We start from the raw sequence: 276,248 nt of genomic DNA on the forward strand, positions 1-276,248 counted from the left end.
AAACACAGTTACAACGATTAACTTTGTCATTTTCCACTTCTTCATTCAGAATATATTTTTTATGTAAAAACAAAGAAAAATTTCGAAAAATTCAACAACAAAATATGCTTAAAACCCGATAAAGATTGGTATTCGTCTTAATGTGCTTACATTAAAAATCATAAATAAGAAAGTAAATAAAAAAGTAATTATTGCAACTGTGTTCATATAACTATTTGATTCTAAGAAAAGTATTTTTTTCATAAATATATGCAAGCAATATTATATATAGGCATACATACCATATTTTTACTATAATTATTATACATTATAATTTGTAACTAATGACAATCATATATTTAAACAGAAAAACTATTCAATTTTCGTGTGCTAAAACTAAATATGTGTTAGCCACTCTTTAACAACCTGTATGGATTGAAACAAATAAATAGGTATAAACATGCCTTCCGAGTATTAAGGAATTTATGAATAGAACTTTTATTAATAACTTTACAATCCATTAGTTTTTGAGTGTTTGAAGGAAAAATAAACAAAGACAAATGTATTTATATATTATATATATATAATATAATTTATAGATTATTAAATTTATTTAAAAAAAATATATTATAATGAAGACGTATCGAAGAAATGGACAAACACAGTTATGTACCCAAATTGCCTAACCAGAACGCCGTAGGAAAAACTCTTTCAGCTTAGAGCTGCGCGCCGTTGGATTGCCATCTGCTCTTCTACAATTGCTTTAACGTGCCTCAACTAAGTTATCACAGGCGCTCTACATACGCTATAGGAAGAATGAATGAATGACGTTAACCGGTAATCCTCATCTTGAAAATTAGTGACAATTGAACCATATATTTACCAAGCTTATATTGTTTGACTCTTAAATTAATTTAATTTTTTTTATTTATAATAATAACGCCTGCAAGGGTAAACAAGTACAATAGATACATATAACATAGGTAAGTGGTATAAATATATGGTATTTAACTAATGAACAAATAACAATGTTTTGAACTTATAACTATTATTATCAAATAAAAAATAAAAATCAAACAGATGTTCATTATTATATCGTAAATTCGCAAAATTCTATTTATGGGTCTATGGGTAACAAAATTACGTTTACTGGGTACAATATGAAATAATGTGTTTTTTCTAGTATTAATCCGACTACCTGAGGTGCTCTAATGCTAATGAGATTCAATAACTCAGGGCTGTTTATAGTTCCATTTAATAGCTTGTATAAAAATAGACAATCATTATAATCACGTATATTAGCAAGAGAGAGTATTTTATACTGTTTCTTGACTTCGACAATAGGCAATCCATACAAATTTGATTTAAAGGCAACCATCCTAATGAACTTTCTTTGTATTTTATCAATTTTTTTAATCAAACCTGTTTGTTCAAGGGTTCCAAACTATCGAACCACACTCCAAGACGCACTGCACTAAGGAGAGATATAAAACTTTTAGACACTTTACATTCATATCGTTGCGATTTCGTTTTGTAAAACCTAAAATTCTAAAGACTTTTGCGCAAATGGTTTCTATGTGATGTTTGAGACTAAGATTTAAATTGTTTTTATCTTTTGTATACAACGATGTATTGTTGTACTCAAATTTAATACATTCAATACAGTACTTATTTCATGATTTCATAGTTACTGTACAGCAAAAACTAGTTCCATTTTTTGTTTAACAAAATGGATAATTTGTTTAATGTTAAATACCTCCATTCCTTTGAGTACCAACTAGATCAAAGCTACTACCAGCAACTACCCTCAAATTTGAAAATTAAAGCATGTTAAATTCATTATTCAAACAACATTCATTTTCAAAACTAAAAAATACATACACATCATAGTAAAACTAATGTCTAATCGCTCCGCTCAAAATCTAAAAATCTATCCAATAGTGTTTAACATTGTTTACTGGATTCTATTCTGTATTATTATAATTAATCATTTTATCTTTTATATACCCACATCAATTCACTTTTTTCTTTAACTGTTTATTTTCTAGACACTAAAATGCATTAAATCGTTCTCAACAAATATACTATAGTTACAACATGACTTACATACTTGTTAAGAAACGAAGTGAGAATAAAAAATATAATGTCATGTTCAAAAAGTTTTTATTATTACGTTTAAAGCAATATTTTCAATTTTCTCATCAATAAATCAATACGTATACAATTTAAAAGAAATAATAACAATTAACGATATACCGTTGTGGTTTGGAGATATTTACAAGGAAACCCGATTAATATAAATATTTATATTATTACACATAGAACTATGAACTATGATATACATCAATGACTAAAATAAATGTAGCTTTTCAAAAAATGTGTTCTAAATATTTAACTAATGTTTTTATTATGAGTCACTTTTACTGTTTGGCTAATTGATAACTTACTCTAAAATGATTTTTTTTCTTATTTTGTTATTATTTGAGATATGTTAAACGAATGCGGATTGAAACTAAAATAAATATTGTTTGACACGCATTTTTCTATAATTAATTGATTATTATATCATATTCATATTATGAATCATTACAAACAATCATGTCATATTTTTTTCTTGTTTACAATAGTTATTATAAAACTGTAATTATTTTTAATAATATATTCCTAAATATAAATAAAATTAAATAAATCACAGTAAATAATTGTAATCAAAACATTATACAATTTATAATACTTAGTATGAAAATGCCAAATGATACGCATTATTTAAAAAGTTCACAACCTCCACTTCTTGTTAAAATGGTTTCCACTAATTGAATGTTTACCAATAAAAATCCATTATATTATTGATAACATCTAAGTACATTCTTACTTCTTAGAATAATAATAATTAATACATGTATATTATATATATATATATATATATGTATATTAATATGTTATAAATTGTATCGATATATTATATTTTTTACCACAATAAGTTCATAATTTAAAGATATAATGATCAATTTAAATAAACATAAGTCTTTTGGTTTTCTGAGCAGTGATGAATATACTGATTTTACAATGATGTAGTGAGTGTTTCTTTCTATCTATTATACATTTTTATTGCAGTAAAAATGCTTTAGTCATCAACTTCAATATAATTTCTGGTAGGAAAGTGAATCTGTTTATATATTTTGGAAAAAATGTCTAGTACTTTTATTAATATTTGGAAAACAGAATTTTCTTTCAAAAACAGTTTTCTTGTAATTCAAAAACATCAAGCCTAAGCTATAAGAATTAAACATTGTTAATTACAAGATAAAAAATACTCGATATTTTACACTTCAAGGAAAATATATGAATCATATTATACATGCTTTGGGGTTTTTCTCCATTATTTTGCAACTTAGGTATCTTAAGTTAAATGTTTTATATAGCTAAAATCTTAAGTTAAGACAAAAATATAATACATCGTTATTTATTATGAAGTATTAATAAATTAACTGTAAAGTAATAATGATTGATGGGTAACGTAACATAATAAGTAGCGATATTTAGCGTTACTCAAAATTGGTAAGAGTCAGAAAATCAAAATATCTGTACCTAGCCCAAAAACATAAATACCTATGTCAATTTCCAAACTTAAAAACTTTAAACTTAAACACTAAAAAAAATTTTTAATATCTATAAATAATACAAAAAAGGTTGCGTGTTGCATTTTCTGCTTAGGAATTAGATATATATTAACTGGGACAAAACTAACGTATTTTATAAAAGATTATATAAATAATTAAAATATTATTTTATTATATTATTTTTAGGAGTCTACAAAATTTAATTCTATTATTATTATCCAGTTCTTAAAAAATTTCAAATTGCGTATCTAATCTATTTAAATATAAATAAATATTATTAACTAGAATAGTAGTTTATGCATAATTATAAATATATATTTATATATATCGCAATAGCATTGTATTTAAATTCAAAATTGCTCGGGGAATTTTAATATGGCCCAACATAAATACTTACAGAGAGTGTGAGTTGTGATTTGTGAGATATGACATAACAATGATGAACTATTTATTTTATTTTCGAATTTTAACCAAATATTTTATAGTACTTAATTTTGAGTTATGACTTTGACTTTGTAAAATTATGAAATTAATTTATCAAACTCAAATAAAAACTATAAACGAATTTTGATACGGGAAATTTTAAATCCTGGCATATATCCTACACGCATAGGATTGTATAAATATTTTTTGACCTGATCTGTAATCGTTATTAAACATCTATTGTACCATTTGTACCTACCTATTAAGGTCAATAATGAATTATTGAAATAAAAATGTTAAAAAACAACTGTTTAAAACATTTGTGTAAATAATCCATGTTAGGTTAGATTGTTTATAACATTTTATTTAATATACGTATATACAGAATAATTAGGTTAATTAATTCAATAATTCTGAACTAGCTATTATTACTAAAAAAATTACATTAATTATTCAACCATTTTTAAGCATGTATGAGCTTTTTAATGCCAAAATTTTAAAATGTTCTTCCACGTTGATTATAATATAATAAAATATTTATAAGTTTCAATCCTCAAATGATATTTTTTTCCATATATTTCCTTAACATAGCTAAAAAAAAATATTAAGCCTAATCTTTGGAATATCGGATCATCGTTAATGTTATACATCCCCCTGTATATAGTGTTTACTTTTTCAAAATAAATTGATCCTCAAAAATTGTAATTAAAAAGTAATATTTAATTACTAATTAGTATATAGTGTATCTCACTTGTAGTTATTAACAGCCACGAAATTAATACTTTATTTGAAATCCATGCATATAAAATAATATTTAAAACAAAAAATGTATCGATATACATATAGCACATATCTATTAATTCTGTTTTTAGATGGTTGTCTTTCAACTCAAAATCTACTGCATGGTCCTTATCATCCACCGCCTATTTTTGAACTTTGCCCAAGGTAATATAAACAGGCATACTTTACTATTAAAGTAAATATTAATCAATAATCATTATCTATACTTGAAAATAATATTGTTTTCATTTACGTATATCTATTGTCCGGGTGGTGCAGTCGTATTATGCATGATATAAACTGCATACTAATTCATACCTACTACAAATGTTACTCTTCCAATGCTCTAATTTGAACTTAAAGGAAAATATTTTTAACCAAACAACAAAATTAGTTTTAAAAAGGTGTACAAGTGGGTAATCTCTGCTGTACAAAAAAATGTAGATGTCATGTCAGTCACCGTGATGGATATAAATTTGAATCAATATTTTACTTTCTCGTTATTAATTCGAAGTAGCAATTTCTCATAGAGTAGTTTTTTACCTATGTTAAGACTTTAAATAACAATATTATATATTCAAATCCAAAATAAACAAACACACCATTGTATAATCAATAAATACATCACTTCGCTTAGAATCTAAAAACATGTTTTACTGTTTTAGTAATAACCGAGCTATCTTAATAATTGTATTTTATTTTTAAAAAAATACAGTTTTTTTGATTATTTTATTCACCATATAATTGTATGTCTACTAACATATTAATGAATACAACGTACTTCTTAACTAACGAAACATTTAAATAACAAATTATCATCATTAAATCATAAACTATACATGGTATATTATATTATATATTTTTGTTCGTAGTCTAATATATTGCCAAGGCGAATTTCTACGTACAATTCAACTTTCAAAAGTGTTTGGATCGTCTAAAACATTTGTGGACATGAAAATGAAAAAATTTGAAAGACATATATTCAATCATTTTCGTAAATTAAATGCAAGTTTTGATGGCGAAATACCATTATCAGAACTAAGGAAATTTGTAAGAAATAACTTTGAACATCATACCTTTGATAATTGGTTACCACCGGATTTCAGAAATCATCCAACAATCATTGACTATGTACAAGATTATACATATAAGTAAGTATTTTAATAACAATTTTAGATGTGGAGCGATGAATGTATTGATCATTGATCGCTATCTATTTTGAAGCAATCAAAATTGATTTTGAATGTTGAGGATGGTTTTTGATTGTAATTTATAACTTGTTACTAGTTGGTACTTGCGGGAGAAAAAGATGTCAAAAAGAAACTAAACGAAATTTTCAAAATAACCAAAAAAAAAAAAAATTTTTAAAACGAGAATACCTACATGTACAAAAACAGTTTTTGACAAAATAAATTTTGTTTTTTTGTAGTATCTCAAAAAAATGAAAACTATAGGGACTTTAAAGTTTCATTTTTATAAAATTTATTAAAAATTCAAAACTGCAAATTATTTTGTAGTAAAAAATTCATAGAAATTTTAATAAGCATACCTCATATTAAAAATGCAATACAAAATTCCGTCTAAGTTTTCTTGAAAAATAAAAAAATAAAATTCGAACACAATTTCACAAAGATTTTATATAGACATTTGAAGATTAAATGTTGACAAAATTGAATATACGTTATATGTGTCTATGTCATCTAACTATCTAAGCATAAGTTATGCCCACTTTTTTTTTGTGTGTGCTGACATTATTTATAGTAGAAAATCCGTTTTTCACAGATAATAATTTATTGTTATTCAATTCGAATTTAACATATTATATATTTATATCTATTACAGTGACTTACTAAATTACGAAGTACACTTGAGACCTACAACTACGCAGCAAAGCGGTTATTTACTTGCTCACTATTTTTGTTATTATTGTTGTTTTGGTTGTGCCTATATTTTTTCAGAATGAATAGTACTTATAATACATTTGCAGAATAGTATATTACATTTTATTTTTATTTTTAAAAACAATATCATAAATTCATAAAACTTAAAAGCATTACACCACTTACACCAAGTACCACTAATGATTTGATTTGTAGACCTGTGTTGTTGATAACAAAACAATACATTTTACCTCTTTGATCTTTCGTTTATTCAAATTTTGAATTAAAATCTTAATAATACAAAACGGATTTAAATACATTTTATGTTTTTCAAACACACAATTGTTATATTTATTAAACAGTTAACTTCAACAATCAATAATTTATTTAATTAATTAATTGTTTCAAAATGCCAAATCTTTTTTATATGTGGTCTGGTTAATTTTCTAAGAACATTACTTGTTTTAGACTAGTTTCAGATGTTTTTGTGTTATTCATATTTTTATGTTCATCTCTTTCTTTCGTTTAAATAGCTTTTCTTTTTTTTTTTTACAACAATGTATTAATGAACTCAAATTAAACACATTCATTGCATTACTTACACTTAATGATTAGGTATTCTCGAAACTTCCTATACAGCAAAAGTGAGTTGCTATTTTTGTTAAAAAAATGTATAATTTATTTAATGTTGAATACCCCCATTCCCTTAAGTACTAACTAGATCAAAGTTGAAAATTAAAGCATTTTTAATTCTTTTGAAGGTAATAACATTTATTCTCAAAACTAAAAACATACGCACACATCATAGTATAAGACCAAATATACATCCATTGCTGCTCCGCTTAGAATCTAAAAATCTATCAAATATTTCGGAAGTGCCTATAATTTTTCAGAATTAATAGTACTTATAGGTTATATGTGTTCTAGACTTCTAGGTAGATTTAGTAATTAATAATTTGAAATTCAGAATTAAATTAATAAATAATCCTTCAATACAAATTCAAATAAAATATGGTACCGATGAGTGATGGTAACTTATTATTTTCTCAAATATATTTAAACAGTGATCCTAGGTTTTATTTTTTTTTTTATTAACAATAAAGATGTATATACTTAACTAAAATTAAAGTGTTTAACTATAATTGTTTTGTATAAAGAGAATTCTTGTCGGGAATAAACCAGCTTTGGAATAAATTGGCAAAAATAATATCAAAAGACGTTCAAAATAACCGAAATCTTTACTCAATGATATATGTACCAAACGGATTCTTTGTAAACATGGAATCTCAAAATGAATTTAATTATTGGGATGCATATTGGATAATAAGAGGTATAATATGATACTTATTTTTATATTCCTATCCTAATATTTAATAAGTACTTTATCAGCGTAATTTAAAAACTAATAAAACTTTTTCTATTTTTTCATCATAATACTGCATTACTACAGATTCACAAAAAAATATATTTCGATTTAAATAATATATTTGACAATTTTAAAATTAAAATAAATATTCTACTGCATCAACATACAAATTTTCGATTTAATTTTAAAATCCATTCAATCAACAAAACCGCTTCACATTTTTACTAAGTCTCAAACTAAAACTTTATTCAAATCCTAACCAATTCATCTCACATATCTCCTAAAACACACATCTTGCAAAATCTCACCTACGAATAATTTACTATAGTACAGGGTTGATGCCGTGATCTAATAATTGAATAAACTAAATCACCAGCTAGGTATCTCAACATTCAATTATGAGTCTTCTTGTTATGTCATTTATAAGTCACAATGATATTATTTTAAATAAATTACGTGAAATGTATTTTTATAGATTATAATTTTTCATAATAAAGATATCTCATTGGAACAAATTAAAAAGAAAAAAATTCTCTACAAACATTTTCAAATTAAAGTATGAACTCAATAAATTTCACTATAATACTGAAATTGATGATATTATAAATTCACCTTTGTCAATATAATTATATTATATGGGTTTTACTATTAGGTTACAATATATCACAATAGATATAAACTACACTATGCATACTATATACTATAATTATAATAGGTAATTAAATATGCAAATTTATTATTTATATTTTATATACCATTCTATATATTTCATAAATATTATTAAATATATATATTATATATATCTAATTTATTTATAATATTATTTTTTAGGAGCATTAATATGTGGAATGGAAACTACCGTAAAAGGGATTTTACAAAATTTTCTTTATATAATTCAAAACTATGGATATGTATTAATGGGAAATAGAATATACTATGAAGGAAGATCACAACCTCCACTTCTTATTCAAATGATGGCTACTTATTATACATATACTAAAGACGAAAAATTCATAACTGATAATATTGGGGTATCTAAAACTTATCTTCATAAATTAAACTATTATCTAAATTTTAATAATAAAATAATACCTAATCTATTTAATATTTTTATCAGTGATGTTCACTCTTCACTCTCACTTCTCAGAGAAAAATACGAATTTAAATTAACAACAAAATATTATATTTATGTTAAATCGTCGAGATAATTACAGTATTTTATAATGTTTCAAAATCTGTTGTACTTGGCGAGTTCATATGTAAACACTGTTCCCATTTTCATTTTGTAACTTTCATTATATTTTCCTATTATATGTATTATATTGTAAAAAAAAAATTAAATCAATAATCTCATTAGAAAAAAATTGAATTACTAATTAAACTAAGACTTTAATAGTACCAAATACATTTTTATTCAAAACAATTATCTTTTATTCTAATTACAGCTCTTAGATTCGGAAATGATGTTCTGGGTAAAATACAGAACTGTTAAAGTAAAAAGTATTGGTAATACTTATTTGATGACTCATTATATGAGCGATACATTTGATCCTCGTCCTGAAATGTATAGGTACATCATAAGAAAAATTTAAAATGTATTTTAATGAATATCATCGTTAATTTATTAAATACCCTATGTTTTAAGTATTGATGTACACATGGCAAAGAGTTTGCCTACTACTAAAGATCAAGACGAATATTTGTGTAGAGTAAAAGCTGCCTCCGAATCTGGCTGGGGATTTTCGAGCAAACATTTCCACAATCGGAATCATTATAATGATTTTAGAAGTAAAATATAATACCTACTTAAATATATTTGAAATGTCAGTAATAATGTATATTATTAATGAAACTATCGAGGAATCCAAAATTCCAATCAAATTGTATTTTGTTATACATATTGATACAAATTGACAACAAATATTTAAAACAATATATCACCGAATCGATTGGCAATATAATATATAATAGCAACTTATAGAAATAAAATGTTCTACATTTAAAAATTTGAATTACTAAACATTTTAAAGACTACAGATTTTAAACAGTGTTTAAAGTGTTTATGTTTTTACTCTTATTAAATCGTATTTATTGGTATTTAAAAATTCTATAATATTTAAAACTTACAGAGACATTACTGAAAACAAATCCACTGAATTTTGCCTACGTTGAATTGAATTCTATAATGCAATCAAACTCCAATATTCTATCAAATATGTATCTCATTGTTAATGATCAAGTTAACTCAAATTTTTATAAACAACTCGCTTATCGTTATCAAATCGGAATAAACGCAGTAAGTGTTTTTAAATAAATTCGCATTATAGATAATTCTATAATAGATGTTTTTGTTAATTTACACGTATTTCATTATTTAACTGTTACAGTTATTATGGAATGAGGATGAAAAGATATGGTTAGATTTTGACACAACGATAGCAGAAAGTCGCAATTATTTTTATGCGTCCAATTTAGCACCTCTGTGGACTGGAAGTTATGACGATAAACTAAGTGAATTTTACGGTGATTCAGCGGTGGAGTATCTAATAAGAAACAATATTATAAATGAAGATTTAACACCTCGTTATATATGTGAGAGTATACAATTATTAATTCATATATTATATATAATAACGATTACATTATTATAGTTTGTTTAAAAACTTCAATAAGTAGTCGAAATCATAGTTACCTACCTAAAAATAATAAAATATTTATAACTTTTTTAACGTACTATTATTTGATGATTGATAAGAAATACTGGTTTGGGCTAGTTAACAAATTCTTTTTTACGTACCTACCTAATGTGAAAATAATTTAAGCAGGGAAAAAATTGGAGGTGCTAAATTCCTCTGTTTTTTAGTTAGTCAATGATTATGGATTATACGTTGAGAAACTTAACCCGTAATGGGGGAAGGAGTATCGCCAATTGAATATTCAAGTATTTATATATTTAATAATTACTTCGAAAATAGTTAATATTATTATCAACAAGAGAAAAACTAATAAACCATAAAGACATACATGATGATGGTGCTTATTTAAAAAACTAACGCTGAGCACACATAAGTACCTATACTTCCTAAAATTGCACCAACGAATGTAGGTAGTTATTAGTTATTCTCCTATTGAAGAATAAAGACGAAATGTCATAACAATTTGATTTAATTAATAAATAACATTTCTGTGTACATTTTAAAAATAACTCACCCAACATTGGTAAAATATGAATAAGATCAATCAACATGTTTTATAAATAATAATATGTTTAAATCGAAAATATCTTATATAACCAATAATTACAACATATCTTTATATAGGCGTACCAACGTCTTTGTATAATACTGGTCTGGACTGGGATTATTACAACTGTTGGCCACAATTACAATCAATGATAATTTTTGGATTGCGTTCGACTAGAAGTGAAAAAGCACAAAAGGTAGCATTCAATTTAGCCAGTTCGTGGGTGTACACAAATTTTGCGGGATATAATATGACGGGAACTCTGTTCGAAAAGGTAGATTATTATTAATAGTATTCTAAATACAATTTAAAAATATAAATATAACTTGCAGTATAGTGCAATTAAATTGGGCAGTGATGGCGAACAAAAGCCCCGTGAAAATTATCCAATAGGATACGGAGTGACAATTGGAGTATTATTTGAAATATTTCATGAATGGGGAGATAAACTAAAGAATTAACAATAATAAACAGAATTATATAGAATTTACATTAAACACACAATTATTATACTATATTAAAAAACAAAATAATTGTTTTATTTTAAAATTATAAAAATTAAATCCGCATTTTATCGCCTACTTTTTACTGTAAAATGTAAATAATTGTATACATTTTGATTCGTTAATTACTTAAAATACCAAAATTCTTTGAACGTTTATAAGCTATATCTATAGACTAAAAGATACAATAAGTTGTAATGTACGCATTCATATTTTATATTATATTTTCAATTATATTCATAGTATATAAAAAAAAAAAAAATGATACAAAATAATTGATAGGTACAACATACAACTGTGAAAATGTGTACCTAGTACCTACCGGTTGCCACTGTTCTTGTCTGTTTATATTTGTCTTATCAGTTATTACACTTATAAGTATATATATATGAAACAAATAAAACACTGTGCTTACAATTTTACTATAATACCCATATGTGATAAATAATGACTAATAGTATAAAATAAAAATCATATTATTATAATTTATAATATTGATTTTTATATTGTCAATAATGACGAATATTATTTGTTAGAATAATGAAATGTCAAATCATGCGGTATTTAAAAACATACAATTTGTATCTATAATATTTCAATAGATTTTTTTCTAATTTCCTGCATAAACACTTGGCATGCACACTTGCCGGAAATAGTCACTTAACTACTTCTTAAAACAAATATCTGAATACAATTATTTATCAATGTTTAAAAACATAAATGTATATAAAAGATATTACTATTGGAGTCTGCGACTTTAAAACCCGGTTTCTGAGAATTTTCGTGTTTTATAGATAAAAAAATTCGTTAGTGTAATATATTATGAATGAGTACAAAAGTCACTCTTTCTTTAATTCTTGGATTAGGATAATTGGTAATAATATTGGTGAGGTAGTAACTAGTAATTCGTTTTAGAGTTTAATTATTGATATATTTTGATTGATTTAATTTGCTTTATCGTAATATGGTGTATACAACAATTATTGATTTAGTAGTTTAGCGTGACCATCATGATTGCCTCAAGATTGTACCATTTTCAGTAGGAAATATAGTATTAGAGAACGGGTTAACCTTAACATATGAGGGTATAATCCCATATACCTGCTATTATATGGTGTTCAAACTTAATTTCATTTAAAATCTAAGTCGCTTATTATGTATATCTACAACTTATATAATATATACCTATTTAAAAGGACTGAAATTGATTAACATTTTATGTCGAGTAGATACTATTATATAGGTACCTAGACAAGACTAAGTAATACATTTTAAAATAATCACAATGTGTTATATCTCTATCTTCAATAGGATAATACATCAACGCATTCTGGAAAAACATTATGTCTTACTAAGTTTTCTTTTACCTACACATATTTTTTATGTCATATTACAATTTATTATGTCTTCTTTTTGAATTTCATCACAGTAAATTACAAAATAAAATAAAGAAAACTAATTAAATTTTTTATTACATTTTGATTTTTAAAATATATCATATTTTCAATTTAACGTATTTTTACACTATTATTTTATGTATTTAATAATTAAAAATTATAATTGTAAAGTATAATAAAACCTAAATACGTAATGTACTTTCTGTCTGTCGCCGTAATGGCGTAATGATTATGATGACCACTTACGACCATTGCTACCAATATAATAAATTGTTAGATTTAAAACTAAACTAAATTTATTTTTCATATATATAGACTATTATATTAATACTGTCTTTATACTGTAGAGAAATATTAAATTATGTATTTAATAATTTAATAATTTAATAATATATTGTTTTTATTGACTTAACATACATTTAACAATGCACAGTTACATCATAACTATTTTCTAAAATGCCAGTACTGTTAAAATATGTGTTTATCATTTTAGTGTAATAATTAAAATTATTTTTTTTATGATTAAATAAATAATATATATATAACAAACGAAAAAACCGAAAAAGTCGTTCTATTGTAATGTATACCTCGATATCGTGTAGGTGATGAGTGATGACTAATAGATGTATATTTTATTATATATTTAAAAATTATAATATTACAATAAGTAATATATTTTCTATTAGTAATAATGAAGGTTGAACAAACATTTGACAAAAATGATTTGCATATATTATATAATATTATTTCATAAAATATTACTAGCTGATGTCTGATATTAACTTACATAAATCTATTTCAACAGTAGAGCGAAATATGTTCGTAGTATGAATAGCTTAAAATGAATCTAAATATTTTAAAAATTTAATTGAATAAAAAATAAAATAATACTTAGTGACAAAAATTTCTTACAAATAATATTTTATTGAATAATAAAAAAAATCTTTATTAATTAATAATTATAGTTTGATTATCTAAAAAAAATATTATCATAAAAAATTGGACATAAAAAATAAAAATAACACATAGTATGTAAATTTTTGAATTTTTATACATAAAAAAATAAAATATATAATAATGGGATAATCAAATACTGCAGTAAAAACTGTGTAATGCGGACCCTGAATAAAACGGAAAACTATCTAATACGGAATTTTTCTATGGTCCCGACATATTCCTATAGTTTTATATAGACGTTGAACCAGTTTCGGATCCAGGATTTAATTTTTTTTTTTAACAAATACATACAAATATGTGTAATTAACTTATGCCAAGGGGGGGCGAGGCCCTTTGGGCCCCCCTCCCCTTAAATCCGCTACTGCGTTAAACCACAATAAAACAACCTTCCTAATACGAAAACGGAACGATTTTGTAGGTCCCGTGCAAGCAAAAACCTTGCATAAGCCGAAAATATGACACGCGTCACGTTACGTTGATATATGAGTATGTAGGTACATCGCAAAACAATAATTAAGATAAAACTGCAATACATAATATATCAGTTAAGTAATTTGTATTTTTGGTTATCGTTTTTGCGATACAAACTTATCCCGTATGCATAGCTGTGAAACAGTTATGCTTATACACCAACAGTCTTACACTAAACAATTTCGCTGTACATAAAAAGTGATGTACTTTCAAATACATACAAAAATGCCAAAGTATACGAATTTATAATCCGGAATTTTTTCGTTTTATTCAATAATGCGGAAAACTACTTAAAACTAAATTTTTGGTTGGTCTCGTGTTATTCCGCATTAGACAGTTTTCACTGTATTAATATTTTTTGATTAAACACAAAGAATTTGAGGATAAATTGTCATTATACCTATACGTTAAATTATTTGAGTTCATAAAATTTGAACATAATAAATAATATGGCTTTATGCTGAACTTTTTTTTTAAATTTCTATTTAAAACATCTTAAACCTCTCACAGTTAGAAGGACGTCGTACTCATATGTGTTGTCTAGTTGTCTCCATTTTACTAACGTACAATATGACAAATTTGTGTTCAGCAGAATCCATTATAATCATTATATGCTGTTAATTTTAATATTATAGACTACTAGCTGACCCGACAGACATCCTGTCTTAACTATGAATATGGAATAGGGATTCATTTATTTATAAATATATAGATAGATAGATTTGACGAACAAAAAGGTCAGGTTGTTGGTAGCTGGAAACCCATGGGCCACCGTGCCGTACAATATGTAATATAGGTATACAATTTACACGTTTATTTTAATTAATAACTAAATTTCCGCGCGACTTTCTTAATTTTATTTTTCATAAGAACCTTCTCTTGACAATAACAAATACAACAAAAAAAGAATTAGCGAAATCGGTCCAGCCGTTCACGCGTGATGCCGTGACCAAGCGAAATAGGGATTCATTTTTGTATCGAATAGATAGATACCAAAAATAGTTTTTAATTGGCAATATTTGTATTGTAAACTCACCAAATTGATAAAATAAAAATCCTGAATTATTATGAAAAATAATTTTAAATACTGAATAGGAACTTATTATTACAATAATACAATATCATACAAAAAAATATAATATATTAAATTTTATCTTATTCAGACATTCAGTAGATATTATTAAAAAAACCGCAATCAAAATGGTTCGATATTTCAATACAATAGGTATATTAATAAATAATAACTATTGAGTATGTGACGTATTAACGTAAGTATATGGTTAAATAGATACTGAAACAAGTTAAATTTACTTTACAGTTGTGGTCGTTTTAGACTTTTAGTCGGCTCAATATGATAATTATTCTATATAATAATACCAAAATCAATTATAGGTCACTTTGGAGCAATACTAAACACACAAAGAAAACTATTTACGTTTCTAGTGATAAAAGATCAAAGGTTATAAAAAGATTAGATAAAAATGTTTAATTTAAATATCCAGGTTCAAAAAACATTTGATATTATAAAAGAAACAGTATGAAAATCATTACAAAACAAGATGTGCTCTGCTGCGTCCCAGAAGTATGTAAGTCCACAACATACAACACTAAGTCCTCAAAACATGTACGTTGGAGGCAACGGATTCACTCGTAATTACAACATGTCACCGTCTACCAAGCAAACTCATGTATCTCCTATATCAATACAAATGATAGTTCTAATTTTTTCGGTTTTATTGTGCATATTCAGTTGTCTATTGACTGTTACATTGTCCTACAAATGGCACATCGACACTAATCAACAAATCAATCGACTTGTGGGTACAGTTGAGGATGCAATACATGATTTAAATACCTTCACTGACATAGTTAGAAATGAACTTGTGGCAAAACATGTAAGTAATACATACAAAGATCAACACAAAGTTAAAACTGATGGAAACGACTATGAAGATTTAGAAGAAGACTACAATGAAGGAGAAGATCGATTTATGGGCAGAGACTTATTGGACAACAATTGGCCAGCAAAGACATATCAGGCAAACGAATCATACAAACCAAAAAACCGTGATCGACGCAACGCTGTGATTGATGCAAAAAATATAGTGAAAAATGAATTAAATAGGTAATTTTTTTATATACTTATATTATTCATTACAAGTTAAAATGTTTTGTTTGATATTATCTTATCAGTATTCAGATAATTTTAATAGTTTATTTTTTATTAAAACTGAGTGTTAATCATACAATCAGTGTCAATCTGGTGTTTAAATCTGGCTTTGGATAAAAAATTAATTATTTATTAATATATTTAAGCTTGAGGGACTGTTAACATTAGTTTAGTTATTAGTTTATAGAAAAACTGAGAACAATTAAAAAAAACAGCTAGATTATTTCATGTCAGGCTGATTTAAATTCTGTAGATAATGTAACTGTCTTTAACTATAATATATACACATGAGATTAAAATTATTATTCAAAAAATGAAATAAATAAAATATTACCTAATTAAATTAAATGACTATTTTAATTCTAATTTTAATTTTTAATTAAAGCTCAAAAAATGAAAAGCCTGATGTAGAAATAATTCAAGAAGAAAATACAGTGAAGACCTATAGTCGAAGAAAGTCTAAGAAAATGGGAATGTTAAAAAAAAAAGTATCTGTGGAATCAGAAGATGAAGAATCATATGAAGATTTTAAAGAAACTCGAGAAACTGCAGCAGCACATTTTACTAGCGATTCATCAAAATACAGTACCAAAACACATCCACATTACAATGGTAATTACTAAAATTAATTATTAAATAAATATTTTATGGTTTTAAATATATAATGTAACTTTAGGTTGTACAATTAAAATAATATCATTATATTATATTAAGTTTAATAAAGAAGTATACCAAACAATTTAATTTCATAGGAAATGGGCGTTTAAGACACCCGGATGGTGATTTTAGAGACTGGAACCAACATATTTGGGAAGTACCTCTGAACAGCGCAAATCATCTCACAATGAATAATGGCAAAGTTGAAATATTGAAACCAGGACTTTATTTTGTTTATGCTCAAGTAAGATAATACATACTATTGAACCAATTTGCATCAATAGATTTTTTATGATAACAATATTTTAATAAAAAAAACAGAAAATGTTTTTTAATATAATAATTTGTTAATATACCTAATTTATGGGAGTAAAATAAACAATTTTTCAATTTTCCTTTCAGAATTTATTAGTAAATATTTAAAAGAAGTCAGTTAATATGTACCTAACCACTTTTAGCATTATTAAGAATAATTTAGTTATTAGTTAAAATGATGAAGTAACTGAATCATAACAATTAAGTATATACATATATTTTTTTTTAGATATACTATTCAGATAAACATGACATTAATGGATATTATGTTATGAAAAATGAAGAAAAAGTACTTGGTTGTACTTCAACTCGATATCAAGATACCCAATCATCAGATTCATGTTATACAGGAGGTCTAATATATTTCAATGCTAATGATAACTTATCCATAAGAGGTTTAGATAGTGAAAGATTTATAATTTTGGATCCTGTTAAGAGTTTTTTTGGACTCTTTAGAATTTCAAGAGATGGTAAAAGATAGATAAACATGTAAATTTTTGTTAATCAACGATCATATAATTTATTTAATAATAATAATAATAATACAAACAGTGTAAAAAATACTATTTAAAAATATAATATAAACATAATTTGGTTCAGTCATATGATTGGACGGATTGGTTGTATTAAATTATTATTTATTACAATACGCATATAAAAATTATTATTTCTAATGGACTAACATAAAATTTAAAAAAAATATCTATATCTATCCTAGTTTTAATTTGAACACATTAAATAAAAGAACTATTATTATAAGTTTTATAATAATTTAACAATTTATTATTATTATTATTTTTATTATGATTTAAGATTCCTAATAAAGAAAAATAAATGTATTTGTGAATTTGTATATAATTTGTAATTTTATAAGAATATTATTAATGAAAAATTAAAAAAATACCATAGCTGAAAAACATAAAACTATACAAATGATTGTTTTTTTTTTTTCATGGAATTTAATTTATTGATAAATCAAAAATGAATAGTTTTAATAGATGCACCAAACAAAATAATTGTCAGAAGATTGTCATCATATTAAAAAATATTATTGTTACAATTAATTTTTGATTTTGTCAAAAAAAAAAATTAAAAATTATTAAAAAAAATTGTTAATTTAAAAGTAATTCAATATATAAATGCGTCAATGTTGAAACTTATTTTATAAAATAATATGTAAAATAAACAATCATTTGTATTGATTAATTAATGTAAAGTTTAGTTACTCTGAATTATAAATAATACAATATAGACATTCGACATACATATGACGAATAAAAATATCCAATTAATGATTTTTTTTTATTATTATTATTAGAAATAAGCCTCAATAACTTGGCTATTAGTTGACATGTGACATTATTTTTCTTTTATATAATATTATACTTATTTAATAATACTGCATTTCATGAAATTTTATCCATTTTGTTTAAAAATATATATAGTAATTACAATATAGTTACTTTGAATTATGTGGATTTGACTTATTATGATATATAATATACCTATAAATATTTATATAATTGATCAGATCATAACAAATATAAGCAATATTAGTTTTTCATAACTAAACGTCCTTACTTTGAAGGCCAAAAAAATATACAAATGTCAATAAATAGTATTTTTGAAAATGGTGGAATTCATTACTGTATCTATGATCAATTTATAAAATATAAAATATGTAAAATTTTAAATAATAATTAAAATGTGCTATAGGTAACCTACTAATAAATCAAATGAGTTTAAATCAGATTATTTTGGTAATGTTAATAATTAAGATAATAGATTTATAAACCATGGCAAAAAAGACAAACCAATCAAATACCCAAATAACTTTACTTGGCTTGAACCATTACAACCATCAGAATCACAAGTATAAACACATGTTCGATATTCTAATACATCACCTGGCCGTTGTACATAATTGCAGTAATTTCCCAAATTGTGTGATGAGCAATAACGTGTAACTCCAAGTCCTCCTACAAAGAACAAAAGTTACAATTTATTATCGAATAATACTTTTAGGCATATGAAAAAATTATACTAATAACATGGGTACCTTCATAGCGACCTATCAGTTTCACACAATAAGCAGCGTTGTAAACACTTGTACAAGGTTGAGGGTCCAAGCCGTACGTATCCATAAACTCTGTACAACGGAATTGATCATTGATGTCAGTACTGTTGCATTGGTAACATGATATACTTACAGCTGAGCGACATAAATGAAAAAAAAAATGTTTATATTACATTTAAAACCACACCTTAAAGTCAACACGCCTTAAAATATTGAACATAATATTTACCATATCTTATAGTGGAAATAAAAGCTATAAGTACTAATAAAAAAAATGTATTTGTATTAACCATTGTTTTAAAATAAAGTCAAATACCAAAAAATAGATTGAATACAATGTATAGTTTTTAATTGTCAACAAAAAAAAACAAAATTTAAAATATGTTAATTTCTTTTGGTTTGATCTAATCAATAACCGTTTAATCGTAGAGCTAGAACATTATGTTCTACAGACTTATAGTTAAATTTAGGTAGCTTGTGTAATAATTGAATAATCTAAAACTGTATACTGTACTAGTACACTGTATAATCGGCGCACGTTTAGACCATATTATTACTATGTGTATAACTATTAAGTAATAAAACTATTAACTGAATAACAATAACAAAATATCAAATGTATTGATGAAAAACAATAACCAAAACAATGGACTGTATGATAAGATCATGGAAAAAACGACCAAAATCCTTTGAAGGAATAGTTAATTAATAATCAGCTGCTCAGCTTAACAACACATTACAGTATTACACAAAAATTACAATACTTTCAAGTTGGATCCACCTAATAGAAAAGGTATCATAAGCACCTTGAACATAATAATATTATTATTTTTTGCTTTCCGATTAGTTATTTTTTATTTATTTATTTACATTTTACATGTTTCTAATGATACCTATAAAATGATGTTTATTGTTCAATAATTTAATATTGTTATTATTTTATAGTTGTATTTGTCTGCACCAGTAATACAATTTAACTGTCTTGATTCGGAATCCGTGTATTTGATATTAATTATTTCAGATCATGTCGGACGAAAATTGTGAAATGTGAACGATATTGAAATATAACTCATCAGAAACTTTATGAAATTTTGTCTTAGGACGCCATACAACATAGCCAGTTACGTATTAAACTGTTATCGTACACAGCTGTTGCAAGTTTTCTCAACAATTGGTAAATTTCAATGTTTAACCTCATCGACTTTCCATGAAGCATAATTTTATTATCTAAGACTAAGATGAACGTTACCTCAGACGTTGTACCCGAGGTACAGCCCGGTGTGTTTATTCATAACTCATATACGATTTTGAGTAATTTTGAATCGGCTAATCTCGCTCGAGTGAAATATGTCAGCAAACAGATTCCTGGCATTGGTGCGATAACAATTATTAAACTATTTGTTTTGTGAGTGTATGCTAAGTTTATCTAATGTATAATATTGTAGACGAAGATTTGGAATTTCATTTTTGGACAAACCCAGATTGTGGTGGCACAGAGTTTGAATGCAACTACAAGTCATGGTTCTACTTTGCCTTAAAAGGTAAAAGTGCATTCAAGTATAATAATGAAAAAGCTAAAGATTTTTAATTGAGTTACTATTTTAAAGGAGGTACTCCTGGTATGCATGTAAGATTAAATATAGTGAGTTCAAATAATCAAAGTAAAATGTATAGTCAAGGCATGACTCCTGTATTTAAAGTTGATTTAGGAAATTCAGATAAATCAAATGAAAGATTTTGTAAAGCATCGTGGTCAAGAATAAAAGAAATACCAACTTATCAGGTATTTAATTAATGTGTGCATACTTAGTATGTATTCATTAACTATAAATAGTTCATTACATATAGACTACAGAGTATAGTGTATGTAAACTAAATTATAAGATCAAAATGAACCCTTCTGATAAGTGTTTTTTTTAGATTAACAATAATCAAGAATTTGTATTGAGTTTTAGTCATCGTTCTTTAAAAAATACTGAAGCTACAACATATTATGCTTTTACTTATCCTTACACTTACACTGAATTATGTAACAGTTTAAGTTTTTATGAAAATCAATTTCCATTATCGTCAGATTTAAGAGGTATTTTCAAATTAATAATTCTTTGAGTGTGTATGTGTGTTTATTTAATAAAATTTTATTTTAAAATATATTTAGAAAACAATGAGACAGACGTTTATTTTTATCGAGAAACTATTGTAAAATCCTTAGAAAATCGTTCTGTGGATTTATTAACTATTAGTTCCTTCAAAGGTATATCGGAAGAAAGAGAATGCCGTTTATTTGGATTATTTCCAGAGGAAAAACCTAGGTCATATGTTTTCAAAAATAAAAAGGTATTCAAATATAATAATAATAACATCAACAATATAACACATTTATAACTGATTTAATATACATTTAACATTTAAATGTTAAATTGTTTCCACATAATATCTGTCAATTTAATACGATTTAAATAATGATTTTAAATTTATATTAAAAAAATGATTAAACTTTTTTGTTTTAAAACTTAATTTATAGGTTATAGTAATGAGTGCTAGAGTTCATCCAGGTGAAACACCTTCTAGTTTTGTGATGAATGGTTTGATAAAATACTTAGTTAGTAAAGATGAACAAGCTAATATACTACGCCAAAATTATGTTTTTAAACTAATTCCTATGCTAAATCCAGATGGAGTAGCTAGAGGATTTTATCGTACAGATACTAGAGGTTGTAACCTCAACAGATTTTATCTAAAACCATCTTTGAAACTTCATCCATCTATTTATGCAGCCAGGTTTTTTAACTTAGCTACTTTTGTATTTTAAAATTATGTTCAATAAATTAAATCTGTGATATATGTTATAGATCATTGATCTTGTATCATCACTTTGGATATGAATTACGAGATGAATTAATTGAAGAAAATTCTACATCAATTTTTTGTAGTTCATCGGATAATAATGCTGAATTAAATACTAAAATGAAACCAACAATTTTAAATAACGATGTAGATTCATTAAATGTATTATTAAAGAAGAGTCAATCATGTACAGCTGATTGTCTTACAAATAAAGGCCTTGACTCAGGATTATATTTATATGTTGATTTTCATGGCCATGCATCCAAAAAAGGTTAACAACTTTTAAAGTTGTTTAATTTTAATTTTTACTGTATCTTATGTTTAATCTTTATGTTTTATACTAGGGATATTTATGTATGGAAATAATTTTGACAACATAGTTGATAACATTGAATGTATGGTTTATCCCACGCTTATGACTATAAACAATCAAAACTTTCATTACACTTCTTGTAATTTCAGCAAGCGTAATATGTATTCTAAGTAAGAATTTAAATTATTTTACTTCAGTTTTTCTTTCATAAAAGAATATTAGCTTAGTATGTATATTGTATAATATATATAAAGTAATCAAATTTGTGTTACAACAGTAGTGAAGATATCACCAAAGTTGAATAACATCACCATTATTTTAAGAAGTCATGATTAAAACCAAAATAAGGAAAAACCTAAATTATAGAACCATATACTATTAAAAAACTATAAAACCATATTCCAATACTATTAATATTATCTTAGTTTGATAATTATTTGCATTTTACTTACCTTAATTTCATTATTTATTAATAATAAGTTATTATGTACTATGTGTGCACTGTACAATTAAAACTAAAAACACTAAATTTAGTTTTTAACTATATTAGTATTAAACTATTAAAGATTAAAATATTTATCCCTGTTGGTAACTTTTTTCTAATTATTATTTTGATTCTGAGTATAGTCAAAAAAAAGTTAATATGTTTTTTTTGGAGGAAGAGTTCAAACAATAAAAATTCCCAATGCTTTGTAAAATATTCTGTAGAAAAAAACAAATTGATCATTATGTGGCACTAATAAATAATAAATGTTAGAAGACATTGAAAAGGTTTATGGGAGTTTAACTAAATTTCTAATTATTGATAGCCAAGTTGTCATACCTAGAAGTCTAGAATACACATAACTTATAAGTACTATTAATTTTGAAAAATTAAAGGCCCAACCAAAAGAATAATAATAATTAAATAGTGGTTAAATAATTAATCTTAATGTTTAAAAAATTATATGTATAATAAAATATAAAAATGTGCATTTCAAGTCCCCACAAATAATATTATTGATGATAATTTCAAGTATCTACAATTCTTTGGTTTTTAAATTACAACAAAAGAACAAGATATAGTTTGTTAAACTTAGGTTTTTTATAATAAACATTTCATTTATTCTCTCTTTTTTTTATTTTTCATATTCCAGATAAATATTGAGACATTTGTATTGTTTTTTTTTTTTACCCTTTGAAATGAACATAGATTTACTTTCTTATCAGAAAAGATTTGAAATATTGTTTTCAACTATAAAAAAAAAACATTAAATTTTATTGTTTTACTTTGAATGGAATTAAACAATAAATACAAAACCATATTACATTTTTATTATACTAACTAAATATTTTTTAAGACATAAGTAAAGAGTGAAATTAAGTTGCTCGTGATATAAAATGTATTTATTTACAATAGCTAATTAATATTTTTGATAAATTATAATTTATTTAATAATAGTTGTGTATATATATATATATATATATATACAATATACATAGTTTTATGTTTAATTACTTGAAAATGACCTTCTATTAGGGAACTGTAGATTTTACAATTTGATGGAGCTAATATTTAATTTTGTTTAAGTTTTGCAATTCAAAAATTAAATAATTTTAGGTAATAGTTAAATAGTTGTATAATGTATTGTAATTTAGTTTTAAATTTTTAGGGATAAGAAATTTGGTCTAAGTAAAGAAGGAAGTGGTCGAGTAGCTGTTCTTAAATATACAGGTCTTATACGTAGTTACACATTAGAATGTAACTACAATACTGGCAGATTTGTTAACTACATTCCTCCTAAAGTACATTTTGTTTCTGAAAGAAGACCTATTCAAAGTGTTATTCCCCCTAAATTTACACCAACCGTTTTTGAACAGGTTAAAAACCTACCATGTAATAAGTATCCAACAAAAATACTGTATTTCTTGAATTTTTTTTAGGTTGGAAAATCATTGGCAATTTCAATTTTGGATTTATCAAATTTAAATCCAAACAGTCGGTTAGATAGCAGTGAATTTAAGTCATTAGCAGGATTAAGGGAATTGTTACGTTCGAATATTGTTAATGATTGTAGCCGTAATCGGCGATTAGGATCTAAATCTACCAGCAGCATAAATGTTGATACACCAATTACATCAAAACAAGTAAGTTTAATATTTTATTTTATTTTAAAATGTTATTCTTTTTATATGCTCTTAGAAAAGCATCCATTCCAAGCTTTTTTTTTTAGTTTTTAAACTTGAAAAAGAGAACTTAATGGCTCTTTAGGTTGAAAGAGGTTCTCAACAATTTCCAACATTTGTGTATAAATAATGGAAATTAGCCTATAAGTAAGAATATACAATTCTATATATAGTTTTTCATTGTGGCTCTTGGTGATCTTGACATATACTTATGACTTGTACTTGCTTACAAATATTTAGCTTTGCTTGGTAGTAATTTTTTGTTTTAAATCAAACATTAGTATAAGTAATTTTATTACAGTAGAGTCCCTTTGATCTGGACTATCTGGAGTAAACGGAATGATGTTTTTTTTAAATTTAAATACTAATAAATATTTTTCAAAAAAAATAACACCGTATTAATCAACTATATATATGAATACATGAGTACTTCCCGAAAAATTATATAATTCCAATTTTGTATAAGTACCTACAATTATGCTATAAATAAGTACATATCTGCCTAAGAATATATATATATATTTATATCAATTATGTATCAATAATATATGTCTTATAGTAGATAACAATCAATATTGACATAAATCATTTTTATATAATATTTATATATATGTATATATATATAAGTACTTGAAATATAAATTATCCAGATTATCCGGATTTCCGAAGTAGTGATGACCACAAAAGTGAGACTCTACTGTATTTAAAATTATTGTCATTTATATTTTATATAATTTAATTTTTTAAATGTTTATTGATGATGAATAAACTAAATACAACTTGCTGTTAAATATTAGATTGATATTTTATTTATTTACATAAATAGTTTTGTTAGATAATTTAAGCTATTCAATTTATTTCAGATAAAGAAATCTTCAATATCATATGATCTGATGAATCCGTCTACATCCAAATTATTGCAACCCATTATGACTATTGCTGTGGCACCAAAAAGCAAATCAGTCTCACTCCGTAAAACTATTAAAAAAAGTGGAATATTAAAAAAAAATCAAAAAAAACGTAAAATGACACCAAGTAAACAAAAAGCAGTTGCAAATACTTCAGATAATATAATATTTTCTATTCATAACTGTCCCTAGTATAGAACATTAAGATTAAGATAATATAAATTATTTCTTAAAAAAAAATTAAGGCAGTTAAAAAGTTGTCGACGTTTTTTAGATGCATGACTATGAAAATCAACATTTAATAAGGTCTCTTGGTAAAAAGTCAGTTGAACAGTTCTTTTTTTATAAATACATTTAACAAAACTAAATTATTATTTAAAATTGTTGGTTTCTTTTTAGTTTATTCGATATATTATACAACAAAATATTATTACAACTTTACAAGCAAGTATTTAATTTATCATAATTTCTAGATGCATTAGAAAAGTTGATGTTAAATTTGTTGTGTCCAATACATTTAAATTGATGTTTCAATTAGATCGCCTCACAATTCATATCCAATATGATGATCTAAAATTGAATATAATGATTTAAAGTTATAGTATTTAGAAAATAATTGATCTTATACCATTACACAATTTAAGTAAACTATGGAAAAAAAATAAATAACCAATTAATTTACCAAGACCAACATTAATTATTTGATTTAAATGGACTACTACTACTACTACTACTACTACTTACTACTACATAATAGCATACTCTTAAAATATTTATTATTATTTTGTTTTGTATAAATCAATATAATTATATATTAAGGACTTAAATTTAATTAGGTGCTATACTGATGATTTATGATCTATTTAAGATTATTTATAATTTTTTTAATAATATCTTAAATATCCTAATGTTTTTTTCATTCTTAAAAATTTCCTGAAGACTGTTTGTTTATTATTTAATAATTTAATCTTGTTGTTTTATTTATAGTTTTATATTATATTTTGAAATAAAATAATGATGTTAGTGTTGGTTTAATCACAAAATAAATGAAAATCATTTATTCTGTTGTTTAACTATATAGATTATAGGAATATTATACATGATTTGTTTGTTATATTACAATTTTTTTAAATAAATAAAGGAATAATATAATAATATTTTTGATATTCATTTTTTAATTGTTTTGTAAACTTGTGTTATTAATATAAATTTGATGGATTGCATGTAATAGATATAACACTGCAGACAATTCACAGCTTCTGACATTAGTTGGTCATGTGAAAATATTGTTTTTACTAATTCAATAAATTATTATGTCTCTTTCAAAATGACTAACAGTCTAGTATCCTGAACTAAGTAATTTCTTGACATTTACACTAACCAATAACCTATTTAAACTGTTTTTCTTTATCAAATAATAACTCTATTTAATTTCTTAGCTTTTCAGTTGGTTTCATCCTTATTTCTACATTTAGTCCTAATCAACACATTGAAAGTACTTGCTGCATGACAAGCTACCTTAGATTTTATGAAGCGAATAGCTAATAAACTTAAATTACTAATACTTCTAAATTCTTTATACCTACTGTGCATTTGTCAGATCAACATTATAGCAAAGTTCTATCCTTTAGAACCCTATTACACCCTACGATTTCTTGTCAACTGAGAAGAGTTGAACATAAAACTTGTCAGCTATGTGCCTACGCCTACTTAAAATTGATTTCCCTTCCCCTTCACGATAATTGTTGTGTATTATACATCTAAACTCAGTTATTTAGACAATGGACACCACTTTTTGCTGTTTGCCGACTATATTATATTTAAATATCTTTTAATGTGTTATTAAATACCTATTATTAATTATATATTACCTAATAAAGATTGTTTTTTCACTAAGTAAATATTTTAATGTAGCCAGCTTATATCAACCATAATTGTTTTGTATTGTAACTTTCTTACAGATTGTTAAATTTGTTAAAAAAAAAAAGTTTAAATGTTTGTGTTTGAATATAAACGCTCTATTATTATTATTATTATTATTTAAAAAAATAATAATTTAAAATACCTGACAATTATATTTGTCTATTATTCGTGCCATCCTAGAAGTTCTTCCTTATGGCGCAGAAGTCAACAAAAACATATTTGTATTTTTTCGTTATTAATTTATTTAAACAATTAAAATTATATTATTTATCCTAAATACTCGTATTTCATGTCAAAATAGTTGGATAAAATCTACAATGCTTCATTTATTCAAAAATATACGACCAATTAGTCGTCGTGGCATTCAGTACCTATGCTTTTATTCTATCAGATAATAGATATACTAGGATATTTTGGATTTTTTGTGGTTTTATACTTGCTGATTTCGTCACGTATGCTATAAATACTATTATACTAAGACAAATCAATAGGCAATAAAAAAAAATCAATAGTCTCAAGTTCGAGTGGGGACCTACGAGTTCACATTTTAAACTATATACCTATTTATATATTATTTATTATTATTAATTATTATCATTTAATGTAACATTATTTATAAAACCGTAGAGTAAAAGAATATTTAATAATTACTAAAATGATTCTATGTTTTAGTAATTTAGTAATGCTGTAAACCTATACCTATTACATAACTATATTTTGTTTTTGTAGAAGCCATAGTGTAATTTTTTTTAAGAATTTTGAACGAGTTGCTGTGTTTAGTTTCCAATGGTATTTTGTTGTACATTGTTGGACCAATGTCTAATTATATAAGAATGTAGATTGTGTTAATTTTTTATACATGGTTGGTACTTTGATGTTAAGTATTTGTCTAGCAGTTAGTATACTAATATACTATACTACTATTATGCCCGTGTTCTGTTATAAAAATAAGGTTATTTTTGATTGTATAAGGAACTGAAGCTTTGCAAAATAACTTTCTTACCTACTGCAGGTAGTACCTAGTACATGAGTACATTCATATTATTGTTTAAGTTATTTGTGTGGTATCTTGAATCTTTTTTTAGAATACCTACATTTTAGTATTTTATTTTATATTTTTATAAATGGGTTTATACGTACCCCCCCCCCCCCCGCCCCCATAAAAAAATATGATTAATTACTTATGGATTCTATTAGTGTTTGATACACAACCAGTACTATATTTAGTATTTACACAAGGACATTATGGGCATTTGCCAGGGCCCATGCAGGTCAGGGGCCTACATACTAGATTTAATTATTTTAATTTAATTTATAATTTATAATAATAAATTAATAAACCTATTTATTATTTTGTCCGGGGCCTAACCGGAGTTACATTATTTTTTTACATATTTCCATTGTAATATTATATTATTATTAGATATATTTTATATTTCAATATTTGTCAAAAAATGTTTCTTTATTTGTTTATTAATGTTACTTAAATTATTATTCCATAATAAAGTGATTATATGTATCAGAATTCAGAAATATAACTATGTATGTTATATAAAATAATATAAATTTGTTTATTATGAAAAAGCGGATATAGGTACTTAACACTTTAACAGTAACATAACAGTTATATTTCTGTTACATATGTGTTATTCTATTTTTCCTCATCTGTCGAATAACTCATGTTATCTTGCTAATAAAATAGATTTTATTATTTAAATAATAATGTTTATTAGTTTTTTTCAATTTAATAAAAACAAACGTGGGCAGCGTTTTAATGTTGTACCTAATCAAGCACATATCCTTTTAATTTAAAAAAATAGAAACTATAGTTCATTCATATTTGTGTAATTTGGAATACTTAAATACATAAAAATTGGATTTTTGATGAAAAATTTAAGTTGTAATTTTAAATGAGTGAAGAAAAATAGCTCAGGGATAACCCAAACAAATGTTGGTCCACTATCAACTCCACTCATCTAAACTTTAAATTATTTTAGAAAATTATCACTACTAAAAAAAGAGCTATGATGAATTTGTACACGAATAAATTATTAGTCACTTGAAATGCAATAAATAATAATTTTTTTTTAATTAGTCATAAGCAAAAAAAATATACCCTAATGAATAAGTAGAATGTAGATATACTAGTTGGAAATATTATGTAATTAATATTATTCATTTTCATTTGTATATTATAATTCAAATTTCATTATAATAGATAGTAATATTAGATAATAGTATTATTAGTAGAAAAAAAAAACAAGAAATTTAATAATTACTTCAACAAATTACAATATTACACCATGTGCACGGTGCAAAGTAATCGATTATCTCTATAAATGTTTTTTGTTTTCGTTAATTTTTTTTTTTTTGTTTTGGAGTGGAAATAATACTTTGATTTTTGACTTCAGCGTTCAGCCTCTCTTTGAAAAGAAAAATTCATCTAGTGGGTACTTTGGGCCTTGGGGGGGGGATCAAAAGTAAAAAAACTTCAGTAGTTTTCAAAAGCGTCAGGAAAAACCCTAAAAACTTTATAAAGTAACGAAAAAAACGAGAATTTTTATGCATAATCAGTTTTCGACAATACCGATTTTTTTATTTTGCTGTAACTCAAAAACGAATTTTCACCGAATGTTTATATTAGCGTTATTTACTAACGATATTCTCCATAAGTTTTCTTTTAAATAACTCCAAAAAAACTCCAGCGTCAATATAGCAAAAATATTTTATGAGCGTATGAAATTTAATTTTTTACGAAATCGCGTTATGCTACAATTTAATTATAGGTAATAAAATAATATATTATATCCTATTAATTATACTAGACTAACCAATCATCTCATCCGTTCAGAATCGTTTTTCGTATACAATGATACATACCTGTCATTGCATTCAAATTTAACACGTCCATTATAGTGACCTACTCTCCATCTCTACTATACAGCAGAGTGACCCACTTGCCCACCCTTTTTTGTGATTACATTTACATAGGTAATTTAGTATTTTAGTAATTATATTATTGAATACTTTTTTTTAATGAAACTTTATGTTTATATTCAAGATTCAACTATGTAGACATATAGTTCATAGTAGATCTATACAATTTGTTTTATGATTAGGTACCTGCATATAACTGAACTATTAAATATCGAAAAAATAGGTAGCAATTTGCAGGTATCAAATTAAAACATAATCAACATCAGCAGCGAATACATTGTAAATACCTGCACATAATACAATTATTACAACAGCATTACAATTTACAGCAGAGTATAACAGAACTACAGAAAATTTATCAATTTATCATTGTTATAGTTATATTAATTATTTTAATACAATGAAATAAAATATTAGTTACCTATAGAATTTCTTTGGTTATAGGGTTTCCAGTCTATGAGATTTTGATATACAATCAGAAGGAAATCTTCGTTTTTAAACTTTAAAATTTAAGTCATGACTTTCATAATTTTAACTTAATAAAAAATATGAAAATAATAAAATAATATACTTAGTATAGTTAATATATATATATATATATATATATCTCCGCACAGAATTATTTTTCCTGTGCACTTTTATCTTTCCTCTTTGATTTCCACCAATGAGGCAATGATTTAAATCATAAGAATAAAAACCAATAAATGTCTTATGGCATTTTGATATATTATATACTCGTACATATAAAAACGACAACACTAAAGGTCGGGCAACGTTCTAGACGTTCTTATATACAATCTATTAGTGGAGAGTAAAGAGTATAGGGAATGGAGTTCGGCTTCGTTTCATATTCATATATTAATTTATCATATCTTACATATCTATCTACTGTAGACAATTATAGTATCATAGTCTATGATTCATAGACAACAACAAAATTTATCTAAATAGCAGATCAGAGTAACTGACACGCAGACATAATATTAATACTTAAGATGACGTTATACCTGCATGTATTCAGTATTGTCTCTGTCTTACTAATGTAGATCATAGCAAATTTTCGTTCAGCAGAACACATTTTGTGATGTTAGCTTTAATATTAAAATAAATTTACCTATTATCAAACTTAAAGGTAATAATGTTATCTAGGGCATCTCATAGGCTTTTATTGGTATTTTAACTTTTAAGCGAGTTACGAGCATTTTAATGTTTTAATATTTTACATAACCATAACTCACTTAAAAATTAAGATATCAATAAAAGCCTATATGATATGCCCTAAATAATATTCTTACCTTTAAATTTGATAATAGGTAAATTTATTTTAATATTAAAGCTAACATCACAAAATGTGTTCTGCTGAACGAAAATTTGCTATGATCTACATTAGTAAGACTGAAACAACATATGCGGGTATAACGTCCTCTTAATAAATAATATTACGTCTACGGTCTGACGGATTCTGTGTTCTACTGTTCTATAATTGTGTATTTGTGTGCTGTATCAGTATTTACTATTAAATTCTTTAACTTATGTTAATTTATTATGTTTATGGATTTATCATCAAAATACAATGTAGTCGTACTATAATTACAAATACTAATACTGACAACACTGTTCCCAATCCTTGTTTTTAACCTCAACGCGCATGCGTCTGATACCTGAACCTGTTTTGTTTGTCGGCATTTCAGACTTCAGTTTCCACTTTCCTGCAGGTGAATCAGTTCACTTGTTTCCGTTCAACGTCCGTGGTACCTAAGTGCTTGTGCGGTTAAACTTATTACATTTAGCAATAGAACCGTCCGTTACTCAATTAAATAATGTTTAATTACAATTAATTACGTGACTTTTAAGTAATTAAATCGAACATTTTTATTTTTTTTCGTCCCCGTGAAGTATAAAAAGTTAATTATTTAATATTATTATAGGTATATTTCAAAATAATATCAACAGATACGTCAGAAGTTGTCTATTAATTTTGGTGAGTACCTTCTTAGTTCTTACCCTATTTAATTTTATAAATACCTATATATTTTTTAAGTCACTTAAGAATTTTAAATAGGATATACCCATTTATTCAGTTCACGTAATTTATGTTCTTTTATTACATTATCAATTTTTGTATTGCATATCTTTCTAGTTACATTTTGTTTATATAGGTAGGTTTTCAATTATTGTATTTATCCATATATAATTTTATGTTTTTATTTGAAATTGGAATTATTTGTATTGTTGTCCACAATATTAAATAAATACTTAATCATGTATTTTAACTCATTGATGGAAAAGTAAACTAATTTTCAGTATTTACTACCTAAGATATTTTTCTCATGAAAGTTACTTAAATATAAGAGGTATTATTAATAAAATAGTCTTTTATAGTACATATTTAAAAGAAGATTTTATAAATCATTATATTAAATAATATAACTACTAACTAGTATCTACTTATAATCTTTATTTTATTGTAAGACCCGTTATTATATAGGTATACATTATATATATTATGTGTTAATTTATTATATCTAAATTGTATATCTTGGTTCTACTTAAAATAATATTCTAATATCACTATTTGAAATTCAATCAATGGGGTATTAAATATTAAAAAAATTTCACATTTTATAGTTTTGGTACAAAATGTATGGTAATAATTCCAAGAATTTGACATAATTTTAAATTTAACCTAGCTTAAATATTTTTTTTTTTAAGAATAGCTCAGAATTTTTCAACATTTGCATATTTCTGTGTAAGGTGAATATTATTCAAAATCTGATTGGATAGACATTTGTTTGATATTCATAAATTCATAGTATGACAGTATGTATAGGTATACAATACAATTTCAAAAATGTATGTTGTATATTTTTGCATATTTTACTAAATTTAAATTATTTTGTTTATTTAAAGATTTTATATACCTAGTTTATTAATAAGATAAAATAATACATCAACAAAAATTAAATTTAAATTACCTATAGCCTATAGGCTATAAGAGAAATCTTATTAAAAAATAAAGAGCCTTCATAGCCATTTTTATACTAATTATGTATAAGTATTTACTTATTATTAAAATTTAAAGTTGTTACTTAAAAAAATAAAATATTCAGTTTTAATAAAAATAAAAATGATAGTACTTCATGTTTGTATTTATTTTTACAATTTTTGAATAATTATGGACTTTTGAAGTTAATTTCCATATAGATGCATACTAAGATTATTTAATGCATTCATAAGTATATATTTCATTGTTTTTAAGCATAAAAGTTATATACCTCGTTTATAACTAATATATCTTAATATAACCTGATAGCTACATTCGCCATATCTAAAAATTATAATTATGTAGGTAAGTATTCAAAACAATTTAATATATTTTTATTATGTTCATACACAATTGGTTTATGAAAATTTGAGTAAATGTTTAATTATTAATTATACTTTTAATTAGCAGATAAAATTTCTTAAAATGTCTTTGAATATAAGCTTAAATTAAATATACATAGCCTATACCTATATTATTTTGTCTCAATTGGAAAATATTGGATTATTTTCTTTCAAGTACTACCGACTTCATAAAATATGAACCATTTTCTTATATGATTTACTCGAGGATTTACTATTATTTTTCCATTATGTCAAGTAAAATTATATTTATTGTTTTTATTTTAGATCTTGAGTAGGACAAGTGTTTTACATCAAGTTTCATATTATGATAACTTAATTTAGGTTGTCTAATTTATTGATAAAAACATTCACTTACAATTATTTATCTATTGCCTATTGGTAAATAAACTTAAATACACTTGACGTCTTGACATATATAATTTATTTACTAAATCTATACAAAACTAATTATAAAAAAATCCTGAATAAAAGAAGTACCTATACTTGTTTGCGAAAAAAAAATTACGTGTTTAAAATAATTTTTCCTTTTTAAATTTTCATAATAATACAATGTTATATTGGAGTGAACTGAGCACGATGACTGAGGTATCCAACACCCACTACCTAGAATCTATATCCTGTTCGTATACCATTTTAGTATTAATACCCACAAGTATTTTTATACATTTTTAAGTATTAAATAATTATCCATAATATTTCTAGAAAAGTGTCTAAAATTATACCTACTTAAAAATCAAAACGATAAAATTAATAAAAACTTTTAAATATTTCGTACCTCTTGGTTAATTTAACATTATGAAGTATAGATATTACAGTAATATTATTATTATTATAATAATCTACGAATTTATTTTAGAAATGGAAATATATTTTATATAGAAATCAAAATACCTTTAATGTCCTTTGTAAAAATTCTTATAAATTATAATATATTACATTATTACAATATTTAATTTGTTACTTTTCATAAGTACATATAATATGTTAATACAGTAAACACTATAAATAGGTACAAATTAAATATAATCAGTAATCATTATTATAGGTTTTGTTATTTTAAGAATAATTTACATTTTTTGTATACTAGACAATTTAAGTTTGATTCATATAAATGTATAGATTTATAGTTAATGCAATATTATTAGATCCTGTTTCCTTGATAGTCTATACCGTTAATAACGACTATTATTGCATTTTATTGAATTATTCGTGTAGTTTTAAATATACGCGTTTAATAGCGTTGTTATAGTTACAAAACCGATTTTATGATCATGTTAATTATGTACCTCGAGGTATTAATAGTGTTTCTATGCTATATAATCAGTGATTTTTTTTAAATTACAAAGTGATTCATACTATCAAAAAATGTTTTTTCCATCCTTATATGTTGTGTGGGAACGGCTATTGTGTTATATTATTAAAATATTGGGTCCATTGTTGTGTGCCTAGCAGCCACAATAAGCATTAAAACATCAGACAGCTGTGGTTAATCATGATTCACAGACCTGTCTCGTATATCTCCCATCATATCTTCGCTTGTTCATCCTGAATACGACGTCATACGTGCTCGGACAAAAAATTGACACTTTTCGTTTTCACAGTGTTTATATTTTAAAATTAATTTCTATATTTTCTTATTAAAGGAAAATAAATTTCTTAATGGTTTTATTGTGGTGTGTTTATGATCTATAATTTTATTTTACATAATAATATACCTATCGTATACAAAATTAAAAATGATAATGCGTGACTTTTATAATATGCATATAAAACAAACAGTGTGTAATAGTAGAGTATTACTTGGTACATTATATATTTTATTATACTATTGGGTTTTTATTATAATATTATGTAGTTAAAATTAAAATACTATATATGAACGGAATTGTAGGTAACACCGTCCGTTTTATGTGGGCGACCAGATTTATGTGTGTGTAGCTGAGACATAATGCATAGTGAACCCACTATTTTATTGTTCTTTGTATCATCACGAACTACATTGGTATTAAACGGAAAGAGTAAAACTAAAATAAATCTGTATTGAGATAATATTTGTGTAGTTAAAAGGACATGTTAGATGACAGGTAAGCGGCACAGAAGGCCCAAACATTCCAGTAGCGTTCATTGTTGATCCAAAATTGTTTACACGTAACAAAGAATAAATAAAATGAAAAAAAATACCTACAAATCGTTATTGTGTCCCTATGCGTTTTAAGCCTTATAAATTCCGACATTTCAACAATATTTTGCTTTTGACCCACTAAACTATGTAATGTATTTGAAAAATATAAAATGGCGCACAATAGTGTTATACTCAATGAGCCTATAGTTGTTTTGTACCCTTATGTGTAAATTACATGGTGATTGTGTCTGGTTTGTCAGATGTTATACTTGTTTCTCACAAGGTACAGCCGTGCAGGCCCTTAGGTTATACGCCTACTGCCTTTAATAACACCGTATAATCACATTTCGGTGCAAAATGTTACACTTATTATGTTATCGGCTAATCACTTTTTTCTCTCCCTTGTTCGTATGAACAACATATAGGTAAGTGTGTACCGAATTTTTCTCCGTAACGAATAACGAGATGTTCTTTGTTTGAATTCCAAAGAAATGAAACCTATTCAATTCGAGATTATCAAAGGGTTTGTTAGAAGAAAAATAACCAACATAAACGATAAGTTATTATGTTTTTTTTTCATCACAGCCACGCTGTATTTGTTAGATCCTATTAACGACTGACTTGTTCGGATCCATAGAATTGTTATTTATAAAACTGTAATGTAACTAGATGTGCACATTATTTAATTCTATCTTTGTTAAAAAGTGCTAGTCATGTATTTCTAAATCTCTGTAAACATGTAGATAAATGAAAACTCAACATAATTAAAAAAAAGATTCTTGGACCCGACCCGTTCTTGTTTCGATTACAGTACTCGTATATTTGTAAACTAAAAACTCGTTTTGTGTTCCATCAATGAGTGAAAAAAATCATTCTTAAATCCAAAAAACATAAAGTAGTTAAACAGTGATGAGTGATATCAATCGTAAAGAGTTAGGTATTTGGGTATCTGAGAGGTGATGTACAGAATATCCACTATATTAATCAGTAGATAGTTACCTACTTAGTAATTTTATCGAAACGTTAAGAAACACCTTAACGTATGTGTAATAATCTATAAAACATTCAAAATAAATCAACTTCCGCTTGTAATTGTAACCCATCAGACTTGATTGATCGTTGTTTCTTGCTTATAGGATCAGATTTCCACTACTCCTTTTTACCGTATTTAAAGTGTTCAGTTTGCCGGCTGGATGTAAGTAAAAAAAACATACACGTCTATAAGTATACTGTACGATACGATTATATAACCGGTTCGAAAATATTTTATACAGACATCGAATTTGTATAACAAGCACCAGAAAATTCGCATTGACATCATACACAAGGAAAAGAAAAACATTTTTCGTTAGTTATATTATCGAAAGACAGACTGGTTTCCTTTTAAGTATACCGATTGTATATTTTTTTAAAACAATTAAAACGGAATTTTTGTGCTTTACTCGTTCCTATTTTTTTATTGCAGCAACTGCTTATTGTGATATTATTAAATAGAGCCTCCGATAGCATTGTAATTAGTATTTGTCGGACTTTTCAATCATTACCATTACTTATTTAAGATTTTTTTTTTTATTTACGTCAATTGTATTGAAATAATAATACATCTTTATAAATAAAATTATTATTTTAAGCTAATTTTATTTAAAAAACAATGCATTAATCATTAATACATTTAAAAAACTAGCTAACTGTATCTACAAGTTTTTGATACTCATATTAATAATTTTTATTTTTAATTAATCCTTGTATGATTATTGGTCACAACAGTAGACACATAACAAAATTACGATGAATTTCATTATTTAATTTTTTTCTTTAGCTGAACATATGTGACTTAATCTTTTAATATTCATTAATATTTCAAACGAAGTTTTAAAAATATTAATTTTTATTAAGCACCATTTAGGTTCAACAATCGTTAATCGTTAAAAATGTAAACTGCACTCCGAAAGAATTTGTATTTGCATTTATTTATTTTTATTAATAGATATTATTGCTATTCTATCCATAAAAAATACTCCTTCAAACAATGCCGGTTTTGAAGGAATAATAAATATAATAAATAAACCTACTAGCAGCATCTACAACAGTAGTAGTAGTAGCAACAGGTCCGGGTTGGGGAAGATTCAGCATTCCAGGTCGGTTGTTGTATCTTGTGGATGGTTTTGTTCCACACCAGTTCAGGTGCGTTCATCCAAAGACAAAACATACACGCTGCATTCTCTTATTGGATCTTCAAAACGAATACATTTATCTTGTATAGGTTGTTTTTCTTTTAATTCATTCGTTTGGTTGAATTTTCTTAACAAAAAATAGTTTAAGAAATACTTTTTTTTATACGTTTATTTTGATTTAATGTCCTGTTGTATATCGCTGAATATAGCTTTCCGTGTTCGTTATCTGGTTTCCTTGTAATAACGCACCTTAAAACTGCATTGTATTGTACATAATAATATGAGCGTCAGTATTTCGCTTGCCTGGTGCATACATATCTGTATCCAGCAAAAAACAATCGTAAAACGATTCTTAGTTTATAATATAAAAATATACTTAACTATTATTTATGATTAACTAATAGGTAGGTATGTTGTATAGTTTGATTTAAAATAGACGTAGGTGAATACACGGGATATGTTATCCAAAATGTGATTTATTTTTTAGTGATTTATTTTTTTATGTTTATGCTTAAGTATAATATATATATACTAAGGTATATAATCATTCCACCCAGACAGCACAATATGCAAACCAACACATCTTTTTACGTCCGCTTCATCTTGCATGTCCTTGTTTCCACTCTGTGCACATTTTACTAACCAAACCAGACACATAAATATCGTCTTAGAATATTATTATTCAGACTTAACGTATTTCTGTACATGTTATTATCAGTTACAAACACAGTGTTTATATTGGATGTTTACAAAGTTATCGATACTCGAACATGCTTATGTCGTATATATATATATTATTATATACACTTATGTATATAATATTTATAAAATACAAATACAGATACAAATATGAACATGTTGACATTGCATTAAATTATTATTATTATTTTTATTCCAGGATCAGTTCAATACACTATAGTCAAAACCTCTACATTGGCATTTTTACAAGTGTCAATACTCAATAATCGTGTATAATATAGTATATTGTTAATTAACACATCAAAGAATGAGTAATTGCCGTTGTGAATATTGAATAAATTAAAACCCAACCTAACTTATTATACTTATAGGCATAACTAATAGTATAATACGATCGTATGATGTGAGCCATTGTAAATATTTGTAAATATTTTATACTTATAAATGTCATCATACTTTTTATTATAATTAAAATTTTTTAGATTCTGAACTGAGTGATGAATGTATTGATTTTACAATGATGTGTGTTTTTATTTTTTATTTTTGTGTTTGTCATCACGTTTTGGAGTTGTAATAATGCTTTGATTTTTGACTTCAGCCCCTCTTTGAAAAGGAAATTGAATCTGGTTTCCAGGAGTTTTCAAAAGCGTCAGGAAAAATCATGAAAAAATTACAGAAAAACGGGAATTTGTATACATAACCACTTTTCGACTAAATCGATTTTTTGATTTTGCTGTAACTCAAAAACGAATCATTGTAAATACTTGAAATTTTCACCAAATGTTTATATTAGCATTATATCTATTTACCATTAAATTTTCAAAATATTTAGAATTTTTTTAAACTATTTATTGACATTGAAATTTTCGATTTTTCTAAGTTTTTTTTTTTTTTTGGAATGACTATAAAAAAAATATTGGCTTTCCAAAAAATCTTTAAAATTTAATACAAGGTTTATTATAAATTATTCTTAATGTAATAATAAAAAAAAATAAAAAATCGTTGGTCACAAGCATTAAAAGTTCAAATGTTTACAAAATATGTTAAAATCGCGGGGAAGGAATTTTGAAGTTGAAAATTTATAACCATTTTGTAATATATATCTAAGGTTAAAAAACCCAACACAAGGTTCTGCATAATTTTTTCTTCAAATAACTATAAAATAAAACTCCAGCGCCAATCTAGAAAAGATTTTATGCGTATGAAATTTAATTTTTTACGAAATCGCGTAAAATTACGATATATTACAATTTAAATAGGTATAGGTAATAATATAATATATCCTACTAATTATCCTAGACTGACAAATCATCTCTGTTCAGAATCGTTTTTCCTATACAATGATACCTGTCATTGCATTCAAATTTAACACATCCATTATAGTGACCTAATCCCCATCTCTACTATACAGCAGAGCGATACCCACTTGCCCACCTTTTTTTTAATTAAATTAAATTGTATAAATACTAAAATACTTGAAAAGTATTTAAATAATTATAAACCAAAATGTATGTTATTAAAAGATTTGATTTTAGTGTAATTTTAAAACTATAGATACTGGCATATACCTATCTTATAAATTATAATATTTATAAGTTATAACTGTATAAGTATTACCTTTTTTCTAATATTTATAAATATATATTAATATAAGTAATATAGAATTCGGGTATTTTTAATTTATAAATATATTGTTATTTTATAGTACGTGTCAGTAATAATTTATTAGTTCATTATAGGTCATACAACATTCTCTATTTTTTTCTTTATTTTTCTTTTGAAAAGTGTGAGATAAAATATTTTTCGGATAACTTCCTTTTCCTGTTCTGCAATCGTTTGAATTTGAACCGCATACCATGCGATAATTAATGCCTATCGATGTGGTGGGCCCTATGAAACTGACCTAAAATTGTGTATTCACAGAGTTAAATCTCTAGTGATTAAAGGAAATTATATTCGTGCCACTTAACAGTTTCCAACAAATATATAATAATTTTTCCTAGTGTATAAATTTGAAAAATAATTATATGAAAATAGTAAATATCATAATTTCATCTACTAAATTAACAAACACGGCTGATATTTACTTAATTTTCAAATAATCCATATTAATTAATGCAATTAAATTACTTTGATTAGCTATATAAGCTTATAACTTATAAGTTATAAGTTATAACTTTTAAGGTACATATCAGTAACGTATTTATTGGAGGGGCATGGAGAATAGATCCTATATTTAGACCCGGTATTATACCGGCGGTACATAAGTAGCTGTACAGTTTTATTGTTATAAAATGCTTTACATAGAGTAACTGAAGTTAAAAATTGCAATAGCTCTAAAAAAATTATTTTATATTTTTTTTTCTCAGGCAAATCTTATATAAGCCTCTGGTACTTATATATAATATTTATTAAATGTATTTTGTTTATAGAGTTTTAGACATATATTATAAATTACCATTTATTATTTCTGACTGGTTAATTTGTATTTACTACAGTGCATAATGCATATTATACAATTTGTATTTCTAATGATTAATGTCGCTTAGGAAATATAAGCGTACCTATAAGTATATATAATTAAAAATAAAGTTGTTATTTTGGAAGAAATTGATTCAAATTGTATATAATGTAAAAAAGAAAATTTTAACGGACACAGTGGTATCGAGTTTTATGGATAATTTTATAATGATGAATGATGATATACCTAAACAAACACATATTATCCAGTTTTCGATAAAATCGATTTTGATTTTTAATGTATTTATTTTAATCTCGATGATCTTGAGGTTAGGTTCAACCAGAAACTACTTTTTACTGCAGTATTGCTCCTCAATTTGACGTAACACAATAAAAAAAATATGCACAGGTTTAAGAAACCAATACATTCTTAACATTCTTTGCTCAGCTTAAAAACTAAAATTTAAAAATGTCGGATCATTGCTTCATAAATTTATGATTTTAAATTATTAATTATTTTATTATTAGGGATGTAAAAAATTGAAACTAAACATATATATATAATATATTTACAATTGTGTATTTTATTACCTCAATTCAATGTACACCACTATCTAGTACCTAAATAATAATATTCGTTGATATTAGAAAAATATTATGAATAGACCGGCTTCTGGGTGGTACCAAAAGCTTATAATTCAATACATAGTACCCCTATGAAATCGTTCTTTTATTTCGCAATAGTAAATTCATTGTTGGAAATTTGACACCTATGAAGCCCTTATTTCCTATAAGTTTTATATAATATAGGGGTTTGTTTTTCTATAACTATAACAATACATTTCGACATTTCGTAACAACAACTAGTTACCACTGAAAAAAGTAGGCTTGAATGATGTATATAATAAACAATAGATAATATAATATTGTTTTCTGATAAAAAAAAAAGTATTGTTTAGTCTATCTTTTTGAAATTTGAATAATAATATAATATCATAGTCTATCGAGATCAATATAAATTTGTATTCGTAGTTTTATTATGCCTATTGGTAATGTTTTTCAGTTTAAAACTATGTATATAATTATAATTTTATATTGTACGTCTTGTACATTTTACTTTACTTGTTAAGATATCATATCTAACAGTAAACTTCATAAAGTCATGAACTCGGAAGGATTTTTGTCTCATTAGCAATATTTGTAATCGCGTGCAAAAACACGTTTTAGTATGCTGGATTTTATAATATGTTGCTTCCTAATGTGATTTATTTAAACCACCAAATAAAACTACCGAAGTGAAGAACAACGCGACATTCTTGTTTCCCAACCTTGGTAAAAACAGGTGCTTGTCGCTTGTTGTAAAAAAATTTTTTTTTTAATATCAAATTTTATGCTTGACGAAAGAATTCAATTTGTTTTTAAAAATTGTAACTCATACGGTATTTCTATAATTCAATTAAATAATTACTTTATTTTGTGTACTTAAAGCTTAATATGCTAATGTCTAAATTAATAACACGCATAATGTGTTAAACAAATTAACATGGAAATGCAATATAAAACTACTATATTCACTATGTATATCTTCTTCATCTTTCTCTGTTAAATAAAAATGTAATAAAACTGGTTTTAACATTATTTGAGAAGCTAACAATTTTGGACACTAAAAACCTGAAATTTATTACCTGAAGTTCTAAGATTTTTTTATCTATTATTTTTTTTTAAATTTAGTTTTTAATGATGAGTTAATTTAATAAATAATGATTCTGCAAATATTTGAATGTGGTTTCTACTATATTAATATAAACATATAAAACAAATCTTAATATTATATTTCAATTAATGATTACTTTATTTTGTTCCAGAAATAATAATGAAGTGAACTACCTAAGCCAATAAACACAATGATTTATTGGGGGGTTTTAATCCCAATTTTAATCATTTTAGAATTTTCAAGAAATACTACAGGTATGATAATCATTATTTTTTATAATATATTTATAGTAATATTTTGTTTTGATATTTTTATTTTTGTTAAAATTCTATGAGTGTTTTGTCTAAGTTATATTTATTAATCTATTTTTAACTTATTGTTTCTAGCAATTGGAATCTATTTTATACGGTCACCTGAATCGTTGGTAGCACCACTTCATGATGAAGTAGTGTTTGACTGCACTCTTAATATTAATGTGGACAATATAAAATGGCTGCATAACTCAAAGGATTTTATACATCCAGCTCCAGTACATACCAACAGTAATAGTAGACTTGTTGTTAAAGTTGAGAGTATTGCAGAAACTGGTGATTATCAATGTGTGGCTACTATTGGTGCATCCTCTTTGGCATCTACAGCTGCAACATTAACTTTGGCGACGCTGAAGGAATTTGATAATCGTTCATTATTATCAAGTGATGATACATTTAAAATTACTGCAGGGAATACAGTTGCTTTGAACTGTGGAAAACCTATTCAAAGTGATCCACCTGCTTTAATTCAATATTATAAAAATGGTCAACCATTACTTAGAACAACTCCAGTATCTTCAGCTGGATCAGTACTATTGAAAAATATTCAATCTGAACATACTGGCCATTACACATGTTCAGCAACCAATAATATTTTATCTCAAGTAATAAATTCTTCTATGTCTTTATACTTGGATGTTCGTTCAAGTCATGCTGCACTATCACCAAGGTTTATAAGTAAACCATCATCTTTATATATTGCTCAAAAATGTAAATATTTATTTTCAGTAATAATTATTGGTTAATTATTTATATACATTTGATTCCTATTTATATTAAATGTATTATTTTATAACAATATAAAATTTTTTGGAGGTTTTTTTTTAATACTTTTAAAACTCATTTATATATTGATTTTAACCAATATATTTTATTTTAATAATTTCAGATTCAAATGTTAGTATTGAATGTGCCCCATACGGTGAACCAGTGCCTACAGTTAAATGGCTCGGAGTTCATAAGAACATACTTATAAATGACAACAAAACCAATATTGAATCGGGCTTGTTAACTATACGTAATCTTAGTATTGAAGATTCTGGTATATACGATTGTATTGCTGAAAATAGTTATGGAAAAATCAGTCATTCTATAACACTTCAAGTTCAAGGTAAATATTTTTTGACAATTCTAATAACACATATTTTAATGTATCAAATGTTTTTTTTATATTTTAGAGCTGCCCTATGTTAAGAATGGTCCAAGTGAATCTGTGGTAATAGATGAAGGCAGTTCTGAAACATTAAAGTGTGAAGCAATGGGAACACCAATTCCCAAAATTATTTGGTATCTTAATGGGAAACCAGTTAATGATACAAATATAGTTGTTAAAGGTTAGCTATTTTGAGCAATAATTAAAAAATTATAATTTATTTAAAAGAAATTATTTTATTCAGGAAGCGTTTTGACTTTAAACAACACTAAAAAGTATCAAGCCGGATTTATTCAATGTTTTGCATGTAATATCTTAGGGTGCTCATATTGGGCTGCTATGATTCAAGTCAATCCAAAACAAATTACACAACTTACTTCTCAACAACATTATTATGAAGGTGAATTCAATAATTGTATTATCAAAAAAAAAACTATTCTGTTGGTTTATTTTGTTTGTAAATTAACAAGTTGGCATTTAGAATATTGAAAATATTATGCTGTACAATAATATTAACATTGTATAATTAAAAATGTGTGCATGTATAAAAGACATTAACCATACATGACATTTTTTTTAAATAATTATTTTTCGTTTTACCTATTTAAACATTGAGCAAAAAAAAAATTGTGGTGATAAAAACAGGAAATTTTTTTTTTTAGATTCTACAACACGGTCTCCACAACGAGATAGAAAAGATAGAAACCACAAAGGAAAAGGTAGAAAAAAAGATAAAAAGAAAAAAGGAAATGGTATGTTAAATTATAAAATATTCTATGGTCTATGTATGCAAATTATTATTTAAAATTGTTAATGCTTCTTATTTTTATAGAGATGGTTCCTCCTTCACAACCAAATGTAACCAGATTAACAGAAAATTCAGTGATGGTACGATGGTTTGTTCCACCAAATGATGGACTGCAAATTCGATTTTTTAAATTGCAATACAAAGAAGTTGGTGGTAGTTGGAATACAAGCAGTGATGATATACAAATGCATATTCGATGTTATCAAGTGGACAAGTTATTACCTGATCATGATTATGTGTAAGTGTACAACTTAAAAACATTAGTACTCAAATTAATTAATACACTAACATTACAAACAATATTTTTTTAATTAATTTAAAGTAAGTACCTACTTGTCAACAAACTTTCCATGTTTAAATGAATTTCATTTTTATTTAGAACTCAGTTATTATTATCTAAAAATAGTTTTAGCATAAGCTAATTTATTTTTCAATTATAAATGGTCAGTTTTATTTATTTTAAAAGTTGAATTTAATATTATCAAAACAAAATAATTTACTATTGATGAACTAATTTTAATAACATAAATCTTTATTATATTTCAGATTTAGAGTAGCCGCAGTGTATTCAAATGATGACAATAAATCTGGTCCTACTTCAAAACATTTCTATTTGAGTAGAGGACCACCTAACAGATCTTTAATACCTCCAACCTTAGTATCTGCTAAAGCTGTTGATAGTACTTCTATATTATTAGAATGGGAGGTATGTAGTATTAAATATTTAAAAAAATTGTATTTCAAATATTCCTATTAAACATCTATAATTTAATTTTTTAGTACCTGAATTCTGTACTTGCTCCAGTTCAAGGGTTTTATGTTTATTATCGAGCTACTAGTACTGCAGGCGATTATACTAAAGCCATTGTCGATGGCCAAGATACCCGTGTATTTGTTGTTACACACTTAACTCCAGATACTTCATATGATTTGAAATTACAAAGTTTTACAGTACACGAAGCTTCTAATTTTAGCACCATACTCACACACAAAACATTTGGTATGTATCATTGTACCTTAAATCAAAATAAGTAACTTAAATGTATATAAATGTTGTACCTTGTATATATACATAAGTTTTTGTTTTAGTTATATTGTATATTAATTATTAGCATTATATTATATTGTATAACATTAAAAAAAATTAAATTTTTTAGGAGAACCTAAAACAAGTACAGATACTCCAAAGTGGACTGATAATATTCCGGATAATGTTGCAAATAATAATAATGCATATTCTACAATCGGTGGTGTGAAGTCACTCTATGTTTTGCTTGGTGCAGTTGTTGCTGTAATTGGAGCTATTGTACTACTTATATTTTTTACTGTATGCATTTATAGCAAACGAATGTCATCACACTCAAATTCACCAGGTAAATTATTTTTTTTGTAAAAACTTCTGTGTACTATTACAATACATTAACTATTTTCTGTTTAATTCATAGAGCTTAACAAGAGTTCTGAAGCAGTATCAGGACTAGAGCCATTATCAATGAATGGGTTTGCTCTGAAAAATGGTAAAATGGTTAATGGATGCACTTTGCCAATGGCCTCTGACAATACGCATGGGCACACTCATCCACCCAACGGATACGTGATACATCCAATTAACATAACCAGTAATCCACTGGCTCCTGATGCTAAAGTAAATATTTTTATTTTATTAATTTTAAATTTTTATTTTTATTGAATTATCAAATTATATTTGTTTATTTTTAGAATGCTATAGAGATCTCTTATTTGGCAAATCATAATAACAATTGTTCTGAAAATGAAATTAATTCATTGCCCAGACGAGCTATGCCCTTACCTACAGATACTCAAAGGACGTGGCATTCTAAAGACGCAAAAGATGAAAACTATGTTTGAGGTAAAAATACAGAAACCATTGCTGAATACAATGTTGTTTTTAAATGAAGAACGGTGTTCATCTGTCAGACTGAAGGCGGTTATATAAATACATAGATAAGATAGAAATCTACAAGACTGAATGCAAAGTCCTGCCAATAAATTGCTCATTGATAAGATACTTTTTATAATTATAACAACTCAGCTTTATTTATGTAAAGGATTATTTTGTGTAAACTTTTATTACACAGTCAACTTTTTTTATTTATATATAATTGCATATTTTTTGTACAATTGTCAGTATTGATATTTTAATAATTGCTCTTATTTGTTTGTTAACTATTCTTTTTATTTTTACATTGTTTTTAGTTATGCAGGGTACTTATGTGATTTAGATTAAGAATTTATATTTATACAATTATAGAATTTAGTTTTTAGTGTACCCATAAATAGTTGTGATGTGTGTGTTTAATTGAGATTTCAACTAAAATTTAATTAATCATGTACATTAACAATATTACTAAACAGTGGCATGTTGAACTTGTTTTAAATGAACATCAATACTAAATATGTCATCTAACATGTTCTAAAACCATAGTTAATTTTAATTTCAATTTTGGTATAATTTACTATTTGTCCAGTAAGAGAACATGCCGATTTTGTGTATCCCCGCTTAACACCTGGTCATTGAGACTGGTTCCACAATAATAAGATGTTCCGTGTGGATACCGAGAAGACCCAATTTTTATGGGATCGCAGCATATCTTTCGCTGGACATTGTATAGTAAAAATTCTATATCATTGCTATCTATAAGACTAATAGTTTATTTTTTTCCTTAAATACTTACTGTTATTTTAATTTATGTATATAATTTTTAATTTCATATTTATGCTACACTACCTCATAAAACTACCACTCAAATGATTTCTTTGGAAAGCAAAACTGTTCCCATGTCACTGTTTAAAATATTCTCTTACTATTAATTTTGTTCGCTCATATTGTAATTCAGTATTAACAGTAACTATTTTCTACTTCCTATATTTGTGTTTCTTATAATATTATGTTATCTGAATTTTTTAAATTTTAATGTTTAGTTATAAATAATTTAACAATGTGTTAAGTCAAAGTGCAATTTTAGTTTATTTTTACATACATTTTATTGTAAATTCATTTTTATATTATATATTTTTTTTTTACTTATTCTATTATTTTCTTTACAAACCTTTCTTGAGTAACCATTCATTAACTTTTGACACATGGTCCCCATGAATACATAAATGACCACATACTTCATGTACTTTAGTAGCTATTATTTTCTTATTTCCGTACACTCTTGTCAAATGATTCTTTATGGCTTCTTCTAATGCCCATATGTTACCATCTACATTGTTTATTTGAGTTATACGCCTTGTTCCTCTCATTGAAATTTTAAGATATACAGGTAGCATATGATTACGTGTGCGGTGAACAAAGTAAGGATATTTTTCAAATGTTGCTGTAAAACCATGAATCACAATAAAAATATGTAAGTTGTACAGTTTACTCTATATTAAATAATGGTATAATTCACTATGATTAAAGAAGTATAATTTTTAATAAATACCATAATCTATTCCAATTTTAAATAATTAAGTAATTTCAAAACAGTAAAAAAATTATAGTATATTATTTTTTTAAATGAACATAGTTCTAAAAATGTACTTTTCTATCAATTTTAAGTAATTATTAGTTATAAACAGCATTTTATTTTGTTTTTTTTTTTTTAATTTAATAATTAGAATCTATACAAAGTAAGAACAAGAAATTTTAATGAATATTTGAAGTGACAGTAATAATTAAATTTAAAAGATACTTAGTAATGCCACCTGACTAATGAAATTGGTATACTCAAGACGGGAACTAACTTCCTTGGTGATAATCAGGATTTAGAAGTTGTGTGGAAGGATCTTCAAATAATAAATGGTTTTAGATAATGGTTTAACTTTTAATGAAATGAATAATAGTGTGATTTAGTAAATAAACTTGAACTTTCAAATCAATTATTATTATTTTTAATAAAATGAGCAAAGACAATTTTACAATGGCAAATTAATTGGAAATTTAATTTAATTTTTTTTAATGTTAAATGTAAAGCTGTATGGATACCATTATTGATAACATAATTGTAAAATAAAATTTATAGTAATAAAAAAAGTAAATACTTTATAATCAAAAGGGTCATAAAGTAATAGGTGATAAGTAGGTATTCTAGCATTGCAACAATTTGAGAACAAATTTAGTGCCTCCTCCCCTCAAAAAAAAAAGAAAAAAATGTTCTGTTCACGGAATTTTTATGATATATTATATAATCAACACATTGTATTGATGTTGTTCACCTGTTTGTGGCTGCCATCCTGATGGTAAATCTTTCCTGTCAGATGGTATTGGTATGAGAGTCGACGGAAGTAGTCTCTCAACAAATTTCCATTCTTCTGGAGAAGATGATACTTCATACTTGGCATAACACGATGGGTCTTGAGCTATTGGACTTGAACGATACGATGAATCACGTTTGCATATTAAATTCTGTACATACACAAATGATAATAAATTTAAAAATGTATCAATAAAATGCAGTTTTGAACATAAATATAATAAATACAACATAATAAACATTAATAAAATATTAAAATTACACTTTCAATGAATTATAATATAGTTTATTAGTTTTATCTGTTAACGCTACAAAACTTTAAATTTAAATATTTAACTTAAAAAGTATATAACTGAAGAAGAACATCAATAGATAATTGATAAATATACTTTACAATTTAATGCTTTTAGGTTACTTGAAAATGGTAAAATTTGTCAAAAATCCTTTGAAGTCATGAAAGAAATAATAAAAAAATCAATGGCCTATAGAAATCTATAAACATCATTCCTCTCCATTATGCCTATAACTATTAATTTATTAATTTATTTGGGGCCCCCGATCAAGACCTTACGGGTTAAGTGGTTTCGGTGGTTTGCTTCCTAGATCTGGCCCTGCTTTGTACACAATCGTTAATTAGGTATTTTGTATCCTTTTTTTTCAGATTATAACCGGCAAAGCCGCAGGAACAGCTTTATCCTAAAATATTTAAAAACAACTTACATTTAATTGCAAAGACATTCCACTTCTTAGCGTAGTATTTTTGAAAAACATTCTCAGAGCCATGACGAGTTCGACAAGTTACAAACAAAATTGTTCTAAACAAAACACAAAAATTACTCCAACATAGCAAAATCGAAAATACTCATTAATTGTTTTATGAGTGACGAGCGTCGGAGTATGAGTATGTGAATATTACTGAATAGGTATTTAAGTGAATAATGAGTACTTACTAGCTACTGATGCTACTACCCTAACTTGGTGTGATCCCAGTAATCCTTACTCCTTAGATTAGATCTAACTGATCTTGTGTAATGTGTTTAGATATTATCATACATGATATAGATAACAATTTACTTTTTTATCACAGTCCTTATCACATTCCCAAAAACTAATAATATACTTGTCTTTTACTTTTTAGTAGCATAGATAATAAATAATGAGTGTGGCTACGATCAAGCCACGAATTAAGATATACGTATTATTATTCGTGGATCAATCCGATCAAGGTGGATATATCCACCTTGGCCACGATAATATATACTATATAGGCTACTCAATAGATTTTTTTTTTTTAAATCCAAAAATTGCAATGAATAACAGAAATAATACCAGTTATGAATTGTAAGAATCACACCTATAGTACTCAAGCAGCCATTAATTTAGTTAAATAATATTCTATATCATGACTTAGTGTAAACATTACAAAATCGGTTCAACGGCAATACGGCTTGTCGGCATGTTAATTGAATATGGTTCGTCAATTATTACCTCGGATTCATTAAGAGATATTAAGTCATGGGCTGACTTAAATTAATTTTTCACTATTTTTAATAATGTATAAATAAACTATTGAAGTTTAAAGTTCAATCGTCGTAGACATAAACATTGAGAAAATTCAAATCAAAAATTGATGGAATAACCCTGAAGAACGGGCCCTTCTTTCAGCCTTGGATGTCGAAGACGAATCTTATAAAAAATGAGGATAGGTACACAATAGATTTATGCATTAAATAATTTATCGTTTTAATCATTTTATTATGAGATTTTTTTATTAGTTATAATATTTTGCATAACTTATAAGCCTAGGTATGAGATTTTCAAGTAAGTACCTAGAAAATATTTTTATTTTAAAATTAGATTTTAGTTAAATTTACCTTAATATTAAAACTATAACAACATACAATGAATTCCGCTGAACGAAAATTTACTGTTGTACGTTAGTACGGCAGAGACAACATATACAAGTTGGAAGTGAGGAGTCGTCTTAAGAATAATAATTGTTTCCAAACAACAATTATAGTTATTTTATTATTTACTGTCTGAATACTAACTAAAATCTTCATCCGATTTCCATGTAATAATAATATTATTACTCTGTTACTTATTTGGGTTAAAACGATGAGTACGAATTTGAGACTTTCTGTTTAAAATAATGTCCATTTTTTCCTATTCATTTTGATTATTTTATGGGAGATGGGACACCAAATTTACTGGTTGGGCTTTGTTTGCAACCATAGGGACACAACATTTATTGGATACCATATCATTAATATTAAATGTATACAACTAAAAATTAGGTTTTCAGATTTTTTTATTATAATAATAGCATAATATAGTTGGTACTAGGTACCTATTAGCATTAATTGTAGGCGGACATCAAGGGGGCTTAGGGGCTATATAGAAGGGGGTGTGGGGTCACTTTCCATTTCTCCTAAAAAGTCAACCTAACCTCCGCCTAAGGATTAGACTGATTAGAGTAATAGACTATAATCAATGGTACTAACCACTAGGTATTCATAATAAATTATAAACCAATAATTTAAAACCATACACAAATTTGGCGCCATAATATGTATTTTAGATTACACCGTCACACCGAGAGTGCCAGTTGGGTCAGTGCCCAGTTGTAATTCTTAATTTCTTATGTTGAACATCTGATATATTGGTGATATATGGAATTCTTCACTCTGGAGTCCAGTCTGGAGCAAGGGCAGATCCAGTATGTCTTTTATGGTACTTTATAGGAAAAATTATTTAATGTAAATAATATAGTCCTTTGCCAAAAAAAAAGCAACAGATAAAAATGTATGTTTTTTAATATTATTTTTTTCCGACGGGGGTGACACTTGCCCCCAGTTCCCCCCTGGACCCGCCCTTGCCCGGAGAGTGGAGACCAATTTCTAATTTCTATACGGCGTTGACTAACCTAATAACCTGTGTATCAACTAATTACTATCTTAAATCATATATGATCTAAATCTAAATCTAAGGTATTAAATCGTGAGTGTGCCTAATAAACTTTATTATCTATATTCTATACCTAGATATGAATGACGCCGGAGTGGCCGGACCATATAGAGCCCAGAGCATTCATAAAATATAGATAATTATTCTGTGGTTATATAGGTATTTATAATATAGTATAACATGAGAATTATACATCTAGCATTTTAGTATAAGTTAATACCTAATTGGCTAATACCGTCACCATGTTTATTGATTTTTATTATTATAATCTAAAAAATAGCTTAACTCGTGACTCACGAGTAATTATTATTAAATTATAATATTAATAATTGTTTGATTAGACCTAATAATGTTTATGAAACCCAAGTGGCAAAGATAAAACCATAGGTCTAATTACCAAATACAATAGCATATATAAACACAGAGTAGAATTTCATTTCATTTAATCATTTCGCACATTCTGTGCCCGTACACTGAGCATAGAAATCTAAGATTATTCTACCGTTAAACAATAAAAATGTTTCTTTCGATTGCAGCTATAGGATAGAGATTATGATTGCAGTTATAGCCACGTCCGCTCGATTGTCAGAATATGTTACTGGCTAGTGACTAGACCGTTTAAAAATATTATAATATATTACAACCACAGTGACACAGCATAATGTTTGTTCTTCGGGGTTCGTATGTTTTTCAGTTAATGACATTCGTATTTTGTAATCTTTAATCCGACGTTGCATCAAGTCAGACTATCACTATTGTATTTGTTTTTTTAAATAATTGTTGTAGACTTGTAGTATTGTATTATGCTTGGTAACTTAAACTTTATTTAGGACACAGACGACAGACATACAGTTTGTCAGTTTAGTGTTTACACCATTTACGGCCTTACGGGTCTACTATGATTTAAGACCATTTTATTCTTCCATTGCGTATACACTATACGGTCAGCTGTCGTGTCATCCGACACACACTGTACTAACATGTTAATGATAAGAGACATCAAGACCTTTTGTTGTTTCCAAAGCGAAATAGTTAATAGACTCAAGACTCATTTTTTTTAAATACTCGACTAATAGAAGATATAGTGATACACTTATTAATTTTGTCATAATTAATTGATTATTATTATTTTACGACGATTTTCAGCCAACCACGTATAGATCGTGTTCTCAGACATTGGTTTTATGTTCCTTCGTCTTTACTTAATGTTCAATATGTATACTATGTTCTCATTGATACAACAACACTATAATTAATTACTGACCGCACTATGAGTACTACACAGTTTTAATAATAAAATAAATTATTTGTTTTATTATCGGAGATTATCGTGAAATGGCTGGTAAAACACCATCTGAAGTATGTATCTGCTTATACATTGTCACAATCACATCTTTATTGTATAAAAAATGTTAATCGTTTTTCATTTTTCTATAGAAAAGACTGCATAAAGAATTGATATCGCTTGTTAAAGAACCGCCTCCGGGAATGGTTGTAGATGCTGATCAAGCCGAACAGAACCTCAATGTGTTAGTACAAAATTAATCTCTACTCATGTATTCATTTAAAGTTTGAACAATTTTTATTTTATGATGTATATGTAACATAATTACAAATATTTATATCCTATGATAATATTAAAATATTAAGAGGATATCATACTTACATATATTGTCTACATATTACAAACATACGGCATAGGAAATTTACCTTCAGCAGAACCAATTTTATGCTGTTATATTTAAGGTAGTTTAACATGTAGCAAATATTTTTAACAATTACAATGTTGATTGACTCAAAATAAGTAGTTATTTTAAAATTAAAAAAAAAATTGCTTCTTGCAAACATTTGCTACCTGAGAATCTAAACTTAGATTAGATTAGATTTAGATAACATTATATTGAATTGACCTATTATTAAACACTTAAAGATAACCAAATGTGTTGACCAGTTGTTGAATCAGTTTTTTGTTGGCTTGAATTTGACCACTTAAAGATAAAAACCTTATCTATCTTAGTTTCTTCGATTTTTTTTTTTAAGATATTTACATTTTTAGTCGTATAATTGTAAAATATGCAATTTAAAATTACACATAGCTGTTGAAAATTGAAAAATCATAATAAAAAACAACCGTTGTACAAACATAGTTATTATTTATATCTTTAAGTGGTAAATTCACTCTGACATAAGCTAATAAAAATTGATTCAACAACTGGTCAACACAAATTTCCCATCTTGTCAGTTTCCATAACTATTTTAAGTTAATTGTTTTTACCTAATTATGATGTTTTATTAGTTATTAATATTTTTATTTTATTATTATGTTGTGAGAATTGGAGGCTATAATATAAATCTAATATTAATGAAATATTTATTATTTGTTTTGTAATGGAAATTTAGTTGTTATATGATCTAAATTATTTAACTTAATTGATAATCTAATATTTTATACTTGAGTATGTTTATCAATATTCATATCTATGCTAGGCATAGTTTGGATAAATTCTAATAAACAAAAGTAGTTTTGTATCAACAATTAGGTAGAAAAATAAATAAATAATTTAATTAGTCCTAAAATGTAAATTCAAATTTTCTAATAATCTAACTACTTATCATTTTAATACAGTGAGTTCCACTTAATGTGATCACATTGGTTCAGATAATTTTGATTCTACTAACCGGTTGATTCCATAAAACATTTTTTTTATTAATGAGTTTATATTAGTTTTATTATTATTAGCTTAGATGTATGTTTAAAATAAAGTAAAAAAACTACCTATTTTTGATTGTACTTAAGAATCTACTAATTTCATTTTCATATTAGCCTAAAATTAAAATCCCTATTCAATTAATATAATATATACATGAATTTTAATTATTCAAAATTAAGTAAATAATAATGTATATAAATTAACTTTTGGAACTACTGAAAAGTATCGTTTTTGCCATATTTTTGAATAGCTCCTTTTAACTTTTCATAACAATTCTTGTTTTTTTTTAGTGAATGTTTGAAATACCATTAAAACGATAAGAATGTTCTTAAAAATGATTCAATTATCTGGTACTTAATGATTCTAATAAAAGGTTAATTTAACATTAGTAACATATGATCTGGTTTGGGATTTTCAATTTTGATTCCAATAAACTAGTGATCACATTAAACGGAACTCACTGTATTTACATTTTTTTTAAGCAACTTAGTGTGATTATTTTAATTTTAAGGAACCAAATGTATTATTTTCGTTCTTCAATAGTATATTGTATATCATACATATTTTATTTTTATATAATGTTTAAATCTTAAATCTTATTTTGTAGTTGGACTATAAATATGCAAGGTGCAGAAGGTACTTTATATGATGGAGAACAGTTTCAACTGCAATTCAAATTTGGTACCAGTTATCCTTTTGAATCACCTGAAGTAAAAAAAATTTATTTTATTTTAATATTATATTCATTTAAATTCATTTTCATTTATTTTAAGGTTACATTTGTGGGTCAAAACATTCCAGTTCATCCACATGTGTATAGTAATGGGCATATTTGCTTGTCTATTCTTACTGATGACTGGTCACCAGCATTATCAGTTCAATCTGTTTGTCTTTCAATTATATCTATGCTAAGCAGCTGCAAAGAAAAGGTAATTTCATAAAAAAAAAATACATAAATAATAATATAATTGTTATATTTTAATAATTTGTATTATAATTTACAGAAAAGACCTCCAGACAATAGTTTTTATGTAAAAACATGCAATAAAAATCCCAAAAAAACAAAATGGTGGTATCATGGTAAGCAAATAAAATCCCATATTTAACGAACCATTTTGTATTTAATTATGGTTTAATTTATATTTTTTCTGTTTAGATGACAAAGTTTGAAGCATTGAACATCCATTATTTTATCTTTTCACTATAATATACTCTCGTTTAGTGAAAATTGTGATCTTATTTTTATTGCAATTAAATGGTACTCACTTTAACAAAATCATCAATTAGACCCAGATCCTGTTAAATGTACATTTGTTTATTATAAATAAATATGATTACCTTTCAATTATTATACACACTAATAAATATATAATGTACTATTATTTTTTTAATTTGAGTAGTATATTATATTAAAAAAATAATTTCAACCCACATTGTTATTAAAATAAACCATAAGTATTAGGTATATTACAAGGGAAATATATTTGTAAAAAAATCATGTATTCATAAACATAACAGGTATATTTATATATTAAATTGTAAATCATAGATAAATTATGTATAAATTTGTTGACCCAATTATTTGGTACGTCAAAATAACACAAATGACACATTTTAAATTAATTAACTAATTGAAATGGGTTCCAAATTTGATATACTTTAATAACAGTATTGTGGATCATGTTTTATTTCATATTTGTTTATGAAACTATTTGCACTCCAACTAAATATGTATTATATTAAAAATATAATTTGATTTATTATGTTTTCAAACTTATTTTAAATATTTAATTTGTTTTTCTTATTTAAAATTTTTTTCTTGCCAGTGGCATTGCCTAATTGTTCGTACTAGAAAGCTACAAGTATTTAAATTTATTTTTTTCTGTAACAAATAATAATTAAAGAATATAAATGTCTCCAAAAATTTATTAAACACTCAATCATTTAATGTACAGCCATTAGGTAATCATTAGTCAATTTAAATACCTGCTGTCTAACTACTTAGATTACTGTATTAGTATTTAATTATTTAATTTTATAAATTAACTTTTTAATGTATATATTAATATATTATATATATTTTTAACTACTTAATAAAACATATAATGTTTATCATTTGCAGGCTCAACAAAGTATTTTGTCAGAAATTTAATCATTTTGTAAAAGAGAATTGAACTCTAGTAGCTTATTATATACCTATATATGACATAAAACACAACACTAGATAGAAAAGTTATTGTCTATCAGCCCATTGAGTTTAATGATTTTAACTTGCCCTACAAAGGTTATTGACCCATTTTGATGACTGGTAAGTTCAGAGTTTCAGGTGTCCCAAATATTTTCGATCATTCATTACTCAGCTGGCCAAAATGTTATGCAGGCATGCAGCCCTCGTATAATTCAATAACTCTCTGAACCTTGATGGAGATAGACTAGCTAGAGGGTTATTATAAATTATGATTACTGTTAAGTTATTATTATTTTTATTTCATCGCAACATTATCCGCGAATAATTCACTAGTTATTGTTCACTGTATCAGTCTGAACCTGTCTGTTTAAACTGTCTGTGACAACGTAAACGAAAAATGTTCTATCGGAGAATATTGTAGTGATATTAAGTAATCGTGGACATATTATGCTAATATACAATAATTTTAAATCTATACATCCGTATAAATCTAAAAACGGCATTACTCAGTATAGTCCGTGGTATAGAGGTGCTATAATAAACAGTTCGTTGCTAAAATCAGTGGCGGTATCTGGGGGCATGATTGCATGCGGGTGCAGTTGCATCCATGACAATTTTCCTAGGGGCCAAAAGTATCATTTTGCACCTACTGACAACAGTCAAAAATATTAAACTAATTTTAAATATAGAATACAGTTTTACATTAAGATTTTTTTTTATTACTTTTGTAATAGCAGCAGTTAAATATTGGGTGGTGTGGGGAAATACCTCCCACAGGTTTGTGAATCACCATAAACGTTTGATTTGCACCCACATGAGTTTCTACCAAGTGCCACTTATGACTAAAATGTTTACAAAAAATAATTAGGAGTAAGATAAGATAGATAATACTGATTATAGTTTATGATCAATATATCTGTGAAACAAGGTGAGAAGCATACATCGTAATCATTACTATTTGACGGATTTAGATTCAGAGGGTCTCAAAAAATACCTATCTCTTATTTTTTTGGGGTGGAAATCGGAATAAAACCTTTGGCGGAAAACGGCCATGGTGATAACGGACGAGGGACATTTTGGCGGAAAACGAAAACCTCCTAAAAAAAACATGCATGCATACTCGAATAGTTTAAATAGTTTAATGTACCCATTTAACTTAAAACTTAAATACAATTTGTTCTAAATAAGCGCTTAATTATTCTTAGATTTAAATGGCACCTTTAATAGTATTTAATAAAAAAAAATGTAATTTTATTATTTTACATATACATACCCTTCGTTATATTATCGATTTCTTGTTGTATTCAGATAAATCTCTCGTATTTAACTATGTACATAAGATCAGATACGTACGTGTTATATCATATTTCGCCGACAAAAGAATAAAAGATTATTACTTCGCGCACATGGCTGGTGCTGAAAAAAGGTGATTTGGGTGACTAAAATGGGTACAATAAGTTTTGATTATTAAGTTCAAGCCACATTCTGTTGGAGTCTCGGCGGACAGAATTGCAACTTGCTAAAATGTAAATAATTATTATTGACAAATGGATCTCTACATGTATATTTTTTTGCCTATATTATACGCCGGGTAATATAAAATATGTAAGACGCTATATTATTAATATTTTATCAGTATTTACAATGATCTTAAACGTAGTTTAAAAAATGTATTAAATATTTTATAATCATATATTTTATTATTATACTTCATTATAAATTGGATGTTATCAAGATTAAAAACCCACTGTTAGATTCATTAGGACAAAAAGATTCTTGTTCGTATTATAAGAACTAAGAAATCTAGAATAAATAAAATACAAATACAAATTTCGCTTCTAATATCGTACTATTTTTAGAATCGCATAATGATTATGCTATTGCGAAGCTGCCTAATAGTTTATACAAACGTAAAAATATCATGTTTAATTTATAGCCAACAGCTAGTGTATTCTTCGAAATTCAACACCTGTAATATTTGTCATAATCATACCATTCATACCAGCAGCAAACATTTTACCAGTTTTATAGATTTGTGAACATTTCACTCGCTTTCCCGAGCCTTCTGTTTGAGACTGTCGTAGTCATAGGCGTAACTAGTTAATTCCAAAAAATGTTTTATAGCAAATTGTTTTAATTTGATTATTATTTATTGTTTCTATCGGTGTTTACAACTGATTTGTATGATTATTCGTTTATATGAAACATTGAAACATTATATTTTTTTATATTGTAGGCAAAAATAAAGTGAATACAGATATGTTTATATGCACATACATTTACCCAAAAATTCTGGGACGGCTGAAGCCCACTCAAGTCCCCCCAAAGATAAGATACATATGTTACAAAATTAATATAAATAATACCATGAATAAAGTAAAAAATTTTATTTTTTATTTTTAATTATTCAGGTATTTTGTTGTTTAAAAATTGTGTATATTTTTTGTTTATATTTTTCTCTATCCGTGTGTATACGTATATATGTATATTGTACTTTGAAATTGTTTGATTATTCTTAATTATAATACTTAATTAATGTTTTTTTAATTGTTTTTATTATGTAATATACATATTATATACTTATCCTCGTTTTATTTGTCTTATAAATTTTCAATAAATCGGTATTTAAGGCCATTAGTGTAAATTATATTTACAGTGTAGATTTAACTTTACTCGTTTTTATATTATCAATTTATCATTTATTTTATACTTCAATATGTATTTTATTTTGTATACAGGCGTATATTAATATTATATTAATAAATAAATAACTATTTACTACTAAAGACAAAATTCTCACAAAAAGCTACAGACTGACTTTAGTCAGATTATATTAATCGTGTAATAAATATTTAGATGCCTGCTATTAGGTAAATATTATAAGAAATGTTGAAACATACCATTATTAAATTTTTAGATTAATGTTGAAAGTCAGCTATAATTTTTAATATTTTAAAATATTTTTGCAAAATAATTATGTTTTTTTTATGTACATTCATCTAATTACGTTTATTTCAGACAAAACCAGGCTGGTCAATTATATTTAATATGTACTGTTTCGTTGTCAAGACGAATACATAGTTTTATTTAACATTTAACATAGTTAAATCATTCATTGTGCTACGAAATAATATTTAGTTCTTGAAATATTCTCATATTCTAATTTTTGGTGTTGTATAAAGTTACAGAAGGCTTTAAAAGATGATTAAGAACGTGAATAAAGTAATGTACTGCCTTTTTGAGTTTCCGTTATCGTCGGACAAGGACAATCATCCAACGGCACCCGGTTTTGTTTGGCTCGGATTGGCATTGAATTTATTCAAATTGTTCGTTTGTGAGCTGTTTTTAATATGGACAGAGATTTTTATGATCTTCATCTGGTGTGCACGCATTTTCATCGATGCCTATTACCTTCCTGCTACAAAGACCGATGATGGTGTAATGGTGAAGATCATGCCGTTCACGTTGTTGTTGTTGTTCATCGTAACCCTGTTGGCTATGGGCATCTTCTGCTTCATTACGTCTACTTTACTGAAATACGTAATAGAAATCGCGGTCTGGATAAAAATTATCTGGACCAGTATACGCCTGACCTTTGGATACTGCCAGGTCTTGATTTCGTTTGCTACTACGGTCATGGTTGTTAAACATTTTATATACCCATTTCGGACCGTCGTTCGCTCAATTCACCGCAGGTCCGGAATCTCCACGCTTTGGTTAGGATACCCGGACAAACATTTAACGACCAGCACCCTCATTCGCTGCTGTATATTTGTCTACGGACTTGTGTTGGCCACCGGTACATTCTCATTAATCTACATATCGGGATTAGTGATCCTGATGAAACGTACAACAAAATGAATGCCAAGTAGTCAAGTACCTACTTTATTCTTCGTAGAAGTTCCGCTCTAGTCAATGTGTAATTTAGGACCTTAGGTTCATTGTTTTTTCCTGTTAAAATTGTTAATTAAAACTGAATAAATTATTTATGCATGTATTATACACATTTGTTGTTGTTAAGTTAATATATGTATATTATAATATTATATAATTTCACATAATTTTATAACATCCTTGAAAATCACTGACAATATTTATACAATAAAATTAATTTAGTGACGTGTTATTTATGATTTTAATTAATTTGTAAGTATAAATCAACTGTTCGTTGGTTATCGAACAAAATATCGAATTTTAAATTATTAAAATAGTCAGGCACGTATACAAAAAAAAAACTCGCCAAAAACTCCCCCAGTATACACCCCTGGGAATAGTCACTAAGATGAAGTGAGTCATCATGAACTAAAATGCAAGTTCACTAGTTCACGCTTATAATGATACCTATACCCAGTGGCGGTTCGTAGATAGGGGCAACGGGGCGGTCGCCCCCCTTCTAAAATTATTATTTATTACTAATTTATAAGTTTAATATAAAATTTCAAATTTATATTGTAGTATAATATTATTGTCAAAAATAAAAATTAATTTTCCTATATTTACACTAATAAATATTATGAAAACATTATCAGATAATGGGAGTTTACAATTTCTGAGAAACGATTACCAATAATAATTTGCCGAAATCCGCGAGCAGCGAATGCGATCTTGGGCGATGTTAAAAGTCGCCCGTCATAACTATGATCGGAATATAAAAACTAAGAAGGGGGAACACAATAATAATACTGCCGCCGGGGCGATGATTTTAATCGCCCGATGCCCCGATATGCACGGATTCCGAACTTGCGTGTGTTTATTATTTACTTTTTGCCGTCGTAACTCGTCGTAATCAATTATTATTTTATTATTTCATTATCATTATATATGTATTAAATGAATTTAATTAAATAACTATTATTAATATTATTTGTGTTCAATACTTTCCATAAATAAGAAATTTTATATCGTCCTACCACTTTCAAAGCACACGAGCCGCCACTGCCTATACCAACATGGCAGCACCACCGAAAAATTTGATATATTCAATGTATTTCCGCCAATAAATAGAATGGTTCATCGCTGTTATAAAAAGCAATTATTGATATAAGTAACCGGGTACTACAATACTATTTATTTGGGGTATGACAGTAGTGTTGTTTTTTGACTGAAAAAAATGGGCTACAAGCCTCTCAGAAATTTCAAAAAATTTTTAAAATAATGCTTAAATGCTTTTAGTTTTATGTGAAACGTATAGATAAAGTAAATACAAATACAACTATATTTATAAAAATTATAATTTATATGATGGTTACTGGCTTACTGCTGCAATACTTAAATAGTTAAATGCTAAAATATTAAATATTCAATAAAAATAATTATAATATACTTAAAATACTGACCATAATACTTCATGCTGTAACAGGGGCGTATTTAGAAATGTTTTATGGGAAGGGCTGAGGTATTTTTAATTATATTGAACTTCTAAAATTTATATATGATAGGACATATTATGCAGATTTAATAAATATTTCTGAAGCCCTCTCAGCCCTCCCATAAATACACCTCTGTGCTGAAAGTATTTGAATACTTACAGTTTACTCAAATATTTAACAGTTACAGTATATTTTTAGCGGTGAGATAATTGTCACACTTCACACGACCATACTGACCACTGTTCTAACAAATCTGTACCACTGTAATAAAACTTTATTAATACAAGTCACCAACAATATATGTAATTCAATAAATTTCTATTTTTTTGAAGAAAAAAAATCGACATTGGACTGTTTTTGTCCGATAAAGACTAGACTTGGGTAGTTCATTTTTTCAAGCATAACTATCAATCTATTCCACACAGGTACAGCATAACAGAGAAAACGCATCGCATCGAGGTTGAGCTACTTCGAATTTCGACAATGATGAACGAACTGACATACAATAATAAAGATTTGCCGTTATCAGTATTATTTATTATATTCGCTATACTTTTACTCCAAAACCCAAGTATAAAGACTTGTAAAGTTGTAGCCATTATGCAAGGTTCACTTTACACATAATAAAAAATACTATATAACAGTGTAACGTTAAACGGGGTGAATAGGCACAATGGTATGAATAGAAACAATATTAGGAAAATTATTACTTCGACGTCTCTCCGACTGATTATTCGTGTTATAAACACGAAACATCGACTAAACCGAACATAGATTAGATTGTACAGGATTCGATGAACTTCAAAGTTCAAACCATAGAGTATAATACTCGATCGCTATGCTCTAAACGTTCCGTTTATTTCTACCGCCAAAAGGATAGAACAACCTGAACAACTGATAGTAATCCTAATTAATAATAAAATTAATACAATATATACCTATACCTAACTAAAATTAACTAATTTTAGCACTCGGCAACGTGGCAACCGTTAACATTTGAAAAGAACAGCGATTCAAAAGCTATATTATATTGAAAAAATGTCATAATTTCACTCCATCATAGTCGATGGGATTATATTTTTTGAATATAACATAGTTTTCAGACTAACTCTTTTTAAAATTTTAATGATTGTCGAGTTTCAAGATTAACTAACTGGCCGGGTTATACTCGAGGCAAAAAAATACAAAAGATTTATATACTATTAAAATGTAAAACAAATTAACTTTGGAACAATTATTTCGTTGAACAAAAAGTAAAGATCCGTCGATCAGTCGTTATAGTCATCAACAAAACAACCGAAACATCCGAAACTTTTCATTTTGTTTCAACACATGTGTATACATCACCATCAACCTGCTGCTGTCTAGTGGTATTCTACTTTATATGTTATCAGTAAAGAAAGAATGTTGATAACCTAATTAAGTATCAAAAATGATTTAATGACCTAAAAAATGTTTGTAAACAAAATGTAGTAGATATTTAAATTATAAGTTTAATTAACAGTAAAAAAAATAAAAATACATACATGAAATTATTAAAAATAAATTTAAAATTTAAACATAAATAAAAAAAATTTCTGTGTCCATTCAACTAATTTTACTTATTTAATAAGTATAAATAAAAAAAAATATATTAGAATGCTGAATAATACTTGTTACAACAAAAACCCACCAATAATAATAAAATTATTTTTTATGAATAAATTTTCTTTAAAATCTAAAATTCGAGAAAAATATCCCACATTGTACTAAACTACTAAAAATTATAAAAAATTACGTTAAAAATCAAAAAAAATGTATTTGTAGATAAAAAAACGCTTACAAAATAAAATTGGTATACTCTAAACAAAAGGAGCATGAAACGAATTTTTAGCTATTTTTAGCTAATTTTATAGCCTTGTGGGATCAAAGGGAAAAAAATGCAAGTCATCAACATCCTATATCTTGTGTCAATTGATACAGAATAGATTGCTTATCGCTTGTAAAAATAAAAAAAGTTATCAGTTTATCACTCATCTATAATGTTGAAGTGCATTTTGTTTTTATGAATATTCGAGAACATTTTCTAAAAATGTATTGCTAATAATCACGATTAAAAATATATCATGGTAATAATAAATAAAGATATTATTTATGATTTATCTTCTATTATTATCTGTGAGACGCGTCGAGATAAAGAATATTCTAGTGGAGTAGGCCAACCGAAAAAATGTAAACAAACTTAACACGCCACGATCAGCTGATTTGCTATTTGAGTGTTGCTTTAATTTTGTTCTGTGGTATGACTGTGCTGTTTGTTTTGATTACAATTTAATGACGAATAAAAAGATTAGTGACTAGTGCGCACAAAAACAACGTAAAAAAAAAACTGTTGTGATTATTATTTACTGTTTACAAATACGGAAGAATTTTTAATCAAATCTACACTGAATCAAACCCATAGGACCCGATATTCTGTCGTGAGCACTAAGGTTGTTTGAGCAATCCGACGACGCGTTTGTAAGTAAAACGGTACGAATCCAGAGTGTCGTTTGGTCCAAGAAAAACAATTGCGCATTTAGCGGTTTTAACCAGGCATAGGTAAGACGATGACAATTCCGGTAGTCGGTATATTTATTTGACGTGTGCGGATATTTTGTTTCGCCAGAATGAGAAGATGGCTGCTACTCTGCTAGAGAATACAAAAGGGATGACCGATTCCGAAACTCATCTGTTGTCTTTCAGTCTCGATAATTTGGAGATCGACCCCACCAGGTATACATTGTTAATACTAGTACAGTTGATTTTCAGGAAATGTTTTTGATTTTTTTTTTTTTTTTGAGTACATACATTAATTATTGGGACTTTAAGAGGGTCGGATACAGGAAGACGTGATTAAGATTATTACTTATTTGTCTTTTAAAAATTTTTTTTCAATTCACAAATATTGCTATATTTTTATCAGATTACTGTGTTTATTTTGGTTCCTTGAAATTAATGTGTTTGATCTCGGTGTTATTATTATTTTATGACCCCTCCCCCCAACCCCACCACCACAACCGTCTTGCAAGACAGCTTCTTTGTGAAAGTAGAAAATAGATTAGGTACACAAATAGAAATATCTATTTTCAGTTATTGTTAAAGGTTAGAATTTTAGTCAATATCGAAGTACTAATTTATTTATGTGTATATACAATCTATTTATTTAACTATGGTAAAATAAAAAATTAAAACTTTACAAAATACAAAGCTTATAAAATTAAAAATATTTTATCAATCAGGTTAATGTTATTGCTTTTATGAATTTAACATTTATCAAATCTTATTTTAATTTTATATTGGCCTGCTTAAATGAAGCTCCTAAAAAAATCAAATTATGTTTTTTAAACTAAGAAATGATTATTACATTTTTTAGACCTCATAAGTATCCCGGGAACGTTGTGGAAAAGGACAATGACAATAAAGAACCATATCCAACTGGTTGTGTAATATGCCGTTGTATGAATACAAAATCACTAACCTGTGCGTATCCTCAAAAACAAAATTCTGAATTGTCATCAAAAGATTGCATTCTAAGGCCTCCTAAGCTAAACAGAGTGGAGAGGTGTAAGCAACAATATGCAGCAGCATCTCCTGTACCTGTCAATCGAAGGTTTAATCGTAAACAATTAAACCGAAAATGGTCAACCGATGACGAATTTCTATCGGAATTATCATTGAACAATAATAATAATAGTAATGAGTGTACCAATGTCATACCATGTACAGACGATGTAACAATTGACGAGTTAGCCAGTTATTTTGAAGATCTAGTACACATTCCTAAAAAAATGTCTGACATGGCTGAACTGATGTACAATTAAACATATACATATAGATCATTTATTGTTATTCTGTTTGTTTCTCTTTTAGGTAAACTTTTACCAACTTAAATAATAATAATAATTTGTTGAATCATATTCAATTGTTATATTATGTATAGCAAATGAGAATACTGATTTAAATGTTAAATATGAATTGTTGTCAACAATCGTTTTAAAAGACCAAGTCATGTAACAGTATAATTATATAGTCACTTTTTGTATAATCATATGATGTGTACAAGGAAGTAAATTACTAATACTTCATTACTATTCGTTATGTAATATACTGATAGTCAAGTGTGTATTCTCAATAACTTTTTACTAAAATAGGTTGGTTGTAAGAATAAAAATTAAATATATATCTACTTATCACTTTAATTAATTTAGAATTTAATTTCTCAAATGCATATAGTTAATTATCTAAAATTATACAAATTCTATATTATATTCACATGTATTTTTGATTAATTATTTTACAACTATATTGTAAAACGAGTTGCACATTTAACATTTTTAATTAATTAAGTTTAATAAATGAAGCCAGCGTTTACAGAATTACAAAATATTTAAAGAAAATTATTTATCATTAGTCATGAATAAAATGAAATTGTATTAGTTTTTTAAATTTGATTAAATAAAGACGAAATTTGTACTATTTTGAATAAAGTTATGTAAAATGTATTTTGCAGAAATCATTAAATAATATTAGCTATTACCTAAATTATGAACAGTTATTGGATTTTAAATTTGTGCAAAATACCATGACACAGGTAGAGATTATATGAATATTAAAATGTAATAATTGATCAAAATTTGCATGTAATAATTTTTATTACTATTAACAAAATAATGTTATCTTTATAATTTAAATTTATTATTTTTTTTTTTTTTGTAGAACATATTTATTCATTTTTAATCATACAAAATAATAAGCTTTCAAATTTCTAGAGTTTATAAATATATCTTGTTTGATTGTATAATTATATACATGTGTAATTTTAATTAAACATTGTTTTATTTTAATTCAAACAACCAAACCAAATTAATTTTAGTAATATTACCTATATGTTTTGTTTTGAAATTTATATACGTACTTATAATTATATGTTTTATTTATCTATTAAAGTATTTTATTAATAATTTTTTTTCTGGAAAGGGTAATTATTTGTCAAATTAATGAGTGTTAGCATTCTCTTGTTATGTCAAATATATGTGATTTTACAGATGACTATTATTATCAATTAAAATTAAATTTTTAAAAATATAAATTTAAAATAAAGAAGACTTATTGTTTTAATTCCATAGTTTTTTAAAGTAAATAAAAATTAATTTAACTGCCCAATAATACAAGTCATCTTTAGTAGTTATTAAAAATATTTTGTAAAATGTGTGTGATAAATAATGAAGTCGCAGCATCATAACACCAAGCATTCCATATATTTGATATCGTTTTTCAGGACATGCTCAATAAATTATCATACAAACTGTAATCAGAAATGTATTAAATCATAATTCTACCAAAACATGACCATTTATATCATTGGCAGTGTATCTTATAAAAATAAAACCAATCGATCATTGATTATTAGAACAGCCTATTTTTTGTGCATCACTCTTTGGACCATTTGCACATCCTTTTCCACAACAACCATTGACTGGTCGATAATTTGGTGTCCAAGCACCTAAACTATTATTACTGTAATAATCCATTGGATAACTTTCTTTAGAATTGAATTCAATTTGATTCATTACTACAGCACCCTCATAAGGTGACAAAAATGGTTTTTCGAATGCAGTGCCCCAATCGATAGACAACCGCGGGCATGCAATTTGTATCCAAGCATCAACTGTGTCTCCAAATAATGATAATTTTTGTGGAAATATTTCTGATAAGAGAATAGTCACAGAGTTTTTCAAATTTGATCTCATTTGTTCCTAGAAATGACACAATATAATCAAACTGAATATTATTACACACAATAACAAACAAGCACATTTAAGTATTAAACATACATGAAAATAATCCAAAACTTTGGTACTTCCTTGTCTGCCCAGAGTACCTAAAATCAAACCAAATGTTTTTGCATCTTTAGCTCGTTCAATTGATTTCAGCCTTGTATCTTTCATGACATCATGATCATAGTATTCTCTGGTTAATTTTCTTTCGTAAGGGTCATACCTAAAATAAATGCATGTTACAAATACTATTATATTGCATAAAATATGTCTTATTAATTAATTGTAGAATATAAAAATATGAAATGTACAATTTAAATCGTTAATATTTATTTATATATATTTTTTAATTTATCTTTATTTTGGTTTCACTGCTTGATTGTTAGTGTTGCATGATTTATATTTGTTACCATTTCAATATTAGTCTTATAGTATTTAAAGTATTCATTTAAAATGATAATTATCATTTATCAGAAACTAACATTTATATCTTATTTCAAAAATAATTTACACAGCATTGCAGCTAAACTAAATAATACAAATTTTAAATTTGTTATATCAATTACTTATTAACCTCTTAAGCCATTAGTTATTATTTATTTTAATTTATTAAAAATTATATTATTTATTTAATAATTTTATTTAAATTAATAATAATTGGTGGACCGTAAATTGTATTATAACTAATATAATTTGAAACTATAATATCCTAACAAGTAATTGTTGATTGAATGTATGTTAAATACATGTCATTATGAAAGAAAATTAAACAAATCCATCCGTACTTGTTTACCTGTATGCTGCAAGTTCAGGATTAGCTATCATTATGGATTCTAAATGGAAACGACCATCACCTAGATAAATCAAACAATCAGCATCTGAAACCTTGGGTGAGGTACATCCCAAAATTTCTCCCGGTGACAATGGCTTTTCTTGAGGAACTTTTACACAATAACTAAAAAGAAAAATTGTTTAAATAGAAAAATCTTCAATCAAGGAGTCATTTAGAACAACAATCATAATGTTCAGTAACTAACCCGTCTGTTTTCAATTTATTTATCAACCCTTGCAAAGTGGTGACAAACTGAACCGTGCTCACAAACAATAGTCTCTGTTGTTTAGTGAAGTTCAATTTCACAGTTTCGATAAGGTGGATAGCGTCAATCTTGATGTCGACAAAAACATATAACACTTTTACCCCTTCAGTTTGATCAACGGGAACAAGACAACTGTGGCCATAATGCACTAACAAGTCGACACCAAGCGCTTTGGCCGTGAAATCATCAACACAACATGCACCGTAGGTGACATCACCCATAATTACTGTGTCTGCACAGGTGAACCTTTCGATAATATCGCACAACTGTACAGCAAACATGGTCAGGCCTTCCGGCATTTGCAACGCAACGCGTTTGGCTTGCATTTGACGCAGTCGCCATATGGTCTTCGGCAATTCAAAGTTGTAGTTGGGCGGTAACGATTGTATAGCGGCGATTAGCTCCGGGTCGTTGGTAATCTCATCAGGTATTTTGTTCAGCACTTTGGCCGACGGTCTGAACACCTTCCGCTCGGTTTTAGCCTTTACGACTACGGCATCAGACATGATCAATGTTTCAATTAATGCCAATACGTCATAAAAGTAAACCAACTATATTATTCATATTCATTCGATTATTTACAAATGTCTAATAATAATAACGAATTGCTTCAAATCTTCACCATCAAATATGATTCAATAAATAAATTCTTCGAAAAATTGAAATTTTGAATAATAGGCTTAAGTACTCAACCTACAAAATAATAAATACATTATTATCATATTATCATAATAATATAATCATAGTAATATTAAGATTTTCGAATTGTTCATATCTTATCAAACATTACAGAAATTACAGAATAACAACTCAACTCAAGCATGAAATAACTCTTATAAGGACATAAGGTTAAGAGTGCAATAGTTGCAATACCACAGGGCACAGAATAAAAGAAATTATATTATAAATTTCATTTATTTTATGGTAAACTGGTAAGACCATAACAAACTAAATTGGGTACTTTTGTGGAGTCTGTTCTCTCAGATATTGCATTTACTGCTGATCATTGATTAATGATCATAGACAATAATATAATATAGATGGACCGCGCGTTTAGTCCTTATCATGTCAGCAATAATAAACTTATGTATTAAGGTAAATAATCATGGAAAAATGTTTATCCCTACATCTTTCTTCCATGATACGGATAGTTACTATGAGTAGCCGCGTTTTTTACTTGCATTTTTTCATAATTTAGGTTTCATAGTGTTATAATAGTATAATATGATATTCTGTGGTATATTATAGCACAGAATAAATAAAATATATTCTATACTAATTCAAGTTAATATTATTAAATTAATTATATTAAGTTTATTAGTTTTGGTTATTGATATTTTGTATAACAGACTATAGAGACCAGAGTTACCTATAAATGTATAATGGTGAATATATGTTTTGTAAAAAGCTGTAGAAACATTGGCAAGGATGGTATTCATATGCATAAGTAAGTTAAAGAATGATTAAATTTTAAAATTTTTATTAATTTTAACTATTTTACATGTTTTTAAGATTTCCGAGTAATGAACAAAGGGCCATGATAATATGATATGGACTAACATAATTAAAATAATACAACCATCGTACATGTCTTTAAAATCATCAATGATTTGTAGTGCTCATTTTAAAACTTCTGATTACAACTTGAACTGTAAAAAAATAAAATAAAATGATAATGCTGTGCCAAGTATTTTTTTAACAAGTAATATTAAATAATGCCAAATTAGCTACCTAGTTAAGTACACCTCCCTTTCATATAATATTGTACTATTAAATTATAATTTAAAACTATTATTTGTTATTTAGCTAGTAGAATGTCATTGATAAAAATATTTGAAGATTTACCCAAGAATATTGATATTTCTAAATATTTACAAAATGATGGACATAAAATCATTGGTTGGTTTACCTACCTAAATTTAAAAAATGTAAAATAATACCAATATTAAAAATGTATATTTAAATTAATTTTCAGCCACTACAAAAGTGAAAGATAGTATTTCAAATACATCTGAATATTCTGAAGCAAGTACTAATTTACAATATAATCTGTCAACCAGCGGTAAGTAGTTTATAAGAAATATTGTATAATATTAGACTATGATAATATATAAATATTTTTATCTGTTTCTAGACACTTCTTCAGTATTAAGAGTGACAGATAATATGCTTACAAGTTCATTAGTTACCAGAATGTAATACTTTTAAAAATATTAATAGGTTTATTTTAATAAGAAACATTTTAGATTTAAGACATTTTTTTCTAGAAAAAGAAAAACTTTTATTGGAGACTTTAATGAAAATGATTTAGATAGTCCTAGAAAAAGAAAAAATATTGAATTACCTCACAGAGAACATTTAATAAGTACAAGCGTAGAATAAAGAGTCTAGAAAATCGAAATCAGTACCTGAGAAATAAAATGAAAAATATTGAGCAGTTGGATTGACAGAAAACTAACAACATTTCTGATGAATATAACTCAATGTTAAAGGTATTATTTCCTAAATACGATTAATAATATTATATTATTATGTTATGTGGTAATTTAGTTGTATATCAGTATATGTATTTTTTAATGTAATGTATCATGTTGTTCTATGTTTAGTGTTTACTGAGTTAATATTGATAGTTAAATAAATTTTATTTTAACCAACATTTTTGAATTTGCACTTAGTATGTGCTTTAAATGTAAATATGATTTAACTTCTAAAAATATTTGTTTATATATAAATTGGTACTTGTTTGTTATCGCCCCGCCACTCGTTTGTTATCGCTCCGCCATATAGTGTGCCGTTATTATACCTACAATTATCGTATTTAGCTCGTGATGGATGATCTATTTTGGGAAATGGAAAAACTATTGTACATTTTATATTAAATCATATTAGTACGCTGCTGGCTTTCGTTATTTTATTAAACTTTGACATCGTTTGAAACCAATACGAAAAATTAATTTTTAATTTTTTTATTTTATATAATAAAATGAATTTCAATGAATTACTTACAGTTGTTTTTAACAATGATACTGCAATTACATTTTTACAAAAAAATAACATAGTTAAAAGTAGTGAAATATGTGAAAATGGCCATATAATGTGTATCAAGGGGTCGCGATGGCGTTGTCAGAAAAGAAGTTGCCGGAAGGAAAAGGATTTAAGAGTTAACAATTGGTTAACTGGTTCTAGACTACCAATACATACAATTTTCCATTTCATATACTACTGGGTTCGAGAAATGTCTTCAGTAACTTTTTGTAAACACGAGACGCCGCGAAGGATGACTTCACTCGTCTACAGAAAAAACCCTGGAGTTCGATGCCGAACATTCACATAACGTTTAGTGAAACCAAAGCAACCGAAGTTGAGAGCATTCCTATGAAAGTTTTAGCCGAGATTGAAAATGAAACGAAACCGGCTTATGATGAGCACATTTATTCAGAGATCCAATAACCAACACCAGTCATGGAACCACCACTGAACGTAGACGCCGTTCGTGGTGGAAACGTACTAAAAAATTCGTACGTCGAATGTTTTGTTGTGGTGCGTAATATCCTCTGGTCATGTAACAAATAATAAAATTGAATAGTCTTATTATATTGATTCAGAAAGCGAATACTTTACTTAAACAGTTCTTTTTAGGACTAACAACTGTGATCATATGAAAAATAATAAAATCGATGTATTCTTTTATTACAGCGAGCCATTTAGTATTTTTATAATAAAATGTATGTATTCTTTTAATGTAATATATTATTTTTCATTGAATGAATTAAATATATTCTTACGAAATTTCCAATGTGTTTGTTCTTTAAGCCTAGTATTTTATTCCAAATCCAATTACATATTATTACACTAGTCATTAATTTAAGTATTGTAATATTTTTTCATTAGAGTAAATTTTAAATCTTAATACATAAACATAAATCTTGGTAAAATTAATAAACAATATTGTCGTATTCGTATTGTACAAAAACTACAAAATGGTAATAATGGTGATAATAATAATAATAATAATTGAACGCGATGTTTATCGTTTGATCGTGGTTGCTGTAATTAATAACTGTTAATTGATACAACGCCATCTATAGGCAACCCGGTGAAATATTATTTTAGTCACCGAATACTCCTATGCCGTGGGCTATCTGTCTATTCTATAATCAATGGTACTACCATAGATTAAATATACTTATTATATCTATTGTATATTTAATCTATGGTACTACTAACTACGCCCGACGTTGCTTAACTTCAGTGATCGGACGAGAACTGGTGTATTCAACGTGGTATGGTCGTTGGCGATGTGTTAGTAAAAAATAATAGTAATTATTAATTAAATAATAAATACCGTAATCAAATGTTTAAATTTTTTGGTGGTGGTATAAGATGAAAACTGAATTCAGTTAATTTTCAATATTTTTAAAAAAATACTAAAAAGCAAACACGACACTAAACATAAATGTATAAATTAAGTTTTGATTTTACAGTAAAACATACTTACTTACTTATTTACTTATTATATAATAATTTAATATTATCGGTATTGCCAGTATTGGTAAAATATTTGCCATTTGGTCAAAGTACCTACGACCTACCTACCTATTAGTTAATAGTTATATGTGTCATGTTGCATCATAGGCGGACATTTGGTTAAATTTTTAGGGGGGCTATAACAATCAAATGTAAAGTGACTCGCAGGGGCTTCGCCCCCGCACCCCTTCCTATAAATAAATATATAATATTACTAATATAAATATAAATGTTTGTTATAATAATAAAAAAAAATAACATATATTTAAAAATAATTAATAATTAATTTTATTTTAATAGCAAATATCTGTTTTTATCAGCAAAGATATTTAAAATATCATTGCTATTAATTTTTTTGGACATATCTTTTTCAATATATAGTATAGAAAGATTGCTGAATCTATCTTGAAGCATCGACGTCCTTAGCCAAGTTTTTATTTTTTTCATTGCACTGAAACTTCTTTCGCAAGTTGCTGAACTGATTGGTATCGTTAATGCTATTGTAAATAGTTTTTGCAAATTAGGGAATACTGTTTGGTTTTCTGACAAAATTCTTATAACATCAGTTATGTCAATATTCACATCAGAACCAATATTTTTAACTATAACATTTTTAGCCACTGTCATTTCTGAATTAAGACATTCCTTGGATACATTCATTAGAGACTAAAAATTATATATATCCGAGTTCTGGCCTCCACTATAATTATAATTATATTATTTATTTACTAATGCATTTATACATATTTTTTTAAATTTATAAACATATATTTATTCATTTATTTTTAAATTTTTTATTATTAATAATACATACATATTTTATATTTATTTATTATTTAGTTTATTTTATTTAATTGGCGGGGCGAAACAAACAAGTACCTATAAATTATAATATTAATAATTTTTCGTATTTATTTTTGCATATACCTTATGTGTTCTTAATTTTTATATAGTATGTTGTACATAAATTATATTTATCTTCATAACTATGATATGTTTGTGTTTATTTTATTTATTCTGGGACAACTGTGGTCATACGTTTAGTTAGTAATAACTATAGTTTAAAAATGAATTTATAATTTATAGGAACTTTTTGGGGCAAACTGAATACAAAAAAACCAATTAAATTAGACAAAGAGACTTTCGTGGATGAGTTTATCAGTATGGCAATTGAATATGTACTGAAAATCTTTACAAACAAAAGTATGAAACCAAAAAAAAAATAAATTTTATCACATTCCTGTAATTGAATCAAAAAGAAAAACAGGATTTTTAGGGCTGATAATCTGTTTAACTAGTGTGAGCAATCTATTATATATTATGTCTATGCTGCTGATATACCTACTGATTGTCATACACAGGGCTTGAATTGGTGGTGGACGTGAGAGGACGAAGTCCGCCTTCTTTTTTAATTTTTTTTTTAGGGCATCGCCCATTTGCGCCAAAAAAATTAATTCATTTTGGGTTGGCGCAAATGGGTGGTTGAAAAAAACATACCTTTTTTAGTTTGGTGCAAATGGGCTATACCCAAAATGAATTAATTTTTTTTGGCGCAAATGGGTAACTCCCTTTTTTAAGCATACCCCTTCTATTTATTTGAAACGGAACGCTGGAAATGAAAAACATTTGCTGTAGTGAATTTGTAAATCATTAGTTTTTTCTGATGCAAAATATACTTATAACCTATAACCTATAGCCATAATATTTGTATATTTGTATCGACTATGAAAAAAAAATTGGTCAACAATAATAGGTACCTAATTAATATAATCAATCGTGAGGCTGCGGCAACCACATCTAGACCTTTTTTCTATGAGACCGCTGCGATCCTAGATATTGTGAACGTTATTATTTTTCACTTTTATTACAATAATATATAAAAGAAGATGTCAAATCTATGAGTGTTTTTTCAACAAATTTTACAATAATTCACTTTTAACATCGATTGGCCACAGTTGAGTTAATTGATCATATTTTATAAAAAAAATATTCATAACTAGTATTAGGTGTTTATAAATAATACTAAATGAACGTGGATATATGTATTACTAAAAAAGATCTTGTATAATAGACAATTATTATACGTTACAATTTTACACACTACAAAAAAAAAAAAATTTACGTCTTCGCAATGTGTACAATGTTTCGAACAGATTCGTATGTCATTCAACGACATCGCAGCCACCGAATAATCGGATCAGAATCGAATCGCACGCATTGTCAGATCATTACAGTGGCACACGAGACGGGCAGCTCAAACGAGAGCGATACACCCGTAACGCGGAACTCTTAAGAGTCACTGGAACTGTGCCATCTGCTCACTAGATCTGACGTACGCGCGAATCGTCATTTCTGCGGAACGTAACCAGCCGTAGCACTGCGCGTGTCGTCAATGACAATACGCACAGGGAAACGGGGTTTTACGAATATACGTTCTGTTTGGAAAACATACTTGAACACTTACGAATAACGTATTCCTACGAGTGATTGTTTATGGCATAATAAGGGAATAAAAAAAAAAAAATTAAATATGAAAAATACGTACTAACGCAAATATTTAATACAGATGTAACGATCAGTGTTCGCGCAAACGCAATATACCAAACACTGCTCGAAGGGTGTCAGACTTATATAAGCCGCGGAACAAGGCTGAGGTTGAATCCTGTTTGTGCATGCAAGAACTTGAACTTAGGAAATGTTAGAGTTGCGAATAATAGATATGAATAAATTATAAAATCACTATTTAATAATGCGAGTAAAGGCAGTATAATGTCCAGGCAACATAATATGCTAAAAGTAAAAAAATAAAGATACCAAATGCCTTTCCTAGTCGCGCAAGTCTGCCCGGGGTGGGTCTTGCTACGACGGAGGAAAGACAGTGACTGTGAATGCTGGTCTTTTGCAGGGCCTTTTATACCCGGTTCATTAGCGATTACATAAGACCGGTCTCTTGTTTTCTAACAGATAACAAGAAACCGTAGAAACCCCAATAGTGCAATTGCCGATAAACGCACAATTTAAATAAAAGTTATTATAATAATAATAAAAATAGTAATATTAATAATAATAATAAGATTAGGAATAAGAATAATAAAAAGGAAAAGAAGAATCTAGAACCTTATCCGTGCACCCCCATTTATTTATTCAATAAATTGCGACAATTGCGTTATATATTTATATTATTTTTGTTGTTCTCGGTAGCTAAACTTTTACGTCATACTTATATCTTCAACCACGGGTTGTGCTGTATACCATAAAAGCGTTTATCGACGACGTTTGTGTCGCACAATGCTTTATTCATGTACATGGGTGTATTGGTGTATATATAATATATGTAATAATACATGATAAGTTTTTTGTAGATGTGTATTGATGAGTTATTTATAACATGTTATATATCTTTATAAATCATAATTTAAATTATAACGTCATTGGATAATGTGTAATGAATAAATAAGTGTTTCTTTATTATAAAATATTTTTGTATAATAAATTTAATGATTTTTGGGGATTATGGGTAGCTGAAGGTTATGTGTGGGGGCTTTGCTCTGTAGATCGCACAGTAATATGATATTGAATTTTGAGTGGAACGCTCGTTCATCCAACATCCACCGAGTCCCCCTTCTAGTTTTTTTCCAAATCAAGCACTGGTCATACATGTTAGTTCTACGACAACTATCTTCTACTTATTCTATTTCTATTAGTCTCCTTCTTTATACAAATAATATGGTTTTACTTTTAAAAGGTAAGGTAAGAATTATGAATGTGTGACATGATCACTATAAAATATACACCAGACTCATTGGAGCGGCAAAAAAGTAGGACTTCAATCTTTGAAATTAACACAGAAAAAATAAAATACACGGCAGTTAATAGTGAAGCCGAAGATTAAAGATAAAACTTATTAAAATATAGTTGTAGTGTGTATGTGTTCACTGGAAAACGTTTAATATTTTAAATCTCCAGAAGATCCATATTTTAGCAGGTATAATCTAGAAACCAAAAACTATATTTTAATCTAAGGTCATATAGTTTATATATTTAGTAGTTACTATCGATTAGAAATATTAACAATAGCTACTATTCATAACAAATGATAATATATCATGATTCATAAAATGTACCCATATAAATTAAGAATAAAATATCTGTGAACCGTGTAGTGACAAAAGGTTATTCTGGAGACAATTACACTTTATGTATTGTAGCTACAATTATGGGAATTGTAAATAAATTCACGCCAATATTAAATTATAAACATATATATTTTAAATTTACAGATACAAATTATTTTTTAAATAATTATCATAATCTTTTAATTGAGAAAGAAAACCAGCATTAGGATTAATAGTTAATCTTGTTTCTTTAACAAGTTTAAAAGCATGTTCAAAATCAACTTTTAAATGCTTCATAACATATGCTATAACAATGGTTGGTGAACGAGATATACCAGCATTACAATGAATAAATATTCGACGACTCTGTAAACGAATGTTTTCAATGTATAAAAAACATTCATCAAAAATACTATTCATATTAAATGATGGTAAATCATAGGCTTCAATAAATTTGTACATAAAATTATTATATTTGGGTACTGTAACACCAATACTCAATATATCAGTAATTTGTAATGTATTTAAAATATTTGGGTCACAAGCAATATCTTGTGAGCCAAAATATAGAAATTCAAACACATGACCAGCATTAAGATCTGGATTTGAATCAACAATAAAACCATAAGTTTGTTCGTTCAACAAGCATTGTTTTTTAAAACCATCTGCTAATTTTATTTCTTTAAAAATAAGACCACTTTCTGTAATTACTTTTGTTTCAACACTTTTTAAACTATTTTTTTTACTTTTTAATTGATTTAAGAAACTCATGATTTTTAATCTTTTCAATTGATTTGGTAGTACGAGCTTCAAGAGCAATTCTTCGATTTTCTATTCGTTGTTTCACTATTTCTTTTTTTAAATCTAAAGACATTTCCTCAGGACTTTCATTTTGAACTGGTTCTTCCAATTTATTGTGTTCTATTGGTAAAGTTAAGTCTTTTTCATCATATCCAATGTCGTATAAATATAAGCCATGGCTTGGTGCTGTTGATACTTTTGTATTCCAACTATTAATTGATGGATTATCAAACATGTATTTAACATCATCGTATGTAATTAATTTTTGTGCAACTTTAATAAGCACACCAACAGTACGTCTAATCTATAAAACAAAAACAACAGTTTAGTTGAGATATCATGATAACATGTCTAATCACTTTAATCACATAATTTGTACAATAATTTCTGAATAATCAAGATGTGTAAGTCTTCATAACTATAAAATCAGAGGCTTGGCAAATTGTTTGTACGTACAAGTGTATTAATGATCAGTAGTTATATTTTAATATTATGAGAAAAACTAAATATGATGCAGCAACAGGCAGCAGATCTCAGAACTTAGTCAGAAATCATAATTTAGTTGTAGATAAATGAAAAAAGTACATGGTACATAAACTTTTTTTAAAATTTTCTAAGAACATAAAGTCTTTAATTTAAGATTATAAGAGCTAGCAGGAAAAATAACTATATTTTATATTAAGTTTGTGTAAATTGAATATTCAGTACTTAAATAATAAATATAATTGTTTATTATAAATTTATTCAATACTACGGCTATTAAATTAGTTAAAAAAATTACTAATGAAAATATCAATTAAAAATAATAATTAAGTGCATGTTAGTCATAAACTCTTACTTGTTTGTAAAGAAATGATTTTGCATCAACATGAATATCCCAATAATTATAGTATTTGTCTATATCTGTCGGGTAAAATGAACGGCCTGGAACTATTTCAATGTTATTCCAAGTGCGTATTGTACTTATACTAGAAAAAAAAAATTTTAATACTAAAGGTGTAATGGTTGTAATGTATAACATGCATAAAATATATTTGTTACATTGCTCAAGATTTAAAATCTAAATTATTAAGTTAATAAATAATAATGCATATAATATTGCATGCAATTTATTCATTATTGTACAATTTAAACGTTATTTTTCTAACATTGAATAAATACTGACAAATCAAATCATAGATGTGTTAAGATTATCGGTAAGAGTGGTAAAATATAAAATATAAATATAAATGAACTACAAACTTATATCACTAAATATCTTGATCTTTGATACACTTAAAATTTAAAATATTATAAATATTAATAGTCCACTCAGTCAATTTTTCAAATAAAAGTGTATTTTAAACCCATGTATATGGTTTAATTTTAATCACCTTTGATTACATTTAATTCAAATTATAAATGCTTAATATTTTATCTTTATTCATGTTAAGAAGGAATTTTGGTAGCGACTATTTTATTTGAGTAGCAGTCAAACACCCGTTAATTGCTTAACCAAGTAGACCATCTGTACGTCTGTCTTGTAGTAATGCCATACCCATGCGCACAAGTAGATTAACTAAGATCTTTTTTCTTTCTTAACGTGAATAGAGTATGTAATTTATAAGATGTTTTAAAAAATTACTCAGTATTTATTCCAGATTTTCCCATGAATGTTTTGAAATCTCTTGTTCCAATAAATAGTGGCAGTACATTCTTCACTGGTTCTACATCAAAATCAGTACTTGTACTGAAATCAGTGAAACAAATATGATTAAACATGCAATATTAATTTCAAATAAAAAGAAATTATTTAAAGATGAATTAATAACTCACTGAATAAAATAACAACGTTTCACTTCTGTAATTGGAATTGGAAACACAAATCTTTCAGTATATAGATCTTTAAATTCTGGTTTGATTACTGCTAATCGATACAAATATTTTCTCCACTTTGCACATGCTCTTGCGTTGAAATCACTGGGAACTATTTGAGCACTAATTAGCCTATAAATTATGAAACATAATATTTTTTTTATATTATTATTACATAGAATTAATACAATAATTTCAATAAATATTGTTATAATTTTTTTTAATATTAAATGCATAGAAATAAAAACTAATCAATATATTACAAATATATTAAATAATTTTTAAAGTACCTACTACAATGGATAGTAAAATGTACAACCTTTAATAGTTGAATCAAAATTTATTAAAAATCTATTTAAGTATCTTAGGTAAGTACTTATTATTAAATAGTTAATATTTTAAATAATTTATAAGTTGAATAATCAGAATTTAATGATTTTAAATAAAAGAAATAATTAATTTATAATCGTAAATTGTAACATACTTAATAGGAACTTCACAGGAGCTTAAGAAGTTATTCACCTGGAATACAAGTTTATTGGGATGACAGGTATATGGTAGTTCTAAATCTAAATGAGCAGATGACTTAAACGAATGAACTCCTTGATCTGTCCTATAAGTAAAATAAAAAACAATTTAATAATAATTAAAAAATTAAAAAATAATTTCAAAAGTCTTGGAGCTGAATATAATATTAAAATAATATTTATGGTAGAACATAATATAAATAACAAAATATTATAGCATGTGTTATAAATTTAATATTTATGTTGTGATTTAGTAAAAATATTATTTAAACATTATGTGAAAAAATTTAAAAATCGAAAACAAAATCAGTCTTGAATAACTGAGTTAAATTAGTTATTGTTGATTATAAGCCATGCAGGCTCCATGCAGGATCCAAGGGGGGGGGCAAAGGGTCATGTCCCCTCTAGACTCTACCACACAGGTAAATTTTAGGATATCTATTTTTAGCAGCCGATAAAATATGATACGCACATGGGATTTCCCTCCCCTCGTAAATATATTCTGGATCTGCGTCTGAAGCTATGATGATGCCATTGATCAAATATTTGCATGACTTATAATTACATTAATATTTTATGACATACAATGTCACTATAATAATATTTAAGTACAATATATTATTTATACTCTAATCAGAATAAGATACCTGGGTGGCCGATTATTGTACATGGGCACGGTAACATTCTGTGTACTGTCCCTACAAACCATTTCAAGTGAGAATTTGCACCATTTGAACTTGACCTGAACACCACCAATGAAAACTGGTTACCACCCGGCTACTTTCTTATTCTGAATAGAGTGTAGTATACAATATATAACTTGTTATAATTTTGCTCCCAAAATAAAAAAAATATACTCTGTAGTCTGTAGTATTATCAATACATCTCTGAAGGAACCTTAATGTTTACAAATTTTAATAATTAATTTATTTATTTTTAAATGTTTACTAACCGGCTTGATAAATGTAATTTTGGAGTATTTAGAGGTTGTAATTGCTTTAAAGCATATTCTAATAATCCTTGTACTGAAGATGGATCATCATTATGTAGCATATCATAAGTCAATTGTCGTTGTACTCCACTAAAAATTTAAACACAATTTAATATATTTTGTACATATATGTTTAAGACTCCAATTAGTATTATACAACCTACATACTTAAAAGTAAACAAATAATAATAATAAAGTTGTTTGCCATTGATGTGCATTGTCCTAAAATTATTAGCAAGATGAAATAAAAATGGTAACATAAATGAAGGGATTCTACAATACATCATATTTTATAAGTGAGATTTCGGTATAGCATTGATACACTAGATTAGTTACATTTTTATTTATTTCAAATATAATATTAACTTACTCTTAAGAAATAAAAATAATATAATTGATAATGCATAAAAATAAATTTAAAAAAATTGATTATTAATTTCTTAAATTGTGCAAATAAAATTTATTCTTACTGAATAACAAGATATCATCAGCACAAAAACTAACAAAACTTTAATAACTGGTTGTATAAAAAAATATTTAAGATATCAATAGGTAGTGAGTTAATGTAGTTCCTTAACATAATTTAGTAACTCATAGTTGATACATTACATTTTTGTAAACCATTAAATAATTGTATTTTTTATGCAACTTGGAATTGAATTTTTAATATTTAAATATTTTAGTTAACAGAAAGTAAGTACCTTTAAATTTCTTACCGAAATCTAGTCCCAATATATGAAAAATATAATAAATATCGGTTTATAGTCATATTTTTAATATGTCAACAGTGAATTGAAAGAAAATAACAAACGCCGGCGTCAACACGTGAAGCAAATAAGCAATGTGCTTAAAATGTTGAATGCTTGGTTGTGATTTGTGAACATTTTATCTTCTACCGAGTACCGACTATGATACTGATATGCAATTGATAATATTATTATTGTTAACTACTGATAAAAATATAAGAACGAGAAGTTCCATTTCCTTTACTACAATGCTGTAAATTGCAATGTAATCATTTGCTTAGAAAAATCTTATATCATATTATCGTAATATTTGTAATATTATACAAAAAATCAATTACCTAATGAAATAACCGAATAACTATAATGAGCTGTCTATACAGGAGATGAGGCCGGTGGGGGCGTCAGAAAACATATGAATTTAATTATTAAATAGTAATGCTAGAAAAAGTCTAATTATTTTCAACACAAATATAATTATTAAAGCATGTTCAATGTAAATGTAGGTAATAAGTATACTGTATAGTAATAACCAATAAGTCATAAATCATAATATTATATTCTGTTTTAATAAATTCATGATATTTTATTAACAAGTTTATCAGTTAAGTTAATCTTTATAAATTATAACAATATTAATATAAACTTATATATAATGTGTAATTAAAGCACTAAACTTATTATTATAATTAGTAAGTATTTGAAAAAAAAATAACATATTTTAATTGTATGACGTTACAAAATATGAATAAGTAGGTACTTATGTATAATTTTACAAAATTAAATAACTTTACCACCTGATACTATATATAGATGTATATAAGTACATACAACAACTCAGCTTAAAGCTCGTTGTAAATTAAAATATTTTTATTTCCCGTGTATTTTTGAGCAAATTGGATTCCTTGACATCCGTCTAAACAAAAAGCCAAGTCTTTCGTTTGAAGATTTTTTTTTTTACAAAATGTTTCTAACAAAGTAATATCTATGTTTTTATGTCTGTATTTAATAAAAGTCCATATCTTTGATACACCATACTTCACGGATACTATCATATTTTCTGAATATTGTTCGTCATTGTTAAGTTTATAAGCTTTTTGTATAGGCTCCACTTCTAAGTATCCTATCACCTTAAAGCTAGGTAATACCGCTAAATATGTAGAATATTTATATGATTGAATTGTATTTGAAATGCCATATTCTAAGCACACAAAATCATCCACATCTTTGATTGATTTTTTTATGTTTTCGTTATTATAATGGTTTTCACATAACATTAAAATCCTAAAGAATAAATCATTTTGTTTAATGTTAACAGTGTCATCGTCTGATATATTACCATTAAAACGTAATTTATAAATATTTTGATGCAAAATATCGTGAAAAGATTCGCTCCAATAAAGAGGAATATCAGATATAGTAATTCCGCAAGCACAAAGTTTTTTTACAAGTTTAGGTTTTAATGTTGATAAAAATACTGGAACTAAAGCTCCATTTGGTAACTCTACCATATAGTTATCTTTACCTGTATCATATTCTAGACCAATATCTTCAACAGTCTCATTTGTTTTCACACAGTTCTTTATTTTTTTTTTATCAGATTTTTTAATTCGCAAAATATCTGATGTACTTCCTAATGTTTTTACATGTGAACGTTTTGATTTACTTCGTTTTGTATTTCTTATTTTAGTATCACTGGTGTTTTTAGTTTTTAATTTACTAGAACGATTACAGTGGTTGCAAACTGGTCCAGAGATAACACTTTCTTCAATTGAGAATTGAGAATTTGATCTTTGTTTAGAAAATGATTTTGTTTCATTACTATTGGAATCTTTGTTGTTTTTAAGTTCTGGTTTAAATATTTCAATTTCATCAACAGTTTTAATTTGTTCAACTTCTGTAGCCTCGTTTTCGATTAAATCTGGTACATTTATAATATCGCTTGATGATTGCTGTGTTAGCTCATTACTAATGTCTAAACTTATGTTTAATGGCGTTTTTATTTGTATAATTGAATTATCTGTACCTGGTGTAGGATCAAATTGGTTTTTTAAATCACTATTATCTTCCCTAACGAATAATATATCAGACAGACTACAATCTGATAATAGTTGATCCAAGTTTAATTCATTATTAGTATAAACATCTTTCTGTTGAAAGTTAACAGAATCAGTTTTTATTTGGCTAAAATCAAAATCGGTTATATCTGATGAAATTGATGATTCTAAATCGTTACTAATATTTTCGGCTATGTTAGTGATATTAATCGATGTTGGTCGTTTCTTACTTGTTAAATTCGAATAAATTTCATTTTGTTTCGACTCCTTGCTGATAGATGAAGTATTAACTTCTTTATTTTTTGATATAGATCTTAAATATTTTATATCAGGAAAATCAGAATCAGAAGAAGATTCAAAGGCGTTTGCAAATTCTTTATTTAAATCAATTGAATTACGGTATGCGGTATTTTTATTCTTAAAACCATCATGTTTTTTTTTCTTGTAATTTGGCACGTTTTTTAAATTAGATAAATTATATTTATCCTCCAATGGGTTTAATGTGTATGATAAAGAGCTAGAATCAGATTCGTATATTGGTTTTTTTCTTTTAAGTTTTTTAAAATATCGTAATGAGTTGTTTGTAGTTTGGCGTGATAAGCTTGATGGAAGTTCTGTATTAAAGGTTTTTTTAAAATCTATTTTAGCAGAATCAAGTTTTATATTACTTCTAATTTCATTTTCTGAATCTGAATTAGTAGATAAATTATAGGAAGTAGACGATTTTGAAACAGAGGTCATTTTGGTTCTTTATACGTTTGAGTTTCTAAATTTTTAAGTTTTGGTTGATACTAGCCACTATGTATGTGTTATTTTGAAAATTTGATTGTTATTGTATTTTTATAAATTTCTGAAACAATATAAACTAAAATAATTAAATATCCATTTTTGGAAATATACCTATATATATATATATATATAGTATATACATATACAGTTGGTTAGTAGGTACTAGGTAGGTATGTAGTTTAATTAAATGTAAACATAAATATCGATAAAAAAATTATTCGTCGGGTAAAATTCAGTTTCGTTGAAAATTATTGTGTAAAAATTCCAAATTAATAGTTATTTGATTGTAATCTAGATACAATTGATTTTGAGTAAGTTAAAACATTTTATTTTTTGAAATGATTAAAGTTTTATAACAGTACTTACTACCTAGTTATTTAAGATGAACTATCAGTATCAGACATTCAGACGTCCGGACACAACAAGAAATAGATTAACTCAAGGGAAGTTAGAAATTAAAGTGATATTTTCTACTAATTACCTATTTGTAATACGTTATGGGCTTATGACTAATAATAATTAATGATTAGCCATTTATAATAATATTAGTATACTATAAATATTTTATTAAATATATTTTTCGAGGTATTCAGGTATTTATATATTATAACTTAAACGATAGTACAGGTACGTATTTATTGATTATTTATTTATGTTATTTGTAGATGGCTCAAGGTTAAAACTAGACCCTATAATAGACATAAATACAATATTAAATTAAATAAGTAATGTACCTACCTAGACATCTAATGGATATGTATTCCATATCTTAGGCTTTTTTTCTTTTTTGTAAATAAATATAAATGTGTTCATCAATGAGTTATTATATATTATTTTGAATCAATGTATTAAAACTCTATAGCTGAAACCAATAAACTAAATGTACTTAATAACATTGTGACTACTTTTTTTTAAATGAATTAAACAATAATATTAATTCAATAAACACGGCACATATGAAAAATAAATCAGATTCTTATGATATCTGTGAAAAGTACGTTTTTGAGATTTTAATTTCACAAAGAAAATATAAATAAATAGTTGATTACCTACTGATTTGGCAGGTATTCAGTATAATGTATTATAATTTATATTATGTTAAATAATATATTATATATAGCTCAAAAAGCCATAGAAGTGACTTTTAATTAACGTGGACTGCGATGAAACGTAATAATATTACGATAGTATATTTAATTGTTTGGACGAAGAAAGAAAAAAGACCACGATTTTTGGACTTAAAATTCAATTATTTTGTAGCTAAATTGCTGATCGATATTGTTCTGTAAATTACATAAATATAAAAATTAAATCATAATTACTTATTATTACGGTATTACAGTAAACATTCAAACAGTAAACCACTAAGCGGTCTAGGCCGCAGGTATTGAATGAGTATGACATGATTAGGTATGTGATATAAATGGGCATTTGTTATTTATATAATATAATATATATTAATTATTAAGATATAGCCGATATAGGTAGGACGTAGGTACTATTAATTTTATTTAACTTTATTTTTCAAATTAATAATTTCTTATAATAACGTCAAAAGAATAAAAAAATATTTACACCAATAATATTTATTATTTATAAATTAATTTTTTTTTTTATTTTCAATACTATTTTAGTATTTTACAGTTTAAAATGTTTAAAATAATATTGTATATTTGTATATGTAGGTAGGTAAACCTGAAATGTGAAGGTAGGCTTTATCACAAAGACATAGAACAATATTATTATTATTTTGGTATTATCAAAAAGAGTTACTAAAATACCAAGGATTATTTTTACTCGCTAAAATACCATTGTGCTAACACAAATACATTATAAAAACGTAGAAGGTAGAAATTACCAAATAACTGTTTACCTTTGGAGTCATGACGACAAACAATTCTCTAAAATAATATATTTTACAGATTACAGAATCACAGTTAATGTCAGTAATCTCTTTTCGACGCCTTAAATGGTGCAGCATCTTCAGCCGGCGTGACTAGGAAGTTTTCTTTGTTATCGTCCCACACTCCCACGCTTTTGCGCCCATAACCCATCAAGACGTCCCACAGGGGACAGGGCACATTCAAAAGTTGGTAGACGGCGTTTACGAATTGTATGATGCTCACTAAGAAGACGATCAATGCTGTAAATATTGTAAGTTCATTACCATTTTTAAATCATTTAAACAGTAAAAATAGTAAAATAGAATATAGTTGGGTGGTTTTTTTGGTCAAATAGTTGTTATAATTTTGTTTGTAGATATATATATATATATTATATTTGTATGTACATCTATCATAACTACAGCAACACATAAAGTGCTTAATTCTATTGATTTCTTTTGTTATATACTACATAATATAATATCTATATTCTTTAATATAAAATATACACGTATACTGTATATACAGTAGAAATTGGTTATAACGATGTCCAAAGGCCAGTGAATTTATCTCGTTGTATAGGTATGTCGTTGTAACCGGTCAATACGAGTGCTAATACAATAAAAAAATTATTTTATCCTACTTGTATATATATATAATGTGTATAGATGGTGACTTGTAATAACTGAACATTTCTACTTTAACGGGCACCCCTTTTTTTAGTCATTTTTTTGGGGGACTTTGTCATATTTTTGACGAAAAAAATGATGGTGAAATCAGAATTTGGGGCACAAACTTACTTTCAAAGTAACTAATAATAATTTGTAATGTGTAAATGTGAAAATAATTTTTAAAAAGAAATATTTGATGATCTTGTACTACCTATCAAATATCTCTATGAACGCCTATGTCAGTGATACTCGTTCTAGTGATTTCTACTGTATATTGTTTCATAAGTGTAAACTATAAACTATAAACCAATAATTTATTAATATTTGTTAAATATAAACTTCAAACTAATTAATTAATTTTTTTCCAGGGCCTTTTACTAATCACTATTTTTGTTTGGTCATATGTTGTTGCTGCTGCTCAGATGATTCATGAACAAACATCATCTTGTAATTAACGAATTATCACAAGAGTCCTTTTACCAATTGTTTTGTCGTGTGAACTAAACATGGAACCAGCTGTTGCAGAAGAACCAATTAATCAAAAGTCATCATTTGATTTCACGTTTAAAACAAAATCAAAAGAAATTAATGACATGTTAATCAGTATTGAAAAAAACCAAACTGATAATTTTCATGATATTTTACAAAAAATTAATGAACTTCAAGAGTTTTTAAATGATTCCAAAACATTTCTACCAGCTTATAATATGAAAAAGTGCTCTGATGAAATCAAAGACATTACTAAGCGTTATGAACAATTACATGAAAAATTACAGCCTAAGAAGAAATTTGCTTTTGGTAAACAACCAGCTACATCAGCAGTAGCTAAACCTAAAGCTAAAGCTGAAGACAAATTTGAACCAGTAAATCAATTAAAAGTTTATAAAGAGGACTGTGGATTTAAAAATCGTGCTGATGTAAATAATTTAGTACTCACAGAACACGAATGCAATATGAAAGATGTAGCTTTAGATACATTGACTAATTGCACTGTTCTCATGTGTGGTACACCTAGTACTGTGCGTGCAACATCATTGACAAAGTGTAAGGTATATGTATGTGCACAAACGTCAATTTTTATTGAGAACTGTAAGGATTCGGTATTTATATGTGCATCTCAACAGTTGCGTATTCATGATACATTTGATACTAGTTTTTATATTTACGTTACTAGTAGCGCTATAATAGAAAACTCTAAACAGTTACGATTTGCTCCTCTTTCATTAAACTCTGCACTACTTAAAAAAGCATTTAGAATGGCTAATTTTGATGAATTCAGAAACAATTGGAAAATTGTAAATGATTTTGATTGGTTGTCATCATATGAATCATCACCAAATTGGTATGAAATACCAGAAGAAGAACGCAAACAACCTAGTGAAGAAACTGATGACCTAATAACGGATCAATAGTTGACACATTTGATTTAACACTTTAATAGTTATATTTTTTACTCTATTTAATTTTATTTAATCTACGGATAATTTTTTTTAATAGTTTTAATTTTTTTTTTTTTACTTTAAAAAAAAAACTAAAAGATAAATATATTTTTTACTACTTAAATAAAAACTAAGGGATAGAAAATGTACTGCATTGTAATATTAGGTCTCAAAATATATTACATAAATAAAAATTTACAATATATTTTGGCTGAATTCATAATCACATTGTATTCATTTTTAATTTTGTAAAACTAATTAAACAAAATTACTACATTTTATTTTATTTTTAAATCTATGGGTTATTGTAAAAAATCTAATAACCTGTAAAATTAATAATATGTAAACAACGTAATCGAATCACTATTATATCAGACACAAATATTGTTTATCATTGAAATATTGATATGCTGGTATGACCTATCATGTGTATTGAATAAGTATACATTTGGAATATGGCATGTCTGTTAGAAAATATGAAAAATACATTTACGTACAAAAAACAGCTATAAGGACATTGCGAAATTTACAATTCATGGGAACTCTGGTCTTGGAGAAGAGGAATGGGTACCTAAAGGAGTCGCCGCACGTCTTTTTCATATCAATAATAATCATATATTTTACAGTACTTACATGCCTCACACAGTTGTATTTTTATCTACTAATTTGTGATTTATTAAAATAAAAAATCAATTCAACTTAAATTGACTTAAGTAAATAATTGAATTCCACAACATTTTGGTTGAATAGTATCTGTCTGTATGACATTAATGTATTATTAAATCATTGAAATAAAGTATTATTTTTTTTTTTTTTAATACTTTTGATACTATAAAAATTTCAAGTAGGTATTTACAATGATTCGTTTTTGGTTTACAGCAAAATCAAAAATCGATTTTGTTGAAAAGTGGTTATGCGTAAAAATTCCCGTTTTTCCATTACTTTTTCAAGGTTTTAACTGATGCTGTTGAAAACTACTGGAAATATTTTACTTTTGACCCCCCCTCCCACAAAGTACGAACTTGATTCAATTTCCTTTTCAAAGAGTAAAAAAAAAACACATTATTGTAAAATCAATACATTCATCACTCCGTTCAAAATCTAAAATAAAACTGAAATAGAATTCATTTTGGTTTTTTCTACGTTAGAGTTTCTAAATGTTTAAGTTTTGGTTAGTACTAGCTAGTCTAAGAGTCAAACTACTAGGTATGTGTTATTTTGAAAATTTGATTGTTGATTTTTATAAATTTCTGAAACAATATAAATAACTAAGTAGATATGCATTTTAGCAAATATACCTTTATATATATAGTTAGTTAATAAGTAGGCATGCAGTTTAATTAAATGTAATAGGTACTTGAAAACTTTATAAATATAGAAGTGATTTTTAATTAACGTGTACTGCGATGAAACGTAATAAATAATAATATTACGATATTTTATTGTATTGTTTGGACGAAAAAAGAAAAAAAGACCACGATTTTGGGACTTAAAATTCAATTATTTTGTAGCTAAATCGTTGATCGATATTGTTCTGTAAATAACATAAATATGAAATTATAATTCAAATTAATAAGTATAAAAATTAAATTATAATTATTTATTATTACGGTATTACGGTAAACATTCAAACAGTAAACCACTAAGCGGTCTAGGCCGCAGGTATTGAATGAGTATGACATGATTAGGTATGTGATATAAATGGGCATTTGTTATTTATATAATATAATATATATTAATTATTAAGATATATAAGTAGGTACTATTAATTTATTATACTTTATTTTTCATAAAATTAATAATTTCTTCTAATAACGTTGTCATAAAAATATACAAATAATTTACACATTTAATATTTATTATTATTTATATATTAATTAATTGTTATTTATTTTCAATACTATTTTAGTATTTTACAATTTAAAATGTTTAATTTTATACATAGGTAGCCGGTAGGTAAACCTGTGCCTGAAATGTGAATGTAGGTATTATACTATTATCACAGAACGATATTATTATTTTGGAATTATCAAAAAGAGAGTTAAGTACTAAAATACCACAGTGCTAACACAAATACAAACGTAGAAATTACCAAAATACCAAAACCAAATTACTGTTTAGGTACCTTTGGTGTCATGACGACGAATAATTCTCGAAGAGCATATAATATTATATTTTACAGAACCATGGTTAATGTCAGTAATCTCTTTTCGACGCCTTAAATGGTGCAGCATCTTCAGCCGGTGTGACTAGGCAGTTTTCTTTGTTATCGTCCCAGACTCCCGCGCTTTTGCCGCCCAAAACCCGTCAAGACGTTCCACAGGGGACAGGGCACATTCTACAGTTGGCAGACGGCGTTTACGAATTGTATGGTGCTCATTAAGAAGACGATCAATGCTGTAAATATTGTAAGTTCATTACCATTTTTAAATCATTTAAATAGTAAAATAGAATATAGTTGGATGGTGTTTTTGGTCAAATAGTTGTTATAATTTTGTTTATGGATAAGATGTAGGTATATATATATTATATTTGTATGTACATCTATCATAACTACACATAAAGTGCTTAATTCTATTGATTTCTTTTGTTATATACTACATGACATAATATCTTTATTTTTTAATATAAAATATACACGTATATACAGTAGAAATTGGTTATAACGATGTCCAAAGTGCTAATACAATAAAAAAAATTATTTTATCCTACTTGTATTTAACTAATCGAGATTAATACTGTATCTTAATATATGTATTTAATTTAAAAAGAAAAATCTTATTCATATACATTCCATTTGTACTATATATAATTTTATTTTGTTATACATACCTAATAATATTATCATTGATTATAAATATTGTGTATACTATTTCTTTTGTTCTGATTTTATACAAATTTAATTTCAGAGAATAATGTTAGGATATTTTGTATCGACTGTATAAGAATAGTTTCTTCCAGGTCCTTGTGCTGTGCAGTACACAGTCGTTTTGACATTTTGTCTGAAGTGGCATGGTGTGAAACATAATTTTCTATGTATTCCGGTTCCTTCATTTGATAATTAGGTGCTGAATTCTTTTGCGATTGAACTGTTTTTCTCATTAATTTCTAACTGTTTTATTTTTCCAATTTTTTGTCAAACAAAAACTAATTACATGACAAACTTTGACACACAACTGACGTTACATATGATTTTTATTAATTTGAAAACATCAACATTTGTAGAAAGTATGTTTATATATAAAACAAAAATTACTAAACATAATATTTAACTAATATGTATATTAATAAAATTAAAGATTCAATTTGTATATCAGCAAAATATAATTAGCAAGTTGAAGTAAATTTCTACATAATTGGAAAAAGATAATGACTTGTAATAACTGAACATTTGTTCTTTAGCCGATATCTTATAATCACACTTGTACACTAAGAGTTGTGTCCCTTTTAACTAATAATAATTTGTAATGTGTAAATATGTTAATAATTTTTTCCCCTTGTTTTAAAACAATTTAGTTTAATTCAGATGAAAATAATTTTCATTTTGCCGACTGAAAATCAAATATTGCCGAGTGGGGAAGGGGCGATCGGGTCGTCCCCGAACAATCATTATCTCAAAAAGTACCTATTCACTTTTTTCCAATTTATTTTTTTCAAAATTTCAAATCTATACTGTTCTACAATTATCTAATTGTTTAATAATTTTCACCCTTATATTTATTAGGTAAACCACCATCAACTTTTAATTTTCAAATGGCAATCCATACTAAAAATGTCATAATTTAGTAAGGCTTTTTTACTTATGAATTATCACATTTAAATTTTCATTTTTTGTTAATTTGTTGAAGAGATAGAGCTCCTCAAAGTTGGGTGGTTTTTGTGTGTAAATATGTTATACCTAGTCAGTACCAAAGGCCGCAGCAATTGGAATTTTTGTGCTCCAGCGTAAAAGATAATACATAGATAATAGATATTGATAGACTAATATATTTCATAAGATCTTGTACTACCTATCAAATATCTATATGCACGCCTATGTTAGTGATACTCGTTCTAGTGATTTCTACTGTATATTGTTTCATAAGTGTAAACTATAAAATTTTTCACACTATTTACACTAATAATTTATTAATATTAGTTAAATATAAACTTCAAACTAATTTAATAATTTTTTTCTAGGGCCTTTTACTAATCACTATTTTTGTTTGGTCATATGTTGTTGCTGCTGCTCAGAAGATTCATGAACAAACATCATCTTGTAATTAACGAATTATCACATCTAAAATAGGTATATTTATTTATCTTAAAGAGTCCTTTTGCTAATAATTTTGGTTGTGTGAACTAAACATGGAACCAGATGTTGCAGAAGAACCAATTATACACATGTCATTTTTTGATATATTGTTTCAAACAAAATCAAAAGAAATTAATGACATGTTAATCAGTATTGAATACAACCAAACTGATAATTTTCATGATATTTTACAAAAAATTAATATACTTCAAGAGATTTTAAATGAATCCAAAACATTTCTAACAGCTTCTAATATGAAAAAGTGTTCTGATGAAATCAAAGACATTAATAAGCGTTATGAACAATTGCATGAAAAATTACAGCCTAAGAAGAAATTAGCTTTTGATGAACAACCAACTACATCAGCAGTAGTTGAAGATGAAGACACATTGGGACCAGTAAATCAATTAGAAGTTTTTAAAGAAGACTGTGGAATTAAAAATCGTTCTGATGCATGTAATTTATTGCTCGCGGAAGAAGAATGCTATATGAAAAATGTAGCTTTAGATACATTGACTAATTGCATTGTTGTCATATGTGGTACACCTAGTGCTGTGCGTGCGACATCAGTGAAGGACTGTTATGTATTTGTATGTGCAAAAACGTCGATTTCTATTTTGAACTGTAAGGGTTCAATATTTATATGTGCATCTCAACAGTTGCGTATTTATGATACATTCGATACTAGTTTTTATAATTACGTTAGTGAAAACACTATAATAGAAAACTCTAAACAGTTACGATTTGCTCCTCTTTCGTTAAACAACTCTAAACTACTTACAAAAGTATTTAGAATTGCTAATTTTGATGAATTCAAAAACAATTGGAAAATTGTAAATGATTTAGATTGGTTGTCATCTTGTGAACCATCACCAAATTGGTGTGAAATACCAGAAGAAGAACGCCAACAACCTAATGATGAAACTAAATTATTGCTCTTCTATCCTCGTTATTTGGATAAGAAATACGAATTTTTCGCAAGAATGGCAGGGATTCTGGATTAGTAGTTGACACGTTTGATTTACCATATTAATAGTTATTTTTTTTAATCTACAAATATCTTTTTTAATAGTTTTAATTAATTTTTTTTACTATTTAAAATAAAATCTAAGAGAAAGAAAATGCACTGCATTGTAATATTAGTTTTTAAGATAAATATAAAAAAAAATTAATAACATATTTCCAACTAATTTAAATTTTATTTTATTTACAAACAACTTTTTTTTTAAACTTAATTTTTATTTCTAAATAATTTTAATTATATTTTTTACTACTTAAAATAAAAACTAAGGTATAAAAAATGTACTGCATTGTAATTTTAGGTCTCAAAATATATTACATAAATAAAAATTTACAATATATTTTGGCTGAATTCATAATCACATTGTATTCATTTTTAATTTTGTAAAACTAATTAAACAAAATTACTACATTTTATTTTATTTTTAAATCTATGGGTTATTGTAAAAAATCTAATAACCTGTAAAATTAATTATATGTAAACAACGTAATTGAATCACTATTATATCAGACACAAATATTGTTTATCATTGAAATATTGATATGCTGGTATGACCTATCATGTGTATTGAATAAGTATACATTTGGAATATGGCATGTCTGTTAGAAAATATGAAAAATACATTTACGTACAAAAAACAGCTATAAGGACATTGCGAAATTTACAATTCATGGGAACTCTGGTCTTGGAGAAGAGGAATGGGTACCTAAAGGAGTCGCCGCACGTCTTTTTCATATCAATAATAATCATATATTTTACAGTACTTACATGCCTCACACAGTTGTATTTTTATCTACTAATTTGTGATTTATTAAAATAAAAAATCAATTCAACTTAAATTGACTTAAGTAAATAATTGAATTCCACAACATTTTGGTTCAATAGTATCTGTCTGTATGACATTAATGTATTATTAAATCATTGAAATAAAGTATTATTTTGGGAACTCGCGTCGTATGCTATCTACCTGAACTTTGATCGCGTTATATGTTATCTACCTTTCGGTTGATATCTACTTAATACTTTGTACGGAGACTAATATTGCAGGTGTAACCGTATAATTATAAACATCAATAATACACTCTACAGTCTACACTTTACACATATCATAGCTAGTAGACATATGACTTTTGTAAAAGTGGTGTATGCTTAAATTATTTTCAAATTAAATTATTTTATTAAATTATTTATGTAATTATTTTTTGTTAAATCAAAATGGAACATTTTATTGACTTTTATAGACATGTTATTTACAATGATGAATCTTGCACCAATTTTTTAAAACAATGTGGTGTCTTACCCACTGCTAAAGTATGCCAAAAAGTTAATTCAAAATAAAATATGGCATAAAAACACGTGGTGCCACTAACTTATTGGAACGGCAGTTGATGGAAGAGTGGTGACGTTCACTCAATGCATCAAAGAATCTTTTTGACCAGTTTTTTGAAGACATGAAAAAGAGTTCTTTAATGTAATTAATGTCTAGATGCACAGACGACACCAACAATCTACAAATTGCGGGGTGGAAAATTGTAGATAACATACAACGCCAACACACAATTTTGGTAGATACATTTTTCATGTAGATAGCATACGACGCGAGTTCCTTATTTTGTTTTTTTTTGATACTTACTGAAAAAAATATTCACTGATCACATATTAAAAAAGTAAATATTGTTGCACATGTTTAGTAGATACATTGTTGGTACTTATTTAACATTAGCCATTAGGTATTTTGGTGTTTAAATATAATTTATTGATGCCTCATATTCAGATAGTTCAAAGGTATATAATTAATTTCCTTTTAGTATTAATTGTTATAAATGATCAAATTTACAACAGAATAGGTGCTATAAAATATGATCAGGTTTTTTTTTATTTACTATATTCAACATTTTTTAATTTGAAATAAAATTCTCAAAGTATATTAAATGTTCAATCATTTGAATCAAGAGAGATAATATTCCCAATTACTTATAAAAAGTGGTGGATCTATGATTTTTTTTTTTTTTTTTGGGGGGGGGGGAATATTCTTTTACATTTGTACATATTTTATAAAAACTTATATTAGTATAAATGAATTATATAAGTGCACACATATGAAAAAGTATTAAATTTAAAAATATTGTTTTACGTTACAGTTATTTTTTCACATATCTTATGGGCCACATGGAGGTGCTAGGCCCCTCTGGTCTTTCCTTAAATTCGCTACTGCTTATAAAGCACACATCGCTGCTATATATGACAATGAAGAAAATCGATGAGAAGCATTCACAACTCGATTAAATAAAGCTAAAAATAAATTTTTGAACTTTTACTAATGTGGTCATGTTGAGTATTATAGAAGTTTTTATTTTTTATATACAAAAGTATGACATTTTTGTACATAAAACAATCCCAAAACCAGTCTTATTTAAAATGATAATGCACATGTTATACTTTCTCAACCAAGAGAGCAATACCCTGACCTCCTCCAATACAGGCAGAACCAATTCCATACTTTAGATTTTTACGTCTGAAACAAAAAAAATTTATATATATATATATATATAAGTTTATTAGAAGGTTGGTTGTAAATTATATTACTGTTTAGTTCAGCATTATCATTTAATGCATTAAAATTTAAAAATATTAATATTCTGTTCATCATACCTAGACATGATTTTATTTTTTTATTAAAGAATTAAGGCTTCAACAGCAAAGATTATTAGTCTATAAGATTTTTACATAATGATAATGTTAGCAACATGATTTTCTTGATCAAAATTTTTAAATACGTTATTTTGTTTTCTTTGGCGGTTATCCAATTAATTTAAATTTTTAACAAATTAAAATGTTGAATTTAATTTAATAGGTTTAAAATGTAAATATACATAAAATCTAAGTTAAATTATATAGATTTTATAGTTGGTCTATGAGAGAATTCAACTGTTTTTTTTAATTTTAATTTTTTTTTATTTTAATTGAACCTCATGTTGTTATAAAATAAATAAAATGGATTTTAAACGTAAATTAATTGTACAGTGAAATTAATAATTAATTGGTTATAATACCAAAGTGCAATGTTTATTAAAATGTCTATTTAGTTAATGATTTTTATCAATGATTAATAAGTTTAATTTTAACAGTTTTAACAATGCCCAGCATTAAAAAGTGATCTAATACATTATAAATTACTTCCTAGTTTTAAAGTTCCAATAATAAATGTGGTAAAAGAGTTATTCGGTTACCTGAGTTCATGGACAAGATGACTTGTAATTCTGGCTCCTAATGCTGCCAATGGATGCCAAATTGCAATAGCACCACCATTAACATTAAGTTTTTCAATAGGTATCAAGTTTTAATTCTTTTTGGCAAGCAAGCATTTGAGCTCCAAATGCTTCATTAATCTTAAAAATACATTATTCAATTACAATTTTGAAGGAAACTTTTTGAAATAATAATTTAAGTTACCTCAACTAAATCAATATCATTAAGGGTTTTTCCAGTGAGGCTCAATGATTTTGAAATTGATGGAGCTGGACCAATACCCATTATGCTTGGATCAACACCTATGACTGAGTAACCAACTAATTTTGCCAGCGGAGTCGGAGAATGTTTTTTCAATGCTTCTTCACTAGCTAATATGACAGCTCCTGCACCATCACATATACCCTATTTATTAAATAAATTATGAAAAATACTGGTTACCATAGAATAATAATTAGTCACAATTTTTGTTTACAAGCATTTAAAGTTTAAATGTTTACCAAATATGTCAAAATCGTGAAAATTTGCAAGTAATCTTGGTCGAAAATTTATAAAATGTTTGTGATTTAAATCCAAGGTTAAGAAACCCAATATAAGGTTCTCTATAACTTTTTCTTCAAATTACTGTATAAAAACTCCAGTGTCAATATAGAAAACATTTGATGAGCGTATGAAATTTAATTTTTTACGAAATCGCGTAAAATAACGATATATCCTAAAACGATTTAATATATTTGTTGTTATAAAAAAAATATGTTGTAGAAACTTGATACTTTCATCAGTAGTTGAGATAAATAAGTTACAATTTAAATATAGATAATAATATTAATATAATACAAATATAATATATATGATATATCCTAGACTGACAAATCATCTCCATTCTGAATCGTTTTTCGTAGGTACATAATAATACCAGTCATTGCATTCAAATTTAACACATCCATTATAGTGACCTACTCTTCAGTCTTCACCACTACTAGCTCTACTATACAGCAGACCCACTTGCCCACCCTTTTTAATTTCTTTATTACCTAATATTTCAATTTTTAGTTTCAGTTAAATTTGAAGTAAAAAAAATACTAAAAATATCTTATTTAATATTTTTAATTCATATTAGAATATTGAGTTTAAATAATATTAAGATTTTAAGTTTATTTAATTTTTCTCCCCTTTTTTTAAAACAATTAGTTTAATTCAGATGAAAATAATTTTCACTTTTCCGACTGAAAATCAAATATTGCCGAGTGGGGAAGGGGCGATCGGGTCGTCCCCGAACAATCATTATCTCAAAAAGTACCTATTCACTTTTTTCTAATTTATTTTTTTCAAAATTTCAAATCTATACTGTTCTACAATTATCTAATTGTTTAATAATTTTCACCCTTATATTTATTAGGTAAACCACCAGCAACTTTTAATTTTCAAATGGCAATCCATACTAAAAATGTCATAATTTAGTAAGGCTTTTTTACTTATGAATTATCACATTTAAATTTTCATTTTTCGTTAATTCGTTGACGAGATAGAGCCCCTCAAAGTTGGGTGGTTTTTGTGTGTAAATATGTTATACCTAGTCAGTACCAAAGGCCGCAGCAATTGGGATTTTTGTGTTCCAGCGTAAAAGATAATACATACTACAAAGATAATAGATAGTGATAGACTAATATATTTCATACGATCTTGTACTACCTATCAAATATCTAAATGCACGCCTATGTCAGTGATACTCGTTCTAGTGATTTCTACTGTATATTGTTTCATAAGTGTAAACTATAAATTTTTTCACACTATTTACACTAATAATTTATTAATATTAGTTAAATATAAACTTCAAACTAATAAATTAATTTTTTTCCAGGGCCTTTTACTAATCACTATTTTTGTTTGATTATGTGTTGTTGCTGCTGCTCAGATGATTCATGAACAAACATTATCTTGTAATTAACGAATTATCACAAGAGTCCTTTTACCAATTGTTTTGTCGTGTGAACTAAACATGGAACAAGCTGTTGCAGAAGAACCAATTAATCAAAAGTCATCATTTGATTTCACGTTTAAAACAAAATCAAAAGAAATTAATGACATGTTAATCAGTATTGAAAACAACCAAACTGATAATTTTCATGATATTTTACAAAAAATTAATGTACTTCAAAAGATTTTAAATGATTCCAAAACATTTCTACCAGCTTATCATATGAAAAAGTGTTCTGATGAAATCAAAGACATTACTAAGCGTTATGAACAATTGCATGTAAAATTACAGCCTAAGAAGAAATTAGCTTTTGATGAAAAACCAACTACATCAGCAGTAGTTAAAGATGAAGACAAATTTGGACCAGTAAATCAACTTAAAGTTTATAAAGAAGACTGTGGATTTAAAAATCGTTCTGATGAAATGAATTTAATGCTAACGGAACAAGAATGTTATATGAAAAATGTAGCTTTAGATACATTGACTAATTGTCTTGTTGTCATATGTGGTACACCTCGTACTGTGCGTGCGACATCATTGACAGACTGTTATGTTTATGTATGTGCAAAAACGTCGATTTTTATTGAGAACTGTAAGGGTTTGATATTTATGTGTGCATCTCAACAGTTGCATATACACGATACTTTCAATACTAGTTTTTATATTTACGTTAGTAAAAACACTATAATAAAAAACTCTAAACAGTTACGATTTGCTCCTCTTTCATTAAAATCTGCACTACTTAAAAAAGCATTTAGAATGGCTAATTTTGATGAATTCAGAAACAAATGGAAAATTGTAAATGATTTAGATTGGTTGTCATCTTGTGAACCATCACCAAATTGGTGTGAAATACCAGAAGAAGAACGCCAACAACCTAAAGAAGAAACTAAGTTATTGCTCATCTATCCTCATTTGTTGAATATGGAAGGCGGATTATACCCAAGATTATACAATGATTGTGGACTAGTAGTTGACACGTTTGATTTACCATATTAATAGTTATTTTTTTTTATCTACAGATATCTTTTTTAATAGTTTTAATTAATTTTTTTTACTATTTAAAATAAAATCTAAGAGAAAGAAAATGCACTGCATTGTAATATTAGTTTTTAAGATAAATATAAAAAAAAATTAACAACATATTTCCAACTAATTTAAATTTTATTTTATTTACAAACAACTTTTTTTTTAAACTTAATTTTTATTTCTAAATAATTTTAATTATATTTTTTACTACTTAAAATAAAAACTAAGGGATAGAAAATGTACTGCATTGTAATATTAGGTTTTAAGATATATATAAATAAAAATTTACAATATATTTCGGCTGAATTCATAATCACATTGTATTCATTTTTAATTTTGTAAAACTAATTAAACAAAATTACTACATTTTATTTTATTTTTAAATCTATGGGTTATTGTTAAAAATCTAATAACCTGTAAAATTAATAATATGTAAACAATGTAATCGAATCACTATTATATAAGACACAAATATTGTTTATCATTGAAATATTGATATGCTGGTATGACCTATCATGTGTATTGGCATGTGTCTGTATGACATTAATATATTATTAAATCATTGAAATAAAGTATTATTTTGTTTTTTTTTTTGATACTTACTGAAAAAAATATTCACTGACCACATATTAAAAAAGTAAATATTGTTGCAAATGTTTAGTAGATACATTGTTGGTACTTATTTAACATTAGCCATTAGGTATTTTGGTGTTTAAATATAATTTATTGATGCCTCATATTCAGAAAGTTCAAAGGTATATAATTAATTTCCTTCTAGTTTGAATTGTTGTAAATGATCAAATTTACAACAGAATAGGTGCTATAAAATATGATCAGGATTTTTTTTATTTACTATATTCAACATTTTTTAATTTGAAATAAAATACACAAAGTATATTCAATGTCGCAGTTATATTTTCACATATCTTATGGACCACGGGGAGGTTCCAGGCCCCTCTGGTCCTTTTCTTAAATCCGTTTCTCCTTATGAAGCACGCATCGCTGCCATATAAGACAATGAAGAAAATCGATGAGAAGCATTCATAACTTGATGAACTAAAGCTTAAAATACATTTTTGAACTTTTACTAATGTGGTCATGTTAAAGAAGAACAGGTTGAACTTTTTATTTATAAATAAAAATATATTAATTTCAAAAAACTTTTATTAAATTAATATAAAATATATGGGTAAATTTGTTGATAAGTAAATATATATTATAATTTATAAAAATAAATAAATAACAGTTGAGTATAATAGATGTTCTTTTTTTACACCAAAGTAAGAAGTTTTTGTGCATAAAACAATCCCAAAACCAGTCTTATTTAAAATGATAATGCACATGTTATACTTTCTCAACCAAGAGAGCAATACCCTGACCTCCTCCAATACAGGCAGAACCAATTCCATACTTTAGATTTTTACGTCTGAAACAAAAAAAATATATATATATATAAGTTTATTAGAAGGTTGGCTGTAAATTATATTACTGTTTAGTTTAGCATTACCATTTAATGCATTAAAAATATTAATATTCTGCTCATCATACCTAGACATGATTTTATTTTTTTATTAAAGAATTAAGGCTTCAACAGCAAAGATTATTAGTCTATAAGATTTTTACATAATGATAATGTTAGCAACATGATTTTCTTGATCAACATTTTTAAATACATTATTTTTTTTTCTTTGGCGGTTATCCAATAAATTTAAATTTTTAATAAATTAAAATGTTGAATTTTATTTAATAGGTTTAAAATATAAATATACATAAAATCCAAGTTAAATGATATAGATTTTATAGTTGGTCTATGAGAGAATTCAACTGTTTTTTTAATGTAGACTGACAGCAGCAAACTATGTTGAGTAACACTAACGTTACCAGTATGTTTATTAAGTGGGGGGTGCATCAACTGACATATAGGTTGGGATTTGTCTTAATTCTCATGTGGGTGGAGTATAAACCATAGACTTATAAAACATTAATATTTGTTTAAGTTTACTGTACTATCAGTAAAATACTAGATAATATAATGTTTGTTGGAGATAAAAGACATTTTGAACTTATTGAAATGCTTTTAAAAAACTAATTAATCATGTTACAAATTAATTACATAGTATTCTTAAGTATAAGTAATAAAAGCATTTTAAATTTAAAGAAAACAAATTAATTAAAAAAATGTTCAATATAATTTAAGTCTTAAATTAATATTTTAAACGTAAATTAATTGTACAGTGAAATTAATAACTAATTGGTAATAATACCAAAGTGTAATGTTTATTAAAATGTCTAATTAGTTGATATTTTTTATCAATGATTAATAAGTTTAATTGTAACAATTTTAACAATGCCCAACATTAAAAAGTGATGTAATATATAAATTACATAAAGAGGTCAAGTTAAATATACACTTCCTAGTTTTAAAGTTCCAATAATAAATGTGTTAAAAGAGTGACTCAGTTACCTGAGTTCATGAACAAGATGACTTGTAATTCTGGCTCCTGATGCTGCCAATGGATGCCCAATTGCAATAGCACCACCATTAACATTAAGTTTTTCAATGTCAAGTTTTAATTCTTTTTGGCAAGCAAGCGTTTGAGCTCCAAATGCTTCATTAATCTTAAAAATACATTATTCAATTTCAATTTTGAAGGAAACTTTTTGAAATAATAATTTAAGTTACCTCAACTAAATCAATATCATTAAGGGTTTTTCCAGTGAGGCTCAATAATTTTGAAATTGATGGAGCTGGACCAATACCCATTATGCTTGGATCAACACCTATGACTGAGTAACCAACTAATCTTGCCAGCGGAGTTAGAGAATGTTTTTTCAATGCTTCTTCACTAGCTAATATGACAGCTCCTGCACCATCACATATACCCTATTTATTAAATAAATTATGAAGAATACTGCTAACCTTTAAGAGAACATCATACCTGCATATGTTTTTTCTGTCTTACTTACGTACAATATAGCAAATTTGTGTTCAGCAGAATTCATTTTAATTGATTTTTTATCTATAATATTAGAGTCAATTGACTTATTAGAAAACTTATAGGTAAGAGTATTATTTAGGGCATCACGTAGGTTTTTAATAATATTTTAATTTTCAACTGAGTTATAGCTAATTATAATATTATAACTGTCTCATAACTCAGTTTAAAATAAAATTATTAATAAAAGCCTATGAGATGTCCTAGATTCTTACCTTTAAGTTTGAAAATAGATATAATAAATAGGTCAATTGGTTCTAATATTAAAGCTTACATTATAGAATGGATTCTGCTGAACAAAAATTTGCTATATTGTACGCTAATAAGATGGAGGAGACAACAGACAACACAAGCGGGTATTATGTCCTCTTAAGAAGAATAACATTACAAAGATTGCACCAAACATGCTCTTACAGATGCCGAACCAGCAGTTACAACTCCATCCTTTTTAAAAACTGTAGGTAATTTTCCTAATGTTTCAAGAGTAGTCTTTGGCTTTGGATGTTCATCGACATCAACAACTACATCTGTTTTTTTCACTTTTATGGTTACTGGAGCTAATTCAGCACTGAATACATTGTTATCATGTGCTTAAAAATAATTAAAAATTTATTAGTGCAATGTTTACTGATTTTGAACTTAAATAAAGTTATAACATTTTTAGTAATTTATTCTTTTTTTTTTTTTTACCTTTTTTCCATAAAGTTTGTGAACGTAAGGCAAATTCGTCTACTCCTTGTCTAGTGATTTTGTATTGTTCAGCTAATTTTTCTGCTGTCAATGCCATCGGTAATTTACAATATGTATCAGTTAATCCAGTCCAAAGACTGTCTTCAAAAGCATAAGCTGCTCCGAGAGGTATACCAAAACGGGCATTACGAACAACGTGTGGAGCTTGACTCATGCTGTCTACTCCTCCAGTCAATACAACATTAGACTCGCCACACATGATACTCTAATATAATACAAAATATGTGTTATCCAAGCTAAATATAAACAGGAAGTCATATATTATATTTCATAAGTTTGATTTGAAGTAAGTACCTGTGCCCCATTAACAATGGACTGGAATCCAGATCCACATAATCTGTTAACACCTAATGCATGACGATCTAGTGGAATTCCACAATGGAGTAGTACATGTCTGGGTAAAAATGCACCGTCTGAGGACGTGTTCTACAAATGCAAAACAGACATTATAAATTATTTGTTTTAGGAATATTATGTCTTTAATTAAATATCATACGCAATAAAATAATGTACAATGTACATATAACGTGTACATCATCATGTGTATGAGTGTATGTACTTACCATTAGAACATTTCCAATGACAACTGAATCGACAATTTTTGGGTCTACATTACCAGCTGCGAGTGCAGCTTTTGCAGCTATTATTTGCAGTTCAGTAGATGAAGTTTTCACAAACTTACCGCCGTACGTACCAAAGGGAGTTCTCTTAGCCGCCACAATAAAAACACCTGATACAATGGACAACAAATGGTTTTTTTTATTAAATTTCAATTATAAGAATTTCATAATATAACGATTGATTTGTTACATGACAATGCACAGTTTACCTTTTGCTAGAGCCATCTTGCGTAATGTAATTGATCAAATCTGAGGACAGTCTTTGAGAAATAACTCGTTCGATGGTCAAGCGTAGCTAGGCGACAGGCAATCACTGAGAGACGAGAGTGCGACTGGTGCGAGTTGCAAATTGGATTGAAGAACAATGAGTTGCAGTTATAATTATTATTGTTTTGGCATTGTGACACAGGTGTCAAGTACACTGTACACAACAGATGAACAGAAAAGTGGATAACACGTATTCGTAATACGTATTATAATGTATTATTATTCATTACCTAATCAAGTTCCAAAGTCAAATCTCAAATGATTAAAATAAAAATAAAAACTGATAAAGATAAGACCACTGCCGATCAGCTGTTGATTGTTGAACCGTGCATGGTCAATGGTCATTATGTGTTACGTCTCTGAATCTTCAGGTATTAAACAATTTAAACGTCAGTCCTCCTCACTCCTCACGAGTAAACTGGACAAATTGGCATTACTAACACACGACTACTAATTGTTCCATGACGTCCGTTGTTTAAATATTATTATTGGAAAAACGATAATATTAAACATTTTTCAAAACTAATAATCTCACCCTCAACATTTTTTGGATGTGTTATATTTTCTGTATTGTTTTTTTTTGTTCTATTTAAGATCACCCAATTTTTAGATTCATCTTACACACACAAACACAATAAAATGATAAAATTTCGTAAGTAATATGTAATATGTATATTTATTTTCATACATATCTATATACAAAAATATATACCTAATAATAATTTAAATACATTGGTACCGACTTTAGATTAAAATACATGTAATAATGTTATAATAAAATAAGGTTAATTACACAAAAATCAAAAAATATATATATTTTTAAATGCGTTAAAGATAATAAACTATTAAACTTACATTAAAATTAAAAATAATTGAATACACTATTTAAGTACATATTATGTACCTACTCTTTTGCGTCAAGGAGTGAACCAGAACGATTTTAGATTGCAGAGATTAATATAAGAACTAATATTGAGCTGTTCAGTGGTTTAAGTTGTTTATTATTAATTTTACTCATAATATTTGGTTTTGTGTAAAAGCGCTCAAAAGCTCATTACACCATTCTTGTCCATTTCAATTGATATGGTTCTTTATTATAGTATTAATTTTTTAAAAAAAATTAAATTTTTTATTATTGTTTATTTATAAATATATTATCTATACTTCAATAACTTATTTTTATCAAATTAGGTTATAGAAAACATTTATTTTTACAAGTATATACAATAATAGACAATAGTAGTATAGTACATAGGTATATACAATATACAAACCTAAAGCCGTGCATTGCAGAAAAAAATTACATACAATCATATGATTTATGGCTAGGTATACCTATATTATATGTGCTTATAAAACTAGAAATAGTATAAAGTATAAAACTGTAAGTATATACTATGTAGAGGAAATAACACTCAAATAACTAGATAACCAAAAATATTTTTTTTAATTATGGTATTATTGGTATTACGCACATGATAGATATATTTGATCTGTTTTCATGAGGTATTTGGAGATTTCGATGGCGCTTGTCGTTTGCAATATTACACACGATAACACAACAATTATTATTAACTAACACTTTTGTTTTTCCCTACTCTAATATTTTTCAAATTATCTAGACCACCATAAAATTTAATTGTCGACTTCTGCTATATAGGTATATAGTATTAATAGTATTATAGTGTAACACTGTAACTAAAGAATACATTTTTAACTAGGTATATGAGGTATAGGTACTAACTAATATTATTGTAACTTCTATGACAAATAGTTTTATAATAATATACAATAATAAATAATATTACTACCACACTAAATCTTATGAAAAATAATTAATTGAATTATTAAAAAATGATACTTTCAAGTTTCAGTTAACTTTCTTCAAGTTTAAAAAGATAAAATACACGAAACAAGAAGTTTGAAAATAGCATTTAGGATTTCTATTTATTTCTGTTTTTTTATATATAAATTACATAGGTAAAGTGCAAATTGTGTTTCAATATTTCTTAACCGTTAGATTACTGGATATCTATCACTAAATAGTAAATAGCATAAAAAGCTATCTTTTTAACGAAATGACAAATTATAGCTAACAGTTGTCATGAATATAGGATTTAACATGTTTTAATGTTGACTAGGTACCTCCCTACTGGCTACTACGCGTAACCCATTCGATCGCTTACCGGGTGAAATTTGATTGCTGCATTGCGAATCCGTACTATTTAAATTTTTCACGAAGAAAAACTATTTGGCACTCGTATTAAGTTGTAAATTATTAAGATAAATGATAATGATGATACGTTACAATATCGTTTAAACGTACTTGTGTGTTATATATATACATACATAATTTGCATGTTTACGTATCAAATATATAATAATATTGAGCAAATATAATAGGTAGATATGTCTTTTGTCCTAAATTTGGCAACAATTGAATTGCATTTCGGTTTTTATAACAATTTTAGTCACCGGTTTTTTTTTATTTCGGTTTATAACAGTGTTATTGCTGTAAAAAAAATTTCATAATCGTTATGAATAAAATTAGATAGTCATATATGTTTGCTAAACAGTATGTTATAATAACTAATATATATCCAAATAAATTTATGTTTTTTCTTTTTAAATTTTTAACACCGTTTTAGTTATGGTTTTGAATACCGATTTTTATTATTTTTCTTTTTTCTTTTTAAATTTCGAGTTTTACATACCTGCTAGGTATATATAATTATATATCACGTATAGTATTCGTTTTTATCCCGATTTTTGTTTTAACCGTTTTTTCAAGTCTTATATTGTTTAAGGAATCTTATATTATATTATATTATATTGAGTGGTTAGTTGGATTCGCAAACCGTACCTTTTACGACATCGTCCGTGTGCGCCACCATTATCCGGTAGTTGACCTGATTCGGGTCCGGTTTGCCGTACAGATACTTGTGCAGCCCGTTGCTGAGCATCCACACCCTTTGCGCGGGCTCCTTGTCTACCTTGAGGTCGTTGGGGAAGCTGAGCGGCGTCGGACCGCTGGACAACAGGCCCTGCGTGACCGACCCGAACGGACGTCCGGTATCCCAGCAGCCCACTTTGCCCGAGGTCACCAGGTTGTAGTACATGACGCCCTTCGCGTCCACCGCCATGCCGGACGACTGGCACGACTGGTGGCGCGCGCACCGCGACTCGTTGAGCGCGAAGAAGTGCTCGATGATGTCGCCCTCGCCGAGCGTACCGTTGCGCAGCGACGCGGTGGGCACGTAGAACTCGTTGTGGCTGGACAGCGAATGGAAGTAGAGCACCCGCTGCCCGACACCGCCGTCCGGCGACAGACACATGCCGAAAATGCCGTCCATCCAGTTGAACTTTATGCCGTCCATGCTGTAATGGCAATACAGCGGATCCGGATAGAAATACGGATGGTTGATCCGTCGAGAGACGTCCTATACGATAGTATAACAATAGTAGTAAGTATATTACAGTGCTCGACTTTGGGGGGAGGGGTTGAGCTAGAGGGCACAGAGGAGGAGGATACCCCAACTAATTTTTCAGAAATTTTAGCGTATCCCTACTACATTATTTTTGAGAGAAATGCACGGGATGTTAAAATTATAATACCTATGAAATAATATAGTGTCAGTTATCACGACTGTTTTCATTATTCACTAATATTTGTTATCAATTATTATAGATTTAAAGATTATTATTTTAATATTTTTGAATTTAATTTTCATTATCATCATTGCTATTAATACGATGTACCTACTGGCTCACCCTTTAATAGATTTATACCAAGTAGCTATGTAAAATCTCGGATAAGTGGTAAAAGATATATGCAAGAAAATTGTTATCCAAAAAGGATAAAATTAGAAAATAAAAAACAACATAAAACTAATAATAATTTATGGAACTATTTAAATATATTTATTAAAAATGGAAGTTTACGGAAGTTCCGTTAAAATGGAAGTTTTTTTTATTTATTTACCTTAATTATCCTTTTGAGTTTGTTATTATTTATAACTATAAATAAGGCAATAGGTACAGTAATAATTAAACATGTCTTATATTCAATTTTAGTTATTTTTATTTTTTAAATTGATTATTTATAAATATTTTTATATGATTTATTGAGGGGTATTAGAGCGTGCGAGAGCATAGCTTTTACGACTCAAAAAAATTTAACAAGTGATGGGGGGCGTTCTTTTTTTTTAAAGTAAACAGAGCCCCCTTACTTTAATTTTGCTAAGTCGAGCACTGAGTATATATAGGTATTACCTAACCTAACGATTTTATTGTTATCGTTGTCGATGTTCAAGCTTACATGACCGATTGGAGATTATTGCGCGCAAGCTGTTTAGACTTTAGATATATATATATACCAGTGGCGTTTATAGGGAGGGGGGTTAGGGGTTCAAACCTCTCCCAAAGTATATCGTTGGTACAGGCATTGATTTTGATTGTGTAATTAATTGAAATTTAAGAATGGAAATTTTTTATAACCCCCCCCCACGAAATTATTTTCTATATACGCCACTGGTATATACAATATACATATAATAATGTATGATACGTATATATTATTATGATGAGAACACCACGCGTTTATAAAAAACATAATTTTTTTAATAAGCACGATTGGTGTACTTTATGTATACATCTATATGTATAGGTACCTTTTTATAGCTGTAAACGACCAATCCGTATTGAAATACATCAGACATATAAGCATACGCGTCTTCGCAATTATTGTTGAGAATCTCGACAACAATGTTTGTGAACAGCGAATCTTTTAACGTTTGATTTGTTGGGATAATAAAACGCTTAATATGCGTGTCGGTTTTCAAATCGAATACATCTAGCTTGACCGGACAAATTTGATCGACCTTAGTTGCCAAGTTTATGGCGCCTGTGTCCAACACCCATAATCTATCACACTTGTCCACTTCCATCCGGAACACGGATACCAAACCATGACAGCGGTTCATATTACTAGCGTACCTGAAAATTTATGAGATACGATTATGGTTTTATGTTGTTCGTTATGATTTCGAACCACCCGACCGAATCGTGGTCGCCTCAATTATTAAATTAGAAAAAGAGATAAAAAAAAATAAATTACCAGTTCCACGAGGGATATGGTTTCAGCACTGGAGACTTGGTGTGACTGTTCAAATCCACATACGCTAGCGTTACTGGTATTCCCGGTCTCCATTGTGGCAGGCTTAAAAACATTTTGTTTTTCCACACTTCTAGCCCCAACAAAAGGTTGTTAACTGGTATAAATGCGCCGTTATTAATAGCCATCTGTCTTGTATCTTGATCGGGATATTCTAAATCTATTTGTCCCCACGTAAAACGATCTTTAAATCCCGTGTTTTCATTTCGGCCTTTTCTGTATGGTTTTTTCACAATTTTGCGTTTAGGGTAGTCTGTAGGAGTTTTGTTTCCCATCATCCACATAGATAATAGCCATGGCACCAGTACTTCTGAAATATTATAATTTAAAAACGTTAAAATAGAATAATATATAGGTAATAATAAAATAATAATAATTATAAGTTATATAGTATAGCAGCTGAAATAATAGCTAGCTGTCTATATATATATTATTGATTTAAAATCAAAATTATCACACGTATGTTGAATTATGAATAATAAATATATTTACTAATTTATTTCATAAAAGTATAGACATTACATTATATTTTTAAGTTTTTTTAATATTTTTCTTGAAGTTTAATCGAATCTATTGTATTACCTATTAGCTCACAGTATTATAATATAGTATAGTTAATAACTGTAAGAGTTGTTTCACGGTAGATTTGTTAAAAATTAGCAATAGTTGCTTATTACCTGACCGTTTTGGTATCAAGAGAAACACTTTTCCCTTTTACTTTATTAAAAAAAAATCATTTTTATCTACGTCCAGGGCCTTCAAGTTAGTGAGCTCGGAAGCCATTAATTTAACGAATTTTGAATCATTACCTGTTGATGACACTGGGAAGTTTACTTGGCTTACTGTTGAAACTTCAGCATGTTGCTGTGGTTTCATCCAGTTGTAGTCTGCAGGCCAAACGTATGAGTGAGGTTGGTCGTATTGACCCATCTAAAAAAAAATATTAGCAATACGATATGATTTAATTAATTGCCTTATGTTTTTGTTATTTTCTCAAGAAAATTTATAATTTGAAAAGAAAATTCCAACAAATATATTTGATAATTTACAAAATTTCAAGTGTTAAAGTCAAGCTACCAAATATAGGCACAGAACAACGAGTTGTACCTAGAAATATAAACTATAATATCTATTATAATTACACTAATATAATATTATGTAAAAATAAGCATTTTTCTAATCATCAAAATAAATTAACTATATTTAATGTAGGTTACGGTTATTTTATCTAGTATACTATGATATATATAGGTACCTATAGTCAAGTTACTGTCAATAATTATTGCCGTAATATCAAATTCTATTGCGGTAATACTTACTGGAGCGAATCGGTGTGTTATTTTAAACGTTTGTTAAATGTGTACAAATAGTACTTTACTGATCTACGGGTATACCGTAAATGTATAAATTTATTTATATATGTATTATGTATTATATACACATTTTAACTTAGTAAGAAAATTATTTACCAGTAAATACAATTTTAATGGTTAAATAAATATTGGTATATGTTTTTATGAAAATAACTAAAATGCAAGTATAAAATAATTTGATGTTAACGTACCTGAAAGACATATCTACGCATATAATTATTAGGGTACTTAACTATTCTAATATATTTTCTTATAATTAGGTACTACTAGATGGAATTACAAACTAATAATAAATTAATAAAATATTGTGTAAGTATTTTCAATGTTTTAAAAAAACATATATTATTTAAGATTTATAATAATATGATTTATATTGTACTGCGATTACATGCGAGTAATTGAAAGGTATTGCACATTTTTATTTCATGAATGTTAAAGACAAGTATTATAAATTACAAGAAACGAGTATACAATTAATACAAAATTTATTATAGTGTATACAATTTAAAATTCAAAAAGTTATAAAAAATATATTTAATGTTTGAATTACGAAAAAAATATTTTGCTGTATATAATGCAATGTCATACTGCAACATGTAAATACATAATTTCAAATTATTTTTTATTAAATCCTGTTATTCGGACATCAAACGACGATTAAACATTTTGTGCGAGTTAATTATCTGTAATACGTATAATAGATATGTCATATGTGTGTACGGGTATTTAGTACTTACTGTAAGTTTGTGACAAATCCACTTTTAACGACAACCGTAATGTATAAGTGCAGTGGTTTAGGTAGGTACCTAATTGGTGTATACTGTGACTCGCGGAGAACACGTCGGAGTGTCTATAGGTTATCGTTTGATTCTGATTCGCATGAGAGACGTTAACGAAGTTAATGCGGCGTTGGAGTCGAAACAGCGACTAAAGACTGAACGGTCCAAACAGCGAACGTGCAGTAATAATAATAATGGTTTCACTCAATCATGCACAACAATGGTCACCGTGTTGTGGCAGACGTCATCGTCGTCGCCACCGCAGTGTTCCGCGCAATCGCGTTAGATATTCCCGACTAGGATATACAATACGAGCAGATCTTTATGAAGTCATGATAGTTGAATGAAAAACTACGTGTTCAGCAGACTAAATTACTATGAAAAAAAAAATTAAATTAATTAATTCCAAATAAACGGTCGTTTTGCAATTATATTAGGTGCCCTGCATATTTGGTCCAACTATAAATAAACCAACAGTGACTACGTAACAATAATATTCATAATTTATTCTGTACAGTCTCGATTTGTATATCGTTCGTTACTGTTCATTATAAAATGTCAACTTTTAAGCGATTTAATGTAAAATTTAGGTATATCTAATAGTTGTTGAGCACTCGTAAAAAAGCAATGCATTGTAGAATATTAATTGTGTATTGTTACTGGTTAGTGTATAATTTGTGAAAATTTATTTGGAATAAACTTTCCGTTCATTTTTTTAATACAATATTGCCTATAAGCTCATAAAAATGTAAAGGATTTTGTAGTTTAGAAGCATGGGAAATTGGGAGGATATGCGAGGATGTAATTTCATTTGACTCATATTTTAACGAAAAAACTTTGGAAAATGTCTTTAAAGATCGGGAAGACAAGGGTAAAGCAATGCTACTGTTGCGGTGGACGACGCACACGCTGATGAATTGCAGTGGTTGGGAGGTGAAATGGCGAGTAAAGGTATCGGTGAAGGACGAAGTTGACATGAAAAATATTGTAGAAGGTATATGCAGAGGATAAAGGACTGCAGGGCTGTCACCAGTAACTTACTTCGCAACAACAATGATGCGGCAGAAAGAGATCAAGTGGAAGAACGAAACACAAGGGCGTCGGGTTCTTCAGATTAGCCAGCGAAGGTTAAAAAGCATTATTTATTCGATGCGAAGAAAAAATGGAATTAAAATAACAACTGCATGTATAGTGTACGCTGAAGCAAAAGATAAAGAAGGTACTAAGGGTAGAGCCTATTGCATGACCTTTAAAAAAATATTGTTTCCGTATACTCATATTTATATAATATATGCTACAGTGGGATCTAGATAAAAATGTCCAAAATAAACTAGGGAAAACTCTTTGTTTAGAATTTAAAATAAGATAAAATATTTATCATATATATTATTTAAAAATCAGATAATTTACAAAAACATATATAGTACTTAATTAAAGTTTATAAACGTCAATGATAAACATTTAAACAAATTTTCAATACTTCTTTTTATTATTGTTGTACTCAAATATATTTATTTTTATTTTTCTTGCATATTATTATTATTACAATGTCAATGAATTTTGGTTTTCAACACATGTTGTATGGTATATGATGTATATCCATTTAAACACAACTTATTATTTTTTTTGTTTGATTTAATAATGTCTGCCATTTTCAATCTTCTACTTAATAAAATAACACGCACGCACGCTTAAATGTTTCCAATGAAAATTCAGAATTGGAACAGATATTTTATGTTACGTTATAAAATTGTCTCGACAATATTATCGTAATAAACGTAACAGGGTTATTACGATAAGATTTATACGACACACCTTTATATGTTATATATATAGGTATAAATACCTACAGATATTAGATAGATATGTACAGAAGAATCTGTATATTACAGATATCAAAGACTCGTAATAGACAATATACAGTTTTTGACAAGGATAGCTAATGTTACAGAGTGTTCACATTTTATTCTATTCGATGCTTACATTTTTTGGATTTCGGACATGTTTACCACAAAAATTCTTGGTTTCGGACATATTCACCACGGACATTTTTTCTGGACATTTTTGTTGAATACATCTACTATGTGCTATCTATACCATAAAATGCTATTTACCAAAACACTGTATTTACATTGTATTTTTTTATTTTTTTGGTTTTGCTAAAAACTAAGACTAGTAGACATTTGAAACTTTTACCAAATATTTATATTAGCATTTTCTATATTTTGTAGTTTTTTAAACGACATTTGATTTTTTTCTATAAATGTTGAAAAACAAATTATCACGTAATCAAAAACTCTGAAAATTTAAGCTAGGTTCCTCATAACTTTTTTATATACAAATTTAAAAATGTCGAAAATACATTATTAAATATTAAGAGTAATTTTATGTTATTGCCTATTATTTTATACTGTAGTATTAGTACTAATAGTAAAATAAACTAATGCAACAATCTATTTATACAATAATAGACATAGACTGACAAACCGTCTCCATCACGAATAATTTTTCGGTAATGCAATGATCTTTCTTTAAAATTGGAGTCTAAATTTAATATCACATCCATTATAGTGACCAACCTAAATAGGTACTCTATGACGAGGTACACTTAAATCCTACCGAATAGCAAGGTAGTAAACTAATTTATCCCTTTTTTATTTGATTTCCGCATACTATAAGATTACTTTATAAGTATAACTAACAGATGACGTATAAATTATAAACATGATTTGTGTATGTACAAAACTATCAAATATACATATTATGTAATAAAATATGCCAACTTAATACTTATTCAGTGCCTAGGTAATATAATTTAAGTAAGTAGTTTTAAATAATGTTAAACTATTAATAATATATTAGTCTTTACTTACTCAAATAATAATTGTCAAAAGTATCTATTACAACACTTATGTCTGATTATATATATACTAGAACCTAAATAGACATTACGTACAATTGTAATTATATTAATTTTTTAAGAAAATATTTTATATCTAAAGTCTAATAAATAATATAGACATTTTACGATAAAAATGATTCATTTTACTTAGTTGTTTTTATTATTAGAGAGAAACCTACGTAGATTGTTTTCAATATTTTTATGTCAATTTTGAAAATTGTAAAATTTTATATTCCTATATTATATTATTTATTTTATATATTATTATGTATATTTAATAAATAAATCGTAATAGTGAAAACATTCTTTAATATTGAAATCTTATGGGGGTATGTATGGACACGATTTTAAAATATTTCTGCAATCACACGAGTACATAATATTTAATTTATTTTAAAACGCCACAGCAGGCAGTTTGATTCTACCTTTCAAATGGATGAATGTTAGATAGACACTTACGTAGCTATGTGTATAATATACTATTATGTAATATGTACAAAGATAGAAACATTGTAGTGAATATAGTGGTATATAGGACCAATTATTTTCTAACCATTATTTTATATTTAAGACGTAATCATATCATGACGTGGTGATTTAAAAATAATATTTAATAACTTCGTTTTTATTAAAATTTTGTTAGAATGACAAACTATTATTATTAGTTTAAATAAAACGAGTATGTTTTTAAATTGGTTATACATTTTTTATATAATATTAATTTAAAGTTATCTTTGATAAAATATTATAAAATCGAATAATATAAGTATTAGCTATACTACCTAACCTGATCGAATTTTTCGTTCCGCTTATTATGCACTGCAATAAGTATTTAGTCGTAATCGTTATGATTTACGAATATACTAGGTACAGTATATTATGGTGACTATATAGGTGCACAAATCTATAGAATGACCACATTTTACATTTTAACTCTTCTACCATAAAAAATATGTTATTTATATTAAAGAGAAATGTGTGATGTTACTTCTGTACTAATATTAAAAATTTATGAAAATAAATAATATTAGCCTATGATACGTATTTTTATAAAATTGTACAATTGTATGTACTTAACACAATGCAACAAAAAAAAGTATCATCTTACGAAATAAGAGTATCTGCCGTCTGGTCACAATAATTAATACCTACACCACGCATGTTAAGATTAATTTTTTAACATTTTTTTTTAATAGGTAGGTGTAAATAGCAATATATATAATTAATATTATGATAAACGTATTAATTGTGTACGTACATATTTTTTTTACATATAAATTAAAATATTATGACTGAACTTTCAAAGTACATTTTTCTTGATTTTTAAAAACTATCTCCTTAAGTACAAACTTTTTGAAAATTGTACTTAATTTACATAGTATGCGTTTAGAAAAATATTTTTTTAATTTTTTTTTTTAACTTTATTATAAGGTTTGTATTATAGTCATCTACTTAAGCAGAAAAGACGTATACTCATGATTTTGTTTTGTAAAAAATCGATGTCTTAAAAATAAGATAAACTCCACTCATACCTTACAAGATTACTTAAGTAACAGATAGAGTTAAAATATTGGTATAATATTATAATCCTTCCTTAAAAATTAAGAAAACAAACTACACAAATACATAATATTCTCGACTATAGGCTAAAGAAATTGATTTACATTAATATTATTTTTATATTTACAATAATTTATAAATTTGACTTTTTTAAACTTTATATGTTTATATTTTTAAAAACATTCAATTATAATGATACAAATATACAATTTATAACGTATAAACGAAATTATTATCAACTTGGGAGAGTTTACAATCGCCCATCCTCGAGACATAACTATATAGTAGATAATCAAATAATGCACCACCTTACCTGCGTGCACTGACCTGCTCCTTTTATTACGCTTCGTTTATACCAATATAATGTCCTATGAAGAGATCAGAAAGATGTATTCAACATTTTTTTACAAGAATAGAAAGTGGCTAACCTTATTAAACAGTTAACTTTTATTATAATTTCAATTTTATTATTTAAGCAATATATTTTAGCTGTCATGAATATTATTGAATTACTTTTATACTTATATGATCAAATACGTATTTATTATAAAGATTGTTTCGAATACTTGAAGTGTAGTTTTGTACTTTTTCAATTATCTAATAACTCTTTTAGAATTGTTCCATCTTGATAAAGTTACTCCTTTCTAATATTCTCTTATAATCTATTTTCGTAAAATATCACTTGGCCTTTCTAACGATTGTTGAATGACTTGCTGCTTTATTAAATTCTCAGCACATATTGTATTCAAGAAAAAATGGTCATTATAAAGTATTTATTGATTATTCATAAAAAATACCAAAATTTTATCAACAATTATTGGGGGGGGGGGGTTTACAAAAATTATCCGTGCCTACTATACTTGCATCCGAAATTATTATCAGTAGGTAATAAGTTGCGTCCCACAAAAAAAAGATTCAAAAAGGGTCACAGCCTATTTGCGTTTCCGTATAATAGCTTTTTTATAACTGAGTTGTGTAATAAAAAAATGTTCATGTTGTACATTTTGTTATGATAATAATAAAAATAATTATAATTCGATTTAAACATAGTTTTATAATATAATTCAAAACACTACAAACATATGTAAATATGTAATGATAATAACTTTTGTCTAATATTCATGATAATAATTATAGTTCAAGTATCTATGAACTTAAAGAGCTTATTATATTTATTGAAATTTAAATGCAATTTTCATTATAAAATTTAATGGTGAAATTACGTATTTTTTAAACTTGATTTTTTTTCAAGTATTCTTATTTTAAAGGTTTTTTTTTTTGTATTAATACTGTTAATTAATACATATATATTAATCTGAAATGATTTTAAAACGACAATGAATTTGAAAATATGTGGATGATTAAAGTAAAAATATAAATTAAAATTTGAGTGAAAAGCTCTACACGAAATTGTTGTTCTTTGTAAACTATTTGAATATTCATACCAAACACGTGAAGGGAATTTAAAACTTTCAGAAATATAGTTATTTAATATATTATAGTCTGTAAATTATTCATAACCAGTTGGAGCAATGGACATAAAATCAAACACAAACACATCACTCACCATTTAAGGAGGTAAAAAAGGTAGTCCAAAAAAGCTCCTTAAAAATTTACCAATTTCTGTGTTTGTTCCGAAGTCATTGGTTAAACCAATAGCTTGAATTTTACGCCACCTATATAGTGAGTATTGATATACACGCATGGCCACGTGGGTACAAATAGTAATGTTTATTAATTATTATACAGTACAGTTTATGGGCTATTGATTTTAGTAACTCGATAATACCTATTGTTAATAAATAATAATTATAATACAATCGAATTGCTTCCCCGAAATGGGACGCAAGTTACCGGTTAAGCTTACTATTAGAAACCTGTTTTTTGGACGCAAGTAACATATGCAATCAAATTATCGTGGAGTCTGCTAATGAGTTTAATACTTATTTAATCATAAAATGTGTATGTTATTCTTATTCACAATATGGTATTCAGTGTTATAGTGGTTACACGACATACGTAGCAGTGAGATAGATCTATAGTTTAAGATATAGGCCCGACCCCAAAGGTTTTTTTGGCCTTACCGTTAGGTTAACCACTTAAACATCGTCACATACTATTATTGCAGTATTATTAAGTTCATCTCATTATTGTGCCTTTTAACGCTCATCATTATTTTTTACCTTGACTGATCAAACATTTTAGTATCTACTGTAATAATGTCGCTTTTACTTGTTCGTTAAGAAAATATATTGTATCTAAATCTAATTTCTCTCCTCATTAAGTATTATCATTGATTATCAATGGTACTATCCATAATTATTTTAGGATGTATAAAATAAATGTCTTGATATTATAAATAGTTATACTGCTTATGATGTACCTATAATGCCTACCATAAGATTTTTTTATTTAATATATAATTATCTGTGACTAGGCTATCTATTAATTGACGAGAAAGAGAATTACATTTTTTTAAACATTGCGATCGGTAAAAATAGGATACCTAGGTATAGTATTAAAAATATAGTATACATATATTATACAAATTATTACCACTTTATTACGGGTATTATTTATTTAGGCTTTGTGTTTGTGTACTTAAATATATAATTAATATATATATATATTTATTTAAAGATTTTCATCATTGAATGTTATCAGTCTACTTTCGATTAAAGTTTAATACGATAAGTTATAAGATCTTAGATAAATATATAATTACGAGTATGCACACATAACTTTAATAAGCTGAACAGTTTAACTTTATTAGAAGGTACGTAACTCATTTTATATTACCTACATACATTCTTCACTCCTCAAATATATAATAACGAATTAATTCAACAGACAACAATATATTTTAAAATGTATTTTGTCCCATCTAGCCGGGGTAAATATACTGATTTATAATAAATATAAATATCTTCTATTACTACAAAATACCTATTGAATCAATAAATCAATTGATAATATTGTATTCATAAAATATATTATCTACACAATAATTTTATTTACAGAATCACGTTTTGTACATAGATTTATCAAACATATTTCCAACATTCAATCACAGTTAACTGCTAACGACAATTTCATCAAAACAATGCAGCTGTCAAAAAAAAAATACTAACCGAACGAGAGCGAAGTTCCAATATTGACAAGAGACGGTATAATACAACTTGTACTTGTATTGTACCACTTACAAAACGGTAGGGCGCAGATAAAGTGAAGCTCTACCGCAAACGATAATCATGAAAATCCTTAATGAGAGTATGAGGACTGTGGTTATTTAAAATTTAAAATTATATTTAAAAACTGATAAACATTTGGAACTTATTTTATAAAAGTTAAATTTATCTCAACCTTATTTATTTATGAATTTATATATAATTTTGTATTATATGTGCCTACCTATTCTTGATGGTTTCATAAAATAAATATTAATTTGATATACCTATTACTAGAGTTTGCCTATAGACTATAGCCTATGTATATAGAGTAGGTATTTGGTATGTTTATTGTATATTACTGTATTATTAGTGTATATATTATAATATCGTATGTATAAATATATTTGTTAATTTTTATTAAAATAATGTGATAAAAATTAAAATATGAAGTAAATATGAATTTTGTAATTTTATTGTAATAAAATTAAAGCCTTACCACCATGACTTCAAACATAATTATTATTTTAAATAACCATGTCTAATTTTTTTTTAATTATTATACGTTAAATAATTTTCATATTTAACACCATTACATTACCTATACAAATTGAGTATTCACGCCTTATTTCCACACGAAAAAATATTCAGTGGGACCAATACATATATTATTTAAGAATAATTAAGAACATAACACTAACGAAACTTAGATTTATTAGTTATAAGTAAAAGTGTTTATTGTTTTTATCTTATTTATATTTGTTATAAAGAATTGTTGGACGCAATTCTTTCTAATAACATAAATACATAATACGTACTTACAATTTACATATACAATACATGCGAACTATACAATATTGAACTTACAGGTTTTAATATGTTCCGTTCTAGGGGTTCAAATGGTTCGATTTGCAAAGTTCAACACTAGATTGAACTATCTAAACTTATTATTTTTTATTCATGTTAGAGGTTATTAAAACTAGTTTAGTTGAATAATAAATCATATTTTTAGCTATACGCCTGTACCTACTTATTGTATTAAAATTCTTAAAAAAAATAATAATTAAATGGTTAAAGTCACTGATATATAAACAAATAAGCAGAACATAAAGTGTTAAAACATTCGTATATCGTATATGTATTGAGTAAACTGTGTAATGTGTATATAAGTAAATTATAAGTTATTGTATTTTGAAACCCGAAATTAAAGATAGATACTTATTACTTAATATATCTACTGATATCTATATTTAATGGTACAAATTAAATTAGCTTATCAATGTTTTTTTCCTGCCTTTGTGAAATTTGTAGTCTACCTACCATTGAAATTCAAAAATATTTTAGTTGCTTATATAATTTATATGCATTTTACTGAATAATGAATATTCCTAGAAAAAGTTTTAGTATAAAACAATTGGATCATTAAAAGTTAATTTAATTAATTTAATTTACAGAAAATAATGTTAAAAAAATATGAAAACACCGTTCAAGATAAACAAATTCGAAGTTTCAATAAATCATATTATCAAAGGTTAAATTAGAAATGTTGGATGGTTTTGATGATTTTCCGTTACCCAGCCCAGGTAATATTTTAATATTTTATAGTGCAACTTTACATTGTAATAATGTAATATTTTTATCCTAATTGACTTATAATACTATATTATTGTTATCTATTGAGTGACTGTTTTCCAAATAATAAAAATATGTAATTCTGTCAACAATACGTTTAGATGACAATGTCAGGGAAACTTTAATAATAATAAAAAAATTATAGTGAAAATTATCAGATAGCTTTGAATAGCTTATAATAGTAAATAGATAAATGAACGTCATGCATATTTGTAAATGTTACGTAAATAGTGGCATGGGTATGCAAGATTATTGATTAACTTGTACTATATGTGTATTTTTATATAATTTACAAAATATGTGTACACACAATTTATTTTGTCATATTAATTTAAGATTAACGATAGAAATATTTATTTATTTTTTCATGTAAATTTTACACATATTTACAACAATTTCTAATGAATAAAGTCAATAAGTATAATAAGTAAAAACTAATATCTAAAGGTAATGACTTATGAATAATGAGTATTTATTACATTTTATACTAAATAATGTTAAGTGATAGGTAATAATATATTATGGATTGTATATGAGAATTTAAATTAAGAGTTTTTTTTGTCATAATTTATCATCATCATATGAAAACAGCTATAGGCAATAAACTAATAATAATACATCTGTTATAACTTATAAACTTATAACATTTAAATATAAGTAGAACGTATAAATAATATAATATGACACATATTCTTATATTTTAAATTATCTACTCAATTAAGTGTATGAAAACATGGTACATGTTATGTAAAATTATACACAGTTTTCTTAGTAAAATATTTAATTAGATTTTCTATAGTATTCAAGTGTTAAGCTTAAATTTATAATATTTTCAGTAATTGATTAAAATTATAACTAATAATTAATACTTGTTTGTACTGTTTAATGAGCATTATGTTGTAGTTGCATGATTATAACATTTCACATTTGTTACCTACTTATTTACTTATTCACAATTTACATTTAAACTTAATATTACTTATTGGTAAGCATTGAGTAATTAATAACAAGTTATAACTCATAACTAATAATGATAAATATTTAATCTAACGTTAGGAGTTATGATAATTATTCGTGTCTTATATTTGATATTTATTTTTGGAGACAAACATTATGTTGTGCAAATTACATCAATATCAAATAGTGAATTAAACAAACGGCATGAAATTTATTCACAAATCACAATCATTAATAAATGCACCGAATAATAATAAAAACAATTTTGGGAATATAGACATAAAGTGTTGTGAATTAATCGTTATAACTATTTTATGCATATGTTTTCATAGAATCACATAGAAGATACCGGTAAGCTACTTTTAAAATTCAAAATTTAAATATTACATTTTTAAATTATTAAAATTAGTCACAGTTATATACGTGTATCCTGTGTATCATATTTTATATATGTAGATTATAGGCATGTATCTAAATCATTGCATAATTATTTCTCATCGTATGAACACCTAGTTTTCTTAAAATGGTTTATGGACAATGGACATGCAATAATCACATTTAGAATGTAAAATGTATTGTTCAGTACACATTTACTTATGTCTTTAACTTAACGCATATATACGAACGTATCTAATTATAAACTAATGAGCTTCTGGAAACGATGCGTGAGACTACTTCCGCTATATGCGCGTTACGCAATCGCGATCTCTAAATATAATAATATACAAACTAAAGATGGTAACATTAATATATTATGAGGTTGTGTACGGTTTATAAGTAATTATATTTATATATATATATAAAAAAATTAACTAAAATGCTGCAGAAGTCGATAAAAAATTACTTCTGCAAATGAAAACGAACCTTTGTACGTCTTGTACGTCACATTAATGATCCACACAAGCAATAATTATTATAAATTTATAACCGATGTCACCTAAGAGGACCGGGTACGCGCTTCACCCGGTTCCTCCGACGAGACTTGCCCAAACAGTCGTTGTTTTTCAGTTGACCGTTGACCATGATCATACGGCAATTGTAAGACAACGATGTCGGTTTACTATGACTGTGTACGTTTACGTTTCCGGTCAATACCAACGACTTAACAGGCGTCTGTTTCACGCCATTTTTGTCTTCGAACACCCTGGAAATTCTCGAATAGCTCCACGGTTCTGTGTTTGCAGGTACCGCACGCCATTCGTGCAATATGTTATCGTCAAACGATTCGACTAGAAACTCGTCAGTATCATCGTTGAACCTATATTGAAAAAAAAATTAATTTATATAAATTTACATGTGCACCCCTTAGAATCTAAGGATTAGATCATGTATATTATGATCCGTAGATTCTAACGAGGAAAGGATTACATAAATTACCGCAGCCAGAGAAACCAATCCATATAGACGTGAAGCATTTTTTTTTACAAAAATACACATAAACTGTAGTCTGTAATACAACATATTATTATATTTACAGAAAAATATTTTAAATAAATTAAAAAATTAAATATATATATTATATATACATTTTATTGATTATAATTTATAAATAATTAATACTATAATAGTTCATATAATTTGTCTATTGATACGTAAGAATAATTTTGTTAGTCCTTGAAACATTTTAAGGTTTGTTAGTTATTATATAAATTCTACTAAAAAAAAAAATGTGATTCATTTAAATACATAATTGTGTCAAGGTTAAATAATTTTGTGCAAATATGCATGTAATCGTGTACCAATTTTTCACAGTAATCACAAATTAAAGTGTAAAACTACGTCAGCTAATATATAAATAACATACTAAATTTTTAATATTTTAAATAAACATAAAAGCAAGCATCCCTTTTACCGTGTTTACTTCTTTTAATTATTAAATACTAAGCGATCTTTTGTGGGGTCAAGATTTTGTACATTAGATTGCAATTTTATATCGACATTTGCCGACCTCTTATCGCATCCTGTGCGTTTTATCAAATCGTCAACTCGACCAACCAGCACCCTGTATTTGACCGATTTACGGTTCGTGACCATAGTTGTAAAATGATTTTGAAGTTGGCATGACACTGCCCACAATTTGTCACCCACAATTTTCATACCACTGGGGAATTGAAAATCTTCGTCACTCTAAAAAATAATAAATGTATACGATTATAAATTTGCATTTTACACTTAATGCTTAACAAATTCGTAACTTATTTTTAAAATTATTATTTAGTTTTACTTAAGATGTAAACAAGATTTTAGTCTTATTAAAAAAAAATATTTAAATGCTTGGCCCCTGTTGAATTTACAGTTTCATTAAATTAAATATTATCAAATGTACCACTAGTATTTTTAAATCCAGAGTGAATAGACAATAAGAGAGAATAGTTTGTAGAATTTACAATTATTCGCTATTTTCCAGATTTGTTTAGATACAATTTTTGAAATAGAAAGAAATCAAGATTTTTATTAGAAACTTAAAAATTAATAGGTAAAGAAATGAAATATTAAATCTATACAAGAATGCCTTATATTTAATTTAATGATTTATTATTAAAATAATAAATATTTTGGGTTGGTATGATGTAAAACGTAACTAATACGTATCTATCTTCAGAGGGGGTTATGTTCTTAAATCTATCGTTAACTCGAGGTTTAAATTTTGGTGTCCTCCGTAAAACTAAAATTACACCCTTAAGAATTTGTCAGTAATAAATGATGATCCATAAATTCATTCGTCTTATATAGTGACTCTATCAATTTTAATATCAGCATCTTTTACAAAGCTTAACTCATATAATCATATTTAAACCGTTACGTTTACAAAAAGTAACTACATTAAAGTATTATCTATTATTTAATTAATTTGATGAGAGTAGTAAGTTATTATTCACCTTATATATCGTGTGGATGTTTTTTGTTGTGAACGAGTCCTGGCTGTTCCAGCAACCTAAACTATTGTCCATCGATGCGTATATAAGTACTCCATTGTCTGTCATCACTTCCACACTAGATTGGGTTTCTCTGACTTCCGAGGATAAAAAGAATGTACCGGAACCGTCGATTAAACCATTTTGAAAAAGCGATTTATTTTGTAATGTATTGGTATGCACCCACGATTCCCTAGTGCTAGCGAATGCATGGAAATACAATTTTCGATCGTTTTTTGTTATAGGACCTAAACAATGACATTTTCGAACATCGGGACATTATATGCTGTATAGTCACTATAATAACAATGCCAAATAAATTACCCAAGGCTAATCCTAGTACTCCATCCATTAAGTCGAAGTTAACTCCTTTGATTTTAAAATGAGCTTTATTTGGATAAGGGTAGAAATATGCTTGATCTACCGCCCAACTTTCGTCATTTTTAAAATCGTATACGATAAGTTTATACGCAGTAGTATCAGCTATATAAGCATATGTATTACGGCCCTTTGAATCTCTGATATCGACTTCGATGTTAGTAAACAATGAAACGTCTTTTACCTGCGACGATGGAAATTTATATGTTTCTATAACATTGATAATGATACAAAATTAAAGACGTCAGTGTATTGAAAAAAAAAAACTAATAAAACAATTCTCAGACTTAATCATAGAATTCAGACTTACTTAGAACTCTATCGCCATTTTTCAAGTCAAATATTAAAATTTTCGGAGGGCACACGGAGCGAGCTGTCATCTCAAATTGGTCCAATGTGCCGACATCAACAACCCAAAATCGACCGAGATGGTCAATCTAAATACGTATGGATGAATTAATTTTAATCAATTTTTTATTGTTTAATTCATATTCTTCACTCACTTTGGTTCTAAATACGGAAACGATTGTATCGTCGCAATTGACCGTGTCTTCCGAAATAGTGTTAGCCTTCCAATTCGGGTAGGGCGCTAATAGTACGGAGTTAGCGCGATCCCCTGGAACTATTTCTGCGAGCGATGCAGGATTTCCAGGCTTGATACGAGGAATAGTGACGAACACTCGTTGTTTGGAAGCGGCATTTGAATTCGAACCCATATTAAAATATAATTTTCCTTCAGATGTACCTATAGGCCAGAAGAGAAAGTGAAATGTTTAAAATTATTTACATATTATTATTTGCATTAATGAGGGCAATGAGGCATTTGTTATGTTCACAAAGAATAATGCATTATATAATTAATTATTTTATGCTAATAACAATAATCATAAAATTATTTATAATAAATAAATAATAAATATTTAAAATATGTTTATAGTTGCATACGGTTGAATCGTAATATTAATAGTTTTGTAATTCATATAGTAAATTATTTAATGTGGTATTAAATTTAAACACGCATGTCATTAATGTCGTTAATATAATAGAAAAGTCATAAAATCAATTTTTATATTAATTAAATGTACTTGGATAAATATGATGTTCTATTTGTCGGGTTTAAATTTTCATTTTATACAAAATCCATGATTTATTATAATTATAAAAACTTTGCACGGAACTCGTTGCAACAACCCGACTCCGAACGTTTCGGGGTCAATTTTAAACGCACAATGCGTTATTCAAAAAGAATAATATATTCGATTTTGTGACAGAATAATAATAATAATAATACGATAACTGTGACAGTTATTTATTTTTTAGGTGACGAAATAGATTTTTTATCCATAAAATAAAGATTTAAATAGAAAGAAATAATGTGATATACCGACAGATTTTGTTACGCACAGGAAATAAGATAAAGCGTGCGCATATTATAATATGTATAAAAAAAGTAAACAAATTTTTTTCACGTTAATTTCAATAATAATAGTGTATAATCTGTGTGCATGTTATGACCTGTAATTGATACCCACTGAACTAATTGTAAAACAAACGGTTTAGGTGCGAGTGCCTATAATATAGTACGGATTAGTGATTAAAAAAAAATTGTATACATTTCAGCTACGCTTAAATCAATACAAATGCATACAATATGCATACATGGAAAATATATACCGAAGATTTCGACAAATGGTCTACAGGTTGGTAAATAATAACTGGGGGCAGGGCTTAAGTCTCGCCTAAGATTATTTCTTACTTAATGACCTTGTTTAGCGATAAATGTATTGATTTTACAATAATGCCTGTGTTTTTATATTTTATTCCAGCGTGTACACGTTTTATAGTAGAAAATAATAATTAACGCTTCAATCCTCAATTTTGAGGGTGATTTCCGTGAGGGTCATAGTAAATTCGATCTAGCCGGTACTTTTTGAAGGTAAAAATTTTAAATTATCAGTACCTACTATTTCTCAAGCCCAAATCGGTATACCTATCTATAATTTTTTTATTTGCTTGTTCTTAATAAACTAATAAAATAATTTTGACATAATAAAAAGACAATCGTTTATATACTATATAAATTAAAACCTGCATATAATGTAAGAAATATAATATAACTACATACTTAATATACTTCAGCCCCCTCCCCTATTTACGGCAATGTAAGATGGTGCCTTGATGCAAGTATATACCTGAAAATACCTATGCTAAAAACATATAATTCGCTATATACGAGGTATAAGTGTATTAAAACAACATATATATTAAATTATACAAAAGTATGTGTACGGTGAACAAATACGCACATTATGCTTATAAATTTATAATCGTGTCTGTCAGGCGTGAACGCAGGAAAAAATTTTGGGGGGTTTTTGAAAAAATGTTCATAAATATCATACTATTCATTTGTAGATCAGGTAATTTATTTTTTGTTCCTGATATTTCAGAGGGGGTTTAAAGTGCTTATAAACACCCCCCCCCTCGAGTTCACGCCTGGTGTCTGCAGAGTGCCGAGAATTGTCTTTTATATATTATGATTAAAAACGTGCAGCGTATATATCATACTCACCATGATATTTGTCCACGTCCAGTATGACACAGTTTTCCGGAATGAACTTTCCGGAATTTATGGCTGATTCCCGGTGATTGGGGCTGGCGAATGTGTAGTCAACGTACACCCAGCTGTACTCGACGTTCATTGTCCCTGCGACCGTGCACACGAGGACCGCCGCTATCAACGTCGAAATCAACCCGCCGCCGCCGCAACAGCAACGATATGGCACCATCGTAGTGATTATTTACTGAACACGGAGAGACAATTTAATAAGACGTTATTCGTTAATAATACAGTAGTTTATGTGCCGTACACTATCGTATATATTATAATAACGATATGTGTGGGTATACGAGTAGGTATATACTATATTAGGCACTGCATGCAGGCGGTACGCAGCCAAAAATCATTAACACGCCGAACCGGAACGAGGAGAAAAAACGGCAAAACGCGCGAAATTACATAATTGTTTATTTCGTATTTAGGCGACATTTATGAAATAGTTTGCTCGGTTCCCGCAAGCGTTATTTTATGTACGAAAGAATAACAATTTCCGATCCGTCACTGCATGCAAATTCTTAAACGCTATGTGTCTTAAAAATAACTGTCCGACATGTTGGACACAAAGTGTATATATGCTATATATAAATATAATGTCGCATATGAAAACAAAATTAACTTTTGAAGAAACCGCTGAAAAGTGCGAACTCGAATTTTGTTTATATATTATAGTTATTAAACATTATTTATTTTTACCTTTTTCTATCCTTACCGAATCGTTGTTTGCCCAAAGCAACGGAATCGTTTAACCACAAATTTTAATATTTATATATATATAAGTATATAAATGTACTATACAGACACTGAGCGCCGTATAATAATGTAGTGTACCTACCGTTTATACGTGTACCTATATAAACGGCGGCATGTGTGCTTATGGCGCATGTTTGATGTGCAATAGCGTATATTATACTATGTATACCCGTAGTACAAGGGGCGGAGAGGTTTGAATATCAATCATTGTGTTAGTACTTTCAAGACCACCGAAATCGTTGACTCGCAATTATATTATCTATTATAATTGTATACGAAAATACAATGGTCTAAGGCGACCAGATCTATAACGTTAAAAAATGGGATTACAATTTAGACGTGTATGTGTGAGGGCCAGTGAGCTGTAAAAAAAAAACACTTAGCGATAACAGTTTTGGCTACTTTGTGTCATAGAACTTGTGTTAAAAACGATTTCTCACGTATATGCATAATAATATATTAAAATAAATTAATAAACACGCCAGTCGAGTGAATCGTATATAATTATTATACGAGTCGATAACACGAAAAGCGGTTTTAAATTGTAATGGCCACCCGGACGAATTCGTTTAATTAACTTTTGCATAATACCATATTATGTACTGTATCAAACGATGCAATGATGTTGCACGCGAGAACGAATAATTATAGTTATCCGCGAATGTTTGTAACAGACTCTCGAGTACAAAGTCCAATAATGATAAAACCAACACATACAAAAATACACAATATATTATATTATTGTTAGTTTAACGGAATAGGAAAATATTATGAGTAAAAGCACTCATTACATATTATTATGAAGTGTACATGCGTGAAAATATATACTTACATATAAACGTCTTTTAATAAGACCACGGGTTATAATAGTCGACGACGAGGATGAATGAAATTGTTTAAACCGTTAGAAAAATTAACTCATCGTTATATTGTTTATTATTATACGAGTATATTAATGTATTTATACGCACTAACTAATATTTGATAAAATATGTGTAAAACGAATTTACTTATACGTAACTTAGTGTGCCTATAGTATAAGCCTTATACGTTTATACACAACGTCAAGACATCAAGTTCCTATACGCAAACGCACAATGTGTGATTTACTTTAGAGAAGTTTTTCCAGAAATAATAGATTTTAAATAGGTTCAAATCTTTACGTTTCACTAGCGTTTACAAAACAAACAATTCATCAGTTAGTCGCTCTAATAACTATTGGGTTTTAATAACAATAAATTAAAAACACTAAAAACAGGTATCATTGAACATTAATACATAATAAACTAAATAAATTATATTGTTAATTTATTCAGACCTTGGATCATCAATCTTATGTTAGCTAATTTTATTAGCTATATTAAATTAGATATGACTGATATGAGGTAAACGATCTATTGGTAAATAATTATAATATTGTTTTATTAGAACTAAATATATTAAACGCAATTCGTTGTGTATTTGATTAATTTATATTTTATAGGCTATTACACCTAATATAATATACTTATTGGTGTTCGATGACCGTGACCAATAAATGCGCTTGTAGTAAAATGCAAAAAATAGTAGATTACGAAATATTTGTTTTAATTCAGATTTCAGAGTTATGTGTAACACCATCAAAACGTTGTGGACTTAATTTGATTACCAATCCGGTAAAATAGCATGACCTTTAATTAATCTTCGTTAATTAGGCGAAAAACGTTTTTAAATCAAGGCCGTTTTAAAATAAAAACATATTTTAACGTTTCAGCGCGGGCCCAGTATTTTGAAATTTAAAATAAACGTTAAAATGTATTTGTATTATCAAATAATATGTATATTTACTAAATTAATTTGTATTATTTAATATGTTGTTGTTGTAGTTTGCAATGCAATTTACTCTAAATACGTTATTTTGGTACTTTGAATGTAATTATTCGGTAAGTTAATCATGTATTTATATAAGTATACTTTTATCCTGGTATTTTATTTGCTTCTGATAAATGTTTTTATATTGTTTTTGAAGTAACTGATATAGACTCCCTCGTTTGTTCTAGTTTGATATTCTCTATTTTCAACAATAGAGCCATATACGCACGTATGGCGAATTACTTTTTTTCAGAGATCTCCATCCTATTGTTACCAGTTACGTTTCACATTCATAAGATAGATCCGATGTAAATAAACTCGAGTATAATTTAGTGTAGTCGACCTTCTAAATAAGAGTCTGGACTTGACTAGTTTTTTAATGAAAAATACTCTTGATTATAGCTGTTTTAAGTCTTAACATAACTTATTAGTTATTTTATAGATATACAAGGTATATAAAGTCAGTTACTGCTTAAAAGGTATAATTTCTGCAGATTACCTGAAAATCGGGTAAATTAATAGTTTCTGTTACGATCATATGTTTAGTTTTATCTTGATTGGCTTCAACACTGATTGGTTTCGATTACTTTAACATGAATTAAAGCTAACGAAACATGTATATGTAACTTATTTATAATATTTTTTTCATAATTATCTGATTGCAAACATGTGTTTTTTGGTAATGACTATAGTGGACTATACCTTTTTATTGTAAACCTATTTTGGCACGTCCCTGTTATGTTCTTTAGGAAAATTTTCTAGAGATATTGTTATTCACAAATTTATATAACATTTAACATATATTTAGGAATACTATAATATCCTCCCTACAACTTTTGTGTAAGTACATTGAAAAAAAAATGTTCTTTTGGTTGGAATTTTCCATAAAATTATTAAAATAAATGAATACTTTATTAAGTAGGTATACGATATTAATACAAATATACAATACCTAATACATATTACATTACTATATTTATTAATTTATTTGTTTATATGCTTTTTGCTTTTAATTTAGAATAGACAGTTGAAATCATGGTTAAGGTCTCTAACGAGAGAGGATGTTATCGATTTCACCATCAATTATACGTTAAAAAAATTAATTTAATTTTAAATCGGTGCTGTGGACTAACAATAATACATACACTCGTATGCATTTTCGAAATGTAGATTAATAGATTATATCAATTGATTTTTACGGTTTTTACTAGATAGCATTTGAAACGAGCGTCTTCAGAAATTACTTCAAATCAACACATCTCGTAACACGTTAATAAGAATTTGATTAGACACGCGTACTTATTTAGTTATATGATTATATAACAAAGTATAAATAAATCACATGCTTATACTCGGCACTATTAATGTTAGAATGATTATATGCGATCACGTAGGTAGAATCTCGTTACGCCGTAAATAATAATGTAAGTACCATTTGGTTTGTATAACTACTTTATATATTACTCGCTCTGATGAGTATGTGTAAATGTGTAATGCCCGTAAAACGAATTCGCCGTATAAAATACAAAAATAATAATCATTGAAATTGCACCGCGTCAATTTTGCTTACTCTCGTCACATGTTATTCATATTAATATGGATACTACGTATATAGTATATTAAATTATCTATTTATATGAATCATGTGTGTACATATTATTATAATTCATAAGCGTTCGGAAATCTTTTTACTTTTGTGCAGCGGATCGATAACGAGTCGCATTACATATTATTATCATAAACCTCGATAAAAGGTTAACCTGGGCAATACACATAAAAATCAAGAGAAAATCCTTAAACCTCAAACTACATAAATTTAGACATTTTCTCAGATCCAACATCTCACTCTCTAACAAATTATACTAATATACAACCAAATTATTCGCCCGGCTATGACATATGGCATCCAACTCGGGGGCTCTGCCAAAAACTCTAACCTCAATATTTTTCAAGCTTTTCAATCAATTAATTTAATGATAATAACTAAAGCTCCATGGTATGTAAGTAACCTTACTTTACATAACGACCTTAACATCTGCGCTATACCAACTGAAGTAATGTCAATGAATGCCCCCTTCTATCACGCCTCCATCTCCATGCCTTGTACATATATATTTTAAAATTTACTTATTGTATCATTTGTTTACAGATTGTAAATATTTCTTAATAAAAAAAAAAAAAAAAAAAGTTATAGTAAAACGATATAACAATAATATGATTTATACTAAACAATATGAATAGTTTTAAACTCTGGGTCGAACGATATATGTATCTATTTATTGATTGTACATAGACAAGACTTTTTCTAAAAACACGTTTAAGAGTAGTATAAAAAATGGGAAAAACGCAGCATCTACTGCTCGTATTTTTATATTTAAATATTTAAGTTCTATAATATATTTAAAATCCAACCACTAAAATATGATTTTTTAAATTTTTCAGTAGTTTTTGTAGAAAAACGTCAGGGGGCATTAATATTAATGCACGAGCCATTACGCCAACATAGATTTTTGAAAAAATATTGACTATGTGTATATATATGTAGTAACGCTATGTAGCGTTTGTATTATGAATATTTAATTTACCGGACCGTTATTACCATTGATTTTTGGCATGTGTATACTTGAACTCTCGTGTGTCCTTAGTGACGCAGATATAGAAAACACATTTATATTGAAGGACAATATTTCGAGCCAATCATCAGGGGTCTTGACCAGGAAATCTGATTTCCCGAAACATTTTTGCGAGCGTAAAAATAACATATAACCGGTATCATAACAATATATTCGCTATAGTCTATAACATAAAACAGTATAACACGACATGGTATTACAATAATATATTATTATGCCGTGCTGTGTTTGTTAGTTTGTACATAACAATAATATTATTGTGTGGGTACCTAAATATGCCGTACGCCACTATAATATACGTGTAGGACGTATAGGTATATGTTTGTATAGGTTTGAACGGTGCATACATTAATTATGCATGTAGAATATATATATACCTTATAATATCATATTATTATAATGTAATTATATGATTATATCAATACGTACATAGATCTAGTTCATATTATAGATAAACGATAACAATGAATCTGCCGCGAATGTCCGTGTATATATTCATAGGTCTTAATTCGTATAATAATTACGAGTACAATAAGACTATATGATAATATGATTTATATAATGCGTGTTCGCCGACCGATGAAATTAGATTTCCATTCGCAATGTGTTTTACGCGTTTTTTATTTTTCTACATCACGGCATCGCGAGATGGTTTTTACTCGGTTTTTCTCGGTTTATTTTCTTTATTGCCGTTTTTTAGTTCTACCAGTGGTACAGCAGCAATTGGATCGTTTACTATTCCTGCTACGGCGACAGCGTTACAAATGGAAAACGCAAAATAATAAATCGCATCTCGAATTCTTGAACCAATAAATTTATATTAACGGATAAAAGCCCGCCAGAATTGCACAAAACGTAATCGCCGCGGTTACAACAATAATATAAAATGCTCTCGTGGACACAAAACGCGGCGACAGTGTAACAGATAATAACAGACCAACGCCACTACTGGAAACGCGAAAATGCGATTTGTATTGAATTCTGAAATTGCGAAATGAAAAAAATCGATCTCACACTTTGTTGTTATTTTTGATTAACTATACCTAAACGTTGTTACCCGTATAATCGAAATTGTATATTGACACGCGGGCAGATAGAATAATATTATTACAAGGAAACCGCACATTAAAACGCACATGCACTAACCTAACTACCTATACACCTATTACGTTATGATATTTATTCGAGTATCTATATGACGTATAATCGTATAAACTGTTCATATATATATATATATATATATTATACTATATCAATGTTAGAGTTATTGGATTAAAATCAAAAAATAAATAATAACGGTAAAGGCTTATACTCGTTAAAATTCAATAACTATTTTTTTTTAACTTGTAATGTAATAACTACTATGGCATTTTGAGGGTCACATAGCACATATTATTAAATATTTTAATGAATAAAATAACAATAAATTATTTCCTGACGTAATAAAAATCATCCTCACGATTAGTTACGCGTACAAAAGAAGTAATTTAATTTTTAAACACTATAATCTAATCGTTCACATTTTCTCATCCGCTACGAAAACATTATTACCTCCTAAGAAACTAAATATAGTGATTTTTATAAATTCGCATCACGACTCCCTATAAAATTAAATTATATTTTATATGAAAATAAATATAGGTATAAAGAGTTTACGATTTAAAAAAACCAAGTTATTATAATCGAGGTGTTACTTCCTTATTTATTAACAATAACGCGTTATTATGAATGAAGGAATATAAGATTTAAAATAAACGTGTTTCAAACAAATTTATTTTGGTCTACTAATTTTTGTATTTGATGTATCTATGATAGTTGAAAGTTTGGAATACCTTAAATTTATAAGGGCACATAATATCGCGGTGTAAATACATTAAATTTATCTATACGAAATATATGACTATATGAGAATACATTATATTCTGTATAGGTATAAACGTATGCAATTTTAAAGAGACTGAAAACGTTATTAAAAAATTAGAAAAATGATTGGATATTTAATTAATATTAGAATAATATGATTAATAATGATATTATACTGATTATAGTAACAATACTAATACAAGTATAACATAAATATATTTTTATTTATTAAAACCATTTCGCAACCTGTAGATCATTACATTTATAAGTCATAGTATATTATATATATTGCATAGTGAAATGTAAAGATATCAAATAATAGTTTAGACTTTGATTAATAAATATTTGTCTCAATAATTGTTCCGTTATTGATGACCAAATACATTTAACTAGACCTATATCGGGATTTAAATAGAAAAATAAATTGACAATTGTAATATGTATGATATAAATTAGAAAACACTGAACATTTATTACGTACAGTATAATGCTATAATAGCGCTTGAAAACCATACCTACTACTAACTGTAAGTCTGTAACCCTGTAACCAGCTATAGTAACTCGTATATATAGTCATACTACACACGTCATAGGAGGTAATAGTAAAATGTTACGCTGTTATTAAGTATTATTTTTGTAACAATAACTAGAGAGCTCTTGGATTCGTTTATTACACATGATGTTACAGGCATAGGTAGGCAGTAGGTATACACGTATAATATATAATATATATATATATATATATATATATATATATATGTTTACCTATGTTTATAATAGACAATAGTTCATTACCATATCCGTATTAAAAGAGTATTATCATTAAAAATTACATATATAACTAAAATATAATTATTTACTGATAACCAAGTTCAAGTTTAATAAAAAAAAATGAAAATCGTCTGACTTATTTCAATGGATTTCTTAACATATCCAAATTCTAAATACCAATGTGAATGAAAATAATATTATCGTATAGAAAAGACAACCTTGTTTATGTAAACCTCATCAAATGTGTTTATTTTACGCAACGTATATTGTTATTAAAAATTAGAATTTAGACTATAATAAGACTAGTAATTACATCCGTAAAGTTATCTGCAAAAGAAAGAAATAATGAGTGTCACAGGTAAAAGTAATTTATTAATAATTATTTTTGTAATTAATTAATATATATATATATTTAATTGATAAATACTTATTTTTGAAAATTTACATTAAAATCAGTATAAGAACCTATTCAAAATGTCATAAAACGATTTAAAAAATGTTATCGTTTATTTTAAGTGTATATGTTTAACTATGTATATGAAATATTTTTATAAACACTATAATATTATATTATTAGTAATTAATATTTTATATTTATTATTATAAATAAGTTCATTTTTGGGATTTGTAATACGAATAATGTGTGTATATAAGTATATTATTCTTTATAAGGTGATATAAAGTAAAAATTCTTTTTTCAAAATTTAACTCATAGGTATTGTTTTGTTGTAATAAAATAATTTATTTTGATGTTTAAGCTAAAAATAATCGTTATTTTATCGCTTTTAAATTGTTGTATATCAAAGCAAAGCATACTAAAAAACTTATCATTCGCAACACAAGCGAAGTCGATAAAAATAATTGAATGCTAATTTTTACTTATGAACAATGCGATTTTTATTTAAATGATTATCAATCCTTTTTTAACGAACTACCAACTCGTGAAATATGGCAAAAGTACGAATGATTAAATTTTAAATTAATGTGGACTTACATTTGTATAATTTGTTTTTGTAGTTATCACGTGTGGCACTATTTATAAACATTAAACACCACTTATAAAAAAAAAAATTAAATTTTATTGAATTTCGTAAAATACACTAAAATTAGTTAAATTACATTTATTCCAGTTATATGTAAACATTATGTTCACTACGATGTTGATTGCATAGTACTAAATGACCGTTAACTCCGACTGAAACCCGAGCGAAACGTAAAAAGTAGTTTCCCTCCTTTTCCAATTAATCAGCATTCGGTTTGCGAGTAGGGCCTGTTTTGTGTTACAATTGTCTGTGTATATATGACTAATATTATTTTACGTTTAACCTGATATCTCTTCGAAACATCTCTTAATCATTCGCATACCTACGTCATTTATATAATCTATAATTAACAATAATACCTATAGTAAAACTATATTTATATTAACGGAATAGTCCATGAAACACGTTATAATTTGAAGTTTTGAACTACAATATCTGAATACATAGGTACACCATTAGTCAAATTCTTGATATAATACCAGTTTGTTGTTAATCTGCTTACAGACTGGACTTACACCATAAATTATTATTATACCTATGCTATTATATATTATTTTTCGGTATAAAGTAGTTTATGCATAAATACCTAATCTATAACTGCATATAGCTTATAATTTACTACGTCATACATATAATATAAGCTAAAATAGAATATATCTAAATGTAAATAAATTCATTTTGTGACTAAGCTGTTGAAGCATATGTGGTATGTAAAGTATATAATAGAATCAATAATTAAAAAAAAAAAAAATTGAAATTTTCTATCTGAATACCTCTATTTTTTGAGCATAAAAGAAGTTTATATTGAAATTTGAAAATATAACATACTTCAATACTCTACGATGAACTAATACACAAAAAAAATAATAATAATTTATCGTATTTACAAGATTATATTTGTAATTTTACTGAATAAATCTTAATGTTGTGGTACGTTATTATTAATGTTTAAATAATTATAACTTTTAAATATTTTTAATAATACAAACAATATATTTATAAGTGATCATCAAATATTAAAAATATAACTTGATTAAAAATACTTATCAGTTTATCAAATAATTAAAATATCGAATAACAAAACTGTATTTAAAAAAAAACTTCTTGATATTTTCTTCACTACATGAAAAAATATTAATTTATAAAATACATGATTAAAGTATGATAGTAATTATATTAATCATCGGTTGCTAGGGGTAACCTTACGAAAATTCCGATTAAAAAATAATAATAATAACAACAGTAGGCGTGATCTAAATGTTACGTAAAGGTGGCGTCACAAAATTGATTAGAAAAAAATGTTGTACCTGCCCTAAGACATAAATATATGTTAAATGTTTACTACATTATTATAATATAGGTAGCTATAATAGTATATATTCTATATTTCTATTTCTTTTAAATAAAATGGTAATAATTTTAATAAAAATGAAGATTAAATTGATTTTGCGTATACTTTGCATTTATGCAGCGAAATTATTTATAAAGATTTTTAAACTAAAATAATAAATTAATATAAATTAAATTCCCCGATATATTTAAATTAAAACAATATTCGTTAAAAAACCAGTAGATATTTATAATAATATAATTTTTTTTCCATTATACTAATAGTAAATTTAAAAAATTTAAAGTAGTAAAGCTTAGAAGATTACTTACTAGTTACTACTCAGAACTTAGTTTGTTGAATAATTTATTTTCTACTTATACATACTACTAAACCTAATAAAATGGAAGTAAAACTAATGTTTTTCAATTGATTACGCATTAAAAATAAATCGTGACTAATTAAATAAAACATCTATAAAATATAAGAAATACATTTAATAGTTAGATTATTTATCACTACTTTACTAAATAATAAATAGTAAATATTTATTATATAATTTCAAAATTTAACACATAAAATATTAAACCTAGGTACATTAGAAATTGTGTTTACTACTTAATTACTGTAGTATATCTTAATATATATCTTTACATATCTTGTATGTGTGACGTGTGTGAGTGCTAAAAAGCAGATAAATTTATTTATTTTTCTCACTTTTAAAAAAAATGACACAATGTCAAAATCGTACAATACACGCACTCGATTTATATAGGTATTATTTTTCTCGAGCATATAAGTAACATATTCTTTATTCGTGTCCTAAATTATTTAGTCTTGAAGTAAATATTTTCATTATTCAATAAGTACCAATATTTGTTACAGCTAAAATAAAAAAAATAGCAATGGATCTAGGAAATAGCTAAACTATATTGTTTATATATTGCACGTGCTCATGTTTTTCACGGCCAACCTAATTTACGTAATTGCAAGCTTCTATAATAGTTATTCCATTATACACTTTAGTATAGATTGATCATACGGTTCAACTAAATTAAATATTTTCAATAAAATAAATATTTCGATTTATTACATTCAAAGTGTTTATTATTTTTCGATAAAGAGCAGTGCACAGTGTAACATAATCAAATATATTTATGTCTAATTATTTGTATGCATAATATAATTTATAGTAAATAGTGAAAGTACTGTCACACCGGCATAACAATATGTATAATAAATATGTGTTTTTTACAAAAAACAATGACAACAGTAGGAAAACTTAAAGAAAATTTTAATTAAAATAATTAAAAAAACGTAACTGTTAATTTTTGCGAAAGTCGACATGTAAAAATTAAAATTAAATTAACGAAAACAAATTACCTATTAGATGTTAGAGTGGTCTATTTGTCTGAAATTATGTACATTTCCAAATGTTGTCGTTGCGAATCATAGGTAGTATTTTAATAAATAAATTAAAATTAAGAAAATATAAAGTATTAAATCTATTCTAAATTATTGTAAATGATGAATTAACCAATAAACATGATTTTTATCAAGTAATATTATATCTTATTGTTCATATTTTATAACTATGCGATTAAAATAGAAAATAGGTATATTTATTTTAAAATCATTATTATCTAAATAATATTTTGTTTGAAGAAACCGTTTTATGACTACTGATAATCTTAATTATTTTGTTAGAGAAATTATTGTTCAATAATATTATAGTATATATTTATAAACTTACGTTCGTCGTGTCGATAAATGTAGTTGTACTTGTACATAATATATAATAGAATTATGTCAACAATAATAAAACTTCGGTGTTACTACTTTCGTTTTTTATGACTATCTTCTTCTTTGGCTTTTTACAGGCCTTTAAAGCCCATTGCCGCAACAACATATTGTCTCCAATCTTCTCTATCTTGAGCCGTTTCTTCAGCATTCCTTACTCCCAGAATTTTCAGGTCTTCTTTTATTCTATCTGTCCATCTTTGTCTAGGTCGTCCTCTGGGTCTCTTTGCGGTTGGTTTCCATGCAGTTATATGTCCAATTAGTCCTTTTGATCTCCATACATGTCCGGCTCAGCCTATTCGGGCGCTTTTCAAGATCCCAACAATATTGGGTTCGTTTTTATGACTATATAATATATATTTTGTTTTTAAAAATAAGATCAGGAAATTAATTGATTGATATTGACATAACATTAAAGTATTAAACGTGTACAATTATATTATAATTTTATAGTCCGAAAGTTGTATGATTATTTTGTGCGTAAACAATTTAAGTCAATTATAAAAACGATCATGATAAACTTGTTGAGGGATTTTACAAGTGAGTTGAAGGTAAAATGAACAATAATTGACTCAATATATATAATATATATATATTGATATAATTTGATAAAAATATGAGTGCGTAATATTATGAACGATCTAATATTATGAATGACGAATGTCCTGACATTTTCAACCATCTGGTTACTGTTACTTAACCATTATACTATTGTTATACTTATAACAATTAAATATTTTCATAATCGCTGTGTTATAAAACACATTAAGTGTATAAGTGTATCAATTATTAAGTAAATTAGCTTTGATTTCAAATTTTACAATTTTAATAATAATAATTGTTTGTACATTTAAAAGAGCTTTAAGAGCCATTTTTGTTGAAAGATATTACTAAATTCATTTAAATCTATAAATTGACTTAAGTATTAAATAAATATTGAAAAAGGGTTAACTAACAAAATAAATAATAAACAGAATGGAAAAAAAAACACACACACACACATACCACATACGTGTACGCATACATCAATACAGCATCATTGTCTGGTTAGATCTGATCAGACGTCAGAATCTAAAAAAAATCATTTCATTTTTCATTTTTACACGTTGTAAATCATTACAAATTTTGAACGAAATATTAAATCACCATTGTATCATATAATATACTGCAGTCTGAGCGTAAAAATTATAATTTATAATCAGTTAGTAAAGCTGTTTAAACGTTGATCCAAACTACATTTTACAGCTTGTTCTCCAATATACCAGTATACAGACATATAGTATTATATAACAATGATTTTAAATGTTACGAGATTACGACTATATATAGCACAACGAATATAATGAACACATCGTTTATAACTTATAATTGAAAATAAAGTAAATAATTGCCTATATAATTCACATGGGATCTACAGACTACAATGATGCATAATTTTTTTTCCAATAATAAATACTATTATAATAAATCAGTTATGTGGTTAACCTTATCAGTAATCAGGTATACATTACCATAGATATCAACATCGAATATAAATCTTAATAACACATTTACATATTTAAAAAATTAACTTTAATTTTATTTTTTAACACATTTACATAAACAATACAATAAACTCGACACAAAAATCAAAAGAACACTTTATGAATTCTAACAATAACACAAGAAAGATATTATTGACTCGGTATGGTAAGAAATCATTTTTAAATCAAAAAAATAAAACTGAATCTTGTATTCACTTACTTAATACGCCTAAAATACAATGTTTACCGTTGAAATTATTATTGAATATGCGTGCAATAATTTTCGAATAGATACTAACTTCAACTGCAATGAGGTAAAGCGAACAATCGCAAACAACACTAAAACAAATGATAAACACGACCATTCTAATCGAATTCCGGAATTAAAACAAGAATGTAAAAACTCGAGATTGTTAATGACGAGCAGTCTCAACTCCAGATACCAACTAAATTTTAAAAACTATATTCAAGAACTTTACAAAGCATTGATAAAAGAGTGCAACTATAACTTATTAGATTTAAATTCGTTTAACACAACATTAGACTTTGAGTCCTTGACGAGTGTCACTAATCGAACGTTGAAAGCTATAAAGGTACTTAAGAATAGATTAAAGGATTAAGACTTTTAATAAAATGCACAGTAATAATATTAAAATATATAAGACAGATAAATGCAACTTCATTGAAATGCATCATAGTCCTATAATTATTAGTCCTAATAATGTCTTTATATTATTATTAGCATACCTATCTGTATTTACATCTAAGATTGAAAGTTTTAATTTTTTTTTCAGGATCAACAAATATTTTCGGTATTAGGATATTTTCCAATCATTTCTAAAGAGCTGAAAAAACGTGGTTGGGTGGAAAAACGAGATCCGTATAGATCACCAATAAATTATTCGCAGTGTTTAAAATCATCACGTAAAAATTTAACAGCATTCACATTTGTAGAACAATTGAATTCTTCATCATACCTACAATTTACTTATGCGCAATTTATACTTTAAGCATGGATGGTTAATTGGATCGAATCGCCTCCACTGATATCGTCAGTTAATGAAAAGGAAGGTGCCATGGAGCGCCTGAAAAGTTTACAATCTTGGAGTTTTCTTAAAAACAAAAGATCTGATTTTATTTTCGTCACTAGAAAACAGTTAATTAATTGGTCCACTCTAAGTAAATTAACATGTGTCAGTCAGATTACAAAACACGTCTTTTGTACCAAAGTATCTATCAATATACATACCTATTTACAGCTAGTTATTAAATATTTGGATTAATTATTGACAAATTAATGTTATCTCGTAATCGGTTCATCTAGATTAATTAGTTTTTAATTACTAAAGCTACAACCTCTTGGACACATGTTTGAGAACACCTTCTGGATCGTTAATTTCAGACTAAAATCATAAATAAATAATTTAAAATATAATAAAACACTATACCTATAATTAAAAAACAGATAAATAAATAGAAATATTCAAACTAAGTTTCTTAAATATTATTTCAAAAATAAATACATACTATATTTTTGACTATTTGGTTATAAATTAAATAATATTTAAATAGCAAATTTAACGAAGTGCAGCTTATAAGAGGCAACTGATAATAATTTTGATAATAAATTATTTAATTCTATTCAAAAATGGTAGTTTTATTTATCTTGATTATTTCTATTTGGCTTTACATACTTGTGTACAAAATAAAAACACCATTAAAAATATATTCTTTCTTGAATTTTATTTTTTACTACCTCTACCTGGAATATACTTGTTATTATTTTCGATTAAATTAATTTTTTCATGTAATTCGCTTAAACTATCGTGATACAACATTAAAACACTAATCAGTGATCACTATATTGACTAAGTCAATATTTATCTAAATTTTCCATACATAGTAATAATAATTTTCACTATGTTCGATGTAGTCCAATAGTTGAATTATTAAGGGGCTTAACTCTAGCTGTTAGGTGCTATTATAATTATAATTAAAATAATCCACAGAAGATCCCATATCAATGTTACCTTTGGTTAATAACGTAATTGCAATTAAAAAAAAAATTATTGAACTTAACTTAATTAATTGATTATCATTACGACGAGGACATTTGTCTACATTAGATATTTAGAAGTAATTAAAAATTAAAAATTTTTATCTAGCTAAATACATTACTGTTTATTTAAAAATGTTACGTTTCCCTAAAAACACAAATAATACAAGATACAAATATTTTAAACGGAAGACTATTGATGTGCTTTTTAATATTATTTCAATATATAACGAAATGACGGATTAATTAGTTGATTATTGCCATATGGTTAAATACCTATTTTGAAATACAGAATGGTTTGGCGCTATGTTTGGAATCTTACAAAAATGTTGAGTCAAATTTGATGTTTCCGAGATGTCATTATATTCGAAATGAAGCGGATAATGATGCATTTGTGGAAGATTACATTACAACAGCGTTAGTAAGCACATTAAAATTTATTGTAAAAGCGATTGAAAATAATAAAAGAATTTTCACTGCAAATGGCAATGTAAGTCTCAATTGAATTGTAAGTATACAAAAATATTGAAATCGTTTACCTCATAAACTCACTAGATACCATATGAAATTATCAATTTTGTGGAACAATGTATTATACAATTTTTGAATAAACAAATAACTGGTAATACAGAAACAGGTATATGGAAATTTAAGAGTCAAAAAGAAAAATGGAACGAATTTATGATTCATTACACAAAACTGATCATCGATAGTAACGCACAATTTAATCAAGAGTATACAAATGAATTAGAAGTAAATCAATGTTGTGTAACAATTATTATTAACAAAAAAAATTATGCGTGATCGGTCTCTATAAAATAGGTATCAAGTGTTCCTCGCCATTGCAATGGATGTGTTAAATTTGAAGCCAAATAAATTATTAGTACCATTGCATGTGTATACCAAAAAAGATTCTGAGTGGAGACGGTATTACAGACGGTATATTTGTATTAGGTTCCTCCTCTACGTACTCTGAACTTTGTAGTAGATACTCTAAAGAAGCGAGGTACACTTGTAAACACTATGGTGCACTGTGTATGTGTAACTCATATTTCAAATTATTTCTTGTATAATAAAATAACTAAATTATATATTATATTAGGTGAATAGGTACATGGTATATGTATATTAAATAGCAAAATCTTATAACACCTTGTTTTGCCTAAATACAATTTTTTAAATCATTTCTCTATGAAATTATTACATATTATAATGTCATAAAATTATAATTTTTCCAGATTCTAAACAAATATAAATAATATTATTACTTTTATAAAAATTTTGTTCTACCTGCAACATGACTTAATTAAAACTTAATGTTGTAACACAATAGTATTCTCAAACAATGCCATGATTATTTTGCAACCTTTATGCACGCATTTATCGTAAGTTTTCCGTTTTTTATCTCAGCAATACTTCATAGGGTCAATTTTTCTCGCATTTCAAATGTCATTACTCATTAGTATGGTATTTTTTTAATGTATTTTAATGATAAAATTATGATCACATCGTACGGCGCTTCTGATAGGCTATTTTAGCTACACCACTGTCGTATGTTCATTTTTCCAAGAATGTATAAGGATCCTGTAAACGAAATATATTTTTTATTAAAACGTACTAAGACTCAAGAGGTAGAAACAAATTCAAGTTTTTTCTATAGATTATCTTTAAAAATACAAAATATACTTTGAATTTATAAAAATAAAATCATTTGATTGTATATTAAAATTAAAAAGTCTTTTTTTAAGCTAATTTCTCATAGGCCAGAATTTACGTATTTTACATATTGAAAATTGTTATATAATTATTTAATATTAAAAGTGAACAAATTTAGAATACATATAAACATTTTATTCTTGTTAAAAATTTACTACAATTGAATAATAGAAAAATCCAATTCCTTTATAGTTTTTAAAATATATGTATTCAAAAATATTTTCAATTTTTAATTTTCTGGAAATACTTAAATTATTTATCACACATATTATAGCTATTTAGTATTTTATATTATTTTTTTGAAATGTTGATCTACCGTAGTTATAAAATAACTAGTGAAAATCTCTGCGGTTTACAAATCGTAATAAATATATTTCTGATACTAGTAGTGTTGGTGACTGGCAGTAAACGCAATATCATAATAATTTACTATTACTACGTACTATGCAGTTTAACAGAGACAAGATGTGCCCGCGAGTAACGGCAAAAGAATTGCCTAACATAACTCCTTAGACTTTAATAAGGAAATGTTTGCGATTTTTTTATAAAATAATTATAAATTAATTGATAAGTTGATTGTGAACGAAGTTACAATAATGAAAGCCGATTAGCACTTTACTACACATACGTATAGTGACATTGTTACATAGCTTTTAATGATAATAAACAGTTTACTTAAAAGCACACATCTTAAAAAATCAGTAAAGATACCCTCAGAACCGATTTGACATCAATTTGTCAGTAGAATTGTGATTTCGGATGTTGCAGTAATTATAATATTTGTTTCGTGTTATGCTACAGCTCGATGTTTATGCAAAATTTAAATATTTACTGGAAAAAATGAAACCGTATCGTCCCCAACACTATATAGATGGGATAACCAACACATGGATCATAAAACCCACGTCAAACTGTTCTGGTCATGGCATTATGTTGTCTAGAGATTTGCAGACGATACAACAAAAAATAACTGAAAATGATATCTTTAGAAATAATTATATTTTACAGAAATATATAGGTAAAATTAATCTTTATTATTTAAAAATAATTAAGATATAAAAACTACCAAAATAATTTTTTTATTGTTAGAAAGACCCCTTTTAGTTTATACGTGTAAAATTGATTTACGACAATGGTTTTTAGTGACCAATATGAATCCAGTGGTTGTGTGGATGTACAAGTTAGTATATAATACAAATACACATTTTTTATTTTTATTTTTTTATCGTAATTTTTAATAATCAAAGCATTGTAAGGACTACACACGCACAACGGTTAACATAGAAAATATTAATAACATTTTTTTTTTACAGGGAGGGTTACGTCCGATTTTGTGCTAACAGCTTCTCCATGGAAAACATGCACGAATCCGTTCATCTCAGTAATGTCAGACTGCAAATCAAATATCGAAAAATTAGGAATTCACAAGTACCCGAAGAGTGTATGTGGGATTACAGAGAATTACAAAACCATCTAAGGTATAACGTATATAACTGATATTAGTCATGGAAAATAACCGAGCTATATTTATTTTTTTATTACTGCCCTTTGAATTGAAAAGAAAATGTCAAGTTAAAATATTTATTAACCAAACTCGTTTTACAATTTTATTTACCATTGACTGTATACATATAATAAATACAAAAAAAAAATTACGAATAATTTGGTATTATACAAATTGTGTTGTATACTGCACACAATTTTAATCCCTGTTACGTTAAATTAAAATATTTATATATTTTATATTTATTTATACTTAATATTTATATAATAGTGTAGGTATTTTCGTGTAGCCAAACAGTCTTAAGATTTTCATACCCATTTCAGAAAGATCGGACAAGATTACGTATGGGATGAATTGATATTTCCCGGAATGAGCGAGAGCATTTACGCCGTGTTACAAGCTGCAACGGACACTTCGTCGTACCGCGACAACACTTTTCAATTGTTTGGAGCCGATTTCTTAATCACGGAAAACTTCATACCGTATTTGATCGAGATCAATTCCATTCCCGGGCTGAATCCATCTACGAGTGTTATCGCTAACTTGGTGCCTATGCTCCTAAGTGATATCGTGAAAGGTGCCTACATCATTTTTACATATACCTATCTAACGTAGTATTGTAAATTATTTGAGTTAAGCGTATTTTAATACTGGGTTAATGTGTTTTGTAAGTAGGTATATACGGTACTTTGTTCAATACGTTTATATTCTTAAATTATAATAGGTTAATAGGTACATAATAGATATATTATTCTTAAAGGATCTCAAAGTTGTATTTTACATTACACGCAAATACCTATATTGTAATATTATAATACACTATTTCATTGTAGTAACCAAATATGTCACTATAGATCTATCTAACTGCAATTGATAACATCATCAGATATCGAGTGTAGCAAAAAAAAAAAATAATAATGTGGTTTCATAAAAGAAAAACCCACTTGTAACAGTATTTTCACACTCAGACAAACTGAGGAAAATATAAGTTTAGCAAAGACTTCAATATTATGGTAAAATACTATTGTATAACCCGACTTCGCCGGGAAAAAAATGAACGAATATAAAATACGGCGTTATATATATAGGCGTATTTTAGTTTAAGTGTTTTTGGGAAAATCAATGCCTGTGATACCTCGATTTGTGAACTAATTCGACCGAGATAGATAATTTGCCTGTGACGGATTAGATATATCGGTATATTTTAAAACGTGGTTGGTTTAAACTAATCGGTAAACTTTTTTGACATCTCTAAAAACAATCTGAAATAAGGCAATTTACGTATGTTTTTTTTTATAGACTCGAAAACTATATACACATATATATATATACTATAGAAAAGTTAGTTTGCCTATTTATTTCTGGTTACCATTGCTTACAAAATAAATATTTTGTTACGAAAAGTAATTTTAAATAAACAAAAAAAAAATATTCGATTTTTGTGAATTAACAACGTTCCGGATGAAAACCACGACAACGTTGGGTATATTTCCTAAATTCCTGATCGATTAAAGATAAATTTAAATTAGATTTACGAAACTACAATAGTTATCGAAGAAGCAAACAATAGAGATCCTTGGAGGGATTTGAAGTAGTCATATAAAAGACTTTGCCATTGAGACAATAGTCTGAAATTATTAAAAAGCAAAAATACATATTTATTCTTGATCAAAACTAGAGGCAGCTATTACGTAGGTAATAAATTAAATTTATTAACAAGTTACTTTTAAAAATAAAAAAAACTGTTATAGAAAAATATAAATTTCAAAATTTCAAAACCACATTCAATTTTCTAAAAAGTGTTTATAATGTTAAACACGCCATTTAGCACCCCCTCTCGCTTTAACCAATGCATTTAAAAGTACATGCTGTGATTTTATTTTATATATTAACTAATATTATCTAAGATTAACTAAAATGTTTTGTTTTTTTAAATGTTGTAGTAGATAACTGATCTAGTTTATAACAGAATTAATTTTTTATGGTTAAACTGTTTCTTTCGTTCAACTCAGTATAGGTATAATCATTTATTTTATGACAATTACCACAGTAATACCAGGTACTAGATACGTACGTTTGCCATTCGCGAGAAATCTCAACACGACTAATGGCCAACACGTTTTATTTGCGTTTGTGCTGTGGTTTTATATATCTGATGTAGATAAGATAAGTTGTTATACTTGTTATGCATGACCTATAAATTACAACAATGATACATTGTGATTATTTGAGCGGGCTGACGAGTAAAATATATCACTAAAAGTACTATTAAAGCATACGTTGTATTTTTAAATTTTTAATCCAACCTCGTCCGTTTTGTAAGGAGCAGAATACACGGATGCATTGTATAATAGATATTAGATATTACTGTAATAAATTAACATCGTACTTTTATCGCCCAAACGTTCGTATAGTGACGGTGGACTACAAGAAAAACTCGAACGCCGACACGGGGCTGTTTGTAAAGGTCGTTCCGGAAAAATGGAAACCATCAGCCTCGGCGGTCGTGGTGGACAGTCGCAATCAATTCGATTCGTTGACGGCCGTCGTACCGTTCACGTTCGACTACCACCGCCGGTGGATGGACAGCATCAATAAAAAGTTGGTGGCACTACGGCTACGTAATGAAAGTTCCAATGTAAGAAAGCTCTAGTAATGCCATCACCGCCGTCGCTGCAATTCGCCGTCGAACATCACTCGTAAGCAATAGAAATTGCGACGAAGCACTCGTCCGTCGATTGTTATTTCATACTTTTGAAACACGAAACGACGAACAAACTACGGTCGATATGCAAATAGATAAAAAAAAATTAAAAGGAATAGAAATGTAAATATTTAAAATATTTAAAATATAGGTAGGTATTAATATAACTGCTGTACCTATTTCTGTGTTATGGTTATACATAGTTATTTCGATGTATCAATGTGATATCCTAGATGCACGCCATTGTCGATTTGTTTTCGTATACGTTTAACACGCGTGGTATGTTTAGGAGCATATATTATATATATATATATATATATATTAATATACATACTTATCGGAAATTGGAATACGTTTTCACACCGTTCATAATACCATTTACAACAATAATAAAACGAATTCAAGTTTTCATGAAAATTATTCACGCTCCGGATTCCTTCAAGCAATAATTCACAATGCTCATTTGCAGCAGAAGTTGCAGACAACGCGGTTATAGGTTAGGTTAAGTAGTAGGCACTTATATACAAGTTGATTGTTTTAAAAATAAACATACATTTTTTTGAAACGTATCAACCGTTTTGAAAATATTATTTAATATTTAACATAACATTAAGTCATTACAAAACAAAATTAAATGACATTGTTGTTACTGAAACAGAATATTTTTCAGAATGTTATTATTACGATCCATAAAAATTAATTTTTGTAGATATGTTAATTAGTTATAAATATTTTATGTATAGATGAGCTGAAAGAAGTAGAGTTCTGAGGGACACAGGAATACCCCACAAAAAATGCATCTACTACACCATCACTCATCTAAACATTACAAATGTGTATCTCATTGACTACTTCTCCGAAATACGATTTTTGTATACATTTAAATACTCTCCCAAAAAAAGATTTTCATTCAAAACAAAAAAAGCTTGAAAAATTTTCACGATAAGGAATAGTGAAAATTAAATTATTATTATTATTTCCATGTCCTATAGCGACTTCGATTTATGTCAAAAAAATTTTCAATCACGTAAATATTTTTTTTTTAAATACCTAGCTATCTGTGATAAATGAATCACCCAGTATATATGAATATTATAATATAATCTGCAGCCATTATACTTTAACATTAAAAATATACCTATAATCATAATGATAGATAAAATAGTGACCACTGACTATAGTGTATTATTACATTTGCGGTTTCACAAATACGTTGTAACGACCACAAACCCGTTCGCAAACTCTCGTAACGGACATCACATCACAATTGACAACTACTATATATAAAACCGAAAATTAATAAACCAAAATACCGAAAAAATAAAACATTGACGAACCCAATTGATGTCGTGGTACCTATACTTATATTATAGTAATACAATTTAACGAACATTATTTTGTGAGTAGGTAACTGGTCCGCGGTCATCATTTTAGACGTTCGTTGATCGATAATATAATATGATTATAAATAAAATGAAAGCAAAATGTCTATAAGTACACCATGAATAAGGTGTGAATTGATGAGTGATGACATTATGACAATATTTTATATTATATTGGTACACAATATTATACGCTAGTTGGTACGATGCCACTTCGACATATCATTATTATACCTATACTTGTATCAATGTGATTAAGCTACAATGTTAGCACAAAATGGGTTTCGACCGAATCTCAATTTATCACAGATGCAGTTGAACAATTGTTGACCTACAATCATGGGACATAAAGGCTAAAGAAAATAGGAAAAATATCTATTATGAGTTATGACTGTAAGTAAATAAAAAATATATACCTATCGCACGTATACAGGTATCTGTATATCTATATATCGTTTAGTTGCTAAAAAAGATAATGATAATAATTAAGTGTCTAACATACTAACATATAAATAGCAAAAAAAATCCAAATAAAACGCCAATCAACGTTTGTAACTTCATAAGGATCATTAAAGTAATCAAATCGATTCAATTACATTAGATTCAATCGATCGTCACTTACAAAAATTCAATTTAACAGTAATTCTTTTTTTTTTGTAAATATCGGATTATTCTTTTTTGGCAATTTCTTCTATACGATATTTATTATTAGCAACGACGTCGATTACCTTTGAAAATGTCTACTTTACGACGGTTAATTCTAAAACATCTTTAATACACATCATAAGTCTTTAAAAGTAACATTTCTTAACGCTATTTTAAATCATATTAAAAATTTATGTTCATTGAGATTTGAGATCTATTTTATATTTGAGCTGTGTATGGTGGTTATGGAACTAATAAAAATAACATTTGATATGAACTTATAGTATATTCATACGCTCTACATATTTTCATTATAAATAAAATAATTTTCTAATAAAAAGTATAATTAGGTATTTATAAAGGTAGGTATAAAAACTAACCTTTATATTATTATAACGAATAAAATAAGCGCTAATAGCGTAAATACGTATTTCAGGAATAATAATGTTGGGGTTTTCAGAACAAAACGACAATTGAGTATAAACAAATATCTAACAATTTTTTCGGTCCATCATAAAATCTTCAATTTTTTTTATATTTATGTATAAATATCATACATATAATATACATAAGTATATATAATGTATTGATCTGTAATACAAGTTATGGATAACGTATATTTAGACGTACTTGAGCGAACAAGCCATATTTATTAATAAAACTCAATGACGTTAACTGGTTGATTTAAACCTTACAATTTAAATAGTCAAATGTAATACCTAATAAATAAACATTTCGCTTTTTTACTATCGCGTGAAATCATCTATCCACGTATCATATAATAAATATTAAATACCTCTATGAATCGTTTATTAATTATAATCCCCTTGTTCACAATCATGTTAATGACTTAATTGCCAATGGACTTAAAACTTAATTAAATGACAACTTTCAATCAATTCATTTTTTTATATGATTTATATAGACTATACCTACCCAATTACTTAATATTTAACTCCGGAAGGTTTATTACATAATATTATAGCGATTAATTGGTATTGAAGTTAGATTATATTACATTCTCTGTGTTAGCCGATAGGAGAATTTCTTCTGCATGATTTTAATGTTTTTTTTAAACCTAATTACTTATATACTGGTACATTTTTCATAGTCTATAAATTATAAACTATTAATTTCTAATTTTCTTTAATTTGACTTTAGTACTTCCTACTTCCCAGATATTAAATTTATCATTTTTTTTAGAATCCTAATTTTACATTATTTTTTTTGAAAACTTCTAATAACTTTTGCGGTAGATTTTTATGAAAAATATTAACGCTGTCCTTTTTTATTATGGCCAAAAAGATGTTTTACAATGATAGTGTGTGTGTTTTATATTTATTTCATTTTAATTTATAAACATGATTTTAAGCTGGGTACATATATTCTGACCGAGTACACGTTACAGTATACTTTGATTGGTCCTAGCAATTAATGCATAATACTATTAAATTACAAAAGCAAACTTGTTGATACTTATTTATAATTTACAATAATTTTTTCGCGCTATAGTAGTTCTTTATAAAATTTTAATTTTTAATAATGATTTCGAATTCTGAACGCCTGAAAGCCTATCGCAAACGAGCCATAAACGAACAATGAGAATTCGAGCAGTTTGTTATAATCGGTACGTCATTCAATTCTTCGACAACAGGCGAAAAAAAGTACGCAATATTAAAATCTCAACGTAAAATATATCACAGATACATGTCATTGTTTTAATTCAAAAACCTTGAAAATAAACTAATATAAGACAACGTTTGTCGCACATTTTTATTGTAAAAATTTAAAATATTGAAAATATTTATTTTTTTTTTTACTTATATTTTAAGACTTTAAGTCATATAATTTTGACAAAATGTTAGTAATTATGTTTTAATTCGTACAAATATTATATTCATTTCGTAGATATTTTAAATTTAGTTCTTTATTATAAATTATAATTTTATATAAACAATTATTTTTTTAAATATTTAAACCTTTTAAACTAATTCTATGTTATTTATCATACTATATATGAACCTATTCAAACAACAGTAGTGTGGTACGTTGCCGTAACGGTATTGACTAATATTATAATAATTAATTATGTGATAGATGTGAATGTAATGTTTTTGGAAAAAAATAGTTCAACATACTGCAGCACTAATAAAAAAAAAAAAATTACTGATAGTACCTACACATTATAAATTGTCATTATAGAAATAGAGGCTGACATACCAACTCTATTCGGAATTGTTTTTTGTATGTAGTGATTTATGATATTTATCATTTAATTTAAATTTAAGACGCCTGTTACAGTGAAAAACTCAATAATGAGGTTCACTCACTCAAAACCTACTATACAGGGTGTAATAGCTGATAGATCTGACTTTTGGAATAACTTTTGTTCTAATTAATATTTTCAATATTTTCTTTTTATTTATCATTAAGAGACCCTAGCGCTATATGTATCATTTAATTTTTTTTTATGTTTATTTTTTAGTACTTACTGAAAATAAAAAAATTTAAATCAAATTTAATTTTTTTTGGATAAATGTAAAATAGCCAATTTGTGAATCTGATTATAAGAACAATTATAATGGTAAAAAAAATTTATCTAAGTCAAGAAGTTTTATTTAGATTTTTTTTTAAATATCAATATTTTTTGATTAAATTAATTTGGAACGTAATAACTTTTTTAAAAATATGGTTTTTGAGAATTTTCTGACATGAGTATATTTCTTAAATTATTTACTCATCATATAATATTAACAATTTTTGTCATACGTTTAAGTAGCATAATTTTTTTTTTTTTAATCAAAAGTTTGATACCAAATCTCAATATACTGTAAATCATCGTTTCTCAACCTTTTTAGTGTCGCGACACCCAAAATAAGTATAAAATATGGCCAATCACTCTCTATCTAATATATAAAGACCCCTCTATCTATATTAAGTTACTTAATTAAGTACACATTTAAACAATAAAAATATCAATAAGTTTACAAGGCAGTGAAAAGAACATTCAACTAATGTCAGTTAAAGTTGATGTTTTTATCAAAAAACTTAAAAGTTTAAAAAAAAGGCTCATTTCATAAATCTGCGTTTTATTATTTTTTACCTATACGCGTGATCGTGACCCCCAAGTTAAGAAACGCTGCTGTAAACAATGATTGCGTACCTTATTTATGTATATTTCTATTATGTTAACTTTAAGCCTTCTAATTAAGAGTAAGTATAATTCCGGCCTATAACTATGAATTATGATTCCAACCTCTTTAAGAATGCGAACCTAAGTCTGTTTATGTTAGATATAATTATATCTATACTATACTGATTACTTATTATATTTTTAGATCCTTGCAATAATGTAGTATAATATTTTATTATATAGAATTTGTATAACTAATAAGTAATAACCTATAATTTAATAATATTTATCATATACATTACATTATACAAATTCAACTAAAAAATAAGAAGTATAAAATATACTGCAGCCACTGCGGTATCATGTTATGTCAACCAACTCAACCATAACAATATTTATATACTTAAGAATATATAATTTTGTCATGATATGTGCGGAAATAATATAGAATTGTATAACTATGTATAATATAATATAATGGCTAATCGGTCTTAAAAAAATAAGATAGCAAAACTGTATCACGAGGGTATTTATGGTGCGTTACGAATAAAAAAAATACCTAAGAGGATACCGTTTAAACATTCTGAGGAAGAGGAAAAAAATAAAAAAATAAGAAAGATATATAACGGAAATGAAATAATAGCTTTAGGACTGTGCAGAGAAGTGGGGGGACGTGGTCAATGTCAATGGCTCCGCAGCCGCCGCCGGTAATAGCCACTGAAGAAATTCTCCGTTGTCGTTTACACCGCGGCGCCGATTGACGATCAGTCACGAACGTCCATCATTACATAGCTCATTTTAATTCAATCGTGTTTTCAACGGTACGAAGACAGCTCCCACAGTTCACAGATAAAATCCGAATAGTTATAAAAATCCTATGCATCAACACTGCACGTCAGGCGGTAAGATTCGTCGATATAATTCGAAGTGAGACATTTTAGCAAATACGGTAAGTTGTACGTACGTATATAATGTATACCAACTGCGTATATTATTCATAGATTAGCTTTAGCGAGGGTATTTGGGGAACTTAAAGTCTATTACTTGTTGCGTGAGAACTAAAAACAAAGTATAAAACCACACTTTGAGTTAAGTATTTTTAAATATATGTGAATTGTGAATACAAAACAATAATTACATAATATAGTTAAGTGGAGTAAAATTGAAAGGGATGGGTACTCCGCAAAAGTAATACTTAGTCAACTACTCCGTTCAGAATCTAAATTGTAATTACTTATTAATAAAAGAACCAATATTCGATTGTTCCGGTTATATACTGGATGATTCACTAACTCTAATTTATAATCGAAGCACCATTTGAGAATATAGTATATGGTCTTCAAGTATAAAAGTTTTCAAAATCAAAATTATAATAAATAAATTGTTAAATGATAAAAAAAGATAAGCCGTGAGAATGCTTTATATCCACGCTGTATTTTGTACATAAATATTTTTAAAAAGAACATGACAAAGAATTAAGAAATTATAATAGTATAAAATGTAATAGGTAGGCGTCCCAATAATACGTCATACTCCCTTATATGAATAGGTGCTCAAATAAATCCAAATAATTATTTTAATGCCTGCATGGTAAAATAGTTATTATCAATTGATTAAATTAAGTACATAAATCAACATCGTGCTTATGGAAAATTGTATAGACTTCACTTAATAAATAATATGTAATTAATAGTGATCATTAGGGTTAGGGATAAGCTATAATATGCATTGACATTTTTTTTACATCGATTACTGCTTTTGTTATTTGCTTATAATATCTAAAAACCATGTTAAGGTGGTTCTAGTCGGTAAAAAAAAAATCGTTTTTAGACTCTCCGTAGTAACAAGATTGTAAGACTTTGGATTATCCGATTTTAGTGCTGTAAAAATTATAAAATTTTTTAACATCTCCTCAGAGCCCAACTTAGAAAATATGGGCCCGGAGCAATATAAATTTAGGGGACTTTAATATTTGTTAAATGTAATTTAAAAAAGACTGAACAAAATTTTTATTTGCAGAACGTAAATTAATTTTGAATACTTGGATAATATTTAAATATAATTATAAACTGTCTATAGATAATATTATAATAATATCAGTACAAATGAAAAATATTTATTAATGTTTATAGATATACATTATTTAAATATCTAACAAAAGCAATAATATATCATAAAACTTCACAGTGCCACTTTAATATTTAATTATCAACAGGGACCTGGGGCTGCAGTCCCCCTAGCCTAGTTGGGCTATGAATCAAAATATTTTGAAAAAATATTAAATAAATAAGCAAATTTTTTGCTTTTAAAAATTGTAAAAATATATTTATCCGAAATATCTATGATCTTGAATTTAGATTATATACAGTTTAGATGACTTTGATTAGCTCTACAGACTGGAACGTAAACCACCAACGATACCGTATTGGGAAATTGTAATTTTCACGCCCATTGAAACAGATAAATAATTATTATTGCAAAGACGACGGAAGTACGTCCGGTGGCGTTGCGTCTTCAGCGTAATCGTTACTACAACATATTACACGCAAACAAACGCGCATTGTGCGTGTATTCCGGAAGGGGTAACACTACTAACACCCAAAGGAGAAGACACACATTACTGTTTCTCTTATAGTAGCAGCGAGCACATGGTTCAGTGACAATATGTCCAGGAAAATGGGAGCTTCGACTCCCTCATATTACCCGTCCGAAGCTGATTTCGTAGTAAAGACGCCACAGAAACCAATTACCTGTAAACCTCGACACCATTCCGATCAAGTAAGAACTTACGTTTAGTTAATTATTTTATTTTCATAAAAATTTTAATACAATATAGTGCTTATCTTAAATATCATAAGTGTATCATCGAAGAGTTTCTTTTTTTCAAAAAAAAAAAATATACATACAAAACGATCAGTTAGCTGTACCTCCCATTGTTCAAAAACGAGTTTAGGTTAATGCCGTAAATAATATGGAAACAATTCAATTATTATTATTTTAATCCATCCAATTTATATTATAGGTCAAATCCAGAAACAATTTTGGTGACATTTTAAAATAAGACAAAGTCATAATTATAAAACAATTTAATAATCTTAACAATGTTTGTTGAAACGCTTTTGTCTTTCTTAGTTTACAATAATCAATAAGCAATGCAATTCCTATATTTACTTCAAAGTTCAATTATTATTTATTACTCAACTTTCGTGAAAAAATTTTTTTAAAAACATGTATTGTTAAAACATTTTAATTTTTTTTCTTATGTATTTAAGAATATACATAGTTTTTTAATCTATTAATTCTATTAAAGACTTTACGAATATAAGACGTTAGAATTATTATTTATTCTGATATAAAATGAATACTATCTCACATATACCTAGTTGATTAAATTTAAAACAAAATAACAAATTATGCAATTTAAATTAAAACATCTAATCAAACTTCAAAGTAAGATATAACTACCTATAATAAGTAATAATAATTGTATTTTATAAAATGTTCAAATCAAAAATATTTAGATTATATATTAAATACACTAGGTACTGTAGTATACTTACTATAAATTGAAAAACAAAAAAGTTCAGACATATAATCAAAATTATATTAACCAGTGTTATTTTTTATAATTATGTTTTTTTTTAAACAGAATAATACCGTCAAATAACATATTACCTTTTTGATTTATAAATAAAAGTTTTTCCAAATACATGTCAAACTCATATACTCGTTATAAAAGCCTACAACTAATTATAACTTTATAAATAATATATTTGTTTATCAATTTTATTTAAACTTGGATCTATATTAATTCACTCACCATTTACTTACTTAATAAGACATGATAATATTATTTATAAATTAAAAATAACGCTACCAAATAATTGTATACATTTAATTATTGAATTATTTTAATGATAGTCGTTTATCAACTAGAAAAATTATCATTGATTTTAGATACAATACATTAGCCTGATCGGACTGATGCAAGTAGTTACCGGATGTCTGATGGTCGTTTTTGGCGTGCTATCGATGTTACACGAGGCGTCGTTGTCCAGTGTGGGCGCCGGCCTTTGGAGCGGTGCAATGGCCATGGGCAACGGAGTAGTTGGACTGATGGCTAGCTTGAACGGATGTCTTTCCCCAGACAGGACACTATCTCCACTTTCCGTCACAATTTATCTTGCACTGTGTTTAGTGTCCGTGGGTGTCAGTAATTTGGCCATCATACTTACAGCTATTGGACTGCTGAAGGACTCTCAGAAGCCATATTATATCATTCCAAAAGACAAGGTCAGGTTCAAACTAAAATTATTAAAGACTTATGGTATGTTCAGAATTTCATGGTCTGTCAATTCGATCAAAACATTGTTTATATACAATATTATTTAGACCATACCGTCTGGAAATAAGAACATTTAAAATTTATATAGTGATTATACTACCTATAATATACTAGATAACCGCGTATTTTGTATCATAGTCGAAAATTAGTTTAGTTTTGAGTTGCAGATTTAAAATTGACATTTCTGGTTTTTGAGGGATTCCCAGATTATTTTTTAGCTACAAAAAGTTTGAAACCTCTTTCTATAAATCGTATTTGTTTGTTGCAGACGCATTATAAAACTTTAACAGCGGATCAGTTACAGACAAATTGGGCTCCCGTATTGGCAAATTTAGGTTTACTACTGGCCACGTCTGTACAATGTCTGACCACAATGTTGGCCGCATTCCGTTTCTACCGACTCGTTAGATTAATTGTGGCCGGTGAACAACAAACTTCATGGTCGAGTTCAAGACACAGGAGTTCATCATGTTGCAGTTCAAGCGTCGGAAGTAAACAGAAACTTGTACAAAAGTGGTTGGTGCAACAAACCCCATCTCAGCTGGACCGACCTCGTCAGCAGACAAACTATCCTGGAAAGGCCTACAGTAATAAAATGGTAAGTAGCATTTTAAAATTAATTTTCACCTACTTACAGAGTTGTATTCAACTTAAAAAAAAAATATAGTGAATTTTAAACTAGGTTGTCAAATATTATTATTTATTATATTTAATTTTCTACACATCTATAATAATCTATATAATATAACCATTCACCACTAAATTCATATGGTACAGTTTTAGATTATTTTTTTTTTATTTACACATGTTATAGTTAGTTATAAAAAATATAAACATACCTATATCAACTATGACTGGTGGATAAACATATAACCTTCAATACCTGTATAATAACCGTTAGTAACAACAATAATAATTCTCATGTCACGATGACAAACCTAAATAAATGTTTTCAAATCGAAGCAAGTACATATATTATTATATTTTTAACAAATATAAATAATAATTCTGTGATTAGTGTGTTTAAAAAGAAATTGGAAAAAAAAATTGAAAACGAGCTCGCAAATTATAGGACAAACCAAACGCACAAAAAATAAAGTTCTTTAAAAATAATTAACATACGAGTAGGTAGTATCGAACATAGGAATTAAATATGTTATTGTTAGTATAATATAAATAAATATAAAAATACATAATATTGTATTATTTATTTAAATTATAATTATTACAACACATACTATCAAACTATAATACTAATAGGTATTAATGTTTTTTAACATGAAAAATTTATTTTATTTTATTCTATAATAATAAAATGTGTAAAAATGTACACGATATTATATAATTGAAAACTCAAAAAATATTTCTCTGTCATGTTCATTGATCCAAATAATATTTTAAAAATAAGCGATTGTAATTAATTTTAATCCAGTTAGAGTACCTCAATTTCAATGTAGACTGTGCATTTATCACAGCAGCATATGACAGATATAAACGTTTAAGACGCGCTTTCCCAAATTAGAGAAAATTACAATTTACAATGCATTTACTATAGTACATTATTGTTATATTTCTTCAAGTCTCAATATTCGTGGTTACATAGAGATATTTCAATAAGATTTTCTTATAGATACCGGCAAACGGTATACTAAGTGTGTATTTCACGATCAACACTCATTATTTCAAAATCTGTTAACGAAATTCAAACGATTAGTTTATGGATTTAAAGTTTAGGTAAGTATAATAACATTTTGCAGGGTATCGCCGATGTACCACTACACCCATCTAGACTTTAAATATTCATAAGTTATAACTCATAAATTACTCGTCTAAATTTCGATTTTCAACTATCGAAATACTCCGAAAAATATTCTGTTTCGGAACATAAAATTTAAAATGTATATTTTTATTTAGAAAATAAAAAAATAACGATAACCTTTTTTTTAAATGTTTTATTTCGATTGGAAATTATGTAAAAAAAATATTTCATAAAACGTTAGTAGTTTGAAATAAAGAGTGTTATTCGATAAAAGAATTACCCTGTATATTATAATGATTATTATAAGTTATAATATAACAAATGTGGAACCCATTTTTAAACAGCTTTTGCCATCGCCGAACAATGGTGAAAAAAATAATAGCATAATAATATAAATAAATATTAATGATGAAGATAGTTATTTATTTATTATTTTTATTTTTTATGCAATATTTTTCGCATTACGCTTTTATTCCGTGGTTTTTTTTACATACACTTTAATTCTCGTAAAAACCATTGACCACTATATGGCTGTGGTTCCGTTGCTAGCTCGTCTATATAATTGGTTCTTTTTTTCCTTCAAAGTATCCCTACATGTACTCACACATACAGCACACTATATTATAGGTAAATACTATTATTCTTCTGCGGCAGCATAACAACATTGACAGCGTGCGTATATACACAATATATATATCTACAATAATAAATATATTATGTATATAAGCTGGTATGGAACGAAATAAAGATAGAGGAATTAGTTCCAGCCCAGTTATCGGCTCGGATGGAAATATCTCTTTCTTTTCATTCTCCTTAACAAACACGGGCAATAGGCATTATTCTCTCCTACGCGTCCGTCTGTATGGTCAGCGTTAGCTCGTAAGTACCCCACAAACGAATAGGAGAGAAAATATATAAAGAAAAAAACAAAGTCGTCGCGTTAGTACAATACTGCAGCACTATACTTGCACGTAATGTAGGCCGATAAAAACTATACTAAGGAGAAACGAACACTCAGAAGTCAGAGTGACATTAAACGAGAGAGAGAGATTATTCTGTATGGTATTTACCTTTGAAGACGGTGGTGCGATGGTCGCGCAAGTATTACTAGATTTTGTGGGACACGGTTTTTATTCAATTCTCAACATGATTGTTATTTTAAAAAAAATTAAAAAACCAAGAATGTAATTTCCTAAGCATAATAAATCTTATTTACAGATATTTGTGATTTGTCACTAGTGAACCAAAACAAAAAATTACAACTTAAGGGCACCAAATTTTATTTAATCATATCCTATCCCCAGATATCTAATGTCCTTAGACTGGCTTAGACACTAAAGATACTATGTGAGCGATGACAACCATGCGTTCGGGTTAATCTACGGATCACGAGTACTCGATATCGATAGTCCTCAGAATCTCAGATCTGGTCATCGTCTGTCGTCGAATCAGATTGGATCTGAAGAATATATCATTATAGATGTCCTAAATGACGTGCGTATATTAAAACGAACGTTGCAAACAACAGTAAATACATGACAAATATAATATATTGTATATAATGTTTATGGACTATGGCTTAAAATATACTTAGGCACTAAATACATGTGTGTGTGTGTATGATGCATGTATATATCGCGTGGACGTGTACAAAACGAACAATGTGTAATGACAGTATGAAATAATAATTGCCATTCGGGAAAAACTGTCACATATATATGTCGCTGTAGTTATATTCTGACGTGTGTTGTGCAGTGTATATACGCGGTGTTTTGGTCGCGCAATTTGAAACCGTTAGGTAGGTATTCAGTTTACGATCGCACGGTTGTTAATTTTGTTGTTATTATTATTTCATATAAAATATTTAGGCGTATAATGTGTATTTAGCATTGTTTATTTATTTCTTATATGGTTCAAAATAAAATTGTGTTACCCAATGGTAACAGATTATATTAATAAATTCCTTATACATGCATAATCATATCATGCGTTTATATTATATAAATGGAAAATGGATGACACTTGAAACTCATTATCCGATGTAAAACAATAAGGTATTTTATATTTTTATTTAAACACTTTTTAAATCCCTATATACCTAGTAAATGTAATTACTCCCTACCTAACAATTAAGAAATCCTAATTTGTTTTAATCACCACCTTTGTCTATTACTTTTATCTACCTTATCAATTCTTTTGTTAATAGTTTTTGTGAATTCAAAATAGATAAAAATTTAGATCTGTTTTGAATTATACTTTATTCTAATTTGCATTGTAACTAGACCTTGTGTCCGTATGAATTATAAATAAATAACTCATTTTATGAAAGATATTTCGTAAACTTAATGAATTTTACTGCACGCAAAATTAGACATTTGCTCACACTCAAAATTTTGCCTAGCTTCCTTATGTAAACGGTTCAGCTTTGTATAAATAAGACCAATTAGATTTTCAGTGAAAAATGTTTATATCGTAATTCTTCAGATATTTTACATAATTTAATCGAAATGTAGAGTCTTTACCCAGACTTGTTTGCTGGTTAATTATTATTATTTAATTACCTATATATTCTTCCATCCATTTTAAAGTATCTACTTATCTTTAAAAGAATGCCTGTAAGGCTGAAACTAGTGTAACATGTGTAAATCATTAATACATACCTAATTAAAATTCATAATAGTAAAATTTCTAATTTTATTTTGTGTAACTAAGAAAACATTTGATTTAGATCTATTGATATAATGATATTGATATAAATATATAATAATATTGTAACAACTAAGAAATTACAATTATCATAATATATGCACGCCTTACAAAGAAATAAACAAAAAATTATAGTAGGTACCAGTTATTATAAGCATAAAACCTAGTATGATTTGTATGTATAATTTGGACTTTTGAATAATAGGTATAGATAATTTATCAATATAAAAGATCTAGGTGTCACTAATTCAAAAATCATAGAAAATCATTTACAATAAAAGTAGCACTTGCCATTTCTCACATTATACATAGGTATACATAAATATACAAGAAACATACACCTATCTATTTAAAAATAATGTTATACCTATGTATAATAAAAATATTTTTCTAGAAAGAAATACTAAATAGTATACTAATATTCACGTATAGGTTCACAAACTTAAATAATTGTGAAATAAATCATAATTGTATAAAATGAATTAATACTTATTACTTACTAATAAACTAATATATTTACTTATCGTTATCAGTATTTAATTTAAAAAAAATCTAATTAAGATAGGAAGATATGTATGTGTTCCACTATGTAAGCTTACGTCTTCAATGCATTTTACAATATATTTCAAAAAGGTATTTAAATAATTATATATATACTTTAAAAATACTTACTAGATTTATTTTATCTATGAGGCTCTTTAGGACATTTGACTAGATAAGTTTTAGGTATCTACATTACCAGTGGCGGTCAAATGATTTTGGCATGGTCCATGGTGGTGATATGGCTGATTTTTTAATAGGTTTGCCTTACCTACTTAATTATTAAAATATAATTTATGGTTAAACACTTTGTACTTAGGCCTAATATTAATTTTTTTAATTAAGCTAAATAAGTACTTTATTTATAACAACTGAGGAATATTGAATATTCACGATTATCGAGCTGAGTAATTCCCGTATATTTTTTTTAAACAACTAAATATTAATAATAATTACAGCCTTGTTCCTAGAATGAGTTTAGAATCTAAATAATAATAACATACTCTCAAAGGCGTTGTTTTGAAAAAAAAATAAAACAAAATTTAAAACATTAACATTGTAGTACAAATAGTACAATATATAGAAATTCAATTGTAATGAATATTAAAGTAGTAGAAAATTGGACTTACTTTGTACTTTTGACTTTTTGAGATATAATATAATTGCCAATTGGTACAAACCAAAACAAAATTACAGAAAAACGGTAACATTTAAATAAAATCAATTTTATGTTTTTGTTATAATTCAAAAATAAATAACCGTGGACTCGCAATTTTCAAGAAATATTATTTTTATTAGCATGTAATATAGGTATATTTGATATTTTTGGCAAAAATTAGTTTAACCTACCATATAACTAATAGAAAAATAAATTACTTATAGTACCTAATATATAAAACGGCGTGTCCATCTTCGTTCAAATTTGTTTTTTCGTATGCAATGATTGAATGATTTATCATTGAACATTAATTTAACACAACACATCTATTTCAGTTTTCTACTCAATTACATTGAGTACTTACATCATGAAATCAAAACTACTATATAATATACTGTGGAGCGACTTCGGTTTTTTTAAATATAAAAACATCAAATAAGTTGTTATTCTAATATATTTTAAATACTTAACAAGTATGATTATCCACCGACCGCTATATATGGCGTTACATTTCCCGTTTTAATGCCTTAAATGTTACGCCATCACGCTTTGGCGCTTGACTTTATTATATAATAAATAATAAATTGAGTTCACAGTTAAATTACCTATTTTACATTGCTTGTATAGTTAGGTATAAATATATTATATTATAATAAACACGATAAAATTATCTTGTTCAAAGGGTATTTACGACGAAACGAGTACCTTACCCAAGTGGAAAAGTCACCGGACGACGCCAACACTGAAACCGGCAAGACCAGACAGAAGGGAAAGAAGACCATCAAACGATGCCGCGGACGTGCATAGGGCATACACGGGTATGGACAGAGAGATTGTTGAAGAGTTCATTTCTGTCACTATGGACCCAAAACACTATAGCTGATATCGTGTATTTTATATAATATATTTTAAGTATAAGCGGATTGAAAATTTTATTATACATTTAAAAAGGCGTATTATCTATTTGGAACGCAACTGCCTAATATACGTATTTCCGATGGAAATGTTTATTCGAACACGGAGACCTCTGAAAAGTGTTCATTTAAAAAATGTATTTTCAAAATACTTTACGAAAATATATTTATAGCAAATTTATGAATTGTACATGTGTACCTCAACATATAGATGTATTACAATGAATATTAGATACGTACAAAATATTATTAACATCGTGCACTTCATGTGAAAGATTATAATGATATATAATGCCCATGTTTTCATTATGTTTGAATAAAAAATTGAATAATACTTAAATACTGTTAGATATGTTAGGATATGTTAAATTTTTATTAAACAAGTAAAAATGTAGTGTTGACATTATCAACTATACTACCAATTAAGCACCTAGTAAGCATGGGTGATCCACTTTTCTGCCAAAATCAACCTTACCGTTTACGGAATCTAATATTCTGTAGCGAAAAAAATGTAACACAAAATATTTTTTCGACTACATAGAAATAAAAAAACATTGAATCATATTTGTTTTTCATACTATGATTTAAATAAATGTATTAACGAAGTTACCAATGGAACTGTACTTCAAAAGTTAATCATAATTGTTAAATGTAACCTTATGAAAATTCCTGTTAAAAAATAATAATAATAAAAACAAAAACAGTGAGCGTGATCCAAATTTTATGAATTTTGTTAAATCACGAATTCAGTCTGAAAAAAGCTTGTTGGTATCCAACCCAAAAACATAATAATATATTAAAAATATTTTTAGCTCACATCTGAAACTATTTCAGAAATGTAGATGTTTCATATTTTAATACAATATCAAATATAGCAAAAACAAGGATTGATGCCATAATTATCACATTTTAGACGAAATAAAATAATCAACATAATAAATAAAACTAAAATTATTTATGGCCATATTTAAATTTAAAAAAAGAATGGGAAAACATCGTATAGAATAAGCTGGAAACTGCATTATCCAATAAAATTAGATAAACCGGAGTAGCGTGATGAATGACAATTTCAGAAGCAATTACCTCTGAAATTTTTTTTGAACAGTGGAGTAGGTGGGTAGTGGTCGACGGTAGTTGGGTCCTTAGTTGAAAATTCTATATACTAAATAGGTAGTCAATAATGATCTGAAACAATAAGTCACTAATTCACTGTATTTGTAATTTTCCTCTGGAAAATTTTTAGTTCGCCAGTTCACCACGCCACTGAACCCAACAATGATCAACTATTAGTTAATTTGTTATTTTTTTAGTAAATCTAATTATTTTTTTTTAACTTAAGTTTAATAAATGAAAAAAATGCGAGTGGAACAAGGGAACCCACAGGTAAATGTATTTTAAGAAAATAAACTAGTTAAGTAAATGGAAATAAAATTGGGAAGGTAATATTTTCAATGTTAAATATACTAGTAAGAGCACCACTTTAAAAGGTAATTTGGGTCTCAGAGCTTAGTATTTTTGTACAAACCTTGTTTAAGTATATGCTATTAACTTATAAAAATGTATGTAACCCGGGTGACCCGAGACTACCACTCTCTTCTAAAATTTTAATACAAGTTTATTTTTAAATAAGGTTAAATTGCACTGACACTCTTCTTTTTGTCAAATTACAACCGACCCCAAGACCGAAAAATGAAATTTTCACTCGTTTCAATGATTACATAAAACCGTTTATTTAAATAATAACATATATCAGTCAACGGTTTGAAGAATAATTTTAATTTTTAATATAAAATTAGTTCAGTCTAATAAGTTTATCATTTTTTTTATTAAAATTACAAATCTATTGAACAGAGGTAGTAATTACTGATTAACAATTCAAAATACATTCATTTAAAAAAAATTAATAAGTACCTAATACTATAAAATAATTTAAAATGTTTACCTATATTTACGTTTATTTCTAAATTTATTACATCATGTTGATGGCTTAAAGGCCAAATATGATATGTCACAAATACCAAAATTTTCAGAAGTAATTTAAAGTTTTATTATTTTTCAAATACCTATAGTTTTTTTAAAATGTAAGTTTTAACTTATGTGTAAACTTGAAATAGTGTTTAATTTATTGTATAACATTAATTTACTAGTTTAACTCTACTAAAACTCTATATTGTGTTTTAAGTACTTTTTTTGTGGAACTAGAATTAAATTGTAATAACGTTATAAATCTGGAATCGGTTTAAATGCACTCAAATGCTTCTTATTTTTACCAGACTGTAATTCGAACATTATCTACCTTTTTGAACCTGGGTTTATACTTCAAACTTTTTAATTTAGTTAAGGAGTACAGTTTAATAGTATCCATTTTTTTTTTTTTTAATATAATCTATGAATCGTAAAAACAAAGTAATAAGCATTATATTTTAAATAAAAACAACAATTCACTTAACAAACGGAGCAATCGTTTACTGAATAATCGTTTCAAATTAGACAATCAAAATTTAATAAATTTGCTGTGGTTTGAAAATAATTTTTGGAACATCAAGTCTATAGCAATAACAGTCCAGGATTTCAGCATCACTTCAATCAAATTTTGAATACAGAATTTACATTGTATGAATGATTCTATCTGCTATTAATTATGTTAGCACTAAAGGTACCTACTTACCTAAATATTACACGATTCACTAAAATATAAACCGAATAGTATTCAAATACCATAACTTCAGCCTAGGTACGTTTTATAATATTTGAATCTTCAAAATGTATCACTGTGATGACTCCAATGGTTCAGTTGTTCGTCAAAAGTTCGGTTCTTTCGGGATTCGCATGGTAGAATCCCAAATCGAAATAATAATAAAACAATTTTAACAAAATTATCATAACCACGATCGACACAAACAAGGATAGACAGGACCAACGCCACACATTTCGTTTTTGGTTCATAGCCCCGTCAATATATATATAAATGTTACTGCTACTTTCCGATTGGTCATGGACAGTAGTTTTCCGAATATTCTTTGCAATGAATAGAGAATCAATCCGTTTATTGTTCGACTATAACAATTATGAAGAAAACGAATTACAAAAGAATAAACACTATTAGGGGTTATTTCAATTACACTTTACAATCTCCATTAAATTAAAAACCGACAAATATAGGTATTTCTAAGAAATAATTTCTAACTTCAAATTTTCAAATGTATGTTTAATTAGTAAGTAAATACATTTATTAAGAGACGCAGAAGTTAAGAAAAAAAGGTTAGCCAGTATAGGCACCATTAAATACTTTTCTTAGAAAAAAATACGTATCTATAAATATTTTATTTAATATTTTTTCAAATTATGTAAGGAAATTATTTATTTTATAATTTATTCAAATTAAAAAGTTATTGGCAGAAACCAGAGACATCCTCTCCACCAATATATTATATAGTAATATAGTTATAGGTTCCTCTAAAGTATGTAGCTCTACGTGTGTTATAGTTAAATTAGGACTTAGAACCACATTACACGGCAACGGTGAAATAAATTATAATTTAACCACCACTACAATTTGTATAGGCCTCAATATAGGTACATTTATTATATTATATATATATAAAACATACTACACATACTTGATTATCATGTTTATACTTTGTATAATCATTTGATTTAGAGTAGTCATCTGCAACATTAGATTTATCATGTTGGTTTTTTCTGTCTAAATTATAAACTGATTTTCCTTCCTTAAATCATAAAACAATTTAATTAAATATACCTACTATAACTTATAAGTATAAATATTCAAATATTGAATATATCAAAATACTAAACACATTGAGTATCTTTTTTATACGTGTGCAATCGCCAATCAGTTTAGATCAATAAAAAAGTTTAAACCTTTAACTTGATGGTTATTTCTGAACGCGAATTGATAGTAAATGGCACATAGAGGAGCAAACAATGTAAGTACTACCTACTTTATAAATAATTAAGAAAACGAAACCCTATAAAAAAAAATAAACAACGTGATATTACTCAACATCAGTTTTTTTTTTATCAAATCATCCATCAAAAATATTTTTTGTGGTAACTCATAAAATTTTATGAAATAAAGATTCTTAAAAAAAAACTATTTTTGTTGTAATTCAAATATATTTATCGTCAACTTCAAACTTTTTGCCATTACGTAATGTTTAATATTATTAAGATTTTTTATAATGGAGTTTTAAAAAATATTCAAAACATTTTTAAAATACTACTGTATTTGTCAAAAGTTAGTAACAATAATAAGTATCATAAAAAATATTTATTCAACGATTATGCCAAAAATACTTTAACCTACCCGCTACAACCATATTAATAATAGAAAAATAAATGAAATAGCTACATACTGATAATAAAATCAATGGCAAATTAAAAAAAAAATTTTAGATTAGAGAAAAACACATACCTCATATTCAAATACTCAATTATTTTTCGTGTTATTAATTTACTTTGATTTAGAATTTTATGTATACATCAATGATTAATTAATTAATTAATAATACATTTTTTAATATTTGACAAGGTACTTTTGAAACACATTATATAACAGACTTTGTTTCCTGTTTTTTAAAAATCACACAAGCCCGCTAAAAAGATGTAATTTTTAGTTGAAATAATAAAATATGAAAACTAAATTAAAAAAAAAATATAATCTATTTTCTTTAAAACTATTATTCAGATCGTTAACCCCAAGGGAATTATTTAACTTACCTTAACTTTATACATTGATATTATAAAAATTGTAGGTTGAGTATATAATATAAACTTAATATACATCGTTGACGACGGTATCATACAAATAATTTCTAACATAAGAATTAGCTAAAAGAGACGATTACTCTTGATTGAAATAATGAAATATTGTTTATCAATTATATAGCATAGGAGATATATTAATTTAATGCTTTTGAATCCATCAAATGGACATATGCGGCATACAGGGTATGTCGGAAAATACAAATTTTGGAGGACGATGTAAGTGCCCAATTTCATCACAAAAACTAAGTATGGGATTGCACTTTTTATAATTTCTAAGTGAATTTTGTATGTATCTGTAATTAAAAATTACTTACCTCAATTTGATCCACAGTGTTCTCATCGGTACACTTTTCTTCTGGAGAGTGAATAATTTTATTTTTTTTCAAACGTTGTATATAAGTACGCTGATTTAATGGGGCGCAAAATAAATTCGGTAGTATTAAATACAAAAAACAAGTAACTATCATTTTCCCAAAGTTAATAACAAAAAGTAATACTTTTACCAACATGCATATTATTTATTAAAAATAACAGCAATAGCACTATGATTTATTGATATTAATATGTATAAATTTTTGTCATAGGAACGCTGCTGGAAGATAATTGATATAGACAGAGGTCTCGATACGTCATAATAATCGTGATCAGCGATATTATTTTGTTTATATTCTATATTTATTAATTTCGAAAAAAAGTTTAATTTCCAAATCATTTGGTAATAATCTATATAAGTATTAGGCCGGGCTATACACGGCGGAATACCTGAAGCTGTAGTTAAATTTATATTATTTCAGAAATAATGATCTCGAAGTACTTTATTATTTCGGCAAAACTAGTACCATATAGTCAACGAAAAATAATGTACAATCCATTTTTAAGATTAGATGATATTTATGAGTTTTTGACTGATGTTGGTAATTTAATATAGTACCAATTTGTTTCTTGTCACATAGAATTTTCAATACTTGCTTCATATATAAAAGTATTTTACACTTAAGCATATCAAGAATTCATTTAAAATTACCAGTCAAATAATTGTTTACTACCAAGCTATAAAATATCGTGTACATTTTTTTTTACCATAAAAGTATTTAATTCAGAAACAGTAAACATTCTCTACATTTTAGCTAATTTTTTTTTTTTTTATATTATATTAAGCTGTATGTAAAATTGATTCGTTATAATTTAAACAAATAATTTATACCACAATAATTTATTAATTTTTGCTTTTTAACACTTTATTTCATGCAGATAACATGATCGAAATTAAAATGATGTATATTATTTGCAAAGCTTAATTTTTAATTTTTAACAAATGAAAGATTAAGAAGTCTAAAAAATCCAAGATAAAACAAGAATTCCAATAGACTTAAGAAATAAGATATAAAATGTCTTTAAAATAAAAATAAATTTATTGATTTTTTTACGAGAGATTCTACTTACCTCTTTCATATTAATAAAAATTACTAAAATATGGTAGGTTATGAAAATGTCTTTCGGAGTACCTATAAAAACAATCTGTAAATTACAATAATAATCTTTTATCCAAATACGAATAAAATTAGATAAATTTATTAATTATGGTCGTAGTTGAATAATGAATATAGAAGGAATAGAATATAAATATTAATTTTATATAGTAAATCTTCACACAAGTTCTATATTTCGTCAATACAATATTCATTACAAAAACGGAATATAAATTGTAAAAATAATTATTCATAACTAAAACCTACTTATAGTGCAAGTGGCCACAAAACTTGGGGTAAAAATTTGGTAAACCAAGTTCTCTTCTAAATTAGCTGGTAGTTAATTTAATGTTTGCATTAAAATTGTAAATCATAGCCTAGATTACTCAGTAGCCACATGCCCTAAAACTACATGAAATATGTACTTAAAACTAGTTCTCCATTATGATTAACAATAACATTAAAATAGTTATATATTATGTACATATGACATAGTACATATGTACTATAAGTTTATGCTATAATTTATGAACATGATAAAATAATTTAAAATACTTACAAAACGCACACAGTTCATTATTAATTTAGTTTTTATGGGTAAATATTCTATTCAAACTAAGAAAATTGTAATCAGTCTATCTTCTAATTTGAATCATTCTAAAAGCTATATATGGGTTGTTTTGACAATGAGGAAGACCACAATATTTTTATATGGCAAGTTGGTTTTCAAAAGTTTTGAATTCATTTGAAATAAAAAAAGTAAGGAAAAAGATTATTTAAGCAATATTTTACAAAGCAAAATAAATATGAAAATTAAAATTAAATCTATTTGAAAATTGTTGGTTAATATTGCACCATTTATGATGTGATTATTTAAAAATCTAAAATATATATAATATAGCTAACTTAAGTTAATATTTTATAAGTTAATGTAAGATATATACAATACAATGGCAATATTTTTACGCTTTATGTTATTTACAATATTATAACATATTTGTCCAGTGTAGGTAATGAATTACAACTACGCTGGTAACAATGTTTCAGCATAAAAAAATATACTAAAATTACTTGTTTAATACATGTTAAATTTAATATCCTAATCTAATTCTAGAGTAGATTTAAAATAATAGTAATCTCTATACATAGGGCACGCTCACACACTTAAGCATTTATAAACATTATGTTGATTTATATAATTATATATTTCAAATGGCTAAAAAAATTATGACAACACTTAGTTTAAGATAATAAAGTAATAAGTATAATTTCCAATACACGCGAAAAATCATGATAAATCATATATTCAAAACAAACAAAATAAAATTAATAAATGTCGCCAAAACATTACTACATTTACAACAAAAAGTGTAAAATTAAAATAATGTTTTAAGTGTTTAATGTAGAATCAATCAATCTTCAATGGACATTCATTTAGTTTTTAATGTTTCAAGATTTAAAAATTGAATTGATCTTAATTACAACGAATATCAGACATACTTCCATCAATCATACTTACCTGGGCCTAAGAAGCATATTATGTTAATGACACATTATTTTTTATTTTAAGAATTTATTTCTCAGTGTACTTAGTATTTAAAATAGATTACATAAAACATCAGCCTACATTTAGTTGTATATAAATCATATTTAATGGTTATTATATTTCTTTGAACATATTGTGTTTTAATATTTTTATTTTATTTTTGAACTTAAGATTTTTAATTAAGGTTATAGTATATTATTATATAAAGTGTCTTATTAAATCTATAACAATATTGTTATAGAACATGGATGAAATTAATGGAATTCATTAATACTAATATATAGTTAAAATGTAATCACAATTTTATATTTTAAAATTAATACTGTTTAATTTCATATATTTGTATATTATTTATGAGATAATTTATTTTCATATTAGAATTTTAAGTAATAAAAGGTTTTAAGATTTTCAATTTAAATGAATTACTAATATTAATGAACTTACAAGATGTAATATTATATATGGTGTTTAAAATAAATTTAATAGTATAGTATTATAATATGAACATGATACAATTCATTATAATAACTAATTTTTAATTTCGAGCCTAATAGGTGTTATTAATTTATTGTACTACCAATAAAAACTAGAATAATTATTATGTATTTTTTAAATTTATTATAAATAGTGCCATTAATGCTTCAAAGGCACAGTCCAAGAAGCCAAAGTACAATAGTATCACTGTCCAAGTAAAAAAACATGGTAATAATACACCAAAATAATATTAATTCCAATCATTTCAAAACACAAGTTTGAAAATTTAATGAGATCATCATCGGTTCTCACACATATCATAAATATGCTGATAGTGTTATCAAGTTTTGCGCGCAATACAAGTTAAGCCATTATAACCGTGAATATATTATACATATGATTATAGAATGATCACAAACGAGATGGGTTCGTTGCTCAGAGGTGTTCATATTTTTAATAAAATCAAACAAACGAAATTGTAAATGTAGTAATAAATAAAATGTTTAAATAAAACAAAACCAACGAAAATCATATTTTTCTGACAAAAAATATCCAAACATTATTAATCTATGAAATAAAAAAAACAAAATAAATAAAAATGAATGACGATTTCAATGTGAAAAATAATAAATAAAAAATTTCAGCGAAAATAAACAGAACGAAATTGGAAATAAAAAAAGTCGTCATGTCCGAACTGCAAGAAGTTTACGTGACTGCGGCTAACAGGCTAGCGGCGGTTGGCGGGGGAAGATGGAGGTTTGGAGGCGGAGGAAGAACAGGCAGTCCAACTTGTGTGCCCACACTGACAGAGTGCTGGGGCATTGGATGGGGCTGATGCAGGCCGATCATTTCCGACACGTTCTCTTGCTTCATCAAGTGTTTCAACATGAACGAGGCATTGGTGCCATGGTCTTTTGTAAATTGTCCAGACTGAAATTGTTGTTTAGTATTGGTGTGACTGCGCCGGTGCGACACTAAGTGTCCTTTGCACATGAAATCCTTGGGGCACAGATCACACCGAAACGGACGATCGGCCGGCATGCCCTTCTGATGGGACCTCTGATGGAAGAGGAGGTTGCCCTTGAGGCGGAACGCCTTGCCGCAGTCGGTGCACACGTACGGACAATCGCGGGGATGGGTCAACATGTGTTCGAGCAACGGTTCCTTGGCAGAGAACACCTCGGAGCAGATGATACAATTGTACTCTGCCCCCGGCGCGTGCTGGCGCACGTGACGTTTCAGATGTTCTTTGCGTGCAAAGGTTCGATTACAGAATTCGCAAGCGTGTGGCGATTCGCCTGTGTGAATACGAATATGACAAGTAAGATGTTCTTTGCGCGTAAACGTTTTAGGACAAAAATGACATCGGTGTGGTGACTCACCAGTGTGCTGACGGATGTGGTTGGTCAGGTTCTCTTTTCTGGTGAACGACTTCATGCAGAATGTGCACTTGTGTGGCGATTCGCCGGTGTGCCGCCTGATGTGGTTAACCAGATGATCTTTACGCGTGAACGCCTTCGGACAGTATTGGCACGGGAACGGCGTTTCTCCTGTGTGTTGACGCTCGTGGTAAACCATGTGGTCTTTACGCGTGAACGATTTCGAGCAGTAATTGCAGTGGTGAGGTGTTTCACCTACACAGTGGACCAAACAAAAACCCATGTCAATCAATCGAACACACGCACACACACGCAAACACACACACTGAACATTTAAGTAAGTATATATGTATATATATATATTTATATAAAAAAAGTTAACTTATTTTAGTGCCCACTTAAGACTAACACCACCAACCGATTGCAAAAGGTCACATTAAAAGGCTTGCTCTCTCATTCCTCTTCTATCTTTTTTATTATATTTTTTTATCACCAAATTTGTAAATAAATACAATTATAATTATATATACATATATACATATATACACTTATGTATGTGTAATATTATATATACCTACATACATGGATACATACAAACATAAATTTATATATATATATGTATAAATATTTTTAATATTGTAAGTTAAATGGGTTTTGATTTGGTCCACACTAACATTTACCACAATATTGTGCAGAAGATTTCAAGGAATTTTATGCAAGGGCCTTAATAATTTTGCAAAACAATTGAAACCATTTTTAAAAAAAACATGTTTATTTAGACAACAATGGTACACCTGTAAATCACTTTTCCTAAAATCGGGCTGTTAAATCTTAGTTGTAACAAACACAAAAGCTTTAAGCTTTGGAGAGATACAGAACAACAAAATTAACATAATATAGTTATTTCCCCTCGTTAATGTAACTTATTACAACTAATACACTATACAAATAATATCAATTAAATGTATTATTTTTTAATCAAGTGATGCAAGACTTGAGAATGAGTCTCTTTATGGACTAATTTAGAAACGGTATATTTACATAATTAAAAAGTAAACCATAATATTCAAGTGAAAATAATGGCAGTAAAAAAAAATTTTGATGCTCTTTATATCTCAACTTTAGCCCCTAGAATGACATAATATGCACATTTTACCCAAAAATATTTCATTTAATTTTCTATTTGGTTAGGCGTACCATTTGTTGCCTATAGGCGTAACCGACAATTTGGAACCCCCTAATTAAAATGGATAAATGATAGGCGTTAACCGTTGAGTTCTTTTCACTAATCCTGATAAGAATTTCGTGTCGTAAATGGGCACATAAAATAAGAACATTTTTATTTTTATTTTTTGAGAGAGATTTTCAATAATAAGTCATATATTGTAACTTAAGACTATAAATAGCATGTTATTAAATAATATATCTTAGGTAATTTTGTGTATACATATATATATATATATAAATACACACAATATATGTATATATATACAAATCAACACATTTTGTGTGCAAGTGCTATAAAATTTTTGACTGGCATAAAGATGGGGAAAAAAAAATCACAGTTACTATGTTGTGTGCGATCACAAAATAAATGAAAAACTTATCAACTAATAAATAATTCTTGATGCTTAATTATATATAAGATTCACAATAATGTGTAAAATGGAATAATTAAATAAATAAAACCTAAAATATAAAAAAAAGTTAAAAAATAAAAACCAAAAAAATTATGATTTCTACATAGTAAAATTAATAATTTATTAATATTTACATAAGACTGGAAAATGTTTAAGGTAATATAATTCTAAAATAATAAATCAACGTTAAATATTGTTACCTTTACCAATTAATAATAGTCTAAGATAAAATATTATAAATAAACATATACATTAAGGACTTACAGTTTAAAATTAATAATCATGAAATTATTAAAAAAAATTATACATAATTTTCTGTAACTTATACATAAAGAAAAAATTCTAACATTAACTCAATGCAGTAGATTTCATATTAATGTTAGCTTATTCTATAATAATAAATTGTTGTTAAATAATAATATATTCATTAAATAGATACAAAATATATATTTATAATATATATTGATAACTTTAATATCAAAGAATTATAATAGATTTTTTAATCTATTTTGTTAACTTTTTATTTTATGTTTATGATATGGAATTTCCTATTCTTTTTAAAACACCTTATCTTAGCGAACAAGAACACCAAACTTGACCTATCGAAAATTATGAATTATATTTTATTCTCATTCATGTTCTAATTGTTCACTAATTTATTTATGTTACAGCTGCTAGTAAACTAGCTCTAGAATGAGGAGTTATGTGTTCGTTATTCTGAGGTGATGGTAAAGTAACCTGTGTTCCCACACTAACTAACTGAGCAGACTGAATGCTAGTCCCATCTTGCTGTTGTTGATGTAAAGTTATTAATTCAGGTCCATCACCTTCTTGTTTTACCAAACCTTTGAGTACAAATGAACCATTACTAATCTGAATAGTAGCAGGGAAATGAGAATTTTTTTCTGTATTACGCCTATGAGACATATCATATTGTATGGATCGTTCTGCTTGATTAGTTAATTGATGTATATTAACTAATTCTCCTTCTTCTTTACCATTCTTAATAACAAATGAATTATTTCCAATTATTTGAATTGTGGCTGGGAATGAAGTTTGAACTTTTGGGTTTGTATGGCTACGGCGATGTGAAACTAGATGGCCTTTAAACATGAAATCTTTAGGACACAGATCACACTGAAATGGTCGATCCATAGGCATACCTTTTTGGTGGGAACGTAAGTGAAATAAAAGATTTCCTTTAAGCCTGAATGATTTCCCACAATCTGTGCATACATAAGGGTAATCTTGTGGGTGGGATGCCATATGTTCAAGCAATTGCTCTTTGGTGGGCATAGTTTCATCACATATAAGACAATTATACTCAGAACCGGGAATATGCTGGCGCATGTGGCGCTTTAAATGTTCTTTACGTGTAAAAGTACGATTACAAAATTCACAAGCATGCGGAGACTCGCCTGTATGAATACGAATATGACAAGTAAGGTGTTCTTTACGCGTGAAGGTTTTAGGACAAAAGTGACATCGGTGTGGTGACTCACCCGTATGTTGGCGGATGTGATTGGTCAGATGCTCCTTTCTCGTAAACACTTTTAAACAATAAGTGCATTTGTGTGGTGACTCGCCTGTATGACGTCTGACGTGGTTCACCAAATGGTCCTTGCGTGTGAACGCCTTCGGACAGTACTGGCACGGGAACGGCGTTTCTCCTGTGTGTTGACGCTCGTGGTAAACCATGTGATCTTTACGCGTGAACGATTTTGGGCAGTAATTGCAGTGGTGAGGAGTTTCACCTATACAGTGGACCAATAAACATATTAGCTAAATGTCAAAAGACAAAAAACTCTTTTTTAGTTTAAGTTACCTCATAAAAAAATGTTTATTCTTCATGTAAATTTAAAAAGTCTTCAGAATAATATAAAAAATAGAAGACTTAGACTAATGAATTTTTATTGGTCCACTATATACCAATTACACTAGAGCGCTAATAATATCAATACTTAATTCTTAATACTTCCTATATATTTTTTTAAAATACAATACCAAAAGTGTTGCATAACCTATTTTGCTTGTTTTATTCTAATTCAGAAGTCAGGACATAGACAAATATTATTGACACGCACACAACATTATTGATTAGGTTACTAATCAATATCTTCCTAATAAAATAAGGCATTTGTGAAACAAAATAAATGAACTCAAATTAAATACCATCATGTTTTTGGTTCATTATTTTTGTCGGATACGCTTAAAATAAACAAAATTAAAACAAACAGGCACCTGAACGAAAATGAAACAATTAAAAACTATCAACCAATAAAAATATATATAATTTTTTTTTAAAAAAAAAAAAAACGGAAAAGAAAACTCAATGGAACGAAAAAAAACAAAAAAAACAATAATAAAAAAAAAAACGGGAAGAATGTAATCTTAAAGAGCAATACAACTTACGATAAGTAGAAGGACCAGGCTCCATGTTCATAGAATATTCGGCAGCGTTTTGTATACCACCTATAAACCGTTCATATTTTTCAAAGAACTAGACTACTGCAGTAAGTACATCAAAACATCAAAATTGTAAACAAATTTTGTATCTCGGTGACACACAACCCTTGGAACTATTATGGGTAAATTTAATTATTTTATACATGATATAATAACCTACGCACCAAATAAATAGAAATTTGAAAATATATAGTTAATCTGCAATTTCACTAAGTTAAAAAAATTGATATGATTAATTTTATAGTCATGAGTTTTTAATCTCATCAACCAATATTTATAATTTAATTAAATCAATAAAATAAACATAGACTAATTTACTAACACAAAATCATGCAAAAAAAACATATTTCTCATCCTAAAAATATGTTTTAATGTCATAGAATTTAAGTAATCATCCTAAATCACATTGTTGTTTATAACGTGCAATCATTTGATTGAACTGAAAGGACAGAATAATGTTTAAAATTACCATAGGAAATAAATTCAAACATAATTCCCTTAAAGAACTAACAAAACAAACAAAATATAGCGCTCTAGTGCAATTGAAAACTACAAACTAATTATATATATTTAATAAATTATTGTTCAGATTAAGTGTAAGAATAATGAAAATCACGCACATCAAGTTCTTATTGTCTTCAATTCTTATAACAATATGCTGACTCCCAAAATTATAAAAAAAAAATGAGATTTGTTATCTATGAGAAAATACCTTAGTAGTTTTTATTATTACTCAGAATTATGAAAATTCAAAATAATAACTGACTGATGATACTTAATTTTAAATTGAACAAATTTTTCAATATTTCTAAACTGAGTTTAACAGAAAAAAAAGATTTATGCATCAGGTAAACTATAATTTCATTGATTATATAAAAAGCATCAAAGATGTATCTTTGACAGAAAATATGATAAATTGTATAACTTAAAAAATTTAATTACTCTACATGTCTATGTTAACTACAGTATAATTTTACAATACAATAAGTCTATTAATAAATATTGTAAATATTAACTATTTATGAAATATTTTTTAAAACTTAAACCACTTTTGAAAACATAATTTTGATAGATTAATAGTATCAAAATGTATCATCTTTACAATACATTATTAAATTTTTCCCTTTTATTTTTAATGAACATGTTTTAGTTCCATTGTACAATATATAAACATAGTTAGCTTTAATTGCTTTGAACAAAACATATTTAAAATTATATATATATATATATATAATTTGGAACTAATCAATTGAACATATAAATTAAAATTTAGAAAAATACCTTATAATAAGTACCAAGGGTTGTGCAATTCCAATTTGTTACACTTGAATTTCACAAATATAAATAGACAACGATGACAACTTTATGACAAAATTCAAAAGATTAAATAAAAAATGCTGCATCAATGAATAAAATCATCCATATAAAATATCAAATATTGAAGATCAAAACAATAATTCAACAAATCTATATACACCTACCTAACTCATCACAGAATAAAATATTATCAATTAGAACCAACAATTAATGAAATAACATAATATCAATATCATTATTTACCCCAAATTCATATACATATACGTTAGTACTTCTGTAAATATATACGTATATACACACGCGCACACAAAATTATAAACAAAAACAAAACAACTGATTAGAAGACTATAACTAATCAAATTACCTATAAATTATTAAAATCATAGGTTTAGTACAAATATTGAAGAGTTATAAGATGGTAGGTAGGTATAATTTTAATTTTTTGGACCAATTGTATGAATCCGAAGATGGAAAAACATTGAAGTGATTATATTTCTTACACTCTATCTTTTAAATAAAATTGTAAAAAAATAATAATTAAATATATATATTTAGATAATGGACGTCTTAGTGTCTAAATTTATGTTTAAGCAAAATAAATTGAAAAGTGAATTTCTAAAATATACATACCAGTATGTTGTCTCACATGATTAACCAAATGTTCTTTGCGTGTAAATGTTTTGGCGCAATAGTCACATCTATGTGGTGTTTCACCTGTGTGCCACATTACATGATTTTTGAAATGATCTTTTCTGGAGAAATATTTTCCACATATGTCACAATGAAAAGGTGAATCCGTGATATGGGTTCTGCGTTCACCACTTGAACCCGATATTTGGGTACCGCCTGATGCGCTACTCGGTGCAGTCGCTACCGCTGCTCCTCCCAATTGTAACATGAGACTAGAGCCTGTGATGTGTGTACGGCGTTCATTATTACCATTTGTCTGATTATTACCAGACGAACCTCCTTGACCTGAACCAACAGCAGCTGCAGCTCCTCCAAGTTGAAGCATAAGACTGGAGCATACTTTTGTAGGATCACCTGGAAAAAGCAAGTTAAAAATAGTTCTTTAATTTGTAGAGGTGTTAATTTGCTTAGTAATAAATAATAATATATACTATTTTTATATAATGACTTACTGAATGTACCCCAATTGACTCTATGCTGCAGTAATTCTAAATCAGACACTGAAGTTGGAGGTGTGAAATGAGCATGTGCAGGCTGTGGTGGACCATCCATATTTTGATGATGTTCTCCGCTTCGATCTCTATTTATGCTCATATTTTCTGGTGGCATCGGGACCCTTAATTCACTAGCTTTCAGCACTTCAGTCATGTTAATCTGAGCAAAACAGATCATAAGTTGAAAACCCTTCAATATAAACAAAAAACAAAATACTATGATAACCTATGTCAGTATCTATAAATTAAAAATCTAATACATATTATTATTCTCGTGTATATGAAAATAGAAATAACTATTTACTCCAATTTTAATATTAATTGTAATCATAAATAAATAATCCTTCTATCATAGTATTGTGTACTATGCATTAATTTGTTTAATTTGAAATAAGTAATAATTTCTAATCTTATAATATTTTTATTTAGTTAAATTAGTTAAGTAATTTCAAAATGTTGAACAATATATCAGAACATGAAACACTAACACTTGATTTAAAATTATCTAGCTAAAATATTATCCAATTAAATTATTTATTAAAGAATAACCGACTATTTCTTGGTTATATACTTATATTCTTTTTATTTGTTAAAAAATTATGTAGACTATCAATTTTATTAATTTGTAAAATTTTAACACTTTTTTTATAAATTTAAATTACAAATTAAGAAGATAGAATAATAATCCATGTTAACTATTTTAAATCAAGTCAAATAATATTTACTTGTATTAACTTATTATTTTGGTTATTCAGTTATAACAATTATTTTTTATTGTATAATAATCATTATTTAACTAATAATTATACAAGTTGTTATTAATATTATCCGGCATAAGCCCACAAGTGACCTAATAAAGATAATAGTTATTGTGACACTATGCAGATGTATAATTTTTTTTTTTAATATATTATTTGTTTTCAAATCATGGTGTTATTTTTAAATTACATTATTTCCACAACAAAATTATATTTAACTTTATGAAAATATAGAGTAAGTAAATTGATCACTGGCATGTCAAATAGTTCATCACAATTATTAGCTTAATTCTCCTTAAAAGTATACACTAGTTCATGGTAATTTATGTTAACCATTTCGAAAAATGTATATTCTTATATTATATATTGAACAGAACTACTTGTTCGTTGTTGAACTATAGAAATTAATTCAATTATTATCTTAATCATGTCAAATTTGTTAATAAAACTTATTTTGTTTATATTAATCTTTTACATTAAATTAAACTTCTAATAATAATTGACTAAAATTAATTAAAACCAATAAAAATACTTTAATTGTTTTACTTCCTATAAATAATCTCAAAATAATTAAATAATACGAAAAAAAGATAGGTAATAAAGATATAATTATCTTTATAAGGTATAAAGATAGGTAATGTCAAATAATAATCTTTATCAAATAAGTAAGGTGCAAAAAAATATTCAAAAAATGTTGACACTAAAATAGTAATTAAATGAATAATAAAATGGTAGAAACTATACTTAATTAATTTAAAAAAAAAATCATATTTTACTAGATCAAAAAAGAAACATTTTCTATTTCATGAACAAAAAGTTCCTAATGCTATTGTTATTTAAACATGATACTTGTAAAACAAAATATTTTTTTAATGCTTTGTATCTATTTGTAAAATATATTTCAGTTTAGTATTTTTGTTAATTATGAAATTGATTCATTCCAAGAACTTAGTAACTCAGCAATCGATATGTTATAAATATAACATCAAACATAATGACTACATTAAAAAAAGGAACAAAAAAAACTATATAGGTACTACTTTAATGTAGGATTATACCTTAAATCATACTTAATGGTGTAACAAACTGGTACCATATGTATACATGACATAGATACCCGTATAATAAATAATTGAACAAATGTAATTATAATATGTTTAAACATGTGATAAATGGATTCAATATGAATATTACTACGCATAGGTATATATAGCTACAATAACATAGCTTGTACAAAATATCTCAATTATCATAATTTAATTAGTAATGGCAACATGTGATGCAAACAGGTATTTTAACATAGGTTTGAAATAGTTAGTAGAACAAAAATGGAAACTATTATTTAATAAGTCATAAAATAAAAATAGGTTGTGTGTTAAGGCTGACATAAATTGTACTTGGGCAATAACTTAGGAAAATTGTATTCATAAATTGGGGAAAAATTGAAACGAAATGTCTGTAAAAATAAAAATTGGTTATTTCTTATATTGTATTTAATGACTGATTTTTAAATGATGGGTAATATTAAATTAATTATAACACAAAACTTATTACACTCTTACTCTATAATATGATTATAATAAAAATAAAACAGATTAGTACAATACAGGTAATCATACAAACTGATATTATAATATTGAACATTAGATTCCTAGTTATTCTAATACTGTTACATAAATTATAACTTACAATACTTAAATTATATGTTATTATTATTTTTACCAACAAGGTAAAATAAATTAACCATCAGACTTAATACTCAATATTAAACACAAATCAATCAAATGTAAATCGTACAAAACAAATATGATTTGTTGAAGTGGACAAAGATATGTCATGAAAATCTAACGAAAACTATATTTACTATATCTAATATTGGAGACTTGACCAACGATCTACAACAGCATCATCGTACAGAGATAATTACCTATTATGTTTAAGCAGTTTGCCTAATGCGCATCGAGGTCATATAGCACGAAGGCGAAGAGTATAACAGCAATCGGTTTTAGCAAATGCTACGACCAGGCAGCAGCCACAACGGCTCGACTAGACGATACGGCCGCCAGCGAAAAGGAGTTTCACACACTCACAGCACAGACATACACACACATCACATACATTTACACATACATGTTAGAGTATACTATGATATGATATATAATGTATATGTGTGAATGAGTGTAAATCAACAAATACGTTATATTATGTGTTACTCGTGTATTGTATACATGGAGAAAAACGCACAGACATAGAATAGGACGCGGGCACGGCAAAATAGGAAAGGCGGTTAACTGGATAAATTGGGCGCTCGGCAAGTGAGAGACTTAAAAAAAATCAATACCCGCGGCACAATGCTTGGGCTTGGCCCAGGCGTTGACGCGCGTAATGACTCACAAAAGGCCCCCCCGAGTGTGCCGTTTTTGTTGCGTCGTCGATGGGTCTCTAGTGAGCCGCCACCGCCGCCAATAATACAACGTAACAATACAACGCCGCGGCCAACTACGGGCTCGCGAGTCCGCCGCGACCGGCCAAAATGGCGCCGAGGCCCGGGCCGGTCATCGCGCGCGTCCGACATTTTGTAATGCGGCACGGCGTACGCGGCGGCGGCGTCGAGACGGCCGTCTGCGGGCACGGCGATCGGCCGTGGAACGGGTGAGCCGTCGGGAGACGGGCGCGCAGGGAACGCGGAGAGCACGGCGACGCCGGAGAGTGCAAGCAGGGGTGTGTGTAGACGGGAAAAACGTTACGCCGCCGCCACACGACAAAAGGCGGACGGCGGGTAGATGGGAAAAAAGCCCTTCACAACCCTGCCCATCGCTGTGCGGCGGGAAACCGCTGGTTTTGCTTACCGTATGCCTTCGGAAACGCCGGTGACCGGTGCGGAGACGTCCAGCGCGTTCTAAACGCCCGTTTTGCCGGCGCGGACACTGCTTTTGGACATTATTTGCGGACGTTTGAGACGGAGAAACGCGTTCGTCGGTGGTGGCACGATCGATTGTGCGGCCATTTTGACGGGCGAGGGGGAATGACGTCACTGCAGGCACGGCGTCGGTTCGGTTGTCCGTCTCTGTCGCACTACCGCGGAGGTACCATCGTCTTTGTACGCCCGCAACGCCACCGCACCGTATTTGCCTGGGAGGTTAGATAACCGACAGCCGCCGCGCAACTCCTTGCATGCGCACTAACGCACTCTACTCTCTACTATGGCTGCCTACTCCGCTTCAGCAGTGGGTGTAAATAATACCACGGGTGGGGGGCGAGGGTGGCCGTCGCCGTTACGTCTGTTGACTATTATAAAAGACTTTCGGTTTTTTTACGTTTATGCAGCATCACAATACCTATATAATATGTTACTGTTATTATTATTACACATTTTTCACTATTTTTTATGTACAACAACTGACATAAGGTGATTTTTACATCGTCAAACCACGTTCATCATTGTTATTCATCAACAGTTAAAATCTGTATTTTGTCATCACCTTTCGAGTCTAGAATATTATATTTAAACAATTATACGTTTACCTGGCTCCCTATATAATATGACAGTTTACCTACGCTATTACTACCTATTAACTATTATTTATTTACATTGAATGCTTGTAGAGATCACAGATGAATAATATTAATAATATGAAATCAAAATAAACAAATATTTAAACTTAAATGGATATATTATATAGGTACTATTATTAGTTATTACTGTTATTAGTGTTTTTATTTAATATTTATTACCAATGGCCAATTGGCTATATAATGTAATTTAGTATTTACAAACATAATACATTTTCTGTAATACCTATATATTCACTGAAACTAATAAAGTATTGTTCTCGACCAGCATATCAATATATGAAATATATCATATTATTATGAAGTATAGATCATATTCACTCACCACATTAGACTATATAATTGACATTTGACACTCGTGTTATTTTCTATGTACCTATCTATTTACATTCTACTAATTTATTAATTAATCTACAAATTATCTACAGTAGGTAGAGTGTAGAGTTTAAACCTTAGATATTTATTAATTATTATATGACATTGTTAAATTGTTCATAAATATTAAAATGACCCGGGTATAATATTTAAAAAAAATATTTAGTTTAAAAAAATTATAAATTTAATATATTTTATTTATGTATCAGTGTATCTATACATATATATTACCGGTCTTCCGCATTGTAATGATAAGAAATTCGATTCTTCTTAATGACGGCAAGATATATTATATTTAGGTCTTACTGCAGTCCCTAATATTGTGTGTAGTACTGTAGTACGAGTAGTACGACACACTCTGTGTAGTACGAAAAGTGAAGTGTGAAGTACGAAATTTAAAAGTGTGTTATTCAAATTATACCTCCAAAATAATAGGTTAAAGGTTTAATTTTATAGCTTCACATTTTAATGGCTTTTACTTTTAGTCAAACTAAATTTTAATAACTATCTATATTCTATACAGAACACAGACACACAGTGTCACAGTGCATACTACATAGTAAACAATAACTTTTGTTACTTATTGGTTATTATTATTCATTGTTATTGAGAGTAGCTATTTTTATTTTTATCAGCTAGGTCGATAGTGAACCTCGAGAAGAAGTTCTTTATCACTAGAAACCATTAAAAACTCACTTTATATTCGATTTAATATGGTTACTGTCAATTATTTCAATCCACAACCAGCTGTATCAGTATAGTTAAATAAAAAAGATAGACATACCAAAAAACATACCAAGGTCACACAACAAAAGTACTATGAAGGTGTTTTTCCCGAAGCTAAACGTCAAAGAAACCAAAATATATCAATAATTATTTTATTTTATTCACAGCAACGAAATAATATATTTAATATTTATATATTATGTTGTTATTTAAATTATATTAAGTGTTATTGGTTGAAGAAAGAAGTCCATAAGCATAAGTGTTATAATTTTTTGAACATTGATTTTTTTTTATTTAGATTTGGGACCATGTGTGTAGTACGAAAATTTGAATATTTTAGGGGCTGGGTCTTAGACACTTGGTACAATATAATATTACATGTGATATATATCATATATAGATCGTACAGTAGGTTGTAACCTGTAGAAGTTATACCTATTACACCTATAGTATTTATAAATAATTATATAATGCAAATTTATTAATATATAATTTTATAAAAAAACATTTTTTTTAAATTTTAATTCCTATTTATAATATAACATAGCAAAGTCGTATTATATACTTGCTCATCATATATATTGTAGTATCTTATTAGCATTGTACTGGCCAGTGCCGGACCGAGATATTATAGTGCTTCCGGCAAATTTTTAAAAGGTGCCCTTAAAAATATAGTTTATATAACATTTTTATATTGTTATATAGGTACACAATTTATTATTGTAGATGAATGTATTATTATTTTAAAAAAAATTTTTAATTAAATAAAAAAAAATAAGTTTTAAAATTTGTTGAACACCTTCAAATGTGCTTCCGGCACCCTGGGATGACTGCCTGGTTCACCCGTGTCTTGGGTCGCCACTGATGCTGGCAATAATGATCTAATACTCTAATATAATCATGTTACGACAATTAATAATGAAAATTTGAAAAAAAAAATACTTTTACCAACATTTAAAAAAATTAACACCTTGGAACTTCTAATATCATATACATTATTTACGTATGACTTTTGTTTATATAGTATATAACATTTACACATAACCATAACTCATAAGCGCAATTTGAGAGGTGCTTGGAGCGGGCTAAGCCCCCTCAAAATCATTCACACAGCCCTCCCCTCTCCCAAATGGTTTGTTTATATCCTCTTCCAGTTTCCACCTTTATATATCTCAGGGAGCATACACATAGTACAAGCATGAAAATTATAATAGCCCCCCCCCAAATTTAAAACCCGAATTGCGCCTATGCATATAACAATATTAAATTATGATTAAATTAAATTACAGAAGCCTCCATCCCAACTTACATAAAAAAAATTATTTTATTTTTTGAAACACTATCATCATCATAAAAGAAACACTGTCATTATAGTAATTTTATACACAAATACACTATACACAATTTAATTTATTAATGAATAAATTATTAAAATGTTTAACAATATAAACAATTGAAAATGATAATTAATAATTATAATAAAAAATAGAATATATGAAATGAAATTGGTTATTGATTCATATCATGATGGGCCATTGCCTCTTTGGGTCTATATAATGTATAATGTATTTAGTATAATATCTATATTGAAATAATTGACTAATAAATATACCTATATAATTTTATGTACTTAAATATAATTATGTATTATGTTATCTTATACTTTTTTATTTTATACCTATAGGCATATATATAAATATTTATTTATTTTAATTTCTACCTATACTGCATTTTATTAAGTATGTTATTATTGCTTTATCATATATTTCATGTAGACTACATTATAATATATGTATAACCTAACGTAAAAAACAAACTTGAATACTATATAGTTATAGTACCTATAAATTATAAGTTTTATTATAGGTTATAATAAAATAGTTATAACAATAGAACTAGCCGTAGTATAGCTATAAACATATTTTAATAACAAGAAATATTAATATTTTATAAAAGTCCTCATGATCTTTTTCTAACATATATATATACGATGTACTCGTATATAGAAGCAGCAGTATTGTATGGTGGGGAGTGGCAGAGTGATATACGTATATATTATAATATATTATCATTATCATACATTTTTTACTCTACTGTGTATGTGTTTATATAGGTATATGTTGTACAAATATATACATAATACATATAACCATTATTTTAATATAATAATAACGCACAATTTAGTATTAACAATAAATATTCCTAGCAAAACTATATTAAGCAATACCTATCAATCTTTATTCTTTCATGAATAATACTGTTTAAAAATTATGATAAACATAAAACATCACATAATTAACGTTATAAAGTCCAATTATAATTAACTTATTATAGATTCCATAATTCTTTACTGAATGAATTTAATACCAAATTATGTAATAAACTTACTTCATTTATTTAAAAACCATTTTTTCAGATAAGCTTCGTTATAAGTTTAATAATGATTACTATAAGAGAAAACTCTTTATATTAAAAACATTTCTATTTGATATATATTATTATTCATAAATTGTTTATTATTTGTATCTGGAGTAATTTTTTTCTTATGTGTTTTTTGTGTGACGAAATGTAATAGTACACTATTTAACTTTTTTCCAATTTTTTTTTCACAGAGTTATTCCAAATACCCTCCTGAGTGTCACATCGTCACCCGATTTTTCATTTTTTTTTTGTCTGAGGGGTGGGAGAGTGGGGTTTGTATTTAAAAGTTATATGTTTTTTTAACGTGTTATTTAAATAATTTAACGATTTTTTTCACAATGTAGTAAGTATCTATAATGAGCCTACAAGTAAATCACTCTTGTTATTTCAAATTTCATTTTATCTGTCATTTCAGTTATGAATTTATGATTGTTATGAATGAATATCATAAATTAAGAAAAAAAATAAAAAATATTATATATTAAATGGCTAGACTTTAAATAGCTAGTTAAATTATAATAAAAAAAAACAATTTATTATTTATTTATTATATTCAATATGTATTTATATTTTATATTTTAATTTATCTATTATTACTATTTATTTGTTTAGTATATTTTTAAAATCATAAAAAAAAACATAAATATTGTGCCTTTATATTGACATATTGTTTGACACTTGCACATAACTATAAGTCATAACAGGTTATACCGTTCAGTATAGATGGTAGATACCAATAATATCAAAATAAAAATAATATAAATAATGCATGATTATCTAATTATTACAATAGCCATTATTCAGCGTTATCGTTGTAAATCGTGATAATACAGTACAATCAATATTATTTATCTATAATGTCATATAGACTATATATGGGCTATATAGAGTAAAATAAATAACATATAATACCTATATATATATATATTATTATATATTTACTCTGTATAATATATATATACAATACTTTATTTAGGTATTATAATATAATAGTATGGTATACCGCGTACGCGGATAAACCGTCTCATCAGTCGTCACGCGCAGAGGTGGTTCGTGGATGTTTACTTAATAATATATTACCATCATCGCCAATAGTTTTGGAGCGGCAGGAGGGGACGACTATATATTGATTTTTCTATTCCGAAAAGGGCGTGTCAGTGTCGATTCGGCTTCGGCCGTACATTTACACGCGTACGCACACACACACACACATACATACGTTTATAATACGCGTATAATACCCATAATGATGCGCATCGCGGCAAGCGCGCACCGTGTGTGTGAGTGTATGTGCTTAAACATGAAATCGAAAAGCGCGAAAAAAACAACGTTGCCACCGCCGCGCAATCGACTCATCGTCGAACGGCGCCAATTGCAGCTACTGCGGTTGGCAGCCTGCAGCTTAATTATAAGACGTAATACTATACTATTTTTTTATTTTATAGTTGATGAATGATGATCCTCAATTTTTATAATGCAATATATACTAAGACATTTATAACTAAATAGACATATTCACATATAATATTGTATCTACAATTAGTGGCGTTCCTAGATTATTTTATAGGGGGGACTTGATACATTATATGGCACATAATGTATATTATATATACACAAATTACTAGGTAGTGATGTAAATTACGAAAATTTGAAGGAAAAAAAGACCATAGCCCAAGGGTGCCTCATTGCCCCCCTCCGTGAAAGCGCCATAGTCCACAGTTGGATTAATATAATACCTAATGTAAATTTTATTATTTGTATAAGTAAATATAAAATTATTATGATTTATGATATTAAATACCTATATATTAGTGTTATTAGCATTGACGTACTTATAATACTATTAGGCAATATTATTAATTGTTGCTAATTGGGTATTTATTATGGTCATGATCAGAAATCCAGACTCCAGAACTCATAAGTGGCAGAAGTAAACAGCGGTGGGATAAGCTGATATAGGTATCAAATAGTTTCAAATGTGTACTATATATTTTATTATTATGTAGATGATGTACTATATGTAGTAGGTATAAACATATAAGTGCAACCGGCGCCTGCAACAGCTATACATACATACTACTATACGTACGTCAATACCTATCGGCTAACATATACGGTGCATGTCGGTCGGTCTATTTCTGCACAGTGGTACCTAATCTTTGTCTAAATAAACAAAGGATGAACATAACTATTATTTAGTGCCTATGTCTTATACGTTAAACCTACCTACTTGTATTTTTTTACATTTATCTGTACTCATTGTATATATTATACATATTTATATGTCTACTAGTCTACAGTTATTTATAGGTAGGTAGTAGGTTTCATAAAAGACATAAGTCGTGTAGTATAATCGTATTCGTATATATAGATAGGTACAAGTGGTACAACAGTCAATGGTGTATTTATTTCAAAATATTTTGAAAATGGTATAAGTAACGTGTATACTGTATATAGTAAATGTGCTAATAATATACAATAATATACATATAAACATTTTGTGAACATTTCGATTTATTTGAATATTTTTTATTTTTAAATTACTATATAAAATAAGGAAATCATTATTTTACGCATGAAAATATCCTCCAATTTTGTCAAATCTTAGGACGCTCATAGAAAAATATGAGTGAAATAAAAGGTCCACTTTATTTTTTAATTCTTGTAACAACTTACGATGAACCTTGTATTAAATTTTCAAATCTTAGATAATATGAAATTTTAAGCACAAAATAATTTTAAATTTTATCGAATTTTGATTTGTGATTCCATGTGTATTTTCGTGGTATTATTTGATTGGTATAATGGTATGTAAACAACTTAAGGGGTTATTATAACCGAAGGAAACTTTTGTTATCGACATTCATTGCAAAAATATCAAAATATTTTCGGTACACGATAACGCTACATCGCGTATCCATGTTACTAAACGCATCTACAATTTAATATATTGTATATTTGTATGTAATAATATAGGCAATATACCTTTAGTACCTTACTATTCAATTGTGCACAGCTACTGGCCCTGCGGCCTGGGTGTCCGAAGTACATTACCCATCAGTGTATAATATGTACATAATAGCTGATTATTATTACCAACTATAGTCGGATAGACTCAATTCACGATAATAAAATAGTGCATTCTAGTAGCTAGTGCAATATGTATACTTACTAATTATTATCATTGACAATTATTATCCCTCATCCCTATAGAATTCATCATAAATTGTACCATTAATTGTTATGTTACAAATATGTTCATCATGTTTTTATGACATTTTATATAGTGCCAAGGCAATACGACGAGTTGCGAGATGCTCAGTTGCGACAGACACTCAATCATAAATTAATATTAATGCAGTTGGGGGCACAGTAAAATAAGGAATGGCGTAATTACGAGGGGATTTTGGTTTACATCCCCCCCATGATCATTTTTTTTTTAAATACTGGTTAACTACATTTTATTTACTGATTTTAACATTAACAATAAATAATACTATTGAATATTTTGTAATTATTTGTTTCTTTGCCATATATATGTATACATACCTACATTTGTTGCACCGAAATAAGATGTTTATGGTAAATATAATTATTTTTTTTTTTTTTTTTTTTGGGGGGGGGGGGGGGTAGGTAAAATGTAAAAACATTTCATTCTCCCTTAAAAATATGACCAAATTCCGCCACTGCATGATAGTAAGGATTTCCTTCATAGTCTTTTGTCAATAAAAATATTATTTACCTATTGGCTATTTTAAATTTTTAAATTGTCAATTTTTTTGTAGGTACATGTAACAATTGTAACATGTGTTATGAGTATCCATTGGGACATTGGGTTATAGGTAGGTTATTGGTAAGTATATGACATATATATATAAATACTTAACTGCAGTTTAACTATTATATGTCGATATTATAAATTTCAATTGATAGACATAGGTAAGTTAAAAATTTTGTTTTTCAATAATAATTATTATAATATGCAATTTAGTTTTTAAATTTTTAAGATAGCCTTTTTTTAATCATATTTTTTAAAACCGTTAAAAAAAATTAAAATTTAATGAAATTCAACCTATATCACGTACCTATATATTATGTCTATTAGGTAGCACAGTATTGAGTTATTTAATTGGTTTTCTAAATTTATTAAAAACTTAATTTTAATTTTTAACCCTTAGTTACGTAATATACTAATATCTATGACAAATATTAAACATGCAGATGTTTTCATAATTAACATTCTTAGAAATGTAGATATATTTCCGAAATAATCAACGAAATATTAACAATTTTATGGTTAGGCTTTGTGTATCTACTATAATTACTATACTATACTTATACAAAGACTTGAGCAGTATCCAATATTTGATGATAAATTATTTTTTACTGACGAATCTATAGGCACGTTTAAAAATTATCCATATTTTAATCGAATAATAAATTAATTAATCATGGTATGTTATAACAGCTATATTATTATTATTTCTTGAGAAATTTAAAACTTAATTTGGTTTGATTTAATCGATTTCCATTCAATTTTAACATTTTCTTTTTTTCAGTTGTTATTATGAATACTGTTTTAAAACATAATATTATGATCAAAATATTCTGTCTAATCTTAAAAATTTTAAAAAATAAATTCAATAAGTTTTTTTTTGAAACTCTTCTTTCAATTACAATTTTCTTACTAATTGTTGTAACTGTATTTAAATACCTATCGGTGTGTTACGGAGATACTAAGTGATGTTTTATGTGTAGGTACGATTAAAATTTTATATTGTTATCGACTAGGACTGAGAAGGTGTCAAGATAGAAATAATATTGTCGTCGTCATAAAATATAGATAATACCTAAACCTAAACCAATAGTATACTTAGAACGTAGCACGTAGCACGTAGGTACACTATAATAATATTGATAATCATACTTTCCTATATTCGAATTTATACGGCTATATAATGCCACTACTTACCTACTAGTTACTTGAAATTAATTGAAATGCACAGTGAGACGTACACTGCGACTTTGAACAGTTATAAATTATAATGAATAATGATGGTATTATGGGATAATGTAGGTAGGTACCTGCCTGGCTACCTATATGGGTTTGTAATATATGACAATATGTGCATAATAACAGGATTCTTATTGCTTGAATGTACCTACTTAGAACCTCATCTAAACAGTCGTTAATTAGTAATTTTATTATTTTGTACCAATATATAAAAATTATACTCCTAGAATTTCAATTTTTAAATAATTATACCTACTTACTATGTTTTGATAATTCAGTGATGTGTAACATTCCTTTTTTTTAAATGGCTACAGTCTACATTCAGAGGAATCATGAATTATGATATATTTTAGCTTATATGAGCTACTCATACAATATAAATAATATGTTCCACATAATGGAGTATCAATAAGCGAAGAAAATGATTTGTTCAATTTTAATTTTTGTGTACATATAGTAATAGAAGAATACAATTATTTAATCAATGCAAATATAGGCATTATTGATAAAAACTAGGTTGCAAGGGACAAGAGTGAATGAAGTAAAAGGTTCCTTTGCGAGTTGTTTATGGTTAATTCTTTCTTATTTTATATTAATAATATAGTAGAATTATACACATTTGTAATGACTTAACAGTTTAAGCTATTATTACATATTTATATCATTATTTACTGGAGAATATGTGAAGTATTTTATTGTGTAAATATGTTATCCATGACCATAAATGTACTTAACTAGTTGGAGGAAGTATCAGCAATCCCTAGGATTTCTAACATTAGATTACAGCAGATATACTATATAAATTAATAATTTGATTCAATTATGTTTTCTCATAATGTTTGTATTAATTTATTATTAAAATATAGAATTCTAAGATTACCGAGATCTTCACAGTATTTCGCTGACCCAATATGGACATGATCGCATAATCACACACACAATTACATAAACGTATACAATTTCTAGTAAATCAAAATATTATTTTTAAGGATTTAACATTATTCATTACATACCTTTATTATTATTAACTAGGTACCTAGATATACAAAAATACCTTTAAATATGAGTGCAACTTACAAGAATAATTTTCAAACACAATGAAACACCATTGAATTAAAATTTAAGTCTTCATAAATTCATTACATAGTAGGTAACCTATTCAATGACAAGGTACAATTGACATAATTATAAATAATATGATAAAATATTTGTAATGTTTTAGTTATAAAATTATCTTCATTTTTTTTTTTTTATCAATAACATTATTAGACAAAATAAACAACAATTTAATTATTATTTTTATTTAATTTTATGAACAAATATACTTATTTTTAAATTATTTACAAAAATTCCACCAAAACAATGCATAAAGTAAGTTTTAAAACAATAATTATGTAAAATGTTGGGACTAGATAATATATTATAAAAATAACTATAAAATTGTGATAATAAACAGAATATATAATAATAAAATAAATTTAAACAAAGTTATGAAAATGATAGCTTTTAAAGTATAAATTTGGTGATGCCAGGAGGTATATTAAAAAAAATTATATTCATAATAAAATAATGTGCAAATCAATAAAAAATATTGATTATTGTTCAATCAGACTAATTTCATTTTGATCCAAATGATACAAAAAATAAATGATTGAATATCATTATTTTACTTGAAAGTTTTGTTTAATTGATCTTCTTTGTTAGATTTCCAGTATCTAAAGTGTCCATACGAATACATCAGAGTACACTAAAAATAAAAATATATTTTAAGACTAGAATATTAGTTTATGTTTAATTAACAATGAATAATATTTATAATTTTATAATTATAAATTACCAAATACTGTTTTAAACAGTCGAATAAATGACGCTAGCTTCGACCATGAACACTGTTTTTTTGTGCTTTCTTTTTACGTGCTGCTAACATGTCATAAAAAGGATTATGACTAATACTTTGTCTGAAAATTGTAATGATAAATTATTAAAAATAATCACATACACATGTTGACATAGTGATGATTATGGTAATAAATTTTGATTGAGATGAATCATGATTTTATCATTATTGTGTAGGTTAAGTGATAAAAACCTTTATTAATTTTGATGCAATAAGTAATTAAAAAAAATGTATTAAATGAATATATTTGTTAAAGGTGTTAAAATACAAATATTTTTAAGTTAATTTAATTAATTAAAAAGTTCATTAAATCCAATTATACTGCACTCCCAGTAAAATAAATATAATATGCACTTGGAAATTAATTTAACAATAATTCTTAAATGATAAGTGGCACACAACAATAGTGAAAATAAATCAGAATAAAGGACTCATACTACACTATGTCATAAATACTCATAATATACAGTTAAAAATACATTAACTATTCAGTGTATACAACACAACATACTGCAATGGGGATTTAGTTTAAGAGGATGTATTTGTTAGCAAATAATTTGATTTCTATCCCTCACTAAACAGACAATTTATGTTGAGCAGATAAAATTTTGTGTTATTAGGTTTAATATTAATGTAAATTAATCTATCACATTTATGGTAAAAATATTATCTAAGGCATCTAATTCTTTTTATAATTTTTTTTAAATTGTAATGTTAGTTAAGAGCATTTATTAAAATTGTACATTTTTCCATAGTTTATAGAAAGAAAATAAATAAATAATGTACTAGTAATACATACTCTTAAGATTATATCTTGGTTTAAAGAATAAACTGAATGCTGAGTCAAAAATATGAGTCATAGTAGATTATAATGATTATTAACAACATAAAGAGCTACACAAATATCTCATTTGCATGTGATGAGTATATGTATTTTCTTTGCCACTACTTACAAATTAGATATTACAAATAATTAGGAATATTTTAAAATTAATGATTAATGTTGATAAATTGTATACCAAAATAAATTTATGGTTTACTGATAGCCTTCTAAATAAATTTCTACATCTATTAAAAAAATTATGTCCCTATATTTAAAACAGCGACACTAACTTAATTTACCCTAACCACTATTAAAAATGTTTTCTTTAAAACTTACTTAAGGCATTTTGTCCACTCATCTTTTTCTTCTGCAGTAGCTGCTGACATTCTATAAACAGTATGCTTACCTAAAATACAATATTTCAGTCAATTAATATAATTAACAATATTTAATTTTTGTTTGTAAAATTATCAATAATACAATTTCATAATTTTAATTAAAATAACATTTATTTAATACTAATGATATTTTATATTGGTAGCAAATAAACATTATAAATCAGAATTATAAATATTTTTAACCAAACAATCATTCATTACATATATATATTTAATTCATTATCAAGTATTAATTTTAAGAGTCTCACCTATTAAAAATTCATAGTGCTTTAATGCTTAAGTTATTAATTATTATTAATACTATAACCCATTTTATACTTCAATATTTGTCTATGGTTTAACTATGTTAATTTTCAGTTTGATTTATAAACATATCAAATTCTAAGAGATTGATTCTTTTAAATTAGAAAACTTAACAATTACTAATAGTGGAATAATAATTAATTATTAATTTATAATTATTCTCACCTTCTACAACTTTTCCTTCACTATCTGTTTTACAAGCTTTAATGAAGTCTGTAGTTCCAGGAGCTGCATACAATTCAAAACAATGTGGTTTATGGCGATCAGATACTTCTCGTACTTCAATATTTTCAAGTGGAATTATTCCTCTAGGTTCCTTGTCAGTTGTATATTCAAAATAATATAGACAATTATCATTTAAAATGAACCAACGACGCTTCCAACTTTTATAACGACCACCTAGAAATTTAAAATTTTAACAAAAATGTAAGAAATTAAAATAATGTAATATATATATACCTTGTTTCCATAGCCATCCTTCTTTGTCTGGGTTGAAGAATGTATGCATTAAGTCATTACCATCATCTTCAGGAATTTTAAAAGGTTCTGTTTTTATGCTATCATATAAACTCTTAAAGAACAAAAAATTAAAAAAATTAAAAAATACATATGTAAGTCTCGAAAATAAATTTTTGAACTCACAATTAAAAGTTCTCGAGGTAAATCTCCACCATTGTTGATACCACGATTCATTTGTATAAATTGTTCAACTGATGGTTTATCTTTGACACTAGGGTTATGAAGACTTGTGTTTAACATAATAATAGCAAATGACAAAACATAACAAGTATCTACAAAAATAATAAATTAAATAATATTATAAATAATACAATTTCGAAGTAATTTACCTGTATTGGTAAAAATATTTGGGTTTAATTGACAATATCTTTCTGCAAAACACTCCATCATTCTATCAATTTTTTGTGCTTCGCCTGGAAGTCTAAAGCTCCATAGAAATTGTCTTAAAAAAAATAGAACATTGTTTATTAAATAATCAGCAGTCTATTTAAATTAATATAAATTAAATCATACTCATACAGTCTTAAACTAACCACAGTTAATGAATTTTATGTTAAAGTTAAACAGTAATTAGTTATAATTAAATAATATTTAAAGAAGTTTTTGTTTACAAATTAATAGTTTCCATTAAATTAAATTTATTTTATCTAATTATATATTTTATATTATTATGAATATAGAAGAAAAGTAATTATAATGTTTTTTTTTTTTTAAAGAAGTTGATTGGAAAGTTGATATTGTTGTTTCAGCATCTAATAAAAGAAATAACCACTACTTTAATATAATTTAGTATCACCCTATGATATAGGGTCCATGGTCTATGGCTCATAATAAATAATTTATCGTTATCAATGAGTATTCTTTAGTTCTGTTTTTCATGGAATTTACAGCGGGGCACCACGACTGAATTTGGTCTAATAAGGTACCACGGAAAAAAAGTTTGGTAACTGCTGCCTATATTAAGTATATTTTTTCTATATTTCAAATATTTAGTAAAAAATATTCACGACAAAAGTTAATAAAAAATATTATACATGAATGCCATTCTATGAACAAACCAAATTATTTTATAATCATATAATTACAGAAACATGAAAATATTTGATTTTTAATATCATATATAAGCACTATTTACTGGGAACTTCATTATTATTGATTTCTAGGGAATAATTTAATTATATACCTTAGAGCTTGGACCAATATGAGATCAGTAAAATCATGTAGAGAAACAAACTCTCGTAGAACTCTTTCGTTAAAATCATTTCGTTCTCCCAAATAATCGCCAATTGCAGTTTTATTTAATCCTTCTCCTTTATAGAGGAAAGCAGCAACATCAGCTTCATTGTGATTTAGTAGACCATGTTCAACAAGAAATTCAATTCCTTTCTTTGGGTCCATATTGAATTTTTTACGACCAATCGATATTTGTTTAGCTTTGGTTTGATTTTTACTAAAACAGAGAAAATATAGTATTTATTATAAATTAATATATTATATAATATATATTTAAGGTAAATTAATAAAATGAATAATTACCTATCGTCATTGGAATCCATGTTTTCCATTTCACTAACAACTTCGGATAACTCATCTTTCAATTGCTAAAAAAATAAAATAAAATATTAAGAATAGTTATACAATTTATATTGAACATAGTATTAATTTCCATTAATAAAGATTTACACAAAAAATGTTAAATTGAAACAATTAAAAATGAATAATATATGAAAACACAATATTAATAAAATAAAAGAGCTTTCATACGTCATCTGAAAACTGTCAAAATTAAGTATGCAAATAATTTTTTTAGGAATGTTCAATAAATTAATAATTAATATTGTAGTAAGACATAATACACAGATATGGTATAAGATAACATAACAAGTTTATAATATAGTCTAAATTAATAATGTACATTTTCAACAACAAAAAATTTGTTTTGCAAGTTTATCTATTTGTTCAAGTACTAATATGAAATTAGATTAATCCATGTGATAAAACATGCCACGCATTAATTTAAAATGTGAGTATTTGTTAAAGATTACTTAATAGTAGGTACTTATAACTAAATGATAATAATTTAAAATTAAAATTGTTGTTTATTTTTGAAAAGTATTGAATTGTATCTAAGGTAAAGGTATTTGTAATTCAAATTTTGTAAACCTTTTAAGGAGTACTTTTTAATTTTTGGTTTTTATTTTTAAGTGTTGATAAGTAAAATATTTGCATTTTGAAATGTATCTTAAATGGCTTTCTATTTTATAAATTAGTTAAATATAGTATGTACTTTAAATACAAAACTATTTTTTTTTAATTCAATATTTATTATTCAATTTGATACATAGTTAATAAAATCAAACGTAATACAATTGGAAAATATTCATAACCTAATCATCAAATAAAAAAAATATTTTGTATTAGTTATAGTAATGAACAAAATAACCTGTATGATAGATCAATAAATGAACATTTAATTTCATAGAAACTATTACAAGTTAATGAAATAATAATACTAAACTAATTAAATATTAATCCTTCCAATTAGCCATTAGGTATAATTGTTTTCTTCTAAATAATTTAAATATTTAAATTGATTTCAGTATCATTTTTTAAGTTAAATAAATTACACCAACTTATTTAATTGTTTATAGGTACAATTTTGTTTAATATACATTTTTTCAACATTAATTAACATTTCAATATAACATATAATATGAAAGATATAAATAACATACAATAATATTACAATAATATACTAACTTGTATTTCAAGTAATAATTCTGCTTTACGACGTCTAATTTCGATTAACAATTTTTGTTGATCTGTTGAAAGTTCTAAAATAAAAAAAAAATAAATTATTAAGTACAATCATTCACGGTTATTTTTCATTCAAGTATTATTACTTATGTAAATATTAATTTAATTTAAAATTGTTAAAAATATATATATATAAAAATTTAAAAATTTTCTTTCCAAATTTATAATAATGGAATTTTTTCTTTAAAACATATATAAATATTAATCAATATTAAAACTTGGGTTATAATTTTTATCTTGATTGTATAATAATTGTATTGATAATACTCTATTATTAAATAAATTGTATATCTGATGTGTTAAAATATAGAATCAAAACACGAATGAGTATAATTAAAATTAAAAACAATTTTTTGAATAATAATAAAAGTTAATTAAAGCTATCATATTTTAACTAGCATAAATCATATGATTGAAATTTAAATTAATTTATATTTAGCACTATGTTAAAAGTTCAGTTATGGTATGAATAATTTTAAGTGTGTAGAGATATGGTATCGCATTTAAAATAGATGAGCATCATATTTGTATGTATATGGAGATGTACAAAATCCTTGCATTTGAAATTTCTATTGTTTGATTGATTTAATTATGTATTGCCTTTAATATAGTGTCATTGTGTTATCAAATGTATTAAAATGTACAATTTTAGAAAGCTATGGCATATGACCTACTATTATTATTACCAATTGTATGAGTTTTGGTAGATATAAAATATGATTTTACTAAACTATAATTTTTATATTTTGCTAGTTAATTTACGTACAATATGTGTGATAAATATTTTATTAATATTATCATCGGAAATCACATTAATAGAGCTACTGGAGAATTAAGTTCTCCAAAGTATAAAATTAGTCCTACGACACTTATATTGTATTTACTTATTATGTTTAGTGTTTACACTTTAAAGGCACTTGAAACATACTTATAATTTTTCATAAAAAATAAATCAACTAACCTATAACCAATCCTAACCTGTGTTATATTAAATTATAATGAAATAACAATACAAACTATAATACTAAGATTATATTAAGACATCGGTTAAAAAATATTTGTATTTATTGACCAATTGTCTGTGAATACTTTGCACACCCATTCACACAAATGACAGATCTGTAGCCTGTTATAGTATTTGGCAAACTTAGAAAGTACACCTACCATTAATGTTAAAAGTGTCATTGATGTATGGAACGTTCATTTTAGATCCTCTCGGTGTACTTCATAATCACAGCACAGGTACAATAATGGATTCGATCATTGTTGACGACGGGTCCTATCTCACGAACACGTAGAGGAGAAAACGAAACGTACTGTTGACGAGTCTCGTTTTTGTTGTGGACGAAACCGATGGCGACGACACGTTTTCAAGACGGGACCAGAATCGACAGAGTTATTTCCGTAACCGTAAGTGGGTTTCGTGCGAGATACGTTTAAAAAATCGATCGTCGTAGTCGAGTTTCGATTCTCGGTCAGTTCAGAAAAAGATCCTATTCGCGGGCGAAAAAAAAATATATTTCTTACGCACAAAAACAGTAGTATACTGTATAGTAGAATAAAATAATATCACAAATTCACAACAACAATTTACAAATGTACACTCGATATCGACGTATTGTTATTATTATAAATTGTAATATCAAAACATGATAACGCGTCTTTTGTGAGATTTGAAAAACAAAAGACTCACTCGGTCCGTGATAACGGCGCACTGGCCGCGGACGACGGGGTGTACGGGACTGCACGACGATCTCCGGACCCCGCGACACTCACAGTCCCGAGCACGCACACCCACGTCCCATATACGAACGTGAGCAACCACTTCCGTATGACGTCACGGTCGACGGGGAAACTAGACGGTAGTAGTTATCGTGATCGGAATATTATTGGTCTAATTATTTTGATGATTACCGCTCACTGTAGAAAATATTATCGTAGTGATAGTAATAAATAATAATCATACGTAGGTAATAATAATAAATAATAAAAGTAAATAGATTATTATTGCCGAGGACTGAGGAGACTCGAGTGCATGGATAAACGAGCGGAGAGCAGTGATCGAGAGTAATGAGACTTGAGTTGATGATGCGTCCGTATTGACTGCCGAGGATTTACCATAGGCAATAGGCACCTATAGCGATATTGTGGTCGCTATTGATCGCGTCCTGGGCATCTTTGGAGATTATTGTTTGAATAGAATGGCAACGTTTAAATGGTTTACGGTGTCTGGCAGTACGAGTTCCAGCTAAGAAGAGGACGTTGTCGTTACGTTGTCGCTTCCACGCCAGATCAAAGGAAACGGTCAGCATCCCATACGAGCACTGTTTTCTTGTTTATGAAACATTCTCGTCAAATTATAAGAATAATAACAATACAAATGTACACATGTTGATTTACAATTTATTTCTCTGATCTAGGGTGTATGAATACTGTTAAACACAAGCCGGGATTGCAACTTCAGTACCTGTTGCAAGGAGGCTCATATCGAAACACCAAACTACGTAAGTGAAATATTTATTTAATGCCACTGTAATATATTTAAGATGTTCTTCTGAAATCCTGTTAATAGTATTTATTTTGAAGTCTAGATTTTGAAACGTAGTTCCATATATTATGACATTGGTTCGTCTGCACTAGGTAGTGTATTTTTTGGGTTCATATTAGGCCCATAGTCCAAACATTAGATTTTGGATTAGGTAGATACCTAATAATATATAATAGATAACCTAGATAATTTTGGTTTTTGTATTTTAAATTTCAATATTACAGCTGTATAGTATAGTATAGTATAGTATAGTATTAATCTTTTGGAAACAGTTAAAATTAACTAGGTAGTGAGTAGTAAGAGCTCTAGTCAATTTATCATTAATAGTTTGAAGAAAATGCACTAGGTATTTTATGAACATAGTAATGAAACAGAATTGTACAGTGTTTAAATAAGTACACAGTTCATAATATCCAATTATTAATAATTTTTCATATAATATGACTAGATTAATGTAATAGTATAATTATTGTTAAGGGCAACATTGTTAAAATATTTTTCATAATTATTTTAATGACTATAGTGTAATCTGTGTATTTGTATCTATAATCTATATTATATGATTTATATTTATAGAAGTTATTAGCCATGTTATTTATACTATCAACGAATTAAAAAAATATATATCTGATTTAGTTTATACATTAAAGTAATTTTATTTTTAGTTATTAGTACAATAATATTAAGAATATTATAGTCATATTGATTATTATGTTAAAATAAAAGCAAATATTATATATTATAATGTGTAAAAAAGAAATATTTTGTTAACTAGGGGTACTTAATTTATGTATGGGATTGTTAAGTTTGGCTACCCTAGTTGTTTTAATATTAATTAACTAATAGAAATAAAAAGTGTACAGAGCATGACCTGCACTTCTATGAATATTATTCAGGGCCGGTGCTGTAAATAAAATTAAAATAACCTTAAAATATAAACTATATTAATGTTCATGTTTTATGTTTGTATTTTGAATCTTCTGAATAATTTATTAGTTATAATTTTATAAATTAAAATAATTAACATTTAAATTTATCAGTTCTACATTTCAAAAAATGCCAAACTAAATGTAAGTATTAAAATATTAAATATTGACAAATTGCACCAAAGAAAAACACTTAAAGCACTTAAAAAATATTTTTTAAATTTGAGTACATAACAACAATAACACAATTTATGTTATTCGGTGGGAAGTACTCTTAAATAAAAAATCATCAAATCCTACAATATAAAACAAAATTTGTATTTACCTCATTTGGCTTATTACCTAAGAATAATTGTTATACTACCCAATGGTCAAGGATTAGGATGGTTTACTATTACTACAGTCTCAGACTAAATACTGCTTAAATGACTTAATATTTTAGGTGCCTTGAACCTAATTCATAGATTGTTCCAGAAAAAAAGTTAATGCAACTGATGTTATTTTTTATAATTTTAATTCAAACTTATTTTTTTTAAGATAAGATCATTATTTCTTCATAATTACTTATGGTTAATATTATTAGTATAACAGACAATTATTTAATTTTTATACTACGTTTAGTCTTAAGTATTAATTTTAAATAGTCAGTTACTACTTTTATTTTAATAATTGCAACATTGTCATTGCTTTATTAAAAAAATATATTACCTATTAATAAATTAGGACTAAACTCTCGGACTTAAATCGATTTATTTAAATACTATTGTTTTATTTACATTATAATAACTAACCACAGATCTATACACTTATTATATTTCATATAATGATTTTATTTTTTACATCTTGCTCAAACTTCTCCATGCGTTTTAAGTAAATTCTTCTCATTTTATACTATAAAAATTAATGTATATATTTTTGTTTTATAATGTATTTGAACAATATCTATAGTTATAATTAAAAAAATTAGAGAATGTATTTTGTTTAAATGTAAAAATGATTTTAATGATTATAATTTAAAAGAATATATTTAATTTAAATGTTTAGTCTATATCATATATAACGACACTGGTTGTTACAATGCATTTGGTGCAATGTCATTAATTTCAAGGTCTTGGAAAAATTCCCTATTGTTGTATAATATACAAAATAATAGATTGTAATGACATTATCGGTTAATACAACATACAAATCAGCGCTTATATAAATTATATATATTTAAACTGTGTATATTATAATAAATTAATAACCATATAATTGATATCGTATGATTTCGTCCAATATCTCATCGGTGAAATTATATACCTACTTAGTACTTACATGGAACTTTAATATAGTACAGTTAAAATTAATTGATTTTCTAAAAATTGTTCATATGTAATTTTTTTAAATGTCTTCACTTTTTATAAATTAAAATATGTATGTAAATAATTTAACAGTTCATTAGTCATAGATGATATCAACTGTGTACCTAAAATAGAATATTTATTGTATAAAAAAAATATTAATACAATGTTTTAATTCATTTTATATGAATAATTAATTAATTAGATATTTTAAAATATTCAGTATCTAGTAAATATTAATTACTTTTTTATGCTATGGGTAATACTGGTAATAGACTATTATAAATATTCGGCATTCAAGTATAAATAGTTAAATAGACCCATAGGCAGAGATTTGATTGAATTTTAGGGGGGCTATATTTGGCAATATTATTGCAAAATAGATACCTATTTAATACTTTGAAAAATGTTCAAAAATTTTGAGAGAGCTTTTGATTATTTTTTTTTTTGGAGGAGGGGCTAAGCAGCTCCCATTCTCCACCTATAAATAAACCATTTGGCACTATTATAGATGTACTAATAATTAGAAATTTAAGTCTCAATGTTTGCATTAAACATTTAAACATGAATATTTTCACATTTTACATAGGTACATTTTGAGTAACAGCAATATCAAATTTGATAAAATAAGTTTTAGGTATAATTTCTATAAGAAATAAAGAATTAACATGAAATTTATTAAAAACAATTTAAACATATTTAGTTTTTCAGCTCTTATATTTTCTTTTTCAAATAAAAGTACATAAAAATTAAAGTAATTAGTCTCGAACACTATAAATATGTATTTTTTTTATTCTTATCTTGAATTAATTAGTAATTACTTAAACTACAAAATTAATATAATTTAGGTATGGGATATACTATATTAATTTATAGTTTAATATAGTTTTTCATTATCAATGTTATCTATTTTATGATCTTATTATATAATAATACTATGTATGTATTACCAACGTCAATGGTGTTACAGTAAAACCCATTATAATTATGATAAAAGCCAAAAATTACCTCTGTAAAAATTTATTTTTTAAATTGCCTTGTTCATTAAAAAAGAAAATTAAATTCTTTTTCCTATTATTTAAATATAAATAGCATCCTAAAACAAACACATTTTTTATAATAGTCTATTTTTTTTATTGTTATTGAATAATTACAATCTGTGTATAAAATTAGGTACAATTAATAGTTTTTTTTTTTATACAAAGCAAGAAATGCAATGAAATTTTAAAGAATAGAAGTTAAGACACCTAACTTTAAGAGGTTTTGTTAAGAAATGTTTATGGATCAATTTCAATGTAATATTCTTACTGAATTTTCTGGATAAGTTCTTGAATTCTACTTTCTTTTTGTAGTGGAGTTTTTGTGAAATTTATTGTGGTTTTGGCAATTGCATTTTGTTTATGGTTAGAATGCAATGATACATTTGTAACTTAATTAATGGCCTTTGTTACTATATTATGTATGCATATGAATTGGAATAATTGTGTAGTTTATTTTTTTATAATATAATAGGAACAGCAAACAGTCAATCTCCCTATGTTGAAAATGTATTACCATAGGTGTATGCTCAGCGTATGCAGGTGATAGCATACCCTATGGGCTAGGGACAAACACTTTTTTATAGAGAGTAAATGAAGTCCCAAAATAACACTTTAAAAAAAATAAGATAACAAAATATTATTTGAAGTTCACAACCTAATAATTATGAAATTATATCCTCTTCAATAAACATGTCTTTATAATAATATATTTTTATTTTTGTATAAAAAAATCATTTTGAATATCTTATTATTTTCTAATAAGAATAAGTATGCAAAACAGTACTCAGAACCAATTTTCAGGGAGGAGGGAGTATGAGTAAATATTGTCTTGTAATATATTTTAGTGAGTATATTTAGTTCTGTATTTTAGATTTATATTAATAGTTTCTAGTGACTTGATTTTAAAGTATTTGTATCTACAATTACTTTTTTTTATAATAGTAATAATATTTTTAACGGGTTTATGAGTATAGTATAGTAGGAAACTTAGCTCTATGAGCTGTTATTAACAATTTTAAATCAATAATAAATTACTGCATATGGTTCAAACAAAAAATTCTCTGTTATTGAAGTTTTTAGATTTATAAGTTTATTTTAAGATTTTTGAGGTACTTTTTTGGCCTATTTGATGTTTTAATATATAGTAAGAAAGAATAGGTATGTCGTATGTATGTATGGTATGAAATTAGAAATTATAAACTTATTTAAAAAATCAATGTAATTACTAAAATAAATAATATCTAGGATGTTTTATTTCTCGAACTTTATACTTTCACATGGTTTTTATTATTATGATTTTTTAAAAACGATAGCTCAGAGATTCATTTTTATTCCAACAATTCTAATTAAATATTAGTTTGTTCTGTTCATATCCAGCGTAAAATAATTGAATAAACAAATGAACTCCATGATATTCGTGTAGTTCTATTAAGTTCATTATGCATATATATATACATAATTTAGTTATTTATGAATTTACTTAATACTAAATATTAAAGATATATTAGCCATTAGCGTATGAAATTAAAAAAAATCGCATTTATTGAGCCTCACATTTCGGAAATTGTATCCATACGCTTTAAATTAATATCGATTTTTTATACTTTTAAGTCACATGTCGAATACCTATTAGAAGGTAACGCTATGACGTAGATGTTATTTATTGAACACTAACATTGCCCGTATTAATTACTAAAAAGCAATAAATTATGTTTATAAGTTATAACTAATGTACCATTATGGATTAATATAATATAATATACAATATTAATATTTTATTATATTTATAATAAATTGATCGTGAACGGTTATATCTGTGATTCAATGAACAGATATCAACAATTGTATTGGTTAGTAGAGCCTGAAAGTTTCTTATTTTTTTTTTTTTTTAGAAAAGGGACAGACTATGTTAGTTTGTTTACATTGTCTGTTTCTCTTTTTCTCGATTGATCCATCGGAGAATTACGTAACAATGAACGCATATTTCGATTTATTTTATTTTCATATGTTATTTTATCCGTCTTAAATCTTAATAAGGTCTATATTCTATATCTGGGAAATTATTAATGATTCATTAATGTAATATTTCATATAGAGTACAATTGTTTTCTTAATTATAATAAGGTGACTTAGAAATTTTTTCTTTCCAAATAAGTAAAGTTTCTTAAAACAATAATGTATTTGAGTACGGGAAAATAAATATAATTTCCTATTAGTGTAGTATAAAATAAATCGCGAGCACTACGCTGCTACGCTCACAGTTTCTATAGTAACGTACGGTTTTTACCGTCACTACTGTAGATCAATACTATATTCTCCTCTCTACATACCTACTACTACCCTTGATTATTCCATGCAGGCCTTACGTTGTTTACTTTATTTACGCATTATCTCGTCGTCTGTTGAACACATTTGTTCGATACTATATTATTACGTTTTGTTTTGATTTTTTTCAACAAATCGCGAGTTGCGTGATCAGTGTTAAATATATAGGCATGTCATTTATAACAAACGAATAGATGTTATAAAATAAAGTGTAACACGTAATATCTACAAGCTTCAAATACCAAGTTTTTTCAAATTTAATAAAGCTCGAAAGTCGCATTCATATAACAGGTAAGAAAATTTGTTATCTCAAAATATAAAATTTTTAATACTTATAAATTTCGAATAATAAATTAATGTTTTTGTGTCGTGCATTCTTTTTTTTTTTTTTAGAATGCATAGTTTTGGTTTACAGTCAGCTTTGGCGATTCGACGTCAACGTAAGAGACGAGCAGAACTAAAACGACACATGGAAAGACGTCGCCTTAGTTCTCAATCGATAGAAAGTGGGATTCATGGTTCTAAATCTACAGTAACAAGCCCGACAGAATATCATGGATCTGTTGGCAGTCTATCACAGGGGCCAAGGAGAAGAAAGAGACCACCTAAAATGCTTGATACGAAAGTCGCTTCTAGCATAGGCATGCTTCATGTTGGAGTGGTTTTTCTGGTTTTGGGCCTTTTTTTAATTGGGTCTGGAATTATACCTGATGATTATGTTTCTTGGGGTTCAAAAAATTGGGTTAATGAACTTGTAATAACTGGTTTAACTTCAAGTATAATTGGTATATTTTTGCTTGTATTGAATCATTTCATTAACCGCAAAGCAGAATCAGATTTAGCTGCTTACGTGGAACGTCAATTGACCAGAACAAGATCAGGTAGAAGACTGGTACCAGACGCAGAGACTGGTGCTATGCATACAAAACAACAACAAAAAGCAAGACAACAGAGTCAGAGTCAACAGCAAAATTCTCCTGGTTCAGATCTTGATCAAATTGCTGAAGAAGAAGCATCTGGTTCGGAATATAGACATGTTGATCAATATAATAATCATGAAATAGAGAGACAGCATCCAGGCAGGACCCATAATGCATACAATAGGGAATTATTGGTAACACGGTGTTATGACACAACTGAAGCATAGTAAGTTGTAACAAATTATCTTGATAAATAGTTAAAAAAAAAAATGAAGTTATTAAGATAAATTACTTTTAAGAAATTTAATTTATATTTAATAATAATATTTACATTTTAACTTAAATTTATTTAATTTGCCTGTTTTTATGAATGAATGTATACATTGACTTCCTTAATTATCTAATATTTAAATATTTAATTATACTTATATTTTATACTTGTAATTTGATATTTTTATACTATTTAGTTGACTTTTTTAGTTTTGTGTTTAAATATTGTTAATTAACTTTAAATGCACAATATATTTAGTAAACTATCAAAATTTAATTGATTAGATAAAATAAATATTGTATTTATTGTTTTGCTTGTATTATAATATTTTTGGTTTGAAAATTGTATTGTCAACTTAAAAATACCCTAAACAGTAAAATCACAAATTAGAAAGTTATATTTTAATTTTTGTTAAGAAAAAAATTATAAGCAATTAATGTATAATTAGTTATTGTTTTTGTTATGTTTTTAGATTAATATGTTATGTAATTAAAATCATTGAATCAATATTCGTATCATAATACTACTATGGAGCTAATTTTATTTTAAGTATAAACGAGTATGTATATTAAATATTTCATGAAGAATTTCTTTTGGAAGACTGAAAATATTAATTTACGTTCCATTTTTAGTTTAAACAAATATTTTTTGCAATCATTGTACTTTTAATTCTTGCTCAACACTTTTCTTGATTTTAAAGAATTCAAAAATGAACACCGGGGATCAAAGAAGTATTAATTGTTTTATTTATGCTATTTATTATTGTTTTATTTTATAATTATGATTGACACCACTTTAAAGATTAAAACATATTTTTTCTTTGGTTTTAATTTCCATGTAAAATGATTTGGGTAATATTTAGATAATTTACCTCTGTGTTCATATCTATTATTTTGTTTGAACCATGTTCTTGACTTGAATGAAATAACTTGCACTGTGATTTTTGTGTTTATATATCTAATTATTGATAAGTATAAGGCATATATAAATATTATATAAATATATAATAATGCATTAAATATTGAATTTTTATAAGTAACTTATTGTATCATTCGGCTAATTATTTAAGTAGAATTAATTTATTTAAAATTACTATATTTATTATAATTGCTTAACTTATTTAAATTAAAACAACTATTACTGACATTTTAATATTTATCAAAATAATAAAATAACATTTTTCAATCATATATTATTTTTCTTATTTATTTTTGTTACAATTGGTTTTAATACCGATTGTCGTTATATATAGTACAAATAATCGGCATTTGATTTGGGAAAATTTATTTTCTTTACGCATAGGTATTGTTATGTTATGACTCATTGTGGAAGAAAAACTGTTTTAATTGTTTGTTTATGCTCATGTATGTGGTTATAATACATAATACTTACTTATATTATGTTTGTGCCAAATTATTGTCTGTTTTAATTATACATAACATTTTATCAAATATTAAATAATTTACCCTTATTACTTGTTATTATTGATTGAAAGCTGTGAACAATTTTGTTTATTTTATACTCCTTTTTAAAGTGCTCACTAGTATGACTTCAATATATTATTATGTAAACATAAAACTTATAATTAATAATTGTAGATATAATGAAAACTAAACTGATATGTTTTAAATGAAATAGCAAAAGTAACACTAATCTTACTGTACAATTTTCTTAAATTAAAATTCAATATTCTAATTATTACAGTATAAATTATATATACAAATATTTAAGCTATTTATTTGAGTATGAGAAATATAATCAAAAACATGTTATGTTTGGAACTTATTATAATAGTATAAAAAATATAATCCAATTTTTAACATATTTTTAAGAATGATTTCTGAAACAATCTATTGTTGTCAGTAATATATTTGTCATGGTTTTAAATGTTTTAATAATGAATAATACATTTTGTTATTGAGTTGTATGGGGCTGTTTAAATTTTACTTTCCAAACAAAGTGGATGTTGCATAATAATGTAATGATTGTAATGCCCATGGCCAACAATTTTTGATACATACAATTCACAAAACATTTTAATACATTACCATACTATATAAAAGCTGCTTTTGACAGCTGGTAAAATTATATCTTTTTACACACTTATATGAAATATTCAAATATATGACTACTAACAATATGACATGTTATATCAGTTATATAGTTAATTTATATGATTATGTATGAGTTATGACACTCGTATTATATAGGTAGTAATTTATATTTTTCTCAACAATTAGTTTATTTTTTTTTTAAATTTATAAATGATATATTATTATGATGGTTTTAATGTGATAAAAGTCTGTTAGTTTATAACTATTAACTATATAAGTTAACTATAATATATAATACTTATATATTATAGATATATGTTAATTAAAAACACATTATTATAAAGATTGAAACTGAATACTTCAATGTGACATGTGTAGTTGTTAATAATATGACATATATAGCATATTTATATTATCATTTTTTAACAGCAACAGGTAAATAATTTGTTTTGAAATTGTTTACTGTTGAGTCAACTTTTTGAAGTGAACATAAACATTAATAACTGTACATATTGTACCCACGTATAAATAATAATGTTTTCCACATCATAAAATTCAATCCTTTATAATTTTTATTTTATTTTTATAATTACGAGCATAATATGCCTTTTTTACAATATCATTATAACTGTTGTAAAATTTCTGACAAGTACATAATATTATTTTATCACAATTAATTTTAAGATGTATAATAATTTTAGTAATTCTAAAGCCTAAATGCTTAATCATACTATATTTTATACTATGCTATAGTCTATAATTATTTATATAATAATTTTAGTAATTCTAAAGCCTAATCATACTATTTATACTATACTATAGTTAAAATAAAGCTTATCTAATTTATTTGAACGATTATTAACTTACTGCCTATGCAGGATGTCGTTTTACTTGCCTTTCTAGATGGTAGGATTAAGACTAAACTCGATCTATAATCATTGCCAGTGGTCCACTGGATACCTGAATCACTGTCGGAACTTAGCATAGTTATGATCATTTTAAAATTTATAAAAAATTACAATTAAGTTGTTACTTTGTTAGGTATGGATTTGTTTCGAGCGCAGGTACTAATTATGCTTATGCCCTGTGCTGTAGGTACATCGTTAGGACTTAGGAGGATCTGTAAAATTGATATAGGCATCATGATAATAATTGAATGAATTCAATAATGTAGAACACACATTTATCTATGTATTAGCGAGTTTTTTCAACATTATTATGTACTTTTTTTTTCGTTTTAATTTTATTTACTCGGTTTATACAAAATACAGACGAAATAACCATGATTGGAGCGATGCCTGCTGTGGCCGTCCGCCACGAACGGCGGAGGCAAGAAAAAAAAGTTGTGTGCGTGAATAGTCTGAACACCGGTGATCGGGAAGGTTCATCGAACACCACTGGAAACCGGAGACCAAGTCTTTTAACACTGCAGTCACCGCATTCCCAAACTGGCACACCGATCACATCTCCACCGTACATCCAAAACTCATTGCCAGATATCTATGTCTGTTCAAAAGTAAGCCGACCATTTCCCGCACATACCCTTCATCACCCACAGGACCAACGCTGTGTATTTTGTTATTACAATTGGCCTTTGGTCAACGTTGTGTATCAGTCAGCCTGCTGACGTATACGATTATTTTAACACACTTGGTCATTATCTCAGTCGATTTTAGTTGGTAAAAAAAAAAAAAAAAAAAAAATGTTTTTATGGCACTATTTAAACTTTTCAAGTAATTATATCACAATTATAGTTAACTATGATTTTAATTTCTTAATACGAAGAAGCTTTGAACTTTTCTAATACGAATTTAAAGTTTTTATAAAATAAGAGTGATTGTATAAATATATAATATTAAAGTACCCTGAAAATGCATGATACACCACTCCATTTATCTATACTTTTAAATTTATTAAATCGCTTAAATGCTTATTAGATTATTTTTTATTATTAAAATTTCTAATAATATACTTTTAATACATATTTTAAACTATGTGTGTGCGGAAAACATTTATTTTTTTGACAAGCAATGAAATCAACAGAGGACGCAATAACTGATAATTAACTATAAAATCTTCTCTTTCTTTTTGCATAATAATATGTTTAATTATATATTGTGGTTGGTGGTTTGGTGCATTATATATGGTACATACAAATAAAGTCTATCCGTTTTGCGAAAACGTAGGTACGCAGCATTTTCAAGTATTGAGAGTCAATTGAAAACCTCACATAATACATTTTTCGATTATCGTATTCATCCTTTTCCAAATTATAATTATTGTTATTTTTATAAACTAATGAATTTCAATATTTCATTCTATAAAAAAATTCTTGTCAAAACCTTTAAGTGAAAATGTACGCTGTATTTAATTACTCACCAGCGTATAACTTTTCCTCTTTAAAATTATTTCATAATACATCTTTGTACCTTCCAAGGAAACGTGTCGAATGTTATCTGTTTCGAAATATTTTGAAATCTCGTAGTTTTGATCAATTTTATCCACATTTTAGTAAAAACCATAATAACGATTAACATATAACATATAAAGTGATAGAAAAACTGAAAAATAGAATTTTTTAATTAGCCAACTATGTACATTTTTCAATATAAATAAAAACAAATCGTTTTTAATAAAATTGTGTAAAAAAAATGTCAATAATATTGGTTAGCAGAAAAGTTATTACGTGGTGAAGTATAAATTATAATTATTAGTTCTAATTCTGTTATACCTATAACCTATATAACTGCACCATCGCCACGAACACCTTGTTTCCAATATAATATCTATAAGATTTTTATTATAAAATATTATTACAATTTAAATAATATTTAAAACATCATTAGACGTACGTAAGTATATTATGGTATTATGGTAAATCGTTTACGCATGCGAATTGCGAATGAACGTATATAAGATTATAAAATATATTACCTAAATATTATCTTCTATTTTTTGTTTTATCTTTTATTGCTATTTTGTTTCAAACAAATTACCTGAATTGAATAATTAAAAAACAAATTATTCGGTATTCGTTGTATTATTTTTTTTTTATATATTGAAATATTATTAGTTATTAATTCATTATTATTATTTTTGCTTTATTTATTTGTTTTTGCATTTTTCATTTTATTTTATATTATATTTATGTTCACCAGGGTATAAAAATAAAAAAAAAACTGCATGAAATAGAGCCATTTCGGTCGATCCGAGCGGGACAACAAAGGTACTCGTTTACATGATATTTGCAAATTCCATATGAGAAATTGTTTATTCGCGTGGCTGAACCATAAACGTGTGTCTCAAATGCCGTACGGATATGTTTGCCACAGGTGTCCGTACTGCACATAGCCGTGGTGACCATACTCATCGGGGCCATACTGCTGATCGTTGGGCTTGTTCAGCTGAAGCCGGGTGCGGACGCGTCTCAGTACAAGCACGTGTTGATCTTTTCCGGTCTGATCACAACTCTGGTCGGTATCCTTACGGCCATCATCCGGTGCTGCCTTCTGCCGTGGGTCATCAAACGCCGACAGAGGAGGTCCACCCCGTCAACGCCTGGCATGCTGTTGACCGCATAATAGAGGAGAGGACGCCGCACCACCACTGCAAGACTATCGAGATTTCTGCTTATATCTGCTTCACTCACACACACCACATACACATTTGTTTTTAGGATGAAGTGTGTCAAACATTATTTATAGATAAAAATATGTTATTTAATTTTTACTCTTTGTCGCCTGCACGATGTTATCCGAAAAGAATCGATAGTGGAGGAATTTCGGTCTCGTCCGCGAAAAAAGAACGAGTTCGATGTATACGGTATATACTAGTCACTAGATACATAAATTTAATAGACGATGTAATGTAAAATATCATCTAAAATATTTACAGGTTTTTTATATTAAACAGTGGATCGATAGTATAAATCGATGAATTGCGATCAGTTCTAGCCTGTGGGCTGTGGTACACGAAACGAATCGAATCTTCGCCAAAGATTATTTGGTGCCTCTATACACAATAAATCATATATTATAATTGTATTTTATTATATAATACTTAAATATATATAATAAAATACATATTTATACAATATGAAATATACAGCACACACACACACACATATATACACACATACACACACACATACACATACAAATACACGGGTCTGTGATTTTAACTCTCACCGACATCGTTCGATGACAGGTCTGAGTAGTGAGTTTATTAATATGTTATACCTAGTAAGGAAATTCAAATAGAAATCGTTTTGTTCTTGTGTTTTAAAATTGTAAAGTGGAAAGTTTTTCATTAATTTTTGTTCAAGGGTTTATGATTTTTTATCCTCATATTTTATGTCCACAGTAAATAATCCCAAACAGTACTTGTAAATCAATCCTAAATTGCTAAATAGGATGTTTTATATTATACAGTTTATACCTATTATACAATTACAATGTATATTTTTAAGGTATTTATGGGACCAACAATATGAAACATGAAACCAACATTTATGAATAATTTTAGTCCGATTCATATGCTACATATCTCTAAATATTTTAACCATAAATAAGCAATGTATTCATTATACATATATTTGATTTTTTGAATAATTGAAATCTGGGTCTTCATTTTGTTTTTGTTATGTAATTATAATTTATAATACCTACAATTAAATGTTAAAAATATACAAACTTTCAATTTGCTGGTCCATATGTTAATGTCGAGGCAACAATAATTGTGACTTTGCTAGTTTTTGGATTCATACCGTAACTTTTGAAGTCTTCCATTATTATTTTTTATCCTACGTATGATGCGTACATTATTTTAATTGACTGACCTTTCACAACTGACCAAAGTATAATTTAACCGTTCAATCAATAAACTGTAATGTCCTTAATCAAAATATAGCCATTTTATGATTCGCTCAAATTTAATTAAATTATGTATTCTATGTTATTGGCCAACTTAATTTGTATAAGAAACTTAATAAAAAATTATTATTGAAATTCACAACATGTTCAGTGATTTTGTTAGTACAATTTTGACATAAATAACGATCTATTCTCACAATCTGACTTTTAAAACAAAGTTGAAATAATCTTGAATCCTATATTAAAGGTATTTGATATTACATGTGAATAGAAATAAATATATTTAAATGTTAGATACTTAATTTTATAAAAAATTAATTAGTATTTTATAACAGTTTATCGTTGTTTTTTTTCTATTTTTTATATACTTATGCTATCATTAGCAATCTCTAATTTCTCAAGTAATAAAGAGTGATTATTAAAAGGGTGTAGATATACATTTGCTATTAAAAAACTATTTATTTATATAATAATTGTTTAGTATAAATGTTTTACCCCATTTGTGAAATAGCCCAAATCATGAAACAAGCAATTATAAATTCCACACATTTTATGAACTTAGAAAAGTACAATGGTATATTATAGACTAGTAGTTTACAACCTTTTAAACTATGCGGCACACTTCATCTCTTACAAAATTTTTGCGGCACACCAATCCATATAATATGTGAAGCATATTTTATATATATACCTATATATACATATAAATACATACTAATAAAACTATTAATAGTTTTTTTGAGGCACACTTCAAAAGTGCTCACGGCACACCAATGTGCCGGGGCACACCGGTTAAAAACCATTGTTATAGACAGTAGAGCTTAAACCCCTAATATTAAAAATTATAGTTTATTAATTCTCAGGTTGTCATGTTTCAAAGTAATAATGATACAAACAATTTCATAGATTATCATTTAAATATCATAAGTTAAAAATGAGTTTCAAAAATAAATATTCTTTAAAAGGTTTCTTTTCTTGTTATTCCAGACAACCATAGTGCACAAATAATGAATAGTATCAAACCTAATAATTTTATAATTTGATTGATTTATTTTTTTTATTATACAATTTTTGTTACCTACTTACCAGACATAATATAAATATATATATTTTTTTTATTATTATAAAATTTACTTTTTAAACGAATCCTGATTAATTATTATACTATAAAATAAAAAATACATTATTAAAAAAAAAAAAAATTACTAAGGTCTAGTTTTTCTAGTTCATTGAACTGGGAATTTCACAAATGAATTGAAATGATGTGTAATGCAAATACATTAGTAATATTGTATATTATAGAAAAAAATAATGAATATACATTTTTTGTAATTATTTTATTTGTCATAAAATTTACAGAACCGTTATAATTAACATACACAAAATGCTCATAAGGCTTGTCTAAATTTGTGATTATTTTTATTTGTTTAAAACGTAAGTGTTTTTTTGTGCCAAAAAAAAAAAAACTATTTTTATTGTAACATTTTCTACAAAATCTTAAGAATTTCATAAAAATAATAATTGTTTTATTAAAGCTTTTAATTTATGTATGGTATGAATAAATTGTTTATTCTTGAACCTTTTTGATAATCACTCGTTGTTTAAAAAATTAATATTATTTCAATAAATTATTTTATTTTATACTAGGTATAATGATAAAAAATGGTAGCATCAATAATGTTCTCTTATAATGTGTCTAATATTTAAAAAATATTTTTTCGGTATTTTTTACACATGGATAAAATAAGTAATTACTAAATGATCAATCACTATTATGTTTATTGAAATTTTTTAAGATCACATATGTTGAATATTTGTATTCTGTTGATCTGTTAATTCTTATGATATTTTATTTTTAACGTTATTACAAATTAAGGAAAATAAATATAAGTTACCTTCCAGGAATTTTTACCAAGAAAAATTGTGATAATGTTAGTAATTTTTAGAAGTAAAACATATTTGAATACAAAATTGAAAATGTATGTTTGATAAGAATATATTAAGTAGTATTTAATGCAATCGCACTTATAATCCGCCCAATCTAATCTCTTAATTATTTGGTTTTGTATATTTTGTTCCATTGTTTATTCAAATTGTTAATTAATGTGCCATGTATAAGGTGAATATATATAAATTATGTGTATAATAATAATTAATAAAAGATATAAAAAATAAGTACCTACAATAGTTCATAATTCATAGTATCTACCTTATTATATAGTTCTTTTCAAGCTATCACCAGCAAAATACAAATAATAGTTATATATCAGTCAATGCTTTGCAATGCTAAACAGAAAAATAATTGTCTAAATAAATTATTTATATCTTATTTTCATATTAAGCTATTTTTGTAATAAAAAAAAAAAAAATATTCTTTTTGTTATTTACCTATAATTCTGCGTTGCTAACAAGAAATATTCAGTTTACATATTAGCATGGTAAAATTATTATTAAGTACTTACTACATTATTGGTATTTTTGTTATTATAATTATTGTTATTATTATATTTGTGTATTTTCTATTGTACTATACAACCTGCCATGCACATTTGAATAATTTTTATTATTTTATTATGTTTAAATTTTTAAGACGTCCATAAGGATTTTGTTTTTTTTTTGTTTTATGCAACATAATTTTGTTTAAAGTAACATTTGAGACTTCAGTGATAACATATATATGTATTATGTATATGTATATATAATATATATTCAAAATATTAGCTGTGTACCTATATTATTGATAAAATTCATAATCAATTTTTCTTATATATATTAACGAAATGTTTACTTAAATGTGTTTAATAAATGAATAATAACTTTATTTGAAGTTTAAATCACCTTATCTTGATTTAGTTTCACCAAATAATTACATCAATAATTTTAATTAGATATTAAAAATTAAATGTTTGATATATTTTGTTTCTCAAAGAGACATGGTGGCTCAGTCACAGAATTAATAATTATCATTTTTATATTTAAATATTTAAATACTAGAATTGTCCGGAAATTATTAGAAACTTTTAAATGTATTCTTTGCTGTATAAAATATGATTCTTTTAGATTCTGAACGGAGTGATGTATGTATTGATTTTACAATGATGTGTGTTTTTTTTTTCTGTGTTTAACATCACGTTTTGGAGTAGTAATAATGCTTTGATTTTTGACTCCAGCCCCTCTTCGAGTTAGTACTTTGGGGGGTCAAAAGTAAAAATCTCCAGTAATTTTTAAAAGCGTCAGAAAAAACCTTGAAAAAATAACGGAAAAACGCGAATTTTCACGCACAACCACTTTTTGACAAAATCGATTTTTTGATATTGCTGTAACTCAAAAATAATAATATAATCATTGTAAATACTTGAAATTTTCACAAAATGTTTGTATTTGCGTTATCTATTTACGATTAAATTTTCAAAATATTTAGAATTTTTTAAACTATTTATAAACCATTGAAATTTTCGATTTTTCTAAATTTTTTTTCTTGAAATGCCGATAAAAAAAAATTTGGCTTTTTAAAAAATCTTTAAAATTTAATACAAGGTTTATTATTATAAGTTGTACTTATCGTAGTAAAAAAAGATCAAAAATCGTTAGTCACAATTTTTGTTTATAAGCATTTAAAGTTCAAATGTTAACGAAATATATCAAAATCGCGAAAATTTGCAAGGAATTTTGAAGTTGAAAATTCATAAAATGTTTGTGATTTATACCTAAGGTTAAAAAAAACCTAATGCAAGGTTATCCATAAGTTTTCTTTCAAGTAAGCGTACAAAAAAATTCCACCGTCAATATAGAAAGAGATTTATGAGCGTTGAAATTTAATTTTTTACGAAATCGCTTAAAATAACGATATATTACGATTTAAATATAGGTAATAATATGATATATCCTACTAATTATTATTGACTGACAAATCATCTCCATTCAGAATCGTTTTTCGTATACAATGATACCTGTCATTGCATTCAAATTTAACACATCCATTATAGTGACCAACTGTCCTACTCTCCATCTCTACTATACAGCAGAGCGATACCCACTTGCCCACCATTTTTACTTTTATATTAAGCTAGTATAAAAATGTTAAGTACTAGTATTACCTATTAGTGGCTAGTACCTAATATGCATTAGGTTGTATTAATTTTTATCAAAAACATCGCATTTATTATAACCAAAGAATAATTATTATTCTGTGTTATAAGTTATAACTATTTATTGTAGGTATATCATATGTTATTACTTAATCTATTATATATCTTTATCTATTATATTACTTATCTATAGTCATAATTGCTCATTAAGAATCTATACTTAGATATCTACATATTATTATGAATTTTCTTGGGTTGAGGACTTCTAGTTTTTTTCTCTAGTTTTAGTTTGTCTAGAAAGGTCGCAGAACAATGTGAGTGATGTATTTATGTTGTATAACACAGAATTAGTAGATTATATTTAAAAAAAATGTTTGTATGTTAATTTATCATTATTACATACAAATTAGACAAATTAAGAGCATAATGTAAGTTATGATTTAGAACCAACTCGTTTTGGTATTTGATATAATGGTATAACATAATATAACGAGCTATATAAGTATAATTTGTTGGTAACCTACCTAATGAACATTTTTACTGTTTGTATTGATGACCCACAAAAGTACGTATAATAAGTGATCTATAGCTAGATGTTGCTCTAAATTTGACATTGTGTCATTATGAGATTTCCTATCTTGCATTATAATAGTACTGGCCGCTAAGGTGCTGTGTATGAAATTTTAAGTGTAACGTGTTTTATAGTGCCATTGCCGTTAAACGATTTTTCCTTATTATTTATTTATTTGTATACCTACATTAATATGTTTGAAGTTTTACCCTCGTTAACCATGTAGTTTTGTCTTAACGGTTTTACAGTAACCCCAATGAACACCATTATATTATATCGTGTCTGTCACTGTATTTTTATAAAATATACCTATATTTATACATTCGACATCCCCTGTTAAAACTCGAAGCTGGTTGTTTTCAAACGAATACACTCATTTCATATCTCCGGTATAATATGAACGCATATAAAATATATGATTGCGAATACTGCAGTTCTTTTCTTGTCCTGACAATTTATTGTAAAACATAATAGATCAAACAAAAATGTAGATGTATATTTGGTTGCACATACGCGGCTTTTTACACATGATTTTTTTAAATTTATTTACAAATTAATCATATTTGTGTCCTATATGCTATTATATTAGCATAAATTATTAAATTGTATGAGACCGATTATGTTGTTTTCCATGAATACGTTTATTGGTTTATTAATAAATGTATACATCGACGACTAAAAGGCTAAATATCTTATGTCCACTTTTTCAAAAATTGATTTTGTATGTCCAATCAAGAAAACTAGATTCTCTTTGTGATTCTGCAAATATCAAGTGTCCAAAATTATTAGAAATGCGTTATTTTTACATAATAATATTTGGCATTTTACTAGCTAATCATATTTTTGATTGCACAAAAATTTTAAGTAAAAAAAAAATGAGACGTACCTACAATTATTTTAAATAGATATATTAACATTGGTGTTTATTTTAACTGGGCAAATGTAACATGTCCGGACATACACTATTTGGAAAAACTGATGAATTAAATTTTATTAGTAGAAAAATATAATAACAGTTGCCATTCGTAATAAGTCCTTTTTAATTCCACTAAAAAATTACTTAAAAAATAAAATAAAAAGTATTAGTTGAGTTAAGCTAGCAAATTAATATTATGCAGTAAATTCATCATTTAGTAGCATTATTTTTTAATATTTGAATTAAAATGTACTTCTGATATAAAAACAATACGTATATATATTGCTGGCTACTAATATTGATAATTATAATATGTATAATGTTAAAATAAATAATAATAATATTGTTTATTTTGCGGTCGCACAGTTTATTATTGTTACAGTGTTATTATTACAGTAAGCATACCTACGTCGAATAACATATTATTATTCTGTTCTGAATGCATATTGTTATAACGTACATTTATCTTTAAATATATTAACGTATACCATAAACTTACTATATACCTAATCATTAATAAAGCAAAATAATATTACGCCCGACGTCAAAAACCGATCGCAGTCTGCTGCAGCCTGCCCAGCCGCGATGTTGTCGAATTCGGCAAAATCACTTGCAAACGGTGAGCCCCAAGAAGTGTGCCGTGATTTATTCGATTCGACGACAAAACATTATGGATCGGTTCCCAATATTGCATTGATGTCCGGTGCTGGTGATGCGTTGAAGATCCGATCATCGTCGCCGATATCTAGTCCGCAGCTAGTATCTGCGGACTCGGCCAAACAGGACGCCGCGAAGGGTGAATTCACCCGTCCACCGAAGAGACCATGGAGTTCGATGCCCAATATTCACATAACGTTTAGTGAAACCGAAGCAATCGAATCTGAGTGTGTTTCTGTGAAAGTCGCTGTAGCCGAGGTTGAAAATGGAACAGAATCGGCCTATGATGTGCACGTTTATTTAGATCCGATAACCAACACCAGTCATGGAGCCACCACTGAACGTAGACGCCGTTCGTGGTGGAAACGTACGAAAAAATTCGTACGTCGTATGTTTTGTTGTGCGTAATAATATAGCCTATATAGTTTAAAATATAATATAGTGTGGTTATTTTAACTTGTACGCAATTATAAGTTAAGTATATATAATATATATATTATATATTTGAACTTAGAAAAGTTCCTTATGGCTCAACGGGTTAGGACGTTTGGTTAGATAAAAATATTTTTTTATTGTGTAATTAAAAAATTTAAAAAAAACAACTTGACAAAGATTTCTTAAAATCACGTTTTTAAAGTTAAAATTGAATTTATCAAAATCAAAAAACGCCAACGGCACGTAGTGTTCCCAAGCGGTCACCCATCCAAGTACTAACTACGCCCGACGTTGCTTAACTTCAGTGATCGGACGAGAACTGGTGTATTCAACGTGGTATGGTCGTTGGCGATCTGATGTTAGAAAATAATAGTTATTAAATAATAAATATCGTAATTAAATATTTAAATTTTTTGATTGTAGTACAAGACAAAAACTGAATTCAGTTAATTTTTAATATTTTTAAAAAAAATACCAAAAAGCAAACATGACACTAAACATGGATCTATAAATTGTGTTTTGATTTTACAGTAAAACATCCTTACCTAGGTACTTATTTATAATTATTATATAGGTATACTAATTTAATAGTTTAATACTATCGGTATTGCCGGTATTGGTAAAATATTTTGTTAAAGTACCTACCTACCTACTAGTTAGTACTTAGTAGTTACATGTTGCATACTTAATGAATACGAATTTCAATTATTAAATTAGAACTTTAGTGATTAAATATTCCGTAATCCATAAAAGGAAATTACCTGTTTATATTATTATTATAGACTCTATAATATTATGAAACCGCGTTTGTGTACAATATTAATCGACATTCGATATTCGAAGGTAATTAATAATTATAAATCAATTGTCATAATAAAATCATATCGCATAAAAACTATAAATGTATTATAATATACCTAGGTAGTGTACCTATTAGTGTATTTAGCGTATTAGTAGTGTACCTATCATTTAAACGTTTACGAAGATGTAAAGTTTAGGTATTAACTATTAGTTTATTTTATTTCATTAAAATACGTTTAGAAACCTGGGATTTAGAATGTTCGTAGAGTGAGAATAGGGCCGGCACTATATAGAAGTATTGGTGCCCTGGGCGCCTTGAAGACCTTAACCCCCCTCCCATAATTAGTTTAAGTATTAATAATAAATTAAGTTTTTTTAGTATGTTTAAATAAAATTAGTACGTATGTATTTTTGTATTATAACTTTAAACTTTATTACCTGATCATATACCTGATCATACCTTATAAAATTGTCGCATTGCGTAAAAAAATAGAATAAAGTAAAATAAGTAATAGTAATTTTAAATTTGATACTTATAAGTTATAAGTTATAACTATAAATTATAATGAATATTTAAAATTGTGTAAATTGTTAATACGTATTAAAAGATAAATTTAATAAAAATAATTTTTAGCTTGCCGCCCCTTTCGTATTGGCGTCCTCGCCCATAGCTTTCGCCCGTCCTGATGACATATATATGATATACAAAATCAAATTTTGCATTTTTACCAAATGTAATAATTCGACTTTAAGCAAGAAATATATTCCGTTATCCGGTGGAATTTAGAATTGGGTTTGTTATCTCAAATGTCAATTTAAAATTGATGCAAACATCAGGTCCAGTGGGAAAATTTGTACAGCAAAAAATAAACGATGTTTTAGTAAAAAAATACTGGTTATAAAACAATAAATCAAATTTTAAAAATATTGAACGGAGAGTCTACTTCAATGGATGGATTAGCCGAAGACTTGAATTAGACTTTATATGTTTTAAGACTTAAGTATACACAGCTTACTTTCTGAACGATTTTTCTTTAAATACCTATAAAATCTTCTTAGCAGACGACAGACACTCGTTTTAATTTGAAAATATTAAGAAATATTTTGTTATTCAATGAAATAGTGAAGGTGGTAAAACATTTAGTTATATATTAGTACCAACGCACTACACGGTATTAGTAGCCTATTCATAGGTTAAAATAATTTTACAAAAACCATTTTTAATATTTTAAGATGTTGGAGAAAAAATTTAAAATAATATGAAACCATTTAATTTTCAGTTTTTATTAATTAATTAAAATATTTTTTTTAATATTTTCTCGTATAAATATTATAATTAAGGTAACATATTATTTTATGCGCATAAGAGCATACAATATATTTCGAGGCTTATTACTTTTTAAGTACTAGAAGTCCTCAGCATAAGATTTTACTAATTCTGAATAATTTATTTCTATTATTTTAAGATAATTAGGTTGTAAGTAGTAAGTACTATCATTGAGTTTGAGTTTCAAAAAGGTACTTAAAAATAGGTGATACCACTGATACTCCAGTTATATCGAAGCATAATTACCGCTTGGTCCTAAAAAAATTCTAATTAGTAATTTCCATAAACTAAAATATCCTAGTGACTTAGTCCGTAGTTCAGTTCATGGTAATTTCTATTATTTCTAAGATGGTGATTAACTGATTAATAAACAATAATCAATATTGTGTCTCAGACTCAGTGATCAGAAAAAAAAATTGAATTGAATTTTTCAAATTCAGAACTGCCAACATCAAAAAGTAAAAATCCAAACAATCTTTACCGCCTTCCGGGAGAACTAGTAAAGTTGTAGGTTACCATAAATAAAGTAAACTAGTGTTTCAAGTAAAAGTAATTTCGATTTTGTTAAAATAACACACTGATGGGCTGATAATGATAAGGAGTTTTTCGATAATGTTTGTTTTTGTTTGTAGATACTTAATAGCACGTGTTCTTTCTTTTTCAATCGTTCAATCATCATAGTATTGTTAATTGCTGTTGCTGATATTTAATTAATACATTTACAATGAAAGTAAAAACTGTTCCATCAAAAAAAATGTCTTCAAAGAAACCTTTGGCAGGTTCTATTCAAAAGAAAAAGTTTTCGAAACCTACTGGTGGTGTTTTGAAAAACATAGTGAAAATTACTGATGCGTTTGAAGATCTGAAGTCTGGCAAAGATCTAACAGGGATTTCTTGTTCAAAAGAGCCTAAACCCGTAAAAAAAAGTGCAGCTAAGGACAAAATAAAACCCGATGGTAAGGTACCAAAAAGTACGATTGATGTTAAGAAAAAAAAAGACAAAAAGACTGTTGTGGAACCTAAACAGAAGAAACCTAAGAAAGATGTAGTTGAAGGTGCACCAAAGATGTCCATGAAGTCTAAACTACTTGAATCCAAACAAATGACGGAAGTGAATTCTAATGAAAGTGAACCTAAACTTGATATAAAAAAAGTAAATTTATATTATTTTATTTTTAGATAATGATAATTTTTAATAATATTTAATTGTTATACATCTTATTTACAGGTTGAAGCAGCTGTTAATGGTCTTTTTACATTAATTAAAAATGATTCAAATTTACCAAAAAACGAATTATGGGATGAAGCTACACCAATACATTTAGTGGTTACGGGAGTAAAAATAGGAGTTGGTCCAAAACGTGTTGTTCGAATGTAATTTTAAAAATAATTTATATTTTTATTTTAACCATTTTAAAATGTATTTCTAATAAGTAATATATATTGTATTCTGTAGAGCATTACCAAATTCACTGATTACTGATACAACAGATATATGCCTCATAGTACCAGATCTTGTACGTGGTCGAAATGTAGACCACGAGAAAACATATCATCATTATAAAGATTTATTGGCAAAAAATGGGATTAAAAATATTAAAACTGTAAGTTAAATTAAATAACTAATTGAATATAAATGTATGTTATGTTATGGTTTAAGTATGTTACACAATAACCATTTATTAATTTATATGATCATAAAAACTTAAAATTAAAAAATAATGCATGATATAGGTATTTATTAGATTTTTGAATAAGTTAAATAACTAATAGTGTTTAATTTAACTGAAACAAAATATATAGGATTACAAATAATGGTTAATTAATTTTATCTTTTTTTAAGATTTTGCCAGCTAGACAAATTCGAGTGGAATTTAATGAATATGAAGCTAGAAGAAATTTGTGTAATTCACATGATATATTTTTAATTGATCAGAAAATAAGTGGATTTTTGGTGAAAAAATTAGGAAAAGAATTTTATACTAAACGAAAGTAAGCTGAAAATATATGACATTGCTTGAAAAAATTATGAAAAACCTATGACTTAAAAGTAATTAATGTATTTTTAGGCTCCCAATTACTGTTAAATTAGCAAAAAAGCACTTGAAAGCTGAAATAGAATCAAAGTTACATAAGACATCTTTTTTCCTGGATTACAAAGGCTCTACAAAAACAGTTCAAGTATGTTATTTAATCATGTTTATCTTTTTTTATAATCTTAATGTTATGTTAAATAATTAAAAATGTTTTTTTTTTATACAATATATAACAAATGTTGGTACTCACAAATATTAAGATCTTTTCTTTGATCTTTAGTATACTTATTATGAATGTCTAATAATGTTAAGTTTTAATTATTTTAGGTTGGTCATATGCAACAAACGGCTAAGCAAGTTGCTGAAAATATTGTAGCTACCTTTAATAATTTAGCACATAGTTATCCAGGTGGTCTAAAAAATATCAGGTGTTTGTTAATTAAGAGTCCAACATCTGAATCATTGCCCGTATATTATTCACTGGGTTAGTATCTGTTTAAAAGAAAAAAAAATCATTTTCATTAACACATTATAATTTAGTATCTAGGAATGAAGTTAATGGACCATACACTAAATCTAAATTGTATTCTAAGGATAAAGAAGTTGAAGGTGAATTGTTTGGAAAACGTGTATTGGTTAAACCTAATGGAGATGTCACAATCTTGTCGGTGAGCTTATGAGCCATAATTAAAATATTTGTGCAGAGTTAACTTTAGTTTTTTTTTTAGGGATCTGAAGAAGAATCTGATTTTGATGATGATGATGATAATGACAATGACGAAATAAAATCTAATAAAAAAAATAATCAAAATGACAGTGAAGAATCTGCTGTTGAGGAAGATAATGAAGATGATGAAGTTAGTTATAGTTATACTTTAATAATGAGAGTATAGATTTGTATGTTCTATAATAACCTTTTTATGCATTCAAAAATATAAAATATGCACTTAAAATTTAAATAACATTTATGGTGCTTCAGTCGTAATAAAGAATTTTGAAGAATCTTTGAATAGAATTCTCAAATTTCATTAGCCATATATTTTGTAGCATCAGTTAAATATTATAGTATGGAATCAAATATTAATATTCATCAATTATTTCTCTAAGAATTTTTTGAAAAATATATTTAAATTGACAAAATAAAAAGTACAAGTTATAAAATTTATCCTAAAAACACAAATGTAGTTATAAATAAAAATTGTTATTTAATTCTTAACATTATGAAACACATGTAATATATGAAGTATTAACATATAAATGTATGTTATATTTCTAGGTTTATTGCATACTTTTAAACTTAACATTAATTATAAATTATTTTTTAATAGCAATCTGATGCTTCAATAGATCAAGAAAATGAGAAGGAAGTAATTAACAACGATGGTTTAGAATCTGATGAATCTGAAGGTGAAGATGGTGATGATGCTGAAGAAGAATACTTAATGGAATTTGAACAAACAAAAAAATTACAGGTATTGTAGTGTGTATGAAACATATGTTTTGTGTTATTTATTTATTAATTGTATTTAATTTATTAGTCAAAAAAGAAAAAGAAACAGCAAAACGAAGAAACTACTGAAACAAATGTAGAAAAGGTTATCCCAGATGTTAAAAATAAAAATAAACCTCTGAAAAATAAAAATGTAAGTATGAATTTGTATAAATATTTAATATTTGTTTGCATTTTATTATATTTGTGTAATTATTAATAATTACATTGTTCTATATGTTTTACAGAATAAAATTCCTAAAGCAATTAAAAAGAAGAAATCAAATAAGTAAATAATATAAAGATTCATTTTGTGATATATTACATTTTTATTTACTGTATTAAAACATTTTTATCTTTGGATTACAAATTTATGTTTTTTTTTTTATTATTATTTATCCTTATTTTTTTTTCTAAAAAATATTTAGAAAGCTATCAATTATTATATCTGTTTAAATAATACAAAAACTCAGACATGAAGGTAGTTTAATAATTATTATAAATAAAAACCACAATCAACTGTCATTATTTACAATTTATATGGGACCATAATTGAATATGACTAACAAAAACTATTATTTTAAAATACATAGCTTATCTTTTAGACTATTCTTAAGATTTTTAAATAAAAACAATAATCATTGATACATAAATTGTTTATAATATATTATAATTTATAAATAATACTTAAATATTTATCTATCTTATTATATCAGGAGTGAACTGAACCAGTGTGCTACTATGAAACTGAAGTTTGCTAATGACTTCTAGGCTGTTACAAAATTAATATAATTAACAATTAACAACATTTTTTTTTTCAACTATAAATAACATAGTTTTCTAGCAACATTTTTCATTACTAATAATCTAAATTTAAAATAAATAACTATTATTTTTGGTTTAATTTATTTTTATATCATATTAAATGCCTTATAGTTCGTCGTTACGTGGAAAAATCTTATGCACAACATTTTTTTGGACTTTTTGGAACTATCCATATATATTTGCTATTGTACAGTTGTTATATTTTATTAATTAACATTATCTACTTCAGATAATGTGAAAAGTACAAAATCATACTTAGTAGTTGCCAGTTGGTGTTTTCTAATGTTTGTGCTTTGTAGCGTTCTTATTATAATAATTGTACATTCCAGACTCCAGTGCCAGTGGGTAGATAGTAGCGGGTCAAGATAAATACCTACATCACTTAACCCCATAAATACATAAAAGAACAATATCTATAGAATATTGACAATACATCTGATGTTATTTTTGTTGTCCTAACTCCTAGTGTGTCTGATAAAATATTTTAGAGTTCTTAAATGAGTGAATTATAGTGAAATTAATTTTTGTTCTTATATATAGGTACCATATTCTTAGTTCATGGTAGGTAGGTACTAGGTACCTTATTAATAGTCATACAACTGGGAATATACGTCGATTCAGTGAAAGACTAGTTAAGCCGTTAAGGCTTTAGTACTGGTTGCAGAAGCAGAAGCATAAAAGCATAATATTTGAGATATCAAGGAGATCAATTATTTAGAATCCAGTTTTTTGTTAATTTTTTTTTTCTATTAGTTATTGCTGATATTATAGTAGGCAAAGCGCCAAAGCTGTATAATCGTATAGGTATAAAATATTGTTATTATAACTTTTTAATCTATATACCTATGTACCTATCTTATTTTATACCACTGTATACTGATACCACTGATAAATACCAATTTTTACTTACGAACACAGTTACGTAGAATATAGTTACGTGTAGGTACTGTATAGGTAACTACTATAACTGGTATAAAATATTAATACCAAGGTAACTTAAATTTAGAATAAATATTTTGAAATTTTCGTTGTTTATAATAAAAAAATATAATACTATAATAGTATAATGTAATGGGCAATGGTGAAAACTTTCATGTACTATATCGTCTATACCTATTTAATATTTATTAAATAACAACAAAATAATTGAAATCATATTTTTTGTTTAAAAATGTTTTTTCTTAAAAATGTGAAGTTGAAACTGAACCGTTAAAAAAAATTAATGTGGCTCTAAAAAGTAAACGTGAAAAACATTTGTAATACTTGCTGTTAATATTATTCAGGTGTGTATAATATAATACATAAGTGTGTTTCGACATTTTAAGTTTTTATTATTAGATAGATACCTATTGAGTATTGACTATTGTCTAATTTTATCTTATAAAAATACAATAATTTTTACATTTATGAGAACAATAATGTTATTATATTAATGGGCAGTATCTAAGTAGTAAGTAAATAAAGTAGGTACCTACTATTTATTATATTATTATTAATTACAATAAAAATATGATTATTGGCTTATGGCTATGCTATTATAGTATTATATTTGGTGCTATATATAATATATCATAAACATATTAATATGTCCATGGTAACGATACGTGCTGCTTGCAGGTGATTGGTATATAATGGTAGGTATATCAGGGTTGATGGCTGACATACATTTTTTTAAATCTCCCCCCCCCCTGGTGTAATAATCGTTGAGTTAACGTTTTAGCTGCAATTTTGAATTTACTTGTTAAAAATATTTAAATACCCGTGTATCTATAGCCTATAAGTACCTTTAAAGAAACAAAATATAAACAACGATTTTTCCCTTTCTTGATGTTAGGTTTGTTATACTCTATTTTGGGAGAGGCGGATTGAGGTCTTTGAATATTATTACGTGAATGAACTCCATTGATCAATCCATTGTCATGTACCATGTACCCAACATACATTTTATTTTTTTATTCAATATTTTTTCTTACTAAATATATAATTTGATTAAAATTTTTGGTTCAAGACTATTATGTGTGAATGAGCAATGAGCATTTTATCAAATGTTTTTGTACGACCTATAAGCTATAGCTTATAGGTAATAAAAGTTAAGAAGTCCTATTGAAAGTTCAAAAGTAAAACAAATACAAATATAATATTATGGTCTTATGGAACAAGCGTAGGTACATTAAAATTGAACGTCATCGACGTGTATCGTAGAAATCTGAAATATACTTAGTGTAGGTATATTATAATATATGCAGGGTGATTCTTTTATCATGAACCATTCATTATTTCAAAAAGTATTCATGTTTTTAAAAATATTTTTTCATTGTTTCAAGTTGTTAAAAATTCAACTTTTTTTTAAAAAAATTATATTTTTAAATATTTTTTATCCTTTAGTTTTTTTTTAAGTTTTTTACTTTTTTGAATGACAACATAGTTTTAATTTCATATTCCATAGCAGAATAATTTTCTGAGTATTTTGATACATAAAAATCGAATTTAGGGCGACTATAGTTTATGAGTTATAACTTAAAAGTATTTAAAGTTTTGATGTGCGGAGTGGAGTGGTACGGGGTTACCCCGTAAAATATTTGTCCACTACTCCGTTTGTCTAAACTTTAAATACGTACAACTCATAAACTACTCGCCCTAAATTCGATTTTTATGTATCAAAATACTCAAAAAATTATTTTGCTTTGAAATATGAAATTAAAACTCTATGTTGTCTTTCAAAAAAGTAAAAAACTTAAAAAAAAATATAAGGATAAAAAATATTTAAAAATATATTTTTAACAACATGAAACTATGTAAAAAAATGTTTTAAAAAACATGAATACTTTTTGAAATAATGAGTGGTTCATGATAAAAGAATCACCCCATATATAGAGTTCTAATAAGTTCTATTATACATTTATATATTAAACTGATAGAATAAAATCAAAAGTATTTTTCTTTACTAGAAATCCTCTTTTTCTGGTTAGTATATAATTGTTCTTCACTCTTCAGTCATACGAGACTTAGTTCCGGCACTGTCGATCGCATTAGGATCTCGCGGCCATATTATATTGTCGTGTTTTCGATTTCTTTCTGTTCTGTGCAACGGTAGAATTGTATTAGGTACATCGTGGCGGGAAAATGCCCACTCGGGCTTGGAATCCGTCCAGATCCGTCGGTGCTATTGTTCGTGTTCGCTATAAAACGTGTAGGTACCGAGTGGCTTTTGAGTGGACATAAATACGTGCATACCCTAACCTGCAGGTACCTACATTTATATATGTATATATACGTGTTGTATTTTATAATAGTTCTGTATATATGTAGATAGCGTGTATAGCGTGTATAGATAATATATTGCGTGGTTCCACTTTCCACTATACATATATGCCGCATTTTATCGATATGTTTATTTGGCTGCCAATTGTGCACGAATAAGCGGTATATCTATACCTTTCAGAAATTCGCCTTTTTCGAATATGCATGCGTATGTACATATTAAATGATTAAAGTATGTTTTAATGGAATCGGGGACTGCAATCCATTCGAATTTTTAATCTCAACAAACTAAGAACAATGGAGTTAAAATAATAAATGATTATTTTGATGTAACTTAACTAGGGTTCTCTTAAAAAGTAAAAAAAATGAATTCATTTGATTACAATATTAAATTTATTAAAGGAAAAATGACATGTAAAAATGTATAGAAATTAAAAAAATTATAGGATAAAAAAACAGGGTGAAGTTCTACGCAGAAAATTTCAGTTTAAGAGGGAAACAAAATGAGAATTATAAAATCATATTGAAAAAGCGTTTTAATCTTCTGGTATTTAAACATTTTAAACCCAATAAATTAATAACTATTGATTTCATTAATGAATGATTGTTTAGTAAAAAAATTATAAATGCATATAAAATCAAAGAACTTTAATACTAAATAAAAAAAAAATAGAAAGGAATGGAAGGCATCACAAGTAAATGTATTTGAAATAACAAAAAAATTAAATGAACTATCAAAGTATATTGTGGAAACAGAAACTGTACCGTAGTCTTTATTAAATAACAAACCAAAATGATTAAATAAGTTTACAAATGAAAACATCAATAATATATAATCAAAGGTTAGTTTGGAGTTTAAGAGTTTTGAAAAATACCAAGTTTATATCGTTGTTACTATATTTTTGTTTTGTTTTGTAGACTGAACTTAGTTTTTCCAAAAAAAAATCGCATATGCTATTAATATAAATTATGAATATTATTAGGTGTTATTAACTAATAAGACAATATACCTTCATACCGTAAAATGGCGTAATTTGGTGTAAATAAGTTCGTGAAAAAAAAGCTTAAAATTAATATATGTACATATTTTGAAAATGTCATTGTGTACAGTGTACACTATACATACTACATATAGTATAGAATAATATATAAATAAATGTATACGTTTATTTCATAAATTAAATTATAAAATATTTAAAATCCTTACAGTCCTTACACATTTTTTAAATTACAATAAAATAACTATAATCTTTAAAGTATCTAACTTTTTCAAAATTTGAACTTGATAAATGTGTACAAAAAAAGCTAAATAAACTTGAAAAATTGTAATGTCTTTAATTACAAAAAAAGAGCAAAATTATTTTGAAAATTGAAGTATTTCGATAATTCTAATAAATATAATTTGTAAAGAATTTATGTTGTCACTAAGAAATTTCCCTTTCTAAGTTGAATATTGAAGTATTATTATTGTTTCAATAAAAGTGAAAAGATAAAAAAAAAATAAATAACGTTTTTTAATAGTATTACCATATTATGCTCAATTTATTTATGGGATTAGAAATCCCCTATAGTATAATCAGTTAAAATATGTAAGGTATAGCTCTTCACACAGCCACATTCTCTCCATAAGCAATAATTACAATTGAAATAACAATTAAAATTATTGTTTTAATATTATATCGTTAATTTTTTTTTAGTTAGTTTCAGCTAAAATGATTTGAGAGCTTTAATATTCGTTATTATTCAATAAATAGTATCGCATTTATGTAATTTACAAAGTATTAATCAATTATCAGCCTGTAATACTTAAGTATGATTATTTTTAAAATATGTGTTGTTCAAAAAACTAAAAAAGTTACTTATGTGTTATGTATGACAAACAGATTTGACTAGGGGTGGTAATGATTGTGTTAATTCTTTTTTTGCATATTATACTTATTGGCATTTTTTTTTATCTTCCCATTCCCTTTACTGCGTACATAACTGATAAATATCTAAGAATTGTCTAACCGCCCCATTTATACTTTATAGTGTAACTCGTAAAACATCTTAATTATTATAGAAGGCAAATACACGCCTACTTGGCTACCTACACGGATATAATATATTGTAATTAGAAGAGAGGAGAAAAGAAACGCTGGTGATTTAAATTTATTTATTCGTTTTGTTTTGGATGTTTTCTTTTATATGCAGACAATGAATGGCGGAACATATATAGTTATCGTTATACCTACATAAATATCAATTTAAACTTATTTTTAAAAACTATAATTAACTTTTAAAACGCGTTGCGCTATAATAGAATGAGATTTTTTTATCTTCGCTATAGCATACAAATATATATATCATCGAAGTTCAAAAGAACCCTCTCCGCACAATAAAACAAAAGAGTAAAATATAGGTACATTAAGTAACCCAGTAGGTAATGCTTTAGTGCTTACCTTAATGCTTAATATCTAATTATATTGTGTGTTTACCATTAGTGCATTATCGCTGTGAATTATATTATCGTTATAGTTGGCGTTGACGTCGTTATTACGAAATGAACGAGATCATAAACTATATATATATATATATATATTATATAATTATCGATTAAAAAGAAAAACGTTAACGTGTGATTAAAAGAAAATCTGATAACACTTTTTATACTTGAATAGTTTATAGCATAGCACGGTGCTGTGTTTATTGTAGGTGTAGGGTATAATAAATTTACATTTAAACTTAAATAGATGGCAATAAATTTGAACAACTTCGGTAGTTATACTAGTTATACATATACCTAAATTGTATAACTAGCACGGCGAATGTTTCATACCTTAAGGCTTGCAAGAAGGAGAATTATACTTATAATATTAATATAATTAAAATATATACCTATACACATTTTTATAATCGTATGATGTAAAAAAAAAATTAATAATCGTATATAGCGGACAACGTATATAGGGGTCGTCGAACTTTGCTGCAAAAGTCACACCGTGGAAAAGCCAAAAGCGTGATGTGATCTCATACTTATATAGTTTTATAAAATAATCTATTATATATGCCTTGCGCAAGTTTTCTACGCGTTTCTATATTGTTATTATTTTTTATTTTTTGTAAATTCGTTTTTCTAGCGACGACCGCCAGTGCGGCTTGGTAGTCGCGCGAGTTCTGGGCACATATACTTACAGCGTGAGAGTATAGGTGTGCGCTGTTTCGAATTTGGCGAGGGTCTGCAGCCGCCGGTCTGGGCCCAATAATAATACTGCGCGTGCGAGTTTTCGCCTTTTACCTCTATCGATGTAATCGCGTCAAAACCTTTCGGCGGTCAAAATGTCCCGACGGAGTCCGTCCTGCCTATCCGCCCGCTTACCATCCTGTGTAACGTGATATAGACATGTATATTATCCAAGGCGTCGATTGTGGCAGCGTGGTGGGTATTCCAAATCCACAAGGTATAATAATATAATTTTGGTGATTCAATATAGTCCCTAAACGAAACATAAATCATCAATTTTTGAAATATTTTATTTTTTCTCTGTATTGTATAAATTATTATAAATTTATAAAATAGGTATAGATTTTCCTTTTAAGAAAATCTATACAAAATTTTATATAAAGTTAATCATTATAATTATATGTTATTGCTATTTAGTATTTACAATAGCTAAAATATATTTTATATGGTGATTTAAAGTTTGAATAATGGTTTTTTTTTGAATTTGTAAACTGATAATTTTTTTACAATTTTTAAATTGAGTTGGTTACTTTAGTTTAATAGCCTTATACGTATTAACATTGGATATTTTAATAAAATGGTAGTCGTAATATATTCTTTACCTACTATATTCAATAAATGTTAAAATTTGTTAATTATTAGTTATTTTTTTATGACTAACATCTATACAGTATTATACAAATACCATAATAAAACAAGCTTAGCTCAGTTTTTTAAAATCTTATGATTTATCATTCATTTTTATTTATGAGTAAAATAAAAAATAAGTTTATTGTTATAATTTTTCTGTACCTAGATAAGACGATTCTTTAGCACCTGCAGATTTTTATTCTATCCCGATTTTTTTTAAAATATAAATAAGTTTAGTCGGTAAAGAAAGATAAGCATATTATATATAATATAATAATTATAATATGAACTATGAAGGACAAAGATTTTAAAAATTGATTTACCTTAGTTAGTTATACATTTTAATTATTATTTAACTGAATTTGTATGATATTATTAATAAATGATAATTAGTTTAAAATTTCTCCAATACTATCGACGTTTTTTTTTTTGTAAATCTTTTAGTATTGTTGTTATTGGGATGTGTACAAATAATATTATTTCCTATACAAATATTCAAACAGCTGAATCCGGTTTATTATATTTCTCTTCAACAATAATTCTTATACTATGTATATTACGATTTATTTGTTCGAGGCATAAATCTTTTAAGTGCCAACCTAGTATTTACTAATTCTATTCAATATTATAATACGAGGTTTTGTTTAACCTTCATGTAATTTTGTAGTAGATGCATATTGGTCATTGGACACCATATTGTACAATACACTCACTAATAAGTAGGGCTGTGAATTTGTAAGAAAGTGCATTATTTTTAGCTGATTGTGAAATGTAACTTTTTAAGTACAAAATTTGAATCGTGTAACAATAAATTCATATACGAGTATTTAATTTATTTTATGAATTTAAGAAAATAAATTACATCATATATTCTTTTAAAAATGGTAAAGTAGTAGTTTATATAGGGTACATTCACGATAATGTTGTCATCAACCACGAGAAATACATATAATTGTGTATCATATAATATTATATATAATATGAGTATGGTTGAACTGCATATACATATATAAAATATGTATAATTTACTCTGTAGTTTGCATAATATACATAGTAATAAATATTATAATCTGGGATTTAATTTCAATTGATGTATTTGTATAACAGTATGTAATACCTACGAGCATATGTATTTTTTCAGTTATTGGACTTAGTTTTATAGACATTTTATTTTTTTGTACCGCTACTATACAACGAGGTGATTTATGACTATGATGTTATTATTATCATGTAGAAAACGATGATACATAATAATTAAATTACATATTATTTTTTCGTAATACTTCATTGTATACAATTTGAATACAAATACAAGCAAATAATAAGCTAATAAACTCACAAAATTATATGTTAACATTTTTACATTTTTATTAATTACTATGATTTATGGAGTTACAAATATCCATCTTATTGATCATCGTTAAAGCAGCCAATCGTTTAATAAATCACTGTCAAGTTTTTGCATGATACGAATTATATTAGGTATACATTATTCTGCACCTATACTAATAATAATCTCAAAATCGAATCCAGTTGTTAAGAATATCAAATATGCGTGTACTATTACATAAGAATTTTGCACGATGAGTGTAGTTCTTGGTCGAGAAGTAAAATGTAATGATATACAATATATACTGTGATATCTTAAGTTTAACACAAATTGTTGTACATAAATAAATTCAAATTGTATACTAGTTCTTTAGTTGTTATTGTGTAAGTTGATCTAATTTTTGACTATACAATATAGGTACCTATAATTATATTATTTATTATTTATATTTATTTTACAGTAAAAAATGTTGAGCTTAGATCATTTTTATAGTGAAACTCACATCGCATATTGTCGAATGAATGTCGTTTGTATTAATTTTTGGTTATTAATTTATATTAACAATTTCGTTGATATGTATTATATTTTAACTGTATCATCGTAACTAGAAATGGGATTTGACGCACAAACATGTTAGTATATACACATAGATAGTCTTATACATCACTCTTTTTCTCTAATAATATATAATATTATGTATACACAGCTGGATTAAATACATATTCATGTACTATATAGCAATATATTTGTAATGTCTATTTATATTTTCAACGCATTAGGTTTCAGCTATATAACTTCGTTCAAGTTTTTCCTTCCATATAAGTTTTTCCAGTACCCCATATACGACATTGAAATATAGGTCTATGATCTTCTCTCACGCCACCTTGAGTCATCAGATAGAAAGTTGCGATGAACTTTTTACGTCATTTTATTTCTGTTAATATTTTTTATATTGTCACGCGTCTTTCTCCTGTTGCGCTATTATACCTATTATATAGGAATTAGGTGGGTGGTAAGTTTTTTTTTTTTGTTTGGAAGATTGTTGCTGATGGCTGAAGTCCAAAACAATTCAATGGGAATAAAAAACTACCGTGACCCTTTGTATATGTCATGCTTTAGCATATCATTTATATTTTATAATATACATATTACATGTCAATCGAAAACGTGCAGTTTTCCTAACCTAACTTGAGTAAAAGTTACTTTTATTCACAACCGGGTGATTTGGCATCCGACCCCTCTTACTATTCTTAATAACCACCGTTCAGTCTTAAGTGAGTTTGTCAATTGACAAGAAAGCACGTCTGCGCACCGTTGGTGGCGAGAAAGCGTCTTTCAAAAATATACGTGTGTGATCGCCTGCGGCGGCGTGTATATTTCACTATAGGGGGTCGACGTTATTTTTTTTCCAGTATAAGGCAATGAGCCAATGACAATTAAATTATATGGAATACTATGTTACTTTATACACACACACACACATATATATATATATATATATATATATATATAATGTAATTATCACCATTTCTTTTTCCGTGTATGTAGTACTATTTATTTTTGTTTTAAAAGCATAGTATAACATATAGGAATCGAAATTCTCCTAAAAAAACAGTCTTCACAGCGAGAATTTTTAGAAGACAGTGGGAAAGGGTTGTTATTTATTCTCCGCAACCATTCATCATATCCGCACAACATATTGCTACCACTAGTGAAGTATATTTGTATTATATTATGTAATACGTTTTAAAGCTGTCATTTAATATACTCCTTTATCTACTTAAGCATTTTATTGTAGTATAAAAGGATTTTTTTTTATTTGAAAACATATTGTAGTTAATATATCATCGTTCATTTGAGTAAAATGGATAGTTGTCCCTTATTAATTTTATATTATAAGAAAAATAGCCTTTATGTTTTCCTACGCAATTAGGTAAAACATAAAAACAAAATTTAATTTATGATGGGTAGTAGTAGTACATTTTAAGTATAGGTTATGGATTTTTAAATTCTCTGTTGGTGTCACGTTTTTTATTTTTGTAGAATAATATTTATTATGATGTATAAATTTATAATCTTATTAGTTCACTAATTATTCCATTTTTTTTATTTACATATATAAATTAAACTGGCAACAAATTACGTAATGTCAAAATTCCACATAAGTGAATTCGTTATAAATTTATAAATAAAATAAGTCAGCTACAAAACAATGTTTTGAAATCTCTATTTTAACAAAATTAATTTTATAGTTGTAAAATAATTCTTAAAAATATATTAAATTAAATTTTATTTTTCAACTTACAGATTACTCATAAACAATATATATGCACAAATTTACGATGCTCATAATAAATAAAATCGTTTTGGTAAGCCATATAACAAATAGAGAACGAGTAGATTATAAATTATACCTACATTATTTTTGAATTTTATAACAGCAGACTGAAAACACTTAAATAGTTAAATAATCGTCTTTAAAATAACTTTTATACACCTATGATTACAGCACGACGACAATTTGATGAATGAAATGGGTAGTCTGCAAGTAGGTAGCGCATATTTATTTAATGCTTGACTTGGGAAGGGGTACATGGATAGTAGGATCATAAAAAATAATTGCGGACCTTAGCACATTAGCACACCTCATATTACATATTGTACTTACTTCATATAAGATCGTTCTTAAAATGTGTACGGGAAATAATGAAACACTGTGTGATCTTGTTCAGAAGCGAGTCAAGTAGATTGCAAACCACGTATAACACGTGTAAATAACATCACAACCACTAACGCCGCCCCACTGTCTTTTATACCGCCGTCACAGATGGGTCTCGTAGCCGGCAGGTATATATAAGCCCCCGTGATATGAGAACACATATGTGTGCCATGTGATGCAGTTTATATTATATAAAATATATACATAATAATATAATGTATACATGCCCTATACGTCATAATAACCAGCTCGCAATTATTCAATGTTCATTAATTAGTAAAATGTTCACCTATATTATAAATGAAAAATGCTCGGACGCATAATATAATAATGATATAATATGTATACATATAGGCAAAACTATAACAAAATAGATAGGTATCATCATAGTTTTTTAATTAACTTATCGTAGTTCTCCACTTCTTATTGGCTGACATTATTATTTTAGTACTATTAAAGATACTGATGACAAATTTACCAATCAAAAATGGAGAACTATGACATAGGCTTGGTGTGGAGAATATGTCCTTACTATGTTTATAAAGGTATGTGTGATGATACATATATTTATTTTGTCGTGGACAAAACATATCTAGTTAGCGGTTGCGGGTTAGGTTGTGAGCAGAAGAGTTCCGGGTTTGGTACTCGTTGTCGTATTGTCGGCCGGATCGGGATGGGTAAATAAGGTTTATTTCCTTATAATCCATAGCAATATAAATGTTATTATATAAACTAGATAAAATCGTTAATATCGGCAAATAGATTATGTTACATAAAATTCGAGTATAATATGTCGATTTTGAGGATTTCGGTAAATTTCGAAAATATTATATGACTTGTATAATAAATATATTATGTAGGCATGTAGGTTATCATATATAGATGCTACATGTTTAATTGTAGTGATATGCCGTATACAGGTAATTTATTCAACATGTGACGTCCAACATGCTCCAATGGCAGTTCATTACGTTTTCTTGAAAATCATTAACACTGCTATATTTTGTAATGTGTTAAATAATTATTAAAATATTTAATTTTAAAAATAATCCGGGGATAATAAAAAATATATTTCGATACATAATCATAATTAACTTATTTTTGTATAGTTTTATAATATAAGATTGTAGAAATAATATATCAAATGGTTTGTTAACTGGCCATTATAGTTAGGTAAATTATCTAATTGAAATAATAGTAAATATAATAAAAAAATAAAAAATATGAAACAAAGTTTGTAATATTGAATTATTATAAAAAAAAAAAATGTATAGTCGTATATTATATTATATTATACCTATAAATAAATAAAAATATTTATTACACAATATTAGTGTTTATCGAAAATATTCTGCTTTATATGTTGTAGTTTCGTATAGAAAATATAAACATCTTATTCAACGTTTTATCCTTTTTTAAATATTTTCCCACTTATATTGGTATAAATGATATACTATACTTAAGCTTAAGTATGACTTTAAGTCATACATTCACTATTTAAATTGTAGTCTATAAATATTTGATATATTTTATTTGGTTTAAAAATGCATAATCTATTTTTACAATCATCCTTCTTGCACCTAATAACAAAATACAGATATTAAATATCTAATAAATTTTATAATAATCGTGTATAGGTTATAGGTATACACTTAATAATAATATAATTTATTATTACACAACGCCGTACCTGGGTGAAGGGGTTTAGGGGTTCAAACCTCCACCTCTGAAATTATCACGCACTAAGAAAACTTAGAAATTTATAAGTTATTTTTCATTAATATAATATTAATAATTTAGCAATACAGCTAAAACGTGAAACAATTACAATATAGGGGTGTAGTGTGATGTTTGGACGCTAATTTTTTATCCACCACTTACTAAGACTTGTATAACTCCCCCCCCGAAAATTTGTTCTTATTACGGCCTTGTACGTACATATGAGATATTCGTAGATGATAAATACACGCACGTCGTATAAATAATTTAACCGTTCAATTGAGAAACGTTCGCGATGGAAAACGTCGAGTTTTTTTATGATATTATATTATCATTATATGCAATGCATATATATATATATATATATATATATATATTCATATAATGAATATATAATAATATATGATAATCATATATATATATACAGGTGCAGGCGTATATATAGGTGGATAAAGGTGGTGTTGCTGGTAATGTTAGGTAAACTTACCAGGCTACTCCTCCGCGATAATTATAATTCGAGGCAATTAAATTTCAAAAAGGTCAAAAATATAATAGAAACGCATTTATCACCGTCGCCGATCGTTTAATTATTATATAAAAAACAACAACACTGGCGCCCTCGTGCAATAGATTGTCGTAATGGATTATTCATTATTATTTTTGTTTTTGTTTTAATGGGATAACGTGTAAAATTGTAGTTCACACACGCATAAAAAAATAAATATATATTAAACAATATAATAACATTATTTAATATTTTATACGATGCATCTACCTATACCGAGCTGACGGACTATACATTATGTACACATTTCACTACAAATATTATTGTTCTGTTGTACGAAAACAAAACTATATAAACCTACCTAAAATAAAATAGGTTCTGTGTTCTAAACTGTAAATCAGTTTTATTACTCTAGTGTTGTAAATTGTGTAATTTTAAATCATTATATGATCATAAAGTTAGATGTTTTAACGAAAATAAATAATCGCATTTGTAATGATATTTGATTAACAATAGATGTCGATAGTATAACAAATACTCTTTTTTATTGAGAACTGTAGTGAAACCAATTTGTAAATAATAAGTGTTTAAAAAATAGTTATTACTTCTAAAATATATCATAATATTGTTTGTGTATGATTTTATGATTATACAGTAAGACAAGTAGCTATTATATTGCGGTGTAGATATGTGTATTTCTAAAAGGACAATCATAAATATATTTTAAATATCTTATTCGGGGATTTTATAAGATTTCTCACATAATAGGCACGTATTATTGCTTTTTACACACCAAAATAATTTACAGTTAAGTTGTTTTAATGTCTATATATTTTTATAACTCTAATTTTAATTTTCAACAATTTTCAGTGATTATAGAAATCTGAATTTATTAATATACAGGGTGATTCTTTTATTATAAAACACTCATTATTTTAAAAAGTATTTATGTTTTGGAAAACATTTTTTTACATAGTTTCAAGTTGTTAAAAATTATATTTTTAAATATTTTTTATCCTTAAGTATATATTTTTTTAAGTTTTTTACTTTTTTGAATGACAACATAGAGTCTTAAAGCAGAATAATTTTCTGAGTATTTTGATACATAAAAATCGGATTTAGGGTTAGTAGTTTATGAGTTATAAGTATTTAAAGTTTAGTTGCGTGGTGTAGTGTGGTACGGGGTTACCCCGCAAAATGTTTGTCCACTACTCCGCTTGTCTAAACTTTAAATACATACAACTCATAAACTACTCGCCCTAAATTCGATTTTTATGTATCAAAATACTCAAAAAATTATTCTGCTTTGGAATATGAAATTAAAACTCTATGTTGTCATTCAAAAAAGTAAAAAACTTAAAAAAAATATAAGGATAAAAAATATTTAAAAATATATTTTTTAATAAAAACGTTGATTTTTTAACAACTTGAAACTATGTAAAAAAATGTTTTCCAAAACATGAATACTTTTTAAAATAATGAGTGTTTTATGATAAAAGAATCATCCTGTAGTTATACAAACAATTCTGGTGACCCAGCATTTAGTGAAACGTGAATGTATTCATATCTAATTATCTTCTCTCGATTTCACTCAGTTCTGAAACTGTTTTACTGAAATCGGGTTTGGCTGATCCAGGTTCTGTTGCCTCTCCATTCGGTTCTGGTATCTCTGTACTTAATTCAGATGGCCCACCTGATTCGGACTTGGCTGATCCAGGTTCTGTTGCCTCTCCATTCGGTTCTAGTATCTCTGTACTTAGTTTAGATGGCCCATCTGATTCGGACTTGGCTGCTCCAGGTTCTGCTGCCTCTCCATTTGGTTCTAGTATCTTTGTACTTAGTTCAGATGGCCCACCTGATTCGGACTTGGCTGCTCCAGGTTCTGTTGTCTCTCCATTCGGTTCTAATATCTCTGTACTTAGTTCAGATGGCCCACCTAATTCGGGTATTCTTAGACCTAGTTCTAGTGCTCCTGAATCTAGTTCTGGCACGCTTACATTTAATTCTGGTGATCCTGCAACTGATTCTGGTGCTTCTGAACTATATTCCTGTTCTTCTAAATCAGTTTCTGGCATAGGGACTAATGCAGTAATGTCTCGTGAAGACAGAAATATGTAAATACCTTGTTCTGGGTCTGTAATTTCTGCACTCGGTTCTTGACTGTATCTGCTTGGCGTGGTATATGGTTCCAAAGAACGTTTCTAAATAATATTGTTAGTTGATAAATAATATGATTTTTAATGATAAAACAAGATTTAGAAATGGTAAAATAACTTTAACATAGCCACCAATCATCGTGCTCAATATAACTTCAGATAAATAGGTTGTAAATAAAACACAATAAGTAATGGTTGATTTATTAGGACGAAACCCATATTGTAATTATGTTTACAATTGTATGGTAATGGTAATTTTCGCTTTTTTTTAATACGAGAGAAAAATTTGAAAATACCTTCATTAAATGGACGTTTGAAAAATATCGATATAACTATATAACTGTATCAGACATGATATTAGATTTTAGCCGAAGAGTAAATAATAAGCAACCACAATCAAGTGTCTAATCATGTTTTCTGAAAATAATGGAAATTTAAAAATTCTTTTGATATGATTTAAAAATTAGGTTCAAAAATATGATTTATTGGTTTTATTTAACTTATATAATTAGTTCCTATATTATATTAAGTAATACAATAATTTTAATTATACAAAGATCATTAGAGGTACCCGAATGGAATGAAACAAAGATTTGTGCTCTGTATGTCTTGATTTCAGGTATTCTTCCGACATCAACGATATTGGGTGTCGTTTTTCTATTTCCAACATATTATTCAGATAATTTGGTTCTGGAAGTTCCCCGAGTTCATTGTATTTGGTTTTCATTAGTGATTTTTGGTCTTTGACTATACTTCTTTTTAACTTGAGGTGGTTAATGATGTCCTGATTTCTTTCCAAACAGCTTTGATGACTTACTTTGGAACAAACGGTGCACTTATAGACTGGTTTGAGCAAACTTCTTTTGTTACAGTGCATGCATTTATTTAAATGGAAAAAGTAGGATTTTTTAAAACTATGTTCAGTATGCATTTCCATGTTGATCGATATATGTTCAATAAATTCGCTTAAGAATTATTAAAATTAATTTATAAACAAATGACTTGCTGTGTTAAAATACATAATATTCGTTGCTATAAGAAATGAAAATATACATGATCAATATAGTTCAATAATTTAATAGTTTTGAATCTGGTTTTTTTAAAAATTTTTGTTTACCTATATATGTGTGCATCGATAAAATTGTTGGATTTTCAATTTTTAGCGTGATTTTGGATAGAAAAATCTCTAGTTTGTACTAAATCTATTTGATATAATATGGTATACAAAATATATGTTATTATAATAATTAAATATTAATAATATAATAAGTACAATATTGTATTTATAGTATATTTAGTGATTAGGCTAATACTCTGATATAGTGATAGATAGTCTTCATTCAAAATTGGTTTTATTATACAGTTATACATTGTTGAATTTAAATTTAGCACACAGTAGAGTGGACCCACTTGTGTATTTTTTTCTTTGCATTTCAACTAAATAAACAAATAGTTACGTCTTATGTGATGATAACTATAATTTTGTCTATATTTATTGGTAAGGTTTATCAATGATAAATTAATAACAAATGGGGTAATATAAGATGATTTTTATGTTAATAATATTAGAAAATACATTTAGTTATAACGACTAAAAATATACGTACCTATATTGAAATAAAATATTAATATGATATATTTTACTTTAGCAATGACCTGGTGGCTAGTAGCAATAGATGGAGTCAGCGATGAAACGAGACTCGTTCAGCATGCGAATATGTAAGATTATTATTATACATTTTGTTAAGAAATCAAAAATAATAGTTGTACTTATATGGTGGGGCACTCCGTAATAATACTGAATGAATGTAAGATGACACATGCTTCTAGGATACATGTACGTATATTATATATTTATAAAATATTTTATTTATTAAATAGTAATAATAGTAATAATAATATAATTAATGAAATATGTGGTTTGAAATATTATTATATGAATTTTAAAATAATATAAATGTTAGTGTAATACCTATTTATTTTCGTAAAACACAAACGAATTCGCGCAGGCTCTCGTACAAAGTCACTAAAAGATATTGCCATTGCAGTTTCAAGTACAGCCAACTTTTTTGAGCAGTCGTGCAAAGCGGGGTGGTTTTCTAAAAGTCTAAAGCCTGACAAATGCAATCAAGCGCATGTCTGGCACACCATGTCTTTAGCTGTTCTCAAGACTAATACTATGTGCCTATTTGTAATACGATAGAATAAACCCCAAAATTGAATTGGGATGATTTGAATAATAATTTCCATATAAATATCCAATTTGATAAATCCTTCTAAAATGTCTAATTTAATTTAAAAAACACAATAAATCTTTTTTTACAATAGTGGCTTATAAAATTTTATTTAAAAAACAGTTGACTCTATCTCAATTTTGTTATCTAAATTGCTTTTAATAGATCATACATTTCTGAAAAATATCTTTCTAGCTATAAAAAAACTATTTCTATACTTTTGTTTAAATCTGATAGCATAAACAATGTGAAAATTGCAGGCTTCTTGTTTTAACTTTAACCGATTCAAAAATTGGTTTGAAATGTATTTAAATCAAGAAAAATCTCATTTTTAAACAATTAAACATTTTTCTCGTTTATTCGCTTTGAATTTTGCTCTAATATTTCTACTATAAATCCTATAACTAAAACTTCTTATTACACGCATAATAGCATAGTAATTCAGATACAAAATTTAAAGTTCTAGGTATTTTTATTGATTAAAAAAAAGGAATTTGACTCATTAAATAACTATGATTAATTAATAAGTGAAATTGTTGTTGCATATAAGAATCAATACTCTTGATTCATTTAACATACTGTTTTCCGATAGCCCTCATTTCCTGAACAGGTAAGACTTAATGGATGATTTAGTGGTGAAAATACAAGTTGTGTTTTGTTATCTCAAAGTAAAATAATAAAATTGGTCAGTTTTACTTATTATTTACATAAACTGACTTTTAAATTTGAACCTTGATGTTTACATACTGTGTTATATGTAGAGGACGCAGTTATTCTGGTTAAAAGTTTGAAGTATGAAGATTTATTTAAGATAGCCAATAATTGTATATCGTAAGTAAAAAAAAAAAAATGGTGTGATAATAATAATTTACAGTTAAATTTAATTAAACCTAAGTATGTGATTTACAAATTGTTTAAAAATGATTATCAACTTGGAAATAATAATGATAGTAAAAAGATCGAATAATTATAACTTCGAAAAATAGTTAAAGAAAAAAAAAAATTAATTTGATAAAAAAATATTGTTTCAACCAATAATAAAAATGGAAATAATTTTAATAATAAAAATATTTTTTTTTTACATTATTTTGACCGTCGAAATTGTTGAAACATAAAAGTCAAGGGACAAACTACATGCAGTTGTACACGTCCACCTATAAATAATAATAATACGAAATCATTAAACTTTCTCTATGTATTGCAAAAAAGGCTCTAAAAATGATATTTCTTGTTTTTATAAAAAGCAAAATAATGAACGTATTTTAAAGTTAATAATAATCAAAATTCAGGAAACGCGCAAACATGGTTATAGACTGCGCACGTGCACCTCCGATAAATCAAGTATATATAGTAGCTGTAAAACAGTTTTAAGACCTTGCCACATCGTATTAGCAATAAATGAAAATCATATCTTATGTCTTGACTTTTAAAACGTGAATGTTCATATTTTAATATATAATTCCAGAATTTGGAATTAAGATCAGGTCCGATTAAAATTAATTATATATTGTTACAGAACATAAAAAAATTAATTATCGCAAATAAATAATAATAATAATAATAATAATAACATTATTGCCATAAATAAAAATAAAAATTAATCATTTGCAAATGGTAAATATAAGGGATAGGTCTAAATTGCTTATAAATATAGAAAAACCATCTGATTTGTATAATTGCATTTCATCTCTTAAAAGAATCTGTTCGAGTATACCGTATACCATTACCATAGCCCATAATTAAATACCATAGACATTAGGCTTTTTAGGCATCATAAAAATTATATTTTTACTAACTGAATTTTAATTACATTGTGTATTCAAAGTTCTAAAATTTTTGTAAAGGTATCTTGTTCCCTGTAGTGTACGGACGCAGTGACTAAACCTAGGCGTCTACACGCAACGTATACCTACGCCCATTTTCTCTGCTTATGTCTTAAACTCTTAACGTAGTTATTTTTATTTTTATTTTTTTTTATCAAATAGCACTCACTAAAACTTAATACTTTATCATACTACTTGTATTCGTAATTTATAACACACGTAGGTTTTTTTATTTATTTTCCAAATAAATCATGATGTAATAACAATTCATTTTAAGTAATAATAATTTTTTCTTTGAAATGGAAATTTTTGTTTAAAGTGAGCACTTTCAAAAATTTCTTTATTTTATTGTTTAAATTCGATTAAAATATTATCCTTAGTTGAGGTAAAGACTAATTGTTTACAGATTTTGAGTGTGTAAACGCAGGACGTCTGAATGCAGTACGATAGTTACTGATGGTAAAAAGTCGGTCACATATAAAATGCATATACGAGTATCTAGTGACAAAGCGTCTGACAATCAATTACTATAAGAATTTTTTTTACAAAGAAAAATACCCCTAAACGCTATAATACGTATAACAGTATAGAGTATAGACACACTATCATATTTACTAAATTGAATGTAAAAGTTTAGATTATATTTTAAATAGTTAGAAAAAAATTAAAGAAAATTTTCTCTTCCCTCTATTTGCAGACTTGGGACTAAAATTAGTGGCTTAATATTTTGTTTTGAGTTTAATAGTATACACTAAGTAAATACAATTATAATAAGTACAAATTTAACATTTATAATTCACGTGATGGCAATAGGCCTATGCCACATATTTTGGACGACCCTTTTAAGAGATGGCATATAAATTCTACTATTTTTCCTTTTTCTTTTTGGCATGCAATTCGGCTGCACCAAATACGAGCGAGGGGACACATACCAAACCGTCTAAGGTAGGTGATCTGTGATTACTGATCAGTGATCGCCCTCAACTAAACGTACATTGTACTACACGGTCTATAAAGGTGGACCGTATAGGCATCAAATAAATAACCTGCAGTGGTTCTTATAGGTCAACTTATAATAACGACGTATACAAATTTTACCTAGGGGATCGAAAGTGCGTTCAATGGTCGTCTGAACACCAGTCTGCGGAGTCATTAAATATTTAGTTGGTTTCCAATACCCAAGACATTCATTTCGTAACAACTACAGGAATTCCCACACCGAAGACCTGCAATTTCACCTGGTCAAACATTTAAGCTATTCAATACAGTATTGACGCTAGAACAGATGCGATATATACTTATAATATTATCATTATACGTTATATATATATATGTATAGGTAGGTAAGAAAATTATTTTTATCGTACAAATGGTCAGGTTTCACTTTTAAAATTATTTAATGTAGAAACATTAACTAATCATTATAGTACCATAAAAAATGTTTAAGTAATATGATACGCAACATGTAAAAATGTAACTTATGTAGCCGGGAAGTATCCACATTATGGTGCTTAAACTAAAAACACAATAAGTCTATACCATCGAAAAAGTTTAAATTTAATTTTTAAGGTAGACACGTTGTATATTTATAATATGCAGGTGTCTGAAATACGTATATGTTCCATATGGCACGGTAATAGTATACCTGTAAAAATAAGCAATATCAATATTGTTTTTTTTTATTTATAAGAATTCATTATTAATTTGAAAAAAACTTGTCTATTTTTATAAAAAACTTAAGTAAATGTGAAAATTATATTTTAACTTTACCTTAAATTATAAATTTACTTTATTGTATTTTCTAAAAGGAGATTAAACAAAAAGGATTGGGTATTATAAAAATAAACATTTCTCAAAAATGCTTTTTTTTAGTTTTTAGTTTGGGTTAAAATACATTCAACGAAGTATTTTATTTTTTGCCCTTTATAAAAAATATGAAAGGTTAAAGTAAATTCTTCGTTTATATAGATGTGTATTTTTAAGAGTTGGTGTTGGTGCGTAGGTGTAAAATGTAAAATCTGCATGGTAAAAAATTATAAAACCACTTATCTATATAGAAAATGGTTGTTTATAAATCATAATGATTATTTGATTTTATCAAGTCTTATTCATACATTAAACCATTAATTGATTAAATTAAATTAATCATTAATTGTTTTTAAATTACGCTTTTAGTGCCTGTACCTATCTATGTACATTAGTTTAGTTATTATATTATTATTATATATATAATATATTGATCAATGAGGTTAAAATTATAGTACCGAATATTTTTTCACGTAATAGAAATGTACATTTTGTATTATGCCATATATTTTACATTTTTACCGTGGGCCGTGGGTAATTAATTTTGTCGAAAGCAATTCAAAATATTCTAAATAATTTTAGTTTAAATATCTATATATTATTGTCTATTCAATTTATAATATAATTATCATTAAGTGATTACGCTGAAATTTTAAAATAGTTTTTTAACTATCATATATTTATTTTTCGATTTTATTTCGGAAGGTTGTTGGTAGGTAGGTAATCAGTCGTGTTTCAGGTGTAGTTTTTTATTAAAAAATACCTACATTTTCACGTCGATTTGTAATTTACCGTTTCGCAGAAATTTTATACACATACAACTCGACCATTTCGTTATCACCGACACGCCATACCTATACTTAACACGTGATAATAACAATAATAATACCATCCATTATGATCTCAACGTTTGTGGTTATCAGACAAAAAATAATATAATAGTATAATAATAATAATAGGTGGCTTAGCTGCAGAGCTTTGAACAGAAAACCGGTCTCGGACGGATCGTTCTAAAATCCCGTCTACATTTCGCGATTAGCCATACACGTTAATTAAATTTTTTATTTTAGAATATGATATTTTCTGTCCGAGAAGGTACCTATAATTTCTTAAAATGACGACTATAAACAGTTTGCGAACTGCAATCACATATAATAAAAAAGAGTCAGCGTAGGTAGATGCATACCTAATATATAACTTATATATAATAACAATTCTTTTTTATACTTAATTTTTTTTCCTTACAATACATTTAACAATAATAATAATAATATATATAACATGGGAAGTGTGTTTCTCCATTAAAAAGGAGTGAATTTCGTTGAATCTTTGCCAAATGTGGAAATTAGGTGGAAAAAAATAGGAATTTCATTGTTCCCAAATGAGTTATGAAAGTAATGGTAGCCAGTTTCGGTAATAAACTATTTGGGTTTAATCGCGTATGATTTATACTACTATATACCTAAGTAGTAAAAGTATATACATAGTATTATTATCTTTGGAAAAAAAAATAAAACATAAAACTCGTAATTAAAAAACAGTATATCATCGTGAACATAATAAATGTTCAGAAATTCGATGTAACACAATAATAATAATACCTATATAGTATAGTACATAATTTATAGTGTACCACCGTTATTTTATGATCAAAGATTGAATAATATTATTATTAACGAGTACATTTTTTATCGAACGAGGGTTTTATGTTTTACTGCATTTTAATGTGACAAGTGTTCGATATAATAATATATTATATATTTACGTATATGAATATAGTCTGTATAGGCCGTGTACTTTGGTGGATATAATTCAACCGTTGATTAAATATGATTTGTAATAGCCCAGCCAATGCACCACGTAAATAGGTTTTTAAAGACATAGAGTAGTATTATAAAATATACTCTTTCAAACAAAAGTTCAGTGTTTTCTATTGTAAACACTTAAAAAATATATATAGTTTAATTAACTACCTATAAATTTAAATAATCAATTACAATATAAAAACACTGTAAATTATTTATTCTATAAACATTTTATGTAAATTTGGATTTATTTTTCATCCTATTATACTCTTTTACAAAACAATGATACAATTTTGTCTTTTCGTTGTTTTTCTTATTATTTTTTAAATTTTCTTGAACGTTTTAATCTTAATTAACCCGAGTACCATCTGCGTCCAATTTTCAATCGATAGACATGCTTTATGAAACTTTCAGAGTACTTCACTGTTTTTAAAAGGGGTTTCAAGAAAAAAATACATTATTGTAAAAGCAATAAGTTCTTTGTCCCTACTCGAGAATTTTAAAGTAGTTATTAAATACGTAAAGCTTTTAATTTAGAAAAAATAAGTTATATAAAATAAATTGCTGTAATCTTGAGAAAATTTATTGTACATAAAATAATAGAATCAACGTACATGTATCCAATTGGAAAGAAAAATATATAAGAATTATTAATAGAGGACCGCGATAAATGTTTATCACGGAAACGTTGTAAAATTTAATAATTGTATCGAACCCTTTAACGACCAACTTAAATCATTATAACTTATAATTGTTGAAGAATTTATAATTTTTCAAATAGATCTTATGTCAAAGCAATTTGATTTATAAGTATTAAGTATAGTTGTTTAGTATAATATCCGTACCGCTTGATTCGAATGGATATTTGTATAATCAAATCAACGGGATAACATTTTTTTATTAACGTGCGGAACATATTATGAAACATTACATTCTATTCATAAAATAATACAAAATCGAAAAAGTTTAAAACGTAGAGCCATAATGTGCCCTATGCCGAGAAGGGATTACTCATCAAGATTATATAATATAAGGAGTTGATTGAGAAAAAAAGTAATAAGAATCTTAAAGTGGTTTCAAAAAAGAAAGGTATTGACTTTTCTTTGAAAAAAATCTGGGATAAAGACTATGCGTATTAAATTAAAAGAAAATCAGAATTCAAGTCGGGTGTTGTTGATGTCTGAATATAGAAAAAAATAATAACCGAATCAAACACTTTTTAAGAATATTTATGGAGTTTTTCGGTGAGTGACTTTATTATACACGCGCACACACACACACACACACACACACACACACACACACACACACACACACACACACACGCACGCACGCACGCACGCACAAACACACACACATATATATATATATATATATATGCAGTGTTTGAAAGACTTTTTGAGTAGGTACAAGAACCATTATTTTTTCTCCAAACACTGAGTAAGTTTCGGTGTTTTTTATGCATTGTCATGAATATTTAGACTGAATTTAACGAGGTAGCATGCGTCGAGTCCAAAATTTACGATCTGGTGTGCGATATAATATAATACATTTTCAATTCACTGGCTTATGATAATCCTCGCAGAGGTTAAGTCTTAATACGCCAATCGATATAGCTGTGTTTTAATCTATATAATTAAATGTGGTTGCTAATTTTTTTTTTGCTGTATACAAAACGTATTAAAAATACGTAAATCAAGCCAACATAATTAATTTTGAATATTTTAAAATCTTATGTAAGGCTAATTGTCGTTAGAATAATATCAGGTATATATAGCAGCAGATTTATTATAGTTATATATAGTTTGTTATTGGCTATTATTTTCGCTGCTTTTGTATAATTATTATTAATTTTTTGTTTATTCATTGTTAATTGCATTTATTTTACGAGTTGCAATTAAAATGAAAATATCGTGAAAATAATTGAACTTCAATGATTAGTTTTCGTTAAAAGCATTTTTTCACGCGATTTGGTAGAAACCTACGCTGTATCGGTTAATAAACAAAATAATGTCCTTTAAAACACTGTATATACCTAGTACTTACATTATTTTTAAACACTAATCGGTATTGTGCTGTAATATTACGTTTCGTTATCTCAGTTATGCTTTAATAATAATTGTGTGGTCGTACATGACAAACGATGTCACAGTAATTTTAACGTATATTGTTTCAAGTTGTACCCATATACCAACTTTAACAACCGTAAACAAGATATCGTCAGATTGCTAGATATACTAATCAAAAATAGTCAACATTTTGTATTAGGTACCTATATAGTAATTGACGTGAATGCCCAATACAAACAGTGTGTCTAACGTTTTTTTTTTTAAATGATAGTAGTCGTTTGTCAACTGTCGCCTGCAGCAAACATAGGTACGTAGTTATCGGAAACACGAATACCGCTTATTATTATTACTAAACAATAATGTAATAGTAACAGTAACAATAATAATAATAATAGTGTAAAGACCTCGTAATATCGAAACAATTTAAAATCTTAATAAATAATTTAAAAACAATACCCGTAGCACGCAAAAATAGATAGATAATACAAATATCTTTTAATGCATTTTCTATATATTATATTGTATTCCGAATTGCTGATCGTGATTATAATTGTTTATAACGAAGACGGCGATGGACTTCTTTCGGCGTGTTTGAAATCTGTTTATTAAGCACGTTTCCTGACGGCACACGGATTATGACAGAAAATGACGAGGGTTAAGTGCACTTTGTGTTATGTTTTCCCCTCTCCTATAACTGTCCCAAACACACTTTGCTCGATGCACACGGTATGATGGACGAGTACAATTACACTAATATAATACAAATATTTACCTACGTCTCTGACGATTTATGAGTCTATACACCGATTTTTTTTTTATCGTGTTTAGATACGATTTTGACGCAACAATACACATAGGTACACAATGTTTCGAACTTGAGCATCGTCGTATTTTCCGAATACACGACCCCTAGAAGAGAACATATTAACGATGCTTGTGCGGCAATTGCATTAAATTACTTCTACAGAAATAATTAAACTTATTAAACACATAATAATTATAGTTTTAACGAAATCGTATACATCGTTGCATTATGATGACATATACGACTTGTTGTAGTATATGCGTGTAACTATTTGATTAATCTATTGAATAACGCATTGGAGATTTAATACAGTTAATAGTATTACAAACATTGGCTAATTTCGATCATATTAGAAATTGTAATTGTCGGTATAATATACGTAGATACGCTACCAACCCTAACCTAATGTATAGGTAATATAATCACTACAGTATATTATGTACTATTCAATGTTATTTTTTTATATCGTTATAAATTATCATGATACGATGATTATTATTTTAAATTCGATGATATATCATTATTTTTCATATTTAAATTTCTTTAAATTCATCATAAATCATACAACACGCGATTATACGTATAGATTGTATTCTTAGTATGGTTAAGTATACATGTATCCTATTGCTGTATATAAAAACATAATGCGTATAATGTACTACTTTAATACACTGCGCGTATGTTTTACATATTATTATAATACAATAATATGAAATATGGCTGGCTTTAGCTAATATCCGTTTTATTTAGATTATAATCTCGAAAGTTATAATTCTTGATCTGTCAATAATATAACGAAACGATTTTTCTAGTAATGAACAATCGCGACATATCATGTTACATAACACAGTAATATTGTGAACCTGTACAATCATGGGCATTCCATAAAAATCCTAGATATTCAAACTGCGTATGCAGTAGATCAGTAGAAGCTTTTCCGTGTGCAGCCCTATGTATACTTATTAATTATTATGTACTTACCTAAACTGTTTACCATACACTCGGTTGCAAATATGTTTAATTCATTTCTGTCATCACGGATTATGATTTGTTTTGTCAAGGCTCGATATAACTTATATTTCTAAGGGGCCGGTTATACACGTCGTAATGTCAAGTTAGCGCCCAGGGGCGTTGAGTAACCTATCTACCTGCATGGTAAATGTTTACAATACCCATACATAACCAATAATCAATAACCATGTTATTTTCTCCCTTAACTTCTGCACGTTTACGTATTAAAAACACGTAGTTTGAATTAGGATTGGAAATATGGAATCTCTGAAAGTACTTATAATATAATATATGGGCAATGCAGGTATATGAATTATCTAGATATACAATTTCGGATTTCAAATCAAAGCCGGATTTAGCGGATTTATCGGATTGACAGTTTATTTTATTTACATTAATATAATTATAATGCATTTGTATGCTTATACTGATTGTACCAATAAATTATTACATTCATTTTTTTTTCAACAATTATTAATCCATCCTATATGGTTGATAATTTCATTTTTGATTTAAGATTTTTAGGATTTTCAAATCAATTGAATGTATTAACAAATTTGAAATTTATTTGCAAAGTATCTATCGACTCATTTTTTGAATCGATCGAAAAAAATCGGGGGTCAACTTAACGTACATTATACCATTGATTATACATACGCGTGTTTCAGATAATATATTTATATATCAGGCGAATCATATTTTATAAATATATATATTATATAATAGTCTTTAGGTGTTAGCCTACACATACATAGTAAATATAGAAATCGAATAATATGTTTCGAGTAGCTTAATCTCGACACCATACACGTATTATACGTATGTATAATAAGACATATCTATAACGCATTTAAACTTATTTATCTTCATGCAGTATCACGTCCACCAAATCTCACCTGGGCTTCCTCAAGCTCTTCAGATGTATATACTACCTATATATATATATGTACAGTATATTGTAAATAATATATATATAAATATATATTACACGCGTGTATTCTAGTAGGTAAAAGTGTATTCTCACTGTAGGTATCTATATAATATGTACCTACTTAAATATGTGAGCTATATTATATTGTATATATATACACGATAGTAATATGGATGTAATAGTGTAATACTATTTCACCAAAGCCCACCCGATCGACGATTGTTATTTTCCAGATAACATTCGTTCTATATAGTAATACAAATAATACACCTCAATACATCCCTAGTTTCTAAAAGTAACAAACCAAACTGCAACTACACAATTGCACACTAACGCACACACACAATAAATATGTAATATAATGTTCAACTGCGTTGAATCTGTATGTATAGTTGTATTGTAACTTTTGTTTTAAAAGTTATTTTCTAGTTTCGTTCATACTTTACGCCCACAGAGTAGGTAGTAAAAATAATGTTATTTTCAAAAAATGTTACAGCACTTCCGACGGTAGAATGCAATTTTCACGCTGAAAATATACTTCTAAATGTAAAGGAAGTTGAGGGGCAGAACCGTACTATTAACTTCTAAATATAATAATACTTTTACAAATGAAAAAAAAATATAATTACATACACTATACACAATAAAAACATAATATAAATGTTATAATTAATTAAACAATATATAATAGGTTGTATAATAATATAAATGATATTTTTGCAACAGCAGTTTTACTCCGCAATAGTAGGTTTCGGATTAACAGTAATTGAAAGGAAAACAAAAATATTTCTTCAAATTATATAGTTCAATAATTAGAACTTTATTTTTTTATAAATTAAAATAGTTTGCATTTATATCAAAAGAATTTAAGCATTGTATGTTTTAATTTAACTTGAAAATATCAATAAAATAATAATAAAAATAGTGATTGTATATGCATATTATGATAATATGGGTATTTGAGTGTATTTATTACGAAAAACCATGCAGGTTATCGATAGCAATTCACTCATGATCATGGGAATAAAACATCAATTATTTATTTTTTGAAGAATGACTCATGTTGTGAAAAACTTATCCTATAGTTTTGCCTCTTGAACGAGAATACTCTGACTCATAGTCATACGCCGCACACACCATCGTCTCCGCGTACACGAAATAATATGTAGCTAGGTGGATACAGACTCGGTAGCTTTCCTTCTCCTCCCCGCCAGTCACCACAACATTTTCTATAGTCAATCTCAGTCTATCTCTCTATTAATCTCAATGTCTCTAATTAAAGTCCTAAAATGATATTATTATGTAGGTATATTATTGTACTATGCTGCTGTAGACCTGTAGTGCTGTATCTATAGGTTAATCACCTATCCGGCGACCGGCTACACCGCGATTGCAACTTCTGCAGTGTCCCAGTAGGTCTTCACATCTCGAATGTTATTTGTTCGATATTAAAATACAAGACAAGCGCAACCCGTGACCGTAGCACGTGCATAAATCGTACATAATACATTTTCACAGTTGGTATACACAACGGAACATCACAAATCACGATTGCACAATAGTATATTGCCAACACGAGACGTGTCACGGGCGACGGGTGTCTGCTTATAAAATATATAACGTACGTTTGCCTATATACCACATACCCCGAGAGGTCATCAATACGCCTCTACCACAATATTAGGTATATGTATTGTATATCGGACCCTGGAATATCTAATGTTTAACTGATTGAGCAGCAATTAAGTATAAGTAGTTTAACCCAAGTAACCTAACCTAACTACACTTACATACAGATAATTGATAAACATTTAGAACAGCATTTTTAACTAACAGTATGCAACAAAATTCATCACATTTCATCTACTTGCAGGTGATGTGTTACTTTTATCACACATTAACTTTAAATTAACATAGTTTCCATTTATTTTAAAACTATTTAGTTATTCATTGCTTATCACTTTTATTACTTATTTTTAAAATTCAAAATCGTTCTATAAATTATAACATTATTATACCTAAGTACGTTTTTAGTACATTTTCTATTTATTACTAAAATAACTAAAACATATTAATATTACACTACTTTACGTTGACGCTTAATGAATAGTCTATCTATAAGGAAAAATATATTTTCAGTAGATATATATTAAAATGATATTACACTTTAGGTGTACTTTTTTTCTCATAGTAACTTATGCATCACAGGTCAATAGGATTTAATAAGAGCTTTATACAGTATAATGTATATGGTTATACTTTGTAGTAATATTAATAAATTAATAATAATATAGTAAATAGATAAAGTGTTGTATATTGTGTCTGTAATACAATATTTATTACTTTTTTATTAAATAAAGTATTTCTCGTTTTCTGTGTTAGTTTTATGATAAAACGAGAATTCACGGTTGACAATATTATACATAATGAATAATAATGATATACGAGCCGTAACGCCCGCAAGTGTGAGTGTCAGTTTATAATTCATATTATATTAATTACGCGGTGTATTGAATATTTTTTGGTTCGGGTTTGTTTGACGATTTTTTATACATCACCGATACAAATCTGTGGTCTACTTTATTATAGCTATCTAAACATTACACTCCTCGCCTGTTGTATAGTTTTTTCGTGTATAGTATAGGTACATATATATCTGCATTGTAACATTTCCCCTACGAGTTGAAATAAAAAAAATTAAAAATTTGTCAAAAATATAATAAATCCATTGATGGAGTGTATATAATAATATACGAAAAAGTGAAAACAACGGCAATTCATTTTACAAGCGATGTGCTTAAAACAAAAAATAAAATCCCTAAAGTAATAAATATATGAAACAGTAAAAAATCTATTTGAAATTTAAATGTATTCACATTTTATGCGATTGTTATTAAGTTGTCTTTTTATTTGACGTTTTATATTTCGCGATAATTTTGACACAAACATTCTCAAGTCATTATTGAGCATATTCATATTATTAATTTTAATTTTTTTTTCCCGAGAATTTGTATAAGATAATTTATTTTGAATAAATTCATGTCGTTATTCGTTAGTATAATATGCGATAAACCCATAGCATAAAGTTGTGTAATAAATTCTACACTACATTTAGACGAGTTTAAATTAATTAACGACCTACTTACGTATAAATATATATTTATGTGCACTGATGTTCTGTGTATAATATAGTACTGAAGACAAATATATTCTAGCCAAAAGTTTTCAAAAGCCAGTTGTGTTAATGCCAATCGTTAACTTTTAGTATATTCGCAGAAATGTCTGCATTCATAATTAAAAATAATTCTGATTTAAATATATAATTTATATTTAGTGTAATATTGAACATATACATTATTTTCTGTTAATACATTAAATTGTAAAATTCGCAAAATTTGCAATGTTAATACTTAGTAATAAGAGTACCTTTAATGAATTAATTAATTTAATTAACTAATAGAAATACACACTGCAGAGACCCCGATCAATCAAATGAAGCCATCTATTGATCTATTATATAACTTTGATTTATTCACGCGGTAATACGAGAGAAATTTATAATAATAATGAATCAATAACTAAATGGTCTATTGTAGAGTAGATTGATTTTTAATTAATTAATTCTGATTATAATCATAAACGTTGTACCTGCATCTTTTAAGAGAATATATATATATATATATATATAATACATATTATATTGTCTAACATAAAATAATGTAATATATTATGCATAATAATTATGTTATTATTTATAACTTATTAGTGTATTTGTTTACATTTATTGAAAAGAGTAATTAAATAATAATTTAAAATTTTACCTATGAATAAGTAATTTAATTTTATATTGATTTATAATAAATATTTCTTATCATTTTCATTTTCATTTGCTTCTATTTTTTCACACAATATATATTATAACATGTATATATTAATAAATGTACACGTACGTCAAATTTGAATGTTAAACTTCAATATAAGTTTAAAAAATAACCGGAGAAAAAAATTCATAAAAATCATTAATATTAATTATTGAAAACTGACCACTGTACATTAATTTTTTTTAGTTATTAGAACTATATTGTATTTATATTCATTAAATTATAGTCGTTGAATACTAATGAATCACAAATGAATATTTTATGACTATTGGAATTAAAAATGCACGGTGCAATTAACACAAGAGCGCGATGAGCAATGAGTGGTGTCATTTTTAATTTTATTTAACTTGATATGCATTCAAATCTAATAATAATATTTCAGCAATGAAAATAATAGCATGCATTAAAAATAATAAATCTTTTAATCGCATTCTTATTGTAAGTTTATATTTTAATCTTTATATAATACTGTTTATTAGATTTAATGTGGTATTCAATAATGTTAGTCTAGCTATAATTTCATGGTAACACCACGTCACCACGTTCTATGGTTAGAACTTCGTAACTCTTTGTGTACACTACATTATTATTCAACCAATAATATTACGATTGCATTAATATACTGTACAATCACGTTCGTTGACCATTTGTCTATAATTTATAGTAATTGTCACGTAGATGACTATAATTATTCTATTATAACGAATAATTATTCACCAAAAAAAAAAAAAAGACAACAAGGCGCGTTGTTCATCTTTATACTTTACAGACAGTATAATATTATGTATGTATAATTATGTATAGCTATGTTATAACAAGCAAGCTGTTTGCTTGCAATATCATCAGATAATGATTATTAATTATTATAACGACTGACTTACATAATATATTGTTTAAAAGAATTGAGTATCGTACACAATTAACTAGTACTGTAATTTATTTATAATTTTACAGTTCAGTGTGAACTATTTTGTCTATAATATACTAAATACTAATGAATAATACTCACTAAAATAGCGGTTCAGATTTTTAATAGACAATTTTATTTAAATATTGGGTTAGTAACTTGTGAACGGCAACGTTAATCTAAGTATTTCTCTTTTACATTTATTAACCCAATATGCTAATATTTATCATGTTTCATCGTTTTGAATATAATGTAAGCAATAAAAAAGTCGTTTGTATAATAAAATAAAAAGATAAAAAAAACATCATCTGAATACTCGAAGCGCGCTCGAGTTAAATTATTTACATACTTGGAATAATATTAAATAGATAATTTTTTTCAAAACACGAACATGCTGCGAAATTTTAACGGTATTAATAAATTCGTTTTTAAATTTAAGTGGTACATTATGGCATATTATAAAGAGTTTAAATTAGTATATATCATAATATATATTTCATATAATAATAATATATACATATATATATTTATATAAGTATATATGTATTGAATTAATATTCAATGCTATTTTTATACCTAGTTCAACAATTACGGATATTTAATTAGGAGAACATTTTTAAGTAATCTATTAAAATCTAATATGATATTTATTATTCCAAAATAATCGAAAAAATCATGTATTATCTATGGCGTATAAGAACAAAATGTTCTTCTTTTTTTTTTTTATTGAAAATAGAAAAAATGTACGATTTATGTTTTATACATAATAAAGTAAATGTATTCAAGGCAAAAAATAACAAGACATGATGGCGTGTTAGAAAACATTCAGTAACACTACGACTACTTAAAGAATATCAGCACAGTGTTTAGTTATTTTATGTCTGGTAATGTGTTAGATAAAGTATTGGAAATAACAATGCTTGGATAATTGTAGTAATTTTTATGAAATTTAAGAGTTGGAATGTTAATATCAATATTATTTTTGTGGCTTTCTAAAATCGTCTATAAGTGCCTAAGAAGGATGTATTTTCTGTTTGATGTTATTGTAAAAAAAAATTACTTAGCCAGCGTAAGTAAGTTTATCAGAATGGCCACAGTAATGTTAACTTGGTATTTTTCACTTTTTCAGGAACAATGTGAAGTTAAATGAGCTTCACTTATAAGTAGGTAATACGAGTATGTCAACGGCATTGTTCAAGAATAAGGCGAAGAATTTATAGTTATATAGTTTATATAATTTATAAAAGTTTTATAAGTTTATGAGTTGGCGTTCCATAGGATCAAGATAGATTGATGGATATTATTTTATCTATTTACCATTTTAGAAACAATTTGTTTTTCTACAAGAATAGTGAACAAGGAAATTAAAAAATTGTTACCTAGGCCCGTCTAAGGCGTTTAAACACGCCTATATAGGAAAACCTAAGTTTTTCTCCGCTCTTCATATGTTTATATATAAGTGCACTATATTTTCCATTAAATATATGTTTATATCAACTAAACGAAAATCAACATACTTCTGCGTAGTACATTATATTTATTTATATATAACGCAATTAAAACTCTACTAGTTTGTGTGTTAATAAAGACGAATAACGTCAGTTGACTAAATTATCAAATCGAATTCAATACGTACAAAATTAGAATTTAATATTCTTACTGATGATAATAGATAATAGTATTTGTGTTATTATAATAAAAATTTAATGACAAGAACAAAATCAATTAACATACTATATATTTAAAAAAATAATTCAACTGCAGGCAATAAATACAATTAAACACATACTTATTATCCGTGAAAACTGTGACGTTAAGTTTTCTAAAAATTAATATGGAAGGTACGGAGATTTAATAAAATCTTTTTGAAAATAACATAATTCATCTGTATCTACATGACTACATACATATATTATACTATAAAGTATGAAAATATTTTCAAAATTTATTATTATAGAAATATAGAATAATATAATACATATTATTTTGTGTCAATTTGAAATTTATTTTAATTGTTGTAATATTTACATGTTCACGAAATAATAATAAATTTATTGGTGGCAAATCGTGCCATGGTGCACAGTAAATAATAGTAACAAATTAAGTGTATATAATTTTATAAGAATATATTATATTTATATACTTGTAAGTAGCAGGAGCATCTAATTTAGAAGTATTCAGTCTAAAAGTTAATGGGCAAATAAAACTAAAGCAAATAAGTGATAATTATCAATAATCGTCACTTTATATTATAAGCTCATATTTTTATCCTTTTAGATCTAAAAATCAATAATCACAGCATATTAAAAACGTAGGTGGACGTCCATCAGTTCGTTGTCTCTATTTTCAACAATTTTATAAATTTACTAAGTAGATATTTTTTGGTAATTAAACTCAATTAGGACATTAAAATTAACTTCAAATTAAAAGTGTCTTTTGATAAAAATGATAACATAAAAAATTAATATTATTTATTATTTTGTAATTCACCACAGAATATGTTAATATTGTGTGGTATAATCTTTATAAAAATTATTTATAATATTCAAATTTGAAATATCGCCTCAGGCGTGTACCTATGTTATATACTCCTTGAGTCGGTCCTGTTAATATACCTAATTGATTTAAAATAACCAATAGATGACGTCTGTGATCAGTTTGTGTGTAATTAAATCAGAAGGTAGGAGTGGTAAGATGGTTAGAATGTTTGTTGAAACTATTAATTTGTTACTTAATCGTTAGACTCTGTTGGCTGCGAGTGCAAACATGAAATAATGTTTATATCAATATAGGTTGTACATTTTTTTTTGAGTACAATAAATGCGCGAGCTGGATATATATTTTTAGATTGAAGTAAAGTTTAGAATATTTTATAGGATGGGCTTCTCCTACAGTTTTTTGGATGACCACCAAAACAGTGAGCGCTTTGGCTGGTGAGCTTTTGACATGAAATTTGAATAATGATGTTTTTCCACAGTGGACAAATCTTGGTGGATGGCAGCAGTATGACCGATGCTTTGGTAACAAAGTCATTGGACTGATTGATGAGATCGGCACGAAGCTTTTCAATTTTAATTTTAATGTGATATGGAATATCGATGTTAAATATATCTTATTATTTGTTGTGGCATCAAATACAAAAAAAAGGCGGAAATTATTGTTTAGTATGTTTAGGTATAGGTATAATGGTATGGTCAAAGGCTAAATGCTCTTTTTTGTTTAATTTATTTGACTTATAGAATGGATAATTCTTATAACCACTCAGAATACTCTATTATTATAATAATATTTATTTATATTTATTTGAATTTGTAAGTTTAAAAGTTAGCTTTATTTGTTTAGAGGAATTTAATGACATATCTGTAGGATGATGTTGAGCTAGTAGTTATAATAGATGCAATTTATAGAACTTATTCATTTAAAAAGTTCACCTTTTGTTAATTCTAAGTAAAAACAGTGCTGAAAAGTGAAATCGTAACGATACAAATGAAAATCGGCGCTATATCACAAGATGCCAATACATACTGACTTGTAAGTGTCCAACGCCGTGGATAATAACTACGAGAGCTATGTAATTAGTTATAAGTTACCAAGATTAATATAACGATAAAACTTTAACGTAGAGATGTGTCACTTAGTAATTTTGAAGAAAAAACTCGTTTTCAAATGAACAAAATTGGTAAGGCACTTAAATACGGTAAGAAAATAAAAAAAAGAATAATTAGTAAACTATGTTTCATGGTCACCGCCTACTGGTCGTTACAAGAAAAAAAATTTTAAAATATATTTTGTCACGAAGAATAAATAAGTAGTTGTTTTAAATTGGCTGACAACTGGTGTCCGTATAGTCCAACAATGTGTTTTCAGTGTTAAACAAATTTAATCTCTTGGATAAATAATATTAAATAATGTGTAAAATTGAATATTACAAGGAACGTGTACAAAAATTAAACACTATTAGTTCTTGTACATATGCAAAAAATTTATTTGTTTTCGTAAAAATATAAGGCAATTACGAAAGTTGATGGAATCTACGGTTGTATACTCTATTGTAAATAAAAATGTTTAATATAGCACTAAAGAAAAACTATTATAAAATGTGATTTTTCAGATTATTTCATCGGAATTTGAAGTTATTATTATAAACTTTGAAGTTTGGTGATAATATTAATAACATTAAACAAATGACGATTCAACAAATTTTGAAATACGAATTCATCAGGTAATTTTTTTTCATTAAACAGCGCAGAAATTTGTTACGATCTAATATACATAATAATAGTTTCTTCCAAACAGCTACAATAACTATAAAAGACTAATAATTAGTTATTATTAATGTGTTATACGAGCATATTCTGAAATAAAAAAAAACTACCTAACTTATTCATTGTCAAAATTATTAATAAGAAAGTAATGGGGAATTTGATAGTCTATTTTACTGTGTTGCGTACTACACTATAGTAAGTTATACTCTTATTCTGTAAACAATTCATTCACATAAAATTTATTCATCAGATATAACCAATGTATGCACTATGCACTATATAGGTCTTTGTGTTTTTATACGCGTCTTCTCATGAAAAAATTCTATTTGACTATCGACCTTGAATTATAGTTCAGTCTCGTACATTTATATATATTCACCGCTATGGCACAATAAAAAAAAATATATACCTCTATATGCTATAAAGATTAATTAATATTTAATAAACACTACATATTAAAATATCTTTTTTTACTGCTGTTGTCCTCTTCTTTCCGTTATTAGCTTTTAACAAATTGTTATTATAGCTTACATCGTAAAGGTAATATAATTAACTTAATAATAATAACGAATCGTAGCATAAATTATATAGATATTTATGAAATAGCCAATAAGCGATATTATAGATATAAATATAAATCGGAGACCAATTAAAATGTTCAAGTGAATTAATATTGGATTATACAAAGGAATAATAAAAGCATTAAAAGCTGGTAATGAAAATAATAATATCTTGGAAATATCAAATAAAAATAAATTAAAGAGAGATATTGGCTGTGACGAAAAATGCGTTAAGGATGGAAGAAAAAAGGGAAATCAGTGGACTAAATTTTAAGTTTAAATTGAAAATGAATTCAATTTAAGCTTTTCAGTTTTTTTTTAAGACGACGGACAGTATTTATAGTTAACGGGATAAGCGCTATAACATAGAGAATATTTGCCATTTGGATTGTAACCTATACGACTATTATAACAAACTTCACTCTTCAGTAAGATGATCTTGGCTACATTAGTTATCATATACTATGGTTAATAACAATAATAACTATAATAGCTACGGGTGTGTCCGTATGGCTAACACTACTAACATTGTGGCAGTTGATGAGTTTTCTTGAGATTTTCAAATTAATATATTCTGCTAGCTAAAATAAAAGGTTTAAGTTAAAATTATTCTGATGAAGACTCACCTAAAATTGAAACAGTGGTAATTGGTGGATTCGATTAAGAATATCTCCAACATTCAGCGTAGAGAAACCATATTCTGTCAAGGCCATTTTAATGTCTTTGATGAGAACGAGGATGTAGTGAAAATTATCCCTATAATTGGACGAGTATAGCAGGGTAAGAATGTTCGATATTATGGTAAATTGAACTTTATGAGATATTCCTAAAATACTCGGCGATAGACGTAGTCAATAGTTGTAATTATTAGAACAATCTTTTGATGTGGTAAATGTAAGCCCGTTTGAACCTAAAATAGGATTAAGAGCATTCTTTAGCACATTAAAGTTGGAAATATTTTTTATGCATATTGGCTGTGACTTACTAACAATATCTCTATTCTAAATTCTTAATAAACGAAATGTTTGTGTAGCTTGTGGCAAACCATCACGCATTTAATTTAAGACTTGCGATTTTGTGACGGATATAAAACGTATCAATTTGAATAAATCCCCCATAAAACTCATTAATGTGATATGATTAAACATGTATTATAACTTATTAACTTATATTTATATACATTAAATTGATACAAAATATGTTAAAAATGGATTTATTTGGACTGTTTGGAGAAACAAACAATTTACTTTTTTTCGACTAAAGTTGACAAAGATGTCAACAAATTTCGTTTTGATATTTTATTATGAAACATGATCTAGTTTTAAATATAATATTATAGCATTATTATTACGTCTGAAATATCACGCCGTGTCTGTAACGACAACGCTCTCCAGTGCGATACGACGACAAATACAGAATGAATGATATTATTGTACAAAAAAAAAAATAATCAATCAAGTAGGTAACTCTGGTGTATCGAGTACCTACCTCGGATTTAAAACGGTTTAGCTTTTTAGTAACCTTCGTCCCCAACAATTATTTTTATGATTGTATTACAATTTTAACAAATGTTCGTATTTTTCATCGATCATTTTTAAAGTACCTATAGGTATTGAGAATTTTCAATTTTTACCTTCCAAAAGTACAAACCAACTAAAATTAAATTTAGAAATCTCTTTCAAAATTAATGATCAGAGTATTTTTTAACTAGAAAAAGTCTTCAGAAACAAAATAAAAAATGTATACATTATTGTAAAATCAATATATTCTTTTTTCCGCACAGTATCTAAAATTAAATTGATTGATTAAACATTTAATTAAATTATTAAATTATTTGATTATAATTTCAAACTAATTTTTAGTTAATTATCTATTTTATTTTAATTTATTCAAGATGATGATATTTAGATTGTCAAATAGTGAACACTGTATAAAACGTATTAATTAAAATAAATCCCCCATAAGCGTGATATGATTATATATATGTTTAATGTTATATACTTATGTTTAAATAATGTATTGATATAAAATATTATGTTTAATAGTGAAGCCATCAGTCAGAAATATTTGATATGAATAACAATGTAATATAACAATTACAAGGATAACTCAGTAATATTAGTGATATACAGATACATATAACATGACAATAATGTAGTTTACATGCACAGTCATACATATTATAAGCAATATCCATTATAAAATATATTGCATATCTATATTATATTATTCAATAGAGTTTCGTTGTCTTTTCGGAAGGTCAACGCAACAACGTACGACGACGATGATAATAATAATAATTGTTTTAATGTTCGTTACCGAACGCGGTGAGAGGTGTACAACACAGAATAGAATATAGATAATAATATAAATTCAAATCACGTTCTCATGCCGAACACGAGCACATAAATGAAAGACGTCTTGGCCAGTGATTAGGTATTAGGTAGTAGGTACCTATATATTTTATTAGCATACCAGCTACCTTCTGTTATAGATAGGACGAAAAGAAAATATTACTGATTGGCGATTTATGCGGGGGGAAAACGGGACTCGTATATTATTATTGAGTTATTGCCAGTATAACTTCAGTCGTTATAATATTATTATGTTGTATATACGCAGAAAACTGCCAGTAATTTTATACTACGCGTCTGTAGGCTGCAGCTATGTTCGAACGGATGAGGTATTTATTATTCTATATAGACGAAATCAAATTTATGTTTTCGAGAAAACACCTTTGTGAAGTGTTTGCGTGTACCTATATAATATTATAATTTTTTTTATCACTATCATTTTTGCGGTTAATTCATGTTTCTGAAAAACGAATTGAACACAATAATTTTGCTATTTCTAGTCGTTATAATTTTTAAGATTTTTACCCTTCTTAAATAACAACGTTGAAAATGTAATATTATGTGTTTTTTTTTCAAATTCTTTAGCAGAATATTTTAGAGTGAATTTAAATATGAAAAAATCGAATCCTGAATCTTTTGCAATAGTTAATTAGTGTTGCAATAAGTAATTTTGGATAATGACAAAATTAACGAAGAAAAATCTTTTTAAAAAGCATAAATTTACAAAGATAATAGCTGTAAAATATACAGTGATAAAAAAAATCACCTTGTATGTGTCATAGTCAGAGATTTGGCAAGTATATACAAAAATGTTTTAAAGTAGGTGCAGTTCAGAATACGAAATTTTTTTTACATATTTTAAGGATATTTAAAGAACGATATTGTTTAAAATGTTGTGTTAATTATTTATGCAACGATAATTAAAAATGTATAAATATAGAATGATAAATAACCATGTATATGCCTATTATAATGCCTATATAATATATTATGAGGCTAAGCATTTAAACCTATTATTTAATTATCTCACTTTTTTAGGAGAGGAGACTAAGTCCTATCAATTTTTGAAAAATAAAAATTTTCGCAGATTGTGTGTGTGTGGCTTAAACGGTATACTCTACTCGTATATATAAGTTTAACCAGAATAACGTATATATATATAAGGTAATAAACGTTTATCGAAATCCATAAAATAGCTTATATATGTGCGCATGCCCGTGTTATTCGAAAATCGTAACACATATAATAATATTATTAGGGGGTAGGATTGTATAAGACTTGTTTTTCCACATCCTGCAGGGCGTATCCGGCTTTCCTACAATGTTATACGATGACGTCCAATTCAGACTTCGTCGTATTTATATTGTATTTCTTTTTATAACATATAGCTTTTTTCACACGTAATTTCGGACAATCGGCTTGTCGTGATTCGAACGGGAATGCGGAACATAATATATAACCACGGTATAACCACGACAAAATTGAATAAAAAGGTGAAAACTGTATTGTTCTATAATCATTTGTATTTCAGTAGGTAATAATAATATATAGATGTATGTACATTATATTATTATCAAGATGTGATAATATGATTTTAACCACGAACCAAGATATATACTTAATAGGAAGTGTATACCTATCTTTGTTCGTGAAAACAATATAAATAAACATATTATTATAAGCTTTGAATTGTATACAAATGTTTTCGTAGACGAAAACGCAGAGTAACTGTAGATATATGTAATAATATATGTATATTGTAATAAATACATTTTTGCAGGGCGTTATCGGAAACTTCATACAAATGCATTTTTTCGACACTTTTTACATTACATTATAGTAAATCGAGTTCCCCTCGTTCAAATATGAATGATGAATTATTACACGCCAAACGGGAAAAGAGCTGAGCGGCGACGGTTTTCCGCATATTATTTATAATGGACGATAATACTATATGATCGCTACAGGAAAGTATGAGTAGGTACAATATGATGTAAGTACACTGCACAGCGTTTATTTACCGTTAACGTTTCTATACAATAATTGCTTACTACGTATCTACGTAGAAAAGTGTGTATATACCTCGCAACGCATTAACGGACGAATTATTATCATCGTGCAGCGAAGTGAGTGTGACGCTTTAGAACCATTGTTTTTAAGTCTGCCGCGGCGAAATCCAAACTTAATTTGTACATAATGTAATATACTTACACGTTACACACTCGCATTATATAGTTATCACATATTATAACTGTTGGTGGCTGCAGCGTTTAGTAGGTATTGCGTTTGAAACAATCGAAACAGGATCTGTAGGTTCTATACAGGATAATTCACCGAGCGTGTTCATCACAATTTTTATCTTTGATAATGCATTTATTCGAATTCTGGTTCGTGCGGAATTTTTAAGCATGCTTAAATATCATAATTCCAAATACGGGATTTTTTACAGCATTCAAAGAGTGCCCACTGTCCTGTGATGATCCAAGCTTCTTTTATCAACTATAAGTACTTACCTGCCAACTTTTTTTTTTATTGTAATTCAATGTATAGAATCTATAGTATAGATGATTTTTTTGAAAGTATTGACGTATCTATAATTCAAAATTTTAGAGCTAGTTGTTTCTGACTTATTGAAATGTATAACTATAATATACCAATAATATGATTATGATCATTAAACATTGTTTCACAAAATTATAAATTATAATAACACGAGTACAAAGCTATATGTATATTTAATCTAGTACTTCTTAAATTATTATATTTGGACTATTTTTTACAAAAAATAAGATATTTTAATCATTATAATTTACATTTCATCATAATCTCTCAGTATATTAGCTTCAAAATCTATTATTATAAATTTATTATCCTTATAGTAGGTACACAATAAATTAAATAACATATTGTTTGTAACTTTTTTACAAAAAAATTTAAACTATACTATATTTTAAATAAATGTACTGTAACTTTTTGAAACTAAAGAATAATTCAAGCTTGTGTATAGAAAACCAATCGAAATTCAAATATTCAGATATTTACCAGCATTATTAGGTAAAACCTATAGATTT

At 26.7% G+C, this 276,248-nt stretch overlaps 26 protein-coding genes, 1 non-coding gene and 1 pseudogene across 47 annotated transcripts; 15 read left to right on the forward strand and 13 right to left on the reverse strand.

The window, feature by feature from the left end:
* Positions 1-4,428: 4,428 nt before the first annotated feature.
* Positions 4,429-12,184, forward strand: LOC132930515 (trehalase-like). The gene is made up of 10 exons (XM_060996439.1): positions 4,429-4,967; positions 5,675-5,953; positions 7,840-8,012; positions 8,880-9,079; positions 9,494-9,618; positions 9,694-9,836; positions 10,178-10,344; positions 10,436-10,640; positions 11,369-11,565; positions 11,624-12,184. Exons 1-10 carry the CDS (start codon positions 4,849-4,851, stop codon positions 11,750-11,752), a joined length of 1,737 nt encoding a protein of 578 aa, XP_060852422.1. The 5' UTR covers positions 4,429-4,848; the 3' UTR covers positions 11,753-12,184.
* Positions 12,185-16,138: 3,954 nt separating this feature from the next.
* LOC132928735 (protein eiger) lies at positions 16,139-19,233 on the forward strand. The gene is made up of 4 exons (XM_060993599.1): positions 16,139-16,744; positions 17,175-17,401; positions 17,542-17,690; positions 17,991-19,233. Exons 1-4 carry the CDS (start codon positions 16,179-16,181, stop codon positions 18,240-18,242), a joined length of 1,194 nt encoding a protein of 397 aa, XP_060849582.1. The 5' UTR covers positions 16,139-16,178; the 3' UTR covers positions 18,243-19,233.
* On the reverse strand, positions 18,238-20,417 carry LOC132928736 (U-scoloptoxin(05)-Cw1a). The gene is made up of 3 exons (XM_060993600.1): positions 20,068-20,417; positions 19,821-19,973; positions 18,238-19,740 (listed from the first exon to the last, which is right to left on the reverse strand). The coding sequence occupies exons 1-3, from the start codon at positions 20,129-20,131 to the stop codon at positions 19,535-19,537; spliced, it is 423 nt and encodes a 140-aa protein (XP_060849583.1). The 5' UTR covers positions 20,132-20,417; the 3' UTR covers positions 18,238-19,534.
* A 121-nt stretch (positions 20,418-20,538) lies between these two features.
* On the forward strand, positions 20,539-27,229 carry LOC132928734 (cytosolic carboxypeptidase-like protein 5). Of its 2 annotated transcripts, none has more exons than XM_060993597.1 (12): positions 20,539-20,631; positions 20,860-21,212; positions 21,284-21,379; positions 21,446-21,621; positions 21,759-21,921; positions 21,997-22,175; positions 22,363-22,619; positions 22,691-22,956; positions 23,030-23,168; positions 24,651-24,858; positions 24,922-25,125; positions 26,028-27,229. In XM_060993597.1, exons 2-12 carry the CDS (start codon positions 21,077-21,079, stop codon positions 26,262-26,264), a joined length of 2,061 nt encoding a protein of 686 aa, XP_060849580.1. In that variant the 5' UTR covers positions 20,539-20,631; positions 20,860-21,076; the 3' UTR covers positions 26,265-27,229. The 2 variants fall into 2 exon arrangements, 1 of the variants encoding a protein (XP_060849580.1); XR_009662059.1 differs by lacking the exon at positions 20,539-20,631 and adding an exon at positions 25,212-25,311 and having other exon boundaries at positions 20,639-21,212; positions 26,028-26,165.
* A 5,382-nt stretch (positions 27,230-32,611) lies between these two features.
* On the forward strand, positions 32,612-48,830 carry LOC132929127 (interference hedgehog-like). 2 transcript variants are annotated; one of them, XM_060994237.1, is made up of 14 exons: positions 32,612-32,785; positions 32,861-32,913; positions 43,661-43,763; positions 43,896-44,531; positions 44,710-44,931; positions 44,999-45,154; positions 45,218-45,373; positions 45,636-45,725; positions 45,806-46,019; positions 46,328-46,487; positions 46,562-46,781; positions 46,939-47,154; positions 47,227-47,426; positions 47,501-48,830. In XM_060994237.1, exons 3-14 carry the CDS (start codon positions 43,700-43,702, stop codon positions 47,648-47,650), a joined length of 2,484 nt encoding a protein of 827 aa, XP_060850220.1. In that variant the 5' UTR covers positions 32,612-32,785; positions 32,861-32,913; positions 43,661-43,699; the 3' UTR covers positions 47,651-48,830. The 2 variants fall into 2 exon arrangements, with proteins under 2 accessions (XP_060850220.1, XP_060850219.1); XM_060994236.1 differs by having other exon boundaries at positions 32,612-32,913.
* LOC132929128 (large ribosomal subunit protein mL49) lies at positions 48,747-51,141 on the reverse strand. The gene is made up of 4 exons (XM_060994238.1): positions 50,994-51,141; positions 50,764-50,858; positions 50,006-50,195; positions 48,747-49,125 (listed from the first exon to the last, which is right to left on the reverse strand). The coding sequence occupies exons 2-4, from the start codon at positions 50,824-50,826 to the stop codon at positions 48,845-48,847; spliced, it is 534 nt and encodes a 177-aa protein (XP_060850221.1). The 5' UTR covers positions 50,827-50,858; positions 50,994-51,141; the 3' UTR covers positions 48,747-48,844.
* Positions 51,142-53,999: 2,858 nt separating this feature from the next.
* Positions 54,000-57,112, forward strand: LOC132930521 (ubiquitin-conjugating enzyme E2 W). The gene is made up of 6 exons (XM_060996446.1): positions 54,000-54,369; positions 54,448-54,539; positions 56,329-56,431; positions 56,495-56,650; positions 56,726-56,801; positions 56,878-57,112. Exons 1-6 carry the CDS (start codon positions 54,346-54,348, stop codon positions 56,889-56,891), a joined length of 465 nt encoding a protein of 154 aa, XP_060852429.1. The 5' UTR covers positions 54,000-54,345; the 3' UTR covers positions 56,892-57,112.
* Positions 57,113-65,562: 8,450 nt separating this feature from the next.
* Positions 65,563-68,711, forward strand: LOC132929423 (uncharacterized). The gene is made up of 3 exons (XM_060994758.1): positions 65,563-65,858; positions 65,926-66,032; positions 66,673-68,711. Exons 2-3 carry the CDS (start codon positions 65,935-65,937, stop codon positions 67,118-67,120), a joined length of 546 nt encoding a protein of 181 aa, XP_060850741.1. The 5' UTR covers positions 65,563-65,858; positions 65,926-65,934; the 3' UTR covers positions 67,121-68,711.
* LOC132929422 (2-(3-amino-3-carboxypropyl)histidine synthase subunit 1) lies at positions 68,536-70,891 on the reverse strand. The gene is made up of 4 exons (XM_060994757.1): positions 70,114-70,891; positions 69,870-70,031; positions 69,134-69,299; positions 68,536-69,055 (listed from the first exon to the last, which is right to left on the reverse strand). The coding sequence occupies exons 1-4, from the start codon at positions 70,677-70,679 to the stop codon at positions 68,696-68,698; spliced, it is 1,254 nt and encodes a 417-aa protein (XP_060850740.1). The 5' UTR covers positions 70,680-70,891; the 3' UTR covers positions 68,536-68,695.
* A 1,096-nt stretch (positions 70,892-71,987) lies between these two features.
* LOC132928695 (uncharacterized) lies at positions 71,988-72,880 on the forward strand. Its single transcript, XM_060993542.1, has 4 exons — positions 71,988-72,072; positions 72,149-72,235; positions 72,308-72,368; positions 72,441-72,880. Exons 1-4 carry the CDS (start codon positions 71,988-71,990, stop codon positions 72,553-72,555), a joined length of 348 nt encoding a protein of 115 aa, XP_060849525.1. The 3' UTR covers positions 72,556-72,880.
* A 6,066-nt stretch (positions 72,881-78,946) lies between these two features.
* On the reverse strand, positions 78,947-79,586 carry LOC132930554 (dual specificity protein phosphatase 19). The gene has a single exon (XM_060996488.1). It carries the CDS (start codon positions 79,584-79,586, stop codon positions 78,975-78,977), a length of 612 nt encoding a protein of 203 aa, XP_060852471.1. The 3' UTR covers positions 78,947-78,974.
* On the reverse strand, positions 79,414-83,895 carry LOC132930553 (tRNA pseudouridine synthase-like 1). Of its 2 annotated transcripts, none has more exons than XM_060996486.1 (7): positions 83,705-83,895; positions 82,950-83,078; positions 81,955-82,083; positions 81,432-81,602; positions 81,241-81,345; positions 80,455-80,584; positions 79,414-79,920 (listed from the first exon to the last, which is right to left on the reverse strand). In XM_060996486.1, the coding sequence occupies exons 1-7, from the start codon at positions 83,755-83,757 to the stop codon at positions 79,558-79,560; spliced, it is 1,080 nt and encodes a 359-aa protein (XP_060852469.1). In that variant the 5' UTR covers positions 83,758-83,895; the 3' UTR covers positions 79,414-79,557. The 2 variants fall into 2 exon arrangements, with proteins under 2 accessions (XP_060852469.1, XP_060852470.1); XM_060996487.1 differs by having other exon boundaries at positions 83,690-83,892.
* Positions 83,896-84,573: 678 nt separating this feature from the next.
* LOC132928696 (uncharacterized) lies at positions 84,574-86,602 on the reverse strand. Its single transcript, XM_060993543.1, has one exon. The coding sequence runs from the start codon at positions 86,527-86,529 to the stop codon at positions 84,574-84,576; it is 1,956 nt and encodes a 651-aa protein (XP_060849526.1). The 5' UTR covers positions 86,530-86,602.
* Positions 86,603-88,289: 1,687 nt separating this feature from the next.
* LOC132930118 (tubulin-specific chaperone C-like) lies at positions 88,290-91,274 on the forward strand. 2 transcript variants are annotated; one of them, XM_060995798.1, is made up of 3 exons: positions 88,290-88,424; positions 88,500-88,731; positions 89,500-91,274. In XM_060995798.1, exon 3 carries the CDS (start codon positions 89,638-89,640, stop codon positions 90,541-90,543), a length of 906 nt encoding a protein of 301 aa, XP_060851781.1. In that variant the 5' UTR covers positions 88,290-88,424; positions 88,500-88,731; positions 89,500-89,637; the 3' UTR covers positions 90,544-91,274. The 2 variants fall into 2 exon arrangements, with proteins under 2 accessions (XP_060851781.1, XP_060851782.1); XM_060995799.1 differs by lacking the exon at positions 88,290-88,424 and having other exon boundaries at positions 88,431-88,731.
* A 1,363-nt stretch (positions 91,275-92,637) lies between these two features.
* LOC132928189 (tubulin-specific chaperone C-like) lies at positions 92,638-96,724 on the forward strand. The gene is made up of 2 exons (XM_060992667.1): positions 92,638-92,978; positions 94,750-96,724. The coding sequence occupies exon 2, from the start codon at positions 94,918-94,920 to the stop codon at positions 95,866-95,868; it is 951 nt and encodes a 316-aa protein (XP_060848650.1). The 5' UTR covers positions 92,638-92,978; positions 94,750-94,917; the 3' UTR covers positions 95,869-96,724.
* A 1,594-nt stretch (positions 96,725-98,318) lies between these two features.
* LOC132928190 (3-ketoacyl-CoA thiolase, mitochondrial-like) lies at positions 98,319-99,533 on the reverse strand (annotated as a pseudogene).
* A 316-nt stretch (positions 99,534-99,849) lies between these two features.
* LOC132928188 (tubulin-specific chaperone C-like) lies at positions 99,850-102,719 on the forward strand. Its single transcript, XM_060992666.1, has one exon. The coding sequence runs from the start codon at positions 101,134-101,136 to the stop codon at positions 102,109-102,111; it is 978 nt and encodes a 325-aa protein (XP_060848649.1). The 5' UTR covers positions 99,850-101,133; the 3' UTR covers positions 102,112-102,719.
* Positions 102,720-103,263: 544 nt separating this feature from the next.
* LOC132928186 (3-ketoacyl-CoA thiolase, mitochondrial) lies at positions 103,264-107,012 on the reverse strand. Its single transcript, XM_060992665.1, has 8 exons — positions 106,717-107,012; positions 106,451-106,617; positions 106,182-106,313; positions 105,828-106,092; positions 105,552-105,727; positions 104,825-105,025; positions 104,606-104,760; positions 103,264-103,567 (listed from the first exon to the last, which is right to left on the reverse strand). Exons 1-8 carry the CDS (start codon positions 106,730-106,732, stop codon positions 103,486-103,488), a joined length of 1,194 nt encoding a protein of 397 aa, XP_060848648.1. The 5' UTR covers positions 106,733-107,012; the 3' UTR covers positions 103,264-103,485.
* Positions 107,013-107,518: 506 nt separating this feature from the next.
* LOC132929606 (protein yellow-like) lies at positions 107,519-114,350 on the reverse strand. The gene is made up of 5 exons (XM_060995077.1): positions 114,058-114,350; positions 112,757-112,877; positions 111,891-112,257; positions 111,445-111,769; positions 107,519-110,214 (listed from the first exon to the last, which is right to left on the reverse strand). The coding sequence occupies exons 2-5, from the start codon at positions 112,875-112,877 to the stop codon at positions 109,615-109,617; spliced, it is 1,413 nt and encodes a 470-aa protein (XP_060851060.1). The 5' UTR covers positions 114,058-114,350; the 3' UTR covers positions 107,519-109,614.
* An 11,405-nt stretch (positions 114,351-125,755) lies between these two features.
* Positions 125,756-139,287, reverse strand: LOC132929608 (protein yellow-like). Of its 3 annotated transcripts, none has more exons than XM_060995078.1 (7): positions 139,090-139,287; positions 130,180-130,411; positions 128,114-128,355; positions 127,921-128,047; positions 127,557-127,820; positions 127,197-127,480; positions 125,756-126,444 (listed from the first exon to the last, which is right to left on the reverse strand). In XM_060995078.1, exons 2-7 carry the CDS (start codon positions 130,394-130,396, stop codon positions 126,184-126,186), a joined length of 1,395 nt encoding a protein of 464 aa, XP_060851061.1. In that variant the 5' UTR covers positions 130,397-130,411; positions 139,090-139,287; the 3' UTR covers positions 125,756-126,183. The 3 variants fall into 3 exon arrangements, with proteins under 3 accessions (XP_060851061.1, XP_060851063.1, XP_060851062.1); XM_060995080.1 differs by lacking the exon at positions 139,090-139,287 and adding an exon at positions 130,937-131,082; XM_060995079.1 differs by lacking the exon at positions 139,090-139,287 and adding an exon at positions 130,921-131,078.
* A 4,621-nt stretch (positions 139,288-143,908) lies between these two features.
* LOC132931032 (tubulin glycylase 3A-like) lies at positions 143,909-151,743 on the forward strand. The gene is made up of 11 exons (XM_060997218.1): positions 143,909-144,042; positions 144,084-144,381; positions 144,583-144,712; positions 144,800-145,017; positions 146,137-146,334; positions 146,400-146,597; positions 148,362-148,578; positions 148,650-148,740; positions 148,874-149,038; positions 149,388-149,641; positions 151,479-151,743. The coding sequence occupies exons 1-11, from the start codon at positions 143,909-143,911 to the stop codon at positions 151,715-151,717; spliced, it is 2,142 nt and encodes a 713-aa protein (XP_060853201.1). The 3' UTR covers positions 151,718-151,743.
* A 5,917-nt stretch (positions 151,744-157,660) lies between these two features.
* LOC132930564 (uncharacterized) lies at positions 157,661-168,190 on the forward strand. Of its 4 annotated transcripts, none has more exons than XM_060996497.1 (5): positions 157,661-157,877; positions 159,286-159,706; positions 160,886-161,221; positions 161,542-161,871; positions 167,619-168,190. In XM_060996497.1, the coding sequence occupies exons 2-5, from the start codon at positions 159,593-159,595 to the stop codon at positions 167,817-167,819; spliced, it is 981 nt and encodes a 326-aa protein (XP_060852480.1). In that variant the 5' UTR covers positions 157,661-157,877; positions 159,286-159,592; the 3' UTR covers positions 167,820-168,190. The 4 variants fall into 4 exon arrangements, with proteins under 4 accessions (XP_060852480.1, XP_060852481.1, XP_060852482.1 ...); XM_060996498.1 differs by having other exon boundaries at positions 159,297-159,706; XM_060996499.1 differs by having other exon boundaries at positions 159,564-159,706.
* Positions 168,191-174,271: 6,081 nt separating this feature from the next.
* On the reverse strand, positions 174,272-188,003 carry LOC132930400 (zinc finger protein OZF-like). Of its 10 annotated transcripts, XM_060996257.1 has the most exons (7): positions 187,724-187,946; positions 184,075-184,306; positions 183,563-183,976; positions 181,562-181,621; positions 180,652-180,903; positions 177,513-177,764; positions 174,272-177,428 (listed from the first exon to the last, which is right to left on the reverse strand). In XM_060996257.1, the coding sequence occupies exons 2-7, from the start codon at positions 184,292-184,294 to the stop codon at positions 176,836-176,838; spliced, it is 1,791 nt and encodes a 596-aa protein (XP_060852240.1). In that variant the 5' UTR covers positions 184,295-184,306; positions 187,724-187,946; the 3' UTR covers positions 174,272-176,835. The 10 variants fall into 10 exon arrangements, with proteins under 10 accessions (XP_060852240.1, XP_060852243.1, XP_060852236.1 ...); XM_060996260.1 differs by having other exon boundaries at positions 174,272-177,764; positions 187,724-188,003; XM_060996253.1 differs by having other exon boundaries at positions 174,272-177,764; positions 184,075-184,276.
* Positions 188,004-198,258: 10,255 nt separating this feature from the next.
* Positions 198,259-205,464, reverse strand: LOC132929945 (cytohesin-1). Of its 2 annotated transcripts, XM_060995590.1 has the most exons (11): positions 204,905-205,464; positions 203,684-203,757; positions 202,460-202,524; positions 202,107-202,373; positions 201,253-201,365; positions 201,047-201,195; positions 200,864-200,975; positions 200,570-200,803; positions 200,040-200,109; positions 198,821-198,941; positions 198,259-198,730 (listed from the first exon to the last, which is right to left on the reverse strand). In XM_060995590.1, exons 1-10 carry the CDS (start codon positions 204,942-204,944, stop codon positions 198,854-198,856), a joined length of 1,212 nt encoding a protein of 403 aa, XP_060851573.1. In that variant the 5' UTR covers positions 204,945-205,464; the 3' UTR covers positions 198,259-198,730; positions 198,821-198,853. The 2 variants fall into 2 exon arrangements, with proteins under 2 accessions (XP_060851573.1, XP_060851574.1); XM_060995591.1 differs by lacking the exons at positions 203,684-203,757; positions 204,905-205,464 and adding an exon at positions 202,688-202,821.
* Positions 205,465-205,596: 132 nt separating this feature from the next.
* On the forward strand, positions 205,597-222,859 carry LOC132929949 (uncharacterized). 2 transcript variants are annotated; one of them, XR_009662179.1, is made up of 5 exons: positions 205,597-206,044; positions 206,161-206,244; positions 216,439-216,683; positions 218,500-218,989; positions 219,062-222,859. XR_009662179.1 is itself a non-coding variant. In XM_060995599.1 (4 exons), exons 2-4 carry the CDS (start codon positions 206,166-206,168, stop codon positions 218,746-218,748), a joined length of 573 nt encoding a protein of 190 aa, XP_060851582.1. In that variant the 5' UTR covers positions 205,597-206,044; positions 206,161-206,165; the 3' UTR covers positions 218,749-222,859. The 2 variants fall into 2 exon arrangements, 1 of the variants encoding a protein (XP_060851582.1); XM_060995599.1 differs by having other exon boundaries at positions 218,500-222,859.
* LOC132929948 (uncharacterized) lies at positions 211,007-213,498 on the forward strand. Its single transcript, XM_060995598.1, has 2 exons — positions 211,007-212,213; positions 212,316-213,498. Exon 2 carries the CDS (start codon positions 212,317-212,319, stop codon positions 213,067-213,069), a length of 753 nt encoding a protein of 250 aa, XP_060851581.1. The 5' UTR covers positions 211,007-212,213; position 212,316; the 3' UTR covers positions 213,070-213,498.
* A 4,077-nt stretch (positions 222,860-226,936) lies between the features above and the next one.
* LOC132931078 (5S ribosomal RNA) lies at positions 226,937-227,055 on the reverse strand. Its single transcript, XR_009662328.1, has one exon. It is a non-coding gene; the product is annotated as a 5S ribosomal RNA (ribosomal RNA).
* Positions 227,056-229,465: 2,410 nt separating this feature from the next.
* Positions 229,466-232,728, forward strand: LOC132929943 (ribosomal L1 domain-containing protein CG13096-like). The gene is made up of 11 exons (XM_060995589.1): positions 229,466-229,986; positions 230,062-230,207; positions 230,290-230,437; positions 230,677-230,825; positions 230,903-231,014; positions 231,197-231,353; positions 231,410-231,537; positions 231,598-231,726; positions 232,198-232,341; positions 232,408-232,512; positions 232,607-232,728. The coding sequence occupies exons 1-11, from the start codon at positions 229,558-229,560 to the stop codon at positions 232,649-232,651; spliced, it is 1,692 nt and encodes a 563-aa protein (XP_060851572.1). The 5' UTR covers positions 229,466-229,557; the 3' UTR covers positions 232,652-232,728.
* The last annotated feature ends 43,520 nt before the right edge of the window (positions 232,729-276,248 follow it).

The sequence above is a fragment of the Rhopalosiphum padi genome, chromosome 4 (genome assembly GCF_020882245.1).
Source record: "Rhopalosiphum padi isolate XX-2018 chromosome 4, ASM2088224v1, whole genome shotgun sequence".
Classification (NCBI taxonomy): domain Eukaryota; kingdom Metazoa; phylum Arthropoda; class Insecta; order Hemiptera; family Aphididae; genus Rhopalosiphum; species Rhopalosiphum padi.

What these genes read in the sequence shown, in the direction of transcription:
- LOC132929945 (XM_060995590.1), bottom strand. Translation starts at nt 204,944, where the DNA reads ATGAACGTTCCATACATCAATGACACTTTTAACATTAATG. An exon ending in ATGGATTCCAATGACGATAG is followed by an intron (nt 202,374 to 202,459) that starts GTAATTATTCAT and finishes TCTCTGTTTTAG; the next exon opens with TAAAAATCAAACCAAAGCTA. An exon ending in GAGTGGACAAAATGCCTTAA is followed by an intron (nt 198,942 to 200,039) that starts GTAAGTTTTAAA and finishes TACAATTTTCAG; the next exon opens with ACAAAGTATTAGTCATAATC.
- LOC132930521 (XM_060996446.1), top strand. Translation starts at nt 54,346, where the DNA reads ATGGCTGGTAAAACACCATCTGAA. An exon ending in ATCCTTTTGAATCACCTGAA is followed by an intron (nt 56,432 to 56,494) that starts GTAAAAAAAATT and finishes ATTTATTTTAAG; the next exon opens with GTTACATTTGTGGGTCAAAA. An exon ending in TAAGCAGCTGCAAAGAAAAG is followed by an intron (nt 56,651 to 56,725) that starts GTAATTTCATAA and finishes TATAATTTACAG; the next exon opens with AAAAGACCTCCAGACAATAG.
- LOC132929128 (XM_060994238.1), bottom strand. Translation starts at nt 50,826, where the DNA reads ATGGCTCTGAGAATGTTTTTCAAAAATACTACGCTAAGAAGTGGAATG. An exon ending in GAATGTCTTTGCAATTAAAT is followed by an intron (nt 50,196 to 50,763) that starts GTAAGTTGTTTT and finishes GTGTATGTACAG; the next exon opens with AATTTAATATGCAAACGTGA. An exon ending in AGGATGGCAGCCACAAACAG is followed by an intron (nt 49,126 to 50,005) that starts GTGAACAACATC and finishes ATGGTTTTACAG; the next exon opens with CAACATTTGAAAAATATCCT.
- LOC132930554 (XM_060996488.1), bottom strand. Translation starts at nt 79,586, where the DNA reads ATGAGTTTCTTAAATCAATTAAAAAGTAAAAAAAATAGTTTAAAAAGT.
- LOC132928188 (XM_060992666.1), top strand. Translation starts at nt 101,134, where the DNA reads ATGGAACAAGCTGTTGCAGAAGAACCAATTAATCAAAAGTCATCATTT.
- LOC132930118 (XM_060995798.1), top strand. Translation starts at nt 89,638, where the DNA reads ATGGAACCAGCTGTTGCAGAAGAACCAATTAATCAAAAGTCATCATTT.
- LOC132929943 (XM_060995589.1), top strand. Translation starts at nt 229,558, where the DNA reads ATGAAAGTAAAAACTGTTCCATCAAAAAAAATGTCTTCAAAGAAACCT. An exon ending in CCAAAACGTGTTGTTCGAAT is followed by an intron (nt 230,208 to 230,289) that starts GTAATTTTAAAA and finishes TGTATTCTGTAG; the next exon opens with AGCATTACCAAATTCACTGA. An exon ending in GCTCTACAAAAACAGTTCAA is followed by an intron (nt 231,015 to 231,196) that starts GTATGTTATTTA and finishes TAATTATTTTAG; the next exon opens with GTTGGTCATATGCAACAAAC.
- LOC132929949 (XM_060995599.1), top strand. Translation starts at nt 206,166, where the DNA reads ATGAATACTGTTAAACACAAGCCGGGATTGCAACTTCAGTACCTGTTG. An exon ending in ATATCGAAACACCAAACTAC is followed by an intron (nt 206,245 to 216,438) that starts GTAAGTGAAATA and finishes TACAAAATACAG; the next exon opens with ACGAAATAACCATGATTGGA. An exon ending in ATATCTATGTCTGTTCAAAA is followed by an intron (nt 216,684 to 218,499) that starts GTAAGCCGACCA and finishes TGTTTGCCACAG; the next exon opens with GTGTCCGTACTGCACATAGC.
- LOC132929608 (XM_060995078.1), bottom strand. Translation starts at nt 130,396, where the DNA reads ATGGTGCCATATCGTTGCTGTTGCGGCGGCGGCGGGTTGATTTCGACG. An exon ending in AAATGGCGATAGAGTTCTAA is followed by an intron (nt 127,821 to 127,920) that starts GTAAGTCTGAAT and finishes TCAATGTTATAG; the next exon opens with AAACATATAAATTTCCATCG. An exon ending in AGTACTAGGATTAGCCTTGG is followed by an intron (nt 127,481 to 127,556) that starts GTAATTTATTTG and finishes GTCATTGTTTAG; the next exon opens with GTCCTATAACAAAAAACGAT.
- LOC132928186 (XM_060992665.1), bottom strand. An exon ending in CCATTGTTAATGGGGCACAG is followed by an intron (nt 106,093 to 106,181) that starts GTACTTACTTCA and finishes GTATTATATTAG; the next exon opens with AGTATCATGTGTGGCGAGTC. An exon ending in ATGATATTGATTTAGTTGAG is followed by an intron (nt 104,761 to 104,824) that starts GTAACTTAAATT and finishes TGTATTTTTAAG; the next exon opens with ATTAATGAAGCATTTGGAGC.
- LOC132930564 (XM_060996497.1), top strand. Translation starts at nt 159,593, where the DNA reads ATGTCCAGGAAAATGGGAGCTTCGACTCCCTCATATTACCCGTCCGAA. An exon ending in CTCGACACCATTCCGATCAA is followed by an intron (nt 159,707 to 160,885) that starts GTAAGAACTTAC and finishes CATTGATTTTAG; the next exon opens with ATACAATACATTAGCCTGAT. An exon ending in ATATCATTCCAAAAGACAAG is followed by an intron (nt 161,222 to 161,541) that starts GTCAGGTTCAAA and finishes TGTTTGTTGCAG; the next exon opens with ACGCATTATAAAACTTTAAC.
- LOC132928695 (XM_060993542.1), top strand. Translation starts at nt 71,988, where the DNA reads ATGTCATTGATAAAAATATTTGAAGATTTACCCAAGAATATTGATATT. An exon ending in TGATGGACATAAAATCATTG is followed by an intron (nt 72,073 to 72,148) that starts GTTGGTTTACCT and finishes ATTAATTTTCAG; the next exon opens with CCACTACAAAAGTGAAAGAT. An exon ending in ATATAATCTGTCAACCAGCG is followed by an intron (nt 72,236 to 72,307) that starts GTAAGTAGTTTA and finishes ATCTGTTTCTAG; the next exon opens with ACACTTCTTCAGTATTAAGA.
- LOC132928736 (XM_060993600.1), bottom strand. Translation starts at nt 20,131, where the DNA reads ATGGTTAATACAAATACATTTTTTTTATTAGTACTTATAGCTTTTATT. An exon ending in TATTTCCACTATAAGATATG is followed by an intron (nt 19,974 to 20,067) that starts GTAAATATTATG and finishes TATGTCGCTCAG; the next exon opens with CTGTAAGTATATCATGTTAC. An exon ending in ACTGATAGGTCGCTATGAAG is followed by an intron (nt 19,741 to 19,820) that starts GTACCCATGTTA and finishes TGTTCTTTGTAG; the next exon opens with GAGGACTTGGAGTTACACGT.
- LOC132928735 (XM_060993599.1), top strand. Translation starts at nt 16,179, where the DNA reads ATGTGCTCTGCTGCGTCCCAGAAGTATGTAAGTCCACAACATACAACA. An exon ending in GTGAAAAATGAATTAAATAG is followed by an intron (nt 16,745 to 17,174) that starts GTAATTTTTTTA and finishes TTTTAATTAAAG; the next exon opens with CTCAAAAAATGAAAAGCCTG. An exon ending in TTTATTTTGTTTATGCTCAA is followed by an intron (nt 17,691 to 17,990) that starts GTAAGATAATAC and finishes ATTTTTTTTTAG; the next exon opens with ATATACTATTCAGATAAACA.
- LOC132929606 (XM_060995077.1), bottom strand. Translation starts at nt 112,877, where the DNA reads ATGGGTCAATACGACCAACCTCACTCATACGTTTGGCCTGCAGACTAC. An exon ending in CTTCCCAGTGTCATCAACAG is followed by an intron (nt 112,258 to 112,756) that starts GTAATGATTCAA and finishes ATAATATTTCAG; the next exon opens with AAGTACTGGTGCCATGGCTA. An exon ending in TCGTTTACAGCTATAAAAAG is followed by an intron (nt 110,215 to 111,444) that starts GTACCTATACAT and finishes ACTATCGTATAG; the next exon opens with GACGTCTCTCGACGGATCAA.
- LOC132930515 (XM_060996439.1), top strand. Translation starts at nt 4,849, where the DNA reads ATGTATCGATATACATATAGCACATATCTATTAATTCTGTTTTTAGAT. An exon ending in ATTTTTGAACTTTGCCCAAG is followed by an intron (nt 4,968 to 5,674) that starts GTAATATAAACA and finishes TTTTGTTCGTAG; the next exon opens with TCTAATATATTGCCAAGGCG. An exon ending in CGGGAACTCTGTTCGAAAAG is followed by an intron (nt 11,566 to 11,623) that starts GTAGATTATTAT and finishes TATAACTTGCAG; the next exon opens with TATAGTGCAATTAAATTGGG.
- LOC132929127 (XM_060994236.1), top strand. Translation starts at nt 43,700, where the DNA reads ATGATTTATTGGGGGGTTTTAATCCCAATTTTAATCATTTTAGAATTT. An exon ending in ATTTTCAAGAAATACTACAG is followed by an intron (nt 43,764 to 43,895) that starts GTATGATAATCA and finishes TATTGTTTCTAG; the next exon opens with CAATTGGAATCTATTTTATA. An exon ending in CTATATTATTAGAATGGGAG is followed by an intron (nt 46,488 to 46,561) that starts GTATGTAGTATT and finishes TTAATTTTTTAG; the next exon opens with TACCTGAATTCTGTACTTGC.
- LOC132929422 (XM_060994757.1), bottom strand. Translation starts at nt 70,679, where the DNA reads ATGTCTGATGCCGTAGTCGTAAAGGCTAAAACCGAGCGGAAGGTGTTC. An exon ending in AATAAATTGAAAACAGACGG is followed by an intron (nt 70,032 to 70,113) that starts GTTAGTTACTGA and finishes TTTTCTTTTTAG; the next exon opens with TTATTGTGTAAAAGTTCCTC. An exon ending in CCTGAACTTGCAGCATACAG is followed by an intron (nt 69,300 to 69,869) that starts GTAAACAAGTAC and finishes CATTTATTTTAG; the next exon opens with GTATGACCCTTACGAAAGAA.
- LOC132928696 (XM_060993543.1), bottom strand. Translation starts at nt 86,529, where the DNA reads ATGACCTCTGTTTCAAAATCGTCTACTTCCTATAATTTATCTACTAAT.
- LOC132928189 (XM_060992667.1), top strand. Translation starts at nt 94,918, where the DNA reads ATGGAACCAGATGTTGCAGAAGAACCAATTATACACATGTCATTTTTT.
- LOC132930400 (XM_060996260.1), bottom strand. Translation starts at nt 184,294, where the DNA reads ATGATCTGTTTTGCTCAGATTAACATGACTGAAGTGCTGAAAGCTAGT. An exon ending in TCATGTGAGACAACATACTG is followed by an intron (nt 181,622 to 183,562) that starts GTATGTATATTT and finishes AACGGTTTATAG; the next exon opens with GTGGTATACAAAACGCTGCC. An exon ending in GCCTGGTCCTTCTACTTATC is followed by an intron (nt 180,904 to 181,561) that starts GTAAGTTGTATT and finishes TCCACTGTATAG; the next exon opens with GTGAAACTCCTCACCACTGC.
- LOC132929423 (XM_060994758.1), top strand. Translation starts at nt 65,935, where the DNA reads ATGGCTGCTACTCTGCTAGAGAATACAAAAGGGATGACCGATTCCGAA. An exon ending in TTGGAGATCGACCCCACCAG is followed by an intron (nt 66,033 to 66,672) that starts GTATACATTGTT and finishes TACATTTTTTAG; the next exon opens with ACCTCATAAGTATCCCGGGA.
- LOC132929948 (XM_060995598.1), top strand. Translation starts at nt 212,317, where the DNA reads ATGCATAGTTTTGGTTTACAGTCAGCTTTGGCGATTCGACGTCAACGT.
- LOC132928734 (XM_060993597.1), top strand. Translation starts at nt 21,077, where the DNA reads ATGAACGTTACCTCAGACGTTGTACCCGAGGTACAGCCCGGTGTGTTT. An exon ending in ATTATCGTCAGATTTAAGAG is followed by an intron (nt 21,922 to 21,996) that starts GTATTTTCAAAT and finishes AAATATATTTAG; the next exon opens with AAAACAATGAGACAGACGTT. An exon ending in CCATCTATTTATGCAGCCAG is followed by an intron (nt 22,620 to 22,690) that starts GTTTTTTAACTT and finishes TATATGTTATAG; the next exon opens with ATCATTGATCTTGTATCATC.
- LOC132930553 (XM_060996486.1), bottom strand. Translation starts at nt 83,757, where the DNA reads ATGACTATAAACCGATATTTATTATATTTTTCATATATTGGGACTAGA. An exon ending in TATATTGGGACTAGATTTCG is followed by an intron (nt 83,079 to 83,704) that starts GTAAGAAATTTA and finishes TTAAATTTTTAG; the next exon opens with TGGAGTACAACGACAATTGA. An exon ending in AAATTACATTTATCAAGCCG is followed by an intron (nt 82,084 to 82,949) that starts GTTAGTAAACAT and finishes TTTTACTTATAG; the next exon opens with GACAGATCAAGGAGTTCATT.
- LOC132931032 (XM_060997218.1), top strand. Translation starts at nt 143,909, where the DNA reads ATGAATTCTAACAATAACACAAGAAAGATATTATTGACTCGGTATGGT. An exon ending in AACACGTCTTTTGTACCAAA is followed by an intron (nt 145,018 to 146,136) that starts GTATCTATCAAT and finishes TTTGAAATACAG; the next exon opens with AATGGTTTGGCGCTATGTTT. An exon ending in GAATTACAAAACCATCTAAG is followed by an intron (nt 149,039 to 149,387) that starts GTATAACGTATA and finishes TACCCATTTCAG; the next exon opens with AAAGATCGGACAAGATTACG.